Source organism: Callospermophilus lateralis, chromosome 8 (genome assembly GCF_048772815.1).
Source record: "Callospermophilus lateralis isolate mCalLat2 chromosome 8, mCalLat2.hap1, whole genome shotgun sequence".
NCBI classification, from domain to species: Eukaryota; Metazoa; Chordata; class Mammalia; order Rodentia; family Sciuridae; genus Callospermophilus; species Callospermophilus lateralis.
This window is the reverse complement of record NC_135312.1, coordinates 50890660-51118766: the sequence shown is the minus strand read 5'-3', so window position 1 is coordinate 51118766 and position 228107 is coordinate 50890660. Positions and strand designations below refer to the sequence as shown.

Here is a 228107-nt window from a genome sequence, read left to right as displayed (position 1 = left end):
TTTGAGCTCCTTCTTTGTATTCTTTCATTTGTATCTTCTTTGTTACTCAATTCATAACTTTAATTAACCAATCCATAACTCAACTCTACAGTTTGGGCATGGCTCAAAATCTACAGTGTGCCAAAATGCTCAAAGTTTGCATATAGACTTAAATCAAGATTTTACAATTCTCTTATATATTATAGGGAAGTAGATAAGTTACAATAAAAGCAATCTCCTCAAGGGCTCTTTATACTCATTCCTAAATTGATAATAAATCTTTCTTCTGGATATAAAGGAAAAATAAAATACCTGCACAAGCTGCAATTTAAGGGCTTCAATGCATATGTGTTTAATGAATATATCTTAGTTCAGTTCTTATGTATTAAAAAAACTTATTTAGGTACTCTCTCAGGCATTTAAAAATGCCTTTAATAAAGGGCTAATCAAAATCTGGAATCAGGGGTCTTTAATCTATAGCCCATGAACAGAACTATATTTCCTCAAAATTGTTTTTGTGTTTCCCTATTCATATTATTTTACACAATTTAAAAACGTTATTTGGGGCTGCCCCCAGTTGGAACTGGCTAAAAAAGAATGGCAGCAAGAAACACCTGGGAGGCCACAGGAATCAATTTTTGACCACACAGAGATGTCTTATTATCCTGATAAGGGGTTTATAGGCTATATCAGACTGTCAATAAAAGGCACAAAAAAGTTGAGAATGTCTGCTTGCCTTTGTATATTTATAAGGAAGTTTATTATAATAAAAATTAATTTAAATGTATTTGTTTGTTTTGATATATGCACAATAATGGATTATATGGGAAACTATATTGTTCCAGTATGTTCAATCATTCTTTTTAAACTGAGAAACTCTCTTAAGGTTCAATATGTTATGAGAAACTTTACAGATATAATTATTCTAAATCAATATTGTAGCCCATAAATTATAATATGAATATAAACTAAAATTCATAGCCCCAAAATTAAATGTGACTTTTCAACAAAAGGTTTATAACTCACTGGAGTATTTCACATCTGATGTTACTTTAATTTATTCTATTTTCCAACATAATAAAAGATGAAGGTTCTTTGTAAAAGAGGAAATATTCTGAAGAGTGAATCTAATATAAGGTGAATCCAATATAAATCAGGTATTCTAGACTGATTTCTTTATTTAACTTATAAACTAGTTAAAATTTGGATTTCTTACAGCAACTCAGTTTAGTAGCTAAGTGACATAAACCAATACCATTGAATTGAACAATAAATACATTAATTCAATTTTAAGCTATTAGTCAAAAAAATATTGTAGTGTGGTGGGGAGATAGTATCACAATTATCTCCCAGGGAATATAAATCAGCATAAATAAGTTAAAAATTATCTTAGTGACTTCATCTCAGAATTCACATGGTAGTTCTGAATCAGAAATAACAGTTAAAATATTTTTAGAATTTCAGAATCAATGTCTAAGGCTTTACTAATTACTCTAAAGTATTTCCATATTAATAAAAGAATGTAGTTTGATATAATCTTGCTTATAATTTTTATGATTACATTAAAAATCAGGTTGAAAATGATTAGTTTAATTTTAGAAGTTCCATAGCATGTAAATACATGCATAGAAACAATAGGTAAGCACATGCAAAATATATAGTTATGTGAGTGACTTTAAAATTATTTCTTCCTTTTAAATTTCTGTAATTAAAAATTCTCAAATATATATATTGATTTTATTATGAGAAAAAAACAATAAATGCTAAATGTGTGTGTGTTTGTATGACCTTTATTTTATGCATCTGGCTACCTGTCTCTCTCCCTTTTTAAAGACATAATTTCTTTTGATATCCCCTATGTTCCCAACGCCATCAATCTCCTCCTTGCTCACAAATTGTTCCCACTGGCATATAAAAATGCTTTATTACTTGAATATTTAAAAATATCCTCAGATATATACTTAACTTCAGCTTCATCTTCCACCATCCATTTCTCTATTCCTTTTCATAAAAAAGAAATAAAAATTTTTTCAAGAGTTGTCCATACAACTTTACTTCTTCTCTTTTCATTTGATCCTCAACACATATTAACTTGGATGCTGATCTTACTACTCATATTCTTCTTAAGGTCACCTAAACAAATAGAGATTTATTTCTTTTTGATTTACTATAATGTTTATTAAGATTCAAATGATCATCCATCCTGTCTGTAAAGAATTCCAGTGGAGGAAGATTGGGCCATCTCTGGGTGAAAACTAGAGGGAGGAGAGGTACTGGCTTGAGAGAGTTCACGTGACAAAGATGTGGGTCAGGAGATTACCAAGCACCAGAGAACTACAAGAAAGCTAAATTGATGTCTTTTTTTGCACAGGATGCAATAACAAAATGTCACAAGAAATTTACTTTTCACATATTTAAACACTAAAAAATAAAAAAATCAGACTGCCGGCATGGCTGTGTTCTGGGGAGGGCCCTTTTCCTGGCTTGCAGAAACTGCCTTCATGCTACATCCTAAAATGACTTAATTTAAATCTCATTACCTTCCAAAGGGCCCATCTCCTAAAACCATTGCATTGCAATTTCTGGAACCATTTTGGGGGTTCAACATATGCATTGGATGTGGGCACAAACTCTTGAATCCATAGCAATGTCTAAAGTCCACACCTCCCCCTTCAAGTGAGTAAATCACATTGCCTTCAGTAAGAAGCCTTATGCTATTTTTCTGATCATTAGCCAGTGATAACCTTCCATTTTCAAATATTTTCACATCTTCCATTGATTATTCACAGAAATGGTCATTGTCCTAAAATAGTGCTATATGTAAATCATCCTTTTCATCAGTCTAGTACATTTTTTATACCCCTGAAAGGGGAAGGGTGAGATACGTATTTCTCAACACTGTAAAGAGTGGTGGTGCTTTGGTAGAGAAAGCCTAACATGGACACTTGAGTGTCACTGGACAGTAATGAAATCCTACACCAATTCACAACCTACTTAAAACACTCTTCTTACCTCTGTGAAACTATCCTCTCCTAGTTTTCCTCCTACCTCATTGGCAGTGACCTAGTGTTGTATAAGGTTCAGGAATGAGCTAACCTAAATATAGGACTTTAGGCTTTCTTGAATTTCTGCTGGTTGGTGGTTAAATCAGTTTTTAATTTGCCTATTGTTGACCAAATTCTATATGTAATCAAAAGTTCTCCATTTATGAAGCTTCTTACCTTTCTTTTGAAATAGCTGAGGTCTGTCTTCACCTCCATATACTATGGAGCACTCTAATTGTCTTTATATTAAAGAAAGGGGCAGTCTATTATATATGTATATAAACCTTGATATTGAGCATTAACTTATATTGCAACAACTTAAACACATTATCAACCAGATTGCATACTCTATCACTTTTTCTCTCAGATTTTATGTCTTAAATGTCCACATATTAGAATTCTATACAAACTTGTTCTCCACTCCCTATCCACCTTCTTATGCATGTGTGTGTATATGTGTGTGTATAGATAGATGTAAACTTGGATATAAACTATAAACTGGGATATATACACATATGTTTACAAGTGTGTGTGTGTGTGTGTGTGTGTGTGTGTATCCCAGTTTTCTCTGCTTGGAACACCTACCACAAACATTTTCTGTAGCAGAAATGACTAATGCTTGCCCACAGTTAGTCAATTAAGATATGAAATGTAACCATTGCAATGATAATTGTATGGTTCTCTGTCCATGGTATCACATAATACTGTTTTCACAAATATGAAGGCAGCACTCACCATTAAGATGAGGCTATAGATCAGTGCTTCCCTGACTTCAAGGTTGGCCTCCATTACCAGCCTCCCATGGCCAGTTCCAGTAGAGACTGCCAAAGTAAGGGAGATGTGGATTCACTGAAAACACTATCATCATAGCTGAGAGCTGGGCTAGCCTAGACCAGCTTGTCATGCCAAGAGTGCCTTTGTGCATTGTGCAGATAGGTGAGGAGATGGAGGAAGAGGAGTGTTCTAAAATAAAGATAAAGGTTATGAGACAGTCAATGTAGATTTAAGAGGATTGGAAAAAGGAGAGAAATATCCATTGTCCATTCCTTTTGGTTTATCATATCTACCTGACTTCAACTCAAATCACCAATATCAGGTTGTGCCTGTATATTTTTTTTTTCTGTTTTTAGCCATGAAAGTGAAGGCATTTAGATACAGAGGGGTGTGTGTGTGTGTGTGTGTGTGTGTGTGTGTGCATGCATGCATGCAGAGAGATAGATGACATCTCCACTCTAGCTTTACCTTGAATATGCTTCTTTCATACTGACTATAGTCTAGCCACATTAGCCTAGAAGAGTTCAAATAAAAATCAGATATACATACAAACTTAAAAAGTATATACTTTGAAGTATTCACAAATTAATTGAAAAATTAAAGCAAGATAAGTTAGTGAGTGAACATGATGAGGGGCGGTCAGAAAAAGATCCCCTAAGGAAATGATATTTGAGCAGTAGCTTGCATTCCACAAAGGAATAGAGCATACATAGGTATGGTAGACAAACACCCTAGTATGGAAGTGGTACAAGTTAACTACCTTTTATTCAAAATGTTTGGAACTAGAAGTATTTTTAATTTTTTCAGATTTTGGGATATTCACATATTTATAATGAAATATCTTAGGGATGGGACCCAAGTCCAAACATGAAATTCATTTGTTTTATATATCTTACAAAAATAACCTGATGGCTGGGTTGGGGTTGTGGCTCAGTGGTAGAGCACTTGCCCAGCATGTGTGAAACACTAGGTTTGATTCTCAGCACCATATATAAATAAATAAAATAAAGATTCATTGACAACTAAATAATATTTTTTTAAAAACAATAGGCTGATGGCAATTTTATACAATATTTTTAGTGTGCTATGTTTTGACTGCAACCTATCACATGAGTTTAGGTATGGAATTTTCTACTTGTAGTATCATGTCTGTGCTCAAAAAGTTTTGAATTTTCCAGAATTTCAGATTTTGGATTTTCAGATTTGGGGCAGTCAACTTGTAGGTGTAAAACTCTTCAGAAGAATAAAAATTTCACATTTTCTGTATCATCTTCCCTCCTCTTGGTTAATACTAATTACTCCCTCCCGTGAAAAGACAAAGCATTCTGTTTATTGTACATTTATGAACAACAAATATGTTAGTCCAGTGCATGCAAAAATGAAAATCTGTCAAATGGAAAACAAGAGAGGAGCCCCAGGTACCATTAGACATGTGTCAAGGCAGAATCCAGAGTAGAAAATCACAGATCAGAGCCAGGCAGAATGAAATAGCAAATACACCAAACAACAGAAACCAAAAGACTAAATCAACAATCAGTGAATGCCAGAATTCAATAAAGAAAAGCTGACTAAAGATAAGGTTAGAGTTAATTCAAATTATGAGAGGAAGAAGGTTACAGCAGTACAAATTGTGGTCCTAGAATAGCAGGACATATGTCATCAGAGAACTTGTTAAATATGCAATTTGTCAGGCCCCATCCACTGAAGCAGAAATACCAGTGTGATGCCCAGCAAAGGTGTGTAAACAAGCAGACCAGGTGATCTTGATGTCTGATGAAATCTGATACCCAGTGGGCTAAAGAATCTGGCTATCACTGGGCTGGGGTTGTGGCTCAGTAGTAGAATGCTCATGTAGCATGTACTAAGGTCCTAGGTTCGATCCTCAGCACTACATAAAGATAAATAAAGGTATTGTGTTCATCTACAACTAAAAAAATTTTTTTAAAAAAGAATCTGGCTATCAAATCAATGAGGGAGGGCAATAAGATGAGAAGGAAGATGATCTGCACATTATTTCAGTCAAGGGAAAAAAAGATATAAAATAAACTAGAATGAGTTTAGATGGCAACTGGCTTAATGGTGAAGTGACCATGATTAGGATTCAAATCTCTGGACTAGGATTCTGAATATTCTCTTTCATAAAGGGGCTGAGGTGCTTATACTCCCTGGGCAAAGCAGATCTCAATACAATTATAGAATATTGCTTAGAAGGCCATATTGCTTAGAAGGCCATCTGTTTTTTTTTTTTTTTTTTTTTCTTTTAAACTCAGGAGCTTAACCACTGAGCCATATCCCTAACCCTATTTTATATTTTATTTAGAGACAGGGTCTCACTGAGTTGCTTAAGGTCTTGCTAAGTTGCTGAGGCTAGCTTTGAACTCATGATCCTCCTGCTTCAGCATTCCAAGCCACTAGGATTTCAGGTGTGCACCACCATCTCTGGCTTTTCATCTGCTTTATATCTATGTTAGTGGAAGGTTAAACTTAGGAGCATAGTCACTGTTGCTTAAGTAGTTAAACAATAAAGTGTCTAGGAAATTATATTTCAATTACTAGTTCATGATGTTTTTTTATTGTGCTATATAAATTTTCAAACTATTTCTGGAAAATGTGATATGCATACTGTCTTTCTGTTTAGGCTGTTAAAACAATCTACCATAGTTATAAAAAAGAGAAATTCGTTTCTTACAGTTTCTGGAGGCTAGAAATTCCAAGATCAAGGTGCTGGCAGATTTGATGTCTAGTGAAGATGCTCTTTCTGGTTCCTAGATAGCTATGTTCTTGCTGCATCCTCAAGTGGCCCAAGGGAAGAGGGAGATCTCTGACCTCTTATTTCCCAAAAGCCCCACCTTCAAATACCATCACAAAGGGGATTAGGTTTTAACATGTGAATTTTGTGGTACAAAAACATACTCTATAGCATACATATTGTAATTCACAAAGAATGTAAGTAATTATTCATATTTTAATAGGGTTATTTTCTTTACAAAGGAATTACCTCTAGGTTTTTCTAAAAAGTTCCAACCAGTTCAAAAGTGACTACAAAAACATTGAGCAAAGAAGCTTGTCTTAAATTTCAGGAGGTTGGTTTCTTTCCAAATGTGTTCATGGAGTCCTGATCTTAGGGCTCAGTATTTCCTATTCTTTTTGACAGCCATGAAGCAGGGATTCTAACTGTTAAGATCTAGTCATAACACACTAAAAAAACACCAGAGTTGAAATAATACTGAATTTGAGTCCTCTCTGCCTACAATAATATGAATTTATTCAAGCCTTTTAACTTCCTTGGGTTATGCTTTGTAAAACAAAGGGGCTTTACATTTAGATGACTGTTAAGCATCTTTTCTGAGCTAATATCCAATAATTTAAATGTACAAAGTGAAAGAAGTACATTTAAATATACTATGTAATTATAAAATATAACAAAGATGTTGTTGGCTATCTTTACAAGTTTATAACATAAACCATTAGATTTATAGAAATCCAACTTGCATATAAGTTTTCACTTATATAGTAATTAAAATGGGTTGATTCTAAATGTATTATAGTACCCTGGATTAGATTCTGGAGCAGGAAAAAAAGAAAAGTAAAATTAATGGAGAAAAAAACTAGTTATATCCCAGTAAAGTGTATAGTTAATAGTAATATACCAATGGTAAGGTCTTAGATTTTAAAAATGCACCAGGATAATAAGATAAGATGTTATCATTAAGGAGAGTTGAGTGAAGGGTATACAACAATTCTCTACACCATCTTCTGTAAATACAATATTATTCCAAATAAATATTTCAAATGAAACTATTGTTAAGCCTTTGAAATATAAACATGCATTCACAGGATCACAGAAATAAAGAAAAGGACTGTCAGATCAAAGTGGAGAAAGAGTGCAAGGAAAATCACAGACATCAAGCAGCTTTATTTATTTATTTTTTTTAATACACAACAGCAGTGGAAAGCATTATGATTCTTATTACACATATAGAGCACATTTTTTTCATATCTCTGTATATAAAGTATGTTCACGCCAATTTATGCCTTTATACATGTACTTTGTTTTTTTGCATTATAATTCTAAATACACATATATACCACAATTTTTGTATCTGTTTGTATACAAAATATGTTGACACCCAATTCAAGTCTTCATACATGTACTTTATATAATGATGTCCATCACATTCCATCATCCTTGCTAATCCCCTGCCCCCTCCGTTTCCCTCCCACCCCTCTTTCCCATCTAGAATTCATCTGTTCTCCCATGCTCTCCCTCGCCTCCCTACCCCACTATGAGTCAACCTCCTTATATCAGAGAAAACATTTGGCATTTGTTTTTTTGGGATTGGCTAACTTCACTTAGAATTATCTTCTCCAATGCCATCCATTTACCTGCAAATGCCATGATTTTGTTCTTTTTTAATTCTGAGTAAAATTCAATTGTGTATATATGCCACATTTTTTAAATCCACTCATCCACTGAAGAACATCTAGGTTGGCTCCACAGTTATTGTGAATTGTACTGCTATAAACATTGATGTAGCTGTGTCCCTGTAGTATGCTGTTTTTAAGTCCTTTGGGTATAGTCCGAGGAGAGGGATAGCTGGGTCAAATGGTGGTTCCATTCCCAGATTTCCAAGGAATCACCACAGTGCTTTCCAAATTGGCTGCACCAATTTGCAGTCCCACCAGCAATGTATGAATTTCCCTTTTTCCCCTCATCCTCGCCAACACTTATTGTTGTTTCTCTTCGTAATAGCTGCCATTCTGACTGAGATGAAATCTTAGAGTGGTTTTGATTTGCATTTCTCTGATTGCTAGAGATGATGAGCATTTTTTCATATATTTGTTGATTGATTGAATATCTTCTTCTGAAAAGTGTCTGTTCAGGTCCTTGGCCCATTTGTTGATTGGGTTGTTTTGTTTTGTTTTGTTTTTGGTGTTTAGCATTTTGAATTCTTTATATACCCTAGAGATTAGTGCTCAATCTGATGTGTGTAGGGTAAAAATTTGCCCCAGGATGTAGGCTCTCTGTTCACCTCAGATTGTTTCTTTTGCTGAGAAGAAACTTTTTAGTTTGATTCCATCCCATTTATTGATTCTTGGTTTTAATTCTTGCACTATAGGAGTCTTATTAAAGAAGTTGGGGCCTAATCCCACATGATGAAGATTAGGGCCTACTTTTTCTTCTATTAGATGCAGAGTCTCTAGTTTAATTCCTATGTCCTTGATCCATTTTGAGTTATGTTTTGTGTATGGTGAGAGATAGGGGCTTAATTTCATTTTGTTGCATATAGATTTCCAGTTTCCCCAGCACCATTTGTTGAAGAGTCTATCTTTTCTCCACTGCATGTTTTTGGCAACTTTGTCTAATATAATTTTAATTTTGTCCTCTATTCTATACCATTGGTCTACCAGCCTGTTTGGGTGCCAATACCATGCTGTTTTTATTACTATTGCTCCATAGTATAGTTTAAGGTACGGTATAGTGATGCCACCTGCTTAACTCTTCCTGCTTAGGATTGCTTTAGCTATTCTGGGTCTCTTATTTTTCCAGATGAATTTCATGATTGCTTTTTCTATTTCTATGAGGAATGCCATTGGGATTTTGATTGGAATTGCATTAAATCTGTATAATTCTTTTGATAGTATGGTCATTTTGATAATATTAATTCTGTCTATCCAAGAGAAAGGTAGATCTTTCCATCTTCTAAAGTCTTCTTTGATTTCTCTCTTTAAGGTTCTGTAGTTTTCATTGTATAGATCTTTCACCTCTTTTGTTGATTCCCAAGTAACTTATTTTTTTGAGGATATTGTGAACGGAGTGGTTTTCCTCATTTCCTTCTCAGAGGATTTGTCACTGATATATAGAAATGCCTTTGATTTATGGGTGTTGATTTTATGTCCTGCTTCTGAATTCAGCTATATTTTTTAACACAACACAAATGCAAGAGGCAGGAGAGCTCTCTGAAATTAGAAAACTTTTCCAGAGCTGCATGAAAAAGCAAAAATGGGCTTGGACTAAGAAAATAAAATGTGCTTTGCCATTCATCAAGTATTTATAACAGACATAGACAAAGTCAGATGCTAAGTTAACAAAAACAAAGGTTCCTGTCAAGAACATGTTTTAAAGTGTTGCAAAGCCCTGCATTTGAGTTACTGTTGATTTTTCACCCACAGAAAACCCTTTTCTCTAAAAAAAATCATAAATTGTCAAAAATTTTACTGTTTGAACTTCTATCATTAAGATAAACATCTCATTCTAGCTAGAAAATCTAAGTCACTCGGACACAGACAAACAGCCTGTATTTCCAAACAAGTTGCAGAACCTCAAAAAGGTGTTTGTTGCTGGTGCCATGGTACAGGGCTGTAATCCCAGCAACTCAGGAGGCTGAGGCAGGGGGTTCCCAAATTTGAGGCCAGGCTGGATAACTCAGGGAGATCCTGTCTCAAAATAAAAAATGAAAAAGGGGGCTGGGGTTGTGGTTCAGAGGTAGAACGCTTGCCTAGCACATGTGAGGAACTGGGTTTGATCCTCAGTGCCACATATAAATAAATAAATAAATAAATAAATACAGGTATTGTGTCCAACTACAATTAAAAACATGTATATTGGGCTGGGGATGTGGCTCAAGTGGTGACGTGATCTCCTGGCATGCGCGGGGCACTGGGTTCGATCCTCAGCACCACATAAAATAAAATAAAAGATGTTGTGTCCACCAAAAACTGAAAAATAAATATTAAAAAATTTTCTCTCTCTTTAAAAAAAAATATATATATATATGTATATATATACATATATAGAGAGAGATATATGAAATTAAAAGGGCTAGGTCTGTACCTCAGTGGTAGAGGTTCAATCCCCAGTAGGAACCCCTAACACATTAAAAAAAAAAAAAAAAAAAAAGATGTTTGTGGATTCTATTTCTATTTTAACTGAATTGTTTCCAACAATACAGTCTTTTGTCCATGTTACAGTTCAGATCTAAAGTGGACTGCTTAGTCTTTTGGACCTACCAAAATGCTATTTCATTTTAATATGTCATAAAATCCACACTTTTCCAAATTCCTTCAATAAATCTATCTTTTCCTTTGTTTGGAGCAGCATCTCATGATTCCTTAGGAATGTGGACTCCCTTCTTGCCATGTACCCGACTTTCTCAAAATAGAATTTATTCCTGGAAGATTTAGGCTTGTTGAACTAACAAGTGTAGTTTATACTAAAAATTCAAGAACACTAATTCCACATAAAAAGTGAAGCAATAATAACAACAAAGAGCATCAGTACAAATCTAGTGCAAAGCTACATGGAAAAAGATAATGAGGAGCATAATATCATTATCACAGACAATGTAAACATGCCTGAAAGAAATGCCACAAAATAGAACTAAATTATAAGTTACTCTTTGGAAACTGGCTAAATGACATTAAGAATATGGTACAACACATGAAAGAACATGATTCAGAATTAGAAAAACTTGGAAATATGATGACAATGCAGGAAAATTAGTAAGCAAAAATAAAGTAGGTGAAATACAAAAGCTAATAAATGCAATAGATTTACCGTGAAGAGCTTGATGCAATCCCCATGCCAATATTTGTCAACTTCTTTTGGTTGCTATAAATTCATTTTGTAATAATCATTCAAGAGAGGTTCATTAAAACGACAGTATAATCAGATGCTGATATCATATCAAATGAGGATAAACATTTGCACTCTTGAACGTAAGAGTTGGTTTTACTAGATATAAAATCCTTGACTTCAAGTTTTTTCCCTTCAATATCCTAAATATGTTATCTTTCTTATGGCATAAACCTTCACTGTCCAATAGTCTGGTGATATTATAATTATTTTCCCATTAGGTTCCTGTTATATTGTATTTTCAAATAATTTTTACCATATTTCATCAAATCTAAGATGCCTTCTACTATGGTTTGGGCCCATGTGTTAAAGGCTTTGTCCCTAGCCCCATATGCTACTGGGAGGTAGTAGAATCTTTAAGTTGTGGGGCCTAATTGTAGAGAGTTAGGTCACTGAAGGCCTGAGTTTTAAGGGGATATTGGGATCCTGGACCCTTCTTCTCTTTGCTTCTCAGCTGCCATGAGATGACCAGGGCTCTTCTACCACATTCCCACTGTGACACTGTGCTGATGAGGACCCAAAGCAATAATGCCAAGTGACCAGGTATTGGAACCTCTGTAACTTCACTACATTTAAGTTGATTATCTCAGGCAATCATTACAACAATGGAAAACTGACTAATAAAGTATACTGTTATATTCCATAATGATACATGAGAAAATATATACATTTCAGTTTCAGGAATGTTACAGTGTGAAGAAATGTGGCTCCTATATAAAGTACAATAAACTCTATTTCTATTGCTGCATAACAAACTACCATAATCTTAGTAACTAAAAAAAACTACAAACCTATTAGCTTATAGTTGTATACCTCAGAATACAGTCATAGCATCAGTAGGGTCACTGTTCAGAGTCTATAAGACTCTGAAAATGTATAATTATCATCTGTATCATCTGACTACATTATGATCTGAAGTTTCAGAGTCTTCTTCAGTCACATGCAGCTTGTTAACAAATTTAGTTTCTTCTGTTGTAGACCAAGACTCCCATTTCCTTTCTTGGCTATTAGCTAGAGGTCACACTCAGCTCCTATTGGCCATAATACATGTCCCCTTTCTTCCCTCTCCAAATCCAACAATAGAAAATCTTTCTCACATTGAATCCCCCTCATACTGTGAATCTTTCTCCAGGAAAAAAAATCAGTCCTTTTGAAAGGGAGAGAGGCAATGAGACAATACAAAATAAATATAAAATTTTATAATAATATAAGATTATAAAATGCTAAAAGAAAAGTAAATTATATTTGCTGCACCCTCTGTTTAAATTCTCTTCTGCTAGATCTTCACATGGCTCACGTTATCTAGGGTTTGGCTCAAATGACATTCTCTCAAGAAGTCATCCATTACTACTCTATTTAAAATTGTCTCCTCCACACCTCCTCCAAGTCTTTTTCAATATTTTTATCCTTTATTGTCTTTAACATACTTACCACTTTCTATAATTATGTTTGCATTTATTTTCTATTTTTGGCTTCCTGTAGTGATACTGATGAAATTAGGGTGTACTATTTCCTGTTCACCCATCTACTCACTAGGCCCTAATGTTTAATAGGCATTGAGTAAATCTTCAGGGAGATAAGAAATAGGAAAGGGAAACTGGAATGGGGAAACCAGGGAAACTGACAGTATCTGTGGGGATGGTTTAGCCAAAAATATTTATACTTGTTAACTTTATAATAAGGAGAAATGACAGGATAAATCTAGTGTTAGAGCAGAACCTTAAAAGAATAGGACATAAACCAAATTCATTTTAATGGTTATGTGGAAAAAGTCCACAACTGAATTGAGAAACCTATCCCATAAGTGAGTATCCATGATGCCAAATAAGAACAACATGAGGTTTCCAAGTTTTGCAGGTATGCAATTTTGAAAACAGAATTGAGAGGTCCAAAGGATAAAACGGTTTTATCTTTCCCCTTATTTTCATATAAGAAATTCTAATTAAATAAAACTATTATACATTACATAAAATTATGTAATACCCAAAGTATATGCCCATTTTTAAAATCCTGCAGACTTTTCAATTATGTGATTGTGTCCAACTATTTTCCAAAAAAGAATAAAATGGGAGTCAATGGAAAGATATTTAAATGAGCAATCTTTACTAAAACATGTGTTCTGGTAATCTGACATGGATTAGCTCTACGACCTTGTCCAAGCCACAATAATCAAGAAGTTCTTTTCCTTCACCCATAAAGGGGGCAAACTTCATAGCTCTAAAAGCCACCTGATTCTATTAAATATATGACAGCGCCTCTCATGCAGGCCAAAATTATTCAAATGGAAACCCCAAAATCTGGAGCTATCACCAGCTTTTTTTTTTTTTTTAATAAAACAAAGGAATTTCCTCTACTTGCTATAAAACCAAGGATTTGCAAAGCAGTCTCCAAATTTCGCGGGCCACTAGAGTCCTGTAAATGTGGCTTCTACAGCCAGAATGACAGGTAACTTCAGTGTTTTAGTTTCGTTTGCGTGAGATAGGTCCGGGCTCAATAATGCCGGCCACTTCACTCACCTGCAGCAAAGACCGCCCTGCGGCCACACCCAAACCGGAAGCCAGGACGTCCCTGGGGTTGACGGGAAAACGCCGCCCGACTCCCAGCTTCTCCGGGCCCGCCCCCTCTGATGACATCATTGCACGCCCCTTGACCCCCCACGGCCCCGCCCCCTAGCCTCCCTCCCATAGCCGGCGGCTGTGGCGTTTTGGCGGATTATGGAGGGATCCAATCTGGTGACCGCGCCTCGTGGGGAAGAGGCTTCCTGCTCTTCCTGGGGAACCAGCAGGTGAGAAGAAGATGTGGCTGCGGGGCTGCAGGACCCGGACTCTAGCACTCTACTTCCCTTCGGGCGGGCAGGGAGCGCGCGGGAGGCCACGGGCCCGGCCGAGCCGAGCCTTTCCTGGGAGGCCAGGGGAGCGTGCGGGGTGGGTGTGGCAGCGCGCGCTTGGGCCTCTGCAGCCCAAGACTTTTCCTAAGGCGAAAGTCCTCGTCCCGCCTCTTTCTGGGCTTTTTCAGTTCCGGTGAGGGTGCAGCATCCTGCTTCCTCCTGGTAAACTGACGTGAGGGGCTCTGACCAGAGCTAGTCTGGCCTAAGTCTCTCGCTGTGAGCTTCTCTACCAGGTGCCAATCACCTTTCTTTTCGTTTTATGTTAAATGAAAGCTAAGAGCGCCACGGTGCATTATCCTCCACTGGGATCATCCTTTGAAAACTATTGCCAGAGCGAACAAGTAAGGATGAATCAGTAGCAATCAGGGCACCCTGAAGCCTCTGTTGACTATGGTGATAGGGGTTGGGGAAAGCCAGGGACAAAATATACTAGAGACCTATTCATGTATTCCAGTTGGTTAATCTTGTTCTCCTTTGCATCGTTTCCGCCCCTGCAGAATTGGGCGGGAGATGACCCTGCCTAGGCCCTTACCAAGATTTTAGTTAGTAGTTCCTCTTTCATGAAGCATGTGTCCTGCCCTTTGTCATAATACAACTTATCAAATATAGAAATGATGGATGTATTAATTTTAGGAAGTATGACACTGTTTATATATCTGTAGCGTTTCCATTACTTTCAGACTGAAGGATATTTTAAATACCATGGTATTGTCTGTGCTTTTCAGGTCAAATTAACTTGGGAGATAATAGGTAATAAAAACAAAGCTGCCCCTTAAGGTGAAATATTTTTTATTGTCTTACAAATCTTAGTATTTTAAAAGATATTCTTAAAACGTTCAGTAAGGCAGAACTTTCTAAAAAGTAAATGCCAGTTATAAACATAAGAATCAGGCTGGTTAGAATATAGTTCTTATTTTTACTAATCAAATTTACTCACTAAACTAATTGTGCCCCATGCAAGGAAGAGGAACATGCAAGTGTAGTAGCTGTAGTAGGAAACTGTATAATGAAAATTTTTATTTGTATATTCTATTAGAATGTCAAAACAGTATATTATGTGTGTACATTGTTTTTATTAGGTGATCTCTTAGAATGCAGCTATCTTCTGGTTTGCTTTCATGAGTGCAGTCAGGAGTTTTGTAATAGTTATCCATTTAATTAACTAGAAGGTGATATCATTTGATGATGCTAATCAGTGTTGGTAAGTAATTAATAACATTTTAATCACATGTGTTTACAAAGCCCTTGGCTTATTTATCAATGTCAGGCTTTAAAAATAAGACTCAAATTTCCTGCTATCACATTATTTTCAGAACCCCATAATTGATAATAGTTTTGCTTCCCAGATCCAGGTTTGGGTTGCACTTTTGCCAAGATGATACTAATCTCAGCTTTCACTATAGCTCAGGCTTCAATACCCAAGGCTGGGTAATTGTCTATGAGCCATTTCTGCTTCCCATGTTTCCTACAGATATGATTTTGCTTTGTGTACCATGCTGTGGAAAAATTGGGACACACTACTGTAAATAATATATCATTGAAGTATGTATATTTTGTCACTCTAATAAGTTTTTTAGTTTTTTTTTAATTTTTAAAATTCATTCAACAAATGTTTCTTAAGTGCTTCCTTTATGTGTATCATGAGAGGCAGGGGGTATTGAATTCTGTTTGGGTTCCTAATGTTTGGGATACCAGTTAAATATCAGAATATAGTTGTTTTGGCAGGTGTATAAAATCTGTAGGACAGAAAAAAATCATACATAAAGAAATAGGTTATTATGTTATATGCATATGTTATAGCATATGATTAATTCTTTGGGAATAAATGAGTTTATTTAGGAAGAGTGTGCTTATAGAAAAGGTTCGCGGGACAAAATTGTTAAAAATATAGATCCATGAGAATAAATGATCAATAACAAAATACCTCAGAATAAAACAATCATGGGCTGTACAATTTAGTACACAAAAGATAAAGCAAGCAATTAATAAATTTTAATTTTAATACATTTTAAAAATCAATGATAGGTAATGATATATTTGGTATCTAAAACTCTTCAGTAAATCATGAATCTGATGCCATGTATAACTGAGGATTGCATTCTAAATTGTGAGTATTTAATAACCATATCATACTTAAAGGTTTAGTGTTTTTGTTATTTTTTTCCCCTCAGTGCAAGTAAAAATTTGCCCATCATGTCAACAGAATCTGTGGAGATTGATGATGCTTTATACAGGTAAGAGCCTCTTGGAAATTTAATTTCCCCATTGTCCTCAAGTAACAAAATAGTATATTTGAAAATGTCATTAAACTTAGGCAGAATTTTATATGTATATCCTAAGAGTTCCTATAAGGTTAAAATTAGGGTTTCTGTGTGTGTTTGACTTTGTACTATATGTAATCTGAAAGCTTTAATAAAATTTAAATATCAATTTCTTTAGATTTGAGTGATAGAACTAAGAGGGATTTTGCTATCCAATGTAAAATATACCTATATGATCTCTGTATAAAAGTTATTAGATTTCCTTTATGTAGTCATAAAAATACACTTTATGTACGTAGAATTTGGAAAGATGGGTTCATTGTGTATTTTGAATTACTCTTTATATGTGTTTATTTTTATCTGGGATGCAGTGTCAGGTGTGAGCACTTTTTTGGGAGTTAATATATACCACTTGAGATGTTGATTCCAAATTCTGTTTTGTACAATACTCTCAGATAAAAAGAATGGACAGGTGTTCTGTAAATGGTCTACTGATAACAAAAATGAAGATACCTTAAATTTAGACTCTTGGTCTATAATTATATTTTTAGTGTCTTTTTAGTCATTTTTCTTCTTGGAATAGCAATTAGCAGCTCCCTAACATCATATTGGCTAAATTTATTTTTTCTTTTTTATGTCCTTCCAACCTTGTAAAGCTGATGTAAGAAACACGATATACAGTAGACAGTGACTACATTTTTGTTCATAAAGCTATGTAAATAAGTAGGTTGTAGTTTGCTTGACTGAAAATTGTAGAGCATAGCATTTCAGCTCTTATTAAGGTAAGCCATTTTCTTTTACCTGACAAACATTATCTTTGGGTGTAATTGCTTGCACTTTAGATGCATGTCTTGTTGAAAACATCTTCCAGTTGTTTCCTAATGTGCTTTTTAAAATTTCAGTCTTTTTTAAAAAAAATTGTTATAGTAAATGCAGGAATCAATTTAAAATGATAAAGCTAGAGGTTTGTGTGGGAACTACTATACTACTCAGTGCTGAATTACTGCTTATAAGTTATCTTATTAGAAATGCAAAAAATGAATTGTATTATAAAGACCATATGTGAGATTTTCATCAAGAAACAACCTTTATTTTCTCAGATTTAGAAAATTAACCTTTGATTTGGGGATATAGTTCAGTTGGTAGAGTGTTCACTTTGCATGCACAAGGGTCTGGATTTAATCCCCAGCACCCCCCTCTCCCCACCCCCCCCAAAATTAACCTTTTATTTTTAGTGACAGTTCTGGAGATTTTTATTATTAGTGACTGAACTAAAAGTTTGGAAGTTGGTTGGGTTTTGTTATATGTTTTTTTAAATACATATTTTTGCTTAGTGAGAACTAGTATTAGACTTAGAACTTTGGACAGTGATTTATCTTAGAGACACATTACTATCTGTTATATGGTATATATGTCCAAAAAGGACATGGCGAAAAGGACACTAAGAATATAATTACAAATTAGGAATCCAAACTTAAGGTGCCTGGTCTGGGACTATAGCTCACTTGGTAGAGTGCTTGCCTTGCCTGCACAAGTCCCTGGGTTCAATCCCCAGCACCACAAAAAAAAAAAAAAAAAAAAAAAAAAAAACCTACCAAACTTTAGGTGTATTCTGAAACATTTTATAATCAGGAGATAATATAATTTTCATATGAGAAATATAAAGTATTGTAATATCTTAGTGCAACCAACACATTACTCCTGTTTGTGGTGATGCTATTATAAACAAACTTCTAGCACTGCCAATTGTATAAAAGCATAGCACATACAATTAAAAGCAGCACATAATATCAATAATGATAATGAGCATCTATGTTCTGGTATATGTGTTTATTATACTTTTTTGGTGTTAATATTTTAGAGTGCATTCATTCTACTTATTAAAATAAAAGTTTACTGCATACAGTATTCTGTGTTACACCAACCACCTCATACATCTAATTTACCATTTCTTTTTTTAAGAGTTCAAAGAAAACAGTTTATTAAAGACAATGTTCAGCTGGGTTGTAGCTCCTGCCTGCAATGCCAACTACTTGGCCCAGGTCCAATGTAGGGAGCCACCTTCCCAAGCAGGTCTCAGCAATGGCTAAGCCTCTGGCAGCTCCCCAGACTCCCATCTCCCTTGGGGGCCCTTTGGAAGGGGGGAATCAAAGGCACAGGGAACCCAGGCAACACTGAAAAGTCTGTAAATCTGAATTCCCTCAGTAGCTGAGGGTTAGGATTGGATAGGAAACTACATATTGAAAATAGGCTAGACTTAAGGATCACATCTAGGGGGAACCACATTCCCATTTCACCCCTGCATGTCCTCTTTGGGTGGGGGGGGTCTTAGTAGGGTACTTGAGACCAGGATTCTCAACCCCTGGCCTTCTCAATATGCTAGTCTTCATGTGAACAATTAGCTGAGGCCAGGGTGGGCATGCTCAAGGCTGTAATCCCCAGAGGACTGTAGGCGAACCTGGACAATTTAACCAGACTCTCTCCAAGGACTGGGATGTGGCTCTGGGATTAGCTAATTTACCATTTCTCATGTGGTTGGTTTAATCTCATTTTGTTTTATTCATCATGGTACATGTTATGGTTTGGATATGAGATGTCCTCAAAAGCTCCTGTGTAAATACAGGAATATTTGGAGCTGAAATGATTGGATTGTGAGAGTTGTAACCTACTAATCAGTCCATCCTGGTTTGAATGCAGTGGGTGGTAACTGTAGCAGGTGAAATGGCTGGAGGAAATAGGTCACTAGGGGGCATGCCCTCGATGGGTTCATTTTCACTATAACTTCTTTCCCCCTTTCCTTTCTTTGCTTCCTGACCAGTCATGAATTGAGCAATGCTCCTCTGCCATATCTTTCCACCGTGATGTTATATTAATTCATCTTGGATCCAAAGCAATGGAGTTGTCTGCCAGGGACTAACATCTCTGGAAGCATAAGTCAGAATAACTTTTCCTCCTCTAAGTTGTTCTTTTGGGGTATTTTGTTCATAGCAGAGAAAAACGAATACAACCCTTAAGCATACAAAATACACTGCTAATGTCAAAAAGAGGCAGTGTTGATCAGTTGATTTGGAAATGAAATGAAAATTTATTGAGGACTACAAGGGTGGAAAATCAGTGATTATTGCTCCCCTTTCAGGCATGTCACATTCCACCATAGCTAAGATCTTGAAGGATGAGAGTACAGTGACAGAAGCTGTTAGAGAATCTGCTTCATGAAAGCATTGAGAATAACAGAAATTCAAGATGGGCCCTTGTGAGATTTGGAGAAACTTCTCATGATGTATGTAGATTGAAGGCCAGATACAGAAACATTCCTGTCAACACCATGATAATTACAGAAATTAAAAACCAAACCCATCTTTGATTTTAAATTTACTGCTAGCTCTAGATGATTTTTAATGATTCAAGAATCATTATTTATCACATAATATAAAAGTGAATGGTGAGTCTGCACATGCTGATGTTAAAGACATTTGAAGAACTTTTGGATACTCTGATTTTTGAAAGAAAATTGCTTGCCAGAACAAATCTTCAATGCTTGAAACTCTGTAGTCTAGAAATAGATGCTATACCATTTAACTTAGATAGTAATAAGCTATACCATCTAGGTTAGTATAAGTACACTCTTTCAGGAACTATTTACATTGTGTTCACACAATAACAAGATTGCTTAATGACATATTTCTCACAATATACCTATATCATTAAGTGACTCAGGACTTGTACTTTTTTAATTCACTGAGAAATTCATATGGCTTCTCCTCCCCCTTTCTATTTTTGGTGTCCTAATATTGTAAGCTACAATGATTAGTTTTAGAGCATTATATAATCCTTGCATTCTATTTAGGGGATAAACCCAATTTAGTCATTGTCTTAAGTTTGTTCAGGCTGCTATAACAAAATAACCTTATACTATGTAAACAGTAGATATAATATTGCTCACAATATTGTGGGCTGAGGAAGTCTAAGAATAAGATGCCAGCAGATTTGGTGTTCAGAGGGCTTTCCCTCTGCTCTGGATGATGCTTTCTTGTTGTGGTCCTCACATAGCAGAAGGAACAAATGTACTCTGTCAAATCTCTTTTTTATAAGGGCACTAATCCTATTGAGGGCTTTGCCCAAATCAGTTCCTAAAACTAATTCCCAAAAACCCTCCCCCATCTGAAAACCATCATATAGAGAATTCAGTTTTAACAGGTGAGTTTTAGGGTAACAGAAACATTCATACCATAGTTCTCATGTTGTATTTTTACATGCTTGCGTGTGTGTGTGTATCTCAATTTCAGAAATTTTTGTGTCTGTGTATGTGAAGAATATTGATATAGAGCATTTCTTCAATGATTTTTTTCTCTTGTTTGGTATCAGGGTAATATTATCTCATAGGATGAGTTGAGAAGTTTTCTTTTAAGTTTTTAAAAATATCTGTCATTGGAGTTGTCTTTGTGGGAAAGTTTCAACTGCAGATTCAGTTCTTTTAATAGATACAAGGATATTCAGAGTATATATTTCATGTTGAATGGTATTTGGTAGTAGTATCATTCAAAGTACTATCATTCAATTCTGTTCTCCAAGAACTAGCTTTAAGTTTTGTTGATTTTTTTTTCCTCTGTGTTAGTTTTCTGTTTTACATCTCATTGATTTTTTTTGTTCTGTTTTTAAGTTTTTTCTTCTGCTTATTTTGAGTTTAATTTATCTTCCTTAGTTTTTTTAAGGTAGAATTTAATATGATTGATGCTTGAGAGCTTTTTTACTAATACTGTTGTGCATTGCTTAAGGACTCAGATACATTCTGAGTAATAAATATTAGGCTATTATGTGAACATTAATGAAGTGTGCTTACACAAAGTAAGATGGCTACATCATTATTAGGCACTATAAACTTATGGAACCACCATATTATATGCAGTCCATTATTAACTTAAATGTCATTATAAGACAAATATCCATTACATACCAAACATTTCCCTCTAAACTCTGCTTTATCTGCATCCCTTTTATATGTTGTTTTCATATTCATTCAGATCAGAGAACTATAATCTTTCATCAGATTTCTTTGACCCCCGAGTCATTTAAAAGTGTGTTGCTTGATTCCCAGATACTACTGAGGATTTTTTTCCACATACCGTAGTATTGATGATTTCTAATTTTTCAAATTTTTTAAATTGACAAATATCACATATATTTTGATATGTACCACATGATGTTTTATTATTATGTACGTTTTACAATGACTAAATGAAGCTAAATTAACATTTTCTCATGTATTTTGCCCTTTTTTTGTAGTAAAAACACTTTTTTTTAAAGAGAGAGAGAGAGAATTTTTTTAATTTTTATTTTTTAGTTTTCGGTGGACACAACATCTTTATTTTTTATTTATTTTTTTATGTGGTGCCGAGGATCAAACCCAGCGCCCCGCGCATGCCAGGCGAGCTCACTACCGCTTGAGCCACATCCCCAGCCCCAATAAAAACACTTTTAAAAATATATTCGTTTTTATTCAGCTTATTCACTGCTGTGACTAAAGATCTGATCAGAACAATTTTAGGGGAGGAAAAGCCTATTTGGAGGCTCATGGTTTCAGAAGTCTTAGTCCATAGAAAGCCAGCTCCATTCCTTGGGGCTCAAAGTGAGGCAGAAGAGTGTGGCAGAGCAAAGCAGCTCACATGGTGATCAGAAAACTCTTTGCTTCCAGATATCCACATATAAAACATACTTCATAGCCTGTCTCCAGCATCCACTCATTTAATCCCATCAGGGATCAATTCAGTGATTAGGTTAAGCCTATAACCCAGTCATTTCTCTTCCAAACCTTGCATTGTCTCACACGTGAGCTTTTGGGGGACAACTTACATTCAAATCATAACACTACTCTCAGCAGTTTTCAAGAATATAATTCTGTCCTTAGTAACTATAGTTAGCACAAAATTCTAATTCAGTAGACATACTTTGTATGGCTTGGATTTTATTTTAAATTTTTTTTTTCAGAATATGGTCTGTCTTGACTAATGTTCTAAATACATTTGGGAAAAAAATGTGTTCTGTTGTTTATTGGATTTTTCTATCAATGTATTGTCAAATTGAATGATAGTATTGTTCTTATGTTCTGCATGCTTATTCAGTTTTGTCTACTTTTTGTATGAGAGGGATGTTGACTGTTATAGTGTTTTCATGGGTTCCTTACTTCATTTCTATCAGTTGTGATCAGGGCATAAATAGAATTGTTATGCCCTCTAGGTGTATTCACCCTTTTACTTTTAAGCTATTTGTGTCTTTAAATTAGATTCTTTATAAATAGCATATTATTAAGCTTTTTTCTTTTTCTTTCTTTTTTTCATACTTGTAGTTTATTTTTTAGCAAATAAAAACAAATATTGTACATTTAAAAATTATACAGTGTGTCATTTTGGTACATATTAGTGTACTATTTAAATCAGGTTTAATATAGTTTATTGATGATGAAAATATTCAAAATCTTTTCTACTAGTTTTTAAAAATATATTGTACATGGTTGTTTTCCACAGTCATCCTACTGTACAATAACACATCAGAACTTCTTGCTCCTATCTAACAGTAATTTAATACCCTTTGATCAACCGTTTCCCATCTCCTTTCCTACAACTCTTAACTACCATTTCTGCTCTGAGCTTTTTCAGACTCTACACGAGTGAGATGATACAGTATTTATTTTTTCTGTGCCTAGTTTATTTCACTTATCCTAATAATCTTCAATCCTGTCAATGTTGCTGCAAATGACAGAATTTTATTCCATTTTATGGCTGAGTATTATTCTATGGTATTTATCCATGTGATGGACACTTCCATTGTTTCCATTTGGGGGCCATTATGAATAGTGCTGTAGTAAATATGTGTGTGTAAGTGTCTCTTTGATGTACTTATTTCATTTCTTTGAGATATATACCCAGTAGTGGAATGGCTGAGTTTCTCTGCTGAGAGCCATAGCCAAGTAGGAATGACGCATGGCATTTGGGGTTGAAAGGTGACCCTGCTCAGGGATTAGGGTGGCTCCAGGTTTAGGGTGGATCCTGCCAGGAATAGGGCGGATCCTGCTGCCTCAGGCGCCCCTCTCTCCTTCTCGAGGGGTTCTGAGAGAATTGGTACGCAGAGCCCTGTGGAGGGAGTGTATTTCCCAGATAGTGTGTGTAGAGTGTCAGTGAGAGTTGGGGAATAAAGAGTTGCTGTTTGAATCTACAAGGCTGTGTGGTGGCTCGGTTATTTTGTGCCCAGACAGACTGTGGCATTTCTCAAATGAATTGTTTGAGAAACTCTCATACTGTCTTCCCTAGTGACTCTACTCATAAATGTTCTAACAGTGTGCAAGAGTTCCTTTAGTTCACATTCTTACCTACTCTTAGTCTTTTTGATAGTAGCCATCTTATTGAGATAAGGTAATGATCTCATTATTATTATTTTTTTTTTACTATGTGCTAGGCTCTGTGATTTATTCTTTTTTTTTTTCATTGTGATTTTGATTTGTGCCTTCCTGTGGTTAGTGAGCTATCAAATGCTGTTAAAATAAATAAATAAATAAAACTGAGAAAAACAACTTTAAGGAGGAAAGATTTATTTTGGCTCATGATATCAGAGGTTCCAGTCCATAATCAACTGGCTCCATTATTTCTGAGCCAATTGTGAGGCAGTGTATCATGGCAGAGCAAAACTCCTTACCATGAAAACAGAGCCAGTATACAGATATACCCTTAAAAGGCATACCTTTGTGTATCATGGCAGAGCAAAACTCCTCACCATGAAAACAGAGCCAGTATACAAATATACCCTCAAAAGGCATACCTTTGGTGACCTACTTTCTCATACTAGGCCTCCCAAAGTTTTTTAGCACTTCCTAATAGCATCTTTAGCTGGGGACCAAGCTTTTAACATTTGAGTTTTAGAGGGACATTAAAGATTGAAACTATAACATTTAAGCCCTAGCCATGAAGGCTCAGAGTCATATACAAAATGTGTTTCATCTCCAAGAGTCCTCATAGTCTTAACAGTTCCAGCATTATCCAAAAATCCAAGTCCAAAGTCTTCTCTGAGACTTGAAGGCAAACTCAGCTGTGATCCCTTATAAAACTCAAACAGCAAGTTATATATTTTCAACATATAATGGTGAGATAGATACAGGATGAACATTCATATTCCAAAAGGAAGGAATGAGGGCATAGAAAGGAGAAATGAGACCAAAGCAAGACCAAACTCATTAGGGCAAACATTAAATCCTATAGCTCCAAGTCTGGCATCTGGAGCACATTTTGGCATTAAGTAAGCTCTAAAACACCAGGGCAGTTATATTTTGTTGTTTTGGAAGTTGCCATGACCACGACTCTATATTATATTCTACATGCTTGCAAAACCAGCATCACACAACAATACCAGGGTCTGTCACCAGCTCAATTACTAGTCAGACCTGTTTGGTCTACAACTACAGCAGCCTCTTGAGTACCTGGACAGAAGAGCATGGCGAGTTGAATTCTAGGGAAACAACATCTTAGGCAGCAGCCTTGGGGAAGGCAGGACATTCAGGGACTCTCTTCTCACATATCAGACTTATATTTTTATACCTTTGAACCTGTGAAGGCTGGGGTCTTGCTGATTTCTGAGATGCCTACACCATAGCATCTTTCGTTTTGTCCTGGTTTAAAGTACTTGTCTTCTTTTTAAAGCCAATAGTCTCTTTAATAACCATACACTCCTTGCCCACACCCAAAAGCGTGCTCTTATTCTGGCAAAATTGCAAGTTTTTCAAATCTTTATGCTCTGGTTTTTGCTCCTGATTCTCACTGTAAATCTTGTTTAAAGCAGGCAGCATTGCCCATGCCACAGCCAGTATGCTGTGTTGCCTTGAAATTTCCTCTGGCAAGTTAATTAGTCCATCACCTTTAAACTCAGCTTCATAGAAAGTCTTAGGGCACAAATAAAATGTAGGTAAGTTCTTTTCCAGAAAGTAATATCAAAGCCTTGTAATCCAGTTCCCAATGTTGTCCTCATTTCCATCTGAAACCTCAAGAGTGTGCCCTTTGCTGTTCTCATTCCTATCATCATTCTGGACTTCTGAGTTTATCCCAGAATCCAACCATTAAGACCTTTTATAGCATCCTGAGCTTTGTGTAGCCTGCTCCTCCAAAGTTTTCCAGATTCCTTCAAAAAACCAGTTTCAATGGCTTCTGAACCATATGGTTAGGTTTAGTCACAAAAATGACCCCACTTGTCAGTACCAGTTTTCCAGTTTAGCTATTATTGCTAGGACAAAATACCTGAGAAAATTTAAGGGAGGAAAGATTTATTTCATCTCATGGTTTCAGAGGTTTACTGTACTATTTCTTGGAGCCTTTGTTTTTTGGCCTGCGGTGACACAGAACATCCTATTCTGGTAGAGAGGGCATGTTAGAGCAGAGCTGCTCACTTCATACCAGCCAGGAAGCAGAAAGTAAGCCAAGGTCCGTATACTCATCAATGGCATGTCACTATTAACCTGCTTCTTTCAACTCCACCTCCCAGGGTTTCCACATGTCACAATAACACCATCAGCTGGGAACCAAGCTTTCAACACACAAGCTTTTGTGGAACTTTTAAGATCCAAACCATAACAGTGATGAAGTACATTTTTTTCTTAGACCTCTTAGCCATTTGTATGTCTTTTGAGAAATGACTGGATCTGTTACACATTTTTAATTGGTTTACTTCATTTTTTTATATTGAATTTCTTAAGTTCTCTATATCTTGGATTTTAACTCCTTGTCAGATATATAATTTGCAGATATTTTCTGTTTGCTTTTGCTTTGGAGAAACTGTTTGCTTTTACATTGTTTCCATTTAAGGTATTGCCCTATTAATATTCTAAAGCATATTCCCAATAGTTTCATCTAGTATTGTGATAAATTCACATGTAAAATTTAAGTCTTTAATCCATTTTGAGTTGATATTTATAACTGGTGGGGAAATGGGTTCTAATTTCATTCTTCTGCATATGGATACCCAGTTATTTTAGCACCATATATTGTCAAGATTGTTCCTTATCCAGTGCTTATTCTTAGTATCTTTGTTAAAACTCAACCATAGACACATGGTTTTATTTTAGGGTTCTTTGTTCTGCTTCTTTGGTCAATCTCTATTTTTATGACAATAACATGCTGTTTTGATTATTACTGTTTTATATTTTGGTTTGAATTCAAGTATATAATGCCTTTGAATTCAAGTAGTGTAAAAGCTTTGTTGTTTTGTTATCATTTTCTTCAAGATTGCTTTGATTACTTGGGATTTTGTGTTTCCATACAAATTTTAGGATTTTTTTTTTAAGAATATCATTGGCATTTTGATAGAGATTGCATTGAATCTGTAGATATTTTTTGGTATTCTGGCCATTTTGACAATATGGTTCTTTCAGTCCATGAATGTGGGATGTTTTTCCCTTGATGGGGTGTCTTTGTCCTCTTCAATTTCTTCCATCAGTGTTTTATAGGTTTTATTATGGAGTTTTTTTTTAATCTTTTGTTGAATTTATTCCTATATATTATTTATTCTGTAGCCATTGTAAATGGATTTGCTTTCTTGATTTCTTCAGAGATTTGATAATGGTCTGTAGCAATATTTCTGATTATGTGTTACAACTTTGCTAAGTTTGTTTATTAGTTCTAATAGTTTTTTTGTGGGAGTCTTTGCAGTTTTCTATATATAAGATCATGTCATCAGCAATCAGGGACAGTTTGGGTTCACATTGTGTCTTTCTGTTATCTGATGGCTCTAGCTAGGACTTCTCATACTATGTTGGCTAAAAGTTTTGAAAGAGTATATTATCATCTTGTGGCCTTTTATTTTCACTTGCTCTGACAATCTTTATTTGCATTGTTTATAGGATATATGTTTAACAGTCAATCACTAAGTATCCATGGGGATTGATTCCATGATACCCTACCCCTGTGGGTACCAAAGTCTACATACAGAAGCTCCAATCCCTTGGCTTAGTTATTTGCATAAAACCTACACATATCCTTTGGTATACTATAAATCATCTCTATGTAACTTATAGTGTAAATGCTGTGCATATAATTGTTATACGTCATTTTTGTGGATAATGACAAGGGAAAAGGTCTGTACGAGTTCAGGCCATACACTTTTTTCTGTAAATATTTTCAGTACACAATTGGCTGAATCAGTGCGAGACATAATCCATGAAACATTAATGCCATTTTTAATTTGTTTTCTATTGACTAGTCCCATCTTTGTTACTGTTTGTTTTAGTTAGCTTTTATGTTACTGTGTCCAAAATATCCTGCGAGCCAGGTACTGTGGCATAGGCCTGTAATCCCAGCAGCTTAGGAGGCTGAGGCAGGAGGATCGCGAGTTCAAAGCCAGCCTCAGCAAAAGCGAGGTGCTAAGCAACTCAGTAAGAACCTGTCTCTAAATAAAATACTAAAAAAATAAAATAGGACTGGGGATGTAGCTCAGTGGTCAAGTGCCACAGAATTCAACCCTGATACCCTTTCCACCAAAAATATTCAACAAGAACAACTTAAGAGGACAGAAAGTTTATTTAAAATAGAATGCAGGATCTCAGAGGTATCAGTCAATGCTATTACTCTGTGACTAAGATAAGGGAGTATGTCACAGAAGAAGGGCTTAGGAGAGAAATGCTGCTTAGTTTATGAAATGATGAGGAAACAGAGAGAGTGGAAGAGACCTCAGAAAGAACAACCCTTCCAGGGCATGCTTCCAATGACCCACCTCCTCTTACCATGCCCCACCTGCTTACAGTTATCTTCTAGTCAGTCTGTTCATACTAGGATAAACTGATTAGGTTACAGGTCTCACAGTTTAGTCATTTTACCTCCCAATATTCCTGTACTAACAGGGGCTTTAGGGAGATACCTCATATCCAAACCATAACATTCTATCCTTCCCCTTAAAAGCTCGTGTCCATCTCATAATGCAGAATGCATTAAGTCCTAATCTCTAAGAGTCCCATAGTCTTACACAGTTTCAGCATTCCCCAGTCCAAGTCCAAAGTCTCCTCTGAGACTCAAGGCAAACTCTTCGCTTGGAACCCCTTTAAAAATCAAAAGCAAGTTATATATATATATAATCTCCAATATACAGTAGCACAGAGTAAGCATTCCCATTCCAAAAGAGAGGAAGTGGGGCACAGAAAGAAGGGATGGGGCCAAAACAATGCAAAAACCCAGCTTGGCAAACAGATCCTATAACTGCATACAACATCTAAGACACATGGTTATGATAGTTATTTTCAAAGTACTTTTGCAGTCCTACCCCTTTGGCCTTCCCAGTTGTAGCACACACTGACTGATTTAGCCTGGTCCTCTCCAAAACCCTTTCAATATATTTATCATTTCCAATATTCTCCATGCTTTTGTATAAATTCCTATTACCATCTGATATAATTTTCTTTGTGCCTGAATGTCTTCCTTTAACCTTTCTTATATTGACAATTGCCCGGCTGTAAATTCTTTAAACTTTTATTTTTTTTAATAAGTATTTTTGCTGGGTATAGAATACTAAGTCAACAGTGTTTCATTTTTGGTATTTAAAAATAAGTGTCATAGTCTTCTGATTTGCACTGCTTCCTGGAAGGAAATCATTTGACATTTTACCCTTTCCCATGCGTAATATCTTTAATTTTCTCTAGACACTTTTAATTTTTCTCTTCATTCCTGGTTTTATAATGTGCCTTGGCATAGTTTACTTTACATTTCTGAGTTTGGAGTATGTTTACATTGTGGTCTTTGAGTTTATAATATTCCTGGAAAATTTTTAGCCATTAGTTACTCATATTTTCTTTTTTTCCCCCCGCCCCCAAGTTTCTTTCAGGAACTCTAATTTCACTTATATTGGGCACGTCTCATAGCTTACTAATGGGTTTATTTGTGTATTTTGTTTTGTTTTTCCATTTTTTTTAAAAAAAATCCCTGTGTTTTATTTTGGGTAGTTTCGATTTCTGTACCTTCAAGTTCTCTGTAGTATTAAATCTATTGTTAATTGCATCCAGTGTATTTTTCTTCTTCACATTTTATAGTTTTAATCCCTAGAAGGTCTGTTTATGTTTTTCTTTATGTTCTGGAGCATATGGATCATATTTATAATTGTTCTAATGTCTTTGTCTTCTAGTTTTGTCATTTATATAATTTCTTTGTGTGTTCTTACTGATTTACATCTCTGTTCATGATAGGTTGTGTTTTCCTGCTTTTTTGCATACCTGGTAGTTTTTTAAATAGATTCCAAGGGGCTGGGGTTGTAGCTCAGTAATAATGTGCTTGCCTAGTACATGTGAGGCGCTGGGTTTGAGCCTCACCACCACATAAAAATGAAAGAGAGCGAGAGAGAAAGAAATTGTGTTTATCTACAACTAAAAATATTTTTTTAAATAAATATATGCTAGGCATTTTGGAATTTACCTTTTTTGATGCTGGATAATTTTGGATTCGTTTAAATATTCTTGAGCTTTGTTCAGGGTCAGTTAAGTTACTTGGAAACAGTTTGTTGTTGTTGTTTCAAAGTTTGCTTTTAAAGTTTGGAAGAGACATTTGGGGCTAATTCCCACCCGCCATTGATATAATATTCTTCTGAATATTCCATCCAGTGCCCTTTGTGTTCTGAAGTTTTGTGCATGGCTAGAGAGGACCACAAACTTTTTCAGGTTGTACTTGCACTTGCCCTTTTAGGTGGTTTTCCCCTCAACTTCAGGTTGTTTCTCCCATGCATGTTAATCTATACTCAGCTGAAGATCAACACCAAAAGTAGAAGACAGGAAATAATTAAAATCAGTGCTGAAATCAATGAAATTGAAACAAAAGAAACAATTGGGAAAATTAACAATACGAAAAGTTGGTTCTTTGAAAAAATATAAACCTTTAACCATGCTAACAAAGAGAGGAAAGAGAAAACTCAAATTACTAAAATCCGTGATGAAAAAGGAAATATCACAATGTACATTACAGAAATATAGAAGATAATTAGAAATTATTTTGAAAATTTGTACTCTAATAAAATAGAAAATATCAAAGACATTGATAAATTTCTAGTCTCATGATTTATCCACACTAAATCAGGATAATATACATAGTTAAACAGATCACTTTGAATCAACAAAATAGAAGACACCATCAAAAGCATACTGTTGTGGGGCAGGTCACTCAGAAAACACACCAAGTCCCAGTTTTGTTCAAATTGAAGAGTCTTTATTGTCTGACCATCCAGCAAAGTAGCAGGATATAAAATCAATATCCATAAGTCAAATTCAATTCTGTACATCAGTGGCGAATTCTGTGAAAGAAGAACTAGGAAAACTACCCTATTTATAATAGCCTCAAATAAATAAAAATATTTGGGAATCGACGAAAGAGGTGAAAGACCTCTGCAATGAAAACTACAGAAAGAAATTAAAGAAGACATTAAAAGAGGAGAACCATCTGCAGATCTCTGGCACTTATTCTACATCTCTCCACTCTTGTGCTTAGCTTATAAATCCTAGCTTTCTTGGATTTTTAGCTGTTTCTTTAATTCAGGGAGACCACCAGATTCTCTTTGCATTCCCCTCCCTCCATTTCAGCCTGAAAACTTTGCAAGTAAGAAATAAAACAAAGTCCGCTTCATTTGTTTTTCTCTTTTTTGATACTACTCTTTTTTAAAAAAAAAGAGAGAGTGAGAGAGGGAGGGAGAGAATTTTTTTTAATATTTATTTTTTAGTTATCAGCGGACACAACATCTTTGTTTGTATGTGGTGCTGAGGATCGAACCCGGGCCGCATGCATGCCAGGCGAGCGCGCTACCGCTTGAGCCACATTCCCAGCCCCTTGATACTACTCTTCTGAGTTGCTATTGTTTGGTGTCTAAAACCTGTTATTTTATTTATTTTGTCCAATTTTCAGTTGTTTAAGGCAAGAAAATAAATCTGGTCCTTATTACCTCACTGTGGCCAGTAGAAGTCCTATGACTATATTAACTAATTCTCATAAGCCATTTTTTTCTTCATGCTTACCTTTTCCCTAGTTTAATAGTTTAAACTAGGGAAAACACATTTCCTTTCATGATTTATCTTTGAACTCATATTATTTCTTCAGAATTTATCTTGAATGAGCCCTCATTTGAAAACTTCCATGTCTTGGATTGATGTAGATAATCCCTTCTTCTGTATTCCAGGTTTCCATACTTTTTGGTACTTATATATAGTACTTAATCTTATAGAATTATGTGATTATCTGTCTCTATCCTAGTAGCATATGTCTCTCTCCTAGTAGCCAATACCTGGCTCAAAATAGTGTTTTAATACACATATGCATGTATAAAAAAGATAACTGAAGTTCATCCAGAAGAAAGTGATTAGAGTATTTAGGGGTACTCATAAATGATGTCTTATTGCAATTAAAGAAATGAATGGGTTACCTGGAAAGAAAGACTCTGGATCTTGAGTATCATCTTCAAATATTTGGAGGACTGTCATATCAAAAAGGGATTGGACAAGTTCTCTATGGCTTCAAAATTAGGACATAGTCAGTGAAAACTATAGGGAATATTGTTCCTTCAAAAAGGGAACAATTTTCTTGTCTTTTTACCTGGTATATTCAGTGTTAAGTGGTGTGCTCACTTAATAGAGTCAACTATAATATAATAATGCTGGACTTGAGTAACTTAAATTTAGATACCATCTCTACTACTTCCTAACAGTAACAATTTCAAAGTACTTTAGTGTCATTAGATTGCAAAGTACCTGACATATTAGCTTGCACAAAGTAGGTATTTAAATAGTAACCTTCCCTTAAGTGGCTAAACATTGAAAGGTGGGAGATCGGAGTGACTGGTGAGAAACGGAGATTCTGTGGTTCTTTGGAAAATTAGTGCATGTATCTTGGTTTTATTCTTGTATTTAATTTCTTCTTTTTAGATATATATGACACTAGAGTGTATTTTTATTTACTTACATGGAGTATAACTTATTCTAGTTAGGATCTCATTCTTGTGGTTGTACATGATGTATGGTTTCACTGGTGGTGTATTCATATATAAACATAGGAAAGTTAGGTAGATTCATTCTTCTGTCTTTCCTATCCTATCCCCCTTCACTTCCCTTCATTCCCCTTTGTCTAATCAACTGAACTTCTGTCTTCTCCCCATCCCTTGCTGTGTGTTAGCAACCACATATCAAAGAGAAAATGTGACCTTTGGTTTTTTGAGATTGACTTATTTCACTTAGCATGGTAGTCTCTAGATCCATCCATTTATAATAAATCATTTCTTCCTATGGCTGAGTAATACTCATTGTGTATTTATACAATTTCTTTATCCATTCATCAGTTTAGTGGCACCTAGGTTGGTTCTACAGCTTAGCTGTTATAAGTTGAGCTGCTGTAAATGTTGATGTGGCTGCATCACTGTGTATTATGCTGATTTTAACTTCTTTGGATAAATACCAAGGAGTTAAATAACTGGGTTGAATGGTTTCATTCCTAGTTTTTTGAGAAACCTCCATTCTGCTTTCTAGAGTAATTGCACCAATTTGCATTCCCACCACACTGTACGGGTGTACCCTTTTTGCCCACATCCTCGCCAACACTTATTGTTACTTGTATTATTGATAATTGCAATTCTGACTGGAATGAGATGGAATCTCAGTGTGGTTTTAATTTGCATTTCTCTGATTGCTAGAGATATTGAACATTTTTTCGTATATTTGTAACTTTTTATATTTCTTCTTCTGTGAAGTACCCTTTCAGTTTCTTTGCCATTTATTGATTGGATAATTTGGGGTTCTGGGTTTTTTTTTTAATCTGCATGATTTTGTCATTTATAACTGCATTCATATGGTTATTATTTTAAAATTTGTTTTATTTTAAAGGCAAGACTAAGATGGAAAACACTTTAAGCATAGTTCTTGTGACTGTAAACGTAGAAAAGAGGATTTAAGTCCTTGAGAACATAGAAGTGTTGTTCTTGTGTACCAGCCAGTTCATTTCTTTCATTAAATTAGCAAATTGTTTTTTTGTGTGTCACAACGTGACAGGACCTTATTCATCACTGAGGAAGCAGTGACAAATAAGGCAAAGACCCTACCTTACGGAATCCACGTATCACCTAGAAAAACAGACAAATAATGAATACACTGTAATAAGGTGTTACAGATGCACATAAACAGTGGCCTATCATTGTATTGAGAAAGGATAGGACTAAAGGAAGCATAATATAGGAAAGTAAAGTATAAGCTGAGACTTTAAGGATGAATAGAAACTAGTCAGGCCTAGAATATTAGGGGAAAGGAATATTCTACACAAAGGAATGTACCACATTTGGAGAACTAAGAATCTTTATATTACACAGGAACATGGAGTTCCACAAAGGGTGACTAGAAATAAGATTGGAAAACTAAGCAAGAACTAGATTATGAGTGGCCTTATGACAAATTTTAAAGAATTTGGACTTTTACAGTAAGGGAAATAGGAAACCATTGGGATTTTTAGAGTAAAAGAAGGATTGGTTAAGATTTGTACATTAGAAAGATTATTCATCTTTCTTAGGAAGTTAATAGGTAACATATAAAATGGGGGGATCAAGAAATAAAAGTATAAGCATGTCATTTAGAGATAAAGATCGCAAATATTAGGAAAAAAATAAATTCACGATGGCTGTCCTGGGGAGTAGGAATAAGTACTGGGAAGAATTAGGTTAGAGAAACTAATTTTTGTTGGGTTTGGTACCTACCCCCCATTATAAATTTTCTAGAATTATTTTTTTCCTCAATATACGTATATTGTGGCATAGAGAGTAAGAGTAAATGCTAAGTCTTAACTACCTCAGTTAAATTTTACCTTCACTTCTTATATTATTTAACCTCTCCGTGCTTAAGTTTTTCTGTTGTTTTGCATGATGGTGATGGTCCATAATAAAAACTTAAGTGTTAGCTACTGCTATAATATACCAGTCACTATTTAGGTGCTTAGATACAAGGCATGTAGATACTGTTAACAACTGTAATACGAGTTTTTTGAAATGTTGCTTTTGCTGATTGAGAATAAAAACAGAAGAAAACCCAGAACCAGTATAGATAATTTATCAACCTGATTATTAAAAGAAACCTAATGCACATATAGATAACGTTGTGGTGTTTTTTTGTTTGTTTGTTTTTTATTTGTTCTGAGTAGTCATACATGACAAAATGCATTTTGACACACCATACATAAATGGAGTATAACTTCTCATTCTTATGATTGTGCATGATGTTGAATTACACTTGTTGTGTAATCATATATGCACATAGGGTAATAATGTCTGATTCATTCTGTTATTCTTCCTACTCCTATACCCTCCTCCTCCTTTCACTCTGTCTAATCCAAAGGGCCTCTATTCTTCCCTAGCCACCCCCTTATTGTGAATTAGCATCCACGGATCAGAGAAAACATTCAACCTTTGGTTCTTTGGGATTGGCATATTTAACTTAGCACAGTGTTCTCTAGTTCCATCCATTTACAAATTCCATAATGTTTGTTTTTTTTAATTTAATTTTTTTTTCAGTGCTAGGGATTTGAGTGTAGGCCCTAGTACATGCTAGACAAGTGTTCTACCATTGAGCTACTAGAACAGCATGATAAGAACATTGTGTCTTAAACAGCTATAAAGTATACATACTTTTCAGGAATACATGCAACATGTCTTAAATTGATCAAATACATGCTCAGATTTTAAAATGTGAATGTATCAGATTGTGATATATGTTCATAGTCCATTTAAGCTAGAAGTCAATACAAAATATAACTAAAAAATTCCCCATCAAGTTTAATATTTAAAAATACACTCTGGGTTATTAACCCATGTTATATTGTTCATGTAACCCTAAACAATATACTTACATTTTGCTTGTTTTTCAGCTTTTTATATAAATGAGCTTGCTTTGAATGTCTTATTGTGTGTCTTGTTTCTTTGAATGAAATTTATGGGATTTATTCATATCAGTAAATGCAATGATATTTCAAAAAATCTACATTGACAATTTATTGAATTTCTTTATCTATTTCACTGCAATATTTAATTATTATAAACTACCATACTTAGCTATTCTTTATTCTACAGTTTTGGGCATTCTCCTGACTGTTAGTTTGCAAACAACTTTAAGGGGTATGTAATTTTAAAACGTTAATCTTTTTTTCATTGTGTTTTACGTAGTCGACAGAGATATGTTCTTGGGGACACAGCAATGCAGAAGATGGCCAAGTCCCATGTTTTCTTAAGTGGTATGGGCGGTCTTGGTTTGGAAATTGGTAAGCAATATTTTATTATAATTTTATGTAATATTTTTGACCAACATAAGTTTATTTTAAAGAATTCAATTCATTCTATTATTCTTTCTTATACATTTCATAAGGAAATTAGATCCACAAGCTTGATTGAATACTTTTTTTTTTTTTATGGTACTTGGGATTGAACTCAGTGGCACTCAACCACTGAGCCATATCCCCAGCCCTATTTTGTATTTTATTTAGAAATAGGGTCTCAATGAGCCTTGCTATTGCTGAGGCTGGCTTTGAACTCACCATCCTCCTGCCTCAGCCTCCTAAACTGCTTGGATTACAGGCATGTGCTACCATGCCCACCTTAAATTCAATTTTGATTTCTTTTGGCAAGATTATTTCATGACATTGTTATATACTTTCACAAGGAACCAATAATGACTCTCTTTGCTTCTATTTTTGTGATGTTAATGTCTATTAATGATTAATTGCCATATCCATTTATATATATTCATAAAAACATGTTTGTAAGAATATAGTAAAATTTTAAAAGTGGTTGCCTCTGGGTGGAATGATTATACAAAATTGTATTTGTTTTGTTTTGTTTTGTTTTTTGTTTGTTTGTTTTTTTGTTAATCTGTATTTTCTAACTTTTTTTGCAAGGGACTTATATTTCTTGTATAATTACCAAAAAAAAAGTCATTTAAACTATTTCTTTTTCTTTTCTCTTTATAGCAAAGAATCTTGTTCTTGCAGGGATTAAGGTAAGTGAATGTATGTCCTTTAGTAAGAAAAAATATGCTTACGATTTTGTTTTTGTTCATTTATAAAGGTAGTATTGTTTATACTTTGACTTATTGTGCCTTTGTTTAATAGAAAAAATTGTTTTATACTCCTGTCCTTTATAAACAAGCAGGAAATTTCAAAAATGTTGTAAAATAGAATAGTTTATCAAAACCTATGTACATATCACATAGCTTCATTTACTAATTCAGAGACACATATCCATCTATTTCCTTCTTATTTCTGACAGTCTGCAACTGCCAAATTATTTTAGTGTAAATCTTAGATATAGTATTTTATATATCATTCTTGAACACTTTAGTGAGGTACCTTTTGTAAATATTAATACAATACCATTTTCACACCTAAAAATGTAACAAATTCTAAATATTGTTTATATTACTTACCTGTTGCTATGAAATCATTTACCCACAAATTGGATAACTTAAACATTTCTTATCTCCAGTTTCTGTGGGTAAGGATTCAAGCATGAGTTAACTGGTTCCTTTATGTGAAGATCTCTCATAATGCTTCCATTAAGGTTTTAGTTGGAATTGTAGTCATCTTGAAGCTAGCTAGTGGAGGATCTGCTTCAAGCTTGCTCTTCTTTTTGGCAGCATTTGGGTCTTCATGGGTTAGATTATTGGACTGAGGACCTCAGTTCCTTGCTGGCTCTTGGCCAGAGGTCATCCTTAGTTCATTGCTTTGTCATATTCTCCATAGGACAGCTCATACTGTGGTAGCTTGCTTCATCAGTGTAAGTAAGGATAAGACAAGAAAGGGATTGTGCTAACAAATCAAGTTATAGTCTTTTATAACCTAATATTAGAAGTAAGTGCAGCCCATACTCAAGAGGAAGGGCTTACCCAAAGACATATATATAGGAAATTGGAAGCATTGGGGTCATCTTTAAAGTCTGTTTAGCATAATCATAAGTTACCTTGAGTTCAGATTTTAGTAGTTTTCTTATATCTTTTTTAAGGCTTTTTGGTTCTCATAGGGATTCAAGTAAAATTTATATATTGAACTTGTTTTATTTTAAACTGAGGATTTTTCTTCCTGGATTTAATTTTATCTTGGAATTTATTTGTTTAAGAAACTAGTCACTGGTAACATATTCCCTTATACCTGCATTTCCTGTAAACCGGTAGTTATGTGCAGAGAATCAGAATCAGATTTGATTCTTGGGCTGGGGTTATAGCTCAGTTGGTAGAGTGCTTGCCTTTGCATGCACAAGGCCTTGTGTTCAATCCTCAGCACAACCCAAAAAATAAAAAATAAAGATTTGATTCTTTTTTTAATACCTTAATTTTTTTAAATATCTTTATTTTGTTTATTTTTATGTGGTTCTGAGGATATAAACCCAGTGCCTCGCCTCACATGTGCAAGGCAAGCGCTCTGCCACTGAGCGACGTCCTCAGCCCTGATTTGATTCTTTAGCAAGACTATTTTATAGGTAATATTGTGTTCTCCCATCAGGAGTCAATAATATCCTGTTGTCCCTCTTTTTATGATGATTATTAGCCATTAGTGATCATTGCCTAGATCCATTGTTTCATTAGGGACCACAGTTATATTCTCATTTATTAGCTGGGTTAATATTTTAGAAAGAAAATTTTCCATTCATCACTTATTTAAGATCATACATATATGAAAGGCAAGATAATACTTGAATTTTCCTTCTTTAATTACCATCTTTAAAAATCTGTGGATTCAGCCAGCCGGGTGGTTCATGCCTGTAATCTCAGCAACTCTGGAGGCTGAGTCAGGATCAGAAGTTTTAAGCCAGCCTTAACAACTTAGCAAGACCCTGTCTCAAAATTTAAAAGAAAAAAGGGAAGGGATGTAGCTTAGTGATTAAACACTTGGGTTCAGTTCCTGGTACCAACCCCCGCCCCCCCCCACACACACACACACACAAAATATATAGTAGGTTCCTATCCCAAAAGAGACCTGTGAACTCAATATTTATGTGTGTATGGATATGTCATGATAAATGCAAGGATTTAAGCATACTTAATGTGTTTTGATCCACATAGAGATTATTTTCATTGATGCTAAAATTGTTCCATCTTTGGTTATCGAATTCTTTGCAACTTTTTAAGTTCTTTTGATACAACCCCAGTAGTGTTTATCACTTATAAAGTCTTTTTGGTAGACAGAATTAGACAATTCTAATGGTCTAATACGCACCAAAATTTCTGATTTTTAAGTTTAGGATTATAAGGGATTACTAAAATTTTTAATTCACATTTAGGATTGTTGGATATTTACTACTTTGATTTTATATTTTAAGCTTTTTTATCTTACTGTATGTAGGGTCTTAGTTCCTAGTGAAATTAACCTAATTACTTGCAGGTGTTCATATATATGAGACATAGTTTCAGAATACCAATTTCAATATTATTAATAAAATATGTTATCAACAACAGTTCAAGGTTTTTTTTTTTTTCTTTTTTAAATCCTACTTGAATTTGACAGACAAATTAATGGTTTTCTTAAGACACTTTAATTCCTCTGGGTAATTAGGCAAATTACTCAATATTTATATTAGCAGTTTGGTTCATTTATTTATTTTGCTTTGGATTTTTCGGATTTGCTTTTAATTTAATTGTGTTGTTATGTGACATATATTTGATTTCAAAGTCATATTTACAAAGCAATATATTTTCAGTATCTTTTCTTAACCCTGTTCCTTTATTCACTTATTATATTATGCCCTTTCTTTGATATTTTCTTCATTTTTTTTTCAATATAAGCAAATGTGTACACACATACATGTTTATCTATATAAGTGTATGTGTATTTATCGCTTTCTGTCTTTCTTATAGTGACTTGCGTTCCTCTCCATCTTCCTTTATAATCATTTAGTGGCATATCCTGAAGGTTTCTAAATTTATAGTTACATGGATATACATATGTGGATATATCACATATATGAAATTTTCCATATTGGAAAACTTGGACATTTTGATTATTTCTTTTTTTTTTTTTTTTTTTTTTTGTACTAAAATGCATTATTTTTTTTTTTTTGAGAATTTCAATATTTATTATTTTTTTAGTATTTGGTGGACACAACATCTTTCTTTGTACGTGGTGCTGAGGATCGAACCTGGGCCGCACGCATGCCAGGCGAGCACGCTACCGCTTGAGCCACATCCCCAGCCCTCTATTTTTCTTTCTTTTTTTTTTTTAATTAATTTTTATTGTAGGTTGTTCAAAACATTACATAGTTCTTGATATATCATATTTCACACTTTGATTCAAGTGGGATATGCGCTCCCATTTTTACCCCATATACAGATTGCAGAATCACATCATTTGCACAACAATTGATTTACATATTGCCATTCTGGTGTCTGTTGTATTCTGCTGCCTTTCCTATCCTCTACTATCCCCCCTCCCCCCTCCCCTCCCCTCTTCTCTCTCTACCCCCTCTACTGTAATTCATTTCTCCCCCTTATATTTTTCCTCCTTTCCCCTCACTTCCTCTTGTATGTAATTTTGTATACCCCTGAGGGTCTCCTTCCATTTACATGCAATTTCCCTTCTCTCTCCCTTTCCCTCCCACCTCTCATCCCTGTTTAATGTTAATCTTCTTCTCATGCTCTTTGTCCCTACTCTGTTCTTAGCTACTCTCCTTATATCAAAGAAGACATTTGGCATTTGTTTTTAAGGGATTGGCTGGCTTCACTTAGCATAATCTGCTCTAATGCCATCCATTTCCCTCCAAATTCTATGATTTTGTCATTTCTTAATGCAGAGTAATACTCCATTGTGTATAAATGCCACATTTTTTTTTATCCATTCGTCTATTGAAGGGCATCTAGGTTGGTTCCACAGTCTTGCTATTGTGAATTGTGCTGCTATGAACATGGATGTAGCAGTGTCCCTATAGTGTGCTCTTTTTAGGTCTTTAGGGAATAGACCGAGTAGGGGAATAGCTGGATCAAATGGTGGTTCCATTCCGAGCTTTCCAAGAAATCTCCATACTGCTTTCCAAATTGGCCGCACCAATTTGCAGTCCCACCAGCAATGTACAAGAGTACCCTTTTCCCCACATCCTCGCCAGCACTTGTTGCTGTTTGACTTCCTAATGGCTGCCAATCTTACTGGAGTGAGATGGTATCTTAGGGTGGTTTTGATTTGCATTTCTCTGACTGCTAGAGATGGTGAGCACTTTTTCATATACTTGTTGATTGATTGTATGTCCTCCTCTGAGAAATTTCTGTTCAGGTCCTTGGCCCATTTGTTGATTGGGTTATTCGTTATCTCATTGTCTAATTTTTTTAGTTCTTTGTATATTCTGGATATTAGGGCTCTGTCTGAAGTGTGAGGAGTAAAGATTTGTTCCCAGGACGTAGGCTCCCTATTTACCTCTCTTATTGTTTCTTTTGCTGAGAAAAAACTTTTTAGTTTGAGTAAGTCCCATTTGTTGATTCTAGTTATTAACTGTTGTGCTATGGGTGTCCTATTGAGGAATTTGGAGCCCGACCCCACAGTATGTAGATCATAGCCAACTTTTTCTTCTATCAGACGCCATGTCTCTGATTTGATATCAAGTTCCTTGATCCACTTTGAGTTAACTTTTGTGCATGGCGAGAGAAAGGGATTCAGTTTCATTTTGTTGCAAATGGATTTCCAGTTTTCCCAACACCATTTGTTGAAGATGCTATCCTTCTTCCATTGCATGCTTTTAGCCCCTTTATCGAATATAAGATAGTTGTAGTTTTGTGGATTGGTTTCTGTGTCCTCTATTCTGTACCATTGGTCCACCCGCCTGTTTTGGTACCAGTACCATGCTGTTTTTGTTACTATTGCTCTGTAGTATAGTTTGAAGTCTGGTATAGCTATACCGCCTGATTCACACTTCCTGCTTAGCATTGTTTTTGCTATTCTGGGTCTTTTATTTTTCCATATGAATTTCATGATTGCTTTCTCTATTTCTACAAGAAATGCCGTTGGGATTTTGATTGGCATTGCATTAAACCTATAGAGAACTTTTGGTAATATCGCCATTTTGATGATGTTACTTCTACCTATCCATGAACAGGGTATATTTTTCCATCTTCTAAGATCTTCTTCTATTTCTCTCTTTAGGGTTCTGTAGTTTTCATTGTATAAGTCTTTCACCTCTTTTGTTAGGTTGATTCCCAAGTATTTTATTTTTTTTGAGGATATTGTGAATGGGGTGGTTGTCCTCATTTCCATTTCAGAGGATTTGTCACTGATATACAGGAATGCCTTTGATTTATGCGTGTTGATTTTATAGCCTGCCACTTTGCTGAATTCATTTATTAGCTCTAATAGTTTCTTTGTAGACCCTTTTGGGTCTGCTAGGTATAGAATCATGTCATCTGCAAATAGTGATAATTTGAGTTCTTCTTTTCCTATTTTTATGCCTTTAATTTCTTTCGTCTGTCTAATTGCTCTGGCCAGTGATTCGAGAACTATGTTGAACAGAAGTGGTGAGAGAGGGCATCCCTGTCTTGTTCCAGATTTTAGAGGGAATGCCTTCAGTTTTTCTCCATTCAGAATGATGCTAGCCTGAGGCTTGGCATAGATTGCTTTTACAATATTGAGGTATGTTCCTGTTATCCCTATTTTTTCTAGAGTTTTGAACATAAAGGGATGCTGTACTTTGTCGAATGCTTTTTCCGCATCTATCGAGATGATCATATTGTTCTTATTTTTAAGCCTATTGATGTGGTGAATAACATTTATTGATTTCCGTATATTGAACCAGCCTTGCATCCCAGGGATAAATCCTACCTGATCATGGTGCACAATTTTTTTGATATGTTTTTGTATCCGCTTCGCCAGAAGTTTATTGAGGATTTTTGCATCTAGGTTCATTAGAGATATTGGTCTGTAGTTTTCTTTCTTTGTAGTGTCTTTGTCTGGTTTAGGAATCAGGGTGATGTTGGCCTCATAGAATGAATTTGGTAGTTCTCCCTCTTTTTCTATTTCCTGAAATAGCTTGAAAAGTATTGGTATTAGTTCCTCTTTAAAGGTTTTGTAAAACTCTGCTGTATACCCATCCGGTCCTGGGCTTTTCTTAGTTGGTAGTCTTTTGATGGTATCTTCTATTTCCTCAATTGATATTGGTCTGTTTAGGTTGTCAATATCCTCCTGACTCAATCTGGGCAAATCATATGACTTAAGAAATTTATCGATGCCTTCACTATCTTCTATTTTATTGGAGTATAAGGATTCAAAATAGTTTCTGATAATCTTCTGTATTTCTGAAGTGTCTGTTGTGATATTGCCTTTTTCATCCCGTATGCTGGTAATTTGAGTTCTCTCTCTTCTTCTCTTCGTTAGCGTGGCTAAGGGTCTGTCGATTTTATTTATTTTTTCAAAGAACCAACTTTTAGTTTTGTCAATTTTTTCAATTGTTTCTTTTGTTTCGATTTCATTAATTTCAGCTCTGATTTTAATTATTTCTTGTCTTCTACTTCTTTTGCTGTTGTTTTGCTCTTCTTTTTCTAGGATTCTGAGTTGAAGTGTTAGATCATTTATTTGTTGGTTTTTTCTTTTTCTAAGGAATGAACTCCAAGCAATAAATTTTCCCCTTAGAACTGCTTTCAATGTGTCCCATAGATTCCGATATGTTGTGTCTGTGTTTTCATTTATCTCTAAGAATTTTTTAATTTCCTCCTTGATGTCTTCTATAACCCATTGATCATTCAGTAACCTATTGTTCATTCTCCAGGTGATGCATGATTTTTCCTTACTTCTTTTATCGTTAATTTTCAATTTCATTCCATTATGGTCAGATAAGATGCATGGTATTATCTCTACTCCTTTATATTGTCTAAGAGTTGCCCTGTGACATAATATATGATCTATTTTTGAGAAGGATCCATGTGCTGCTGAGAAAAAAGTGTAACTGCTTGATGTTGGGTGGTATATTCTATATATGTCAATTAAGTCTAGGTTATTAATTGTGTTATTGAGCTCTACAGTTTCCTTATTCAACTTTTGTTTGGAAGATCTGTCCAGTGGTGAGAGAGGTGTGTTGAAGTCTCCCATGATTATTGTATGGTGGTCTATTAGACTCTTGAACTTGAGAAGAATTTGTTTGATGAACATAGCTGCACCATTGTTTGGGGCATATATATTTATGATTGTTATGTCTTGTTGGTGTATGGTTCCCTTAAGAAGTATGTAGTGTCCCTCTTCATCCCTTTTGATTAACTTTGGCTTGAAATCTATTTTATTTGATATGAGTATGGACACTCCTGCTTGTTTCCGAAGTCCATATGAGTGATATGATTTTTCCCAACCTTTCACCTTCAGTCTATGTATGTCTTTTCCTATCAAATGTGTCTCCTGAAGGCAGCATATTGTTGGGTCTTGTTTTGTGATCCATTCTACTAGCCTGTGTCTCTTAATTGGTGAGTTTAAGCCATTAACATTTAGGGTTATTATTGAGATATGGGTTGTTCTTCCAGCCATATTTGTTTATTTATGTTACTAAACATGGTTTGTTTTCCTCTTTGATTATTCCCCCCCCCCTTTACTGTACTACCTCCCGCTGTTGGTTTTCATTGATATTTTCCATTTCCTCTTCCTGTAATATTTTGCCAAGGATGTTTTGAAGAGATGGTTTTCTAGCTGCAAATTCTTTTAACTTTTGTTTATCATGGAAGGTTTTAATTTCATCTTCCATCCTGAAGCTTAATTTCGCGGGATACACAATTCTTGGTTGGAACCCCTTTTCTTTCAGTGTTTGAAATATGTTATTCCAGGATCTTCTAGCTTTGAGAGTCTGTGTTGAAAGATCAGCTGTTATCCTGATTGGTTTACCCCTAAATGTAATCTGCTTCCTTTCTCTTGTAGCTTTTAAAATTCTCTCCTTATTCTGTATGTTGGGCATCTTCATTATAATGTGTCTAGGTGTGGATCTCTTATGATTTTGCACATTCGGCGTCCTGTAGGCTTCTAGGATTTGGGATTCTGTCTCATTCTTCAAGTCTGGGAAGTTTTCTCGTATTATTTCGTTGAATAGATTGCTCATTCCTTTGGTATGGACCTCAGTACCTTCCTGTATCCCAATGACTCTTAAGTTTGGTCTCTTTATGTTATCCCATATTTCTTGAATGTTCTGCTCATGGTTTCTTAACAGCTTTGCTGAGCTGTCTATGTTCTTCTCCAGTTGAAATACTTTGTCTTCATTGTCTGATGTTCTATCTTCTAAGTGTTCTACTCTGCTGGTAGTATTCTCAATTGAGTTTTTAAGTTGGTTTATTGTTTCCTGCATTTCCAGGATTTCTGTTTGTTTGTTTTTTATAACCTCTATCTCCCTGTATAATTGATCTTTTACTTCTTGGATTTGTTTATGTAATTGATTGTCAAAGTGGTCGAAGTGGTCTTTCATTGACTGATTTTGCTGTCTAATGTCTTCCTTGAGACTCCAGATCATCTGAAGCATGTATATCCTGAATTCTTTATCTGACATCCCATCTGCTGCAGAAATTACCTCTTCTAAAGTTGAGTTGACCTGCATTGCTTGTGGTCCTTTCTTTCCTTGTCTTTTCATATTGATCGCGTTTCTTTCTGCTTGGTGAAACTGTTGTGTTATTGATTTTTCCCCCTATATATTTATATTGCTCTTGTATAGCTGCAAAGTCTCCCTCGCAGGCTTTGGCGGTGGTTCTTCCCCTCCTCCAATTGAGGCAATGTGCCTACCACGCCGGGAGGCCGCTGTGCCTGTACTTTCGATGGGCCTGTTCTTTCGGTGGTCACAGGTCCGTCTACCTTGCAGGCGTGAGCAGTGGCTTTGCCCCTCCGCTGGCCACTAGGCCTGTTCTGTCTGTTGGTTGCAGGTCTGTCTACCTAAAAGGCGCTGGTGGCGGCTCTGCCCCTCCCCCAACTGGGGCAATGTATCTGGCGGGCCACTGGGCCTGTTTTGTCAGTGGTCACGGTTCCGCCTACCTTGCACGTGCGTGGAGCAGCTGTGTCCCTCCGAGAGTTGCTGGGCCTAACCTGCCAATGGGTGTCAAGTGCACCTACCTTGCAGGCCCGGGGGTAGCTCTGCCGCTCCGCTGGTTGCTGGGCCTGATATGCTGGTGAGACGCAGGTTTGCCTACCTTGCAGGCACCTGGCGGCTCTGCCCCTCCCCCAACCGGGGCGGGGCGATGTGTCTGGCCGTCCTCTGAGCCTGTTCTGTTGGTGGTCAGGGTACTGCCTACCTAGCAGGCTCGTGGGGCAGTTGTGCCCCTCCGCAGTTTGTTGGGCCTGACCTGCTGGTGTGTGGCAAGTGCGCCTTCCTTGCAGGCCCGGGGGTGGCTCTGCCGCTCCGCGGTTGCTGGGCCTGATCTGTTGGTGAGTCGCAGGTCTGTGTAACTTGCAGGCGCCCAGCGGCTCTGCCCCTCCCCCAACTGGGGCGGGGCGATGTGTCTGGCCGGCCTCTGGGCCTGTTCTGTTGGTAGTCAGGGTTCTGCCTACCTAGCAGGCTCGTGGGGCAGCTGTGCCCCTCCGCAATTTGTTGGGCCTGACCTGCCAGTGGGTGGCAAGTGCCCCTACCTTGCAGGCCCGGGGTGGCTCTGCTGCTCCGCGGTTGCTGGGTCTGATCAGCTGGTGATTCGCAGGTCTGCGTAACTTGCAGGCGCCCGGCGGCTCTGCCCCTCCCCCAACCTGAGCGATGTGTCTGGCAGTCCACTGGACCTGTTTTGTCGGTGGTCACAGTTCTGCCTACCTTGCACACACGTGGAGCAGCTGTTTCATTAGTGCCTGGGCACACTCTCCTTGTTTGCCTCCCTCAGGCCCTTAGTTTGTAGAGCTTGGTGCTGAGCACCCCCAGCAAACTTGCTTACCTTCTGGTAGCCACGCCCCCGTATCTGATGCAAGAGACCTCAGTTGTCAGCACCGGTGGGAGCTGTAGCCGTGAGTCCCATGCCAAGGCGAGTCGGTGCAAGAGACCTCAGTTGTCAGCACTGGTGGGAGCGGTAGCTGGGAGTCCCGCGCCGCGCGGTTCCCGCCGGCTCCTGTGCCAGCACCGCCGCGGCTCCCACCGGCTCCCGCGCCGCTGCTGCGGCTCCCGCCGGTTCCGGCCGGCTCCCGTGCCGCTGCCCCGGCTGCCACCGGCTCCCTCGCCGCAGTCCCAGCTCCCGCCGGCTCCCTCGCCGCAGCCGCCGCTGCCGCCGTCTCCCTCGCCGCAGCCGCCGCTGCCGCCGGCTCCCTCGCCGCAGCCGCCTCTGCCGCCGGCTCCGTTGCCGAAGCCGCGGCTCCCGCCGGCTCCGTGCCGCCCTCGGTCTGGCTATTGCGCTCACAGGAGAGCTGGGAGGGGCCCTTAAGTTTTCCCCGCTGATCTATAGCTGAAAGAGCTGTGATCAGTCAAAAAAAAAAAAAAAAAACAGAGATGATGACGTCAGCTCTCCAAGATGGTGGCCGCTGGCTTCCTCTGTGGTCTGACCGATGTGGAGAACCGAATTGGATGGCTTCCTTCCCCGTCTCAAGCCCAGAATTCAGCTCTGAGTACAGTATTTGCACAGCTGGCGGGAGTCTGCAGAATCCGTAGCACTGTATCTTTGCATTGTTATCTTACCGTCGTTTCCCAGCGAGCGCCGCAGACTCTGGCCGCAGGGCGATTTGCTGCATACGCAGCGTGGCCCTCCGTGCGGACAAATCTCTCGCGTTTGAGCTCCAGTAGCAGGTCCTTATGCAATGGAAATCCTTCCTCTAGGTTTCGGAGCACCCCAATTTTGCTGGAAATTCCTAACAAGCTAGCTTTTATCCATTCTACCTTGTCTTTTTCCTGCTCAGTGACGCAGTACACGGGAGTGCTGCACTCCTTTCGCAGCCATCTTCAAAATGCCTTGATTATTTCTTTTTTAATAGTGCTACATTTAATACCCTTGTACATATGTCATTTTGTATGTTTCCCTTGGTGTCTTTTGGATAGTCCTAGAAGTGGAATTAGTATGTCAAGGGATAAATGCATTTGTCTTCTTGAAAGAAATTGCTAAATTTCTAAATTTCTAAATTGCTAAATTTCTTTCCATTAAAGTTGAGTCACTTCACATCCCCATCAGTAATTATGTGAGTGGTTGATTACCTCACCCTCATTAGTACAGCATGTTGTCAAACTTTTGGACTTATTATGCCAATCTAATGAGTGAGAAAAGGAATTTCTTTCCTGAGTATTGCCAAGCATCTTTACATATTTCTTACAAATTAATCTTATCCTTTTTTCCTGTAAGATTTAAAAGGACCTTATGGATTGCAAATATTGTTTTTCTAGCTTGTGAATTACTTTTATGACTTGGAACATGGCGTATTTTTAAATGCTTATAAGAATTTTTTGAATTTTTATACATTGAGGTTTTTTAAGGTACTTACTTGATAAATTTAAATTCTCTTAAATGTTTAATTTTTTTCTATCATTGTATTGGGGTTTCTAGATGTTACATAATCATATATCATCTGCATATAGATCTAGTTTTGTATCCTTTTTGATTTTTATGCCTGAAATTATTTTTGTTGTATTTATGCATAAAAATATAGAGAGTATAGTGTAAATAATATTAGAGAAAGTTGAGTATCCTTGTCCTATTTTAGATTTCAACAGATATTTCCTCTTTTCTGTAGGCACTTACAATCCATGATACAGAAAAATGCCAGGCATGGGATCTAGGAACCAACTTCTTTCTCTGCGAAGATGATGTTGTGAATGGGAGAAACAGGTAAAGATATTTTTTTAACTAAATAGAATATTTAGTTAAATAGAATATTTTATGTGTCTGGAGCACCAGTTCAGTCATAGTTGTTTAACTCATTACCATAAATTTACAGTACTATAGTTAAGTAAGTACTATCGTATGCTTATTTATTTATTTATATTGGGCTGGGGCTGTACCTCAGTGGTAGAGCACTTACCTTGCATGTGTGAGGCACTGGATTCAATCCTCAGCACCACATAAAAATAAATAAATAAAATAAAGGTATTTGTCCGTCTAATTATTTATATTATCAAGGTTCTTATATAGTCATTGCTATCTAGAAAATAATTTCTTTGGGATTATTGAGCCATATCTTTAGTATTATTGAATCATTTAGACTTCTAGGACATGGAATTTAGAACCGTAAGTGTACACTTTGAGATTATTTGGCTTTCTATGAATTATGACAATATATTTTTAAGATTACATAATTTTATGAAACATAAATTAGTTTTTTTCTTGTATAATTTATTGTTTCAATTAAAATTTCATAACATATTAAGTGTCCAACTTTGAGAGATTGAATGAAAGATGATTAATTATTTTTTTAGGGCTGAAGCTATACTTTATCGTATTGCAGAACTAAATCCATATGTTCACGTCACATTATCTTCCGTACCTTTCAATGAATCCACAGATCTCTCCTTCTTACATAAATACCAGGTTAGTAAACCAATTTTGTATTAAATGTTATTGACTGATTCCCAGGCATATCATCAAGTATTAATACAGCATGACTGGTTGTTAGTGTATTGAGCAAAACAAGAAAAATTCACATTAGAATTATTGGAGTAATACTTATCAGATATTTCATTTTTCAAGAGAGGACTTAAGAACTGATGACACAGAAATTTATTTGGCTATTTTAATAGTAATGTGCATAAAAACTACTGAAATTCATTTATACCAGCATGATTTGTTCCTCACGTATCTGCACGTCATTTAAGGGTTCTGCTGTATACACTAAACTTAGCCTGAACTTCAGAGTGTGAGTATCTTAATAAATCTCTTCTTGAACCAGAAGACTACACCATTCATGTTCTCATGTTATTAACAGAAAAACAAAAGGCAAGCCAACCTCTCAAAAACATTTCATTGTCCAAATAAGTCACTTTGTCAAGGTCAAATTTAAGACACAGGAAAGTACACTATTTTCTTCTTAAGGAGCCATAAAGAAACATTACACTTAGAGTGGAGTAAACATGGATCAATAATTCAATCTTCCTTAGGTACTAAAATTTTGTAGAATATTGGCTATTCTAAAAGTACCTAGGTTGACCCTGTTTTTTTTTGTTTGTTTGTTTGTTTTGTTTTGTTTTTCTTTGATTAAATTTTGTCATTTCTTGTTTAAAGATCAGTATGTAGACTTACGTTCTGGACCAAATAACTTAAAATCTATTCTTCTGACACCTAGAATTCCACCCAAGAATTACTAACATACTTTCATTTAAATGACTACTTAACCAGAAAATAAAGTAAGTGATTAGAGGCCAGGTAAACACACTGTTGGTCACTGTCAGGAACAGAGCTACTTGTTGCAATACTTGTTCTTAGGAATTAATGGTGAGAGAAAATATGAGATGCAGATTTAGATCTACATGAGATAGAGAAATGGAATTGAGACCCAACTCCCTGTCTTCATGGAACTGAAATCTCAGAGACCTACAACTTTTGTGAAAGGACAGATAATAGTTTCTCCTTGCCTATCAGAACAGTAAACTTGTCTGATTTTTCTTGAGCTCTTGATGAAAAAACAAAGGTCTTCCTTAGAAATTTGTAACAATAGACCTATACCCACACAGGTTTAGAAATCAGCATAATAATCTTTGTGGTCCAGAAATTCCTAAGCTAAAGATTTAATGTAAAAAACCAAAGTAGTAGTATTATTTTGACTATATCCTAGAATGCCAGACTGAAGCTAAACAAATTTAGATAATGTACTCTGTCAGACCACTTTGCATTCTAATATTTAAAGCCCCTTTGAGGAATTCACAATCTAAAAAAACAGGATAATAAAAAGCAGTTCAATTGATCAAGAGTTGATGGATATAACAAATTAGAGTTAAACCTCTTTAAGTATTTCAGAAAAAAGAATTGTTGGAAAAAACTGTAAATATAGTTTTCAAACTGAATAAATCTTAAAAGAAGGGAGTAAATATTTAATACAAAAATGAGACAGTATCAAAAAAGACCAGACAGATGTGGTAAAGAATTAAGTAGAAAATGTAGAAATGAAAATGTAGTCATAAAAATTAGAAATTAGTTGATAGGTTAAGCAGTGGGTACACAGATATTAGATAATTGAATAATAGCTCTGAGGAAATTGAGGCTACAGTATATAGAAATAAGAGAAAATATGAGTAATAAAAGAAATGAGAGCTTGAATGGAAAGCTTTAGTTTTTGAGATTGGATTTCTAGAAAGAAAGCATTAAGAAAAACAATACTCAAGGAAATTATGCCTAAGTCTTTTTCAGTATTGATAAAATACAAATCCTCACATTCAATATATATTGGTTTTTGTGTTAGATTTTATCTTACTTTCAGGCTAATAAGACCAAATAAATAGTTAGAGATTTTTAAAAAAGGAGATATTATGACTTATACCACAAAAATGCAAAGAATGAAAACCCAAACAGATCAATGACAAATAGTGATATTGAAGCAATAATTAAGTCTTCCAAGAAAGAAAACTATAGGACCAGACAGTTTCACTGCTAGATTTTTTTTTTTTTTTTAAGAATACCTAATTCCAGTTCTCAATCTATTCCAAAGGATTGAAAAGGAGGGAATCCTTACATAATCATTCTACAAGACCAGGATTACCCCATTACTAAAACCAGACAAGGACACAACAAACAAACAAACAAAAAATATACACACACACACACACACACACACACACACACATAACACATATACGAATGTTTTCACTAATCAATAATGCAAAAATTCTTAACACAATTCTAGCAAATCAGATCTAACAGCACATCAAAAGATAATTTACCATGATCAAGTTTATTTATCTCATGGTCACAAGGATAGTTCCAACATTCACAAACCAATAAATGTAATAAGAACAGAATGAAGAATAAAAATCATCCATTAGCCATCCCTTAGACACAGAAAAAGTATTTGTGCTTGGTGTGGTAGCACATACTGTAATCCCAGCTACTCAGGAGGCTGAGGCAGGAGGATTATAAATTCCAGGCCAGCCTGGACAAATGAGCTATATCCTGTGTCAAAATGAAAAGGGTTAGGGATACACTTCAATGATAGAGCATTTGCCTAGTATGCACAAAGCCTTGCGTTCAATCCTAGTACCACAAAAAATTAAAAAGAAAAGAAAAATCATTTGATAAAATTTAACACCCCTTCAAAATAAAACCCCTGAACAAATAGGTATAGAAGGATCATAACTCAACATTGTAAAGACAAAAATGATTCCTACAGCCATCATAATGAATGAGGAAGAGCTGAAAGTGTCCCATCTAAGATCTAGAACAAGATAAAGTGTCCATTCTTACCATTCTTATTCAATAAAGTACTGGAAGTTTTAATGAGAGCATTTAGGCATGAGAAAGAAATAGAGGACATAAAAATAGGAAATGAGAAAGTAAAAATATTCCTATTGGCAGTGATACTATACATAGAAAAACCTAAAGTTCAAACAAACAAACAAAAGGCTATTAGAACCAATGAGCAAATTTAGTAATGTTGCAGAATACAAAATCAACATATAAAAATCAATGGCATTTTTATACAATAATAATGAGATTGCCGAGAAAGATATCATGAAAGCAGTCCCATTCACAATAACTATAAATAACAACATCTAGAAATAAATTTAACTGAGGGAGTGAAAGACCTCTACAATGAAAATTACAAAATGCTGATAAAAAATTAAAACACACAAACAATGGAGAGCCCTCTTTTGTTCTTTTTTTAAATATATATATATATATATATATATATATATATATATAATTTTATTTATTTTTTATGTGATGCTGAGGATCAAACCCAATGCCTCATGCATGCAAGGCAAGCACTCTGCCACTGAGCCATAACCCCAGCCCCTCCTCTTTTGTTCTTGTATTGAAAAAATTAATGTTACTTAAATGTTATTACTACCAAAGTAATATATAGATTCAGTGCAATTATCATCAAAATACCGTGATACTCTTTTCAAAATTAGACAAAAGCAATTCTAAAATTTATATGGAAGTAGATAGCCAAAATAGTTTTAAACAAAAAGAACAAAGAAAATACTGGAGATATCAAAATAACTGCTTTCAAGACAACCATAGAACCATAGTAACAACCCCATGGTAGTGGCATAAAAACAGATGCACAACAGTGAAACAGAATAGAGATCCTAGAAATAAACCTGCACATCTACAGCCAACTAATTCTCAACAAAAGCACTAAAAACATACATCAGAAATAAGCTAGTCTCTCAATTGGTGCTAGAAAACTGGACATTCATATATAAAAGACTGAAACTTGACCCCTATCTCTCACCCTATAGTAAAATCAACTAAAAATTTATAAAAGCCCTGAATGAAAGAGCTGAAACTATGATTCTACTAGAAAAAAAAAATTGGGAAAACACTTTAAGACATTGGTGTAGGCAATGATTTTCTGGCTGTGACTGTAAAAGGACAAATAAAAAACAAAAAACGGCATTACATCAAAGTAAAAATCTTCTACACAGTAAAAGAAAAAACAGTGAAGATCTAACCTACAGAATGAGAGGAAATATTTGCCAACTACCCATTGGCCAAAGGAGCCATGGTACCTAAGGAACTCAAAAAACCTAATGTAAAAACACATAACCCAACTAGAAAATGGGCAAATGATCTGATTAGACATTTTTCAAAAGAAATGAAATAACAAAAAATACAAATATATGAAAAGTGATCGCTATCATTAGCCATCAGGGAAGTGCAAATCAAAACTAAAATGAAATATCTCACCCCAATTAAAACAACTGTTATCAGAAAACCAAAAATGGCAAGGATGTGGAAAATAAAGACATTCTCATAAACTGTTGACGGGACTGTAGACTAGTAAAACCATTATGGGAAGCAGTATGGAGGTTCTTTTAAAAGCTGAAAATAGATCTACCATATGATCTAACATTCCCACTTCTGGGTATATATATCTAGAGTAAATTAAATCATACCAAAGATATGCCTGCACACCCATCGTTACTGCAGCACAGTTCAGAATTATGAAAACAGAATTAACATAGGTGCCCTTTTACATATGTTTAGGTAAAGAAAATTTCACAGATATATACAAATGTTTTTGAGCCATAAAAAATAATGAAATACTGTTTTTTGCAGCAAAATGGATGGAATTTGAGGACATTATTCTAAGTGACATTAGCTAGACATAAAAAGACAAGTACCAAATTTTCTGTCATGGAAATTAAAAAAAAAAAAGTGGACTGAATATACAATGGTGATTAGTTTGGGAAGTGAGAAGGAGGTAGATAAAGGGAGGCTGAATTTGGTCGGTTCACACCTATATATGCACGTATTGACATATCACACTGAACCCCCTTAATTCGTACATGTTAAGTAATACACATTGATCAAAACTAAAATAAATTTTTTTAAATGTGGAAATTAGGTTTTATTTTATCACCATCATCACCACCCTCCAATCCCACTAGTGTAACACAAAGGGCTCAATGGATGCCTGTTCACTTAGTGCATTGCTTTAAGAGAAAACACTGAAGTTAGGAAATCTGCTGTTTTATAACATGCAGTAGATATGTCTTTTCCCTTGAACTCCTTATCCCTCAAGTTTTTAGTTGGTATATATAATCCAGAGATGTGGCCCCAAGTTAAACTCTTAACATTTATAGCATACCCACATATAACATCAAGATTATGACTTTCCAAATGTCTCATTACAGGTAGCATACTATATTCTGACATAGGTAAATAAAACTAAATCCATACTTGAATATTGCTAGTAAAAACTAAAATCCAATTCACTCAGACCAATAAAGAGGAAACACAAGGGGACTGAGAATCTTGTTCTTTACTACTACATAGACAAATGACCTTAAGGAGGAAGTATTTGACCTCTTTGAATCTAAGGTAATTATAATAAAATCTGATTTTAAAACCATCTAATTTTAGCAGACTTAAACATAAAATATTAAGTATGCATTGAAAATTGTTGTTTGCTATAGGATTGAGTGATTTAACTAATGATATTGTCATTTAAAAGTTTATTTTTTGAGTCTGTTGAATTTCAGAAGTAAACAAAAGTTACACCAGCTCATATGTGTCTTTAAATTATAAGAGGCTTTTAGTTTGCATGAAAGTAGTATTCTGATAGCTAAATTGGTATTTTCATGGTAGTAACAGGTAAAACAGTGCTCCAACCACTTGGACAGTGCACAGATACCACATAGGATATTAGGTTTTCTTCTAATAGTGAAGTCTCTAATAGAATTGAATTTAATGGTAGATTTCCCCTGCATATGTTTTTACTTATAATATTTTGTGTTTCTGAAGGTAATAACCTTAGAGCGGAATACAATAGGGTAATAATTTTTTTAACAAGGATAGCATTTCAAACTAATGTGCTTCTAACTTTTAAGAAATTGTACTTTACTAAAAGAATTATTCATTTTGTAGTCTGTAATTTTTTTAACTGTCAACAGTGTGTGGTGGTGACTGAGATGAAACTTACATTGCAGAAGAAGATCAATGAGTATTGCCGTTCTCATTACCCTCCAATTAAGGTATTCTTATTTCATAATGATATGCAGTTAATCAAAAGAGGAACACTTTTACTATTAAAATTTGTAGCTATTCATTGAGTTACAAAGAAGCTCTTTTTCCATGAGGACAATCACATAAGATTTCTCTGTTTAATTTTGGTATATTCATTTCCTGTTTTTAAAACAGGGATCTAAGTTTGGTTTATAGACAAATTGCCAAAATTAAGGGAGAGTTAAGATTAGGAATGGAAAGGTTGATAAACAGTAAATATATCAACCAGTTTTAAATATGATATAATGATGGTTTTCAAGAGGTGCATTATTTCATTCATCAAATATTCATTGAACATCTATGTGCCCGGTGCAGTTCTGGGCCCTAGAAAAACATTAGTGAACAGGACACAGATTTTCTTATTCATGAAACTTACCATCTGCTAAGGAAGATGTATAATAAATAAGCAAAGAAAAAAAATCTGGGCAAAGAATAAAAGCAGTATCTGTATGAGGTTGAGAGAACACCCAGTGCCATTTCTGTTAGATTAGAAAGTCAAGGAAGTCCTCTTTGGGCTGATGACATTTGACTAGAACCCTGAGAAAGAATCAGCTATTTAAAGATCTGGAAAAGAACATTCGAAGCAGAGGAATGTATAAAAACCTGCAAGTTTAAAAATTAACTTGGAGTGTTTGAGCAATAAGAGGCAAGCCAAGATCATTAAAATGCAGTTAGAAAAAAGAAAAAAGGATAGTAGGAATAAACAAACTAGTGTATTAGGTGTAGAGAAGTAGGTAGAGGGCCATAATTTATGGGATCTTTGAGGATATTTGAATTTTAAGCCCCTTAAATATTGATATGACTTACATTTTTAAAAGATCACTTTAGCTTATGTGGAGAGTAGACTGTAACAGTGGTTTCCAAAGTGTGGTCTTAGCATAGTTTCTAAAGCCTTTTCAGGAGTTCTTCTCAAATTGTTTTCATAATGTTACATAATATTTCATAATATTACTTTTTCACTCTTACGGGGTACAGTGGATTTTTCCAGCATCTATATGATGTGTTTTGATGTCAGTCCTCTGACACTTTGTGGAAATTGTCTGTTTTTGTATTTTAATTTTTTCTGTTTTAATCCCTTTTATTTTTTCATTTATTTTATTTATTTTTCACAGTACCCAGGGCTTCACACTTGGCTAGGAAAGCACTGTGCCATTGATCTAGCTGTCCTACTTCCCTAGCTTTGTTTTAAATAACAATAGGTATAACTCACATAAACAAAAGCCCTTTGAGGTTTTAATAATTTTTAAGAGTATGAGGTAGTTATGAAAGTGATCCCAAAGAAAGAGAACTATTGGATTGTAAGAGTAGCATAGGGGCAGATAGACCAGTTAGGAATTATTGCAGTAGTCTAAATGAAAGATGCTGGTGTCCCAGATGAAAAATGAAGTGAAAATAGAGAAAATGAGAAATTGTTGAGTTTGAGGTAATTTTTTTTTTAAAGGCTGATATAACTTGTGCAGTTTTTTAAAAAAGAAAAAAAAAAAAAAGGCTGAGGGGCTGGGGTTATAGGTAAGTTGGTAGAGTGCTTGCCTCTCATGCTCAAGGCCATGAGTTCATCCCCAGCACCAAAAAAAAAAAAAAAAAAAAAGAAAGGCTGATAGAACTTGTGAATGACTGGATGTTAGTTTTTAAAGAGTAAGCAAGAATGGCTCCTAGTTTTTTTTTGTTTTTGGGGTTTTTTTTGTTGTTTTTGTTTTTGGTCTAGCATAATTAGGTGCTTTGTGGTGACACTGGGAAGAAAGAAAAATCATAATCCTTCTCCTGTAATTGAATACACACAACTAACTCTACTTTGTTTTGGAGGTTACTGTTTTCTTTGGAAGAAAAAAAAAAAACTGTTACTTTAAGAACGGCATTAAGCCAAAATTATTCTGTATAGTATAAGTATCCTAAAAAAATTTTCAATTTGGGTATTTTCATAGTCTATTTGTTCTCTCTGTGGGAAATTTGTGCTCTAGTTCACAATTTAAGGTCAATCAGGATAGTCTGTAAACTTACAACAGGGAACAGAATTTTTACTAAGTAATTACATTAGATTATAAACTAAAATCTTTGTTTATGTAACTGTTACACATATCTGTATTTCAGAATTGTTTTGGGGAAAAAAATACATAAATTGTCCTGGAGTTTTCAGCTTTTAAACTTAAAAAAATAAAAATTAAAAAGAAGCAGTAACAGCAGCTACGTATAAATTTCTGCCCAGCTTTATGTCTCAATAAAAGAACAACAAAAACTATATATACCCATTTTAATCAATAAAGACAACAAACACATGATCAGGCGGCACATACTTTAATAGCCATCTCATACTTTGAAAAATAGGAATGACAAATCATTTTTATGAGATATACCCAAATATCACTGTATTTTGTTTTTGTTAGAAAACTATTTTATGCTGGGTTAGTTATGCTACAGAACAAGTATTTGTTATTTTTTAGCAATAGCTCTAAAAGTAGTTTTCAGCACAAAAATAATTTCTTTACAAATTCTTGACATAGAAACAATGCATTTTTTAAGAATATTGCTTTTAATAAAATACTGCAGATTTTGTTAAAGAATCTGATTTTTAATTTCACAGCTTTGTTTTTTCACTTTTAGTTCCTCATCCTTTTTTTTTTAGACTGCTGTTAGCTTTTCATTCTGTTCTATTTTTCATTCATTTTACTGCTTTTAGGAATGTATACTCATTTCTTTTTTTGCTAAAACATTCATTCCCAGGCCATTAAATCAAATAACTATTATATATCGTGCTCGAATTTTATGAGCACATAATTTTTGTTATTTAAAAATCATAAAATGAAAAATGGTGATATATACTTATTGTTCTTCTAACTTTGTTATACCAAATAATCCATTCACCAGATGACCAAATTTCTTGATTCTTAACCTGATCTATATACAGTTTATTCTACTCATGATTCATTTTATTTTCCAAAGAATATACTTAACTATGAATGTAATTTTTTATGAAAGAGTTTAGGTTTGAGGTGTTTTTCTCCTTCACATAAATTAAAAAACTTATTTTTGCCATTTCACAGTTCATCAGTGCAGATGTACATGGAATTTGGTCACGGTTGTTTTGTGATTTTGGTGAGGAATTTGAAGTTTCAGATACTACTGGAGAAGAACCAAAAGAAATTTTTATTTCAAATATAACGCAAGTATGATTATATTAAGTAACTTTTTAAACAAAATTTTTTAAAGTGAATGTGAATGCTTCTTTTAAAAAGGAAATATTAACACAATATTCTAATAAGCAGAATAATAAATGAATATTTTCATTTATGATATTTTAAAATAATTAGGAAATATTTTGTTAATTAGGAATTATTTAAAATATTTATGATATTTTTAAATTATTAGGAAATATTTCTTGATTGTTATATTAAAACTAACTTGAAATTGGAATATTAATTTTAATAGTGTCTAGATGTAGTCCATCATTATTTTACACTTGATAGAACATTTGCATATTATAAAGTTTAGTTTCAGTTTTGTTCTATACCGAATAATTGTGATTCATTATTTACTAAGCTTTTTACTTTGTCACATATGGATGGACTATATCATAAGTCATAAGTCACCTGGTCCAACACTGCATGTATAGGAAAAGGTAGAGAAAGACTTTTCTAATCCATTACATTCTAAAACAATATTTAGAAGGGAGAACAATTTAAGAATTGATTAATCTGTGAGTCAAAAGTAAATTAGAACCACACTTCCTTCATATCATGTAATCTTAATTTGTTGTTTCCTAAAAGAATGTAGAATTAATTCCTTTTTAATACTTACTTCTTTTAACCAAAGTAATTTATTTGTGCTCTTTGTAGTTATTATACATTAAAACCCAAAGCAGCCAATTACAAAGGAATAATATACCATGAAACAATAGTTGTATTTCTGACTTTATGTTTTATTTTTAAACTTAGTATGTTTCCTTTCTCACACCTTTTTTAAGAAAAATTAATTGAAAAATCATTTTGTATATCCCTGCTTAGAGTGGTTTGTTATTTTAAAGTGTCTATATACCTCCCATACGTTAAGACAGCCAGTGTTAGACTCTTAATTTTTAACACCTAGGTTTTTTTATGTTTTACAAGTCAAAAGAATCCTCAAATCTTTGAAATATCCAAAGTCTTTGGAATCTCTAAATGTCTCCCCTAAACTTGAAATTATATTTCAACATTCATTTTAAAAAGTACTAAGTTGATCATTTATTTGTGACAGTTCTTTAAAGGCTTGCTTTCACTTAATGTGAAAGAATGGCTTCGAATTTGGGTTTGAGGATTTTATGATAACGTTGTCATTTTTCTGTGAGTTTTGGAATTTATACTAAAAGAATATGTGAACTTGATTTTTAATAGATAACTCTAATTTTTAGGCTAATCCTGGCATTGTCACTTGCCTTGAAAATCATCCCCACAAACTTGAGACAGGACAGCTTCTAACATTTCGAGAAGTTAATGGAATGACAGGTTTAAATGGATCTACACAACAAATAACTGGTATGGTGATGTGTTTTATTGACTCATTTATAATTATTCATTATTCAGCACCTTTATAATTCAGATACTATGTTCAGTGTTGGTAACATAATGTCAACTGATACAAATCTGATTCATAGGTCTTGAGCATAAAACATTCAGTTCAAGTATTAAACAGTGATGATATTAAGAAAGTACAGACATTCTTAGAAATCCAAACTTAGTAAAGATACCTTGCCTGGTTGGAGGATAGCAACAGTGAGGATAGAGTAACCTGATAAAAACCTGAAGGTTGCAATGACTTCAGAAGGTACTGAAAAAGAACGTTCCAAACAGAGTTAAACAGTAAAAGTCTCAGATCCAAGATAGAACACAACTAATTGAAATGTGCTTTGACAGGGCTAGCAATGAGAATTAAAATTCCAAGAATCTTAAAACATTTAAAAAGAAACATTTTGTTATCATGGTAGTTGAGCAAATATCCTAATTGGATAACATTCATGTAAGGAGTACAAGAAAGAAGAAGAGAGTAGGTTTGGGACAGAAGATAATGAGTAGTTTAGGCTTGTCGAGTGAAGTATTCAAGTTAAGATAACTAGATATTGGTTGGATATATGTTATTGTTCAGTGGCTAAAAGAGAAGGGATGAATGGTTATGACTGCAAGCAGGTTTGAAAGTTAATTGACAAGAAGTCGTACTCATTTTTTTTTTTCTGGGTCTATGTGAGATTATTGCCCAAATTAGAGGGAAGGTGCTAAGGCCACAGTTTTGAGGAGAATAATCATTTTAACAAATGGAAATATTATCAAGCATCATAAGAGCCATTTGAAGTTGAGATAATGAAATTATGCCAATATTAATTTATGTAGTTTGTGGTTTTCCTCCTAAAAGAATAAAAGACAGCTCTAGACAACATCAACTGAACTGTAACTCAACTGTAATTCAATTGAATGGCATGTTTACCCCAATTCAGGGAAGAGTGAGTTGATTTGGTCCTGATATGTTTGAAAATATAATTATGTGATTAGTATGTAGACTATTAGTATATAGACTATTAGTATTGCCTTTTTTCTTAACGACTATAATATATCTCTTAGAAAAAAATGAGTCCTTGTTACAAACTCTGTATAGATCTTTGTATCTATATTTAAACATCTTCGGTAACAACTGTTTGAATTTGTTTCTCAGTTACAACATCTTAAATACAGATTCAGATCACCAGTATTAATTATCTATTTTTGTGAAAATTGACTAATCCTTTGGGATTATCACTTGTTATTTTGGAGTCCATGCCTCAGTGGACTGTGGTCAGATTCTTGAGACTGCCTACATATGAAGAAGCAATCGGATAGCAAAGAATGGAGACAAAGAAAATCTTTATTTTATATCAAAATTTCTCTTACAATGAAGGATATTTAAATAAAGCTGTTATTTATGAAGCTTTTTTAAATGTTTATTAATTGGTTACTGCTTAGTTATTACAATAATTTTCTGTTTTGTGAAAAACATTAAGTAGCTGAAATAATACATTTACATACAAAAGTACACACCTCCTTTGTTCTCACCTGTTCACCACAAATAACTACTGTTCTTAGTTTATTGTGTATCCTTCTATGGTTTTCTTTTGCCTTTTTACACAAAAGGCAGCATATCACATGTAGCGCTGCCCTTTGACTTACCATTGAACAAAATGTCTTCATGATCTCTTCATATCAGTCTTTGCAGACAAACTTTTTTCTAAATTTTTTCTTTTGTGACTATGTAATATTTCGTGTTATGAATGAAAATATTACCAGAGCAAAATATTAATTTACATTTTTTGTATTATGAATGAAATTCAATATCTTTTCCTATATTGCATAATCTTAGCTTCATTGGTTTGAGATGCAATCTTTATTTGCCTTTATTGTGTCTATTGATGTACTTAAGTCTCTTCAGAATTCTCTGATCTGTTCCATTTGTCTCTTCATAAGCCAGAACCTACTGTATGATTGATCAGTATCAATATATTATTGAAACTTTATAATGTATTTTAATGTTAATAATGAGTACCTCTTATTTCTCTCTTTGTCTTTTTCCTTTGAGTTTTCTTGATTTTTTTTTTTAAGTCTTAAAGATCACATTGGAAAAAATATTCTATAGCTCCTCACGTTCCCCTACCCTATAAAAAAATATCTATACTGGAATCTCTTAATTTTATAAATTAGAATTAATTTTTTTATAAAAATAAGTCTTCAAGTATCAGTATTTATATTCCTGTGTAATGGTTTTATTATTTTTTTTTCTTCTAGTGGTATCACCATTTTCTTTTAGTATTGGTGATACTACAGAACTGGAACCATATTTACATGGAGGCATAGCTGTACAAGTTAAAACTCCTAAAACATTTTGCTTTGTAAGTAATTCTTTTTTTTTTTTTTTTTGCTTCAAAAATATTTTTTTCTTGGGGCTGGGGTTGTGGTTCAGTGGTGGAGAGCTCAACTAGCATGCATGAAGCACTGGGTTCTATTCCTCAGCACCACATACAAATAAAATAAAGGTATTGTGTTCACCTTCGACTAAAATATATGTGTGTGTGTGTATATATATATATATATGTATATATATTTCCTTCTATAAATATAATAACTTAAGAGAAAAATGTAATACTCAGTTAACCAAACAGTTAATTTAAAAGCTGAATTGATTTTGTTTTCTTTTACTTTGTACTCACTTTGAGGAAAATGGAATCAATCTAAGAAACAAACTGATGTCAAAAACACTGTATAATTTTTGTTTAACTTGTACCCACTTTGAGGAAAATAGGATTAATATAAGAAACAAACTGATATCAAAAAATCTATATAAGCATACCTCAAAGGAAATATACACTACTGAATAATCAAAGAGTTGATCATACTGTTTACTTCCTAAGAGATAAAACATACATATTTTCAAAAGATATATCAAAGGTTGTTTTGCTGTATTAGTTTATTTTTTTAAGAAATATTTCTTTGTTATTCTTGTTAATTCAAATTTAATTTAAAGTTAAAATTCTATTGAATTTTAATGCTTAAAGAAAAAACAATGTGTATATTGGAAATATAAAATAATTACCTGACATGAAAGTGTAAGTTGCTAAATAGAATATAGAGACCTATGGTCCTGAAATTAAGAGATCTCCTGCTGCTTAAGTCTTTAGGCCACTTCTCCATGTAATCTGTCTAACACATCTCTGATTGGTTGGTTTTTTGATGATGTTACTTGGAATTTGGGGAAGTTTTATTGCAAGTTCTCGGGTTTTAACTTCATTGTCTTCCCCCACACCAGAACTGTTAACAGTAATAGTACTCCTCAAGGTTTGTTCAAGGCAAAACTAAAATAATAAAATATTAGCTAGTCACATCCGCCCCTATATACTTTTTTCTTGCTCTGTCCCCAATTTTTAACTGAATGGTTTGTGCCTCAAGTAAGTTCAGATTGAGTGGGTATTTGCGGGTAATTGTCTTTCGGGTTTTTATTTGTTTTACCTTGATGGTTTTTTAATCCACAAAGGTTTTATCTTAGAATATCTATTCTGGTCTTGTCAGACATGTGAAGTGTGCTTAACAATATCTGTTTTTATAAATAACAATAAAGTTTTTGGAGTATAAAGATGTTCTTGTTAGTTCTTAAGTTTACTATGTAGAGTAGTTGTTTGCATGTAACTTCTTATAGTGTGGTAATAAGGGAGAATAGTAGATATTTTATATTTCAATTAAGGCAAACTTCTTTACATTATTATTTCAGACCTTTGGGAAAGATTCATTGTTATGTCTATTACACTGACACGTAACAGTGTATTTTGTCAAGTAATCACTCACTTGCTGTGAAATAATAAATTTTTTTCCTGTTAGGAACCATTGGAGAAGCAGATAAAACATCCAAAGTGCCTTATTGCGGATTATAGCAAACCTGAGGTAAATACACACTTTTCAGGTTTGAAAGAGGCAACAGAGTGGGGGATGGGAATTGGTAAGTGATGATAAAGTTAAAATGGAGTAACCATGTATATTTCTTGCCCTCAGGTTTTCTTAATTAATTAGTTAATTAATTATACTAATATATCTGAAGTTGAAGAATTTAAAACAGGAATTTGTGTCATGGAAAAAAATGTTAGAATGATTAAAGTTTTACTTGATAGGATTTGTTAGCTTTGATTATAAAGTTATTTCAATAACCTATACAAATTGATTTTATTAAGATTTTATTAACCATGTAGAGTTTATATAAGAGCAAACAAACTTAGGCATATATTTTTTAAAATCACTGGATATAATTTTTTAACAAATGTATTTGTGATAAGGAAGGAAGAAACAGTTTGCAAATTTGTAATTGTTGATAAAGAAAAAAGATTAGATGAACTTACACAAAAGTTTTATTACTGTTGTTCAATTAATATTGCTCTTAAGTTTCATATGAATAGCCTGATAATCACTAATTATTTCACCTTGGAGAGATTCCTTGAAAAATACCTTTATTGCCTTGAGGTCAAGTCATTTTACTTCTCTGGTCATGATCAGTATGAATAGTGTATCGCATGGGGATTAAAATTAAATAATATTTTAAAAGCATTTAGCCTAGTGTCTGACACATACTGTGCAATTAATAAATGAAGCCAATTTTTAATGTTCTTAAATAGGCACCTTTACAGATTCACACAGCTATGCTTGCATTGGACCAGTTTCAGGACAGCTACAACCGCAAGCCAAATATTGGGTAACTTTTTGTTGTTGTTTTAAAAGAACTATTTTCTTTTATATAAAAACAGGTCTCAAAAATTAGTGTTTTTTAAAGAAAGCCCCTGGTAATTGCAAAAGCAGTAAATACACTGACCTATATAAACATTAATTATGACTTTTTGAAGGCTTTAAAAGTTATAACTTAAAAAAAACTGAGAATTAGTGAGCTAGTTATACTTTTTTCTTTCTTAAGTTAGAAGTACTATTACAAAAGGATTTTGCTTTTTTTATTTAAAAATAAATCTTATTTATATAATGTTAGGTGGTCATGGCTTTGAAGTAATTTATTTATTTGTAAACCAGTTATCTTTAAGTCAGTAAAACACTGTTGGCAGAATTCCTCATTCTTCATTGTAGTATATTCATATGTACATAGTATAGTTTGATCAGTTTCATTCCACTGTTCCTCCCTTTTCTCATTCCTCCACATATGAGAGGAAACATTTGACCCTTGACTTTCTGGGCCCGGTTTATTTCAGTTAGCCTGATGTTTCATTAATTTATCAACAGATGTCATTATTTCATTCTTTATGGCAGGGTAAAATGCCATTATCTATGTATACCACATTTTCTTTATCTGTTTATCTCTTGAGAGGTATGTGGTCTGGTTACATAACTTGGCTATTGTGAACTGTGCTGATATAAACATTGATATGTCTGTATCTTTACAGTATGCCTATTTCATTTTTATTTAAGTGCTGAGGGATTTTTTAAACTTGCTCTTTTTAGATATAATAGTAGAGTATATTTTGACATATTATACATGCATGGGGTATAACTTACTCTAATTAGGATCCCATTTTTGTGGTGGTACATGATGTGGAGTTTCACTGGTCATGTATTCGTATATGTACATAGGAAAACTATGTCCAGCTTATTCTACTGTCTTTCCTACTCCTATCCCCCTTCCTTTTCATTCCCCTTTGTCTAATTCACTGAACTCTGTTCTTCCTTCCCCCTCCTCATTGTGTGTTAGCATACACCTGTCAAAGAGAATACTCAGCCTTTGGTTTGGGGGATTCATTTATTTCACTTAGCATGATAGTCTCCAGATTCATCCATTTACTAGCAAATGCCATGGGGCCATTTTTCTTTATGGCTGAGTAATATGCTACTGTGTATATATGCCACATTTTCTTTATCCATTTATCTGTTAAAGGGCACCTAGGTTGATTCCATAGTTAGCTATTGTGAGTCTAGCTGCTTTACACATTGATGTGGCTGCATCACTGTAGTATGCTGATTTTAAGTCCTTTGGATATATGGGGTTTTTTAATTTTAATTTGTTATATATGACAACAGAATGCATTACAATTCATATTACACATGTAGAGCACAATTTTTCATGTCTGGTTGTATACAGAGTCACAGCCTTCTTATCATGTCTCTGGTTGAATATACAAAGTAGAGTCACATCCTTCTTATCTTCATACATGTACTTAGGGTAATGATGACCATTGCATTCCACCATCTTTCCTGTCCCTATGTCCCCTTTCCTCTTCTCCCTCCCCTTTTGCCCTTTGCCCTATCTAGAGTTCATTTAATCCTCCCATCCCCAGAGAAATGCAAATCAAAACTACTATAAGATTTCATCTCACTCATTTCAGAATGGCAGCTATAAAGAATACAAACAACAATAGTCTTGGCAAGAATGTATGGGGAAAGGCACACTCATACATTGCTGCAAATTGGTGTAGCCAATATGGAAAGCAGTGTAGAGAATCCTTATAAAACTGGGGTTGAAACCACCATTTGACCCAGCTCTCCCACTCCTCAGTCTATACCCAAGGACTTAAAAACAGCATACTATAGGAACACAGCCACATCAGTGTTTATAGCAGCACAATTCACAACAGCTAAACTGTGAACCAACCTAGATGCCCTTCAGTAGATGAATGGATAAAGAAGCTGTGGTATATATACAGCATTAAAACAGAATAAAATCATGGCATTTGCAGGTAAATGGATGGATGGAGCTGGAGAATATAATGCTAAGAGAAGTTAGCCAATCCCCAAAAAACAAATGCTGAATGATTTCTCTGATTTAAGGATTCTGATTCATAATATGCTGGATATATGTTTTTATAAAAAAATCCACATCCATATATAAATGTCTTATATTTTAGTTTTGAATATGAGCTTCTGTTTATAGCAATGGGAAATTGACATTGAGGTACCTTTATGAATTGTAGATGCCAACAAGATTCAGAAGAGCTGTTGAAACTAGCAACATCTATAAGTGAAACCTTGGAAGAGAAGGTAAATATTCAAAGTTCTGGTTGTTAAAAGATTTGTTTGTAACATGTAGATGTTGTATATATTAACATTTTTCTAAACTAGGCAGGACAGCACATACCAGTAATATTAACTACTCAGAAGGCTGAGGCAGGAGGAATACAAGAAGCTGAGGCAGGAGGAATATAAGAAGTTGGAGGCCAACCTTATTAACTTATCAAGATCTTGTCTCAAAATAAAAATTAAAAAGTTTTGAGGTTAAAACTCAGTGGTAGAGCACTCCTGGGTTAAATCCCCAATAACCCCATTCCCCCACAACACACACACACACACACACACACACACACACACACACACACACATAAATAAATTACTCTTTCCTCCAGATCCCAGCTTGGTTGCTTATGGATTCTGTGACACTGGGTAATTTCTTTATTTTTTTCTACTTTATTTTTTAAGCCTATAAAATAGAATTGACCTACCTCATAAGATTGTTAATATTATTGATTATTTTATAAACATAAATGATGTGATTTTGTAAAATACTTAGAATATTACTGTTTGTTGCTGCTGTTGTTACATTAATGCTGTTTACATTATTTATCATTCTATTCTGATTTACTCAATTTGTTAACCTGCTCAAACTCACTATAAAATTATCAACTTTTCTATATACCGTCTCTTTTATATGTGATACATACAAATCTCATAATTGTATTTTGCATATCACATTTGGACTTGAACATATAACCTAGAAAATGGTATTTTCATTTTATGATGCTAGTGCCTGCCTGCCAAACACTTTAGTAACTATCAACTTAGCAATATTCATGTAATTATTTGAAAATATTTTTTCTCATTTTATAAAAATGAATGGGAAATGAAGAGCTTAACATAAGAAGCTTTTATCTGTTATGTAATTTTAAAAAAGAAAAAATAAATATACCACAGGTAATGAATCACCAGCCATAAATGAGAAACCATTCATTACATATGTAGTGGTTGTAGAAAAAAAATATATGAAAATTTAGAAATAGATTATTGTAAATAGATTGTTTCAAAAGTTTTTAAAAATAAATAGATTATTGAAGTCTGTGATGGAAAGGGAATATGATTAAGAATTTATCCGGCTGGTACAATTTATATAAGGTAAATTTCACCCATTTTAGGTGTAAACAAAATTCTTTACACAACTAATTTAGTGTACACCATGAATTCAAAGTGTATAGACCCATATCCACCACTGCCAAGATGTAAAACATTCCCATAAGGTCAAAATGTTCCCTTACGCCTCTTTATGATAATCTCTGAAGCCTGCAGCCAAACCCTGGTGACCACTGTTGTTTTTGCCTTTTCTAGAATGTCTCAATGGAATGGTATTAGTACATAGCATTTTATTTTTGTCTCAGAACTTTTATTTGTTCTTTTTAGAAATACATAACAGTAGGGTGTATTTTGACATTATTTATAACTTTGTATCTCATTCTTGAGGTTGTACATGATATGGAATTTCACTGGTCATATATTCATATATGAACATAGGAAAATTATGTCCGATTTATTCTATTGTCTTTCCTATTCCCGCCCTCCTTTATTTTCTTTCATTCCCCTTGTGACTAATCCACTGAACTTTCTATTCTTCCCTTCTCTTCCTTGTTGTGTATTAGCATCCACATATCAAAGAGAACATTCAGCCTTTGGTTTTTTGGGGATTCGCTTATTTCACTTAGCATGATAGTTTCCAGATTCATCCATTTACTAGTAAGTGCCAAAAAGCCATTTTTCTTTATGGTTGAGTTAATATTCCATTGTGTATATATGCCACATTTTCTTTATCCATTTATCTGTTGAAGGGCACCTAGGTTGGTTCCATAGCTTAGCTATTGTGAATTGAGCTGCTATAAACATTGAAATGGCAGCATCACTCTAGTATGCTGATTTTAAGTCCTTTAGGTATATACTGAGGAATGGTATATCTGGGTCAAATGGTTCCATTCCAAGTTTTTAGAGGAGTCTTGGTACTTCTTTCCAGAGTAGCACCCACTAGCAATGTGTGAAAGTAACCTTTTCCACTCATCCTCACCAAAGTTTATTGTTACTTGTGTTCTCTTGATAACTGCCATTCTGACTGGAGTGAATAGAATCTTTTTTTTTTTTTTTTTTAATAGAAAGGGGAAGAAAGGAACCTCTGAGAGGACTCTTACATTCATCACTATTTTTTTTTTAAAGAGAGAGTGAGAGAGGAGAGAGAGAGAGAGAGAGAGAATTTTTTAATATTTATTTTTTAGCTTTTGGCGGACACAACATCTTTGTTTGTATGTGGTGCTGAGAATCGAACCCGGGCCGCACACATGCCAGAGGAGCGCGCTACCGCTTGAGCCACATCCCCAGCCCGAGAATAGAATCTCATCATGATTTTAATTTGGTTTTCTCTAATTGCTAGAGATGTGGAACTGTTTGTTTTTTTTTTTTTAATTAACCATTTATATTTCTTCTGTGAACTACCTGTTTAGTTCCTTTGCCCATTTATTGATTGGTTTATTTGATTTTTTTTTTTTTTTTTTTGGTCTTAAGTTTTTTGAGTTCCTTGTATATTTAGAGAATGTTCAATCTAAGGTGCAGGTAGCAAAATTTTCTCCCATTCTGTAGTCTCTGTCTTCACATTCTTGATTGTTTGCTGTGAAGAAGCTTTTTAGTCTGATGTTGTCCTATTAATTGATTCTTCATTTTACTTCTTGCACTTGGGAGTAGGTAGTGCACCTTGTTCAAGCAGTGTTTGTTCCCATGGATGGAAGCTTGCTTTAGCATTTGGAAATCAAGAATCACATGATTATCTCAGTAGATGCAGAAAAAATATTTGACAAAATATAGTATCCAGTCATGTTCAAAACACTAGAAAAACTAGGGAAAGTAGGAATATAACCTCAACATTGTAAAAGCTATATGTTAAACCCAAAGCCAACATTATTCTGAATGGAGAGAAATTGAAAGCATTCCTTCAAACACTGGAACAATATAGGGATGCCCTCTTTTACCATTCCTATTCAACATATTCCTTGAAACTCCAGCCAGAGCAGTTACACAAAAGAAAGAGATTAAAGTGATACAAGTAGGAAAAGAAGAACTCAAACTATCCCTATATGCCAAAGACATAATGCTACATTTAGAAGACCCAAAAAAAACTTCACAGAAAACTTGCAGAACTCATAAACAAATTCAGCAAAGTAGCAGGATATAAAATTAACACCTATAAATCAATTGTGTTCCTATACACCAATGATAAAATAAACTGAAGCAAAATAAAATTAGGAAAACTATTCTATTCACAGCCTCAAAAAAAAAAAAAAAAAAATACTTGGGAATCAGTCTAACAAAAGAGGTGAAAGACCTCTACAATGAAAACTACAGAGCAATAAAGAAAGAAATTGAAGACCTTAGAAAATAGAAAGTTTTTCCATGTTCTTGGATAGGCAAAAAAAAAAAAAATATTGTCAAAACGGACCATACTACCAAAAGTATTATCTATACTGATTGAACGCAGTTCCTATTGAAATTCCAGTTATGTTCGTTATTCTTAGAAATAGAAAGGACAGTCATGAAATTCATTTGGAAAAATAAGAGGCCCAGAATAGCCAAAGCAATCCTTAGCAAGAAAAGTAAAGCAGTAATCATCACAATACCAGACCTTAAATTATACTACAGAGCTATAGTAACACAAACAGCATGATTTTGGCACAAAAACAACCAAGACGACCACTGGAGCAGAAGACACAGAAACAAACCCACATATATACAGTTATCTCATTCTAGACAAAAGCACCATAAATGTATATTGGAGAAAAGATAACCTCTTCAATATTTATGTTCTTTTATAAATTAAGATAATTATTAATATATTAATATAATTTGCTAACTATAAATATAAACATTAGTTCCTTTGCCCATTTATTGATTTATAAAAAATGGGGAAAAAGCCCTCTCCCAGGGTTTTTCACCATAGCCAGTACTGAGATCTTTTAAACTTTATATCTATGTTCAGTTTGTGGAATTTAGTGAGACTTTTTATTTTCTCAGGATGATTTTGAGTATGCTTAGTAATCACTGGGCTTCCATTGTATGTACTATGTCTCTTCTTATTTCCTGCCTCATGGGCAGGCCTATAGCCTTGTCAAGTCCACAGTTATCTCTGTTGGAGTTTAGCATCTGCTCTACTTACAAGTAATTAAAGTTTATAATATTCTTTTTCCTATCAATACTAAAGACCTGTCACATTTTTATTTTTGATTTTGTGTCTATGAATGTTCTTTGATTGAGATAATTAGACTATCCTAGGGTAACTAAAAATTCTCAAGAATTGGATGTTTTTCATGTATTTTACTGAAAAATAACAGAATCTTGGGAAATAGTATAACTTAATGATAAAAATAAAGTTATGAAGTTAAACATTTTGCACTCAGGTCCTGGCTTATCAGTTTACCAACTATAAAATCTTAAGTTACCTATTCTTTCAAAGTTTTGGGTTTTCACTTACATAATATAATAAAATGATATTTCCTAAGATTATTTGGAAAATTTTATAGGAACTTAATGTAAAACTTAGCACAATAGGTACTTACTCAATCTAACTTGCTCCTCTTATGCTCATCATTGCTTGTAATATTATTGCCACCAATATCAACATTTAAAAATGGCACAACTTAAATCACAGTTCTTGTGACTTAAGGTGAGTGCTAAATATTTGAAAATTATGAAATAGAAAATTGAACTGGAGGGGTAAAATAATGAGTAATTATTAACCGTTATTTTATCTTACATATCTTTGAGAATGTACCAAAACCCAGTCTCCCTTACTAAGTATTCAATAATGGTTAGTGTACTTAGGATTTCAGGAGATTAATTGAGCCCTACTGGAAGCTTCAAGTCAAAGTTAAGGTTACTGATCTTGAAAGCATAGGAAGAGAAAGGAAAAACCAGAGCTTTTGAAAAGATCTTTGTTAAAAATAAGTTGTGCTAAAACAACAGCTCCAAAATCCAGTTACCCATTGTTTCTTTTAAAGTGATAACATGTTATTTTGAGACATATAAGTTCAGTTTGTAATTATAGTCATTGAGAACTTTGTATTTTTAGCAATGTATTGTCCCATTATTTATCATAATTATACTTTTTACTTACCACTTCTCACATAAACTAATAGCTTCTTATTTTTACAGATCTTCTTATGTTTGTTTATCGAGGTTCAGGATTTTTTGTAATCTTTATTAATAATCTTTTTTGTAAATTCTGGTTGTTCATAAATATAACTGACATCAAAGAATTATTCTTTTGCCTGTAATCCCAATAGCTCAGGAGGCCAAGGCAGGAGGATCCTGAGTTCAAAGCCAGCCTCATCAAAAACAAGATGCTAAGCAACTCAGGAGACCCTGTTTCTAAATAAAATACAAAATAGGGCTGGGGATGTGGCTCAGTGATTGAGTACCCATGAGTTTAATCCCCAGTACCCCCCCAAAACAAAAAAAAAACTATTCTTTAACAAAAACTGTAAATGGACGATATTCCTATTAATTCTAAATGTTACCCTAGGCTAATGTAAAGACTCAGATAGCAAAAAATGGGCAGGTACTGGAAAACAAATGCTGCGTAAGATAACAGGCAAATGAGTCTTTTTATTGTGAGTTTGAAATAGTTTAGAATTTAAAATTGATTTAGTAGAGAAATGTAACATTTAGAAGTTACATACTAATAATTCTAAATTTAGTCACTGAAATTTTAAGGGCACTATCTGAATAATATTAACAGTATTATTGTCTTTCATGGTTTGTGTTTCAGCCTGAAGTAAATGCTGATATTGTACATTGGCTTTCTTGGACTGCTCGAGGCTTTTTATCCCCACTTGCTGCAGCAGTAGGAGGTGTTGCCAGCCAAGAAGTATTAAAAGCTGTGACAGGAAAGTTTTCTCCTTTGTGCCAGTGGGTTAGTTTCTAATTTTACTATTTTTTTAACATTTAAGTTTTAATTTTCCATGCATAAAATGAATGTATAATGTATTATAATATAGTACTAATATGCTAGAAAAGCTACTTTAAAATATTATTTGATGCATGAAAGAGGCAAGCAATATGCCTCCAAAGCTTATTAGTTTTGTAACTGAAACTAACAGGATCTTATGTTAGGACTATTGGAAAATAACCCAAAGTTCTCTTCTTAGTAGTATTTCCCTCTATTGTGAAAGTAAAGAAATGAATTTTCTCTCCTTATAGTTAGTTGTTCTCCAGTAATAGCTAAGCTTTCTTGGTTCTCGAACTTGTTTCATGAAAATTTTTGCCATTATAGGTCCTCAAGTTCCCTTCCTGGGTATAAAATTCTAAAGTTGGAAAACATAGGAATGATACAGGTTTGAGTTATATCAATTAAAAACAGTCACAAGATGGAATAAAGACCCTAATTTCTGTCATCAGAAGGAATAATTGGCAGAAAGTATTCTTCTGTCCCTTTCTGTTTTGAAACAGTGTAAATATTTTTAATATAATATTCACTTTTATATTATAAAAAGAACCCACGTAAGGCAACTTTACTACTGAATTGTTTCTTCCAGCATGGGATACAAGTTGATTAGTAGAAAATCTGATTCAGTTGTAACTGTTAACATCTTGGTTAGATTTGGAAGTAAATTTTCCTTTTGTTTCCAAGGTTTGAAAATAGCATCTTACGTGACTAAATGATATGGATTAGATTATATATCTTTTAACAGTTCTTTCAACTTTTACCATTGTTTTAAAAGAGAAAATATAGGAATAGGCATGGTGTTATAAAAAATTATGTTTTAATATTATTTTACTCCAAATTGACATTTTTAATCATCTTTTCCAATGATGATTATTAAATAACTATAGTAGAGAAGAGCTTCCTTTTTAAATAATTTATGTTATATACATAGTAATTATGTTTTTAATCTTCTACTTTAAGTTATATCTTGAAGCAGCAGACATTGTCGAATCCTTAGGCAAACCTGAATGTGAAGAATTTCTCCCACGGTAATACAGAAATTTCTGTTACTTTTTCTTACTTGTATGTTTATAAGAAACAAGAGGTTGAAAGTTTTTATCTAAACATAGATTTATTTTAGATTTACTTTCTCTCATTAGTTATTGTTTCTTACTCCTTAGGTGTTAAATGTCATATCTTTTTACCACTTTGTAAATAATGAATATAAAGGTTTAAACTTTATGTCATGAGAATGGTTAGCATTCAAAATATCAGAATAATATTAGATGAAAAAATGCTCTCTGCAATCTATCAGTCATACTTCACCTTTTTGGGTTGTAAATATCTCTCAGAATCTGATAAAAGTTGAGATTTTATTCTCCCTAGAGAAAACATAACCCAAAATTCTGCCATCAGTTTAAGTGGGTTAACTCTAAAGCCCATACATGGGTTACTCTAAGAACTTTCTTAAAAATCACTGGCTTAGCAAATTATTTTTCAAGATACATTATTCCCCCTATCTGCAATTTTGTTGTCTAAGATTTCAGTGACGTATGATCTGAAAATACAAAATGAAAATTCCAGAAATAGCAGTTTTTAAGTTTCAAATTCCATGCACTTCTGAGTGGCATGATGAAATCTCACCATTCTGCCTAAGACCCGAATCATCCCTTTATTCAGAGTATTTGTTGAATACCTCTTAATCATTTTGTAGCTGTGATTAGATCAACCATCAGTATCATAGTTGGTTTTGTTCAAGTAAACCCTTGGGTTTCTCAGTAGTAACCCCAAAATGCAAGAGTAGTGATCCTAGCAATTTGGATATGCCAAAAACAAGAAATAAAGTACTATCTTTGTTTATATTTATATATAAATATATGTAAATATATATGTATATATTTTACTTATGTATAAGTGAAAATGTGAAAGTTCTCAACCTAAAGAAAGGGAAAAGGTTGTGTGCAGAAGTTATTAATATCTATGGTAAGGGGGCTGGGATTGTGACTCCGCGGTGTAGTGCTCACCTAGCATGTGTGAGGCCCTGGATTCAATCCTCAGCACCACATAAAAATAAATAAATAAAATAAAGATATTGTGTCCAACTACAACTAAAATATAAATATTTTTTTAAAAAAAGATCTATGGTAAGAAAGAGTCTGCTGTGTATGAAATTTTAAAGAAGGAAAAAGAAATTAGTGCTAGCTTTTCTTGTACCTCAAACTGCAAAAATTACAACCACAGCATGTGAGAGCTAAAATGAAAAAGGCATTAAATTTATGTCATATATGTTTATGTAAGATAAAATTTAGTATGCATAGGTTTCTGTAGTGTCCAAGGATTCGGGTATACTGGAGGTCTTTGAACAAATTTCCTCTGGGTGAGAGAGAACTACTATGAATTATAGTTATCATCACTTAAGTTATTTGGACTTATTAAGTCAAATGGAAAGAGTAAAAGCTGATTTTGTGTGGTCTTTTCTCTTTCAGTTAAGGTAGTTCTGATAAGTTGGAAGATACTATTTAGTTTATTCTTTTTTAAAGCACATGAAATTTGCATTAATGACAATGAAACTAATCTGTTTTTTTCTATTTTTGTGTTAAATGTTGTTTTTTTCAGAGGAGATAGATATGATGCCTTAAGAGCCTGCATTGGAGATACTTTGTGTCAAAAGCTACAGAATTTGAATGTCTTTTTAGTAAGTTAATAGTGATGGGAATTGTGATGTGATTTTTTTTCCATTAAAATGTTTTGTGGTGTTCATGTCTGTCTTACAAAAACTGAGCTCAGTATTTTGGTTTTTTTTGGAATTCTTTAATGTCTTTTGTTTAAATAAGTTATGAATATTTTTGCTTTTTCTTATTTGGTTTATACTTTTTTCCATCTTTGAGAAACTTGAAAAGATATAATAAATGTTAACTATTTTGAACTAAAATGAGTCACAAATGGCCAGTAATTATTTTAAAGTATGTGTTATCATAACTTATCATTTGAAGAAAATTTAGGTTGGAATTCTTCCTTGTTAAGTAGATATTATAGTTTTATTTTAATCTGGTACGTATCATTTTTCTCCTGCATAGGTAGGATGTGGAGCCATAGGCTGTGAAATGTTAAAAAATTTTGCTTTACTTGGTGTTGGCACAGACAAGGAGAAGGGAATGGTAAGATATAAACCTTTGAGAGCTAAAAGTTTGTATTTCTCTTTTACCTTTTTTTGAACTGTATTTGACTATGTAGATCTGAAGTATTTTTTGAGACGAGAGCATTAAACCACAAATTGGAAGAATCTGATATCGTCTAACCACTAATCAAGATCTGTGACCTTATGACAAATTACTTTAATTCTCTGCTCCTCAGTTCCTTTCTCTAATGCTCTGAAACTGAAAACAACCAATTGTTGTTACTTCTATTAGATACTATTAATTGTTAAATAAACCTTTAAGATGAGAGAAGACATTAGAAATTTACAGAGTAGTAGTTTAGATGTAGTTTCAATTAATGTCAACAGTAGTAGGAATAAAATAAATTTTGGAATGCAATTTAAATTTTTAGCACTAAATATAAGTTAAAAAATGGATTTTATTGGTGGTGTTTCCTTTTTTAAGATATAAGCTAACTTTTGTTAGTGATTTCTTAGATTTATCATAATGACTAACAAAATGACCATAAATAACTAAAATTTATATAGTAGTTCACATTTTATAGTTTAACTTATTATTCCACTTTAAGAGAACATTTATTACTTTCGTAGATATTATGTTTATATTATTTCTGCTTAGGATTTCCTCAGTTTTATTCCATACACTACTATTAGTTCTATTGTTTTAAAAAGCATTTTAAAACAACAACAAAAAAAACCATTGGTTGCCTAAGTTTGGGGATCGCCTGAATACCTAAATTCATAGTGCATATCAGCATGTGAAGGTTAAAAAAAAAACTGGTGAAGAAACCAGTTGAGTTTAGGCAACAAAATGGAGTAAGTTAATGTGGACAGACCTCTGAAATACCACAAACACATAGACTTACTGTACAAATACTTTTTTAACTTTTTTAATTTTAAAAATCGACCTATGGTAGAACAAACTTTGAATTTAAAAATGATAGAAGATAAAAAGAAATAGAAACATGAGAAGAAATCAGCACTAAGATTTTTCCAAAATGTCATGTAAGAATTTGTCTAATTGTAAACCTACAATTCAAATGCAACTGAAAGTGAAATTTGACAAATAGAAGATAAATACAAGTACTCAGAAAGTAGTGTAGAAAAACTATCTTTTAAAAAATGAAAGCAGATGCATTTGCTATGTCCAGTGTAAATCTAGTGGAATTTCCCGGGAGAATAAACATGCTGGGGAAGAAACAATGTATTTCCAAGATAATGACAAAAATTCCTGGAGTTGAAGCAAGACAAGTATGTTCAAATTAAAAAGATGAAGATTCGGGCTGGGATTGTGGCACAGCAGTAGAGCGCTAGTCTAGCATGGGTGGGACCCGGGTTCGATCCTCAGCACCACATAAAAATAAAGGCATTGTGTTTTGTCCATGTACACCTAAAAAATAAATGTTAAAAAAAAAGATAATGAACATTGATTTATTTAAAAAAAAAATGAAGATTCAAAAAGGAGGTTGTATAATAGACATCTGTCCAGCAATAAATGCTAGAAGATACATAGAACTTTATAGTTAAAGAGAAAATGACTATGAACATAAATTTCTATACTCAACTAATCTTTCAAGAGGGAGGACAAAGTAAAGATATTTAACCAATAAAATGATTAAAGATTACCTACCAGCATTGGTTCTTACTGCGAGTACTGTTAAGTAATGTGGGTACTGCTTGAAGGATAAGCAAAGGCATTTATCAGCATTCTTAAGTTTAGATAAGAATTAATTTTTAAAAGTCTTTAGTTAAAATATTTACTGATTTAGGAGTATGGTTCAAAATAAAATATCTATAATGTTGTACATTGATGTCATCATTGAAAGTAGAAGGAAGAGTTGCAAGGTAAATAAGTTCCTGTATTCTCAGATTGTTCAGGAAGAAGACGGTTTAATTAATTTTAGAAGTTATACCTGTTAAAATTTTTAACATAACCATATAAAAATAGATGTATAACTTCCAAACCAGTTGGAATTAAGAAAACTTGATCAATGTGGTAGAAAGCAAAATGGGGAGAATAAAAAGTGAGTTTGGAAAAAGGAGAAAGACAAAGAGGTATACGCACAATCACAGTAATTATTGTGAGTTGAGGTAAGGGTTTGTTTTTTTGTTTTGGAACTCGGGGATTGAACTAAGTGGTGCTTTACCACTCAGCCCCTTTTATTTATTTATTTTGAGACAGGGTCTCACTAAATTGCTTAGGGCCTACTCACTAAATTACTTAGGCCGGCCTCAAACTTCAGATCCTCCTGGCTCAGTGTCCTGAGTCACTGAGATTATGGTCATGTACCAGAGCAGTTAACCTTGAGTAAGGTTTTTTATTAAAGGTTATTTTCTGCTTGGCATTTTGTTGTTATTCCCATTAAAAAAGATACCTTCTAACATAATTAGACAGAAATATTAAAATATCTGGGAGATATCCACTAAAAGAAAATGAACATCTGTAAATACTATTATTCAACATCTAATAACTAACATAGTCTGAGAGATATTACACCTAGGCAAATTGTGTATAAAAATACTACCTTAAATGGCAAATTATTTTTAATACTTTTCAGATAAATCTAAGTCTGTCACTTTTCTTGCATCCTTTGAAATGAAAGTCTATAAACTTTTTCTGAAAGGACCAGATTGCACATTTAGGTTTGACCAGGTATCGTCACAACTGCTCAGCTCTGCCTCAGAGAATGAAAATAGCCATAGACAGTACACAAACAGTGTGCCAGTAAAACTTTATTTACAAAAACAGGCAGCCTCCACTTTAGTTTGTAGACCTTATTAGCTGAAGTTCCTTTCAGATTGAAATGTGCAAGTATTCTTTTCAAACTATAATTCCCAAAGAATAAATATAAATTTAGAAAGAAGAGCTAGGTCCTCTATAGGTAATTAATTGCATGGGTCTAAAAGGTGATAGAGATGTTTTCAGCCTCTATTTTCTCATAAATAGTTGAAGAACATTTTTGAATAATGATTACAATTTATTCTTCTACCTTGTTTAAGGTACTCCTATGCTCAATATCAATTATAATTAAATATAGGCATAAAAGCATAGTATCGGTAAGCCAAATAATTTAGAACAATTTGTAGAAGCTGTTTTAGTCATTCCAAGATAAGTAAGATAGATTTACTTATTATGTTTTCCTTCCAATGTTAGGTTACAGTTACAGATCCTGACTTGATAGAAAAATCCAACTTAAATCGACAGTTCCTATTTCGTCCTCATCACATACAGGTATGTTGATATTCTGTTTCCAATTTAAGTCATCTGTTATATAAAAAAGAGTTTCCTTTTTGTAAATAGAAAATAGGAATGAATAAACAAAGTGTTTTTAAATTCAAAATGTTTTAGAATTTTATTACTACTGAGAAAGATAAAAAGGAAAATATAAAATTATCTTTTAATATAAAATATTGGTTTTTGCATTGATTTTGGATATTAATTTGAGTTGTGAAATATCAGTATTTTTTCATTCTGTAATCACGTAGGTATGTTTTCATATTTAATTTTAGAAAATAAATATATTGAAACAAATTTTATAATTTGAAGTTCTGACATCATAAATTTGGAGCTACTCTCATTTTTCAGTCTTATGAAACAGGTAAACTTTAGCACTTAGAACTTAAGTCAGGGAATGAAGGAGTTTAGTTAAGCAGATATGCTTTTATTTTTATTTTATTTTCCCTTTTTTGTTCAACAGCTCATTAACAGTCTTAGTACATTAAGCTTAGGAGTGTCATGAACAGAAAGTGACTATAACCGAATAGTTAACCTAATTGCCTTACTTGTACAGTTATAAAGGTTAAAGTAACAGGGCCTTTCATAAACTAAAATAGATTACAAAGTTTAAGCACTTTGTGAAGAACTAAAAAATCCTGTTTATTATTTTACTGAGTGAGTAAAATAAGTGAGACATGAAACATGTAAGCCTAACAATGCAGAAATACCATTAAAATGCTATGCATGAACTCAGAATGGGGCAAGAGAAATTAAGCGTCACAGCTAGTACTCACAAATTATTGTGATAATACCTGAAATGGCACCAAAGATTGAATAATTACTAAATCTTTAAAAAAAGAATGAATTTTCATTTAGAGTATTCTTTTTATAAAACTGAAACATATATAGGGCACAATGGTGCATGCCTATCATCTCAGCAGCTCAGGAGGCAGAGGTAGAAGGATCACAAGTTCAAGGTCAGCCTCAGCAATTTAGTGGGACCCTGTCTCAAAATAAAAAATATGGGGGAAACGGGCAAGGGATGTAGCTCAGTGATAAAGTACCCCTGAGTTCAAACCCCAGTACGAAAAAATAAATAAGAATTTTAAAAGATTAAGTATCAATGCATTAAAATCTCATACATCTACGAGCTTATTTTCTGCAGATCTGGATTTTCTATATTTTTTGAAGGTATTATGATTTTCTAGTCTCTAGCAAGTCACAATTACTGTGGGAACAAAATATATTAATTGAGCTGGGCATGGTGGTACAAAAACTAATCTCATCTACTCAAGAGACAGGCAGGAGTATCACAAGTTCAAAATAAAATTTTTTAAAAAAGACACTTACCTAGCATTTTCAAGGTCAGTCCCAAGAATTTTAAAAAGGAAAAAAAAAGTACTAATTGGACTTTTAACTATTATTCTAAGAATTCTAAACCACTGAACCATGAAATAAAGGATCTTTAGATTTTTTTTCATTAATGTGTATATTATTTGGACTAAGGTGCATTATTAAATATAGTGATTACAGTAACTATAATTATCACAAACCAAAAATGAAAATGTCTCATTGCTTTACTTTCACCTTATATATCTATTTATAAGAAATTAGAATGTGTAAGTTCATAGTTCATCTTTTTCATTTAACATTATTTCTTCTGTTTGTATTTGTTATTTGTTTAGAAACCTAAAAGCTATACTGCTGCTGATGCAACTATGAAAATAAATCCTCAGTTAAAGATAGATGCACACCTGAACAAAGTATGTCCGGCCACTGAGTCCATTTACAATGATGAGTTTTATACTAAACAAGATATAATTATTACAGCATTAGATAATGTGGAAGCCAGGAGATATGTAGACAGGTAGGTTCTTATTCAGGTTCATGAAGAATTATCTTTCATGTTTACTTCTATTTCTCACACCTACTTATTGAAAAATTACAAATTTTCTGATTATTATTTATGTTCTATAGTACTCATCAAACCCAAACTGTCTGATGATTTCCCATTATACCTAGAATAAAATTGAAAAGTGGAACTAGTCTAAATGTCTTTCATGCAGTAACTGCTGCTCGTCCACCACACTAGTGTAAAATATACCCAAGCATTTTGGTTCCTCTTATTTATTCTAGTTACAGTTATATTCTTTCAGTTCTGACAAGGCCTTAAGTTCCCCTGACCCTCAATTTTTTCTCCAGTGTGTGGGGTAGAACCCAGGGCCTGAAGCATTAGGGAAAATGCTCTACCACTGAGTTACATCCCCAGCCCATAGCTTCAGCACTTTTTTTTTCCCCAGACCTCAGGAAGTTGATGTTTATCTTTCTCCAAAACTCCTGTCACTGAATTTGCCTATCACTTTTCAGTTTAAGGTTTTTTCCTCATTCTGTTTTAGCCTAAATGTCTGTCTTAAAACAGACTTTCTCCCCAATATACTTTTTCCTTCATAACACTTTTCTTGACATGTATATTTATTTAATGTTTATTGCCTCAGTAAGCCATTCTTAGAAACCGTTTATTTTCATCACTGTATCCTTAGTGTTCAACAGATGATATCATTCAGTAGATGTTTATGAAATAAGTAGATGAATGAATGATTATACATGTGTAAACCTTACATAGTCTTTCTTACATAATTATATGACTCCTTAACGTGGGATGCTGGAGCAGATAATTAACAGGAAAATTTTATCTGTCAAAAAATGTAGTGAAAAGATTGTGGTCTTAAGCAGAAAACACACACAAAAAAACATTAAAATGTGGACAATGTGGGTAATGTTAAGTATGGAGAAGAAAAATTGATACTGTTTGAGATAAAGCAAATATTGAGAATATATAGTGGGATAGCACTTGTTGTCAGAAAATAATCAAAGAATAAATAGAAAGCAACAGAAGAAAGGATAAGTTAAGAATTAACCTAGAGATAAAAACCAACACAGCCCAAGATTTAGTGGTGGTAGTAGAAGGGAGAAACAAAAATGACTAGAAAGAGCAACAGAATTTGCATGCATGACAGGTCTGGGAAGTTGAAATTTTCAGTGGGGTTTTTGGTGTTTATACATTTTGTTTCCTAATATATTCAGAAAAAGGTATCAATATGCAAAATGGCCAATGTGTTTTTTATATATTATATTTTCAAACAGCCGTTGCTTAGCAAATCTACGGCCTCTCTTAGATTCTGGAACAATGGGCACTAAGGGACACACTGAAGTTATTATTCCTCACTTGACTGAATCTTATAATAGTCATGTAAGTGATCAACACTTTGAAATAAATGTTTTCTTTATATATCATTGGTTTTTGTCTTCATCACAAGTCAGCAAATTTGATTTAGCTTTCTTAATCCTTCTGTTTTTGCTCTGCCAGCTATGTCTATACCTACATACGTGGCATTTCTAAAAATGATAACTGAATTTTTTCAAAGTCATCAGAATTTTGTATCTAGTTTTCCTGTAGTAGTATTCGTGTGTATACTATTTATTTCTCAAAGCCTCTATTTAGTTTTCTAACAATTTGGGAGTTTAAGATTGCTTGATAAGAAAATTAAACTTTTAGATTGCGAATTGAGCTATCAACAAAGACAAAATTATTTTCATCTGCTGATCCTTTGATTTTTATTATATTATACATTAGCTGGTATCTAAGGAATAAAGAAGGCAAGGATAGTCATTGTACATTTGTGTCTAATGTTTATTCTCCTCAGGAATTTATACCTAGCCTACATTGTCAGAAATAACCTGTGAAACTTAATAAAAGTACAGACCCTGGTGATCCACCCAAAATCTAACTGAAGAATCAGATTCTTAATAGGTGGGACCTAGCTGTCTGTGTGCATATATTTTTACATAATGATGTAAGTGTAAGTTTTAAAACCCCATAAATAATTTTGAGATACTGCCAAAGTTCAAATGACTGGTCTCGGAAATAAAGCTTTACAACTTAAAAAGATCCACTCAGGTTAAAAAAAAAAAAAAAAAGTGAAAAAATAATATTTTTGAAGCATCAGTATCCCTTTATTTAATGGGTATATTTGGTTTCTAAATTTTTAAAATTTTTATAAGGACATGTTTTTCCATGTCCTTTCATGAAATCAGAAGTTTATATGTAATGAAAATGTTATAAAATTCAGAAGTTTAATTTGAAGGCGATTAGATGGAAAAAAAATCATGATATGCTGATGTCATTGTAAGATTTCCAATATAAATCTCTCCTAAACCTTTTCCTCTTTTTTTGGCTTCAAACTCTTGAGAACCAGAATGTAATACTCTCCTGGCTTCACTCTTTAATTTATAAAATATTTAGTAGTGTTTTATAGGTCAAAAAACTTGAATCCAAATCTCTAAGTAAAAAAGAGACAAAGTGAGTCATTTTAGATTGGTTAAATGAATAAGCCTCGCCTACCTGTACCCTATAATAAAGATTTCTTCAGTGCTCCTTTATCTACATGAGATAACTTAGCTTTTGCCATTTATTTAAGACACACTTTTATAAGAAACTATACCATTTATTTAAGACACACTTTCTGTAAGAAACTATACCACTCATCCTTGGTTCCAAGTATTTTTCTCCATAGAGAGACTTATATTACCCTAGGACTCACGGTACTATATTTTGGATTCTTGAATTACTTTTCAATGTAGGTGGCAGTAGTGTTCTGAAATTTTAAATCTTACTTTATTTCTGAAAAAAAAACAATGAGCTATGTGTGGTTATATGCCGTGTGTACTACATGGTATACCAAATGATAGCACAGATGACAAAATGATAAAGTATTCATGTTTGTGATTCCTTTGCTATTAACAAATAGGTTAAATGTCAAAAGAATTAATTTTAATTATGTAAGAGAAAATATTAAAATGTATGCTTGTACATGATTTTTTGATTTTTATATTGGTCTTAAGACTCAAATTAAATCAATAAAAATTTATTGATGCTTTTCTTAAGTATCTTTTGTCATGTTTTATAATAGCGAGATCCCCCAGAAGAGGAAATACCATTTTGTACCCTAAAATCCTTTCCAGCTGCTATCGAACACACTATACAGTGGGCAAGAGATAAGGTAAAAGTTTCTTTTTCAGAGAGTTTACCTTCTTTGAAGTGAGAATGTGATATATCCAACTTTAAAAAAAGAGTTGTTTGTGGAACATTTTTCTGTTCTCCCTTACAGTTTGAGAGTTCCTTTTCACACAAGCCTTCATTATTTAACAAATTTTGGCAAACCTATCTATCGGCAGAAGAAGTCTTACAGGTAAAATTAATGCATTTTAATACAAACTTAACATTTTGTATCATTATAATCTTAATTTCAAGTTACCTGTCTTACCTCCATAAAGAATGGTTAAAACATTAGTGTTGTACATAAAAATTAAAAACATACATGAGGAATCTTGAAATTATGTCACAGATGACCTTATTTTAGTTTGATTGAACTGTATGAAGTTGTCAATGTTTAACTATGTTTGATCCGCAATAATGATAATAAGAGCAACAAATTATAAAAGGACTTGCTAAGCTCTTAGGGGAAAAATTGAGGAAATTTTAGTGAAAATGTTTGGAGTAAACAGTAATCTCAAACTTAACTGCTCTCATGATAAGGGCAATTTCAAAGATGTTTCCTTGTATTCCTTAATCATATACTACTGAAAAGTCAGCTTTTTATAAATATTATTAATAGAATTATTTGTACTCTAAGTACATATGTAGTAATAACAACATAGCTAGGAAAACACCTATCTTGTGAGAGTTAAATTTTTCTATGTAATCTCCTACCATTCTCTTCCTATAAAAGATGAATTAAAAGAAAGAGGCAGAACAGAAAGGTAGAGACAAGGAACTTGAGGTGAAAAATATAATAAAAACATTTAACAGAGATTTAGAAAGTGTATGTATGTGTTTTTAATTTGAAGTATATTCGTGTTTTCTTTTTCTTTTCCATTCTAGAAAATACAAAGTGGGCAGAGTTTAGAAGGCTGTTTTCAAGTCATTAAGTTACTTACTAGAAGACCTAGAAATTGGTCCCAGTGTGTAGAATTAGCAAGATTAAAGTTTGAAAAATATTTTAACCATAAGGTAAGTAAGCATTCTTGGACATTAAGGAAAAGTCTGACCTTGACTCAACTAGTTATTTCTAAATTAATTTTATTGACCTCAAATGTCTACTAATTTTTTTTTTTTTTTTTTTTTTTTTTTTTTTGGTCAAGGTGTTCAGAAATTAGTAACAGTGGGACTTGGTGACACACACCTATAATCTCAGTTGCTCAGGAGGCTGAGGCAGGAGGATCCCAAGTTCAAAGCCAGCCTCAGTAACTTATCAAGGCCCTATGCAACTCAGTGAGACCCCGTCTCTAAATAAAAAAGCTATGGATGTACTTTGTGGTTAAGCGCCCCTGAATTCAATTCCTGGTGCCAAAAAAAAGTAATAAGCAAGAACGAGAGCACACACTAATTTCTCTTTCAATGTTACTCATTGGAAAAAGCATTTAAATTCCACTCATTGGCTTTTCTATTATGCATTTAACTGATTCTGTCTCCTTGTATTCAAAGTTGTGTTTCAGGTAGTTTTCTTTTCTAGGGAATAAGGAATATATTTTGCCTGTAGTCTAAAAGAAGTTTGTTTGAAATAGAAGCAAAAGTGAGAAAATAAGAGATCTTCAGTCAGAAATTTTTGTCACAATTTTAACTTTTCCAGTCATATATATCTATTACCTCAAATGTAAATTGAGGATAATAAATTATCCTCATAGTATAGTATCTGATACTTAGGGGTGGACTGAGAATCAAATAAGTTAATACAGTTGAAATATTTAGAACAGCACATGGCAGGTGAGTAATCACTAAATATTACCTATTCTTACTTGCAATTACATACAGTTGCTAGAATGTTTACTGTAACTCTCTTTAGTCTCTCCCTCTCTTTTGGCTCTTACCTATAAGAATATAAAGTAAGTTAACCTTTTTTGGGAAAAAAAAAAATCTTTGATTTTATTTGTCTTTTAACTTCCTTCATGCCTTTGCTTCTTAGAAAAAAATGGTTTAATCACCCAGTGATTAAATGTGACTTCTTTCGCAAATACTCTTCAAATTGTTCTTACCATGATTGTCAGTGCCCTCTTTGTTTTAGAATTTTTTAAAAACTTCTTTTAGTTCTTATTTTCTGTGGTTTTTTTTAAACTTTTTTTTTATATGGAAAAACTTCAATCTCATAAATGTGGAGGAAATAATATAATGAACCCACTGTGTCATAATCATTTATCTTTCACCTCAGCTTAACCATTATCAATTTATAGATAATTTTGTTTCTTTTATATTTCCATTCACATTCTCCCCTAGATGATTTTGAAGCAAATCCCAAATATTTTATCTCCAAATACTGTGGACTGTTACTTGTTATTTGTTGTAAGGATTAGCTCTTTATCAAAAACAAAGTGATATGTAAAATATGCCACCATTTTTATAATAGTGAATGAAATAATGTACAGTTGTGTTTGCTAAAGATATTTAGAAAAAGGTTTTGATAAAAAATGACAATAGAGGTTTTTTCCAGGTATCGGGAGTAATGACAGGAAAATGGACAGGCAATATACAGATGACTAGGAACTTCACGATATACCTTTTAATGTTTTTTGATTCATGAAGCATGTATATATATTAACACATAAAAATGTTTAATTTTAATTTAAAAATTTAGTTGCTATCCAGGCTGATATCTATAATCCTAGTGACTCAAGGGATTTAGCTCAGTGGTAAATTGCCCTGGAGTTCATTCCCCGGTACAGTCAATCAATCAATCAATCGGTAGGTTCTCATGTACTATTGAGGGTTTCTTTAGTTCATGTTTTTTGTTTTTGTTGTTTTACTTTTTTCTTTAGGCTCTTCAGCTTCTTCACTGTTTTCCTCTGGACACACGATTAAAAGATGGCAGTAAGTGTAACCCAAGTGTCAAGAAGAAATTTTTTTTTTTTTTTTTTTTTTTTTGTATAACAAAGAGAGTCTCCTTCCATCTTATTCCCCTTCTCCCTTTTTTTAAATTTTTTTTTTAGTTTTTTTTTTTTAATCCCCCTCACATCATCATACATGTATTTTGTATAACGACGAGGGAAGAAGAAATTTTTAACGTAACTTAGGACTAAACTGTCAGCATATATTGAAAATAATATTTGAATCTTTTTGTTAGGTTTATTTTGGCAGTCACCAAAGAGACCACCTTCTCCAATAAAATTTGATTTGAATGAACCTTTGTAAGTATTTATATCAATTTGAACTGTGTACATTTCTTAATTGCAAGGGTTTTAATGTTAAATGATTACATAAGCAAATTATTAACAAGTAATTCTGACTACAACTTTTCATTTCACATAAATGTAAATCCATTTACTCACATGGTAAATAACTTCATTATTTATATCTACTATAATGTAAAACCAAAATCTACTTATTAACTTTGTCAATAAAAAACATAAACTGATAATAAGTGTTTTATACTTAATAAAGCTGAGAATTTTTAATTATATGGAGGAAGCAGCAGTTATTACTGAGTATCTCCCTAAATAATTTCAAATAAATTTTCAAAGGAATTGGTCTCATTTCTGGATGTACTATATTAATGAACATTAGATTTACACTTATTTATATATTTTTATTAAAACTTATCTTGCCTACACTAATCTTCCTTTCTACAAATAGCTCTTTGCTAAATTTTCTCATCCAGTGCTTTTAGGCCTCCAGTGACCTTATCCTGCTTCTCTATAAAGTTTAACCTTTTTTGTTTTTAAACAGTCTCTTGTTTAGATTGAACCTGATGTATACTCTTGAATACCTGGTATATAATATTTTCTTAGGAATTAAAATGAATTTTCTTCCACAGGTTTAAATTTTCTACTTCTCACCATTCACTCCTTTCCTCAAAGTAGTCATGATAACTACCTGAATATTATTACTGTTCAGTGTTTTTAAGAATAAACATTAAGGGCTATGGTTGTAGCTCAGTGGTAGAGCCCTCTCTAACTCTTGTGCAACACTAGGTTCAATCCTCAGGACCACATAAAAATAAATAAAGGTATAATGTCCATCTATAACTAAAAAAAAAAAAATTTAAATATTTAATATTTTTTCTTTTATAATTTTGGCAGAGTTTTGTTCTAAACTGGAATTTTATTAAAACTGTGCATTCATACTTTGCTTTAATTTTTTATTTCAAAAGGCACCTCAGTTTCCTTCAGAATGCTGCAAAGCTATATGCTACAGTATATTGTGTTCCATTTTTAGAAAAGGTAAGATATTTTTCAACCCCTAACAATTAGATGTAAATCCAGGTTGAAATTAGTTAATTGAATCAAAATGTGTTTTTACAAGAATCATTCTTTTTAAACAAAGTTTTTGTTGTATTGTCCATTCTGACATAGCAGAAGTATTCATTGCAGTATTGCTAAATTGAAGAAAATTGAATTTTACTTTCTGAATTTGCATATGAAACAGTTATTATAAAAGCAGTCATACTTTATTTTTAAAATATTTCTAATCTGTTATTCTATTCTAAAAAGCTAAAATGAGCCATTTCATAGCAATTTTAAATACTCTTAGAGATTCTCTTCGTTAATTATTTTTTACTTATTGTAATATTAACTTACATGTTTCCAGAAATCTAAAAACCCTCCCCTGTATTGAACTTTCTTACCCTTATCAGTATAGTCACTGTCCTAGACATCATGTTTGTTGACTCATATCCGAAGGATCACATATAATCTTGCGAGACAAGTGTGCATTGGTTGATTTTTCTTCACAAATGCATATTAGAGCTAAATAAATTGCTATACTCTCACATAGGCCAAATAAAGAAATATGAACTGGATCCATATTTTTTTTTTATATATATATATATATATATATATATATATATATATATATATATATATATATGATTATTTTGGATCCAGGTAAAATTGTCTATTATAAATCCAATCATTTTTTAGTTAATATGTATGAAATATATCACAAATGTCTAATAGCAATAACAGCATTTTATTTTTTACAAAAAATATGGCAGCTATTTTATAAGAGTAGTAATTGACCTCAGAAGCAGTATATTCATGCCTATAATCCTAGTGACTCAGGAGGCTGTAGCAGGAAGATCTGAAGTTCAAGGCTGACAACTTAAGTGAGAACCCTAGCAACTTATCAAGACACTCTGAATAAAAAGGTTTGGGGATATAGCTCAGTGGTAAAGTGCCCCTGAGTTCAATCCCTAGTACCAAAAAGAAAGAAAAGCCTTGTGTCCAAGCAGCTTTTTAATAGTGAATATGGCTCCAAAAACCTTAAATTGATCTAAGTTCATCTTGAGTCATTTGAGTATTTTTCTGTTTTTCAAAGTAGGAAGTCTATTTGCTTATCTGTTGAACAGAATGTTGTGCAAGGGACTTTGTAAAAACATTGGTGCTAAAAATAATAAAGGTAATCCCTTTTTAAAAATCTGCAAAAAGAGGTAAAATTTCAGGTTTGTTGACATCTAGATAAGTACTTTTTCACCCTAGTCCCTCCTCCACCTATAGCCATTATGGGTGATAATTTTATAGAAATAAACCTAAGTGTCTCAAATGGATGTAGCCTAAATATTTCAGATGGTAAATTATTCACAATTTGGGTAAAGGACTTTTTGGATGTTTTTAGCTTTAGAATTCAGAATTAGAGAATTATGTTTGTTTATTGCTTTTTTTAAAAAAACAGGACTTGTCAACAGATGCCCTTGTGAGTATTCTTTCAGAAGTAAAGATTCAGGAATTCAAACCTTCCAACAAGGTAAATTTAGAAATTAATTCATTTAACAATAGTCTCATGGACTTTTGTTGTATCAAGTTCCATTCTAAACCTGGAGAATACTACAATAAACCCTTACAGATGTTATATTTCAGTGGGACAGAGATGTACCATATGAAATGCCAATAAACATATAATACTATCGGTATAGACAGAAATGCTAAGAAAAAATCAATAGGGGAAAGAAATTAGAAAAGATAAATATTTTGTGTTTTACTTTGAGATAAGAAGCTAGTGAATGATTTTTAAGCAGAGGAATAACAATATGTTAAAAGGATAAATGACTATAAGAATGAATGTTAAGACACACAGAAAAGCAGGAAAAGCTGTTCAAAAGTTCTTGTAGGAACACACAGGCAAGAGATAATGGTTTGAATAAGTGTAGTAGGTTACTGGTTGGGAAAGAATTGGATTCTCTATATAATTTACTGTAGTTCTGAGAGGATTTCTAAGGGATTTAAAGTGGAATGTGAGAGAAAAAAAAGATTACATTCTTGGTTGAAATTAGAAGAAGCTTAGGTGTTCAGAGTTAAGGAGATAAGATAAAGGAAGTTAGTACAGAGAAAAGAAGGTATGAAATCATTGCCCAGCAGAGTGGAAAAGTCTCTTAATTTAAAACGTAGTAAAATTGCAAGACAACCCTGAAGACCCACTGTGCTTAACATATTCTACTAAATATTGGTGGAGGAAAAGATTATTACCATTTTTCAGTTACATTTAGCTGTTGGGGTACTATTATACTGTAGCATACATGGAAAATTGGATATAACTAAGACTGTGATTTTGTTTATCAAATATGCTAGGGTGCTGGGGCTGGGAATATGGTTCAGTGGTAGAGCACTTGCCTAGCAAGCACAAGGTCTTGCATTTGATCGCCAGCATCACAAAAACAAACAAATGGAGCTGGGGCTGTAGCTAAGCGGCAGAGTGGTTGCCTAGCATGTGTGAGGCACTAGGTATAATCCTTAGCACAACATAAAAATAAATAAACAAAGGCATTCTGTCTATCTACAACTACAAAAAACATTTTTTTAAAAAAGGCGGGTGGGGTTGTAGCTCAGTGGTAGAGCACTTGCCTCGCATGCTTGGCCCTGGGTTAAATCCTCAGCACCACATAAAGGTAAATAAATAAAAATAAAGATATTGTGTCCATCTACAGCTAAAAAAGTATTTTAAAAACACACAGAAAAGAAATGTAATAAAGATGGATCATAAAATTTAGGCAACATAAATAGGAAAGTTTGAAAATATCAAAGCATTTTTCTTTTTCACAAATTTGGTGTGTGCATTTTTTGCATGCACTCTAAAAGTCATCCACTTTTACCCTTTAACTATATGAGATAAAGTGGAATAATGACTTCCTGCAAAATTCAAGGAAGAATTAGTGTGTGCAGTCTTCCATTCTGCTTTTTACTTAGGAGGAAGTGAAGTCTTTTAGGCAGTTGTGCTATATGAAATGTTCATGACATGTAGCCTGTAAAGAATAAAAGTACAATAAAGATTAGTAGAAGTTTCAAATGAAGAAGTTTCCTAGCTCATGTTTCTCTCATGGATGAAACTAGACAGAAGCTAAGGAAACATGCTTCATTAACTTTACTGGCCTTTATTTCTCTTCCTTGAGTATACTGGCTTTCATTGCTTCTATGTGTATCAAAAGTTCAAGGATAATAAATTTTCCTGAGCAGTTAAGCTATGATTTTAACATGAATTATGGTCCTTTTACAATTCTTTTAAGTAGTTCATACCAAAAGTTTCAATTAGACATTCTGACATACAAAAGTTTCTGCTTTTTTGACTCTAACATGTTAAATATTTGTAATAATGTTTAATCTGTGAAAACATGAATTGGATGTATTTTTAAATGAGAAATAGTACTTTATTAAGTAATTATGAAACTAGTTTCTTATTTGAGACTATTCATATTCTATGGAATATTTAATAATTTCTTAAGGATAATTATTTTTGATATATACCACTTTTAACATGATAAATTATTGTATTATGAAGAAAAACATTCTTTAGGAAAGAACTTTTTTTCAGCATTCAGTTTATATATTTTATATACTTTTATGTGTTATTTTATTCTTCAATTTCCTTTACTACATAAAACAGCTCTGCACTAACTTAGGCAGTTGATTGAAAGTAGATTTGTCAGAATCAAAATTATTTTAATATTAACTTCATTTTAGTGTGAAGTTTTAAAAGAACTACATAAGCTATTCAGTTAAAATATTTTTAACGCCTAGTATAAAAAGGTTTCTTCTAGATATATTGGAGGTCTCTCAGTGAACAAGATAAATAAAGAGCCCTATTCTCACACAATGTATATGCCCAGTGTGAGAAGAGAGGTAATAACCTAAACAAAAATATAACCAGGCATGGTGACTCGCACCTGTACCCAACTCTTGGAAGACTGAGGTAAGAGGAAGTTGAAGGATAGCCTGGGCAATTTAGCAAGATCCTATCTCAAAATAAAAAAATTTTTAAAGGGCCAGAGATACAGCTCAATGGTAGAGTTCTGGCCTAGCATGCATGAGTACCATATACTGCATGCACCGAGTACCACAAAACAAATATATAAATACCAGTAGTACTAAGGGAATATGTAACATATGTTAAACCATAAATATTAATAATCTGATTAAAATACATGGAGGAAATATTTTTTCTTTCTGACCTATTTGACAAAACAGATAAATGATGCAGAATGTGGTAATGAAAATATGTCTATTTAAAGGTTGTTCAAACAGATGAAACTGCAAGGAAACCAGATCATGTTCCTATTAGTAGTGAAGATGAGAGGAATGCTATTTTCCAACTAGAAAAAGCTATTTCATCTAACGAAGCTACCAAAAGTAAGCAAAACTCTATATAAAAGATTTTTTTTCACAAAGCTCCATACCAAAGTTTGTAGGATTAAATAATAACAGTAGTAATATCAATCATATGAAATCACTATTCATCTTTCTCTGACTAAATTCATCATTTTCCCTACTCTGATTCTACCTTCAGATGTTGAAATCTAATTCTCCAAATCACATTAACTGCTTTGTTGTAGTTCTTATTGTTTTAGTTATTCAGATAGTAAGCAGTCTAAAGAGATGAGCAAAGAACTCTTGTTTTTAAAATATTAAAAATTTAGGTTAATGGAGTCCTTATTGAGACTAATGTCTAGATAGACCCATTTAAATCACTTTAGAATAAAGAATCATACAGAATTCTTTTTATTCTCTGTAATTACTGTCCAGGAATATAAACTGACCTGTACATCTTTGCTGAATGGTCTTACATATTAAAATACAGGAAAACAGAACTTCCAGTTTTTAAACACAGAACCATTTGCTCTAATGTTTAGGCTTCCTAACTGTCTTTTGTTACGTAAACCAGTGGTTCCAAGACTTTTGGGATTCTGTGTATGCACCAGTAAAATTTCAGAAAAAACAATTTAGAATAATCACTAGAATAACTGGAAATCTTCCAAAAAGATACATATTTTTACTTGACCAACTGACCCAAGTAGTTGTCAGAGGGAAAATGTTTCAGGGTAGGATTTATGGAGTAAATTTTTAATAAGATCAAATATTGATGTTTTTATTATAAGCCATTTGGCAACAGATATGTAGTCTTTAGCTTTCTTATTTGGCTTTTTACTAGAAAGGGGTTGGAGAGAGAAAATTTCTAGTTTTGTAGTACTAAAGCCATTAATTTCTTTTTATATTCTCTATATAACTTCAGTTGTTTGGATTTTTCTTATGTTTTTCAATCATTTAAAAATATAAAAGCAAATCTTTAAAAAAATAAATATATATACATATATATAGGTTTTTGCCTAACAATAACTTTTCCACTTACTGAGAATTTTGTTCTTCTGTTCACTATGATTAGGTGACCTTCAGATGGCAGTGCTTTCATTTGAAAAAGATGATGATAGTAATGGACACATAGATTTCATCACAGCTGCATCCAATCTTCGGGCCAAAATGTATAGCATTGAACCAGCTGACCGTTTCAAAACAAAGCGCATAGCTGGTAAAATTATACCAGCTATAGCTACATCCACTGCTGCAGTTTCTGGCTTGGTGCGTTTATTCTTCAAATAAAAATGTTTCTTTTTCATTGCCTGTTTCCATTGTAGCCCCAGATAGTCACCAGATGTTAGAGATGGTAGAATAAATATTGTGTCTTGCAATTAAAATTCTCAAGATTTTTTTGAATACACAATAATCTACACTTTGAGGTTTTATGTGTATAAACATTTTAACATAAAAAATGGCTTAGAAGACATTATGATCAGTCATCATTGTGTCCTCCATATACAACAGGTACTCTTGAATAAAATGAACTTTCCTATCTTTAAATAATTCAGAATCTTTAGTATGCCCTAGTTATTATACTGTAATTTTATTATTATTCTCAAAATATTTTTTTCCAAATAATGTAGTTAATTATCTGCCCCTATATTGAGTGGTTTTAGACTGATATATTTTTTGAGTTCTGTCATCTGTTTTCAAAGTAAGAATATTCCATAGTCAAATTAATATTTTTAAATAATTTTGCTTATTAAGTAAGGAATAGATTGAAAATTTACAAATAAAATATACTAAAAATGTAGAGGCCTAAAAATATGAAATTACAGGTGGCGTACACCTGTAATAGCAGAGGCCCTGGAAGCTGAGGCAGGAGGATTTCGAGTTCAAAGCAAGCTTCAGCATGTCAAGGCGCTAAGCAACTCAGACCCTGTCTTTAAATAAAATACAAAATAAGGCTGGGAATATGGCTCAGTGGTCCAGTGCCCCTGAGTTCAATCCCTGGTATCCACCCACCAAAAAAAGAAAGAAATTCATTACTCCTGTCTTATAGCTGCTTTTAGTCATTACAAAGAAGTACTTGAAAAGAACTTGGGAAAACCGAGTAGATCCAGTTATAGTCACATGAGTATTTTTAGGCTATTTATATAATCAAATCACCTTCTTTCATCTAGGTTGCCTTGGAGATGATCAAAGTAACTGGTGGCTATCCTTTTGAAGCTTACAAAAATTGTTTCCTTAACTTAGCCATTCCAATTATAGTATTTACAGAGACGTCAGAAGTAAGAAAGACTGAAATCAGGTATGTATGAAGGATCTATTTCTCTTGCAGGAAAAGAATGAAATAATATATTCTGAATGAAATAATAGATTCTATCATTTCAAAGGGAAAATCCTGGTTTCACCTCTCTTTCTGATATATAAATCCTTGTCATCACTTCAAGACCAGATCAAACCTTACCTTCATGAATCATTTCTGACTAAACTAGCCAGAAAACTCTCATAGCACTTGCTCTGTCACACAATTTAGCATTGTACTTTATGGTTTCATCTTACTGCCTGACCTACATAAATTAGAAGGCACTCTGGTGTCTGTGGGTCCTTAGGTTTAGAATCTAATTCCACAAGCTTGTGACAATGAAAAACAATTCCCTCCATTTTTCACATTTTAGGTTGACAATAACCAAAGACTTAAAAAAAAAAAAGTCGTACCAAAGATGTGCAAAAGTAAGCACTGTTATACTTTGCTGATGAGAATACAAAATAGTATTAGTACATAACAGAAATATGGCCCTGTATTTCAGATTTGCAAATATATTTGTACACATCTTAAATTATATATATGCAAGAAATCATTCTGGTATTGTTTATAATAGCCAATGATTAGAACAACTCAAATGTCTGGTAATAAGGGTCTGGAACGTCCACACAATGAAACCTGTCTAGCTGTTAAAAAAGACAGCCAGCACTCTCTTAAGTGAAACATATTGATTTGTAATAGAACACTAAAAGGATCAATAAGGTACAGATAAAAGTTATTACCTGATGTTATAGGAAATAAGTCGTGGACTATTTTAGCAATTATATTTTTTCTTTTTAATGGACTGCAGGAGGTGTTGTTGTTGTTATTATTATTATTGTTGTTATTATTGAAGGGAAGAAAATTTAAATGTTTCTGTTCTGAATATTTTTTTGCAACAGAAATGGAATATCATTTACAATTTGGGACAGATGGACTGTACATGGAAAAGAAGATTTCACACTCTTGGATTTCATAAATGCAGTTAAAGTGAGATATTTTTATTCTTTTAGTTTATTAGTAGCTTTGAGTCTAGTAGTCCCTTCTTATTCAGGTATTTCAAGACCCTCAGTGGATGCCTGAAACTACAAACAACACTGAACTCTTCATCTATTGTTTAATTTATAAATTAGGTACAGTAAAGATTAACAATGATAATAGTAAAATAGAACAATTATTATAGGGGCTGGGGTTGTGGCTCAGTGGTAGAGCACTTGCCTAGCATGCTTGAGGCACTAGGTTTGATCCTCAGCACCACATAAATATAAAATAAAGATATTGTATACACCTAAAACTAAAAAATAAATATTTTTTAAAAATAGAACAATTATAATATATACTGTAATGAAAATGTCTTTCTTTCAAAATGCTTTTTGTACAATAGATCTTAGTAACCTTGGCATAGGATTTTTTATTTCCTTATGAATTATAGAATTTTTACCGTTTCACTTGAAGCATTTTATAGCTTGTCTTTGTCATGTCTGAATTGCCAGCATCAATATTATTGCACATTGAGGCTCTTTATTATATAAAATAAGGGTTACTTGAACACTAGTATTGCAGCAAACGATAATAACCAGGACACCTACAAAGCACCTAGTGAGTGGGTAGTATCTACAACAGGTATATGCTGAACCAAAGGATGATTCCAGTCCTGAATGAGTTAGAGCAGAACAGCTTGGGGTTTCATCATGGTACTGAACACAATTTAAAACTTTTTTCTGGATTTTTCATTTAATATTTTCAAACTATGGTTAACTTTGGAAAACAAAATCATGGATTAGTGGGACAACTAACTTTTATCCCTAGCTTTACTGGAAGTTACAAATATTATTTATCATAAGCTTGCTCTCTTTTTACTGGTAATGTAACATTTTTAGTCAAGTATTTCATTTTCCCTCTTGGGTGTTCACTTTTAGGAGAAGTATGGAATTGAGCCAACAATGGTGGTACAAGGAGTAAAAATGCTCTATGTTCCTGTAATGCCTGGTCATGCAAAAAGATTAAAGTTAACGTAAGTATCAGGCATATACAAAAGAGTATATAAGCTGGATACAGATTGAAAAATTAAATATAGAAGATTTTGAAATCCATATAAAAGCATTACTTTTGTCTAATGACATTGGTAAAGACAGGGAATCTGCCAGGGGAAAGCCAATAATCTCTCAGAAGAAAATCATGGGATTACAGTACTTTTGTAAAGTTTTTGTAGATCAATCAGGTCTTTAGCTAACAGACTTAGAAACTTGATATAATCAATACACTAAGTAAAAGTAGATCCATCTCATGTGGAAATGCAGTAATGACTGGGATCATGAGACTGAAGTATAAAACAAAAATGCCAAACTGGCCATAGTGGCATATATGTCTAATCCCAGCTACTCAGGAGGCTGAGGTAGAAGGATTGCAAGTTTCGGCCAGCTTGGTCAATTTATCAAGACCTTATCTGAAGAAAGAGCTGGAGATACAACTCAGTGATAGAGTACTTGCCTAGTGTATGTAATACCTGGTTTCAATGCCCAGTACTGAAAGAAAAAAGAAGAAGAAAAGAAAATGCCATTTAGTTTTATTCCTTTATTTGACATGTTTTTGTTAAAGGTATATGGTGTGTCCCAGGTTCTGCTCTAAGCATTAGTTTTACATCAGTAAACAAAGCAGAGTCCCTTCCTACACAAGTGTGTCAGATGATAAATTATCTATGGAGAAAGTAAAGAAAAGAAAAGAGAAAAGGAAATGTGGAAAGTAGGATTTTGAGTTGAAGTTAGTCTAGATATTCCCTGTGCCACTCATATTCTCACTTTGTAAGATGGCATAAGAGCAGAGAGAGAAAAGGGAGGGAGGAAGGGAGGGAGAACCAAAAAAGCTGAGGTTTTTAAAATAGTCTGCAAGGTCCCAAATGATCTGGTTCTTAGTTTTCCCCCTAACTTACTTTCCTATTTTTCTTGTTCATGATATTACAGATACCCTGGCCTCCTTACTTTTCCATGATTACTCTAGCCATGGTCCAGCATGGGACCTTTGTTCTAGTTACTCCCCCTTATGATCATTCTTTGTGAGATGGAGAACTGGCTTATTCTCACCTTTGGTCTTTGTATTTCCTAAAAAATCTTTTCTCAACTGTATTTAATACTATAACCTGTGCTAACTCCAATCTAGTGTGCCCAACCCCCTTTTTCCTACTTTTTTGTTTTTATATAGCACTAATAATTGTCTTATGGCTACTGTAAATTTTGCTTATATCCATTGTTTATCTTGTGTCTTCTCCCCACACCCACGCTACAATATAAGTATCACAAGGACAGAAATCTTTGTTTTATCTGGCCATGTTTTTATCTTAAGCACTTAGACCAATATCTAACATATAATAGGTATCAATGCATATTTGTCATGAATCAATGGATCTCTACATGATGGTTTTCTTTAACATACCTGTGAGTTGTAAGTATGTTTATCAATTAAGGTTAATATAATCATCCTAATTATTTTTACCTATAAAAATAAAATTAGTATATTAGCTAAGGCATTAACTTACCTTATTGTTTTTCATCAGGATCTCAAAGTGACTTGAATAAATTCAGAGTAGTATTTAGAATTCTTGTTATATGCTACCAAGACATGAGTGGATATGTTGTGAAGTATATTGACTAATGGAATTTAAAATTTGCTTCAAATAAGAAAAATTGAGAATTGACAAAGTATCTCCAGCATGATGGGCTTTTGAACAATATTTCTCATTACATTGTTCATTTAGCAGATAGTTGAGTTACCTATCAAGCATCTGGACACTTTAGGTCACTCAGTGACGTTATGGCTCAGAGCATGAGGTTGGCTTTAGAAAAACCTGGGTTCACGTTGCTTATACAGCTACTTACTTGTTTTGATTACATAGTTCAGAGTCTGGCTTGAAGTTGGTACCCATTATCTGATAGATCATTTTTTTTTTATTTTTTTTTTTTTTAGTTGTCTTGAACCTTTATTTATTTTTATGTGGTGCTGACAATCGAACCCAGGGCCTCACACATACTAGGCAAGCGCTCTACCACTGAGCCACAATCCCAGCCCACTGAGCCACAACCCCAGCCCCTGATAGATAATATTAGGCAACAGAACAGCATCAAACTTATATTTTAAGAGAATTCTGGCAGCTGTATAGAGGAAAGGGAAACTAGAGACTGGAAATAACTTGCATTTTAAGATTTCTTACTTTTTTAAAAACAGAAATACTAGAGAATATGATGCCTCCAAACTTTCTAAGAGAGTATGGGGAAAGAATTAATTTTTCAAAATTATTGCTTACTTTTTTTTGGTCTCTTAGTAAATGGCCAGTATTCTTTATCATTACCAGCAATGGTCCAAATTGTTTCACTGTTAGGTAAAGAAGTATTTTTAAATTCAGAGCTTTCAGTAAAGAAAAATGATTATATAACAACAAATGGAATATTAGATTTTAAAATGAAGTCGAGATACAGGTTCTTATTCTTTGGATAGCATTAGTTAGCAAATCATTCTTGCATTTTACAGAATTTTCAGTATTCATCTTTGCTTATTTTTCTTAGAATGCACAAACTGGTGAAACCTTCTACTGAAAAAAAATATGTGGATCTTACTGTATCATTTGCCCCAGACATTGATGGAGATGAAGATTTGCCAGGACCTCCTGTAAGATACTACTTCAGCCATGACACTGATTAATAGAAGTTGTCTTAAAGTTCCGCCAAGACTACTTGATTTTGGAAAGAGTGCACTTAATTCAGAAGCTTAAAAAAAATCAGCTTATAATATTATGGATTTCTCTTTGATGAAGCCTTAATTTAAGGGAAACATCAGTAGAAAACTACACCGAAGAATTATGAAACATTTTGTATACTGTACACTTGTCTAATGCTTCACACATGGCTGTGATTACAAGCAATTGTAAACTGGAATACCATTTTATAATGCTTAGAACAAATTGGTGTATTAAGCTTTCTGGATGAAAAGAAGGAACAAAGTATTTGTGACCAGAAGAGAAAAGAATCAAGAAATGGAAAGTAGTGAACGCAGCCATCCAAAAGTTTAATTCTACTTTATAAATTTATTTTTTTGTTTAATATCTGAGATCCGTTTTTCAATACAAATAGTGTTTAGAACCCTGCACCTCTTATATAATTAGGCTTTTGAAAATTTAATACCATGGTAAGAAGAGAGATTGTAGTGGTAGAGAAAGAGTTAGAAATTTTAAATTGTGTATAGTTTAGTATCCTGTTACCCCTGCTAGTTTAAACAGAATTTATTATATCACTGTCTCCCCAAAATCAGGATTTTTGTTGATGTCGTCAGTGTTGTAAACCATGAGCAGTAGGTCAAATGACACGTTAACTTGAAATAAATGTTAATAGTATTATACAGACTCTTGACAGCCCTCTTAGAAAATCCATGAATGTGAACAGATAAATGTGGCTAATCATTTGATTTTTAAATATACCTTCTAATGTGGGTATTTTATTTATTTGGAACTCCAAACTTGATTGTCATAATATATAAGACTAAAAGGTTTTGTAAAGGGAGTGTTAGAAATTAAAAAAAATCATCACTAGTAGAGTCTTGATTTTTTTTCTTCCAGCAACCTAATGGATAGAAAAAATATTTTTGCTTTAAAAGGAAACATGTTGTTTTATTCCCCATTCCCAGAGAGTGAACTGACAAGGATTAAAAAAAAAAAAAAAAAAAAAAAAAAAAAAAAAAAAAAAAAATTATTTTTTTAAGTCTTTATCAAGAAAAACTTGTTTTCTATGGCAGATGTTCATATAAATGCTTTCATTAAAATGAAGTAATAGTTCTCAACACTGTAAACTCAGTGAAAACAGCAGGTGATTCTTTGATTCTTTTATTACTAAGACTATCATGCATTCTAAAGCAACTGGCATTTTATAACCTCAGGAAGTCATTTCCTCTAGCCCTTTTTCTTCTACTCTACTCTCCTGTTCACCAAAGTACCATTAATAGGTACTTTGATAAACTAGAAACTAGATTCACATCAATATTGCTCCAGTTTGGTATCTCTGTATACTCTGTATTTATTTTCCTTTTCCATTTATAAATAGTTTAAATTGCTTTATCACTCAGATATTTTGTTTCCTTTTATAAAGGTATCCAATTGGAAAATGTATTTGGGAGTGGAGAGTGCATTTGATTAGTTAAATGATAATCTATTCATTGGGAGATAGAGAAAAATAAAGAATGAGTTTTAAGGAAAAGGATACCATTGAAATGAGCAGTTTTTGTTCACCATGCACTGCATTCTCCAATTTTCTGAAAATTCATCTTACACAAATTTGAATCCAGAAATATCAAGGCTGTATGGCTTGGAACTTTAGAGAGTAGGAATAAAAGGACTTTTCTGTAAGAAGCCTTTTTTCCACTTTTACTTTGTCTTATGTTCTTTGACAGTAATTGCTGTTTTCCAGGTAGCCATTCAGCAATCCTCAGTATGATCAAATGTCAGCTTGCTAATATTTTACTTAAGTCATCTCATCTCTTTAGAAGCAAATTCAGATCTATGCTATAAATTGTTGTGTATAGACATCTGTGTTGTAGCCAACATAAACAAAATCAGTGAGGATAAAGTTCATTTTGTAATTAAACCCACAGCCATTTCATTATTACTTTTTTTTTTCCCTGTAGGTAATAGCTGTTAACATCCTTTCTTCTACTTAGTTCTACACTAGAAAGCCAGGGTGACGTAAATGACAATTTTTCTCATTGTTTTGTTTATGTACCATGAAATCACTGTTGGTGATTGAAATACCAGGTGCAAAAATGATTTTGTACAATTTCACTGAATAATTTTTTGTTTATTAAAAATAAATTAAGAAATTTGAGAACATCTTTCTGAACCATGTACAACAGTTGGCTTCACATATTCTGATTTTGCTCTTCATTGTGTGAGAAATGTTGTTTTATATTGCCTACTATTTATGTTTTGCTGTTATGGAGATAAACATTCATGGAAGTGGAGGGACATTACTTCAAGTGCTTTAGCTTCTGGAAATTCTGTTAAAACATTGGGGGAGGGGCTGGGGATGTGGCTCAGTGGTAAAGCGCCTGCCCAACATGCTTCAGGACCTGGGTTCAATCCTCAGTACTGGGGGGGGGGGGAGGATGGGAGGAATCATGGGTGTAACTCAGTGGTAGTGTGTGCACTTAGTATGCACAAGGGTGTAAGTTCAATCTTCAACATCAAAAATAGATGGATAGTCAGTCAGGCGTTACCATGTAAAACCTAGATCTGGTAACTCCCAGACCATATACTGGGAATTTTGAAAATCCTTTCCTTTTTAGAGTTAAAAGCAGTTATGTTATTTAAATTTCTCGTAAATTATCCCAAAGATAGAACTTGGAAATTAATATATATCTTTATTTTTGTATTTTATATATTATGGCACATTCTGGTAGCAACTGTCAAAGTTCAGCCATAGAGTCCACAATTTATAATTAGTGAAAAAGAAAACAGAAAATTGTTCTCCTGAAATCTTGATGGAAAAAAAAAAAAATCTCTTGACCTAATTTTTTCAATTACATTAATAATCATAAATTCATTGTTATTGCAACTGCCTGATCATTTAGTATGCATTCCTGTAGAATGGACATAACTATTTTACTTTTTACAGATTCAGAAACAAATCAGGCATTGAGATCTTGGAGAACAGTGTAAGTATCAATAGGTAATTTGTATACACTTCTTTCTTTTCATGTCTTAAAAATTTTGTTATTTGAATTGAGAATATTTATTCAAAAAAGTACATAAAATGTAAGCACGTGGGCTGGAGTTGTAGCTCAGTGGTAGAGTGCTCGCCTCACATGTGGAAGACACTGGGTTAGATCCTCAGCACCACATAAAAATAAAATACAGGCATTTTGTCCATTAAAAAAATAAATAAATAAGCATGCAGTTTAAGGAATAATTTTGAAGTAACTACATATATAACCAATACTTTCATTTAACAGAACATTGAAAGCAGCCCAGAAACTCCCTCTGTACTCCTCAATCACATCCATCTTCCTCACACACCCTTTGCTAATTACCACTATTCTACCTTTTGTGGTAACTTTATCTCCTTGTTCTTATAGTGGAATCTATGTTAGCCTAAACACAACAGTAACCTCTATTGGCTTTTGAACTTATGCCTGTTTTGAACCTCGCTACCTTTTCCTGAAAAGTGTATTTTTCTCTTTTTTACTGCACTGCTACCATGTGGCACTAGGATATATCCATATGTGTATGTCTCTTTCTGAATTTTTTGTTCCTTTTCTTTCTCTGTGCAAGTATACTGTCTTCATCACTAATCAGATATATTTGGCAAAACAAGTACTCCCAATTTATTTTTATGTAATAATGTCTTGGTTATTCTTAAACCTTTGCATTTTCATTTCTTAAATTTGTAACTGTAAACATGCAAACCTGTCACTCTTGGGAGTTTGCAGTGATTTTGCCAAAATTGTAATCTCTTATTTACTTGAACATGAAAAACAATTATTTTATAGTCTGTATCTAATAATCCCAGAATTTAAAACCTTCCTGTGGATCTATTTTTATTTTTATTTTATTTTCTATCTTATTGTCTTGCATCCTGTGTCTCATTATGTTCAGTTGCTTGCCAATATTGTATATGAAAACCTATAGAAATAATTTGATGCCCAGGATGATATTTTCTGTTTTTACCAGATACTTGAGCACAGATTACTTAGGACAATTTGATCCAGTTCCAGAGACTGAGATTTTTCTGGGCCTGCTGTGTGATTCAAACATGAACTACTAGACTATACTTGCACTGTGACTTCCTTCCTGTTCACCCTTACTTTTAAGTTTCCGCCATTCTACATTCTGTAGGATCAGTTGAGGTTACCAGAGCTCTTGCCTCTTAACTGACCTATGATCTACCTTTGAATCCCTAAACTACAACCAAGGCTCCACGCAGCTAGCTTCTCAGTGACTTCTTGCAAATGTATATGTTAGTCATCTCAGGACACAATAGTTTCAAATAAAAGGTTTACAATTCTGAATATCAATGTTTTCCCATGTTTTTAAGAAATATACTTTATCCAAATTTTCTAAAGCATTCTAATTAGAATGTTAATGCAAATTATCTAGCCCACATAATTTCATAACTTGATTATGTATAAATTACAGTTGATTTCTTTGTATTACTTTTCCATTTGAAAACATTCTAAACTCTTTAGTAATTATAAATTATTTGCAATACTTTTTTTTATATATATATAATCATCTTAACTTCAAAAAGGACAGTTTAGTCAGGTGTAGTGGTGCTTGCCTGTAATCAGTGAGTTTGGAAGCTGAGACAGAAGGATTGAAGTTTCAAAGTGAGGCCAGTTCAGGGCAACTTGGCAAGACAAAATGTTTCTTAAAAAAAAAAAAAAAATTAAGAAAGGCCTGAGGACTTAGTAAAGTGCCTCTGGGTACAATCCTCAGTACCCCACACACACAAAAGCATAGTGACAGTTTAGTCTTCTACTCTCCAAATTCGGTTTTCTTGCTCCACTTTTTATATTTGAGTCTCATTGATTAATTTCTGCTTTATCAATAGTACTTATTTTTTTTTCATTTTATTAAGAGTTTTGTACTGTTCTTGTTTGTAACCTTTTGAAATGGATGTTACCTCATTCATTTTCAAATTGTCTTTTTCAATGTATGCATTTAAAAATTATCTTTACACTTTTGTAATATGAGTACATTATACTCTACTATTCTAACCATAGCCCAGAAGGTTTGACACATATTATTGTTCATATTTAATTAAAATACTTTTGAGCTTTCATTAGCATTTTCTCTTTAACCCTTGGGTTTTTTAGGAGAATATTTAATTTCCAAATGTATAGGTTTACTAATAATCTTTGTATTTTGATTCGTAGCTTAATTAAATTTTGTTCAGGAGAAAAAAGTGACTTTTCTAATTTTTTTAATTGTCTATATATCTTCCTTTTTAAATCTTATTTATTTTTATTCCAATTTGTTATATACAACAGTAGAATAATGCTTTACAATTCATATTACACATATAGAGCACAATTTTTCATATCTCTGGTTGTATACAAAGTATATTCACACCATTTGTGTCTTCATACATGTTCTTAGGGTAATGATGTCCACCTTTTTCCACTATCATTTCTATCCTATCCCCCTCGCTTCCCCTCCCACAACTTTGCCCTATCTAGAGTTCATCTAATCCTCCCATGTGCCCCCTCCCAACCCCACTAAGAATCAGCCTCCTTATATCAGAGAAAACATTTGGCATTTGTTTTTTTGGGATTGGCTAACTTCTCTTAGCGTTATATTCTCCAATTCCACCCATTTACCTGCAAAGGCCATGATTTCATTCTCTTTTATTGCTGAGTAATACTCCATTGTGTATATATACCAGTTTTTTTATCCATTCATCTACTGAAGGGCATCTAGGTTGGTTCTACAGTTTAGCTATTGTGAATTGTGCTGCTATTAACATTGATGTGGCTGTGTCCCTGTAGTATACTGTTTTTAAGTCCTTTGGGTATAGACCGAGGAGTGGGACAGCTGGGTCAAATGGTGGTTTCATTCCCAGTTTTCCAAGAAAACTCCATACTGCTTTCCAGAATGGCTGCACCAACTTGCAGTCCCACCAACTTGTAGTCCCACCAGCAATGTATGGATGTGCCTTTTTCCCCACATCCTCGCCAACACTCAATCTTTCTGATTTTTAATACTTTAAATTTACTTAAGATCCCTCTGTAGCCCAAAATATGAACATTTTTTTGTAGTAATTGTTATGCATTTAAAAAAATACATCCTGTAGTCATTAGGGGTACTTTGTTGCATATGTCGATTGTTAATTATATTATTTAAATCTTACTGGTTTTTAATAAACCTATTATGTCAATTATTAAAATAGGTAAATTAAAAATCACCCAATGATTTTTCCTAGTATTTTTTTCTATTTTATACATACTAACGCTTAATTACATGTTAATTTTCTAACTTGTATATTTTCCTGGTGAATTATATCCTCTCACTGTGAATTGTATCTTGGTAATATATTTTTGCTTTAAAGTTGTGATTAATGTTTTCATGGGATAAATTTTCCATTTATTTATTTTTAGTTTTTCTGTATTTTTATTTTTTAGATGTTTGTCAGATGCATAGCATAAAGTTTAAATTTTGGTGGGTTTTGTCAATCCAATGTGATAATATTTGTCTTGTCACTGGAACACCTAGACTATTTACATTTAATGTAATTACCAACACATTTAGATTTGTTTCTGCCATTTAAAAGAAAGCCTTACTCAATTTTGTATATATTCGTTCACATATAATTTGTCTTAATATCACAGTAGATGTTAAAAGTTTACAAACCTTGTTGTGTACAGCATACTAAAAACATTATCAAACCAACCCACAGAAATTCTCATTTGGTGAGTCTTTTTAAATATGTATTTATTTATTTTGTTACTCCATTTATGTTATTAACTGAGTATCTCTCAACTCTTCTATGTTCACGGACTCTGAGGCTGTAATTACAAACTAATTTCTTCTTTGTCACATGGCTTCCTTTTAGATTCTATAAATAAGGGGTACTGTAAGGATACTGGAATGCTGGAGACAGAAGAAACTTTCCCCTTCCCATTTGTCTCCCATATTGTCAGAATCACCTTCACAATGGCTCTCCTGCTAGCTTTGGTAGTCTCCCAGGTTTTAGCTTTTCTCTGTCATTCTGCAGTATGTCTCTTCTAAGCTTCTAGGGCCTAGTAATCCCAACTTCTTCCTTTTAATGATCCTTTCCTTGTGGACATTTTCAGTTCTCCAAAACCTGTTTACCAATTCCTTACAGTTAAATTATTTCTTAAATTATATGGTTTTTGTTTTCCTGAGCTATAAGCATTTTTCTCTGGACTTTTTTCTATCTTTAATGATTATTCTACATACAGGCAAATAAGGCCAAAGTTAATCATTAGTTACCTTTACCTTTTGGCAGATTATATATTCCAAAAATGGCCACAGCAATATTGACAGTGTGCATGTTCTAGAAGCTTGCTCTCTTCAGTCTCCTTCAACATCTTCGAGAATGAGCCATACTGACATTTCCTCTTTCCTATCTTTCATTTTCTTGCATATTCTTTCTCTTGAAAAGCTTACCCATAGAATCCAAAGTAGCCCATATGGAGCAAAACGGAGCCTACCAATCTGTAGCCATCATCAAGTATCAGACATGTGAGTAAGCAAGGCTTCAGTTGGTTCCAGGCACTAGACTTTTTGAAATAAAGAGACAAGCCATTCTTGCCTGTGCTGTGCCATATCAAATACTCACCAAATTCATGCACTGGATCATTTATGCACTATTTAGGCTTTGGAATTATTTATTATACAGATACAATAACTACAAATCCCTCAAATTCACAACTTATGTACTACTATCATTTCTGTTGGTGTTTTTAATTCAGCTATCATGTACTTCTATGCCTTTAATTCTGTAAGATTCTGTAAAACTGTTTAGTCAGTATTTATATGTTTACAAACATACATGTGTGCGTGTGTGTGTGTGTGTGTGTGTGTGTGTGTGTGATCACTTGATTAGCTCTTTCTTGTTCTGTTGGGGTTTTTTTGTTTGTTTGCTTTTTTTGTTTTTTGTTTGTTTGTTTGTATATGAAGCTAAATACTTGATCTGAACCTTGGTGTCTCTCCATAATGCATATGTTGAAATCCTAACCCCTGGGACAATGGTTTTGGGAGGTGAGTAGGTCATGTGGGCAGAGCCCTTACAAATGAGAACTGAGAGACTACTCACCCCTATCTTGTGCAGTCACAGTGAGAGGATACCATCTTTGAGCCAGAAAATGTGCCCTCACCAGATGTCAATCCTGCCAGTATCTTGGTCTTTTACTTCCCAACACATGGAACAGGGATAAATAATTTTTCTACTTACTATAAGTTACCCAGTTTATGGTCATTTGTTACAGCAACCTAAATGGACTAAGAAGACACCATCTAGGATAAATTATTGACATACTTCCTTTAGAATTTAATTTTGTGTGAGTGCTTGGTGATGTGCTTGTTCATGATTTGTTTTCTGAAAATATCTATTTTCACCTAATTCTGCCCCCAAAAAACCAAACTTTACCCATACTGGGGATTATACCCAGGGCCTCACTCGCATGAGTTATAACCCCAGCCCTGCAAAGATATTTTTGCTGAATACAGAATTCTTATTTGGTCTTTAATATCTTCAACACATTGGAGATAATTTTCCACTGTCTTATCACTTCCCTTGTTGCTGTTGTGTCAGCTGTGGAGCTTTCTTTTGCTTCTGCCAGCTAAATGTGTTGGCAGTCTCCTATTAGACTCTTCATCTTGGTTAGGCCTTGACTTTGATTTCTGTTTTCCTTGTCTATTCCCTTTCACTTAATTGCAGTCAATCATGTTGTCTCACCAACTTCATGAGTCTGTTTTTTACCTTAAGCATTATATTTTCTTACAGAATACAAGAATTCACTGAATAGTTTGAGGTGAATTAAAAATTGAAGCTCTCTAGCCTCTTCTTATCCATATTTGGAGATCATTGAAAATAACAGTTATGTGTCTTTACATCAGTTAACACAATGAGGTTTATAATGTTCAATAAATTTCAATACTTACATTAATGCTCAGATTTTATGTCCTACCCCTCATTATATCTGAGATTTCTCACTAATTGAACTTGCCTCTCCATTTAAAAGAAAGCCTTACTCAATTTTGTATATATTTGTTCACATATAATTTGTCTTAATATCACAGTAGATGTTAAAGGTTTTCAAGCCTTGTTGTGTACAGCATACTAAAAACATTATCAAACCAACCCACAGAAATTCTCATTCAGTGAGTCTAAGTTATGCTTAGAACTCTATATTCAGATATTCCAGGTAAGTTACTGAACTAGTTTGCTAGAGCTGCCATAACAAATATACTTTGTAGTTTAAACACCAAAAATGTTCTCACACTTCTGAAGACTAAAAGTCTAGATTAAGATATCAGATCAATTTTTTTTCCTGAGGCCACTCTCCTTGACTTGTAGGTGACCACTTCTCCCTCTGACTCTTGTAGTCTTTGTTTTGTATGTTTGCATCCTAATCATTTTTTATAAAGACACATCTTTATAAGATGTTGGAGCTAAGAGAACCTTAAGAATCTATTCTAACCCATTCATCTTTTCAGCTGAGGAAATCAATGAAGCCTATATAATTATCCCAGGACTATAATCCAGGTCATATCTTTTAATTCTTAGTTGATTCTATAAATGATTCCCAAAACTCCATCAAACTTGAGAGTTTTGTTTTCAAAGAAAAAAATATGAAATAATATTACTGAGATTTTGATTCAGTAGATATAGTGTGGAGCAGAGGTGTCCATATTTTTAAGAAATTTTGATTATAATCAGCTGATACTGCATCATATTTGGTTTATTTATTTGCTTTTATTTTTTGTTTTTTTCTTGGTACTGGGATTGAACCCAGGGCATTCTCCCACTACCCCTAGTCCTTTTTGTTTTTCATTTTGAGACAAGGTCTCACTCAGTTACTCAGGCTGGTCTTGAAGTCACAACCTCCTGCCTTAGCCTCCTGACTCACTAGATTACAAGCATGTACCACCATTCCCAGCCACCGCATTGTATTTGTAAAACAAGATGATGTATAGCCTTAAAAACATCCTTATAAAGATTTATGGGTAAGTTTTGAACTAGCAAAAAGACGAAATCAGGGAAAAATACAGAAGTGAATCAATTTCATTTATTTCCAGCAACAAAATATGTGGCATAGAATATTTCCATTGGAAAAGGGCTTCTGATTCACTTTATGTGTCTACCTTCCAGCTAGCTAATTTAAATGCCTTATATTTGATAAATTGGTTAAACAGATTTTTTAAATAGTCTTTTGAGGTTGTTTTGGAATTAGGATTTAGAACTAGAAAATCTGTTCTGAAGATTATATAGTTAAGTATCTAATTGAAGCCTAGAAATATAAACCTCCATTTAGAAAGAATTATATGTTTTTGGCTTATATTAGTGCATTGAAACACATGTATCTACAAATTAACCCACAACCACAGCCTATGGTTTTTCCCTGGGTTTCATTCTGATAAAATAGTGAAGTTGTGTGCTACTTTAACTCTGATGTCCAAGTGAGTGACTTGGAAATTAACAATTAGGATAAAAGAGGTAATTTTCTTTAAAAATGAGATCCTTTGAAAACAAATTATGGAATTACATGAAAGCAGTTTCACATTTTATTTCATTCAGTGTGTGGATTTTTCATCAGCTTCTCGCTTATCCCTTCCATGTTGTGTTCTTGACCTAGAAATTACAAGTAGAAAAACTTGATTAATCAACGAACCAATATGGAATAACAAAGTGCTTTATATTTTCAATGGGAGTTTTTGGCTTGTACCTGAAACACTGGTGGTGTGTTTCATTGGTGGCTGTAAGGTAATAAGATGCTGAATACTAAGGTTTTTGTTTTGTTTTTATCCTATATCTGTAACTAGGTTGCCAATAAGTATTTTACTAGGAAAAATTATTTTCCTTTTCTTTAATGTCCTCATCTGCCCTACTATATTTTGAAGTGGCTTTGAAAATGCTAATTTTTGAAGTTGAGAAAAAATAAGTCAGGAAAAATATCTGTGACCATTCTAAGTTCCATCATTGCTCTTGCCTTCTGGTGTCAGACAGTTGAATGCTGACATGAGTTAACAAAGATCAAAGAAAATTCCATTTTATTTTATTTAGTATTTTATTGTCAACAGTAACTTTTTCCAAATCTCTAGATTGGAAAACTTATACGTTCTCTAATTCCCATTTCTCAGCTCAGGGAAAATAAAGTTAAGTGCTTTAGAAGTCCCAATGAAGCTTAGTTCATATTCCTGAAATAATGTTAGAGGTCCACAAAATTTTCTTAATGCTTCAGCACTATGTGACAGTTTTAATTTTTGTAGCTTTTCTAGAAAGTTCTGTATTCCCATTTATTGTATTTTAGTTTTCCATCCTGTTTTTGAAAATAAATGTTGTTCTACAGAAGATACTCTGATTATTTGAACTTTTTCTTCACATGCCTAATTTCATTTTACATCATTCCATATTCCAAACAAATCTGAAATGCAGCAAGAATGAGTAGTTTGTTCCTGAATACTAAGCAAATAGAACCAGGTCAGTCAGTCAGGTAGCAGAAGCAGTCTGGTTGTCTGTTTCTGAAGTCGTTGACATTTTACATCAAAAGCCTGTTTGTTCAGTTATTTCTTTCTATTGTCTGTTTTCTCTTTCCTGGTCTCAGGTGGCGGCCCCTACTCAAATGTGCTGTACTGTTGTATGAGCACCTAAAACCTCAAGAGAATATTCTTGGAAACAAGGAAGAGTTAGCTCAGGGAAGCAAGGAAAAGAGTTGGAAATATTTTTATTTTCTCTCTAGAGAGATTGGGCAGCCCCAGTCCCACAGAAATGCATGACAGCACAGTGGCTCCAACTCTTCAAGAATTCCCATCTTGATGAACTGTGGTGATGCATGCCTAAAATCAAACTATTGGGGAGACTGAACCAGGAAGACTGCAAGTTCAAGGTCAGCTTGGGCAACTTAGCAAGATCCTGTCTCAAAAATATAAAGGATTGAGTCTATTCCTCCAGAGTGCTTACCTAGCATGTGCAAGGGTTCAGTCCTCTGTCTGCAACGAAAAAAAAAAAAAAAAAAGCCCTTTCTTTCTGGCTAAAAGACCAGGAAAAAATGATCCTTGGTGTAGCTGGAAACATGAGAGTTGGAAAAGAGTATCCCCTGGTTTTATATGGGATATTACACAAGTTCCAGGTTCATTTCAGTTGTGCATGCACAAAACAGCAAAGGCTTTGAGAATTAAGATATAAACCATTGCCCAAGTCCAATGCTAATAATCCCTGAGGTATTCAAACCCAAAGTAGCATAATAAAGACTTTGAAAACTTAACTGTTTTGGAAGACTTCCCACAGAAAGTGAAATAGAACAATTTAATTGCCTCCTTAAATAAATAAATGCTCTAAAGAATTTCAACAGACCACAAAAAGCCATGAAAATAATATCCAAAATGCTCAAGACACAATCCAAAATTATTTGATATTCAAAAGGTCAGAGAAATGTTGCCAATTCTCATAATTTTCCAATTTTCAAGGGAAAAGACAACAGAAGCCAGTACTAATACATCCAAGATGTTGGAATTACTAGTTATGCTTCATGAGGTAGTCAAACACTCTTAAGTCGAAAACTTTAAAACTTTTGCAATGAATAAATGCCTAAAGTAAAAAATTCACTGAGCAAGGTACTTTGGTGCACACCTGTAACCCTAGAGGCAGGAGGATCACATTGTCTAGGCAAGCCTGAACTTAGCCATATTCTGTCTCAAAATTTTTCCAAAATGTTTGGTGAGGTAGCTCAGTGATACAGCTCTTGAATTTGAGAAGCCCCTGGTTTCAATCCCCAGCATTAAAATTTTTTTCACTAAAATGTTTCTCATACATGAAAATTTTAAATTATCAAATCAAATCCAAAAATACATTATAACCAAATGAGTTTATGTAAGATCTGGACAAAAACAGAAAAGCAATATAACTCACCATAGTAACACCTGAAAGGAAAAACCATATGATATCTCAATAGATGCAGAAAGATCATTTGACAAAATTTAACATTCACAGAACAGAGAAGATAGCAAATTAAAGGAAGAGTGTACTTCCTAGCAGCTCCTTAGTACCAGATTAAAAAGTGGGAAGGGCTGGGATTGTGGCTCAGCGGTAGAGCGCTCGCCTAGCACAGGTGGCACCCGGGTTCAATCCTTGGCACCACATAAAAATAAAGGCATTGTGTTGTGTCCATCTACCCCTAAAAAATAAATATTAAAAGAAAATGGGAAGACTGCTCCTCAGGTAGGTAACTGTGGTAACTACTGAAATTCAACACTGGACAGCAAAAGAAACCATAAGCACAGAAAATCATAAGCACTGAACATAATATAAAAAAAATAATAGAGATAAAGTAGCTATGGCCTGCTGGGAGAAGAGAACAGTGCAGGGAAAAAAAAAAAAAAATTGGCTTGGGGATACTTGTGGAGTAGAGAGGGAGGCTAATCTTAATGGACCCAGAGTCAATGGGAAAAGCTGTTGAGCAAAAAGCAACCAAAATCACTCAGCCCATAGGCCAGACAGTTTGAAGGGAAATGGGATCACTGGTGCAGGAATGATTTTTAAGCACTGCACAGCCACAAGCAGAGGCAGGAGATAGGGAACTTATAAAGGAAGTTGCCGTCTGACCCAGCAGTCACCTATTGTGGGCCCCAGAGTACAGCTGAAATAAGTGTAAAGAAAATTGTGCCCAGGGTATCTAGGCTCCAGATAACAAGAAGGGAAAGCTCCCTTTGTTGCTGGCACCCCATAAGAGCTATTGAGGAGATAACCTATAGCAGCCATACAGGAGCAGCTTCACTCCAGGGCTGCTACTGTGTAATTCACATCCATAGCAGTGAATGTGAAACCTGTGGAGGTTTAGATTTCACACCCAAAATGTGGAATTTACAGGAAGCAAGAGAGACCCAAACATCCAACAGAAATGGGCATCTCCTAAGCACCAGGGAGTGTAGATCAAATCTCAACACTGACAGAGTTCCAAGGGTCAACCAAGACCGAAACCTAGTAACTGGAACTTCCAATTTAGAACTCTGCACCACCTCTACTACAAGAATGCACAATTTGTCTGCATTCAACAATCTATCCCACCACGTACTGGGAGACAGGAAGCTGAGGGCTACTACAAGCAGCGCTGGCCCCTAGCCACAATGGCAGACAACTAAGTGAGGACCACAAAGACATTGGACTTAACAAACCCCAGCTCTTTACTCAAGGGTTACAGAGCCCAAAAATAAAAATAAAAAGAATGAAAATCCCTCCTTGCCAATAATTTTGACCCCCTATGTGAAAAAAAAGCCCTTTATCTCTCATTAAGAATTTTTTCTCCATGTCCTTTTTTCCATATTTCCCCTCCCTAATATTTTACATTTAATTTCTTAAATTTTTTCAAATGTTTCATTATCATTTTCTCACTTTTTTTCTATACTGCAAGATGGTGTGTACATGGGTTTGTGAATGTGGGTGTTCTCACTGTGCAGATAGGTTTAAAAATATATATATATGTGTGTGTGCATATATATTTATATAAACATACATATAATCTTACTTTCAGTTCATTGCTTTCTTCTTCATTTATTATTTAGCCTTGGTTTGACTTAGCTGAGGTATAATTATACATAGGTTTGAATTGTTTTTTGATCTTTGTTTGTCCTTTGGTTTTTGTCCCTCTTATTGCTCTTTCACTCTCTTCCTCAATAGCCAATGTTTCCTGTTCCCTCTTCCTCTCATTCATTTTTAATACTTTTAGTTATTCTCCTCCTTTACAGCTGTCATCTGCTACCTATCTTCTGCCTTGTTATTTAAATATTTAAATATTCTCTTGCCTTGTTACCCTATTTTTTCTTAAGAAACTGAACTCCCACTGAGAATTATATAGTTTATCTAATTCCTACACTACTCTTGTTGCTCTGATTATTAATATAGTGCATGACACAATAGATACCTGCTGTTTAATGCCTGATCTAGTTTACATTTTTTTATTGTTGGTGCTGATGTTAAATGCTGACCCTACCATTCCTTTACAGGTGGCAATTAGTGTTACAGATATCAAAGTAGACTGGCCATTTATCTTAAGTCTGTACATATGTTGGTATTATTCTTGGCTCCCCCATTCCTTTAAAGGGGTTTGGAAAGTGATAAGGGCACTTCAAGTTTACAGAGTAAAAATCAAGCTGAGAATATTTATAACAGCCAAGTAACAGCAAATCTCACCCCACATATGATCTAGCCCCACCTGAGCCTTGAGAGTATATCAACATATAGAATTAGGGAGGAAAAAAAACAAACCAACAACCAGGCCCCCCAAGGAAAAACAAGAGGGAAACCTCAAATTCTACTCCTAGAAATCTACTCATACATGAGACATAAGTCCCGGGGGGGGGGGGGGGGGAGGATAACTACACACAAACGGACATATATAAAAGAGGAAGGGGAATACATCTCAACTGATGCAGAAATCCAAAATCTGTGAAAACATGAAGAAAGAGGCAAACACTCTTCCCAAATTCACAGTCCCTGGCAAAGGACCCCAGGGACATGAAAATGGATGAAATTCCAGAGAAAGACTATTAAAAAACTGATTGTTAAAATGTTCAATGAACTAAAAGAATATATAAGGAATGAATTAAGAGATTAAAAACAGAAAATGAAAGATCATTTCAATAAGAAATGAAAATAGTGAAAAGAAACCAATCAGAACACCCAGAAATTGAAGACACAATGAATCAAATTAAAAATTTATTTAAAATCATCATAAATTAGGTTGCATAGAAAATAAAACTTCAGACCTTGGGGACAGGGTATATAATCTTAAACACTCAATACGTAATAAAGGAAAAAATAAATAAAAGACCATGAACAGAATAGACAAAAACTCTGAAAGAGCATCAAGAGAACAAACCTAAGAATCACTAGGAAAAAGAGAGCATAAAGATATATGCTAAAGGCATTAAAAGCATCTTCAATGAGATAGTAACAGAAAATTTCCCCTATATTAGAAATGAGATAGACATTCACATACAGAAGACAAACTGGACACCAAATTGAGATCAGTGGCAGAACAGGTCAGGATCAGAACAGAAACTCATGATCAAAATGCCTAACATTGAAAATAAGAAAAAAATATTAAAAGCTGCAAGAGAAAAATGTAAGGTCACTTAGAGGCAAACCGACAAGACTTACTTTGGCCTTTTCAACCAAGATCCTAAAATCAAAGAGGGCCTGGAATGAAATATTCCATTATCTAAAAGAAAACAGTTGCCTGCCAAGATTTCTGTGTCCAGCAAAGCTCTCTTTCAAAATTGATGAAAAAAATAAAAACTTGACAAGGATAAACTAAAAAAATTTATGACCAACAGGCCATCACTACAAAGAACACTCAAAAGATATACTGCACACAGAAGAATCCAGAAACAAACTCCAAAGCTCCCAAATAGGAATGAGTAGGTGTTGAGGAATTACAGATAAAGATTATATTTAGGACCAGCTACAAAATTTGTGAACCCCTTGTGCATAAATTAAGAATTTCAAAACAATGATGGAAGACCATTAAACCCAGCATGGGACCCTATGCAATAGCACAGTTCACATACCCATGACATTGGAGAGGATAGAAAATCCAATATAACCTTCCTGCTGCATGGATTATATTGTATCAGTTATCTAATGCTGTATAACAAGCTGCCCCAAAAACGTAATGGTTATTTTCAACAAGCATTTAATTTTATCATGATCTATGGGTCAGAAATTCGGATTTGATTCAGTTGGGCAGTTCTACTTTCACTTGATGTCACTTATATGATTTGAAGTATCCAGTGGCTTGAGTGGAACTGGATTGTCCCAGTGAGCCTTGGTCACACATCTGGTACTCTCAGCTAGAAGTGGCTTGACCTCTCTTCATCTCATCTCTAATCTTTAAAGATAATAATCCAGGTTATAATGATGGAGGCAGAGAACTAGACTGCCTAGATCATCCAAATAATCAAGTGACTCCAGGTAATTATCAAGGAAGAACACAGTAAAAGGTAATGTCACTCTCACATGAGACCTGAGAGCAGCAAGGAAAAATGGTAGCTTCATGTTCTTTGACTAGCATTTATTTACTTATTTTAGGATTTTTTAAATTAAATTACAGACATAAAAATCACTTAAGTTAGGCCTTTTGGTATAATACTTAGAATCACCATGCTGCTATTTACACAAAAATTCTCCTGGGATTTTTATTGGATTTGGTTAAATTTTCACACCAATTTAGGGAGAACAAAAAAGGATAGCAGCTTCCTAATAAATTTTTTAAATGGTTATTAGTACAAGTAACCAATTCCTAACAGTCCCTGAGGATTTCCTAGTCTTCAAAATGCTTATCACAACAACATTCTATATTCTTGTAATGAATTCATTTTGGCTTAAATTAGGCATAGTTAGTTTCCTCTACTTGAAACAAATCATATCAGAGATTTTTGGTTTTCTTGTGATTTCCTTAATTCAGCAACAAAGTGAAGAACATACCAAGCTTGTCCTCAATTGAATATATAAATGGTCTTAAGTTTCCTCGAGTCTCCTTCACAAAATAATCGATGACACTGAAAAGGTTTGGGAGTGTTACCTGTATAAAGAGAAAGTGAGAGAAGGCTCAGAGTCACCCAGGTAAAGAGTAAGATATGCTCAACTGTAATTTAATGAAGATTCTTGTGTACTTCCTGAAAATCATGTCAGTAATTTACTTCCGTAGCTTACCGACTGACCATAGTTTTCCTTACCCCTGTGTCTTATTTCTCCTTTCTGATAAGCATGTTGCAGTTCTCTGTTGAGGAATTACCCCTTACCTATTGAATACAATCTGGTGGACAATAATTAGCTACCTTGCTATCCTTCAATTAAGACATAAGAATTACTGAAGTTAAGCCAGAAATTTGAACTTGAGTAGAGGAACAAAAAAGAATAGCAGCTTTCTAATAAAATGGTTATTAGTACAAGTAACTAATTCCTAGTCAGTCCCTGAGGATTTCCTAGCCTTCAGAATGTTTATCAAAACAACATTCTGTATTCTTGTAATAAATTCACTTTGGTCTAAATTGGGCATAGTTAGTTTTCTCTTCTTGAAACTAAAGAACACTTAAAGCCAGAGAATTTAAGCATTTTAATATCTCATTGTGTCAGGATAATTTACTGATCTAGGAGTAACTGAAATATAGCTTTACCCCCAACAAAAATTTTTATACAAGTGAAGTCTGCTGACATGTGAATATCCCAGGTAACCTTGAAGAGGAAAAAAATTCATCAAAATGCAATTTGGTTGAGTGACAGACAGGGTTGGGGAGAGTGAAAGAGGAAAGCAGCTGTGGAGACTAATGACAGAAACGAGTACCAGTCCATCAGTTACAAAGATGTACCAGTTACATTTTTCTTCCTTGACCATAACTTGTAATCACTTGATTATTTGGATGATCCTGTAGCAACGAGTTCTCTGCCTCCTTAGTTAGAACTTTGTTTTAAAGCTTAGTAGGCATGGATCTGAGACATGAGAGGCACTGGGAGGCATTTATGGTGAAGATATAAGCAAGTCAAGTTACAGGAGTCAGCAGCTGCCTTGTTCTATAAGGGTTATGGGTGAAGTATAAAAAATTCGATCACACTATCCTTTTGCTGTTTGATCAACACAGTGGGCCTGGAGAGACAAAGAAATTCTTTAAGATTTACCAATTCTATTTAAGTGCTATTCAGAGACATTTTTCCTGGATCATCTTTCCTTTCTTACAGCCTAAAACTATAGAGCTGTATTCCTTTTTATTAGCATACTAGAAAATAGGATACACCACCACATTTTCATCAGTTGAGACAAGTGTAAATAAATTTTCTCACCTGAATGACAGGTATAATAATATCTACCTCAGACAAATGAAAAAGATTAAGTTGTATATGTAAATTAGCTCTATGCCCAACATGGTATCAGGTAGTTAAGATTTGATATCTTTAGCCACATGATAAGTCAGCTAGGATGGGAGAAAGGTTGAAGACAAGGAAGAAACCCTTTCTTCACTAGTATGTTGCTATTAAGAGGGAATTTCTAAACTTTTGCATTGCAAGTTTTAGAAGACTAGTCATTTGCAGATTTCTTCCCATAGCACATTTTAATGCTTATATGTAAAATAGATGCTTAATAAAAATATTTTCTCTCCCTGAAACAATTATATTGATAAGAATTTCATAAGAAAACAGTGGAATTTTTAGAAGCAGATTATCTTCTACTTTGCTTCTACCACCTGTCCTTGCATCTCACTTCTCACCCTAAATATCTTCCACCTGCAAGCCTCCTTAACTTGCCTATTTTTTGCCACTATATCCCTAAGGGGGAAAAAAATCTGCTTTTCCATTCTTTATATTCTATAAAGATAAGTTTGGGAGGAATCAGGGAAAAGTTTCTCAATAGCAAAGAAATATCTACTTACAGGTTTTTCCAGTTCAATAGTGTAGTTTTTCCCTATGCTCATCACTTTGTAGTGCTTGATTCTTGGCATGCTAAAATGAAACAAATGGTTAATCTTCATTTGATTATATGACTGAGCCAATGCAAACTCAAGTGAATATAAAATATGACCTATCTACTAAACCTATGTGCCCATGACTATAGTGGAGTGGAGTGGGTTGGGTGTGGGGGAACCATTCCATCCCTGCTGGGTTGTTTATTTTATTTTATTTTTTTTTATAGAGAGAGGGGGGAGAGAGAGAGAGAGAGAATTTTTTTAATATTTATTTTTTAGTTTTTGGCGGACACAACATCTTTGTATGTGGTGCTGAGGATTGAACCCGGGCCGCACGCATGCCAGGCGAGCGCGCTACCTTTTGAGCCACATCCCCAGCCCCGGTTGTTTATTTTTTTAAGCTGATTTACTGCATCTCTTTTGGGAGGCAACACATGGTAGATACAGGAAATCTAGCTCACTGAGTAAGTGAATGAGAAAGAATAAGAGGGAAAAAGAATTCAAGAACTAAAAATCATTTAGGTAGAAAAAAAATTTTAAATGTCAGTAAGCCACAAAGTAAACATTATAAAATTTTATGTAGGTATATACAGATCTCTTTGTTAAAGAAGTAAAAAAAATTATTGAAAGCAAATTGCTTTCCCCTCTGCCTCATCATTAATCTAACCAGATAGCCCTCCATATCCCTTATTCATCGTAACTCAAATACCACCTGGATATCTACTAACTCCAGAGCAGTCTTAGAGAAAGGAAATGTATAGCAGATGAATCGAAACCTTTTCTTTTCTATTGTCAAATAACACTCTAAATTACTGTCCCCCTAAATTCAAGGTATTTTATTTATTATGAACTGCTGAAGAACAAAATATACATTTTATTCATCTTTTTATTACAGAATTAGGACATAATAAATATTTATGAAACTGAATTTTAAAAAGTTTAGAAGCACATATTCTGCTGCTAACTAGAACTAAACAAATTTATACAGAAAACAGAAGTCAGTGTCCATGCCAGTTATTTTTGAATAATAATAGTATGTTTATCTTGAATTCCTTTGATTCATATGGCAATAGTGTTTAGAACCAAAACTTTTCCTAATGTTCAAAAGTCAAGGGCATTTATGATGATGTTATTTGTTTAAATGACAAACTAATTCAACATTTGTTCTATGTTCAAAAGCTGTCTAAAGCAAAATAGTTCATCAGATTAATCTGGTCTACATGGCCTTTTCACCTTTTAAAAAAAAAAAATAGTTCTTTAGGGGCTGGGATTGTGGCTCAGGAGTAGAGCACTCACTTAGCATGTACAAGGTGCTGAGGATCGAACACATAAAAAAATAAATAAAATAAAATAAAGACATTGTGTCCAACTACAACTAAGACAAAAAAAAATTTAAAAATTACTTCTTTGACCATTTCTATTTTATACTTCTCTACGACTGAAGTATAAAGAAGCCTTCTAATCAGGGGACTTTCCTAAAATACCATTAAATCCAACTGTCCTCTCAAGTAAATACCATATTGAAAAATAAAATTATAATAAATTAATTCCAATGTATTACTTTCATAACATGGGATAAAATCTAACCAAACTTTCTCCTTCCTTAATGCTGATACTTCAGGTATCAGTTACAGACTAGTGAAAGAAACATTTTTGGACAGAGAATCTTACATGCACCCTTTTAGTGTGATTGACTCTGACTTTATGTTTACCCCGACCATGAAAAGATCTTCATAATCTGTTACTTTTGAAAACTCTCTTCAATTTCAGTTAGAATTCTTGAGTTCTATAAAATAAGCAATTGCATTTTTTGGAAGACTGATAGAAAACTTGTTTCAAATTCTGGTTCTATCATGTGCACTCTGTAAGCCCTCATTTTTCATCTATAAAATGGAGATGATATGGCTGGGGTTGTAGCTTAGCAGTAGAGCACTCACCTAGCACTGCAAGGCCCGAACCACATAAAAAAATAAATAAATAAAAGTATTGTGTTCAACTACAACTAAAAAATAAATATTAAAAAAAAATGGAGATGGTAATGATTTACCTACAGTACTATTGTGGGTTAATGCTTGCAAAGCTCTTTTTGTACAGTGTCTGATACATTTAAACACTCAGTATATTACAACTACTTTTTACAACACTTTATTGTTTTAACTTGGCAGTTTCTGTGAGTGTTCATCCCTTCATTTGTAAAACATGGAAAAAACTGTCTTGCCTCAATGTTTTTCTTAAATCTGTTTTTTGTTCCCATGGTACTGGGAATCAAACCTAGGGCCTTGCATGCTAGGCAAGCACTCTACCAATGAACATTATCCCCATCCCTGTCTCAATATTTTTATTATGCCTGAAGGAAGTTTTTGCCATCACTCAACACAGGATCCATGAATGGTGTTATGTAAGGAGAAGATGATGACTGTTGTTAATAATAGCCATAATCTTATCACCATTCAGGGGAAAGCTGTAAGAGAAAAAGCGACAGAAATAAAACTAGATTCTGAAGCAAAAATAAGGTGGAAAATTTTATTGAAGTCGTTCAGGCTTTCGCTCATTTTAAATTTTGTTTTCTTTCATATACTTTTTTTTTTCTTTAGTTTTCTACAGGCATATATGGCAATAGTGTTTAGAACCAAAACTTGAGAAAAAGTCAAGATCATTAAAATTTTCTGTTTAAGATTTTCCTGATTATAACCTAAAAAATTAAGCAACTAGTCTTTTTTAAAAAGAAATGTGTGGCCTTAAATGTGGTTATAAGTACTTATTCCTAGTTTCTGATCTCAATTTTAGCCAAAAAGAAAAAATAAACTTTGGCTAAATGTTTTTTACTGCCTAATTAGCCAATGGCCTTTCAAAGTGTCTATAATACAAGCATGGTACCTAGCTGTAACAATTCCAAGAACATGAAGTTGTTGCAAGAATAGCTTTATGTCTGATCAATTCATTTGCCTCTGGGCTGGGTAGAGATGGATGGTCTTCTCCACCAAAAGAGGAGTCACCTGGTATTTTGGCTTTGAATGACTTCTGTTTATTTATGATAATAGTCTTCCCTCCCACAGCTGATCTGTTAACAGATGGAAAACATTTTACTTTCAAGTATTGCTTTGTAAACCAACTTGTTCTTTTCAGCTCATGTTTTACCAGACACACTCTTCTAACTTGCATGACTGAACATTTCTCCTATAACCTTCCTGTAAGAAAATGAATTGGTTTGTGGGAAGCACAGGTGCTCCATAATAGTCTAGATTTCTGCCAAATTCTTTAAGCTAAAATTCACATATTCTCTATAATTGCTATCTTTAAAAATTAAGTAACCTGTTAAATAGAAGATATTAAATTCAGACATTTTAAAAGGTCTGTTTGATACATTAGAGAACAAAAGTAATGATCCTAAACATAATATATCTATTTGGCTCACAAAGGGAATTTATGTGACAAGAGTTAAAATTTTCTAAGCCACTTCTATGTCTAAAATATCCTCCAAATCCTAAATAAGCACATACTGAAATAAATAATGCTTTAGTAAGACCATTCTACCTCAATGCTGGGTTTCTAAATATAAACTGAGTGTGGGAGCTAGTTTTATCCAATCTTGTATAAATTTTTATGACCATCAGCTCATTTCAAACTAGGTCTGAGTATACTAAAATTAGAATTATGTAACTTTGATATAAATTTCTTTGCCAAACTATTTCTTATGATTTTGAAATATAGCTTAAATACAATTCAAATGTAAGTAAAACTGTGATGTTAAGTTCATGTCCTAAGCATACAAACACCATTTGATCATAACTGGAAACAGTGTTGTTTCTCATAGCTAATTGCAAAGGTTGGATGTAGACTACCTTAAAATATTCTATTGTGCAGAAAATATATATATTTTTAAGTGGATCAAAAACAATTAGACCAAGAAAGAATACATGAAGAAAAAAAATTACTGTCTTTTATGACCTAATTTTGCTTCTAAGCATTTAGATTATGTTTCTTTAAGAAAAGAAAATCTATATAAATTTTAATTCAGTTTTATATTCTCTTATTTTTTTAAAGTGGAAGGTCAGTTGAAGACATTCTAAACTTTGGGAAATTACTCAATTTCCTAAACCCTGAAATATGTCAAACTCCTGGACCAGGAGACACGAAACAGAAAAATCCACTTTTTTTCCTCAGGGATTCTAGGCTCACTGACATTTAACAGCAATCTTAACTTTTTATTTATTTATTTATTTGTTTCAAGATAGTCAGTTAAGTTATAAATCAAATATGTTGAACTAAAACATCTGTGATATTCTACTATATTTCATTGGAGTTGAAAATCCAATGTTAATGTTTAGCTTATGATAACTTGTTATTATAGCATATGTTATCAGCTAACAAATATTGACTTACAGTAAACAAAAAACATAAAGAGGTCACAAAAAGGTTGACAGGTATTCCTTGTGAAAAAAATACATGTACAGATGTGCGCATGCACACACACACACACACACACACACAGAATGAGGATCTGATTTAGCATCTAACATTCTTGCCATCTATTCAGTGCATATGACAAGTATATAAAGAAAAGTATCTATTTATGTGGAGTAACAGGCAAGTGAATGAAGCCTCACTGGATTTTTTTTTTTTCTCACTTCTATTTCCTTGGTGCTCAGAGAATTACTTTTCATATTGTAGTTACTCAATATATATTTATTTGTTAATTTGAAAGAATGAATACAACTATATTTTATTGAGTTGAAAGAATATATTTTATGATATTTCCTCCCCATTCTTATGTTTATATTTTGGCTCCAGCAAAACATGTAGCAGGTACTGATCTGAATTTATATGACTTTGCTTTCTAAAGTGGTGTCATGCTTTTAACAATTTCTCACATTAAAAAAAATTAAACATACTCTATCTCCTGTCTGATAGTGATGGAGTAGTTTCTACTATCACTACCAGGCCTCAGGATCATATTTCCCAAGGAAGGATTCTTCTCCAGCATCTCAGTGGCTTCTTTCCGGGAAACTGTATAAAAGCATCTACAGAGGTAAGATAGAAAACAGACTTTGTTTTTCACTGATAAATACAATTACTTAAAAATAATACTACCAAAATACCTTTGAGAGCTTTAGTTATTAGATATTCTTAAAACTTCTAGTTATATATTATGTAACAATTACATAATTATTACTATATATTATTACAAGTGTGTGCCACTCTGAGTAGACTAATGCCTCCTTCCTTCATTCTTCCTAAGCCCCTTGTTTTTAGGATAGCTGATCAGCATATACTGACCATTACCATTTGACAATCTAAAACAACAGTTAACAATATATTCTCAGTTTCAGTTGACAAACAAGATCTGGGATAATATCTTATGGTGGTTTCCTTTCAGGGTCAAAATACTTCTCTAAATGTTTCTCTTACTTGATCTCTGCTTTAAATAACTGATAGTAAAGTTATTTCTGAACTCACTCCTTTTGGTATAATATATCTTTATATGACACTGGTGGTATTTTTATGCATAAAATAAAAAATAAAGCATTTCCCATTTTATAATGTGTATTGTAATCAGTGAAATACATAGTCAAATTCATTGAAAAAAATCAGGCTGGATATGCAATATACCAAAAATAGTAATGGCAAATATCTCTGAATAGCAGGACAGGGAATGATCTTAAATTTCTCTATATTTATCTGTAATAAACATATTAGTTGTTTAGTTGAGCAAAAAAGAAAAAGCAGTCTGTGACTTTTAACCTGCTAGTCCATCATTGTTTCTTGGTAAAAGTAATGGTTGGTGGGTTTCAGTGATTGTAGTATACATAGACAATGTATTAGAATCTGATGTCAAAGATGGTACCAGGACAGGTTTCACTGACAAGAACACTAAGATTCTAGAAGGAAAGGGCTCACGACCTTTTCAAGTAAATATAAGAGAAATGGAGGATGATATTCAGTTCAGCATGTTCTGTGCCCAACAACACCACACATACTTTGGAAATGGCTTTCCTTAATGACTTGTACTTTTAAAGTACAAGCTTAATGACTACTTACTGATTGGTCAGCTGAACACATTCCAAGTATTTAAAATTATTTAGTATAATTTATGATAGAAGACAAGTCAATTATAGAGTGCCGCAGTCTGGCTGGGCACAAAATAACGGAGCCGCCACGAGGCACTTGTAGGTTCAAACATGGACTCCTTTATTGCCCGAACTCCCGGGCACGCCACCCACCCGGCCCTTCCAGGAACACCCCCAACCAGAATCCCTCCTCCCAACTCCAAAGTAGCGCCCCAGGAGGACAGCAGGGGTCTATATACAACTGAATAGCAGCTTAATTTAACCATTATCATCTCAGTGGCTCACTGGCATCTCTCAACCACTCCCTTTTGGCAAAAATGCCATGCGTCATTGTTGAGGGCTGTGACCCTCAACAATAGAGTTGTATGGTGAAAATATCTTTTCCTTCCTCCTTTTATTTAGGTCTGAGCTCCGGAAAGGTTATCTGTTTGGTCTAAAGGTGTGGGTAGAAGGGGATTTCCTATGTGGTAAGAAGATTGGTTTAACTCTGCATTATGTTGAACATAACAGAAGAGGAAATGTGGCAGGTACTCAAAAATACACAGCTTATCCTCAAAGAGTTTTTATTGTCCCAAATTTAATAAGGTCAAGTAGGTAGCTCTACTTAATAATTAGATTTTAATTAGTCTTAAGTGAATGAATAAACTGGAATTCATTGTGTACTTACACTGGCATAGGGTTCAGTACATCCACATAATCTTCAATTGGTTCCTTCTCTTTTTCCAGAGATGTATTTGGTACCTGCTGTGTCTCAATCCTCCTTTTCTTTTCTCTTTCTAGGACTTCATGCAGTCTAATAACTTGCCCAGGTAAAAGTGACACATGTTGTGGAACTGACAGCTGAAACCAGTTAAATAATAGGCAGATTAGAAAGACAGTTAATACATATTTATTTAGTAGAGATTATCCTATTATGATGCTAAGGGCTTTAGTTACCTGACAGAGAAGAAAGGGCAGAATCATGGAGAAAAGAACTTGATCTGGAGTGAATGTCTTAGAACTCCCCCTAAACCAACTAGAACCTGTGCAGGGTGACACCTGTCTTCCAATAAATCAACCTTATAACCTGGTCCCAAAGCAAGCTACATCTACCTAGTACTAAAAGTTAATTTAAGTAACAACCTCTCAATTTCACTCTAAGATCACTAGTACATTGATGCAGGAAAGTTCAAGAGTACAAATTAGAAAGTGAGAACACAAATTAGAATACATTCCATTTTATTATGCAACATAGGATTGAGGTAGAGCTACCCAGTAGATGACAGAAGATCAGCAATCAGAGGTCTCTATTTTGGTGTGTTTCAAACATTCATTTATATATTAAATTAGGTACTTTTGAAAGACCTAAGCAATCTCATTCTGCTTGGGACCTCATTTTGCTCTTAAACTTAACCTCTGACGTACTATAGTCCTAAAGTCAGAAAAATACTACAGAAAAGCTCTGTGGAAACAGTTCTCCGGAAAAGCCGCAGATGGTGATCACCTAAGATAGGCCAAGATAACCACATATCTGAAATTCCAGATGGCCCCCACCTAGGTGTAGTGACCAGTATCTAAACTAGAAGCCCTGCAGTTTGGCATGTAGCCCCCTTGCGGCATCCTCAGGATTTAAACCAATCAATTTAAAGTGTGTCAACCCCTTGAACTAACCAATAATTCTTTCCAGATTGTTTCCCGCCACCTGGTACACTAATCATGTTTTAGAGTTGTTATTTGATTTTCCCGCGGTGTGTGATGATTTGCTAAGAGATGCTATGATGTATGTGGGGGGTCCCTGCCTTCTCCAAAGAATGTATAAAACTGCTGCAAACCCTGAGCTCGGGCCTCTTAGCATCACCTGTTGCTGTGTGTGCACACGCGCCGAGGACTGAGCTAGCTCGCAATAAACACCTCTTTGCTGCTTACATCGATCTTGGTCTCTGGTGGTCTTTAGGGGGTCCCAAATTCGAGCATAACACTTTTACTATTCTATCGGTTTTGATGTTTTCTAGAGATATATTTTGGACTGATTCACCCGTATATGTCCTCCTGAAGTCTATCTGTACCTCCAGTTTAGTACCACATTATGATCAGCTGTATTCTCTTGGGGGTATAGTCTGAATGGCAAAATATTTTTCTATATGTGACACTTGCTAGTCTATATGTAGAGGCAGCCATAATTGATAATCTTTATAACCAGAGGGGAATGCATACTTTTCCAGTGGTATGCAAGATAGTCCATGTGAATATGGAAAGAAAACAAACAGAGCTGCACTTTGTATACTGTTTTTTTTTTTTTTTTGCTTCATTTATTATCTATTATATACATCTGTAAATGTGAAATTTAAATAAAATTTACCAGTAGAGGCACATAATCAAAAACATTTAGAGATCATTCCCCTAGGTAACTAAGCTACTTAATAGCCAGCAAAGCTATTTCTTTATATACCAAACTAGAAAAAATAAAATTAGGGTTTAAAAAAACTAATAAAATAGTTATTCCTTAAATTATAAATGTTATTTTAATTTTTTTCCTTTCAGCTACTTTTTACTACTATTCTCAAGCATCATACACACAACAATGTTATAAGACATGATTGTCCCCTCTTTACAAGTGAAAAGACAAAAACCACAACGACAAAAATTCTTCAAAAGATTAAATAACTAGTCCAGGGTCACATAGGTAGGAAGCCGTGGAACCTGCACTCCAACTTGTGTTTGTTTATTTGACTCAAAAGCCATGTCTAACCTCTTCAGCTGGTGTTTCTCACACTTCGCTACAATAATTCTAACAACATATGTGTATGACTTCTACACATGGTGATCATGGTGATCTGGGTCCATAGCACAAAACATTTATAGAGCACAAAAATCAAGAGAACTTGTCTTCTCTAAAATTTACATAAATTTTATTTTATGTGCATGTTTTAATAGAAAAATAATGTTGTTTATATCCTTACCTCAAAGAGTAAGTATAATTAGTGTATTGGAAGATGTACCAAGGTTTTTCTAGCGTTCTCCCCGGGGGCCTCCTCTCATATTCTTAGAATACTTGCACCCCAGCATAAGAAGCACAGAGGCATATGATGACACCTTTCCATTTTGTTAGGAAGAACTTGATCCAGGCAATGCCCTTTTGAAACATAACCTCCATCTTAGAAAAAGAGTCAAGCTCATTCTGATTCAGACAACACTCTATTGTCATGCAAAGAAAGTAAATTGTTATCTGGGACTTGAATTCTGAAAACACCCAGTTCTACCTGGAACAGTGACTTCCTCAAAGAATACAGGTAAAGACCACAGGGACCCTTTCCTGACAGCCCCTTCGCACAGGCCTAACCGCAATAATTCACTCATACCCCAAGTATATCTCAGTCTCCACTGAGTTTGTCCTGAATAAACCTGTGTTACTGTTGAGCCTCCTCTCTCTTTATTTTCTTCATTCTCCTTATATCCATGACAGAGGGAGAAAGTACAATTCCCCCAAGAGTTCCTTCCCCATGCTGACAAGTCAACATGTCCTTCTCATCTTAAACTGGTTTACTTTTCTAACCTTTCATGACTTCCTTACATGGCAGATGAACCTCCAAGCAATACCTGTTACTGGCTAAGATAAAGAACCAGCATCCAACATCTGCGTAAAATGCAGTGCTTATTTCATGTGACTCCAAAGGTTTTACTTAGAAACTAGCTTTGGATAGAATCTGTGTTTAATTGACCCTAATAAATGTGGATTTTTTTCATTACCTTTAAAAGTATTAGAGAACATAGTGTTTTTGAGGGGCCTGGTTATCAAAGTATCTCCTGTTTTGAGTTCTATTGTTATATGACTTTATTCAAATTAATGGTAGTTATCTTGTTACAACTGCTAACTCTAAATACTTGATCTTACTATTTTCCTCTGACAAGATGCCATCCAATTAAACAGATAAACATCCCATCCGTTTAAGATTCACTGAACAAATGTTTAAAGGTGAGTTTTAATTTTTATGTCTCTCTTTAATGTTGTCTGTTATCCATAAAGTACATATCAGTAAATATTTTGTAAATAAAAAAGAAAGGAATTGGAAATTATTTTAGAGAGTACTATGTAAGCTACAAATGTCAGAATATACAAAGAACCTCTGTGTCAAAAAGATAAGATAGAAAAAGTAGATTCTCTAACCACCTGTTAGTCACTAGCATATTGACTGGTTTATTTTCTTTGCAACAATTATCACAATGTGAAATGATCCTATTTGTTTACTTGTTTATTTTCTTTCCTTCTCTACCCCCCTGATAAAAATGTGACTTTCAGGAGCAAGTGCAAGGATTTAGGTCTGTCTTTTAAAATTGCTATATATTTCGCCACTTACATGGTTCAGAGTAGGTCAGAAAATATGTGTTGAATAAATGAATCAATCAATAGTAATGACCTCCCACCTCTGTTACTGTAAGAATGAAGCCTCTCCATTCTTCCCCACTTTCTGTGTTTTCTGTCTAAAGATGAAGACAAAAACAAAGACAAAAGAAACACATGAGTGATTATGAATATTAATTCTTTAACTTCAAATAACTTTCATATGATTATATTGTGACAAGATACATAATTCAACAAAACAGCAAGATTTATAAAATGCATATTCTTCTTTCAAAGCACATTGTTTAAGGAAACAGTTGTAATTTTTCTAAAACACTTAAATTCAGCTGAAAGGCAGAAATAATTCATTTTTCTTTTTTAGTTCTACTAATGTGTGTTTCTTACAAAATATTTCAATACTGTTTTCTTTTATCAGAAAAAGAACTATGAACCTTTAATTTCTATGCTTACTAAACAAGTAAAATTGTACAAATTTATACTTAGCTCAAAAAAATCGAATATTAGCAAACTCATTTCTGCAGTATATCAATTATTGCTTATTTTCTCCATTGCTATTCAGCATTAACCAGCTTAAAGTTTGGGGCAACCAATGTAGAAAATGAATTCTTAACTTTAAATACCACTACTATTAGCACTGCTACTCATAATAACAGTATCACCCAACATTTTTGGAGTGCTTATAATGGCAGCTACTGTTCTACGCATGGCACAGGTACTATTTTGTTTAATATTGTTAAACAAACATAATAGGAGGACACTGTTTGGACTAGGCTTCTGCACTGAGTCCCTGTAGACCAGATTAAAAATCAAAATGGAGTCACTCATGCAACATAATTTCCACATCACTAATCCAAAACTAAGTTTTTATGTGACTAGTGGATAGAAGAGTGGAACAATGTTACAATTTTAATAAGTTGGTTCAAATAGTCCCTAGTCAGAGGATTACATCTGAGTAAACATATTTCTGGGTGAAAAAAACAAGTGTGTAGAGAGCTTCAATAACTTGCCTACAATCACACAACTACTACCTAAATCAGCCCCAAATGAAAGGCAGACACCTGTTATGGTTTGGATATGAGGTATACCCTGAAAAGTTCATGTGTTAGGCAATGCAGGAATGTTAAGAGGTAAAATGATTAAATTATGAGAACTATAACCTCATCAGTGTATTAATCCATCTGGTAGATTAAATTTCTTGAAGGGTCTGTAAGGGTCTGGCGAAACGTCGGAGGAAGAGACCACCAAGAGACTGACTCATGCAATTGCAGAAGGGGGTTTATTGGGGATCCATTCCAACGCGCTGGGGCTCCCGGCCCACTCAAGAAGGGTGAGCAGCCAAGAGCCCCAAGCAGGGGTTGAGCAGAGCTTAAGTACACTTCTTGGGGAGGGCGGGGGCTTTGCATACATCAGAACAAATCAGCATGAGGCACGGGAAAATTGAACAACAAATCTGGGACATGATTTGTACATTTATTAGCGGGAACAGATTGGGCAGGGGTGATTGGTTATTCCTAAGCAGGTACACATTCAAACTGATTGGTTCGGGCCCTGTATGCTCTAGGCTATGAATCAGCAAAATAGCCTAGTAGGGCGTTGTCTTAACTGCCTCAGGGTGTAGCAGAGGAATTTAACAATACCTGGTCCTTCACTTTTTAACTTCAATTTCTTTTACTCTTACAGGTCTATTCAATGGTAACTATAGATAGATGAGAGTGTGGCTGGAGGAAGTAGGGTGTGCCATTGGGGATTATAGAGTATATTATGTCCCTGGCTTCCTGTACTTACTCTCTCTCCCCGCCCCCCCTCTCTCTGTCTCTCCTTCCCAGCAGCCATGAGCTGAGCAGCTTCCCTCTGCTATTCCTTCCACCATGATGGGCTCACATCAAGCCTAGAGCAATGGAGCCAGTTGACCATGGACTGAAACTGTGAGCCCAAAATACCCTTTTCCTTCTCTAAGTTGTTCTTGTCAGGTATTTTTGGTCATGGCAACAAAAAGCTGACTAACACAACACCAGACTCTAATTCTGTGCTGTTAAACACTTTATCAGCTGGGAAACTTGCTTAAAATGTAGATTCTGAGTCTCAGGTTTACATGGGGTCTGGCTTTCCTAAATCCAGGTAATTCTTATTATGCTAAAGTTTAAAAACTATTGATTTCAAGGTCAACCAGTAATCTCTTGGCAGTATCTCCTATTACATCTTATTCAATTCCAAGTTGTTCTTTTTATGTTTATGTTATTACTACAGTTGTTGGCTTATTATTAATTAGCTCACTTTGATGATTCAAGAACAACTTTTTAAAAACACCAGGTGGGATCCCTGACTTTGTCAAGGAATAGAAGTATAAGCTTTCATTGTGTTTGTATACTAAATAAATGAACATGCTCTTCTAAAATCCAGTTCAGAACAGTATACTTCTTGGTTAAGGGCAAGAAATAGGGCTGGGGATGTGGTTCAAGCGGTAGCGCGCTCGCCTGGCATGCGTGTGGCCCGGGTTCGATCCTCAGCACCATATACAAACAAGGATGTTGTGTCCGCCGAAAACTAAAAAATAAATATTAAAAAATTCTCTCTCTCTCTTCAAAAAAAAAAAAAAAAGGGCAAGAAATATTAACAAAGTATAAACTTAGCCCCTCTTTTAATTCCTCTTTATTTTACCTACTGGGTTTTTAGAGGCAAATGCTACTGTAATCACAGCTCTTTACAGACTGTCTCTTCACTCACCTTCAGCTGCACTTCCTCTTTTGGCAAAACAAGGGTGAATTTTGCACAATTCTTTTCAGTTGAATTTTGGTCAGTAAGGCATGTAAGGTCTATTATGTCTAGTTTGTCCACGTACTACAAAGATAAAAGAAAATCTCATTATTTCATGGATCATACATATTGTAGCAGGAAGAAAAATAATATTTAACTTTAAATTGATTAGTCATTTGCATGATACCCAACCCCAGAGGGTATTTAGAAGTGCTTATGAGGTGGTCTGTTGGACCTAAATCATATATGTTTGCAAAATTATTAAGTTTTCATAAATTTTGCAAGTGAATTGTTGAACATAGGCACTATTAAAAATTAAATTATATAGGGCTGGAGTTGTGGCTCAGTGGTAGAGTGCTTGCCTAGCATGCATGAGGCGCTGGGTTTGATCCTCAGCAGCACATTAAAATAAATAAATAAATAAAATGTTGATCAATAACTAATTTTTTTTAAAAAATTAAATTATATAGATATAATTTATAAGTAATTATATTAAAAAATTATAATTAAAACTCAATTTATTATTTTCTAATTATATTACTACACTTTACCATGCTTTATGCTTTTGTGGTTATTTATGTCTTTGTTCTGTGTGGTAAATACTGTATCATGGTGCTACTGCGCTTTTATTCTCAATTTCTTGTTCAGTGAGGTCACACTGATAGGTTTAAATCAGTCATGGAAGGAGTATTTATACAATTGGAATTGGTAAACTCCTTATAATTCAGGGCTTGATTGTCCCAGGGGCAGCTTTTGTTTGTTTGTTTGTTTGGTAAAATATCACATAGTAAAACTTAGGCATAAAGTCTCTGTTGCATATTCTTGTTTTTGCTTCACAAAATTTTAAAATGTAAAAGAAACAAATTCATAGCTCAGACTGTATAAAATCAACGCCAGATTTGGCAGGTTTGGTCCAAGGTCCACTGACTTCTGGCCACCATGCTAGGCTTAAGAAAGTAAATGAAAGAATGTTAATAATGCAGATGAAACTTCTAAGTTTGTTGTAACTGAAGCTGTTTCAATATAAATGAGAAAAAATTGACAAAATATTAACTAATTCATTGAAGAAGCTGATTCAGCAAAAATCAAGAAAAGCATTCTGTAAGAATCAATTTGCTAAAAAGGAAATTATAACAAAGGGAATTGTACATTGTTCTAATTGTGTGCTATACATTTTTATATCAATAACATTTATGTTTTTATGTACATATATTCATACATACATTTTTTCCAGAAAGCAATTTTCAACTTTTACCACACACCACTAGTTATGAGAATCTCATTAAAAAGTCACTATCTTATCTAAGTAAAAAAAAATATATATATATTTCTTCAAAGCAGTTGGTCTATATGGACTGATCTACATGCAATGAGAAAGCTTTGTCTTATAGTATTAGAAAAAAACAACTGTGGTAAGGTTTTTTAATGTGTGTGTTTGTTTTTGTTAAACTATCTTAATTCTCTTAGTTATGCTTAATGTAACTTGTTTTACTGTATTCTTATAAATGTTATTTTATTTTTTGAATCAGGTAGGACATGAAAATAGGAAAATAAAAAATTTCCAGAGCCATTTCTATATTGATGAGGTTGAGAATAAATTTGGGTTGGTCTGTTTATGTTCAATGAACAAAGAAGATTTAAAAATAGAAGAAGAGGTACAAAGAAATGAAGTCAGACTTTAAAATTAAACAAAAAAAGTTTTTTTTTTTTTTTTTTTTTTTCCTGATGAACAGTCTAGATCAAGCTCAGTGAGTTTTGCAGCAAAAAAGAGGAAGCAACAAAGGAAGAAGTGGTAGAGTTAGATAGAGTGCTGTGGGCTGATCCATTGATTAGAAGAAAGGAAGTCACATATTTTGTTTTTAATTGTAGTGTCACAAAGAGTCTCAAAGGTCAGCTGTTTAATGTGGCTGCCACCTGATGCTTGACCCTGATCCAGGGTCTCCTGTCAGTAGTCCTTCAACCTATGGTTGAACATCTTCAGTAACAGGGAGCTCATGTCTCCCAAGTAGCTCTGCCTATTAGCAAGTTTTTGGTTATACTTAGCTACAGTTTTCCTCCAGGTAAGTCCCATCCATTGGTGTTTGTTTGTCCATTTTCTCTAGAATAACCCTAAACAAATTCAGTGGCTCTTTCACATGACTTAAAGTCCTATAGACATGTGAAGACAGTTTTAAACACTGCCCTGCTGAAAGCTAAATAAATACCTACAATTCTCTCCTGGTCTGCCCCAGTTTTATCTCCTGAGACAATCACTCCCCCCCCACCCCCCACCCTCCCCGCGCCCCCCCCAAAAAAACTTCCCAAAAAGTCTGCATCCTCTTTTGAATATCAAAATTGGTAAATGAGTAATTCTGCAGCATTTCATTTTAGCAACCTTTTCATAATGGAGTAGTTCAGAAGGCTGGCACATGAGCAAGACCTGTATTGTACCCCTTTTATTAGCTGTCTGATCTTGTACAATTTCCTAAACCTTACCTTCAATATTCTCATCTATAAAGTGGGGATTAAAAATGTACCAACTCTGCAGAGTTGCTGTTAGAAATAAATAGATAATGTACATAAAATTTGAATGCTTATTATCTGCCATGTATTCGCTTACATTCTTACATGACCCATCTCATAATTCTTTTAATAGTCTTATGAGATGGACCATGTTTCATCCTACATTTAGTGATTTGAAGACTGAGAGTATGGCTATCTCTACAACTCTTTTTGTAGTTTGCCTGTCTAAATTCACTTATCCTTTTACTACCCAACTCTATACCAGGAGAGGGACCTTTAAGGATGACATTAAGGACTTCCCTTATTCTTTGACTTGTTGTTCTGTTGGACCACTGAGGAACACTGGCAGGGGATCAGAAGGGGGAGGAGAGTGAAGTTGGGTATTTCTTACCCTGTGTGGTTGTTTCCTCAACCAAAGATCCTACCTCTCAAGTATGATCTCTCTCATTCTTTTCTTTTTCTCCTTTTTCTTGGTAATAAGGCACTATTATTAGCTCCAGGGTTCTATACTATCCTTTGCGATGTCCTTACTGTGCCCATTGCTTTGAATATTTATTAAAACTTTATTATATTTTCTTCACGTTGTGAAATTTGAGATGTCATCATTTTTCTACCAGTTCCCTCTTTGATACCCGGAGACACAGAGAGATTAGGTAAGTAGCCCAAGACCTCACAGTTAACAGTGGCAGGATGGGCAATGTCTGAGCACACCAGGCTCTCCAGCCACCAAGCTGTACTGCCTCTTGCCACATTGTAATAAGTGAACAAGAACTGTTAACATTCTCATTTACTGTGCATCATACAAGGTTTTAGATGATGAGCTTTTGATTTACTAACATCAGTGGGAAGTTGGAATGCACAGCAGAGAACTTCATTTTTCAACAGTTTATTGTGGTTTCTGACAACACCATTGTATAAATCTTGTTCATCCAGAGCTCTGGTAAAAGATGACCATTTTAAGTTTTTTTGTTTTTGTTTTTAATGGTTTTCAGCTAGTTCACTGCTAATGGGGCTGAAATGCCTAAATGTGGGATACATCACACAGCTGTCTTTTTGTTTCTTTCATTAAATCAGGGTATGACAGCTCTAATAATGATGTTCTAAGAAGTACAGGCTACTATATTCATGATGTAAATACTTATATCTAAATAAGTTTATATCTGAATAAGTTACTGGCCCATAAAATTTCTTGTAAGTATAATATTCCAAGGTAGGCAAACACTTGCACTAAAATATCTTATTCATGAAATAAATGAAACATACAATTAAAATTTGAAATTAAAACAAATAAATCCCTTGTGTTGCTCTCATGCTTTGGGGGATATGTTTTTGTCTTTATAGAAAAATTAATTTGTGACATTATATGTTGTTTTGCTCTGGGTATCATCTTGTTTCAGATTATAACTGCATGCTCCAGCAAGATAAGAAGTGAAGAAATTGAGGCTTTCACTTGGTATTAAGTAATTTATATCCAGACACCCAAAATTTCCACCTTTTAACTAAGCTCTAATTATCAGGATCAGAAAGAAGAGAATGCTGAGTTTAAAACACGAGCTAATACCTTCTGAGTTGCCCAGGAAATTTTACCTTGAATTTATCATAATTTACAGCCATCAGATTCAAACTTTTTCAGCTGACTTGGTTTTACTACAGCATCTTTATTTTTGGATGGCAGAAAATCCAAAACAAATAATAGACTGTGTGACATGGGCATATTGGGAAAAATTGAATCAATTGAATTTGTTTAACTACTTACTATTGTATTTTTCTTGTCAGTATAAAAGAAAAGTGTAGTTCCTCTCAACTCTGTCCAATAACGTTTATACTCCTGTGGGAAAGAAATCATAGGCATTATTTCTTTAGTATATATTCAACTATTTTCTTTTTAGATTTCTTAAATGCTTGTGAAGTTTCTTCTTTATCCTAAATGATTACCCTAATTTTTAATGACTTAAGTTTATATTTCATTCTTGATTAAATTCTTGTCAAATTTAGTTTAGCATAATATTTGAGGTAAGAATACAGTTTGATTTGTATATAGATAATTTTCCAAATTCTTCTCAATGATTTCAGACTGTTTATAAATTTCAGTGGAAGCACATGAAAAGTGCTGTTTAAGGACCCAGAAAAGAACAAGGGTATGATATCTAACTTTTTTGATAATGACAAAAATAATAATACCATCAAAATTAAACTTTGAAGATTAAATTTCATTCATGTGTTATTTAATTATTAACACATTCACATTACTATGAATTCTATAGAAATATGATATTTTAAGTTTTAAAAATTTCAATAACATCATCAGACTCTCATTTTACTCAAGTGAAAGCCTACTTCAGTAATTACGTAGATTAGCTATATTACAAAAAAATAACAAGTGAGTTTAAAGAATAAAGAATAAAATCTTTCTACATTTAAAAGCTTACCTCCATATCTAGTTCTTTCCAAAAGTATCTTTTTAAGAATTCTAGTAGGCTTAATAGACATCTAGCTCAACCTTTCTTTTAGGATTTATTTATCTATCTATCTATTTATTTATTTTTGTGCTCAGGGGCACTCGACCACTGAGCCACATTCCCAGCCCTATTTTGTATTTTATTTAGAGACAGGGTCTCATTGTGTTGCTTAGGGACTTACTTTTGCTGAGGTTGACTTTGAACCTGCTATCCCTCCTGCCTCAGTCTCCTGAGCTGCTGGGATTATAAAAGTGTGCCACTGCACCTGGCATCTTTTAGGATATAGTAAGTTGAATTTTTGCAATTTGTTGAGTCATTATGGCTCACATGTTGAGGACAGAGGTAAGAAAGCCACAGAAATAATTTTCTTCATTTTTTCCTAAATGTGAAAATACTTTTTACTTTAATATTTTTACCCTTTCCATATTGACATATCATTTATTCTTATTTTGATCTAGGACAACATTTGTCACCTCTTCAGAATTTATGCATTTATTTTCTCAAATAATAGAAACTCTACAACCTCATCTTGCTTTTTTCCTAGCTCCCAAGATTAGATAATAATAAAATAATAATTTTGTTTTACAACCATCATATTTTCTTGTGTTCTTCATGGAACTAGTTTCACCTTTTAATAAGAGGCTTTATTATTATTTTTTCTATAAAACAAACCATCCTACCAAACAAACCAATACCCAAGTGCACTTAGTGAACTAAAACAGCAAATATTTTCTATTTCTCACCATTCTGTGGCTGGCTAATTGTTTTTCTGATCTGGATGTATGTGGCAGTGGCTAAATGGTCTAGAGTGGCCTCATTTACCTATATAGGTCTGGGTTGTGAATGTAGAACTAGTGGAGAAGGCTGAAACAGCTTAATTCTTATGATCTCTCATCCTCCAGTCAGCTAGTACAGATTTGTTCACATGCTGGCAGAAGGATTCCGAGGAATAAGAGAGGCAAGAATTCAGAAGCATATTCTAAGCTTCTGCTTTCATCACATTTACCAAAGTATGTCATCTGACCTATTCCAGAGGCAAAGGATGGAAAAATAGGCTCAAACACTTTGAGGGAGGAAAGGAAAGTCAAATTTCAACGGGATGTGGATATAGTGAAGCTTAAACACATCACTAGTATTACTGCAACAGTCCACCTCAGGCACAGAAATGAATCTTGGGACAAGGTATCTTTGTCCAAGTTCTGTGGTCATTTCACTCCAATTTACATCTCTAATTAAGAGCTGGCTAAAAAAGTGTTATACACCAGAAGATGCTACTTAAACAAGAAAAAGTCACCATAGAAAAAGAACAATTCAAAAATATATATGATTCAGGGATCTGTCAAAATATAGTCCTCATTGGTGCAATTACAAAATCAGGCAAAGAGGTTCTTTTGTTGTTGTTGTTAATTTCTTTTTAGTTGTAGGTGGACACAATATCTTTGTTTTATTTATTTATTTTATGTGGTGCTGAGGATCAAACCCAGTGCCTCATGCATGAGAGGCAAGCGCTCAACCACTAAGCTACAACCCCAGCCCCACAAAGAGGTTCTTCATCTTGTCTGGAATCCAGATGTCCAATGTATATAGTTGATAGAGTCAAGCAGTTTAATAACACAAAAGGACAAATCAATCTTTCTCTTTCTCTCTCTTTCTCTCTTTCTCTCTCTCACCCTACCCCTTTGGTATAGGAGATTGAACCCAGGGGCACTCTACTACTGAGCTACATCTCCAGTTTTTTCTGATTTTTATTTTAAGATGGGTCTCACTAAGTTGCCCAGGCTGACCTCAAATTTGTAATCCTCTTGCCTCAGCCTCACAAGTTGCTGGGGTTACAGGCATAGCCTGCCACACCTGGCTGAGAGAACAAATCTTAATTTCAATCCCATTAGAAGTTTTTCTTTATTCTTTTCATATAGTATGCAAAGTGCATTGCCCCTTGCCTGGCAATTCTGCTGCCTACACTCTCCAACCTACACTGCATTATTGAATACTGCCAGAATGGATTATCTCCTCTGAAAACAGTAGGATTGGTGAGTTGGGGAGGCAGAATGCTCAGCTCAGCCCCTTCCTGTCCTTCCTCAGCTCAGTCCATTAGGAGACATTGGGTATTCTGTTCCATTCCTTGCTGGAGGCAAAGGACCTCTAAGAAGTGAAGGTTTATGCCTCTCAAACTAAGTCATGACTTGAGGTAGTTCAAGACTATCTAAACCTTGGATAAACAGCCTTAAATAAAAATCACATATTGATAGACTTTAATCAATAATAAAGATAAGTAATAGATCTTAATTTGTGTGATTCCTGGTTCTAATTGGTTTCAAACTTGAGAGAGGAAAATCCCAATGAACAGGTCTAAAAATGTAAAACTTGGGATGACTGCTCATGGAGATTTGTTTTGGAATGATTAAAATGTTCTGGAAACAGTGGTGATAGCTGTACAGGTTTGTAAACATATTAAAACATACTGAATAATAATTATTATTATGCCTCCCTAGTTAGAGTTCACCTTTAAGGGACCAAGAATAGAAATAACGAAACCAGCTTCTTGCTATTGTTTCATAGGGTACTGAAGAACTGCATGAGATAATGAGGTAAATAAAAACATAGGACTTGAGATAAAGCAAGTACTCAGTAAATGTTGATCACTTTAACAACAAAAATGAAGAAGAGCATTACTTCATCATTTACATTTGTAATAGGTGTTTTGCACTTTTTTATCTTCATAATAATAACAAAAAAATCAATTTTTTTGTGGGAGTTGATTTGCTTTATTTGGCTTATCATACTACTTTTTTAAAAATTAAGGCTTTCACATTCTGCCCTGTTGGTAAGCCTCTGCGAGGAAAGGAGTAGGTCAAGGATATTTTGTATTTCAGAACTAGAATGGGGTTGAGGGAGAGTGCAGAAGGAGATGGGAATGTTGGTATATTGTTTAGGGAACTTAACTGTCTTCTAAGATTAAATCTAACTTCAAAACTAAATGATTCTTGAAAGAAAGGAAAGCAAGAGAACCCCTGAACTCAAAGTCTACCATTGTTAATTTTTTAAACCAGTCCCATTCATTTAATTGTACATAGCTAGAATATCTAACATCAATAATAGCCAGCTGAGGTTCATTGAGTTCCCTCTGAATGTAAAAGCAGACATTCATTTGTGCTCCTGAGAAAAATTACAGACATATCCAGTCACAAGAAAATGATATTAATTGGGTAGATTTAATCAGGGAAAAATGGGAGAAAATGATATTAATTGGGTAGATTTAATCAGGGAAAAAGGGGAGTTGAACTGGCTAGCAATACCAAAAACTCATGGAAAGGATTAAGGAGAATTTATTAAAAGGGGGAAGAGGCAAGTTTAAAGGCACTGAGTTGAGTGAAAAAGCAGTCTTGGAGGAAAAGTAAGGTTACAAATAACAATAAGCCCCGTAAATTGCAATCACAGTCACAAACCTAAAAACAAAACAAACTTACATTCAGCATATAGAGACCTTCTGGTCACAGTCTTGATTTAGTTTCTGATAAGAACTCATGAATACCAGTATAATCTGAATCATCTATAAACATCAATCAATAATTAATATCTAGGTATACATATTTAGCCATAGAGATACTTAAATATTTTTAAAAATTAATTTTGAAGGCTATATCTTTCAATAAAGAAAGTTTAGCCTAAAGATTCTTATTTTTTATATATGTGGGAAATATCAATGTCTCATTAGAGATATTTTCATATACGTAAGTTTTCCATAAGAATTAATGAAGCCTCAAAAATATATCTTCATATCATCACTGAACATTTCTTAGTGACATCTCTGAAGACATTTAAAGTTTTTCCAATTTCAGCCAATACAAAAATTTTATAGTATTTGGCCTAAATTAATTATTTCATTCTTTCTTTAGTAACAGGCAATTTCATATTTATTTACCTTATTATTTTAAGTTAACCACAATTATTATTTTAAAGGAAATTATTTTAACTAACTATATGTTTTAATTTTTATATTTTAAAAATATGAAGTGCTTCGTTAATATTTTGCTTTGAAAAAAAATTTTTATAGCTTACTATTCATATTAGCACTCTAAATATTATCTTTTAAAGTCACTATGTTGAATAGTGTTTTTAGAATGTATAACCATATTAAACAGTATCAATTTTATCATTTCAAAAAGGTTTATCACTTAATTTGATCATTATAAACTTCAATATAACTGAGAATAATAGGAGTAGAAAGTTTAATTTTAATCAAAATATCATTAATTCATCATTGAAGCATAGTAGTAAATCATGGAGAAAATATAAAGAAACTATCTTCAAAGCTGATATCTTCTGTGATGTTTAAATGAACATTTTTGCTCTTAATTCGGGCACTGACTATTGTATTAGTGGCCTAATACTAGAAACAGTATTATATACATTATACACACATATGCATATGTATGCTATACATCGTATTTAAATTATGCAAAATTAGAATCAATTTTCTGAGTTCAGGGACAAAAAGAGGGAATAATTCAAATAAAAACAAGGACACTTTAACGCATCACATCACCATGAGATGACTTTTATATTTAAACTGAAGTTTCATGTTTACCATTATCATCTGTACACTTACCTGGTATGCTGCCCGCTTGACTGACAAAAATCCTTCAAAGTACATGGGTAGAGCAGTAATCTTTAATCTTTCCTGGAAGATCCTTCGAGGGGCTGGTTTCGGGGGCTTCTTAGCCATCATACCCTCTGTGGTGTGTGGTTTGGTTTCAACTGTATGCAGTCTCAAACAAAATGAAATCTCCCTTGTGTGAGAGGAAAAGGCAACTGTTCAGAGAGGAAGTCCTGACTTGCTTTTTTAACTACAAAATACTACCACCAACAGGAGACACACAATTCCCCCGCCCCCACCCCCACACTTTTTTCCCTTTACATTTTGTGAAGTAAGAAAGAATAGTCATAGATCAAATTTTAGAGGGCAGTCTCTGAGTAAACAACATGTACTTAGATTTATAACAGGAAAATAAACAGAAGATTAACATCACCTGAGGATGAAAGAAATAGGCATAGAGATCATGGGCTTTAGGGGAGACATCAAGGACACATTTGTATTTTCCACATTTTTCATCGTGGTTGTTTATTTTCAAAAGACATGGCATAAATAAACTCTACTTCATTAAAAATTACTCCATAGGATAATAATATTAGTGCTGATTCCATTGGTTAAATATTTCAGGGCCAAACATTGCTTAAATTTAAAAATAATACAACATGATTTTCCTTACACCATGCCCATTCTTCAGGTTCACTAAAATCCCTATATTATGGGAACACAGAAATTTTCACATTTGTGTCCCTAGGTATTTTGAGTACGTAGATTACCAGTATTTGGGAGGAAAAGCCAGTAAAGAGAGCTGTAAATTTCCAAACTTATAGTTTGTTATTTTATGCTTTCTGAGCTGTGAATCACTAATACTATGATATTAAATAAGATTCATAGAGCTACACTGGGGCAAATAAGAATTCAATAGTTTCACGTGAAAAATGGTCCTGGAGATGTACTATTTGGCCCAGCACAGCACACAGCACAGGGAATAATGGGAGAAGGGAATGTTAGAAGGAATTTTGATTTGTCTTACAGAGGTTCTGACAATTTCTACCTTTGTCTATTTAATCCTCAGCATTTCAGAACTACTCTAAATTTAGGACTGCATGGGCTCAGTTTGACCAGCTTATTCCCTGAGATTAGAGCAATCCTGGAATCCTCAGTGGGAATGAATCCTCCTTTGCTAATGGAGAGACTATATATTTTTTCCCCACTGCTATGGGTTCCACTGAATTGGCAGCTTTAGATATGGGGAATCCAAATTGTCTGTAAATTGAGTTGGGACCATACATACTGATTATCAGTAAATCAGAGAAGAGTATTCAGACGCATTATCAGAATAAAATAAATTTGAAAAATATGCTGGAAATTGAAGAGTCACAATTATTGCCCTGTTTTAATAATATGTCTAGACCTGCTTTCTTGTTACCTGAAACTTCAAATAATAAATATAAGTCAAATTGGATTTCATAAGGACAAAATTATAACTACTTTTTAGTTTTAGTATATAAAGAAAATGAGTTGAATGACATATAAAAACCTGATTTGATAAGTGATCACATTCTCCTTTTGGAAGGAGATGTAATATGGGGAAGAAGTAAAAAGAGACATGAGAAGTGAGAGATGAAGAGATAAAAGCAGAAGAAGATAGAATGCTAGATATCATCAGTGATTGGACTATGAGAAAAGTAATCATTGGCTTTATGGCTGTGAAATTTTAAAATATTTTTTAGTTGTTGATGGACCTTTATTTTATATATTTTTATGTGGTGCTGTGAATAAAACACAGTGCCTCACACATGCTAGGCAAGCGCTCTACCACTGAGCCCCAGCCCCAGCCCATGGCTGTGAAATTTTATGGGAAAGAATAAAGAATGCCTCCAGAAAACTGTAAGGACAGAATAACTTTTGTAAAATAAGAATCTGGTTAATTATGTTTTTCTTATTTTATAAGAAATAAGCCATTTTTTTTTAAAAAGACTCTAAGTTGCTTGGTCTGCTGATTTATAAGTAAAATTATTCCTGAATGCATCAAGAATAAAATTGTCTTCCCTGCCAAATCAAACTACAAAATGCAAAAATGTTTAAATATTATTAGCCAGTTAGACCTGTCTGCAATTTCTAACATCATTGTACTCCTGCACCATTACAATGGCAATTCTCTTATAGAATCTCAAAAACAGTCTCCTAGTTTCCACTATTTTTCTTCTCTGATTCATTTAAAATGCAATCCAATCAAGATACTCTCCTGTTTACAACACTTTAATGGATTCTTATTGCTTTTGAGATTCCTGCTTTCATTTCTTCATTGAATACTAAATACTTAGGAAGTACTAACAATGTGTCCCACTATGGCACACAAGGTCTCTAGTAATCCCATCTTTTAAAATCAAAATGCCTTTGACTCTGGTAATTTTTCTTACTCCCAGTTGCCTCAATACCCTATGGTCTTTCCTACCATTCCATATCTTTCACTTACTGGGCTCCATGCTTGCATGTTCTTCTTTCCAACTTGTTTGCATGATATAATTCATCCTTCAGGATCCAGGTTGACTTTGCCCTTGACTGTGAATATTTCCTGATTTGCTGAAACTTTCCCAATCCATAAGGAAAATGTTACTACTCTCAATTCTGCATTCCCATAGCACTTTGCACACATTTTTTTTTATCACACTATTTGTCCTTTGTGTATCATTTATTGGTATATGTTTTGTACTACCAGGAAACTGAGTTTTCCAAAAGAACAGAATGTGTTGAAGCAGATGTTGATGAAAAGTAGGTTGCAATATTATTTAATGAATAGCTCCCAGCTCAAAAATAGGATTCAATTTAAACAGTTGTGACAGGAGTTTCCTTTTTCCTGATATGTGTGACTGCTGGTTGGCACAGGATTCTTTCATTGCCATGTAGAAGAATCATGTTACTATCAAACCATTGGAAATACATAGGACCCCAATTATTACAGTCATCAGGAACACCTATGTCACAGGAGTTTGCTTTAAGTCGGGTTACATAGGAAATATATATAGGATGGTGTATAAGATTAACTCATAAAACCAAAATCTCAGTGCTTTTTTTGAGTCATCTGTTTTCAATACCATTCAAGTCAATGAATACAAATGTTTATAATGGTTAAGGATCTCCCAATTACTTTACTATCAACTTTAACTGATTCAATCAACAATGAATAGGACCACCAATCCTTCTCTAGTATGTCACAATTTCTGACCCTTATTTTACTATTTATTGATGATTTATTGCCATATTAATTCCAGTTCACTATAATATATTTCAGTTGAATTGAATTAAATACATTTATGTTTATTACCCATAAATGAAGAATACAGCTTTTATTTTAACTATTCTGTGGCATAATTGTAATTTAGAATCAAATAGTTGATGCAAAATTTAACTTATATAGCACTTTGCAATTAAAGGACTTATTTCAGACCTTAACAATTCATTACATAGAAAAACTGTGAAAATTGCTGCCACCTACCTACACATTGCAAGCATACAGAATTAACTTGGTGATTATGATCCAGGACAGCATTTCTTTCTGAAGGTCGTTTTGTCAGAAAAGGCTACTTAATGTAAATCTCCTTCATAGTGGAACCAATATTTGGCAATAAAGAGTAAGAAAAAATTAAATATTTATGTAAGAAAATAAAAACAGGTCAAGTATGGTGGTGCACACTTGTGATCCCAGTTACTGAGGAGGCTGAAACAGAAGGATCAAGTGTGAGTACAGCTTCAGCAACTTAGTGAGATGTTTGTCTCAAAATAAAAATGAAAAATGAGTTCAGTTGTAAAATACCCCTGAGTTCAATCCCCAGGACCCCCCCCCAAAAAAAGCTTATTTCATCTTAACACATATTAATTCATAATTGGAATTATGCTATAAATTTTAAAATAAATTCATTTTGGTGTAAATTTTTTGAAAAAATAATTTTATGATACTAACTTTCTAATTTTACTTTTGACATTGATATTTCTAAAAAAAGAATCATAATGTCTGTCCTCTTTTACTTAATATAATGTTTCTGAGATTTATTCATATGCTTGTATTTATCACTAGTTTGTCTTTATGGCTGAGAAGTATTCCACTGTATCAAAATAATGCAATTTATCTATTCATTCACAAAGACAGATGATTGTGCTCAACTGTAGTAGGACTGAATAGGACTAATTTTTTAAGCAGTCAGGTCACTTGTGAATATATTTGTGCTCTGACTTTTATTTCTTTATGGAGTCTTGTTATTAAAAAAACTTTGATATTAAATACCCATAACTATTCAGTGGAAAATAAAGGTCTAGAATAAAATGCTCTTTGACAATACTTTACCTTTTATATTTTTTAAATTAATTAAATTATAGGTAACTACAAGCTTTTACTTCATTTTCAAACTAAATTTTTGTATCCCTTATTTTCCTTATATACTCATTTAATATACACATGTACTTTCATAGACTGATATATATATATATATATTTTTTTTTTGAGAGAGAGAGGGGAGAGAGAGAGAGAGAGAATTTTTTAATATTTATTTTTCAGTTTTCGGCTGACACAACATCTTTGTTTGTATGTGCTGTTGAGGATCGAACCCCGGGCCGCACGCATGCCAGGCCACCCCTATACCGCTTGAGCCACATCCCCAGCCCCATAGACTGATATATTAACACACATAACTTTTGCATGCACACACACCTTTTACCAAGAAGTAGTGATAGAAAACTTAAAGATTTAATCAGTTGTTATAGTAGTTCTTAAGGAATGATCTTGATGTATTTTCAAAGAGATTTATAATAACAAATCTGTTTTTTAAAAAATAAATATTACTTCACCAACAATCAACAACCATATTTTAGGATATTAAAACCATGCTGTGGCTATTAAGTACTGCTTGGATGGATATTAATGGAACTTGGAACTGAAAAGTTTGTGTGGAAACTGTGGTTTCCGTAACTATTTTCATAAGATTATGTTTCCATTTTTCTCTAGATTAGTCCATCTCTACCATGTTCTGTGCCTATTTTACATCAGAACAAGCCTTTGCATTTCAGTTTTCTCAAAATAATTGTGGGAGTTCCTGTTTCCAGTGGAAGCAGGAGGGTATAATTTTACATATGTATTTTATATCTGTTATTATGTTTGCTAAAATTCTCACTGGAAGCCAAGAGTGTAATGATTAAGAGCTCAGTTCTGGAGTCAGAATTCTTGGGTTAATACCCAGTGTGGCTATTTATTGGTGGTATGATTTGGGGCATGTTACTTAAATCTCTGTGTCCCAGTGCCCTTTGTCTATAAAATAGGGAAATAATTGTCCTCTGATAGAGATGTTCCAAATGCTTCAAATGCATGTGATGCCATTTATAGAGATTGGCATATGGTATACATTTTTATTCTTATGTATTACCAATGTGATAATACCAAATTGTATATAATATAGATTGATTGGGAAAACTTTTAAAAATAGTAAAATAAGAAACTTCCATAACCATACCAATTTCTTTCTTATTAAATTTTTACTGTCTTCCAAGAGAGTAAGAATTTTTTTTCTTTAGCTTTTTTCCTTCAAAATACACTCAATATCAGTATCAGTTCCTGTTAAGATCTAAGCACACTGCTTAGATCTTAACAGGAACTGTTTAACCCTACAGCCTCAACAACGTTATAATAATTTCCATTTTACATGCAAGGAAATTGAGCAACAGATGATTTAATTAGATTGCTCATAAAGCATAAGTAATAGTGCAACACAGGTCTGTCTGATTTCAGAGTTTATAACCTCTTTCTTCTCAACCACTAAATAAAAAAGTGAGTAAAATAAAAACTTAGTTTTAATGGGTGACAACATTTGTTACAGCATTACAATTTTTAAAAATTATTAGCTTAATTTATGATTAGTGAGTTTATTCAATAAGTAATCTACTTTCTGATTAAAATTTTCTTGTAATTTTTAACTAAATCATAAAAATCAGACAGGATTTCATAGTCCTACACAAATAAGGTGGGAAGAAGTCTTCAGAGTACCTAATTTATATTTCCATTGTATCACTAAGGAAACATCCAGAATGAAGACAAAATGTTGCTCTAGATGAATTAGCTACACAATGGTTAGGCCAACTTCAGATCTTCTGGTATAGATTTTTTCCTTCAAAATACACTCAATATCAAGTAATTTATCTAGAACCAGAATTAAAATAATATTTAGCAGCTGTGAAATGTATGTTTATTTTGATACTTCTAATTAGGGTACAACTAATTCAGGACAAAGAACCAGCTTGATTTTATATTATTTCTTTAAGACTGATTTTTTTTTTTTTAAGAGAGAGAGAGACAGAGAGAGAGACATAGAAGAGAAGAGAGAGAGAACGAGAATTTTTATTTTTTTTATTTTTTTTAAAGAGAGAGAGAGAAAGAGAGAGAGAGAGAGAGAGAGAGAGAGAGAGAGAGAGAGAGAGAGAGAGAGAGAGAATTTTTTAAAGTATTTATTTATTTTTTTTTAGTTTTCGGCGGGCACAACATCTTTATTTTTATGTGGTGCTGAGGATGGAACCCAGCGCCCCACGCATGCCAGGCGCGTTACCGCTTGAGCCACATCCCCAGCCCAAGACTGATTTTTTAAATAGTATCAAATTTGGGATCCTCAAATTTGACGTTAAGGAACATATTCATGTTTGCTTTATCACAGATTTTTTAAGCTTAAAAAGCTCTCTCCAGCACTTGCTGATACTCTGGGTAGTATCAGCAGGTCCTCCAGATGCCTGTCGCTTAGATTTGTATTCCCTAATACTGTCCATAAGAGTTTCCGTAGAAGGTCAAGTTCCTTATTAAATGCCTCCGCAGTAACATCCATTTTCCTCCGCAAAAGGATTCAGAGTGCAGACCGAGAGAGAGCAGCGTTAGCGCAGTCCGCTCCCGACATCATATTGAAGTGATATATATTTACAAGGATTATTTATTGTTGGTAATGCTTCATAAAAAATAATATCTACATACTTGAAAAAAGAATACAAGCCCTCCCTGTCATCACCATTATTGTTTTCAGAGATGACGAATCAGCCCAGGATAATCATTCTCTTCAAAACGTGTTCTGCAATATCAACTTCTTGTCCAAGTATTATTTTTTGTTCCATAGTAGAATTTTGTTGAGAAGTTTTACAGCGGGCTCAAGGAGCAAATACGGTCTCAAGACTGTGCCTTCCGAAAAAAACAGTCCAGCCTTGCGGCTGTCAACTGCGAGGGGATGATGGGGGGAGGAGCCAAGAACAGACTGTACGCAGGCGGAACTAAGAACCCGGCTGCGGAAAAAGGGACTGTGTTAGCGCCGTGAAGGGGCGGGCCCAATAACGGTTAGTTTTCTATTGGGTGGTGCGGCCAGTTTTGCGCATGTGCGGGCCGTTTCAAACCCCGCAGCGGGCGGGTCTTCTTGTTTGTTGAGGACGGAGCCAATTGGGCAGGGAGCAACGGAAGCGCGTGCACCCGGGAATTCAGGGGTGTTCCTGGGCCTGGGTCTAACCGCCTGTCAGGTGTTTGGGTATGTGCTCTGCCTTCTCCAGCAGTAGCTCCCGTGGACTTCCTCCTCGGATTCCCTGCGTGGGCGGAGCCGGGCCGGAACATGGCGAAGTCGGGTCTGGTAAGTTCGGGGCCCTGGGCCCTGGCCCCTGGCCCCTGGCCCCTGGCCCCTGGCCCCTGCCCAAGAGCAGAAAAGCGGCCGCCCTTGGGTTGGGCGGCCTAGCTGGGGAGAAGGAAACGTTGGGCCGAGGACACTGTGGCTTCTCCAGGATTTCCGTAGAAAACTATAATTTCCTTTTATTATTTTCTCAAAGTTTCATGTAATTGCGTTTTTTCTCTGCGTTTTCTCTCTATAAAACTTGTGATTTCTACCTGTTAGCTTAGTTGTATTTCCTAGACCTCCAAATGCGACCTACCTATATTAGACGTATACCTTTGTTTCAGTTTTGCTGGTCTGGAGAAAGAGATTATTGATTATGTAACGTGTCTGGAAAAAAAATCCGACGTACTCTTGTCAAAATGTTGAGACTTGTATGCAGTTGAGGCTAATACTTATGGGAGCCATTTCTTATTGAGAAAATCTTATAAAAAGCAGCTATTAGTTAAAAGGTGCAACTTTGAATGACTAATGAGAACCAAGAACACTTTGTTTCCATGTTTCCAAGTACCCTCAATATTCACTAGTCTGTATTTTAGACTTTGCTATGGTATTCTAAAACTCATCATTTCTTATCCTAAGTTTGTATTTTCTGATTCATCTCTTTTAAGAAAGTATTCAACATGATGATCCCCCATTATGTAAAGTTGTGTATGCTTAGAGATATATGAAAAGAGAGCATAGTGTGTGCTTCCTACGAAGAGCATGTATATTGTTTACGTTATACATAATCAGAAAAAAAGCCATTCTTGGGGAAGATGAGACTAGAACTTACCAAATCACTACAGTTCTCTTTTTAAAAAATATTTTTAGTTGTAGATGAACACTTATTTATTTCTTTTTATGTGGTGCTGAGAATTGAACCCATGCCTCACATGTTATAGACAAGTGCTCTACCACTGAGCTACAACCCCAATCCCTACAGTTCATTTTTCAAATGCCTGTTATAAACTTAGAACTCTTTTTGAACCTTTTAGTTCTAACATTTGACTGCTATAATCCATTTAAAAGACAAGGGGAAAGAGAAATTGGGAGGTTCTGCTCAGCCATTCCTGTGGTTCTCAAGGTAGGGTTGGAGCCAAAGGGTTAATTGCTCTGTGGAACGTATTTGGTAATGATAGGAGAAATTTATGTTTTTTCCTAGGTAGGGGTGATGTGGAGGATGAGGGAGTGCTACAGGTCACCTAGTGGGCAGAAGAGGAGGGTGCTATTAAGCATTCTTAATGAATGGCCCAGGCCCCCACAACAAGGAATTATTATCCCATCCAAAATATCAGTAGTTGTGGGTTGACAGATCCCAAATATTGATATACAATATTATATTTTTTGAGAAACATAATTTCACTTTGAATGAAAAAACCCACATTGAAATCAACTGAAGAATAAGTTGAAAGTGACAGTGTATATTTATTTTGAAAATTAGAAATTTTATGTTCCGACTTGTAGAATTTAGGAACCTTATTTGTCTTGTTCATCACTGGCTTTCTTTCTTTTTTTTTTCATTACTGGCTTTCTAGTGTGCTTAAATAGCACTTGGCATTCTGATAGATTAGTATTTGTTGGACAAACAAATTTCCTGGAATCTTGGCCTTAAAATTTTCCTACTTAAAAAAGAACAGGTAGTACTTTACAGGCTTTAAGTTTCAGGGTGCAGATTGGGAAAGCCTTCAATTTATTAAGTGAAATAGAAAAGTGGCTATAAATTAGGCTTTGGAAGTTTGTGTAATATTCTCAGAGTTGAATTTTTACTTTATTGTTTCACAGTGTTGAGTACTAGAAAGAGACGTAGGTGCTTGAATTAAAAGTTCCCATCTTTGTTTTACTCTAATCAGAGTAGTAAAGATCAAAAATACAATAATAAATACTGGTGAGGTTGTGGGGAGAAAGGAACACTTATACATTGCTGGTGGAACCGCAAACTAGTACAACCACTCTGGAAAGCAGTTTGGAGATTGCTCAGAAAACTAGGGATGGTACCTCTACGTGACCTAGCTATCCCACTCCTGGGTATTTTCCTCAAAGATCTAAAATTGTCCTACTACAGTGACACAGCCACATCAATATTTATAGCAATACAATTCACAATAGCTAAATTATGGAATCAACCCAGATACCTGTCAGTAGCTGAATGGATTAAGAAATTGTGTTCATGTTCTATTCAGCCATTAAAAAGAATGAAATTATGGCATTTGCTGGTAAATGGATGGAAAGGGAGACTATTGTGCTAAGTGAAATTAGCCAAACTCAGAAACTCAAAGGTCAAATGTTTTCTCTCATATGATAAAGCTAGAGTAAAATAAAGGAAAGGGAGAGGGAAAACTAGGAAAACATAAAGAACCAATCAAATAAATTAATAGATGAGTGAAAGGAAGTCTAGTAGAATAGAGGAAGAAGATGGGGAGGTTGGGAGGATTGGAGGGAAAAGGGGGGATCATGAACTGAAATTGATTTCCATGCATGTATGAGTTTATTGGGATGAACCCAACTACTATGTGTAACCATTAAGCTAAAAAAAAAAAAGCCTCCATCTTTGAATAATAGCAAAACTATTGTAATAACAGGACAGAGGGTATATATAGCACATTACTAGAGTACTTGGTCTAGCCTGCACAGGGTGCTGGGTTTGATCCCAAACAACAACAACAACAACAAAAAGACTTGTAGGGCTGGGGTTGTGGCTCAGCAGTAGAGCACTCTTCTTGCATGTGCGAGGCCCTGGGTTCAATCCTCAGCAACACATAAAATTAAATAAAATAAAAGTATATATATATAAAAAGACTTGTAATATAACAGAGACCTGATAGATATTTCTGTCTCTTAGTTTGTCATCTGTAAAATACATTCCATCTTTTATTTCTTAGGTACTTCGTGAATATGATGAACTCTCACCTTCATTAAAGAAAGACTTTTAAAATAAATTTTCTTATTGACATCTTTTTTTCTAATTTTTTAAAATTGTGAATGAATCTTTATTTTATTTATATATCTTTTTTGATATTAATATGGCATACAGACTAGGCAAAGGTCTGGGAAGAATATAAATTAGCTCAAGACAAAGTTCTTAAGTTTCTTAAAATCTAATAGAGGCTTTTGTTTTTCTATTTCTATTTTTCTTCCTTTCCTAAATAATTCAATTCTAAAACCATTAAGTGGGGCCAAGCAAGACAAGTATCCCTGTGGGTGGGGAACTCCAGTGGCTCAGAGCAGGTAGGTAGGACCCTAAGCAGGGTTGAGAGATTAGCCTCTTCAGGATGGCAGTGTGTGAGTCAGGTGAATATTGCGTCCATGTGAGTAGAGGGCAGCTTGTGTGGGGTATATGAGTTTAAGCACAAATAGGAGATATGCACATAGGAGGATTCCTGGAAAGGTGTTGGAACCCCAAGTGGGGTGAAGGGATCATTCCTATGGATAGATGTTTTAAGTGTGGAGTAAGGAAGGCATCTACGCAGAAGGGGAAATGTTGGCCTAACATGGTAAGTGAGCCTAAGTGGTATCACAAGGACATTTTCACAGGACAGTGCCTTGCCTAAGGTGTCAGAGCCTGAGCTGAGTAAAGAGGGAATATGTATGACAGAGGTGTTTGAGTCCCAGGGGGAGAGCTTCTGTAACTGAGAGGAACGTGGGAAGTTTGAGGCCTAGCAGTGTGCGGAAGTGCCATGATGGGGGTTAGTACTTATCTCCAAGTTGATAGGCTTGGAAAATGCTCAAATAAGTGAGGGAGTATATGTGTATTTTTCATTATTAAGAATTTTTCTTGCTCTTTGTTCAGTGTTTATAGTATGCCACTTTGGTTTTATGAATCTAGCATTTCAGATATCTCTTGAAGGTATTAGAACTTTCTTATTTTTGAGGTTTTCTTCTTTCCCATCATTGATATTAGTTTTTCCTTGGATCTTTTTTTATTTTTTAAAAAATTATATCTTCATTTTTTTTTTCCATTTTTGTTTCAGGGACTTACATGTGTGGCAATCCATATTGTTGATCATATTTGAGACTGAGACAAACGAATACTGTTTGGGATAGGAGAAGCTTGAGTCTACTGTTCTGTATAGAGGTTTTCCTTTAATTGTACTGCTTTTATTCTCTTTTCTTGATCCTTGCCTCCTTTAGTTCTTAATTTCCTAGTTATGCACTTTTTAATGGCTTTTTCCTAGCCAAATCAGCATCCCTTCTCATTGACGACAGTATTCTATGAGCTTACTTTAGGCTGCTATTGCTTTCATTTGTGTTTCATTATTCATTGCTCTTCATGTATTTTTTTTATCTTCCAGTAATTTGTTAAGTTTGTTTATGTAAATGGTGTTATCTTTCATGATCCTTTTTCATAGTTATTTTATGTCATGTTAGTTCTTTATTATTCTTTTAGTGGGATCTTCCTGTGGGGAAGGGATATAGTAGATATTAGTAGTCAACCAACTTGAATTACTGGAAGCCCAGATAGTTAGGGTTTTGATAATGGAAAAGGTATAAGTGGAGGTGAAGGAAGAAGAGGAATAAAATAAATTATACCTGGTTAGGGGTGAGGAGATAACATCAAAAATGTTTGGAAATAGTAGGTATGAGGTGTATTTCTCTTCTACTCGATCCATTCTCTCTCATTGTAGCATTATGATAGGTGATTAAAAATACTTAATAAATAAAGAAATGAACATTTTTGGCATGCCATTATTGGGATGAAATTACTTTCAAAGTAAGTTGTATTTGATTACATTTGAAGTAAAAGTAGTAAATTGCCAATTAACTTTTCTTTCAGGATCATCTAAAAAATGGCTACAGAAGGAGATTTTGCCGACCTTCCAGGTAATCAATGGTAATTTATATATATTTAACCTTGTAAGACTTATGTTCTAATACTGACTCTGCATTATTATTTTTGGCACATCATCTTTGATTTGGTCTTTAGAAAGTGGATTTTTAAATGAAGAAAAGAAAAACTGTTACTTTCTAATATATATTATGATTTATGAGTACATGTACATATATTGTGATTTGTCAGTAGCAGACAGACCTGATTTAAAAAAGTAAATATGTTAGGTAGAAGTTAAAAAAACTAGATCATATGAATCAGAGCCAGAAGACTGATATGTTAGGCATTAGGTATCTTTTATACACTTGAATAATCTGTTCTAAAATCCTCTTGGAATAGGCCAACCAGATGTAAATACACACAAACCCATGTAGATGCACACTTTATAAAAAGCAGAGAAGATGGTATTTGTAGAATAGCTTAATGCAGGGGTTGTAGTAATCAAGGTTTGGTGGAGTGGTTTTGTATTAAGGTATTAATGAGAATGGGGAAGAAGGGATGAATTGGAGAAAATTTTTCAAAAATTTCAGTACTTGGTAAGTATAAATGATTTTTTGTCTTATAAAAATTCAGAGACTTTATTCAGTTTGCTAGCTGCCAGATTGTATCCATACTATGTCATTTAGATTTCTTGTTTGACAGTGACTTATGTTCTAATACTGACTCTGCATTATCTATCTTTGGCAAGTCATCTGATTTATCCCAGATTTATGCTTCATAAACATCTGATTCACCCTAAAAAAGATGATCTAACTAGTCTCAGGGAAATGACTGATTTTGTGTTTTTCTGCAAAGTTCTAAAGGAAAGTTTATGCATATATTGGGATGATAATTATTGGTCTAGGTATTTCTGAGATCTTTCAGTAATAAAATTCTATGATGCATTTTTAGTCAGCTTTTTTTGTGACTGTGACCCCAAAACCCAACAAGAACAATTAGAAAAGGAAAAGTTAATTTTGGCTCAGTTTCAGAGGTCTCATTCGATGACAGATGACTGACTCCATAGCTCTGGACTTGATGTGAGGCAGAACATAATGTCAGAGGGTGGAGGAAATAATGTATGGTGGAGGAAAGTGGCTAAGGAAAAGGCCACCAGGAAGCAGAAAGAGAACCACTTACCAGGACAAAATATAAACCCCAAAGGCATTCCTTCAGTGATCTATTTCCTCCAGCCACACTTGACCTGCCTATAGTTATGGCCCAGTTAATCCCTGTCAGTGGATTCATACACTGAGTTGGTTAAGTTCTTATAACCCAATCAGTTCACCTCTTACGCTTTCTTGTGTTGTCTCACACATGAGCTTTTAGGGAACACCTCATATCTAAGTAATAACAATGGGGGGCTGGGGATGTGGCTCAAGTGGTAGCGCGCTCGCCTGGCATGCGTGCGGCCCGGGTTCGATCCTCAGCACCACATACAAACAAAGATGTTGTGTCCACCGAAAACTAACTAACTAACTAAATAAATAAATATTAAAAAATTCTCTAAGTAATAACAATGGATGACCTATTAATGTATTGTGGATCACAGTCTTGAGTTACTTTATAACATAATACTTTTCTAATTCAAGAATAAAAGGAATGTAAATGAGGAGTTAATAAACTACAGCCCATAGACTGGCTAATTGTTTTATCACGGATTTTGGTTCAGTTTTATTGGAACAGAGCTAGAATGGCATAGTTGAGTAATTGTGACAGACTAAACGGTTTATAAGTTAAAATATTGACCAATTAGTCTCTTGAGCCAAAGTGTGCCCTTATCAGAGGTGCATATCAGAATTTTGTACTGATTGAAATCTTACGTGTCTTTCAGCAGGTAGATGATTAAAGACTGAGGTACACTGCAGCATAGGATACTATTTAGCACTGAATAGTAATGAACTGTTGATAAATAGTACTTGTGGAAACACATATAATATGTATGAATTTCCAGAGAATTATGCTAAGTGAAAAATTTCAATGCATGCTTTTTGATTATTTATATACATTTTTTTTTCTTTTTAATGACAGAACTTAGAAATGGGGGCCAGATTAGTGCTTGCCAGGAGTTAGGAATGTGAGGTTAGAGAGAGGTGGACATATTTATAAAAGGCAATAGGGAGATCTTTATGGTGATCCGACAGTTCAGTATTTAGACTCTGATTGTGATATTAGAACCTAAAGATATAGTATGTGGTATAGAACTAAATACACACCTACAAACAGACTTACAGAAGTGAGTGCATATAGAACTGGAAATCTGATAGGTAGATTTTTATCAATAACGTCCTGGTTGTGATATTATGCTGTAGTTTTGCAAAGTGATACTGTTAGAGGGAATTGGATAAAGTGGACAAAGGAGCTCCTTTATTTTGTATAAATGAATGTGAATCTAAAATCAATGTATTTTTATAATCAATATACTTGTTACTGAACTGACTGATAAGCTGTTAAATTAATGATATTGAGTCAAAAGTGTAGTTGAGAATTTGTAGGGAGGTGTAGGTTGCTATTAGGACTTGTGACTGTAAAGTCATCATTAAAGAAGCTGCTCTTAGATAGGCAGAATTAATATTATCAAAATGACCATACTTACAAAAGCACTATACAGATTTAATGCAATTCTGATCAAAATTCCAATGACATTCCTTATAGAAATAGAAAAGGCAAACATGAAATTCCTCTGGAAAAAGATCCAGAATGGCTAAATGAATCCTTAGCAGGAAGAATGAAGCAGTTGGCATCACTATACCAGACCTTAAACTATATTACAGAGTAATAGTAATAGAAACAGCATGGTATTGGCACCAAAACAGACTGATAGACCAATGGTACAGAATAGAGGACACAGAGACTAACCTACAAAATTATAATTATCTTATATTAGACAAAGGTGCCAAGAATATGCATTGGAGAGAGTATAGCCTCTTCAACAAATGGTGCTGGGAAAACTGGAAATCCATATGCAACAAAATGAAATTAAATCCCTATCTCTCACCATGCACAAAACTCAACTCAAAATGGGTCAAGGACTTAGGAATACAACCAGAGACCTGTGTATAATAGAAGAAATAGTAGGCCCTAATCTCCCATCATGTGGGATTAGGCCCCAACTTCCTTAATAAGACTCCTATTGCACAAGAATTCAAACCAAGAATTAATAAATGGGATGGACTCAAACTAAAAAGTTTCTTCTCAGCCAAAGAAACAATCTGTGAGGTGAATAGAGAGCCTACATCCTGGGTGCAAATTTTTACCCCTCACACATCAGATAGAGCACCAATCACTAGCAGATATAAAGAACTCAAAAAACTAGACACCAAAAAACCAAATAACCCAATCAATATATGGGCCAAGGACTTGAAGAGAACTTCTCAGAAGATGAGGTACAATCAATCAATAAACACATGAAAAAATGTTCATCATCACTAGCAATTAGAGAAATACAAGTCAAAAGTATCCTAAGAGTTCATCTCACTCCAGTCAGAATGACAGCTATTATAAAGACAAACAACAGTAAGTGTTGGTGAGGATGTGGGAAAAAAAGGTACATTCATACACTGCTGGTGTGGGACTACAAATTGGTGCAGCCAATATGGAAAGCAGTATGGATATTTCTTAGAAAATTGGTAATAGAACCACCATTTGACCCAGCTATCCCTCTCCCCGGTCTCTACCCAAAGGACTTAAAAACAGCATACTGCAGGGACACAGCCACATCAAGGTTTATAGCAGCACAATTCACAATAGCTAAATTGTGGAACCAACCTAGATGCCCTTCAGTAGATGAATGGATTAAAAAAATGTGGCATGTATACACAATGGAATATTAGTCAGCAGTAAAAGAGAATAAAATCATGGCATTTGCAGGTAAATGGATGCAGTTGGAGAAGATAATGCTTAGTGAAGTTAGCCAATCCCCAAAAAACAAATGGTGAATGTTTTCTGTCATATAAGGTAACTGACTCATAGTGGGGTAGGGAGAGGGAGCATGGGAGGAATAGAGGAACTCTATATAGGGCAGAGGGGTGGGAGGGAAAGGGAGGGGACATGGAGTAATTAATGATGATTGAATGTGATGATCATTATTATCCAAAGTACATGTATGAGGACACCAATTGGTGTGAATATACTATGTATATAACTCGAAATATGAAAAATATTTATGTAATAACACTTGTAATGCATTCTGCTGTTATATATAAATTTTTTTTAAAGAGAGAGAGAGAGAGAGAATTTTAATATTTATTTTTTAGTTTTCGGCGGACACAACATCTTTGTTTTGTATGTGGTGCTGAGGATTGAACCCGGGCCGCACGCATGCCAGGCCAGCGCACTACCACTTGAGCCACATCCCCAGCCCTATATATAAAATTTTAAAAAATTAAAAAAAAAAAAAAAGCATTTCAGGGCTGGGGATAATAATAGTTCAGTGGTAGATCTCTTGACTTGAATGTGCAAGGCCTTGAGTTTATTCCCTACCATCACATTTAAAAGAAGAAAAAAAGCATTTCAGGATTAATGGGATTCATTCAAAAAACTTTATGTTCTTATACAGCTGTAGTCTAAAACAATTTTTAACAATTAATATTTAACAGGAATAAAATTGTTTATGTAACATGACATACTTTTTTTCATATTATAAAGAGAAGAGTTCACTTGAGGGAACTCTTGGACCCTTAAGTACTTTTTTTGTGTTCAAATAGTAAAACTATTTTTTCTAAGCTGAATGTGATGGTGCATACCTGTAATTCCAGTGACTCAGCAGACTGAGGCAAAAGAATCACAAATTTGAGGCCAGTCTCATTATCTTATTGAGATCCTGTCTCAAAAAAGACTGGGGATATGGCTTAGTGGTAAAGCACCTCTGGGTTCAGTCCCTAGTGCGAGGGTGGGTGAGTGGGGGCATGCATACACACATACACACACACACACACACACACACACACACACACACATGTTTTTCTATAAAGTTGAATAATTGACATTTCTTGATGATAAGATATGGATTTTCAAATAAATGGTAATGAATAATAAGTATCTTTCAGTAATGATACATTTTCCCTTTTTTATTTTTTTTTTAGGGTACCTGACATTAATACAGGGCAAGGCCAAAACATGCTGGAAATCTTACAAGACTGTTTTGAAGAAAAAAGTAAGACTTCATTTCTGGATAGACTTTGAGGGTTGGAATGAATGAAAATGTAAATTTGTCATGTTAATTAATATCAAATGCAGCAAATATATTCTAGTGTTTAAACTTATATAAAATATTTTCCTCAGAATTTTGAGTATATATACATTTTTTTTTTTTTTTGTAACTACTGGTATATTAAGTACAGTATTGATTTTTTAAAAACACAGTAATTTGCAGTGATTTATAATCTGGAATTCCACACATAAGTATTATACTCAAGACAAAGTATTTCATTTATGAGTTGAGCATCCCTAATCTGAAAATCCAAAATCTGACATGCTCCAAAATCTAAAATTTTGAGTGTGGACATGATGTTACAAGTGGAAATTTCCATATGAGAAATCTTTTATTTCATGCCCCAGATTATTAAGCATTATGTAAAATTACCTTCAGAACAATGTATCAGGTATATATGAATCAAATACATTTTGTGTTTATACCTGGGATCTTTCAAGATCTCATGTATTCACAGATATTCCAAAATTTGAAATTATAAAATCCAAGTCACTTGTGGGCCTAAGCATTTTGGATAAAGAAAACTGATAGAAATAAATGTGCAGAAGTCTTGGGATCAGTAGAGTTTTAGATAATTTTTGCTAGTTTTTATCCCTTTCTAAGTAGCAAATTATGGCAAAAAAAATTTTAAGTGCTGATTAGCATCAGAAGGTATTAGAATAAGAAAGAAGGCCAACCAAGAAAATAATGAGTGTTTTAGCTAGCTTTTTTGCTGCTGTGACTAAAAGACCTGACAAGAACAATTTTAGGAAGGAAAAGTTTATTTTGGAACTCATGATTGCAGAGATCTCAGTTCATAAACAGCTGGCTCTATATCTCAGTGCTTGAGGTACAGCAGAACAACATGTCAAAGAGTGTGTTGGAGGGAAGTAGCTCACATGATGATCAGGAAGCAGAGAGAGACTTCACTTGCCAAATATATATACCCCAAAGCTATGCCTCCAATGCCCATTTCCTTCAGTCACACCCTATACACTTTCAGTTACCACTCAGTTAATTCCATTAGAGGATTAATTGACTGATTGTGTTAAGGCTCTCATAACCCAATCATTTCTCCTGTGTATCTTGCATTGTCTCACACATGAGCTTATGGGGGACACCTCCCATCTAAACCATAATAATGAGAGATAAATGGTGGATGCTGTGGTTGGATTATGTCCTCCCAAAAGTATGTGTTGGAAATTTAATCCCCAGTGCAACAACATCAAGAGATGAGACTTTTGAGAGGTGATCAGACCATGAGGGCTTTGCCTTCTTGAATGGATTAAAACTTGTTATTAAAGGTCTTGAGGCATGAGTTTAATCTCTTGCTCTCTAGTTTGCTCATACTCTCCTGCCTCTTCTGTTTTCTGCCTTGGGATGATATAGCAAGGCCCTTTCCAGATGCAGGCTTCTTAATAACTTCCCAATCTTCAGTGCCATAAGAAATAAATCTCTGTTTTTTGTAAGTAACTTGGTCTCAGGAGTTCTGTTATTACAGCACAAAATAGACTAAGACATTGGAAATGTGACTCGTGTATGAGCTCTGAAAAAAGAACTGGCACATACTTTTTGAGAAATCTTGTTTGCTGTTCTGTTTCTGATGTCTTTCAGAAACATTTGAATTTTAATGTCTGTACTACTTTTAGGCTGATTGTGTATAGAATTAACAGACAATTCTTCACATGTCATATAGAGCTACGTTGAATTGTAACCAACAGATATTACATTTTGTTTTTAAAATTTCTCACTTTTTTTTTAGGTCTTACCAATGATTTTAGCATAAATTCTACAAAATCAGTGCGTTATTCGACACCCAGAGTGAAAGACAGTTCTATTCATTCCCCAAGCAAAGAGGTAAGCCAAAAAGGAGAACTGATACAGGTTAATTATTTTAGTGAATGAAACTGCACGATGTACTTGTGTACCTTTCAGTTGTTTGTCTTATTTTGAAAAGAGAATGCTATATCCAAAGGACTTAACATCAGAATACTTTAGTGATGCAGCCACATCAATATTTATAGCAGCTCAGTTTACAATAGCTAAGCTCTGGAACCAACCTAGTTGCCCTTCAACAGATGAATAGATAAAAGAAATGTGATATCCATGCACACAGTGGAATATTATTTAGCTGCAAAGAAAAATGAAATTATGGCATTTGCCAGTAAATGAATGGAACTGGAGACTTTCATGCTAAATGAAATAAGCCAATCCCCAGAACCAAAGGCAGAATGTTCTCTCTGATATGCAGATGCTAACACACAATGTGGAGGTGGAGGAAAGAATAGAAGTACTTTGGGTTAGACAGAAGGATTGTAGGGAAGGGAACGGGATTGGGAATAGAAAAGACAGTAGAATGAATCAGACATAACTGTCCTATGTTCATACATGAATACACTACCAGTGTAACTCCAAATCACATACAACCACAAGAATGGAAAGTTATACTCCATGTATGTATAATATGTCAAAATACGTTCTACTGTCATAAAAAGAACAAATTAAAGAATAAAAAGAGAATCCTGTATTCCTGTTCATTTTAAGAAGATAGGTTGATTTAACTATACAATATATTGTATTTTCTATTGAGATCTTTTTTCACTTTGTTTTTGCAGTTCCTGGGTTCATATCCAGGACTGCCCTGTGCATGCTAAGCACACACACCACTGAGTTATAGTTTCAGCCCTAGTTATTTTATTTTTTAAGTAAAACATGACATGACTCTTATTTTTAGCTTAAACATAACCTTGCTTCATAAATTTAATTATTTCTCTTTTCTGTTTTTTGTGAGAATTTGAATAAGCAAAAATGATCTGTACCTTTAAATTTAGATCATTTGTGAAACAATTGGGGCTGTTTTGTTGGAGGTATTGGTGACCAATTTAATTTATTTAATGATTATCTGAAAATTTTCCTGCTTTTTGGCTGTTTTGGCTTTTTATTTTTTTCTTAAAATGATCTGTTTCCTCTATTCTCAATTTTTTCTATAGTTAGTGTTCTTTTCTGATCCTTCTCTCTTTTTATTCAACATGTTGCTCATTTGCATCTTATGTTAATTCACTATTCTTCCTTCTCTTTTTACATATTTTTAAAAATTTTTGGAAGAATAATTTTTATAATCAAAGGTATTATGTATATAGAAGTTAAAACAGCTCCATAAGGCTTGTATTATGAAAAACAGTAGACCCTACTTTTCCCAAAAAATTCTTTCTTGTTCACAATAGCTAAGCTCTGGAACCAACCTTTGACTCTTAGCTATTTCTTATGTCTATTTTGCCTCTGTTTTTAAATAATGCTTTGCCACTATATTTTGATATTTATAGGCTGGAGATTACTTTCCCTTGCATTTTTTTTAAAGTCATTGCTTTATTATTTTTACTTTATTTATTTTATTTTTTAATCTTTTACAACAGTGCTGCTTTTTTTTTTCCTTCAGCTTTTCCTGTTGTTAAGACTATTGTTTTGATTCCTTGATCCTTTGTGAGTTACTATTTTTTCCTTTTGTAAGTTTTTAGGATCATGTCTTTTTTAGTGATCTAAAATTTTATTACATTAATTTCTTCTTTCAGTTTGTTTCCTATAAGTACTTTTTTTGGCTTGCTTTGCTCCTTGTCTTTTTTTTTTTAAGATCCTTTTGTCAAATGCTAGTGATCTTTAGCCATCTCCTTTTATTTAAGAGTAGAAAACTAAAATGGATGAGAAGTTCTATATTCATAGTAAAATTTATAGATTGTTGGATTTGTGGATATCTAGGTATTAATATCTATAGTTTTTTTCTCTTAGCCTGGTAATTTTTTGTGACAAAAGAAGCTTCTGATTGGGGATGTGATTCTGACGAGGAGTATCCTCAGCTCTGTTGACAAAGGGAAAGGTGCAGTTTTAATGCTCTTACCTAATATCTCTTGTTTTTAAGTACATTACCCTTACCTTTAACCATCTTATGCCACTGAGTTCATAGTCTCTGATGCTGAAACTTAAAAGAGTAAATATCTAATCTGATATGGCTAGGAGGGAAGGGGCTCTTTGTGTTATTAATTTTCTGTGCTGGGGCTGGGGATGTGGCTCAAGCGGCAGCGCGATCGCCTGGCATGCGTGCGGCCCGGGTTCGATCCTCAACACCACATACAGACAAAGATGTTGTGTCCGCCAAATACTAAAAAAAAATAAATATTAAAAAAAAATTCTCTCTCCCTCTTTCTCACTCTCTCTTAAAAAAAAAAAAATTTCTGTACTGGCTTTTAACAATGATGTTTGAGGGAACCACCTGCAATCCCTCTTTTAGAAGTGTGTTATACCTTTAATTAGTGTCTTTATGGACTTTTTCATAAATATGAGTCTGTCTGCTTCTGGGCTTTCTCCATTGCTAGCATATTTTAGTTTTTTCTTGTCTTGAATAGTTGCCACTAATCTGCTTTTCAACTTCAAAAATTTGTTGTTGATATCTCTTGTCTACTCCCTTCTTTTCCTCTTCATCCCTCTGGGTTTATACACTTAAAAAAAAAATTATTAGGTCTCAAGAGGGAGCAGAGTAAATGAAAGCCAGCCTTTGTTTCTTTGTGGAGTTGAGTTCAATATTGTATCTAGTGAACAGTAATACAGTGATCCCATTGTTATGTATTTCCCAGTTGGTAGATTGTTAGGTTGTTTCCATCTATTTATTATCTCAGTGATACAGTAAACATCTTTGTTTATACCTCCTTGTATACATAAATTGAATTCTTGAGAATACGCATATTTGAAATGAAATAATTGAATATTCGTGGCTTGGAATATTTCTGTTTACAAAATAATGTGTAATGCTTGTAAGATTAAAAATAATATACATGAACTGACATATACACTCATCACTCGGTGTAAGAAATATGAATATCTTAAAAGTATTAATACCTTTACTGATCCTATTTTTCTTCTCTGCCTAGAGGTAACTACTATTTTGAATTTCATTTTCTTTTTCATTCTAGCACATATGTATGTATGCTGATATCTGTGTCAACACTTCTACTGCCACTTGTGACAGATGTCTCACTACCATATAGAGTTATTAATGCTTCACTCATGAAGGACTCATGAGACTGGCATATAGTTGTCTTCATGACTGACATTTATTATAGCCATATAGTGAGGATACACAGCTGGGTCAGTAAGAGAAAGAGACATAAGGCAGACTGTAGAGGAATTCATGTGCGGTCTTTCTGTGCTCCTTAAAGGGGCCATGCATTCATTGCTACCAGCAGTGAAATGCAGTAATGTGTATAGTCTTTCTACTCAGAAAAGGCTTTTGAAACAGCTTGTTTTTATTGGTGTCTTGTACCATAAACACTCTTCTTTCCACCAAAAAGTTCTATATTCTAGAGTACCTAGAAAGGAAACAGTTGTTTACCGTAAATCACATAGATTATGTAGATAGTCTAGTTAGGCTGCCATAGAATGGTTGGTAGGGGAGCGAACATTCTGAAAGCCAAGTCTCCACATGCTATGTAGGAGCTAGGAAGCCCTGTAAGAAGACCCTTTAAATGTTCAGCTGTGTTAACTCTTTCCTATATAGAGTGAATTCCTAAATATAGTATTTTCTATTTCCTTATATCTGTCTGGACTTTACCTAATTGGGATTATGTAATTTTGCAACTTTGTAAAATTGTTTGTAAAACAATCATTTCTTCATTCAATTCATATTACTATGGTTTGTTTTACTGTTAGCATATGTAATATTAGATGAATATGCCATAATTTGTTCAGTACCAGAAGTTACTTTAGCATATTGTCTCTAACAACTGGTTTGTTGTTTTAAAATTTTTTTTCCATTTTAAGAACAAATGTGGGGCTGGGGATGTGGCTTAAGCGGTAGCGCGCTCGCCTGGCATGCGTGCGGCCCGGGTTCGATCCTCAGCACACGTACAAACAAAGATGTTGTATCCGCCGATAACTAAAAAATAAATATTAAAAATTCTCTCTCTCTCTCTCTCTCTCTCCTCTCTCTCTCTCTCTCTCCTCTCTCACTCTCTCTTAAAAAAAATCAGCTAATTAAAAAAAATATTAAAAAAAAAGAACAAATGTGTTTAATAAGAATTGATAATTTAATACAGTAGATCTAATGTATTTCTTCTATGCTAGAAATCACATTCAAAGTCAGTTCCAGTTTCTTCAAGGAAGAAGGAGGCCCCTCTGCAAGACATTATAGAGCCAAGTGAAACTGCCCACAAATCAGGTTGGTTACATCCTTGTGGGTGTTATTGCCTAGATGTAATTTCTAGTTTCTAAAAAGTTAGAAATGCCAACGGTGGAGCATGTGTTAGCTCAAGTGAAGAGGTCAGGGTCAACCTTGGTAGAAATGAGTGTGGTGTGTTTTTGGTATATTGTGTGTGTGTGTGTATGTGTGAGAGAGAGAGAAACTGATGGATGTGTTTTTGAATCTCAAGTCATGATCAGTACTTTTTGTTTGTCTTTGTTTTTTTTTTTTTTCTTTTGTTCCATATCCTTTATTCAGTGAACTTGCTACCATTAAGAATTGAACCTAGGGACACTCCATCACTGAGCCACACATTCCTAGCCCTTTTTATTTTGTAGTTTGAGACATAGTCTCACTAAGTTACTGAGGTTAGCCTAGGAGTTGTTATACTCTTATTTACCTCCTGAGTTGCTGGGATTACAGGTCTGTGCCACCTTTCCTGGCTAAGTTTTCTTTATCTTTATTTTTCAAATTAGAAGAGTACAGAGTCAAAGATTTAAAAGAAAAATCTTATCATTACTCCATCATCCTGGTGAGGTAACCAACTTTTGAATCCATCCTTGCCTTTGTTGGTGCTCATAAGTAAAAAACTGTCTAAGCACATGGTGTGGGTATGTGTCTATGTCTTTATGTTCTTTCTGAAGAGACTGTTAAAAATTTTCTTTCAATCCAACAATGTAAGAGTAATTTTTACCTGAAAGACTATTATTCTAATATTTTGTAAGATTTTGATACTTCTGTTGGTGTTAAGCAATTTCATTGTTACTTTAGTGTCCATTTCCATGATTGCCATTGAGTTTGAATATTTTTCCTTAAGTTTATTGGCTTTTGGAAAATGATTTTATCAGATTATAATGAATTATCTATGTCTGTTCATATCCTTTTCCTATTTTATTTCCAATTGAAATAAAAGTTAACTCTTGAAACCATTTATCTTTGGCTGGGGGTTGGTGAAAAGTAATGCTGAGTTACCATAGGTATAGAGCTTTTTTTTAATTTATTTTTTTATTTTTTTTAAAGAGAGAGTGAGAGAGGAGAGAGAGGATTTTTTGATATTTATTTTTCAGTTATCGGCGGACACAACATCTTTGTTTGTACGTGGTGCTGAGAATCGAACCCAGGCCGCGCGCATGCCAGGCGAGGGCGCTACCACTTGAGCCACATCCCCAGCCCCAGTATAGAGCTTTTATTGGATGATGAAAAAGTTCTAGATAATGGTAAAAGCTCCATATTGCTCTGAATGTGCTAATATCACTGAATTTTTGTGCTTATAGATGGCTCGAGTGGTAATTCTAGTTGTTTTATATTTTGCAGTGAAAAAAAAAAACTTTAAAAAATGTTAGTCTGTCTCCTGGCTCCTCATCTACCTCACTGTTTAGTTTTATCTTACCAAATTTCTTATTAAGGTGAATTCTAGCTGTATTATAGTTTTTGCTCTGTTCTGAATAGAACTTTTCCTAGTAATAAGGGGCTAATTATTTAAATACAGAAAATTTTAATCTAACACCAAGATTTAAAAAAAAATTAATTCCAAACATTAAAATATCCGAATCTGGATTTTAGGTTTTTTAAAGCCATTTGACTGTGTCATTGAATAAGGAGAGGTGTCTGTTATTTTATGTTCCTTGTTCTTGGTGTAGTATTGACTTGTGAGACCTTTCCTCTACAAATGTATGCATTTTGCATAATGCATACTTTCTCAGCACTGCTGTAACCACATTTCTATAGATTTTGGTGTTTTCTATTGATAACACTTATTTCTATATTTTTTAAATATCCTTTGGGACTTCCTTAACATACTGGTTATTTAGAAGTGCATTAATTTTTAAGAATTTGGGAAATTTTTAATTTTTTCCTAATTTCTAATCTTGATTCTTTTGTGGCACAGCCTGTACTATATGATTTTATTTCTTTAAAATTTGTGAAAATTTATTTTATGACACAGGATGTTGTCTGTCTTCATCAATGATTTGTAGACACTTGAAAATGTTTGCTCTTGTTGTTCTATAAATGTCAGTTATCATGTGTGCATTACTGCTTTTTACATACCTGTTGTTGGGTGTGATTACTGCTTTTTACATACCTGTTGTTGGGTGTGATTTGTTGAAATTTTTTTGAGGGTTTTTGCATACAAGTTTATTGGAAATGGTGATCTATAGTTTTATTTTTTAAATGCTGTTTGTATGGTTTGGGTAGAAGGTAGTATTTGCCTTAAATGAATTGGAACTTATTTCCTTTTCTAAGAGAGAGTGTCAAATGGGTATTAATTCATTGAGTGTTTTCTGTAATATTCTCCAATGAAATCACCAGATTGAGGAAATTTCTTTTTTAAGAGCTTCTAAACTACAAATTTAATTCGTAATAGTTATAGGACTTTTTAGGTTATCTATTTCATGTTGGCTAAATTTTTATATTTTTGTAGATTTTAAGGAATTCATCAATTTCTTGTAACTTTAATTTATGAGCTCAAGGTTGTTCATAGCATTATCCTATTATCTTTTCAGAGGCTACAGGATCTGTTGTGATATACCCTGTTTTCTTCCAGATGTTGATTCCTTTTTTTTTAATCTTTGTCAATTTTGATAGAGGTTTATCAATTTTATTATTTTTTTCCAAAGAACTATCTTTTTGTTTCATTAATTTTTTGTATAGTTTTCCTGTTGTCAGTTTCATTGGCTTCTACTGTTTTTCTATTCCTTTGTTTGGCTTGTGTTTGTCTTGTTCTTTTTTTCTACTTTTTGAGGTAAGAACTTTATTTTATACTTTGATTTATAATCCAATAGCATTTATTAATTTTGTTATACAAATTGTGATACTTTGGCCATTATATACTCTTTCATTAGCTTGTGTGTACCTTTGCTATACCCCATTTTTGTTGTTGTTTTTGAGTACATTATTATTTTCTGGAGCTACAAGATGCTCCAGATTTATCTTCAGTATTTCCTGACTCTATTGTAGAGATTGTAGAGATATCCATTTCTTCAAGGAAGAATATTTTTTTTTTAAACTGAATTTTTTTTAATGTGAGTCTATACTAATGTCTCCAACTTGAATGAATTGTTGTGGATTATTCTGTATATTCCCATGTTTGTAAGTACCCATTCCATGAGTGAAAAGCCTGGCATACATCATTTACCATTCATTCATTTAGTTTTTAAATTTCTTTTACATATATAACCATATCATAATTGTTGACTCACACCCTATGGAAATCATTTTAATTAACCAAACTATAGAACTTAGTCACTGCCTTTGGTCTTGTAGATTGCACTCATTTCTAAATTTGCTTTGGTCAGTATTGCCGTCTACCCGGGATGGCGACCTGAGCTGGGTTCACAAGAGGTGGCTGCACCAATAACTTAAGAAAATGAAGAAAGAAGCAAGCAACACACAGAAATATCTTTTGCTTGCAGGAATCAGGGATGTCTCTTGACTTAAGGGTCCATTGAAAAAAGAGAGCAAGCCACCTGAAAATCCTCTATTTAATTGGGGAAAAAGACATTCAACCCAAATGAGAATAGGGATTGGGTTTCAGTGGGGGTGTAGTCCAGTCTCATTGGGTGACGCCCACTCCCAGAGCATCATTCCCCTGCTGAGAGGAGGTGAGATCCACCTGTTTCAGCGCGCAGCAGAAACCAGTCTCTGTCGCTCAAGGCTAAGGGTCTGTGCTCACTTCTGTGTGGTAGCTCCCAACAGGTCAGCATCATTTTCCCCAGCCCACTTCAATGAGATTTTTTCTATATATCCTGTATTGAATATGGAATATGTAATATTACCGACTTCCAAGATTATGTTATCAAAAGCTGTATGACTCTCCTTGGCTTGTTGGAGATCTCAAAATCCCTATTTCTCTCTCTCTTTTTCTTTTCACATTTGTCCTTTGTGGATGAAAGTCCATATGGTAAGAAATAGGCACCTAGCGTCTAGCCAGAATCAGGTATCAGACATTTAAACAAGTTTTCAGATGATTCCTGGCCCCAGACTTAGGAGCATGATTCTAGGCCCTGTGGGAGCAGAGATAAGGTATACTTATTGGGCCTGCCAGATTTGTGGCCCATAGGCTCCATGAACCTAAGTGGTGATTTTATGTGACCATGTTATATAGAGTTATTTACTATGCAGATCTAATAACTAGAAAAACTTTTTCAACTTTCATACTATTATCAAATCTATTTTTATTTTTACTTATTTTTAAAAAAATTTCTTTTGCAGTACTGGAGATAGAACCTAGGGTGTCTTACCACTGGTTTACATCACCATTTTTAAAAATTTTTAAACTTTTAGACAAGGTCTTGCTAAATAGTTAAGGTTGCACTCCTGCCTGAGCCTCCCCAGTATCAGGAATTATAGGTGTGTACTTCCATGCCTGGCTATTTTTAATTTTTAAAAATCTATTGTATTTTCTTGGTATCATTTTATATTTCTACCGGCAGTGATCATGGGTTCTAATTTCTTCACATTATCACTAACAGTTATTTTCCGTTTTGTTGTTCTTAATAACTGTCCTAATGGTGCATAGAAGTCTCTTTTTGTGGTTTTGATTTGTTCAACATTATTGTCATTAGAGAGCTTTAAATTAAAACATTTCGATAGTTATGTACATCTATAAAAAGGGCTAATTTTCAAAAAGCTAGTTTTTTTTGATAACTCTGGAGTTTCTGTCTTTTATTTCAGGAGCATTGTAATTGTTAAAACATTTTATGGTATCTACTTTTAAATATCGTTAAATGATTCCAACATCTAATAGATCTCATCCATTTATTTTCTTGTTCAGATTATGTTTTATTCTGGTTTTTTGTATGTTAATGAATCATTTTTATTGTATTTTGGATATTTGGGTTTTTAGGTTAGTAAATCTTTGATCACATTTAAGTCTGTTGTTATAACACATAGTTGACTTGTTTTGTTTTAATGTGTAGGTTCTTCCTTCTGTGGTCTTTATTCCTAGCAGTGGTATTTTGTTCTGCTTCATTTTCTGATGATTTTAGAATTCTAGTTCAATTCATGTTCATGGGTTAAGTATCTCTGAGGTGGGTGTAAAGTACTTTCTTGAGCCTACTGATGTCCTGTTATTCATGGTAGATTGCAGTCAGAAACTGCTAGGCTTGGGTCTCCTTATATGGGGTATGCTAGACTTTCTTAAATGTTGTTCTTCCCTCAGATTAAACTGTCCAACTGCCTTGGCTGTGAAGTGTGGTACACATTCAAATATAACTTAGAATGTGAAGTAGGGGCTAGAAATAACAGAAGTTTCACTGTTCTGCAGTGTTTATGGGTCATACTTGTGTCACCACTGATTGTTGGAATGGGACCTAAGTTGATAGGGGCTTTCCTTCTCCACTGTTGTTCTATAGCACAGTCCATGGCTTTGTTGCTGTGCCACAGTAAATAGAATGGAGTACCCCCTTGGACTATGTTGTAGAGGGTTGAGATTTCCCACTAGTCTCTGTTGTGTTTTCCTTATTCAGAGAATGTGAATTTCCTCTTTCCCCTTTTGTCTACTGTTGATCTGGATTGCATGCCTCTTCATGGCCCAGTCCAGAAGTGTGTGACAGATAAATAGGAAACCAAAAAACTTACTGCATTGTCTGTTGTTCTTTAATCTATTTTGTCCTATCTTCTCAGATCTGGAACACCTATAAAGACTTTAATATGTAATAGTAAATATATAATTCTATGATGAGAATAATTATATGATTATGTTGTATTAATATTATTAATTAATATAAGTATGTATATAGTCTCTAGATTATGATTTCCAACCTATTTTAATGCACCTATGTCAATTTTGTTGAAATATTCACAGAATTGAAAGCTTGGGCCTTAATGGTTTAAAGTCTTGAGGTTGCTAGTTGAGTCTGTCTTCTTTCTCCCAGCTTTGAGAGTTCTATTATTGTTGATTGATGGATAGTTTCTAATGAATTTAGTGATACTTGAGTCCTATTATTGTTGATTGACGGTTAGTTTCTAATGAATTTAGGGATACTTACAGGGAGAAGCAAGTAAATGCTATTTCATTCCAGAACCAACAGCCCTTTTTGGTTGTACTTTAAGTTTTTAGGGTTTGTTTTCTATGGTATGAATTATTATGAATGCTACCCAGCCATTCTTTTTCCTTGATATTTGAAGATTGAGGGTTAAGGAAGAATATACATATGTGTTTGTAAATTCATGTATATGTGTATATAGATTAATAGATATATACATAGGCACCATCTTCATATGTACACACATAAATATGAATTGCTTTATACAAACTGTGTGTATCTTGTGTGTGTGTGTGTGTGTATGCTCTTTAATTGTCCTTGCTTACTAGCTTTTAGCTAAAGATAGAAGAATCTTTGTGATTACTCTAAGTTACTTTATTATTTTAGCTTTTCATAGATTTATTCATATTTTGAAATGTTAACAATAAACTTGTGAATTTTCTTTGAGTATTTCTGTCTTTTCAGAGCTTTAGATAACAAGTTTAGTTCATTAATTGATAATTAGAACTTTTAAAGTATTTTTGTATTTTAATCATGTCTTTGATTATGAATATGTTCTGAAAACAGTCTTCTGAAAACTTCTAATTAAAATATTGCTAGTTGCTCGTACTCTTACTCTGTCTCCTCTCTCTCTTCCCCCTCCCCTCTCTCTCCCCCCTCTCCTCTCTCTTTCCCCTCTCCTCTCTTTCCCCCCTCTCCTCTCTCTTCCCCTTCTCCTCTCTCTTTCCCCCCTCTCTTCTCTCTCTCTCTGGACTCTCTTCTCTTCTGCGACTGGCCCCTATGGTCCTGCTAATAAAATCTTGGACAGGTAACCGTTTGTTTTGGCTTGTTGAGTTTACGGAGCTTTTCCATCCTCCTTTACATTGGTGCCAAAACCCAGGACAGGGATCCCCATCACTCAAGGCGGAACTCAGTTTCCAAACTCCAAGCCCAACCATTCCTGTCGTAGTCCACTCCTCTGATCGCCTGCCTGACATCCACCACCAGCCTGCAGATTGTTGCAGGGCACATTCATGGACTTCTCCCAGGAGGAAATCCATGCCTTCAGCGCATGGATATGGAGCCTTCTGGCCCTTCTTCTCCAACCAACAGACCTCCCTCCTTCCCTCTAAAAGACACTCCTACTCAGCAGGAAGTAGCCAGATCCAGTATGACGCCCCCAAACCAAAACAAAAAAGGGGAGGGATATTGGTAAAGATGGCGCCCGGAGTGCTTCTCTTCTGGGAGCTCAGGAAAGATGGTGGTCGGAGCACTTCTCTTCCATGAGCTCAGGTCCATGATGCACTGAATGGCGCGGGAACTGTCACCTCCAATCCCTGTGAATGGCGCGAACTTTGAATGGAGCACCTCCAATCCCTGAAGTGGCGTGAACTCTAATCCCTGTGAATCACTACATACTGGTAAAAGGGAATGGAGCGAACTTTGAGTGGAGCACCTCCAATCCCTGAAGTCGTGTGAACTCTCAACCAATGAAGAAGTAACAGCCCACTCGCCTTGCACCTCCTCATCCTGTGTTAAGCCCATAAATATCAATACCCTGTTCGTGTTCGCTCTCTTACTCTTATTCTCTCTCCTTTCTCTGTCCCCCTTCCCTCTCTCTCCCCCCTCCCCTCTCTCTTTCCCCTCTCCTCTCTCTCTCCCCAACTCTCTTGTCTCTCTGGACGCTCTTCTCTTTTCTCTTCTGCAACTGGCCGCTATGGTCCTGCTAATAAAATCTCGGACAGGTAAAAAAATATATATATATATATGTTGCTAATTAAAATATTGCACCTTTAATTCTAATACTATTTTAATGAACAAGAATCTTTGTATAATTTTCTTCTAGTACAGGCCCATGAAGTTCTTCAGAATATCCTGGCAACTAATGTTGTTTCTAGAAATACACCCGACTTGAAAAAAATGTCAAGTAAAAAACCAAGTGACCATCCTAGTGAAGCTGAGGAAGAATTTTACTTATCTGTTGGCTCACCTGCTGTTCTTTTGGATGCAAAAACATCTGTATCACAAAATACTAGTTCATCTCTTACTCGAAAGAGAGAGACTTATACTTTTAGAAATTCGTTAAATATACTGTCTTCAAGTACAGAGATTTCTCTTAAAACCAAAAAAAGGTAATTTTTATTTAATAGTAGTAATCATGCTTTAAAAATTTTACTATTTGTAAATAGTATTTTACTATTAAATAGTGGTAATTCGGTTTTCCATGTAGTTTTGCAGTGATTATTAATGGGTGTTAACATGTCATGAGAAAAACAATATCTGTTTTCTATATCTTCATTTTATGATTGATAAGGAAGACCTTAAAAGTTTACTTGAGAGAAGTAAACCTTATTATAGTCTCTGGAAAATTATTGTTCTGGTGTAAGTTTTCTATAACTTCCTAAAGAACAACCTATCCCTACTATATTATTTTAAATTGCAAATGTAGGTACATATTAGGTCATTTCTGGGCTAGGAAAGAGTATGTGTTATTGTAGATGAATTGTTGTAAATCTAGTTCCATTTCTTGGAGTCCCTTTGACCTTTAGGAAGAAAAGTAGGTTGTTTAAGATCCTTTGTTATTGTATGCTTTTACAATGAATCTAATATCTGATCTGTCTTATGTATTTCCTGGAGCTAAGGAGTTAAGTCTTAATATTTTTGTCGGAATATTCTAAGACTATTCTATTTAAAGTGTAGTTTGTCACAGTACTCTGAGAACCAGTGTTCTAAGCTACACATTTTCTTGGTTAATAATTTAACCATTGTAAGGCTCAGTGCAAAATTTCGTAAGTGGTCTGTACCAATACTGTAAGTTCAGTAAGACTCAAATAACAGAGTTTTTGGGTGCACTTAGCTTGTTTTTCTCTTGCCCTTTTAGGTTAAACTTTGAAGATAAAGATATTTTTAAAAAAGTAGAAATAGAGAATAAAGTATCAGAAGTAGAGAATAAAATACCAGAAGGACAACAGGAAAGGAAGTCATCAGAAACATTTCAGAAAAGTGTACAGGATTTGGAACATGAAACTCAACCACAAACTAAAAAGAGCTTTTCAACATTGTTTTTAGAAACTGTAAAAAGAAAAAGTGAATTCAGGTGAGTTATTAAGAAACTGTCCTTTGAGACATTTTTTTTTTCCTTTTCTATTCTATGAACCATATCTTCAAATTCCTTCTGTTATTTATCTAGAAATAAATGATTTAATTGATTAAAATTTTATTTTATTTTTTGAGATGGGGTCTTGTTATATTGCTTAGACTGGCCCCAAACTCAGGATTCTCCTGCCTTAGCCACCCAGGTTGCTAATTAATGCAAATTTTTATTGAAATTTTGCCTGCTCTATAGAGGTAATTTTTTTATTTTTTAAAAATATATTTTTTAGTTGTAGTTGGACACAGTATCTTTATTTTATTTATTTTTATGTGGTGCTAAGGATTGAACCCAGGACCTCAAACATGCTAGGCAAGGGCTCTACCGCTGAGCCACAATCCCAGCACCAATTTTTTCATTTTTTAAACCAGTAAATCACTCCCCAAACCATTCTTTAATAGACACTAAATTAGATATGAAAAAAAAATGAGTTTATTCAGTTCTCATTGCTCTGGCTCATCATTTCTTTCTGGTTTGTGATATCAAAAAATGAAGATAGTATTTATAAATAGAATTATATAAGACTACTTGCATTTTTTCTACTTCTTCTGTGTCAGTAAAATGATAGTCCTAAAATAAATTTAATGTGTTCATTTCTATTTAACCCACTAAGTCCCAACTTTTAAGTTCTTCAGATATTTCAATGAAATTGACACAGGTGCATTAAAAGGGTTTGGAAATCATAATCTAGAGCTTATATTGCTACATTAGTGTTAATATTATTATTAACATTATTATTGTATAATAATGTTATATCATTGCATTATATACTGTATGCTATATTTAAGTCTTCATAGGTATTCCACATCTGGGACAATGAGGAAAAATGGATCAAAGACCTTCCTTGGTTTTGAAATATCTGTGTAGTGATTTTAACCCTGGCTTCACATTTATATAAATAATGCAGTCAGGATTGGGAAGTGTTGGTCCATAGAACAAATTTCAGCTGGTATTTCACCCTCCCTAATTATCTGTTTTTATCTTCTTGGTCTTATGTATTGGCATATGTTTTTGCTTTGCCATAGCTTTTTTCCTTTTTCATCTGTTAATTGCTGTTTCTTTTTAAAGTCTATACTAGACTTCTACATTTTTAAAGTTTTACTTTTATTGTGTTTGTTTGTTTTGTTTAGATAGTTGCTTGCTTCATATTATAGTTTTGCAATTTTGGGTATGTATTTTTAGTTAAGATTTAAGTCTCCCATTCCAGGAGTTTAGAGTTCTTTTGTATTTTCTGTTCAGTCTATTAGAGTACTTATCAACATATTAGGATGTTTTTTATAAACACATGTTGAATCAATAAATGAAATTCTCATTTTGTTCAGTCTCTGTTCCCATAATTAATTTCCCAGTTACACACAGACAGACAGACACACACACACACACACACACATACACACACAATCACTTATATGCATGTGTTCCCCACCAATTGAGACAAATATGTTACACTTGGGGTTAGTTATAGCCTTTGAAAGGGTAATTGTGTGTTTTTTAATGTCCTTTTTGATAAACTAGTAAATAAAGGTAGTTTACTTACTAGTGCCAAATGTAGCAAGTCATTATTTCCTGTACTTTCTAGTATCACTGCTTTTACTTATGGTCTTCCTTCTGTTTTTGTTTCTTGCATTTCCTCATGACCAACTTCTTGCAGCTCAAAGGCGCAAAGTCTTTCTCACTTAGTCAGAAGTAATCGTGGCCTATTCTGAACTTTAATAGTGTCAAAGTTGTTTCCTAAGGGTATCTTTGGTTTGAATAACTGGCTAGATGGAAATCCCTTGAAGTAGAAAGGGAACAAATTTGGCAGTTCTTAATCGGCTAGTTGGAAAGACTTCATTTAAAAATTCTTAGCTTTACCTCTTTATATACAAAAACTAATAGATGTTACAAATTATATACTATAAATCAAATTGTATTTATTTGTAACAGTTTGATTATTTACTTAAAATTAGGAAAAACAATATATCCATTGGGCATTCAGTCATTGTGGTCTTTTATTCGTGTTTTATATTTTTTTCTTTCTTTTTTTTTAATTTGTTGCTAACATAAATGCGATTTTCTTTTTAAAATTTTTTTTTGTTCTTTTTAGTTATACATGACAGTAGAATGTATTTTGACTTATCATACATACATGGAGTGTAACTTCCTGTTATAGTAAGCTTTTTCACCGCTGTGCCTAAAAGACCCAACCAGAACAAGTGTAGAGGAGAAAAATTTTATCTCAGGGCTTTTGTTTTCAGAGGTCTTAGTCCATAGAAGTCCTGCTCCATTCCTCAAAGCTGGGTGAGGCAGGACATCATGGTGGAAAGAGTATGGCAGAGGGAAGCAGCTCACATGATGGTCAGGAAACAGAAAGAGAGAGAGATCTCCACTTGCCAGATACAAACATATACCCCAAACCCATGCCCCCAATCCTCACATCTTCCCGCCACACACCCTTCTATTTCAGTTACCACTCAGTTAATCCCTGTTGGGCGATTAATTCACTGATTGGATTAAGAGTCACAACCCATTCATTTCTCCTGAACCTTCTTACATTGTCTCACAAGTGAGCCTTTGGGGAACACCTCACATCAAAACCATGATACTTCCCATATTTGTGATTGTACATGATGTGGAGTTACACTGGTGGTGTATTCATATATGAACTTAGGAAAGTTATGTCCCATTCATTCTACTGTCTTTCCCATCTCCATCCCCCTCCCTTCTCCCCACTCACTCCTCCCTGTCCAGTCTGGTACTCCCCCCACACCCCCATTGTGTGTCATCATCTGCATATTAGAGAGAACATTGGGCCTTCAGGTTTTGAGATTGGCTTACTTCACTTATCATGATAGTCTCCAGTTCCATCCATGTACTGTCAAATGCCATAATGTAATTTTCTTCATGGCTGAGTAACATTGCATTGTGTACATGTACTACTGTGTTAGTTTTTACACAGTTTTCTAATTACATAAATCTGTAAAACTCTACTACCAGCAGACACTGTATTAACATTCTCTATTTTATAAGATTTATTAGGAGTTTGAGATTAGAAGAGTAGAGAAGGAATTTTATCTTAGAATCCTCTAATAAAAAGGGGAAGAAAGGTAATCTTTTTCTTCTATTCTACCTTTGCTTCTGCTTTGACTAAACATTAAGTAAGCATCCTTATCCAATTGAAAAAGGCGGAAACCAGGAGTGTGTATGCCAGCTTTGGAGTTTTGAAGTTTATCCTAAGTTTTGATTTTGCATATCTCATTAAAGCCTGTGGTTTACTCAAGTCTGTTACCATAAAAGCAGGGAAATGTAAGATGAATCCATCAGTTTACTATCCTTTGAATAATTAGATTGTATTAGAGTTAATATTAGATTGTAGATTGTACTTAATGTTAGATTGGGATTGTAGTTAAAATTTTCAAATTGTTTTGTTATCCCTTTATAGCACTAAATGTGGGAAATTATGACAATATTTATATAATATAATAAGTTAGGTTGGGATGTGGAAAAAGAGGGCTAGAATATGCAAACATTATTAGATTCCATTTGTGCTTATGCTACCTTTAAATATCATCCAGTTATGATTATAGTATTAAAATTTACGTGAACATGTGTGAAATATTTAAACTTGGAATGAATTTTTACATTATATTTGGTGGTTCTATGTATGAAGTCCTTTGGGATATGAAAAAAATTAGAAGAAATTAGTCCCTTATAATTTAGTAGAGTTCAATTAAAATATTAGATTTGGAGGTTTCTCAGAAATAATATTGTCAATATGAAGAAATTCAGACCCCAAAAGGCATCTGTTTAAACTTATAATTTAATAAAATATTATGTGTGTTTCTGTGTGTGTGTGTGTGTTTATGTATACACACACTAGCATCATTTTGGATTATAAGTTAATGTTTCTGGGTTATGATTTCTCATCTGGGTTTCATTTTTTAGTTTATATTGGGGGGCATCAAATTAGTTGCCATCTCTAAATTTTTATGATCCTGTTAGTGACATAAATGAGTGAACATTTAAAAGGAAGGATTTATAAAATTAAGGGAAAATTTTAACAGATATGTAGATTTTATTTCTTATATAATTTTCTTCAGTAAACAAAGATAAAACTTCATTTTTTTAAGCTGTTAAAATAATAATCCTGTTTTAGTCCCATTGTTAAGCATGTAGTGACTGCTCCACCTCATTCATCTCCTCTAAATGATATGAAGTTGTTAGAAGATGAATTTGTAATTGATGAGTCAGATAGAAGTTTTGCCAGTGGATCTTGGATTACAATACCAAGAAAGGGTGGATCTCTGAAACAACCCACAATATCCCCTGCTGAGAGCACTGCAGTCCTTCAAGGTAAGAAGTCAAGAGAAAAACATCGCAGTGTATCACCTAACACTTTGAGAAGTCACCAGCATTTGCATAAAGCTCACCCAGAACAGAAATTTCAACCCTGTGATGAAAAACAAGTGGATACAAGTTCTTCTTTGACAGATGAATTGGAAAATAATGATAGATCTACAAAATATGAAATCTCTTCTGAAAAGGCCAAAAAAACACCTGAAAACAAAAGGCCAATAAAACGAAATCAGAGAAGAAAATTTAAGGCCAACGTAGTTAAAGAACAGCTTGATCTGGAACAGTCTAAAGATAAAAATGTAAATATGTCACACTCTGCTCAAGACAAGTTGCAAAAAAATTTAGACAGAAATGGAGAAGATTGTGAAGGGGCGAGAAATGATGATATATTCAAAACACCTACGCTACCTGTGGGTAAGTATTTACATTAAATATTAACTGAATATTATTTTATAATTTACATTTTTAACATTCCTGTGTAGCTTTGGGAAGTAGGCAAAGTAAATCTAAATCTACAGAGAGTTTCAAAATTCTATAGGTTCATTTTTATCAGTTTATTTTATGTATAATTTAATTTCAACTTTAATTTTTGTTTAGTTTCTAAGATCCCATCACATATAGAGGGAAGAATAAAAGGCATAGATTAGTTTTTAAAACACAAGTGAAACAGAATCAAATTCTTAAGAGTATTAAAATATAAATGGGGTAAAACCTATTATACCCAATATACCCACTGTATATCAGTATAGTGTGGGCTACATACATGCTCTTCTATCATTCACTAATTTATATGTTATTAAGTGCCAGACAGTTTTGGTATGAAAACCAAAAAGATTACTGAAACATAATTTCTGCTGTTAACAGTATCATTTTAGTGGGATCTATAGACAAACAGATAAATGTACTTACATGTACAAAATGAATGTGGAGGCACAAAAAACAATTATCCAGCCAAGATCACAGTAGATATTTGTATCTTAGGTGGCCCTATAATTTATCATCCTAATGAGGCTACTTTTGAGAATGAGAATGTCAGGACAATAAGTATAAACTGGAATTGTCCTATACTATCAGAGTGTGGCTGCTCTCCTTAATGTATCATCATTGTTTCGTGATTGGGATTTATAATTACATTTAGTCATGAAGAAAAGGTCAGTTTATAGTCTTCTTCTTCTTCTTCTTCTTCTTCTTTTTTTTTTTAATAGAGGATAATGAAATCAAGGGCATTTTTTAAAAATATTTTTTTAGTTGTCAGTGGACCTTTACTTTATTTATATGCAGTGCTGAGAATTGAACCCACTGTTTCACATGCTAGGCAAGCACTTTACCACTGAGCCACAACTCCAGCCCCTCAGTTTATGTTCTTTGTAATACTTTCAGTTAATAGAAAAGGGGATATAGAATTGAATTCTCTTAAGAACAGTTAATGGAAGAAAAAACACTAGCAAATTTATTAGGCACCTTTATAAATGTATATAATGTAATTTAATCCTTGACAATCCTGTAAAGGAGGAAGTAACACTGAAAAAAGATTAAAATAAATCTTGTCCAGGATCTGTCCTACCATACAGCTCCTATTTTTTCAGTTCTGCTAAGAAATTTTTTAAAATGTGAAGATATTTTCAGTGCTCAGTAGAAAAAATAGCTAACCAGAAAATGCTGTTGACTAACCAGAATTGTGTATGTACCTGAAAATTCTAGATGACTACATGATATTGCAAATACAGAGGTGAGAAAGAGTATATTAGAATATAATATTAAAGGTTATTTTTTGGGCTGGGGATGTGGCTTAATAAGTTCTCTCTCTCTCTCTCTCAAAAAAGGGTTATTTTTGTTAAAAAATCCATTTTAATAAGTTTATCATTGAATTATTTAATTTTTGTGCTCTTTTTGGTATACTCTGTAAGATAGACTGTATATTACCCAAAGTAGTAGTTTACAAGTTTTGTCTGTTTGCCTTTCTTTATTCTGCTTGAAGTAGAGGTGGAAAAAACTACCTTTTCTATTTTGAGGACCCCTTTTGTAAATGTTGGCCATGTCCTATATTCATTTTATTATATTTGTTCTTTATTTTTTTTTTGTTTCCTTTAGTTTCCAATAATTTGTTGGCCATTTTAAGAATTTGACTAATCTAATGGTGATAGAAAGTTTTTATTTTAACTATTCCCTTAAGCAGAATATGATTTTACAAAATTTTAAAGTAGAGAATTTTGATCAATCCATGATTTCTTAAGAGAAGACAATATATGAAGGATGTATACTTGAAGAATGGTTCCTGTAGTTGAAATATTATACATTTATTGAGTACCTATACACTTTAACACGTTGTCCTGTCTAGATTGTTCTGTGAATATGATGTTCTGTTTAATCACTATACCAGTTGTAATTTTCTTCACTGCCCCCCCATTCTTCCTGTCCAATCCAGTGAACCTCCCCTTCATTCTTCTCTATGGCTGAGAAATATTCCATTGTGATATGTACTACATTTTCTTTATCCCTTCATCTGTTGAAGGGCACCTAGGTTGGTTCCATAGTTTAGTTATTGTGAATTTTCTGTTTTAAAAAATTACCACACACTTAGTATCTTAAAACAACACATATTTAATAACTTATAGTACTATAGGTCAGAAGTTTCACTGGGCTAAAACCAGTGTGTTGGTGGAACTGTATTTCCTTCTGATGACTTTGCAAGATAATCTGTTCCCTTGCCTTTTCTTCTTGACATATATTCCTTGGCTCATGATCCTCCTCCATCATCAAAACCAGCAATGCCAGACTTGTTATGTTTTGAATTTTTCTTGCCTCTTCTGTCATCCTGTATCTGACTACAGATTAAATGACACATGCAGTTTTAACTATGCATAAATTTGGCCAATCTGAATAGTCCAAAATAATTTATTTTCAAGATTTATAACTTAAAATCTTCCAAAAAATAGATTGTAAAAAATCATTAATTATTTCAAAATGAAAAACAGTAGTTACCTATTTTAACTTGAAATATTGGTAAGTGGTAAGAAGGAACAATATATTTTTTGCCTTTGTAAGCTAATTTATATTTTGGTTTAGTAGTATATCAGAATTATCAAGCCATGTGAAAGCTTGCATTTAATCAGAAAGTTAGAAATCTTAAAAACATGTAAAATTTTAAAAACTTGAGATGAAGTCTATAGGCTCAATTTAATAAGTTCTATTTTTTTTTTAATTTTAGGAGATAAGAAAATAAATAGAGGCACCAAAAACAATAAGGAAGAATCTAGAAAGAAGCATTTTTCCAGTGAGTCCAAGAAGAATAAACTTGTACCCGAAGAAGTGACTATTACTGTCATGAGAAGTCATAGGATTTCCAGGCGTCCATCTGATTGGTGGGTGGTAAAATCAGATGAAAGTAAGTATTTTTATTTAAATTATATTCATTAAGAGGTACTAAAAAATTATATATAGAAAAAATCTTGAGAACACAATTTAATTGGGTCATCGATAGACATTTTGTTTAAATCAATTATACAGAAATTCCTAGGTGTAGGGAAATAGCTGTGGAAAAACAAAGCCATGAACAAAGTCCCTTGCTCATGTTGTTTACATTCTAGAGGGACAATACAGATAAGTATCTCATACACTGATAGATGAGAAGGACAAACAAAGCAGATAATGTATGGACATGGGCAGGAGGTTATAGGAATGGAAGTGAACAAAAGGATAGAGTGATACTAGTTTATAATGGTAGTATAAGAGGCTATTATGATCTTTCAGAGCCCATATATGAGTAGAGGGAGGGAGCCATACAAATAACTAGATGTAGAGTGTATCAAATCAAGGGAACAGTAATTGTAATTCCTGATGGGGCATACTTACCATGTCTGAGGAAAATTAAGAGAGCAAGTGTGGCTGGAACTGAGTGAGCTAGGGAAGATAAATTTGGACAGTCAGGCCATGATAGAGAGGTTAGATAAAATATATCAAGAAACTATTTGAAGATTTAAAAAAGTGACAGTTGACTCATCTTTTAAAAGGGTCATTTTTACTGCTCAGGAGAGGAAACCAGGACTAAGCAAAAATGGAAACTTGGTGTGACTAGTTTTAGGAGGATGGTGAAGGGAGGAGATGGGAATTGTTGGATTCAGGATATTTTGTGAAGATAACACTAAAGAAATATAAATGGATTAGAGTGAGAGAAATAGCTACTGTTTACTGAGATGAGGAAAGGAATGAGAGAAAAAAATTTTCAAAGGATTTTAAGATTTCAGGTTTTCATATGTTAATTTTGAGGTGTTGTTAGATATCAAAATAGTATATTCAGGATATATTTAGATCAATAAGTGCGAGACTAGTACAGATAAGGTACAACATCTGTGAAGACTTGTTACTATGAATTATTGACTCATAAGAACTTCTGTTGAATTATTGGTAATAACAAATGAGACATTATCGTAGAAAACTTGTGGAGACACTTGGCCTAAAGTTTTGTCAGTTCAAACTCTTACTTGCATGACCCCCAAAGTGATTACCTTCTTTAATTTTCTGCCTGAGTACAGTATCTCTTTATGATAGTGTACCCCATTGGTATACATTAGGAATACAAAAGTAGGTAAAATATAGTCAATTCCTTGATCTCCGGGAATTATCAGTCTGTGGAGGAGAGGGATAGAGATAAGTAAACAGTCAGATATGTAATAAATATTATCAAATGATTAAGAGATAGTTATACAAAGACTTGGGAATTAGTGAAAGCTTCCTGAAGGATGAATTAGAAGTCAGCTAGTTGGATGGTGTGAGAAGGAAGGATGTCATTTTTGAACAGACATAGCTTGTGCAGGGATCTGGAGCTGAGGGCTTGACTTGTTTGTTTGTTTGTTTGTTTGTTTAGTGTGTCTCAGAATAATCTAAAAGGCTTATTAAAACATTTCTGGGCCCTGCTTTGCAAGTTGATTTGTGTTGATTGAAGCTAGAGCATGAGAATTTGCATTTCAGACAAATTCCCAGATGATATAAAGACCACATTTTAAGAACAAATACTTTAGAGAAACTACAGATATTTCTGTACTGCTGGTGTTATTTGTTTGAAAGGACGTGGTTGAGAGTTGTAGCTTATGAAATAAACAATCTAGATTTAGAAATAAATTGATGTTAAAGTATTTAGACTTAATCCTGAAGCTGTAGATACTCACTGTAAGATTTTACATTTTGTTTCTTTGAGACAGGTTGTCCCTTTGTTGCGTAGGCTGATCTACAACTCATGAGCTTAAGTGATCCTCTTGAGAGGCTGAGGCTATAGGTGTGTGCCACCATGCACAGCCTCTTACTAAAGGATTTTAAACAGGGTTATAACAATCCTATTTATGTTTTCCAAAAATAATTTAAAATCAATATAAAGATTGGGTTGAATAATAAGTTTACAAAACGGAAAAACTGTTAATGAACTGTTTTATTAATCTAGAAATGAAAGGGCAAGGGCTCTGCTAATGACAGGCAGGACAGCATGAAAGAAGCACATTTGAGAACTATGGAGCAGCACTTGTAACAACACATCCCATCATTATGTATAACTATAATGCACTGATTTTTAAAAAATGGAAAAAAATAAAAAGGAGTAGGACTGATGGGTTTTAGGGATTGATTGTGGGTAAGGGCAAGATGACTCTGATTTTTTATTTAGGCATCTGTATAGTTATACTTATCATAAATATAGGAATAAAATGAGAAAAAGATTTAAGGATGAGTGGTAGATGTATATTAATGGTGTCATCATATAGGTATCAATTCAAGCTATGGGTAGATAGGTCCCCCAAAGAAAGTACATAGAGTAAAAAGTTATAGGTGGAATCTTGGGAAATACCAGAATCTTAAGGATTATCAGAGAGTACAAGGTAAATACAGAGAGAAAGGTTATTTGGTAAGCTTGTGATGCATTTAAAGGATCTGGTGCATGTCTTTCTAAATTGAATTTAAAGAATTTTTAAAGGGGGGAATAGGAAGGGTAGCAGAATACAATAGACACTAATATGGCCGTATGTATATACGTGGCTGTAAAACCAATGTGATACTGCAAGCTGTACACGTGGAAAAAAAAAAGAATTCATACCCCATTTGAATCAAATGTATGATATGTCAAGATCATTGTAATGTTTTGAGCAACTAATAAAAAAAAATTTAAAAAAAGAATTTTTAAAGAATTTAATGTGGAAACAAATTTACCCTGAGACTAGTCTGTGTGTATGTGTTTATATATAAATATGAATGACATTGGCATTTTAGTGAGCCAAATCATCTGGACAAACATGATAACTTTAAATTTTCATTGAATCTTTCAGGTCCTGTTCATAGTAATTCTTCAATAAAAAATGAATTATCATTGTATCACAACCCTAGACAAAAATCTGCTAAGAAAACAAATCAGCCGTCTAAGAATACTGGGAAAAAAATCATTCCATTAAAAAAGCAGAAGACAGCTATGCAAGGCAGCTCAAGAGTACAGAAATTTTTAAATGTTAAAGGTTCTGAGCATATTAGCAACTATGAAAAACTTCCCAGTTGTTCCCAGAATGAGCCATCAGAAAGTGACAAAGCTGACCTGGCTGAGAAGAAAAGTCTTGATTGTTCTGGGTAATGTCTGTTATGTTTACAATATTGTTGTTCCACATTTAATATTTTGTCTATGTTATTTACCCATTTATAGAAAGAGCTTATCAACCTAAAGGACTCTATACTCTGACAGATCTGGTATTAAATCTAGGCTCTGCCTTTAGCAGAGCAAAGGTAGTAATCTGATCTTGTTTCCTCATATTAATATAGGTAATAATAATAGCACATAGGATTGTGAATGTTAGATCGAATGAATTATTATTTTTGCCTGAGTTGCTACCTTTTTTAAAAAAAATTGCAAAAGATGCACAATGAAATTTATTGTCTTAATCACTTTGAAGTACATAGTATTTTGTTTTGTTTTGTTTTTTTACCTTTTAAAGTAAGATGAATGTGATGTCAGTTTGAAACATGTCAGTATTTTTCCTTTTAATATAATAGTTAACATTTTTGGAGTACCTACTAAGTACTAAATGATTTTTAATAAATTCTGTTGAGCTAATTCTGTTTTTATAAATTCTTGCTTTTTGCTGTAGCATGCATTCAACAAATATTTAATGCATACAATATTAGAAACAGCAAGGTGGGGCTAGGATTGTGGCTCAGAGGTAGAGCATTTGCCTAGCATGTGTGAGGCACTAGGTTTGATCCTCAGCACCACATTAAAAAAAAAAAAAAGGAAAGAAAGAAACAGCAAGGCACTGGAGGTTAAATGGGGGAAATAAATGATTAGAATGGCCTAAAATATATTTTGAGTATGTCATTAGTGTATATAAAAAAGATCCCATATATATTCCCAAGTTTAATTTCTTCAGATTATTTTTTAAAGATTAAAATTTTAAAGAAATTAATTTCTTCAGATTATTTTTTTAAAGAAATCTTGCTAGATTTGGTTTCATCAAAGTTCTTGTTGGTATATAGTTGTTCATAGTATTCTCTTACAGTTGCATTTATTTTTTTTGACTTTGATGGTAGGACTCCAGAAATAAAATTTCAAAAGGAATAGAGTTGTTTGCATATATTTGGGGTAAATTGATCAGCTGGAAGCTACCAATGACATGAGCTTTGTCCCTCTGAGGACCCTACTGCTGACCTAGTGTATCAAAGAAAATTACTTAAGTTGCTTATGGTTTCTCCAGTAAACTGATGTTAGACTAATTCTAGAATATACATTATAAGCTACGTATAGGTAATATCTTCTCATGTCCTTCTGTCATTTGCTCCCATCCTAGTTAGACCAGGTTTGTACTAGTTCTCTCACTGGAATTTTTCGAATTGGAAATCTTCATAGGTTCTAGAATCAGTTTTTTACCTGAGCCAGTTGTAGGTCTTAGGGCCTGAACGTGGTGAGCTGATATTTGTTATAGCCAACATTACATTGTTTATATACCCACTATATATTGTTTCTGATAGAAATATTTTTTGAAGATGTATGAACAGTTTTAAACTTCATTGTTGTAGAACTACAGGGCGCTCCAAGGATCAATGTGGTGTTACAACTGCACAAAATGTTCGTTTAAAGTCTCAGACCAGTGACCATACTTGCAAGACACCAACAGAGTCTAATTTGGATTCTGGAAAGTGTAAAACTTCAGTTTTGGAAGAAAGGTATGCATGTATTCTAAGATTAATATGTTTTACTTATTTATATTAGGTACCCATTGCTATGTAACCAGTTACCTCGAAACTTAATTTTGTTATAGGCTGATAAGCTTAAAAGGTTATGAAAAACAGTTATGGCAGTTTTAGGAGAAAAATGATAAGTAAGCTTAAATACATTAAATATATGTATTATAAAAACATGGATTTTTATGGTTTATTTATTTTTTCTTAAGTGGACCATCCAGGATCAAGAACTATTTAATGTTTGGGAAGAATAATTCTGATGTGTGTGATGAAGAAGTTCAGGAAAGGTTAGGTAGGTTATTGTTTATTTCTACTGTATTGATTTTTATGGAATTATATATATATATTATAAGATATGATGTGTTTTATTTAGTTAAACTTGTACTGATGAGAAATATGTATTGAGTATCTACTCCTTAGAGACGTACAATATATTTAGAGATTTGTAAGAGGCTAATAAAATTTTGGCATTTTAAGTTCTTTCTTATAAGTAGGGCTAATAAAATGTTGGCATGTAAGGTATCTACTCCATTGTTGATAAGGGGACACGTGACGCAAAATTAATTATCTATTGGTGGTTGCTGAAGCTGGGTGATGGGTGTTTGAGGTTCATACTGTTTTCCTCTTTTTTGAATAGTTCTGAAATTTTTCATATAGGTTTTTTAAATACTTTATTTTTAAAAATTGGTTCTTTTTAGTTATACATGACAGTAGAATCCATTTGGACATAATCGTATAAGCATAGAATATATTTTGATCTAGTTCAGACCCCATTACACTTTTTCCCCTTCCCTCTTTGCCACCTCCTGCTTCCCGTCTCCATTGATCTTTCTGCCATTTACCATATTTATTTTTTTAAATTACTTTCTAGTGGATTTACACCACGAGATTTACTGTGATATATTCATATATATATACATAGGAGGGTTATGTCAGATTCATTCCACTGTCATTCCTTTTCCTATCTTCCCTCACTTCTCTCACTACCCTTCATTCCCCTTCGTCTATTCCACAGAACTTCTATCACCACCCCCCCGCCTTATTGTGGGTTAGCTTCCACATATTAGAGAAAACATTTGACTTTTGGTTTTTTGGAATTGGCTTATTTTATTTAAGCATGACAATCTTCACATTCATTCATTTACCAGCTTAGCTATTGTGAATTGTGCTAATTGTGGGTCTTTGATCCATTTTGAGTTAAGTTTTGTGCAGGGTGAGGGGGGGGTTAAATTTTATTTTTCTACATATGAATTTCCAGTTTTCCTAGCACCATTTGTTTAAGAGGCTATCTTTTCTCCAATGTACATTGTTGGCAACTTGTCTAATTTGAGATGGATGTACTTATGTGTGTTTGTCTCTCTGTTTTCATGTTCCATTGGTCTTCCCGAGTATTTTATTTTTTGAGGCTATTTTGAATGGAATAGTTTTCCTAATTTCTTTTTTCAGCTGATTTATCATTGGAGTTTAGCAATATGATTGATTTAGGGGTATTTATTTTATGTACTGCTACTTTACTGAATTCATTAATGTGTTCTACAACAGTTTTGCTGGAGTGTTTTCGGTCTTCTAAATATAGGATTATGTTGTTGGTAAACAGTTTGAGCTCTACTTTTCCTATTTGCATCCCTTTAATTTTTTCTTTTGCCTAATTGCTCTGGCTAGAGTTTCAAGGACCATGCTGAATAGAAATGGTAGAAGAAGGAGGGCATCCCTGTCTTATTCCTGTTTTTAGAATGAATGCTTTCAGTTTTTCTTTATTCACAATGATGTTAGCCTTGGGTTTTATATAGCTTTTATGATGTTGAGGGAGGTTCCTTCTATCCCTAGTTTTTCTGGTGTTTTAAACATGAATGGGTGCTGTATTTTATCATGCTTTTTCTGCATCTTTGATATAGTCATGTCATTCTTGCATTTAAGTCTTTTTTTATAGTGAATCAACTTTATAGTGAATCAACTTTATCAATTTCGGAATGTTGAGCCTATCTTTCATCCCTAGGATGAAACCTATTTGATCATGGTGTACTGTCTTTTTGATGTGTTTTTGTATGAGATTTGTTACTGTTTTATTGACAATTTTTGCATCTGTGTTCATGAAGGATATTGGTCTAAAGTTTTTTTTCCCTTGATTTGTCTTTGTCTAGCTTTGGTATCAGGATGATATTGGTTTTATAGAATGAGTTTAGAAGATTTCTCTCCTTTTCTATTTCATGGAATAATTTGAGGAGGATTGGTTTTAGGTCTGGTAGAACTTGGCTGAGAACCCATCCAGTCCTGTACTTTTCTTTTTTTGGTAGGCTTTGATGGCTTCTTTAATTTCTTTCTCTTTCTTTTTTTTTTTTTTTTTTGAGATTTTCTCCTTTTTAAATCAATGATCACCTTATCCAGCTTCAGAAACCTGGACAAAGAGGAAGCTGAGAGGGGACCTGGTTCAGTGTCAGAGGTCTCTGAGTGATTTTCTGTCAGCACATGGAGGCTTCTTCAGTTTCATTACTTGAAATTGAAATGCTTAAAGTTTCTATACCTTCTCGGTTCAAATTGTATAGGTCATATGACTCCAGGAATTTGTTGATGTCAAGATTTTCTTCTTTATTGGAATATAAATTTCAAAATACTTTCTGATAATCCTCAGTATTTGAGTAGTGTTTGTGGCAATATTTTCTTTTTCATCATGGGTTTTATTAGCTTGAGTTTTTCCCTTTCTTTTAGATAGTTTGGCTAAGGGTTTATCAAATTTTATTTATTTTTTCAAATAACCAACTGTTTAAAAAATTTTTAAAGTTTTTGTATCTCAATTTCATTCTGGTTTTATTTATTTCCTATATTCTACTGCTTTTGGTTTTGATTTATTCTTCTTTTTTAGAGCCTTGAGATATAACATTAGATTATTTATTTGGTATCTTTCTATTCTTTTAATATGTGAGCTCCATGGTATGAACTGTCCTTTTAGAACTGCCTTCATTGTTTTCAGAGATTTTGATGTTGTATCATTGTTCTCATTTACCTCTTAAGTTTTTTTTTTTTTCCACCCTGACGTCCATTTAAGAGTGTCTTATTTAGTCTCCAGGTTTTGGAGTGATTTTTGTTTTTTATCTTATGGATTTGTAATTTCATTCCATTATGATCTACTAAAATGCAAGGTATTATCTCTATTTTTTTTTTTTATTTGCTAAGACTTCCTTTGTGCTTAATATAAGATCTATTTTAGAAAATGTTCCATGTGCTATTGTGAACAAAATATATTCAAATTCAGTCGTTAATGAATGAAATATTCAATAGATATCTATTAAATGTGAATTATTAATTGTATTTTTAAATTCCATATAATTTTTACTTAGTTTTTGTTTGAACAGTCTATCGAGTGGTGAAAAGGTGTTTTAAAGTCACCTGGTATTATTCTTTTCTGATCTATTTGATTCTTAATGTTGAGAAGGGTTTGTTTGATGTACACAGATGCTCCATTGTTTGGGGCATAAATATTTATGATTGTTATTTCTTGTTTTATGATTCCCTGAAACAGTATGAAATGATCTTCTTTATTCTGATTAATTTTGGCTTGAAGTCTGCTTTATATAATATGAGAATAGTAATCCCTGGTTATTTATGAGATCCATGTGAATAGTATGGTTTTTTTCATACTTTCACTTTCAGCCTATGGATGTCTTTGCCTATGAGATGAGTCTCTTGGTAACAGCATATTGTTGCATCTTGTTTCGATTTCTTTTATTTTCATTAGTTTATTAATTTATTAATTGATTGATGATGCAAAGGATCTTATTTCTTTTTTTTCTTTTTTTTTTTATATTTATTTATTTTTTTTTAGTTTTCGGCGGACACAACATCATTGTTTGTATGTGGTGCTGAGGATTGAACCCGGGCCGCACGCATGCTAGGCGAGCGCACTACCGCTTGAGCCACATCCCCAGCCCCTTATTTCTTAATCCAATCTACCAGTTTATGTCTTTTGATTGATGAGTTTAGGTTATTTATCTTCAGTGTTATTATTCAGAAATGATTTTTATTCCCTGGTATTTTGATTTATCTGATTTTTAAATTGAATTTGATTCTCCTTTTATTGATGATTCTTTGAGTGTAGTTCCTCCCTCTGGTGGTTTTCAGTTTTATCTTTCATTTCTTCTTCATGAAGTTCTTCTTTCTGTATTGCTCACTAAGTTGCCAGTGGAGTTCAAAAATTCTCAGCTTCCCTTCTTAGCAGTATGAAGTAGAATGGAATGAAAAGTACTGTCAGCTGGAGTTTGGTCTGCATAGACCAAGTTGATGCACTCCCAGGATGGGGCCACTGCAGAGTTCTCACAAAGAAGTGTTCTTAACTTGAATCTTGGTATACAGGTTGATAAGAAATGCGGCCTTCCTCTAGCCCACCACATTGCTTCCTTAAATGCCTCTTAGTAGAGAGGTTTATAAATTTTTTCATGTTCATAGAGAATATAATGTTTTGGTATGTTTTTTTCTTTCTCAATTCTTTTTACTTTTTAACCCCCCCCCACCATTTTATTTATATGTATGTGTGTATGTGTGTGTGTGTGTATGTATGTGTGTATATATATATACACATACATATATGTTTCTTTTCTCTCTCTCTCTTTTAACTTGAATACTTTGTGTTTCTTTTACTTTTTATTTGGTAAAGAAGAAACAATGACTATACTTGTATAACTTTGGCTTCATTTTATATGTGTTGCTATGTAGTGTGATATACTCTTAATTTACCATGATGATTTTCCTTTGACCAATGTGTTATTTAAATAGTCAAGATATTTGTGTAGAGACCTGGGATTAAACCCTTTATTATTTTTTACCAGCTGTGTTATCTTGAAATGAAAAATTTCAAAATAACAGTGTTTTAAACTTCATTTTCCTTAGCTGAAAAATGGTGATATAAATTCCAGTTCTATAGGTTGATTTATCTGGCATATACTGCCTATTATTCTCAGTGTTGGTATTATTCTAAGTTTTGTTTTGTTCTTTTGTTTATATTTTCCAGTTTTATTTCACTATTCTGGAAACCTTGGCTTGTATTATTTATTTTTTGAATTTATTTAGACTTTTTTGTGTTCGTAAGTGTATGTTTTTTTGTTGTTGTTGTTTGTTTTTTTAATTTTTAGTACCAGGGATTGAACTTAGGGGCTCTTAACCAATGAGCCACATCCCCAGCATTTTTTGCGTTTTATTTTGAGACAGGGCTACACTAAATTGCTGAGGCTGGCTTTGAATTCAAGATCTTCTGTCTTAGCCTCTTGTGCTGCTGGGATTACAGGTGTGTACCACCACACCACTCAGTATGCTTAGTTTTTTACAGTTTTTCTATAGATACTTTAAAAATTGTATCATTATTTTATTGATAATATATGTGGATATATTTTTAAAATATACTTTGAATAGTTATGAAATTCTTAAATATTTGTGGAGTATTATGGAATACTTATTATATATTCTGTTAGGGGCTAGAAGTGTGACAGTAGATAAAACTAGGAAAATATGTCCTCCTTAGACTTCACTTTCTGGAGGGGCAATATGGCAGATAATAGTAAGGAGATAGCAAAATTTTGATTTGTTAGATGTTGAGAATGGAAAAATAAAGCAGTGCCTCACACATGCTAGGCAAGTGCTCTACCACTGAGCCACACCCTCATCCCTCCCCTTTTTTTTGTTTTTTATAAACCCCTTCTCAAATGGCAAGACAACAAACTCCCATTATCCTCAGTACATTTATTTATTTGCTTGGATCCTTTTTTGACCTTACTAGCTGCCTCCAAAGACCAATTGCTTTGAGAAGTTTTCAACAAACATAAAACCTCTATTTGTTGTACTGGGGATTGCTTGAGAAATTTGATGGGGGGTGGGTGGATAATAGCTTTTTATTGAGATAGATTTTACACATAATCAATTAACCCACATATAGTGTACAAATCAATGATGTGCACCTAGCACCACAGTTTTAGAATACTTTTTTTTTTTTTCTTTTACCTGCTGAAAGAAACACTCTACTTAGCAGCCATCTTCCATCCCTTTTCCCAGGCTAGGTAACCACTCATCTACTTTTAATCTCTGCAGAAAAATTTGCCTACTTTAGATAGGAAATTCAATTTTATGATCACTGAATTTTCTTCCTAATCAGCAGTTTTATAAAGTTTTTACTTCAGTCATTTGTAACTTTGCTTTCATCATCTCATTTGAGAATATGTTCTTATTTCTACTTCATAGGAAAATATATATTACATACAACAGAAGTGGTTCATGGACTTGTAGTGTTCCAGTTACATATTGCTTCATAATAAAACACTCCCAAAACTTAGTGTTTTATTACAACTATTGGTTTCTTCTATGTGGTTCTGTGAATTTTCTTGGTTTAGCTAGACAATTAGTTAGGTGCTGTTGGACTGAGGCTTAGACCCTGGGAAACAAATGCAGAATCCTAGCAGGTGAAGAAGATGCAAGGCACAATTGGGCTATAAGTATGCTTTATTTGGGGGCGGCAGCAACCTCCAGCCCCAGCCTTCAGCCTCTTGAGTCCTTCCATCAGCCTTTTAAAAAATATATAGGCTCTTTGTGTTACCAGTCCTGGTGAACTCATAATTGGTCAAAGGGAGAGGCCAAAAGTGCCTTTTAAAATCTGTGTTCTCTCTGTGGGACCTGACCAGCTAACGTGTACCTTGGTGGGGGGCATTCATTAATGACCCGTGGTGTCACAAGGAGATCACATTCCAAACTTCTCCACCTGGGTCCAGGAGCTAGAGGATAAAGGCTGCTGAAACCTCTTAAAGCATGTTTACTATACCAACAGCACCTCATATCATTTTCTACCTGTGGTGATCCTGAATCTGGTTCCTAGAGTCTGAGTCTTAGCCCAATAGTGCTTTCACAATTTTATAGTTAGATGTAAGCTGCTGAACTGGAGTCATCTGAAAGTTCACTTGGGCTGAATCTCTAAGATGACTTCCTCACTTCTGTATTTGGTATCCAGATAGAATGGCTGGAATGGTGAAGCCTGCCATCTCTTTTCTTTAACATGGCCATCTTAGATTTCCTCACAGCATGGCAACCTTTGGTAGTCAATCTTCATATAATGTTATTCTTCCCTCAATGTGAGATCCCTACGGGAACCACTATGTTGTATAAGGCCTTAGCTTTTAAAGTCCTAGAAAATCATTTACTTTTGCATTCTATTACTCATACAAGTCTTAAATAAAATAGAGGTTCAAGAAAGAAATGAGTCTTTGCTTGTTGATAAAGAATAGTTGGGGAATGGGGTTGTGGCTCAGTGGAAGAATGGTTGCGTAGCATGTGTGAGGCACTGCGTTCAATTCTCAGCACCACACATAAATAAGTAAATAAAATAAAGGTCCATCAATAACTTTATGCATGGGAAGGGAAAGAATTGATAATAACTATCTTTAGTGCTGTTTATCATAACTATCTTTAATGCTGTTTATCATACGTAAAATTGAGAACCCCAGAGTTCTTTGACACACTGGTAAATTGAGGACATTTGTACTGTTTTAGAATTTTAAAGAGAAAGTTGCCAATAAGTCATAGATGACATAATTAGCATATTATGAATTCATTATCATGACCTGCATTTTTATCCACCAATGGCTTATTCCCTGTGTCCATTAGCGATGGAAAACTTGTTTGGTTGGGTTTTGTTTGTTTGTTTGTTTGTTTGTTTTAACCTTTAATTAATTGATTGATTGATTGATTTTTCTTTTTTTTTTTTATTGGTTGTTCAAAACATTACAAAGCTCATGACATATCATCTTTCATACATTTGATTCAAGTAGGTTATGAACTCCCATTTTTACCCCAAATACAAATTGCAGAATCACATCAGTTACACATTCACATTTTTACATAATGCCATATTAGTGACTGTTGTATTCTGCTGCCTTTCCTATCCCCTACTATCCCCCCTCCCCTCCCATCTTCCCTCTCTACCTAATCTGTTGTGGTTCAGTTCTCTCCCTCCCCCCCCCCCCTTTCCACTCACAACCTCTTATATGTGATTTCGTATAACTTTGAGGGTTTCCTTCCATTTCTATGCAATTTCCCTTCTCTCTCCCTTTCCCTCCCACCACTCGCCTCTGTTTAATGTTAATCTTTTCCTCATGCTCTTCCTCCCTGCTCAGTTCTTAGTTGCTCTCCTTAAATCAAAGAAGACATTTGGCATTTGTTTTTTAAGGATTGGCTAGCTTCACTTAGCATAATCTGCTCTAATGCCATCCATTTCCCTGCAAATTCCATGATTTTGTCATTTTTTAGTGCTGCGTAATACTCCATTGTGTATAAATGCCACATTTTTTTAATCCATTCATCTTTTGAAGAGCATCTAGGTTGGTTCCACAGTCTAGCTATTGTGAATTGTACTACTATGATCATTGATGTGGCAGTATCCCTATAGTAGGACGCTCTTTTAAGGTCTTCAGGGAATAGTCCGAGAAGGGCGATAGCTGGGTCAAATGGTGGTTCCATTCCCAGCTTTCCCAGGAATCTCCATACTGCTTTCCATATTGGCCGCACCAATTTGCAGTCCCACCAGCAATGTATAAGTGTACCCTTTTCCCCACATCCTCGCCAGCACTTATTGTTGTTTGACTTCATAATGGCTACCAATCTTACTGGAGTAAGATGGTGTCTTAGGGTGATTTTGATTTGCATTTCTCTGACTGCTAGAGATGGTGAGCATTTTTTTATGTACTTATTGATTGATTGTATGTCCCCCTCTGAGAAGTGTCTGTTCAGGTCCTTGGCCCATTTGTTGATTGGGTTATTTGTTATCTTATTGTTTAATTTTTTGAGTTCTTTGTATATTCTGGAAATTAGGGCTCTATCTGAAGTGTGAGGAGTAAAGATTTGTTCCCAGGATGTTGGCTCCCTATTTACTTATCTTATTGTTTCTCTTGCTGAGAAAAAACTTTTTAGTTTTAAAGTCCCATTTGTTTATTCTTGTTATTAACTCTTGGGCTATGGGCGTCATATTAAGGAATTTGGAGCCCGACCCCACAATATGTAGATCGGAGCCAACTTTTTCTTTTATCAGACGCAGAGTCTCTGATTTGATATCAAGCTCCTTGATCCATTTTGAGTTAACTTTTGTGCATGGCGAGAGAAGGGGATTCAGTTTCATTTTGTTGCATATGGATTTCCAGTTTTCCCAGCACCATTTGTTGAAGATGCTATCCTTCCTCCATTGCATGCTTTTAAGCCCCTTTATCAAATATAAGAAAGTTGTAATTTTGTGGATTGGTCTCTGTGTCCTCTATTCTGTACCATTGGTCCACCTGCCTGTTTTGGTACCAGTACCATGCTGTTTTTGTTACTATTGCTCTGTAGTACAGTTTGAAATCTGGTATCGCTATACCTCCTGCTTAGAATTGCTTTTGCTATTCTGGGTCTTTTGTTTTTCCATATGAATTTCACGATTGCTTTATCAATTTCTACAAGAAATGCCATTGGGATTTTGATTGGCATCGCATTAAACCTGTAGAGAACTTTGGGTAATATCGCCATTTTGATGATGTTAGTTCTGCCTATCCATGAACAGGGTATATTTTTCCATCTTCTAAGATCTTCTTCTATCTCTCTCTTTAGGGTTCTGTAGTTTTCATTGTATAAATATTTCACCTCTTTTGTTAGGTTGATTCCCAAGTATCTTATTTTTTTTTTTTTTTTGAGGATATTGTGAATGGAGTGGTTTTCCTCATTTCCATTTCAGGAGTTTTGTTGCTGATATACAGGAATGCCTTTGATTTATGCGTGTTGATTTTATATCCTGCCACTTTGCTGAATTCATTTATTAACTCTAGCAGTTTCTTTGTAGACTCTTTTGGGTCTGTTAGATATATTATCATATATCCGCAAATAGTGATAATTTAAGTTCTTCTTTTTCTATTTTTATGCCTTTAAGTTCTTTTGTCTGTCTAATTGCTCTGGCTAGTATTTCAAGAACTAAATTGAATAGAAGTGGTGAGAGAGGGCATCCTTTTCTAGTTCCAGATTTTAGAGGGAATGCCTTCAGTTTTTCTCCATTTAGATTGATGCTAGCCTGAGGCTTAGCATATATAGCTTTTACAATGTTGAGGTAAGTTCCTGTTATCCCTAGTTTTTCTAGTGTTTTGATCATAAAGGGATGCTGTACTTTGTCAAATGCTTTTTCCGCATCTATTGAGATGATCATATGGTTCTTATCTTTAAGTCTATTGATGTGGTGAATAACATTTATTGATTTCCGTATATTGAACCAGCCTTGCATCCCAGGGATGAATCCTACTTGGTCATGGTGCACAATTTTTTTGATATGCTTTTGTATTCGATTCACCAGGATTTTGTTGAGAATTTTTGCATCTAAGTTCATTAGAGATATTGGTCTGTAGTTTTCTTTCTTTGAAGTGTCTTTGTCTGGTTTCAGGATCAGGGTGATGTTGGTGTCATAGAATGAATTTGGAAGATCTCCTTCCTTTTCTATTTCTTGAAATAGCTTGAAAAGTATTGGTATTAATTCTTCTTTGAAGGTTTTGTAAAACTCCACTGTATACACCCATCCGGTCCAGGGCTTTTTTTGGTTGGTAGTCTTTTGATGGCTTCTTCTATTTCTTCCTTTGTTATTGGTCTGTTTAAATTGTGTGTGTCTTCCTGACTCAATCTGGGCAGATCATATGACTTAAAAAATTTATCAATATCTTCACTATCTTCTATTTTATTGGAATATAGGGTTTCAAAATACTTTCTAATTATCTTCTGTATTTCTGTAGTGTCTGTTGTAATATTGCCTTTTTCATCTTGTATGCTAGTAATTTGAGTTCTCTATCCAATAGCATGGCTAAGAGTCTGTCAATCTTATTTATTTTTTCAAAGAACCAACTTTTAGTTTTATCAATTTTTTGAATGGTTTTTTTTTGTTTCAATTTCGTTGATTTCCGCTCTGATTTTAATTATTTCTTGTCTCCTACTGTTTGCTGTTGTTTTGCTCTTCCTTTTCTAGGGTTTTAAGATGTAGTGTGAGTTCATTTATTTGTTGGTTTTTTCTTTTTTTGAGGAATGAACTCCAAGAAATTAATTTCCCTCTTAAAACTGCTTTCATTGTGTCCCATAGATTCTGGTATGTTGTGTCTGTATTGTCGTTTATCTCTAAGAATTTTTTTATTTCCTCCTTTATGTCTTCTGTAACCCACTGATCATTCAGTAACATATTGTTCATTTTCCAGGTGATGCAGGATTTTTCCTTCCTTCTTTTATCATTGATTTCCAGTTTCATTCCATTATGGTCAGATATGGTGCATGGTATTATCTCCATACCTTTATATTTACTGAGAGTCGCCCTATGGCATAACATATGGTCTATCTTTGAGTAGGATCCATGTGCTGCTGAGAACGTGTATCCACTTGATGATTGTTGATATACTATATATGTCAGTTAAGTCTAGGTTATTAATTGCGTTATTGAGTTTTATAATTTCTTTATTCAGCTTTTGTCTAGAGGATGTGTCCAATGGCGAGAGTGGTGTGTTGAAGTCCCCCATAATTATTGTGTTGTGGTCTGTTTGACTCTTGAACTCGAGGAGAGTTTGTTTTATGAATGTTGCAGCACCATTGTTTGGTGCATACAAGTTGATAATTGTTATGTCTTGATGGTGGATGGTTCCTTGATTGATTTTTCTTAATATGGTGCTAAGGATTGAACCCAGTGCCTCACACATACCAGACAAGCACTCTACTGCTGAGCCACAATCCAGCCCTGGTTTTTGTTATTTTTAAATGTTACACTTTCAAGATGTGTTCATGGAAGCGCTGTTTTTCCTTAGTTTTTATTTCTTTGTAATAAAAGCAAAATGTTATGAAATGTATTATTAGGGCAGTATTTAAAATATTTTCACTGGAGTTGGCAAAATGACATACTTTATCAACACGGAATTAAGAACCATTGCTCATAATGCTATCTTTTGCATTTTTCAGATGACTCAAAACTGAAAAGAACTAAAGTGTCACCAGAGAAGAAAACACATCACAAATTAAGTAAAATAATTTTATCTTGTAATACTTCCATTAAAGAAAACTAGAATTAAGTTTGTTTCTAAATATAGCTTAATTTTTTGTAAGCAGGGGAAATAATAATACTATTTGGATTTCTTTTGTAGATAAATTGAAATCACACATTTAGTTCTCATGAGTTTTATAGTAAGTCATCATAGGCCACTGAGTCAGTCTGTTACCCATTTATAAGGTTTTATAGTCTTCTCATTCTGCCTGTAGTAGGTAGCAATTTTTGATTTTGTGTAATCAAAATTAAAAATTCTCTGAAATTGTAATTGCTAAGTAGATAATATCCATCCCCCACAGCTTCTTCCACTTTTATACAGTTAATTCTTAAGTGGCTCGAATGGTAAATAGACAAAGTTGAGAACTGTGAACCCATGAAGAGATTCATGTGAGGATTCAAAATCCACGGTTCCCCAGAAGATACTTACCAGTCAAGATTCATGGAACAGCTCATGTTTGTGTAATGGAGTGGCTTTCTATGCCATATGTAAAGCAATATGTCGATAAAATAATAATGTAACCACAGAGTGGCACCCCACTACTTTTGATATAGTTGTTGATTAGAACAAAGTCATCGTTCTCTAAAGTACAGGTCTCTACCATACTTTAAAGAGGAGATTATAAAAGGATGTGTGTGACCCATTGCCCATTAGCTTAGGATATATCTACCACATGATATGACATAATATGTCAGGGAATTTTTAAGTGCTTAACTAAGGATTTTTAGAGATATTGTAATACCTTGTAATCCTGGTTATTTAACAAAACTTGGCATGATAAAGAGGAAATGATATGGTGGGGAGGAAAGGTGCAAAAAAAGGGTAGTAAAAGTAGTATAAAATGTATCATTTTTACCAGTGATATCTTGCTTGAAAGGGATATATGTTTTATTTTTATTTTTATTGTTTGACAGTGCTGAGGACTGAACTCAGCTTGCCTGCTGGGCACGTGCTTTACCATTGAACTATAACTCTAGTTCCAGGGCTATCAGTTTGATATAATCATAGAGTATCAGGAATGGGAAGGTAACCAATATTAAAGTAAAAAAGCACAGCAAATCCTTGAAGTTACCAAAGTTACCAAGAAAAGAATGGAGAAAATAAATGGTCATTTAATCAAACTAATGAAAATGAAGACAAAGAAGACTCATTGATGTAAAGTAACTCATATATATAAATAAGATGGCAGGACATGGTGGTGCATGCCTATAATCCCAGTTATTTGGGAGCCTGAGGCAGGAGGATTGGAAGTTTGAGGTGGGCCTCAGCAACTTAGTAAGACCCTAAGCAACTTTGTGAGATCCTGTTTCAAAAAACAAATAAAATATAAGAGGGCTAGGAGGGCTAGGGATGCAGCTCAGTGGTTAAGCTCCCCTGCATCGAATTCCTGGTATTAATCAATAAATCAGTAAATAAATAGAGATGAAGGGAATTAAAGGAAGCAGGTTGTTTAACTGAAAAATGTGAATGGATTGATTTTCTCAAGTATTGAGTTTGGTTAAATAATACAAACCTATCTGTTTTTAAAAAATACTTAGGTTTTAAAATAAAAAGTTGAAAATAATTAGGAAGATTACTGTGAACAAAAAGAAAATAGTCTAGTGTTAATATTAGGCAAAGTAGGGAGTTAAGGATAAAACTGATAAATGTGATAAGGAAGAACGTATAATGATAAAGTGAGCACTTTAAGAGGACAGAGAAAGTATAAATTTGTGCACCAACAATTTATCAACTAATATTCATAAACAAAAATGACTAGATAAAGCAAGAAAATTTTAATTTAAACAATATAATTAGGAGGGAGATTTTTTACTGCTTTCAGAATTGAATTAAGCAAAAAAAATAGATAAAACAAAAATAGGTAAGAACATAGGAATTTGATAATATAGCCAACAAACTATTTATATATGGAACTTAACATTTTTTAGATAACATTGTCAACCCTGGGTATTAAAGTTTTATGTCTTTACCAATCTAGAGGCCTAATTTTTTACTCTCTTTAATCATTAACCCAAATGTATCTTAAAAGTTTTTTCTTGTCTTTTGTCTAGAACCATTCATCTTTTAAAAGGTAATATTAATCTTTCCACTGCTGAATATAATCCAACTAAACATTTATATGTGTATTTTTGTTTTTGACATATTTTTATAGTTTTGCCCTCCAACACACCAAATGTCCGCCGGACCAAGAGAATACGTTCAAAACCTTTGGAATACTGGCGAGGAGAGCGAATAGATTATCAAGAAACATCATCAGGTAAAACCTAATTTACACTGTAGTGTCTGATAATAAAAACAATAAGAAGGTTAAATATAACTTACTTATGATTAATATGTGCCAGACACTGTCCTGCCACTTATGTACATTACTTTATTTAATCATCATTTCTCCCCCAATGTGATAAAAAAAGGATTCAAATCCTTATTGGTCTGATTACTATAGAGATGCTGATTTTTTTTTTTTTCTTTTTGGTAGGTGTATTTTTGTGTATGGTTTTGTAGAGTATTGTTTTATCTGACAAGGATTTTAATTGTATAAAAATCTGCATTGTTAGAACATGAGAAAATTATTATTCTTACCAGCCATTTTCTTATCATAGTTTTCTACAAAATGATAGAGGTTGGGTTAAGAAGTATAGTGTTATCTTAAAGTTATTTCCTTCCTTTGATGGATATAGCTAAGTCAAAGGGCACTCATATGTGGCTTACTACTAATAGTTTATCACTAGCTTCAGCTTTTTTTGTTTTGTTTTAAACCCTCTACTGATAACTGTGATTTCAAGGAATTAACAATGATCAATCCTATTTTATCAATGCTTCTAGATTAGCATGTTAAAGATACAAGTGCAATTGATTATTATTTGAACTACTAAAATTTAGTAACAGTAATATTCTCTTTGTTTCTTTGAAAGGAAATGTACCATATTTAAAGAGTTTTGTTTCAAACTTTTTACTTTTACAGATATAATATTTTATCTTTTTTGTTGTTAAATTTCAGGAGAATTTGTGATTGGTGGAATATTGTCCCCAGTCACAGTAACATCTAAAAGAAAGGCAAAAGGAAACGTGGAAAGAGTCAAAAAAGTAACTAATAGGAAGAGGATGTGTCTTGATAATGATGAAAGAAGTATGAACTTATTTCTGAAAGTAACTTTTAGATTTTATTTGTTTGTTTGTTTCTTTGTTTATTGGGTACTGGGGATTGAACTCAAGGGCACTTGACTACTAAGCCACATCCCCAACCCTACTTTGTATTTTATTTAGAGACAGAGTCTCACTGAGTTGCTTTGCACCTTGCTTTTGCTGAGGCTGGATTGGAATTTGTAATCCTTCTGCCTCAGCCTCCCAAGCTGCTGGAATTACAGGCATGTGCAACTGTGCCAGGCTTAGATTGTATTTTCAATAACATAGTACTTTGAGAAGAACTCACTCCAAAATACTATAGGTAAAATTCACTTTTTAATGTCCACTTTTTCCCAAATTTTGAAAGCATTGAGCTGGGTGCCCTAGTACATGCTTATAATCCCAGTGACTCAGGAGCCTGAGGTAGGAGGATCACAAGTTCAAGGCCCACCTCAATAATTTAGTGAAACCTTGTCTCAAAATGAAAAAGAAAAAAAAAAAATGCAGCTTGGTGGTAAAGCACCCCTGGGTTCAATTTCCAGTACCAGAAAGAAAAAAAAATAAAACGTGAGTAAATTTACTTTTCATGTATAAATTCCCCAGTCTAATGAATCTTAAAAGTTATCCATACTGAAACTATGCTTACAACAGACATGTTAATGAATTTTTTCTGAAGTGTATTGAGTGTCTCAGGAAATATGCAGAACATTGTTTGGCTTTTTGATGATGTAAGAATTTAAGAGTTGACATGTTATAATGTCCCTTATAGCGAATAGGAAGTTTAGGGTGTTTGCTTCTATTTTAAATATTGTGGGTTTTTTAATTATTATTTTTATTTATTATAGTGGTCATTTATAAGTAGGAAGAGTCTGTTATGTCTCTGACAGTTTGCAACTTGTCTGTTGCTATATTTTGTACTGTACTTTTTTATAATTGAGAATTAATTTTAAGTAACTAGTTTATATTTCATTGGTATTTCTTTTGCAGAGAATAAATTAATACTAAATGTTGATATATCTCTAAGAGATCCTTTGCAGCCAACACCAGTAAAGGACCCAGAAACAAGAGAGATTGTTCTCATGGGTAAGATCAGAAATGATATAGAAAATATCTAATTTACCAATAGGAAAGAGGAAACTCTTGGCTTGATGATCAATCTGCATACCCCTTCCCCCGCCCGCCCGCTCTTTCAGCACTAAATTTTAGTTCAAATAAGTAGCCTATATGAGGACAACTTTGGGGGGCATTGATGGTAGATAGCCTCCAAGGATATGTATTATCAGGCATTTGTCCTCTGGAGTACAGGTGCTAACACTACCATCAGGAGTGTTGTCTCGCATGGGGTCTAGGACATATGGTTGTAGGGTCTTTTCATGGGAAATGGGGAATTTTACCATGTTAGCTGGCAGATCTCAGGATATACTCTTACTGTGGGAGCAGGCAGGAATTATTGGCCTGGCACAGATAGTCTTCTGGTCCTACAAATGCCAGTAATGGTACCTGGATTGTGAAACTTCTGTGAGGATCACCATCAAGGGCATCAATCCACCATACAAATGCTAGCCTTAACTTGAAGGCTGGCACAAGATCCTAGAAGCCTCCTACTCTATTATACAGGTATTAAACATTTAGTTCTGGGAGGCCATAAGAGGTTTCAAGGGACATGTTATAGTGGGGTGGGGGTTTAGGGAAAATTTAGCTTTTTACCAACCAGGCAATATTTATATGTAAGAAATACTTAAATATCTTAACAACTGTTAGTTGTACCAGTTAGTACTGAAGATTCTTTGTCTTAAGTCAGAAGACCAGTAAGGTCATTATTGTATTCCACTTAAAATTTTGGCTCTGAAATAGATTCCATTTGATATTTTATGTCTTAGCTAAAGAATTTCTACATTGAGATTATTTGACAACAGAGGTTAAAAAAAAAGAAAAGTGTTTCGTGTAAAAAACATTGATATTTAAAAAGTGTTTTTTTTTTTTTTAGTCATGCATAATGTTAGGATACATTTTAATACCCTTCTAACAGTCAAGCATCTTATTTTCAATGATTTCTCATTCTGTAGTTTATATTTTGCTGTGCTTCTTCTGTAGGAGTTTCTCTATTCTCTTTTTTAATTCATTAACTATGTCTATGTTTACAAATTTAATCTACTTTTTAAATTCTATAATCCTAGTTGGTCCTCTTTTGACTTTTGTATTCAAGTTTAGTAATCCTATGTTCTGGTTTCCTGAATGTTATTAAATTTCTTTGATTTAAAAAAAATTGCTATTCTCTAGTAGGTTAGAAAAGTTGTGTTGTTAACAGTTCACTTTCTTTGGTAAATATGCACATTTTCTGCATCTGGGGGAACACTAATGTTCCCAGAGAAATAATAATGTCAGAAACTGATGATTAAGGAGTGTATTAATTACAGGTCCAAAAAGGAAGTTTTTTAAATAAAAGGGAGCTTTTTGAAATTGAGATAGTAATTTGTGAGCAACAGTTAAAACTCTGACTTCTAGTAGCCTTTTCTTGATAAATAAAAATCTCATTATTTAAACCTCAATCAAGTAGAAAATTAGCAGCAGCAGAAAATAATTTATTATGATGATCATAAATTTGTATTTTGGTCCATGTGAAACTTTTTAAAGATACTGAGTTTTTTCTTGTGTCTCATTTAATTTTATTTTCCATCTTGGCCACCACAGAAATAATATTAATACCATTATTTCTATTAAGCTAATTGTAACAAAGCACTCACTTTGTGTCAGACATTGTTTTAAATTGTTTGCATACATTAACTCTTTGATGTTCACAGCAACTCTTTAATACAGATTAACTATCATTATTCATTTTTACAGAAAAGGAAATTGAGGTACAGAGAGAGAGAGCTTATGATGATTAAGGAGTGCAAGATTTGACTTCTGGCATTCCAGCTACAAAATCAATGATCTTAATTATTTTTGTCTTTCTAAGGCAGGTTTTATATCTAGAAGTACACATAATATACATGTGTACATGTTTTTGTCATTGAGCATTATCATTACTATTATTTTATATTTGTATTACTATTTCCTCTTAGATCTTATAAAGCCACAAGATACATATCAGTTTTTCGTGGAACATGGTGGATTGAAAGTATATAAAATTTTGGATACACCTTTATTTTCTACTGGGAAATTGATATTAGGACCCTATGAAGAAAAGGGAAAACAGCATGTTAGCCAAGATATATTAGTAAGTATATTTCTTCGTTTATTTATGCTTTGTTATAGATGCTACTTCATTTTATTGGATTGGATGAGGCATTATGCTATTTCCTTACTAATGAAATTCTATCACTACAATGCATAATTTTTTTTTTAAATATTTATTTTTTAGTTTTAGGTGGACACAGTGTCTTTATTTGATTTTTATGTGGTGCTTTTGTTTAAAATCTGTTCAGAATCAACCAGCCAACTTAATAGCACCTTTTCTGTATATAGCACTATAACCTTGAGGTTCCTAGTTCTAAGGAATGGTCTTTACTTAAAATCTAGTTTCCTTAAAATCAAGTTTTCAAACAAATCATTAGAATTTTACAGCTGAGGGCTGGGGTTATAGCTCAGTGGTAGAGCACTTGCCTCTCCTGCATGAGGCACTGGGTTCGATCCTCAGCACCACATAAAAATAAAATTAAAGATATAAGGTCCATCTACAACTAAAAAATATTTAAAAAAAAGAATTTTATATCTGAGGGGATTTTAGAGATCAAGTTTAATTCCAAATTTTTCTGGTCATGCAGTTGAGAAACAGAAGTTAAAAGACTTAAAAAACTTAAGTAGTTAGCAGTAGACTCAAGATTAAGAGCTAGTTGCTTTAGTAAGTACTATGTAAAAATCTATTTTATATATATATATAACACTATTACTGATTAAAGTTATTATGAAGTTCAAAGTAAAACAGTCAGTCTTTCTCCCTCTTTCATACCCTGTTGGAGCTATTCTGAAAAATTGGTCTTTTAGTATGTGTGTGTGTGTGTGTGTGTGTGTGTGTGTGTGTGTGTGTATACATATATATATATATATGTATGTATGTATGTATGTATATTTCTGTATTTTTAATTTAAAAATTGTAGAATTTGGAAAGCGTCAAATTTTAAGGATGTTTAACATTATAACATCACTTTAAAAATGAGATAACTAAGGAATATCATTTGGTATGGGACATTTGAGGAATCTGTGAAATCATGAGTTATTGAAGTATCACATTCAAAAGGGAGGAAGTATAACAAGAATTCTGTTTTTGAATAATTTGAGATATTCATGAATTCAGTCTTAACATGCTCTTATCTCCATGCATTATTTAAAGAATAAAATAATGTTTTTTAAAGCATAAATATTCCCTATGAAATGATGAAAGAATATTAATGAAGACAAATATTATGGTACTGCCTTTTTATGTAAAAAGGAAACTTGAATAAAAAACATTTGAAAGTATTTAACCTGCTTAATACTTAGAGTACTCAGAGTGATTCAAATTTAAAAACAAATAACACTTTACAGTTACTCAGTTAGTACAAATTATTGGAAAAATATTCATACCCTGTGACTTATGGATGTCATTTCTAGAAATTTTTCCTAGGGTAATAATTTTAAAGTTGGGAGAAGAAGAAGTTGATCATATGTATTTATTGTAACATTGACTATAATTGCAAAAGTTGAAAATTAGTGAAATGTGCTGCAGGAAGAAAATGGTTATATTTTTATTTTGACTTAATAGGATGAGCTTTTATATGATATAATAAATAGCACTTCCAGGCACTGCACTGAGCATTTTAAAATTATTTTTAGCATATTATTTTCACGACTAGTCATATAAAATTATCTTTGCAGTAATGTTTATGGTACAAAATAGAAAATACTTTATCTTTTTTCCTGTCTAGAATTTCAAAATGTAAATGACAAGTTAAAAAGAATGTAGAAAAGTAACCTTACTGTGTGATTATACTTGATAATTATTTCTTTTAACTATTCTCTAATTTTCTTATAAAAATGAGAGTTAAGGTGTTTTTCTTAGTAATAATAATATGAAGAGTATTTTTACATTTTTAAAACATGAAACACATGCTTTAAAAAACAATAAAGGGACAAGTTAGAGAACCAGTGTAGGCTGTAACTTTCCTTAAAACAGTTCTCAAAATGTTGTTGGGTCTGTGTTCTTTTGTGGAGACTCTGAGGATGAATCAGGTTACAAATTTTTCTAGTTTTATACATGTTGTTGACAGAATTCAGTTCATTGTGTTTATAGGACTGAGGTTCTCATTTGGTCTCTGGCTGTTGGCCAGGATCTTATTCTCAATTTATAGAAATAATCCATGCTCCTTGGCCAGTGGTTTCCTTATCTTTACTAGCAACAGCAATACAAAGTCTTTTTGTGCTTCAAATTTCTCTGCCTTCTCTTTCTGCCTTGTTTTTCCTCTGCTTCCTGGAGAAAGTTTTTTTATTTTTTAAAGTCTCATATAATTAGGAAGAAAAGTTTATTTTGGATCATGGTTTCATTGACTCAGTCTGTGGTTGACAGCATTTAGCCCCTAGGCCTGGTGTGAGGCAGAAGGGAGACAGAAAATCATGGTGGAAGAGTGTGCTGGAGGAGAACTACTCAGTTCATGCCAGCTACTATGGAAAGAGGGAGGGTGAGGGATGGGGAAGGGAAGGGAGAGGGAGGGACAGGCAGAGACAAAAGTTTGAATCCTCAGTGATTTACTTTCTTTAGCCACACCCTACCCGTTTATAGTCTTCACCCATTTAATCCATTCAAATGAATTAATGTATTGATCAGAGTTATGACTGTTGTAATCCAATAATTTCACCTCTGAACATTCTTGCAATTTCTCATATAGGAGTTTTTGGGAGTTACCCTATATCCAAACCATAACCTTACTAAGGATTATTAATCTCCCATCTTAAGATCCTGTTTGCTAACATATTCATAGGTTCTACATATTAGAGCATCATCATCTGTGGGAGTTGTTATTCTGACTACTGCATTTCCTTTGCTGGGTTTTGAAGTTCAATTTGAAATGAGATTTTACTTTTTGATTTTACAGATCTTTTATGTTCACTTTGGTGACCTTTTGTGTACTTTATATGAATCACCTTATTTCATAACTACTGGGGATACTTTCTATGTTCCTTCAGGTAAGAATAACTAAAGACATTTTATTTCATGTAGTTATAGTCTCCATATAGTTGTTCACATGCAGCATGAAAATGGAAGCCTTAATTGTCAACAAAGTGCAACACAATTGCAAAGAAGTTTGGTACATATTTTTCTTTCATCATTAGGTAAGTATATTAGTATATTGATACATGAAAATTGAATAAGTTTATGTTAGAATATAAAAATACTAATTAGAACATATGTTGCATTCTGTTAGTAAAGGGTAATTATTTCCTCCCTGGTATCTCTGAGATATTGTAGCTGAACAGTTTTTAGTGGATTATTTTAAACATATAAAATAATGTGCTATTGAAGTACACAAATTTTTGGAAACAGATACTTTAATTCATTCATTTGTTCATTCACCCATTTGACAAATATAAGTTAAGAGTTTACTATGGCCAAGCATTGCTTTAAGAGTTTGGGATAAATATAGTGAACAAAACAGGAAAAAATTTAAACTTAACAGAGCTTACATTATGTAGGGAGACAATAATAGTAACTATGTTTATGTAGTCTTTAGTATCTGCTAATACTGTTGTAAATATGAATTTGGTCAATATGTATCAATTTCTGATAAATAGAAATCACAGAAATAATACTTAATACTAATATACCTACTGTATGTGACGCTGTCCATGGATATTTCACTTTTGTTATTTATTACCTTATTTATTATTAAGACTAGTCTTTTTTAAATGTTGAGATTTTATTTTACTTAACACTGTATGAATATTTAGGGAAATCCACAGCAATTTCAAAGATTGATTTCAAAAAGAGATTTCCTTTCCCTTTCCCCCTGTCTAACTTAACTCTGCATTTGTTATGAAATAATTTTGTATTTTTCAAGCCTTATCTGGATCAGTAGATGGTGGTTAGCTCTTGGATCTTTCAGTTTAAGTGAATTCTTTTTATATTATGTTTTATGTACTGTAACTTTCAGATGATGACTAAATTCAAAAGTAATGATTCCTGTGAAAATAATTTTAATTTTCTTATTATTTTATTTTTAGGTAATTATTATAACATCAAAAATCTCCTAAATGATGAAAGTGTTCTTCTTTTTACTCAAATTAAAAGATGAAGGATGAAGCAGGTTTAAATATGTGGGTATTTATGTATATGTGTATAAAATATACATGTACACACAAGTATAAAGCAGCTTGTATAGTTGACATTTATTTTTGTAATTGTATTTTAAAATAAAAATTTTATTCAGCTTTGTGTAAATGTGTATTAGATAAACATTTCAGACTCGCACGAGTATCTTCAAATTTTTCTGTGAACACACATCACCTGTAGTGATATTATTTTAACAACATGAAAAGCATACCAAAACCACTACTCCTTCAATGAATATAGGACATATATTTTTACCAGAAGAGAGCTGATTAATATGTCAGTTGATTTAAAATTAGTTTTGCCAAATTCTCATTTTAAATTATTGAGCATTAAAGAACTGTAGTAAATGTTTGTTTCTAGGGCTTCTGTAACAAATTATCACAAACTGAGTGACTTAAACTAATAGAAGTTTGTTATCTTAGTTATGGAGGCTTGAAGTCTGAAATTAAGGTGTTGTGAGGGCCATGATGTCTCAGAAACCTGGAGAAAGAATGATTTCTTCCCTCTTTCTGATTTCTCTTGAAATGCTGGCAATCTTTGGTATTCCTTGGCTTGCACCTACTTCAATCCCTGCCTCCATTGTTAAATTATATTCTTGCTTGGCATGTCTTTGTCCTCACATGACATTTGTTTGATTATAACAATTCGAACTTTTCTTCTATCTTGTTTCCGTTTGTATTTTCTGCAGGAAGTGATACCCTGCGCCATTGCTTTCTGCATGTGGCCTCCTTAGCTCCTTTTAATATTAAAAGGAAATGCTTCAGAAACAACTCTGTGCTAACAAAGTTGAATTTGGGTTTTATTTTGCGGGGGGGGGGGCTATAAATATATATTATAATGATTGTCAGTTCTAAAGAAGTTTATTTCATGTGAATTATTTTTAGGCTGACCCTCTTCATGCCTCTTTAATAGTTAAATATACATACACATTGAAAATAGGTTTGGTATCTGGTCTGAGAAAGAATGAAGTCATGATAGGCTTTGTTAAACCACATTTTGTGTGTGTGTGTTTTTTTTTTTTTTTTTTTTTTTAATTTCATTAAAAAAAAAAAAGAGTTGGGTGCAATGGTGTACACCTGTAACCCTAGAGGCTTGGGAAGCTAAGACAGGATGATCATGAGTTCAAAACCAGCTTCAGCACAAGCGAGATGCTCAGCAACTCAGTGAGACACCCTGTCTGTAAATAAAATACAAAATAGGGCTGGGGATGTGTCTCAGTGGTTGAGTGCCAGAGTTCAATCGCCACTCCCCACCCCCAAAAAAAAGAATTATTCCTCTTTACATTACAAATAATACCATAAAGATAAGTTGATCTCACAATACATACTGGCTACAAATTTATTTGTGTTACAGTTGCTAAATATAATGCTTCTCAAGGGGATTGGGAAATTAAAAATTATTAAATGGGCATCTGGCACAGAAATAATGACAGTCTAGACCTAAGGAGTTACATCATTTAAATGGTTTTAATCCTGGGAATATGTTAAAACATTCAATATGATATGTTTTTGGAATTATGTGTTTGCTACTAATTCTCTTTTGTGTTGTAATAATAGGTTGCCATATCTTCCAGCAAGGCATCTGAGAACTTCAAATACTAGCTCATCACTTGTGCTTAAAAAAAAGGTGGGGGGGGGGGAGATTTTGAGAATGGTGAATGAATTATGATCTTTGAAATGCCAAGTGACAGGCAACACCTCCCATGGGAATTTTTTAATGCATTTGAGAGCCAAACCTTGAAAAATTGGCCTCAACAAAGAGTGTAAAAATCTTCATAGTTAGATAAAATAAAACTGATTAGGAAAATACATTAATTTAGGCACATAAAGCTCAAATATGAATTTGCCATGAAATTATGAGCTCAAAAATATAAGGTTTTTTAAAGAGCAAAACAAAAACCATAATTACTCTTGTAAAGAGACATGTTGAACTACTTTATCAGATCAGTTCACTTTGAGTTCAGATTAGAGTAAGTTCAGATATTTAAAATATAGAGTAAAATCTTCAGGAGAAAAGTTTTTTTTTAAAAAAAGGAAAACATTTAGAATCTTTCCATTGTTCCCTCTTGGTACTCAAGCATTCAGGGGAGGTTATTAACAGTGTGGTAAAGACACCCAGTTAAGGCAGAACAGAAGAGGCTCAGATTTAAACATGACATCTTTTTCTCTTTAGGCAGTCAAGTCAGAAATCACTTGAATTTTTAAAAGGGCTACTTTTTTCCTGTGGTCTTAAATCTTACATGATTCTCTGAAAATGTGGTGCTATAGTTTATGTTTTTTTTTCTGAAGACCCTATTCCAATGAGGTTTTAACTGAGGAGGCAAAATTGTCTATATTTGTGATTTACATTCATTACCCTAATGTTTATCACAATGGCTTCATGGACAGAGGCCTGGTTTGTTTAATTGTTGATGGGCCTTTATTTTTAATCATTTGTTTATATGAAAAAGAACCCAGTGCCTCACACATGCAAAGCAAGCACTCTACCACTGAGCTACAACTCCAGCCCTGCAAAACTTCTCTTAAAGCTTTGGCCAGAGTTTCAACTCCCGCCCACATCTCAGGAAACAGCTTCTACTAAGCAGGGGAAGGGGCTGTAGGAGATGCTACAGGTTGAAGAGTGTTTAACTTTTTACAGCCTTTAACAGTGTTTCTAAAGCCAGAAATCAGGTCAGAAGCCAAACATTTCATGTGATTACAAGATGGATCAAGACAATTTCATATCAAAGACCATGGGGATTTTGTCCAGTTCCTTGGTCACATAGCTAGCATGCATATTCACTGAGTTTCTCCCATGACTTTACACCTACGGCTCCCTCCTCAAGTAACCAAGGAAAAGTTTTAATAACAAATTCTAAAATCTGTGGCAACTGCCTTCTCTATGGGGCTGTCCTGTAATTTAAACATAGTCTTCAACATAGTAACATAGGGATCCCTTTCTTCTAAACTGTCCTGAATTTTACAGCAAGCTATGTATAAAGACTTGCTTGTCTCCTTCCTACTTTAATGGACATGTATCGTTTTTTAGGAGCATCCCACTCACCTTGAAAAATGAATTCCTCGTGTGTCTGTGTTGGTCCCTGTTCAGGTGCCAAATGTCCATCCCGTGTGAAAGTGTATTCAGGGCAACACAAACTAGTCAGTAAGGGGATTATGAAAAGACACATATAAACTAGAGGAAAAGGCAGGGCGGTTTGGTTCGGCCTGCCTCTGATGGAGGAAGACTGACCACAAGCAAGCTTGGCACGTTTATCATATAGGTTTAAACATCAGAAGGATTTATTGTCAGAAAGCCTTTTCAAGATAAAACTGAAGCTGAGGGTAAAAGCAGCCCAATTAGGCTTATCAGCTTTTGGCTATAATTCTCTACCTCTGGGCAGCAAGTACTTGAACCCAAGGTTATGAACTAAAACTTCTTGGCTAGCAAGGAATTTCCCTTTGAACAGGGTGTCACCATACAATTGGTTGTTTTTTCTTTGCCTTTGCACTAAGACATTCCCAAGGGAGTTGTCTCCTCTGTTTCTGGGAGGTTCAAAGACCCATATTTTATTGTCTTTTCTGAGTTTCCCCATTTTTTGTTAAATTGTTTGGTAGGCATTGCATGTTTCTTAATGCTGTGGTAAATTTTATTTTTTCATTTTCCAAGTGTTAATTTCTAATGTATAGAAGTACAACTTATTTTTGTATGTATTTTTTGTTTATATTCCATGACCACATCAAATTCAGATCATTAGTTTTTTGTTTTTAGGATTTCGTAGGATTTTCTATGCATGTATTCTGTGTATACTGTCACATCTGTGAATAAAGACATTTTGACTTCTTTTAGTCTTTGCATTTTTTATTGTTTCATCTTGCTTTATTCTAGGACTTTCAGTATACTGTTGAGTAGAAGCAGTCTTCCTGCTTTGTGCTCAAGCTTAACAACATTCAGTTTTTTAATATGAAGTATAATGTTGGCTGTAAACTTTTCACATATATTTTATCATATTAAGAAAGTTCTTCATGTTTTTATTTTGATGAGATTTTTTAGAAATTAAGAATCTGTTTATCTTTGTCTACTGAAACAGTCATTTGGTTTTCTTGTTTATTCTGTTGGTGAAAAAAAATTTTTAAACTCTACTTGCATTTCTGTATAAAAAACCCTTGGTTATGCTATGGTATTTACAAATCATTGGATTCAACTTGTTAATATTATTAAAATTTTAAATTTTATTAAAATTTTTTTTTGTTGTGTCTAAATCTATGAAGGAATTTTTCTGTTTATTATGACTTGGCCAGGTGTTAGTATGAAGGTCATTCAGATCTTATCAAGTGCAACTCATTTACATCTCAAGTGTTAGAAAGAATTATAAGTACTGCCATACAGACCTGGAATTTTTTTTATGGAAAGATTTTTAATTATGGGTTAGCTTCTTTTTTATAAGTATCATTGTTGATGATTTCTATTTCTTCAGTTTTAATAAATTTGGCTTATATCTAAATTTGGAAGAATTTGTCTTTAATTTTTTCCAGTTGATTTTCATAATGTTCATAATCTCCCTCAAAGTCTCAATAGCTTGAGATTTGACAGTCTTCAAGAAAATGTTTAAGTTAATATAAAAAGCTCACTGCAGTATCTGGAGCACACATGTGCAATGTAGTTGTTTAATTTTTCTTCTTTTTTCTTAGTCTTTCTAGCTAATCTAGCATAAACTAGCTAAATCAGTTTTGTTGCACTTTTGAAATAATTAATCTTTGATTACAGCAGTTTTATACATTCCTTGGAGAGGGCAGGGACTTCACATACATCATAGCAAATCATCACACACCGCGGGAAAATCAAATAACAACTCTAAAACATGATTAGCACATTCACTGGCGGGAACAAGTTGGGTAGGGGTGATTGGTCAGTACAAAAGGGGTATTCATTTGAACTGATTGGTTTAAGCCAAGAGGGGTGTATGTGCTGAACTACATGGTTTCCCAACATGTTATCAACTACCATAAACTACTGGGAGGGTCATCTGGCATCCCAGGTATTTCCCTGTCTCATGCTGATTGGTGTTGGGAAACCATATAGTTCAGCACGTACTCCCCTCATGGCTTAAACCAATCAGTTCAAATGAATCCCCCTCTTTTACTGGCCAATCACCCTTACCCAACTTGTTTCCACCAGGGAATGTGCTAATCATGTTTTAGAGTTGTTTTATGATTTTCCCTCGGTGTGTGATGATTTGCTAAGAGATGCTATGATGTATGTGAAGTCCCTGCCTTCCCCAAAGAGTATAAAACTGTTTCAAACCCTGGGTTCATGCGGGGCCTGTCAGCCTCACCAGTTGCTGTGTGTGCACGGAGGTCAGAGCTAGCTCGCAATAAACACCTCTTTGCTGCTGACATCGATCTTGGTCTCTGGTGGTCTTTTGGGGGTCCCGAATTTGAGCATAACATCACTATAGGTCCAAAGGCAAAAGGGCCATGTTGTCATGGACTGAAATATCTAAAACTTTGAGATAAAGAAACCCTTTACTTCTTTCAGTTGATATTTTCAGGGTTTTATCACAGAAATAGAAATCTGACTAATACAGAAATTTGTAGTGGGACTATTGTGGTGACACACCTGAAGCCTTTGGAATTTGTTTGCAGAAGGACTTTGGAAAATTTGGAAGAAATAAGGTAGAGAAAGTCTAGAATGCTATAAGGCTTAAGGAACATTCTGGTGGGGTCTCAAAAGACCCATGACAGAGTTGGTAAGGTTTCAGATAGAAATGAAGACACTCCTAAGAATTGGACTACAGGCCACTCATGTTACATTCTGGCAGTAACTTATCTATATTTTATTCATGCTCTGAGTCTTTGTAGGAGCTAAGTTTGAAGGTGATAGACTAATTAATCTGGTAGAAATAATTTCAAGTCAGCACAACATTTAGACAGTGGTATGAGTATTGCTTGCTAATTTTAGCTGAATTTACAGTGATAATTTGGAGTAAAAGGCAGATTGACAGATTTTTAAAATTTGCAGTTTGTCCAGAAAAGAAATGTGTTTAAAGTTGTGGCCCAGTAAGGTGATGTTGCTAAGGAGTTTAGTGCCATCAAAAAGAAGCCAAAGACTTTGTACCAGGACAATAGGAAAGATGCTTAAAGGGCATCTTGGGAATCAGCAAGACACCACCCATCCCATCATAGGCTTTTTTATTGGAGAGAGCCCCAGGCTACCTAAGGAACTATTTTAGTGAGATTCATGTTCTCATTGTCATCCATCCAGGCACTCAGACTGATTGCTACTGCCATGGTTAAAACAGATACAGGGCTGGGGATACAGCTCAGTTGGTAGAGTGCTTGCCTCACATGCACAAGGCCTTGCATTCAATCCCCAGCACCAAACAAAACAAAACAGAAAACAAAACAAAAAAAAAAAAACCCAGATATAATAACAGCACAAACTATTGGTACACTTTGGCATCAGCTCTGCAGTACTCATTTTTTTCAGACATGCAGAATATAGGAATTATGGGGTTATTGAGACTTTACTAAGATTCCAAAAGAAGGGCTGGGAGGCCAGACAGTGTGTGGAAAGGTCCCTAAAAGCAGTGTCACATGGGAATGAAGCTGAAAATGAAGCTAAAGTTGCAGTGGAGACTCTAGGGTGTTAGAGATGCCAGGAATGTGAATCACCTCCCAAGGAAAGGTGCAGGCAGCAACAAAGAACAGTCCCAAAGAGTAAGCAGTTGGGCCACAGTCAGTAAAGCTATAGAGGCAGGGATACCCAAGTCCTTGGAGTCTCATGCCATGTGCCCTAGATGGTGGATTTGGAGCTACAGGATTTAATGTTTTCCCTGCCAGGTTTCAGTCTTGCTTTTGTTCTATTCCTTCTAATTTTTTTTCCTAATCATCCTTTTTGGATATGGGAATGCTTATCCTGTGATGTTGTATCTTTGAAGTACGTACCATTTTTTTTTTTTTTAATCTTACAGGGCTCAAAACTAAGTTTGCCTTGAGTTGCAGAGATTTTGAACTTGTACTTTTGAGCAATGCTGGAACTATTAAGACTGGGGAAATGCTTGGAGATGGATCAAATACATTTTGCATTGTGATAAGGGCATGTGCCTTTGGGGCCAGGGGCAGAATGTTATTATCTTAAATGTTCCCCAAAGACTCATATCCTAAAGGCTTGGCCACCAGCCTTAGGTATTATGGCAGGTGGTAAAACCTTTGGGGGAGGTGAGGCCTAGTGAAAGGAAGGTCATTAGAGTTGTGTCTTTGAAGAAGATATTTAGATCCCTATACCTTCCTTTACGTTTTGTTTCCTAGCTACCTTGAAGTGAGTAGGTTTGCTCTTTTATGTAATTTTTGCAATGGTGTTCTGTCTTGGAAAAGACATAAAACATAATGGGGCCAATCACCTGTGGACTGAAACCTCTAAAACCATACGCCAAAATAAGCCTTTTCTTCTTATAAATTGATTATCTCAGGTAGCTTGTCACAGATACTCCATGACTCATGATGGGATTATATCTGATAAATGCATTGTATGTTGAAAATATTATGTGAAAAATACACTTAATACACCTAACCAACCAAACAATGCAGCTCAAAAAAGCAGTAGTGCACTGTAGAAATGGCCATTTATTCTCATGATTGCATGGCTAACTGGGAGCTGTGGCTGCTGATATTGTCCAGCATTGCAAGAGAATATCATACTTCATATCATCAGCCTGATAAAAGATCAAATTCAAATTTTGAAGTATAGTTTCTAGTTAATGTATATCACTTTCACACCATAATGAAAATAAAAAAATCTTAAATTGAACCATCATAAGTTTCCATATATATATGATAAAATTTATACTTCACCATTTAAAATAATCTTTTTTCCTTAGTTGTTGATAGATTTTTATTTATTTTTAAAATTTATTTATATGTGGTGCTGAGAATTGAACCCAGTGCCTTACAAGACATGCCAGGCAAGTGAACTACTGCTGAGCCACAGTCCCAGCCCTACACTTCACCATTTTTTTTTCTTTTTTTTAAATTGGTTTTATTTTTAAAATACATGACAGTGGAATGCATCCCAATTCTTATTACACATATAGAACAATTTTTCATACCTCCGTTTGTATATAAAGTATGTTCACACCAATTCATGTCTTCATACATGTACTTTGGATAATGATGTCTATCACATTCTACCATCCTTGCTAATCCCCTGCCCCCCCTTTTCCCTTCTATCCCTCTTCCCTGTGTAGAATTCATCTATTTCTCCCATACTTCCCCTCCCTACCCCACTATGAATCAGCCTCCTTATATCAGAGAAAGCATTTGGCATTTTTTTTTTTTTTTAGTTTGGCTAACTTCATTTAGCATTATGTTCTCCAATGCCATTCATTTACCTGCAAATACCATGATTTTATTCTCTTTTAATGCTGAGTAAAATTCCATTGTGTATATATGCCACACTTATTTTTATCCATTCATCCACTGAAGGGCATCTAGGTTGGCTCCTCAGTTTAGCTATTGTGAATTGTGCAGCTATAAACATTGATGTGGCTGTGTCCCTGTAGTATGCTGTTTTTAAGTCCTTTGGGTATAGACCGAGGAGAGGGATAGATGGGTCAAATGGTGGTTTTATTACCAGATTTCCAAGGAATCTCCATACTGCTTTCCGTATTGGCTGCACCAATTTACAGTCCCACCAGCAATATGTGAATGTACCTTTTTCCCACATCCTTGCCAACACTAATTGTTGTTTGTCTTCATAATACCTGCCATTCGGACTGAAGTGAAATGGTATCTTAGAGTAGTTTTGATTTGCATTTCTCTATTTGCTAGAGATGATGAACATTTTTTCATATATTTGTTGATTGATTGAATATCCTCTTCTGAGATGTGTCTGTTCAGGTTTTTGGCCCATTTATTGATGGGTTATTTATTTATTTGGTTTTTAGCTTTTTGACTTCTTTATATACACTAGAGATTAGTACTCTATCTGATGTGTGAGGGGTAAAATTTTGCTTTCAACATGTAGGCTCTCTATTCACTTCACAGATTGTTTCTTTTGCTGAGAAGAAACTTTTTAGTTGGAGTCCATCCCATTAATTGATTCTTGGTTTTAATTCTTGTGCTATAGGATTCTTATTAAGGAAGTTCGGGCCTAATCCCACATGATTGAGATTAGGGCCCATTTTTTTTTTTTTTTTTTTTTTCCTATTAGACGTAGGGTCTCTGGTTGCATTCCTAAGTCCTTGATCCATTTTGAGTTGAGTTTTGTGCATGGTGAAAGATAGGGGTTTACATCTTCACCATTTTTAAGTGTACAAGCCAGTGACAATAATTACGTTTACAGTGCTGTAAAATGATTCCATTTTGAAAACTATTTTATTATTGCAAATAGATATTTTATACCCAGTAAATAATAATTCCTAATTTCCATTTTCCCCATCCACAGATAACCTCTAATCTATTTTTTGTACCTATAAATTTCATATTCTAGATATTTCATATAGTGGAATTCTACAATATTTGCCCTTCTCTATATAGTTTTTTCATTTAGTATATGTTCAGGATTCATCTGTGCTGAGGCATATAACAAAACTATATTTTTAAAGTTACATATTACATAATGTTTATCTCTTCTTCTACTAATGGATTCTAAGACCTCTTTTGGCTATTATGAATATTTCTATGTACAGTAGAGTACAACTATCTTTTGACTTCTTGCTTTCTATTCTTTTGGGTATATACATAAGAGCAGAATTGCTGAGTTGCATAGTAATTTTTTTCTTTAACTTCTTTTTTTCTGTTATTCTGGTGATCAAACCTCTCACATGCCAGGAAAGCCGTCTACCACTGAAATACATCCCAGCTCCTGCTTTGCTTTTTGAGGCTAAATTGGCTTCCATAGTGGAGGTACAATTATTTTACATTCCTTAGCAATACATAATTTCCATTTTTTTAAATATACTCACCAACACTTTCTTCTTTCTTTTTAACCAAAAGTCTCCTAGTAGGTATGAAATAGTACCTTATTTTTGTTTTCCTAGTTGTGTTTCTGTATAAGATATTAATGAATCTCTTAAATAAGAAGCTGAAAATAATTTAGGGTAACCAGTGGATTTTTATGATAAGAGGTAATGTGGTTTGAAAAGTAACTTCATTAGCAAAGGATTAGCTTTTGGATTGTCATTGATACACTGAGAAATTACACATTCAACTTTTCCACCATGTTAGAAAATATGGTTTACCCTCCAGTGGTATGGCTTGATTACTCTGATTCTGCTGCACCTCTAGTTCCATGGTGTGGGGTGGGGGTCCCCTAATACCAAGGAAGCATTTAAATGTCTAATTATTTTTGGTTCTAGATACTGTGATCCATTTTTTTGGCCATGCATAAGATTGAACCAAGGGCCTTACTATGATAGACAGGCACTCTGCCACTGAGCGACATCTTCTGCACCATCACAATTCTAATGGAAAAAGAAAAATAGATATATTTGCTCATTATTGGGAAAGTTATTGTAACAGTTCACAAAAAAAGAAAACTTGCAGGAAATAGAAACTTAAGGCTGGAAATTGAGATTCAACTTAGGTAGACAGAATCTTGGTCTTTATTTTTCCCTGTGTGGCTCTCATTCTCTTTTATTCAAGAGAAGAAGAGGGCTACAAGCAATTCTAGTTTGCATTCTTTTAACCATTTTGGGAAGCAAAACCTCTTTTCCTCAGTATCTTGTCAGAGAATTCTTGAGGATTAATCTGTTTCACAATTTCTGCAACATATTAGTGCTGTGGGGGATATATTAGTATATAGTATTAGTATGCAAGAAACATTATATATGGAGAGAAATGATTGGATTAAAGTAAAACATAGGGAATTCTCCTGTTAATCAACCACCGCCTGCACCACTACCGCCATTGCTGCCTCTGATTTCGCTGCTGCCAGCCTGTGGTCACCTGGAGGTTTTCTTTCTGGGAACTGCTGCCACAGAAGAAACCAGTGCCCTGGATGCAACTGAAGCTGAACACTACTGTTGACCCCTGGAGATCACCTGGTGATGCTGCCCCCACAGCTGCAGTTGCAGCTGCTGCTGCAGTCACCACACTTGCTGACCCACTGCTTGCTGTCAACCACCACCACCACTACTGCTGCCACAACCAAGAACACAGCTTGGTGTGGAGGGGGGGCCTTCCAGGTTTGGTTGCATGTAGCTGCACCCATTTTGGGACACCATCCAGGGCCTGGGACCTGGGTGCCAGCAGGTTTACCACCACAAAAACTTATGTCTGGGGACTCCAGCTGGGACCTGTAGGTTCAGTGTTGGGGTGCCTGAGAGTTTGTAGGAGCTTGGGGTCTTCCTGCTGAGAGTGCTGCTGGTGCCCCTTGTCTTGCTGCTGCATCTTGGGGTTGCTCCTATTCATAAGTGTATCCCTGGTGATCTCTCTGCAAGTAGGAACAGCATTGAAATCTTGGGGCTGCAGCATGGTCCATCCTGAGGTATCTGAAGCCCAGATTGCTGGGATAGAGACTGTGTTTGTGAGGGCCGATCTGGGTTTGGTGATCCCCAGAGATGTCAGAGACAGGGCTGAGAGACTGTTGAACACTGACAGAGACTGTTTGACTTTCCAGCAAGATTTATTTTATTTTATTTTTATGAAAGAACATTCTTCATAGAAATAGAAAAAGCGAGCATGAAATTTATTTGGAAAAATAAGAGACCCAGAATAGCTAAAGAAATCCTCAGCAAGAAAAGTGAATCAAGAGACATCACAGGGGCTGGGGATGTGGCTCAAGTGGTAGCACACTTGCCTGGCATGCGTGCGACCCAGGTTCAATCCTCAGCACCACATACAAACAAAGATGTTGTGTCCGCCGAAAACTAAAAAATTTTTTATTAAAAAAAAAGTTCTCTCTCTCTCTCTCTCTCAAAAGAGAGAGAGAGAGAGAGAGAGAGAGAGAGAGAGAGAGAGAGACATCACAGTACCAGACCTTAATCTATACTACAGAGTTATAGTAATATAAACAGCATGGTATTGTCAACAAAATAGAGTTGTAAATCAATGGTACAGAATAGAGGACACAGAGACAAGCACACATAAATATGGTCATTTCATACTAGACAAGGGTGCCAAAAACATTCACTGGAGAAAAGATAGACTATTTAACAAATGGTGCTGGCAAAACTAGAAATCCATATGTAGCAAAATGAAATTAAACCTCTATCTCTCACCCTACACAATAATCAACTCAAAGAAGATCAAAGACTTAGGTACTAGATCAGAGACCTTGTGGCTAATAGAAGAAAAAATAGGCCCAAATCTTCACCACATTGGCCTGGGATCCGACTTCCTTATCAAGACTCCTAAAATGCAAGAAGTAAAATCAAGAATTAATAAATGGGATGGATTCAAATTAAAAAGCTTCTTCTCAGCAAAGGAAATAATTAATTACATGAGAAGAGAGCCCACAGATTGGGAGAGAATCTTTAACCACATGTACCTCTGATAAAGCATTAAATTCTAGGATATAAAAAGAACTTGAAAAACTTAACACCAAAAAGGCAAATAACTCAATCAATAAATGGGCTAAGGAACTGAACAGAATGGCAATCATGAAGAATACAGGCAACAATAAATGTTGGTGAGGATGTGGTGAAAAAGGTATACTCCTACATTGCTGATGGGACTGCAAATTGGTGCAACCACTATGGAAAGCAGTATGGAGATTGCTCAGAAAACTGGGAATGAAACCACCATTTGACCCAGCTATCCCACTTCTTGATATATACTCAAAGGACCTAAATCAGCATTCTATATCAATGTTTATAGCAGCTCAATTCACAATAGTTAGGATATGGAGCCAACTTAGGTGTTCCTCAATAGATGAATGGATAAAGAAAATGTGGCATATATACCCTATGGAATATTACTCAGCTTTAAAGAAGAGTAAAATCATGGCATTTGTAGTTAAATGCTTGGAGTTGGAGAATATCATCCTAAGCAAAATAAGCCAATCCCACAAAAGTAAAGGCTGAATGTTGTCTCAAATATGCAGATTCTGATTCAAAATAAGTTGGGGGCACTAGGGAAGAATAGCGTTACCTTAGATTAGGTAGAGGGAAGTGATGGGTGGGGAGAGAGGGGATGTGGGGAATAGGAAAGATAGTAGCATGAAACAGACATTATTACTGTATGTATATATGTGACTGCATGACCAATATGTTTCTGCAACATGTACACTCAGAAAAATGAGAACTTATATCCCATCTATGTATAATATATCAAAGTACATAAATACATTCTACTGTCATATATAACTAATTAAAACAAATAAAAAAATAAAAAAAGGCAACCACAGTGCCATATATTGACCAGAGGTCCTCATTCTCTAATCATGCCTGTTAATTAACAGAGCATTTACTGTAGGTCTTTGGGTAATCTTTCAATATGGAGACCCCCTGAAGGGGTTCATGAATTTTCATATGGATTACTTCATAATGCAATGACACCATTTCATAACTAACTGACATTTTTTTTTTAAAGAGAGAGAGAGAGAGAGAGAGAGAGAGAGAGAGAGAGAGAGAATTTTAATGTTTATTTTTTTAGTTTTCAGTGGACACAACATCTTTGTTTGTATGTGGTGCTGAAGATCGAACCCGGGCCCATGCATGCCAGGCGAGCGCGCTACTGCTTGAGCCACATCCCCAGCCCCTAACTGACATTTTTTGAAAAAGTAAAAGATATTCCAAGTATAGCATATGCCAAAGAAAATAGAATCTATCTTAAAATCCTGGGTCTTGTGTGTTATGAATAGCTAATAGCAAATCAAACTTTCACTTCTGAGTAATTCAGTATTTTCTGTCATTTATAAACTATTTACAGTGACAAATAGAATATATATATATATATATATATATATATATATATATATATATATATGAGAAGTGCCACATAGAATTCAACATAGCATTGTTTTAAGTCATTTAAAATCTATGTTTCTTTTTTAAAAAATCGTTCTAATTAGTTATTCCCATTTTTTCTTAAAATTGTTCATCTATGCTAGTTTCTTTGTTAAGTACCTACCCAACTGTGTTTTGTCAGGATGCTCCAGAGAAACAGATACTATAGAAGAAATTATGTATCTATCTGTCATCTATCTATCTATCTAAAATTTATCCATATCTATAACTCTAAGAGAGAGATGGTGCTTTAAGGAAGTGTCAGATATGACTGTGAAAGTTGTCAAGTCTGAATTCTGCATAGCTTGAGACCCAGGGAAGAGATGATGTTATACAAGAGCAGTCTGGAGAGCAGAATTTCTTCCTTTTCAGAGGATCTCAGTCTTTTCTCTTGAGGCATTCAACAGATTGGATTAGCCCATCCTCTTTATGGAGGTTGATCTACAATTTAGATGTTAATCACATCTAAGGGTTTTACCTCAGTACTGCGGAATAATAGGTCTGACTAATCACTGTCTCAAATAGTGCCTACCACTTAATAATGTCATTCATTAGTAGATACTCAAAAAATATTTGGCAAATGAATGAATCTGTAAGAACGTTCTGGCCTTTGTATCTCCCCAGTCCAAGGTAAGATTATGTTTTTTTTCCCCCCTAGATTATGTTTGCCTGGACTAAGAACACAAGTATCCAGATTTCTAATGCAGGCTTTTTCTATTACACCACCAAGGAGTAGCTTTGGGGCCATATGAGATGTGGGCTAAGCAGAGGAAAGAGAATGCTTGAACTGAAGGTGACTCTGCTTGAGAAAAGTTTATCAGATGTTACAAAAGCACAAGGAATGTATGAGAAAAGGCAAAACCTCAAATTGGAGTCCAAATAACAGAAATTAATGGACTAGCCACTCTAGGTCTGAGAGGTGGAAATGTAACATTTTAATCACTTCTTAGCACAGAGCAGACTGAGGAGTGGCACACAAAATTTCTGAAAGAAAAAACTGAAAGTTTCATTACTCATTTTGTTGGCATCTCCAGTGAGGTGGGTATTCAAAATTGGCTCACTGAGACTCCACTGTGCTTTCCTTCTAGTTGGAATAAAAATTGGTAAAAATTACTTTTCCAAGATCCTTTTTCAGCCAGGTTTTGAATGTGAATTAGGTTCTGTTGAATAAGTGCACTTCTATGCCATTTGGAATGTAGAAGTAAAGCAGAGGCCATCTTCCAATGGTTCTTGGCTCATGATTCTGGCAAGCAATGTTATGAAAGTGAGGATTGCCCACAGCCCTATTCCAACATCCCTTCTCCAGATCTCTGAATGTTGAGAAGCAATGCTTGAAGTAGTAATTTCTTGATGTGACTCCTTAGTCCTTGGGTTGACATTTTGGGTGGCTGTTTTCCATCTTACTCGGTATCCAGAGATTGTTGTAGGAGTGTCTTAGGCAAAGCTCCTGGGAAAGCTCTGAGCGAAAGCTGGTCAAAGAAGTCCGTTCTGTGTTACTTTTGTCATTGGTGGAGAGCTGCTCAACCAAAATAGATTTGCAACCATCTAAGTTCCTGTGTCATGTCCTTTTTTATTTAAAATGTAGTGCTTTTTCTTTCCTAGAATCTTACTTTAAAAACTCAGGAATAGTGAGGGAAAAAATGAAGATATCAGTGCTACAGTAGGAATTTTGCCTTGGAAACAAAAATCCCTGGTTAATGTAATGCATCTCTGCTAATCTTCTTTTTTTCCTCTATCAACTTTCTTTTCTGGGCTTTCTGTTTATCAGTCAATCTCTATTTTGATGGCATAGTTGAAGGATGCCCCTGACTTTCCTGGTTCTTCAGGACCACAGTTGGGGATATCTGTGTCACAAACTCTTTACCACCACTTGAAAATTAGAGTTCCTAGAATTGGTGTCATTATTACTGCAGACTCCATCTAAGTCATCGACCTCACCAACACCTGCATCCAAGATTCTCAGCCCTGTTGAAGAAAATCACACAAACTTGCAGACTGGTGTCAACACAAATGTATACACCCGAACTTGGACATGCTCAGTGAGGTCTAAAAATTCTTCAGTTAAACTACTGACCAATATCTTCATTCAGATATACACCCCAAACTGCCTGTTGCCAGAGTGAACAAATTAACTTCCCCTACAAATGTCCCCATTCCCTTCATGTGTATAATGACATGGGACACCATATGTTAGAAACTCGGTAGTTATTTTTGACTTCTTTTTCTTTTCCACTCTCTACATTCAAAAATTTTCCAATCCTGATGTTGATATTAAAAATCTCCCATGGTCTCTCTACCCATTGCCATTGTATTTGTTGAAACCCCATTCTTTCTCATTTCAATTATATCAACAGTCTTCTAACTGCTCTTTTAACATCCTGTCTTGCTCTTTTAATCTGTTTTCCAAACTGTTACCAAAGTGATTTTCCATCTCTCTCCTATTATGTCCCATGTCATTAATATAACAATTAATAAGCTTCATAATGTGAGCTATGATTAATTTCATGTGTCAACTTGACTGGGTTAAGGGATTCCCTGATAGCTGACAAAACATTTTAAGTGTGTCTATGAGAGAGTTTCCAGGACAGATTAGTATTTGAATCAGAAGATTGAGTAAAGAAGATCCATGCTCACCAATGTGAGTGTATATAATCTGTTGAGGGCCCAGAAAGAACAAAAACAGTGAAGGAAGAGTGAACACTTTTAGAGAAGGACATTCATCTTCTTTTGCCCTCAGATATCAGAGCCGTGATTCTCAGGCCTTCAGGCTTCAGGACTTAGGTTTTTAGGTCTTTAGCCACAGACTGGGAATTACACCATTGGTTTTTAAGCTTTTGAACTCAGACTGAGTTATATCATCATTGACTTATCTGGCTCTCCTGCTTTCAGAGGGGGGCATATCTTGGGATTTTTTTGGTCTCTGTGATTACATAAATTAATCTCTAATAATAAATTCCTTTTTCTCCCTCCATCTCTCTTCTCTCTCTTTTTCTCTCCTTCACTCCCTCCCTCCACATTGCACATAACACTGTTGTTCTATTGGTTCTGTTTTCTGTAGAATCCTGGTTAATACAATATTGTTCCTATTGATCTTGCTAATTTAATTTCTACATCTATATACTCTCAGTTTTTCTTGAAGCCCAAAGAGAAGGCTTCTAGTTCCTGAATATTTTATATGTATTCTTTCTTTATTGTGCTCTTTTTTTTTTAATCCTATGTCTTCTCTCAGAAGTTATTTTTGGCACCTATTCTCTGATTTTCCTTATTAGAGCACTCAGGATACTGTACTATGATTGCCATGAAACTAACATGGTGATTAAATTTGGGGATTTTATACCATTTTTTTTTCTGAAATTGTTATATTTTTCCCTGAACATCTCCATTTATTGAATGAAGCCTAAGCACCACTGCTTCAAGGTGAGAACTAGTATCACAGAAAACAAAGAAGACATTGTTAAGTAAAACATTTTATCTAGATTTTAAAAAATTTTTATTGGTCTCCAAGATGGCCACAAATAGAGTGCATCCCACCCCGTGTACCGCGCCACTGTGCAGGTGAATAACGAGTTAGAACGAAAAAAAACTATCTTGTTAGGAACTTACAGCAAATTGGGGGTGCACCGAAACCTAGAGGAAGGATTTCCAGCACCGAGGTCTGGTAATTGAATCTCAAATACCAGCCAACTGTGCGACCGGAGATCCGGGCTGACTGATCCGCGCGGCCCGCCCCGCGGCTACAGACAGCGGGGCGCCGCCGAGAAGCGACCAACAAGCAGGGAGAAACATTGCTGCGGATTCTGTGGAATCCTGCTGGCTGAGCCTTCACTGAGCCCTGGGCTGAGTTCGGGATTTCAGACGCAGAAGGTACAGTTCTATCCCCCACAACAGAAACTCCACCAAGGAAACCAGCAGCCACCATCTTGGAGAGCTGAAGTAACCACTGTCACTCTCCAACAGATTGCAACAATAAACAGGTGTGTGTTACTCAGCTCATCTCCCATACAGTGGGGAATTCGCATAAAATCTCTCCTAGGCTTTCTGGGGGAGGGATTATCAGAGCGAGCCTGCATAAAGATGTGGGGAAAACTAGAGACACCCGACCTTCAACTCCCCCTCCCATCAGCGGCGAAAACGAAACCTGTCTTGCCAGCGCTGGGGGAGGGGCAAGCGGAAAAAATCAAAACAATAGAGTGCCGGGTTCCCAAAAGCCACCCTCCACACCCAACAAACGGCAGGCCCAGAGTACAGTTTGAACTGCCGAGAGGCATCACTCAGGGGAAATCTGGTCTAGCAGGAGAAACCAGGGTACTAGAGGCCAGGCCCTCGCCACTGGGCGGCTGGAGACCGCATGCCCGCTGATGACCTACCGTTTGACTGGGTGGCTAGAGATCGCCC

General features: G+C 34.1%; 3 protein-coding genes across 8 annotated transcripts; 2 read left to right on the top strand and 1 right to left on the bottom strand.

Annotated features, from left to right (window-relative positions):
* The first annotated feature begins 14130 nt into the window (after positions 1-14130).
* Uba6 (ubiquitin like modifier activating enzyme 6) lies at positions 14131-100463 on the top strand. Of its 2 annotated transcripts, none has more exons than XM_076865316.2 (33): positions 14131-14218; positions 16492-16554; positions 35764-35858; positions 36564-36592; positions 48207-48301; positions 48889-49000; positions 55024-55104; positions 58174-58296; positions 59517-59640; positions 61912-62015; positions 63496-63558; positions 64281-64357; positions 66573-66639; positions 72443-72586; positions 73580-73647; positions 75215-75293; positions 75676-75756; positions 78910-78987; positions 80658-80839; positions 82117-82222; positions 83943-84032; positions 84141-84221; positions 84914-85042; positions 86842-86893; positions 87147-87210; positions 88173-88242; positions 89693-89764; positions 92520-92637; positions 93668-93861; positions 94764-94891; positions 95791-95878; positions 96808-96902; positions 99445-100463. In XM_076865316.2, the coding sequence occupies exons 1-33, from the start codon at positions 14148-14150 to the stop codon at positions 99578-99580; spliced, it is 3159 nt and encodes a 1052-aa protein (XP_076721431.2). In that variant the 5' UTR covers positions 14131-14147; the 3' UTR covers positions 99581-100463. The 2 variants fall into 2 exon arrangements, with proteins under 2 accessions (XP_076721431.2, XP_076721432.1); XM_076865317.2 differs by lacking the exon at positions 14131-14218 and adding an exon at positions 14642-14661.
* Positions 100464-110133: 9670 nt separating this feature from the next.
* Stap1 (signal transducing adaptor family member 1) lies at positions 110134-141935 on the bottom strand. Of its 2 annotated transcripts, XM_076864920.2 has the most exons (9): positions 141792-141935; positions 136480-136551; positions 132192-132305; positions 129530-129586; positions 125796-125968; positions 123953-124081; positions 119028-119097; positions 117088-117184; positions 110134-110238 (listed from the first exon to the last, which is right to left on the bottom strand). In XM_076864920.2, exons 1-9 carry the CDS (start codon positions 141909-141911, stop codon positions 110177-110179), a joined length of 894 nt encoding a protein of 297 aa, XP_076721035.2. In that variant the 5' UTR covers positions 141912-141935; the 3' UTR covers positions 110134-110176. The 2 variants fall into 2 exon arrangements, with proteins under 2 accessions (XP_076721035.2, XP_076721036.2); XM_076864921.2 differs by lacking the exon at positions 123953-124081.
* A 7311-nt stretch (positions 141936-149246) lies between these two features.
* Positions 149247-213871, top strand: Cenpc (centromere protein C). Of its 4 annotated transcripts, none has more exons than XR_013092204.2 (19): positions 149247-149413; positions 154203-154249; positions 159320-159390; positions 161189-161283; positions 165538-165631; positions 173465-173750; positions 174500-174715; positions 178905-179518; positions 182313-182489; positions 185413-185704; positions 187145-187291; positions 187519-187601; positions 199277-199336; positions 201512-201616; positions 202358-202486; positions 203470-203565; positions 205548-205702; positions 208679-208791; positions 209680-209757. XR_013092204.2 is itself a non-coding variant. In XM_076865318.2 (19 exons), the coding sequence occupies exons 1-19, from the start codon at positions 149396-149398 to the stop codon at positions 209748-209750; spliced, it is 2847 nt and encodes a 948-aa protein (XP_076721433.2). In that variant the 5' UTR covers positions 149247-149395; the 3' UTR covers positions 209751-213871. The 4 variants fall into 4 exon arrangements, 3 of the variants coding, with proteins under 3 accessions (XP_076721433.2, XP_076721434.2, XP_076721435.2); XM_076865318.2 differs by lacking the exon at positions 208679-208791 and adding an exon at positions 208554-208644 and having other exon boundaries at positions 209680-213871; XM_076865319.2 differs by lacking the exons at positions 205548-205702; positions 208679-208791; positions 209680-209757 and having other exon boundaries at positions 202358-202506; positions 203470-203559.
* The last annotated feature ends 14236 nt before the right edge of the window (positions 213872-228107 follow it).

Coding starts and splice junctions, on each gene's coding strand:
- Stap1 (XM_076864920.2), bottom strand. CDS start 141,911: ATGATGGCTAAGAAGCCCCCGAAACCAGCCCCTCGAAGGATCTTCCAG. Junction 129,587..132,191: donor AAGAGGAAGTGCAGCTGAAG/GTGAGTGAAGAG, acceptor CTTCATCTTTAG/ACAGAAAACACAGAAAGTGG. Junction 124,082..125,795: donor GTACTGAACCCTATGCCAGT/GTAAGTACACAA, acceptor TTACCTCTGTAG/ATGCTTTTATACAGTTTCCC.
- Cenpc (XM_076865318.2), top strand. Junction 182,490..185,412: donor GGTGGTAAAATCAGATGAAA/GTAAGTATTTTT, acceptor TGAATCTTTCAG/GTCCTGTTCATAGTAATTCT. Junction 201,617..202,357: donor TTATCAAGAAACATCATCAG/GTAAAACCTAAT, acceptor GTTAAATTTCAG/GAGAATTTGTGATTGGTGGA.
- Uba6 (XM_076865316.2), top strand. CDS start 14,148: ATGGAGGGATCCAATCTGGTGACCGCGCCTCGTGGGGAAGAGGCTTCC. Junction 85,043..86,841: donor AAAAATATTTTAACCATAAG/GTAAGTAAGCAT, acceptor TTTTTTCTTTAG/GCTCTTCAGCTTCTTCACTG. Junction 94,892..95,790: donor GTAAGAAAGACTGAAATCAG/GTATGTATGAAG, acceptor TTTTTGCAACAG/AAATGGAATATCATTTACAA.